This window comes from Jatropha curcas, chromosome 9, assembly GCF_041381405.1.
Source record: "Jatropha curcas cultivar XTBG-Jc1 chromosome 9, XTBG_Jcur_1.0, whole genome shotgun sequence".
NCBI classification, from domain to species: domain Eukaryota; kingdom Viridiplantae; phylum Streptophyta; class Magnoliopsida; order Malpighiales; family Euphorbiaceae; genus Jatropha; species Jatropha curcas.
This window is the reverse complement of record NC_143159.1, coordinates 27073918-27312285: the sequence shown is the minus strand read 5'-3', so window position 1 is coordinate 27312285 and position 238368 is coordinate 27073918. Positions and strand designations below refer to the sequence as shown.

General features: G+C 33.6%; 33 protein-coding genes and 1 pseudogene across 62 annotated transcripts in view; 15 read left to right on the top strand and 19 right to left on the bottom strand.

The window, feature by feature from the left end:
• The first annotated feature begins 12953 nt into the window (after positions 1-12953).
• Positions 12954-16497, top strand: LOC105640075 (S-adenosyl-L-methionine-dependent methyltransferases superfamily protein). Its single transcript, XM_012224299.3, has 5 exons — positions 12954-13423; positions 13632-13774; positions 14090-14274; positions 15785-15898; positions 16075-16497. Exons 1-5 carry the CDS (start codon positions 13181-13183, stop codon positions 16200-16202), a joined length of 813 nt encoding a protein of 270 aa, XP_012079689.1. The 5' UTR covers positions 12954-13180; the 3' UTR covers positions 16203-16497.
• Positions 16498-17290: 793 nt separating this feature from the next.
• LOC105640067 (GroES-like zinc-binding dehydrogenase family protein) lies at positions 17291-22628 on the bottom strand. Of its 2 annotated transcripts, XM_012224287.4 has the most exons (10): positions 22413-22628; positions 22202-22338; positions 20256-20293; positions 19476-19798; positions 19150-19232; positions 18969-19044; positions 18821-18882; positions 18166-18261; positions 17904-18065; positions 17291-17665 (listed from the first exon to the last, which is right to left on the bottom strand). In XM_012224287.4, the coding sequence occupies exons 1-10, from the start codon at positions 22474-22476 to the stop codon at positions 17549-17551; spliced, it is 1158 nt and encodes a 385-aa protein (XP_012079677.1). In that variant the 5' UTR covers positions 22477-22628; the 3' UTR covers positions 17291-17548. The 2 variants fall into 2 exon arrangements, with proteins under 2 accessions (XP_012079677.1, XP_020536920.1); XM_020681261.2 differs by lacking the exons at positions 20256-20293; positions 22413-22628 and having other exon boundaries at positions 22202-22341.
• Positions 22629-23331: 703 nt separating this feature from the next.
• LOC105640040 (dentin sialophosphoprotein-like protein) lies at positions 23332-46193 on the bottom strand. 5 transcript variants are annotated; one of them, XM_089726018.1, is made up of 11 exons: positions 46009-46189; positions 45363-45477; positions 39596-39703; positions 36411-36557; positions 32531-33111; positions 31618-31957; positions 30080-30176; positions 29469-30007; positions 25421-25569; positions 25185-25320; positions 24722-25098 (listed from the first exon to the last, which is right to left on the bottom strand). In XM_089726018.1, the coding sequence occupies exons 5-11, from the start codon at positions 32893-32895 to the stop codon at positions 24988-24990; spliced, it is 1737 nt and encodes a 578-aa protein (XP_089582144.1). In that variant the 5' UTR covers positions 32896-33111; positions 36411-36557; positions 39596-39703; positions 45363-45477; positions 46009-46189; the 3' UTR covers positions 24722-24987. The 5 variants fall into 5 exon arrangements, 4 of the variants coding, with proteins under 4 accessions (XP_089582144.1, XP_089582143.1, XP_089582142.1 ...); XR_016322579.1 differs by lacking the exon at positions 36411-36557 and adding an exon at positions 23332-23763 and having other exon boundaries at positions 24850-25098; positions 29469-30176; positions 46009-46191; XM_089726017.1 differs by lacking the exon at positions 36411-36557.
• A 1343-nt stretch (positions 46194-47536) lies between these two features.
• LOC105640031 (proteasome subunit alpha type-6) lies at positions 47537-51241 on the bottom strand. Its single transcript, XM_012224238.4, has 9 exons — positions 51047-51241; positions 50877-50971; positions 50712-50793; positions 50361-50457; positions 49896-49954; positions 49568-49650; positions 48865-48960; positions 48264-48323; positions 47537-47903 (listed from the first exon to the last, which is right to left on the bottom strand). Exons 1-9 carry the CDS (start codon positions 51120-51122, stop codon positions 47811-47813), a joined length of 741 nt encoding a protein of 246 aa, XP_012079628.1. The 5' UTR covers positions 51123-51241; the 3' UTR covers positions 47537-47810.
• A 307-nt stretch (positions 51242-51548) lies between these two features.
• On the top strand, positions 51549-56101 carry LOC105640023 (uncharacterized). Its single transcript, XM_012224230.4, has 4 exons — positions 51549-51794; positions 51862-52591; positions 53114-53280; positions 54010-56101. Exons 1-4 carry the CDS (start codon positions 51622-51624, stop codon positions 54215-54217), a joined length of 1278 nt encoding a protein of 425 aa, XP_012079620.1. The 5' UTR covers positions 51549-51621; the 3' UTR covers positions 54218-56101.
• Positions 55169-55972, bottom strand: LOC105640015 (Late embryogenesis abundant (LEA) hydroxyproline-rich glycoprotein family). The gene has a single exon (XM_012224219.4). The coding sequence runs from the start codon at positions 55970-55972 to the stop codon at positions 55169-55171; it is 804 nt and encodes a 267-aa protein (XP_012079609.1).
• Positions 56102-57282: 1181 nt separating the features above from the next.
• Positions 57283-61005, top strand: LOC105639997 (Cwf18 pre-mRNA splicing factor). Of its 3 annotated transcripts, none has more exons than XM_012224215.4 (5): positions 57283-57329; positions 57523-57670; positions 59572-59704; positions 59874-59988; positions 60710-61005. In XM_012224215.4, exons 2-5 carry the CDS (start codon positions 57531-57533, stop codon positions 60769-60771), a joined length of 450 nt encoding a protein of 149 aa, XP_012079605.1. In that variant the 5' UTR covers positions 57283-57329; positions 57523-57530; the 3' UTR covers positions 60772-61005. The 3 variants fall into 3 exon arrangements, with proteins under 3 accessions (XP_012079605.1, XP_012079602.1, XP_012079595.1); XM_012224212.4 differs by having other exon boundaries at positions 57294-57427; XM_012224205.4 differs by lacking the exon at positions 57283-57329 and having other exon boundaries at positions 57434-57670.
• Positions 61006-61520: 515 nt separating this feature from the next.
• On the bottom strand, positions 61521-72061 carry LOC105639982 (Endosomal targeting BRO1-like domain-containing protein). Of its 2 annotated transcripts, XM_012224191.4 has the most exons (12): positions 71737-72059; positions 71087-71150; positions 70399-70664; positions 70177-70310; positions 69909-70044; positions 66546-66642; positions 66393-66459; positions 64379-64477; positions 63424-63513; positions 62642-62796; positions 62095-62196; positions 61521-61964 (listed from the first exon to the last, which is right to left on the bottom strand). In XM_012224191.4, exons 3-12 carry the CDS (start codon positions 70649-70651, stop codon positions 61847-61849), a joined length of 1251 nt encoding a protein of 416 aa, XP_012079581.1. In that variant the 5' UTR covers positions 70652-70664; positions 71087-71150; positions 71737-72059; the 3' UTR covers positions 61521-61846. The 2 variants fall into 2 exon arrangements, with proteins under 2 accessions (XP_012079581.1, XP_089582115.1); XM_089725989.1 differs by lacking the exons at positions 61521-61964; positions 62095-62196 and having other exon boundaries at positions 62638-62796; positions 71737-72061.
• A 4561-nt stretch (positions 72062-76622) lies between these two features.
• LCB1 (long-chain base1) lies at positions 76623-84280 on the bottom strand. 2 transcript variants are annotated; one of them, XM_012224175.4, is made up of 13 exons: positions 84125-84280; positions 82935-83148; positions 82732-82826; positions 82240-82331; positions 81830-81923; positions 81666-81738; positions 81445-81577; positions 80554-80728; positions 78399-78539; positions 78223-78318; positions 77915-78056; positions 77183-77310; positions 76623-77076 (listed from the first exon to the last, which is right to left on the bottom strand). In XM_012224175.4, the coding sequence occupies exons 2-13, from the start codon at positions 83038-83040 to the stop codon at positions 76912-76914; spliced, it is 1440 nt and encodes a 479-aa protein (XP_012079565.1). In that variant the 5' UTR covers positions 83041-83148; positions 84125-84280; the 3' UTR covers positions 76623-76911. The 2 variants fall into 2 exon arrangements, with proteins under 2 accessions (XP_012079565.1, XP_012079572.1); XM_012224182.4 differs by having other exon boundaries at positions 83994-84266.
• Positions 84281-84802: 522 nt separating this feature from the next.
• LOC105639948 (CDT1-like protein a, chloroplastic) lies at positions 84803-90650 on the top strand. Its single transcript, XM_012224158.4, has 9 exons — positions 84803-84955; positions 85219-85482; positions 85573-85692; positions 86842-87067; positions 88150-88929; positions 89477-89675; positions 89770-89860; positions 90163-90228; positions 90350-90650. The coding sequence occupies exons 2-8, from the start codon at positions 85271-85273 to the stop codon at positions 90224-90226; spliced, it is 1692 nt and encodes a 563-aa protein (XP_012079548.1). The 5' UTR covers positions 84803-84955; positions 85219-85270; the 3' UTR covers positions 90227-90228; positions 90350-90650.
• A 172-nt stretch (positions 90651-90822) lies between these two features.
• On the bottom strand, positions 90823-92834 carry LOC105639928 (GEM-like protein 4). Of its 2 annotated transcripts, none has more exons than XM_012224134.4 (4): positions 92180-92834; positions 91974-92060; positions 91161-91435; positions 90823-91068 (listed from the first exon to the last, which is right to left on the bottom strand). In XM_012224134.4, exons 1-4 carry the CDS (start codon positions 92190-92192, stop codon positions 90874-90876), a joined length of 570 nt encoding a protein of 189 aa, XP_012079524.1. In that variant the 5' UTR covers positions 92193-92834; the 3' UTR covers positions 90823-90873. The 2 variants fall into 2 exon arrangements, with proteins under 2 accessions (XP_012079524.1, XP_012079532.1); XM_012224142.4 differs by having other exon boundaries at positions 91974-92054; positions 92180-92820.
• Positions 92835-95070: 2236 nt separating this feature from the next.
• LOC105639920 (uncharacterized) lies at positions 95071-95651 on the bottom strand. The gene has a single exon (XM_012224122.4). It carries the CDS (start codon positions 95605-95607, stop codon positions 95263-95265), a length of 345 nt encoding a protein of 114 aa, XP_012079512.1. The 5' UTR covers positions 95608-95651; the 3' UTR covers positions 95071-95262.
• A 212-nt stretch (positions 95652-95863) lies between these two features.
• On the top strand, positions 95864-99576 carry LOC149493934 (uncharacterized; annotated as a pseudogene).
• Positions 99577-99866: 290 nt separating this feature from the next.
• Positions 99867-108604, bottom strand: LOC105639911 (pyrimidine d). Of its 2 annotated transcripts, XM_012224109.4 has the most exons (11): positions 108257-108602; positions 108092-108174; positions 107640-107963; positions 106221-106476; positions 105054-105134; positions 104838-104945; positions 104728-104757; positions 102318-102455; positions 100836-100873; positions 100655-100754; positions 99867-100251 (listed from the first exon to the last, which is right to left on the bottom strand). In XM_012224109.4, the coding sequence occupies exons 1-11, from the start codon at positions 108389-108391 to the stop codon at positions 100177-100179; spliced, it is 1368 nt and encodes a 455-aa protein (XP_012079499.1). In that variant the 5' UTR covers positions 108392-108602; the 3' UTR covers positions 99867-100176. The 2 variants fall into 2 exon arrangements, with proteins under 2 accessions (XP_012079499.1, XP_089581825.1); XM_089725699.1 differs by lacking the exon at positions 104728-104757 and having other exon boundaries at positions 108257-108604.
• Positions 108605-111523: 2919 nt separating this feature from the next.
• On the top strand, positions 111524-116970 carry LOC105639903 (putative metal-nicotianamine transporter YSL7). The gene is made up of 6 exons (XM_012224097.4): positions 111524-112155; positions 114589-114743; positions 114874-114971; positions 115073-115207; positions 115318-115507; positions 115607-116970. Exons 1-6 carry the CDS (start codon positions 111744-111746, stop codon positions 116711-116713), a joined length of 2097 nt encoding a protein of 698 aa, XP_012079487.1. The 5' UTR covers positions 111524-111743; the 3' UTR covers positions 116714-116970.
• Positions 116971-117712: 742 nt separating this feature from the next.
• Positions 117713-122935, bottom strand: LOC105639894 (guanosine nucleotide diphosphate dissociation inhibitor 1). The gene is made up of 13 exons (XM_012224085.4): positions 122712-122935; positions 121322-121384; positions 121154-121237; positions 120949-121056; positions 120678-120850; positions 120153-120264; positions 119951-120031; positions 119808-119870; positions 119563-119664; positions 119277-119401; positions 118673-118883; positions 118497-118571; positions 117713-117980 (listed from the first exon to the last, which is right to left on the bottom strand). The coding sequence occupies exons 1-13, from the start codon at positions 122796-122798 to the stop codon at positions 117930-117932; spliced, it is 1335 nt and encodes a 444-aa protein (XP_012079475.1). The 5' UTR covers positions 122799-122935; the 3' UTR covers positions 117713-117929.
• Positions 122936-124480: 1545 nt separating this feature from the next.
• On the top strand, positions 124481-129402 carry FHY1 (Haloacid dehalogenase-like hydrolase (HAD) superfamily protein). 3 transcript variants are annotated; one of them, XM_020681883.3, is made up of 8 exons: positions 124482-124862; positions 125251-125326; positions 126918-126969; positions 127850-127964; positions 128043-128113; positions 128388-128453; positions 128961-129048; positions 129176-129402. In XM_020681883.3, the coding sequence occupies exons 1-8, from the start codon at positions 124531-124533 to the stop codon at positions 129309-129311; spliced, it is 936 nt and encodes a 311-aa protein (XP_020537542.1). In that variant the 5' UTR covers positions 124482-124530; the 3' UTR covers positions 129312-129402. The 3 variants fall into 3 exon arrangements, with proteins under 3 accessions (XP_037494563.1, XP_020537542.1, XP_012079463.2); XM_012224073.4 differs by lacking the exon at positions 128388-128453 and having other exon boundaries at positions 124483-124862; XM_037638635.2 differs by lacking the exon at positions 128388-128453 and having other exon boundaries at positions 124481-124862; positions 127850-128113.
• Positions 129403-129883: 481 nt separating this feature from the next.
• Positions 129884-133554, bottom strand: UCH2 (Peptidase C12, ubiquitin carboxyl-terminal hydrolase 1). Its single transcript, XM_012224060.4, has 6 exons — positions 133348-133554; positions 133132-133179; positions 132539-132585; positions 131235-131281; positions 131029-131131; positions 129884-130920 (listed from the first exon to the last, which is right to left on the bottom strand). Exons 2-6 carry the CDS (start codon positions 133160-133162, stop codon positions 130135-130137), a joined length of 1014 nt encoding a protein of 337 aa, XP_012079450.1. The 5' UTR covers positions 133163-133179; positions 133348-133554; the 3' UTR covers positions 129884-130134.
• A 1076-nt stretch (positions 133555-134630) lies between these two features.
• RHL1 (root hair initiation protein root hairless 1 (RHL1)) lies at positions 134631-142740 on the top strand. Of its 5 annotated transcripts, none has more exons than XM_012224025.4 (11): positions 134631-135044; positions 135134-135232; positions 135378-135464; positions 137527-137741; positions 138044-138116; positions 138370-138618; positions 139991-140044; positions 140232-140280; positions 141790-141824; positions 142415-142456; positions 142543-142740. In XM_012224025.4, the coding sequence occupies exons 1-11, from the start codon at positions 134730-134732 to the stop codon at positions 142579-142581; spliced, it is 1257 nt and encodes a 418-aa protein (XP_012079415.1). In that variant the 5' UTR covers positions 134631-134729; the 3' UTR covers positions 142582-142740. The 5 variants fall into 5 exon arrangements, 4 of the variants coding, with proteins under 4 accessions (XP_012079415.1, XP_012079439.1, XP_012079407.1 ...); XR_005177973.2 differs by having other exon boundaries at positions 134632-135044; positions 135122-135232; positions 142373-142456; XM_012224017.4 differs by having other exon boundaries at positions 134632-135044; positions 135122-135232.
• Positions 142741-143268: 528 nt separating this feature from the next.
• On the top strand, positions 143269-150685 carry PARC6 (plastid division protein). Of its 5 annotated transcripts, none has more exons than XR_005177965.2 (13): positions 143269-143701; positions 143909-144022; positions 144147-144284; positions 144586-144690; positions 144781-144903; positions 145221-145589; positions 145715-145810; positions 145968-146087; positions 146538-146603; positions 146683-147471; positions 148130-148226; positions 149967-150138; positions 150336-150685. XR_005177965.2 is itself a non-coding variant. In XM_020681364.3 (12 exons), the coding sequence occupies exons 1-12, from the start codon at positions 143393-143395 to the stop codon at positions 150056-150058; spliced, it is 2418 nt and encodes an 805-aa protein (XP_020537023.1). In that variant the 5' UTR covers positions 143270-143392; the 3' UTR covers positions 150059-150315. The 5 variants fall into 5 exon arrangements, 3 of the variants coding, with proteins under 3 accessions (XP_020537023.1, XP_020537029.1, XP_012079392.1); XR_005177964.2 differs by having other exon boundaries at positions 143271-143701; positions 148036-148226; XM_020681364.3 differs by lacking the exon at positions 150336-150685 and having other exon boundaries at positions 143270-143701; positions 149967-150315.
• A 458-nt stretch (positions 150686-151143) lies between these two features.
• Positions 151144-156584, top strand: LOC105639825 (succinate--CoA ligase [ADP-forming] subunit alpha-2, mitochondrial). The gene is made up of 7 exons (XM_012223989.4): positions 151144-151429; positions 152026-152235; positions 152692-152862; positions 154298-154421; positions 155032-155093; positions 155422-155503; positions 156213-156584. Exons 1-7 carry the CDS (start codon positions 151193-151195, stop codon positions 156350-156352), a joined length of 1026 nt encoding a protein of 341 aa, XP_012079379.1. The 5' UTR covers positions 151144-151192; the 3' UTR covers positions 156353-156584.
• Positions 156585-157299: 715 nt separating this feature from the next.
• Positions 157300-163189, bottom strand: LOC105639815 (succinate--CoA ligase [ADP-forming] subunit alpha-2, mitochondrial). The gene is made up of 7 exons (XM_012223977.4): positions 162894-163189; positions 161679-161888; positions 161035-161205; positions 160484-160607; positions 159727-159788; positions 159229-159310; positions 157300-157819 (listed from the first exon to the last, which is right to left on the bottom strand). Exons 1-7 carry the CDS (start codon positions 163122-163124, stop codon positions 157680-157682), a joined length of 1020 nt encoding a protein of 339 aa, XP_012079367.1. The 5' UTR covers positions 163125-163189; the 3' UTR covers positions 157300-157679.
• A 624-nt stretch (positions 163190-163813) lies between these two features.
• Positions 163814-169660, bottom strand: STT3B (staurosporin and temperature sensitive 3-like b). Its single transcript, XM_012223966.4, has 6 exons — positions 168525-169660; positions 167719-168255; positions 166478-166932; positions 166019-166141; positions 164481-164540; positions 163814-164292 (listed from the first exon to the last, which is right to left on the bottom strand). The coding sequence occupies exons 1-6, from the start codon at positions 169449-169451 to the stop codon at positions 164163-164165; spliced, it is 2232 nt and encodes a 743-aa protein (XP_012079356.1). The 5' UTR covers positions 169452-169660; the 3' UTR covers positions 163814-164162.
• An 837-nt stretch (positions 169661-170497) lies between these two features.
• LOC105639797 (protein TIC 20-I, chloroplastic) lies at positions 170498-172328 on the bottom strand. The gene is made up of 3 exons (XM_012223954.4): positions 172165-172328; positions 171553-171758; positions 170498-171303 (listed from the first exon to the last, which is right to left on the bottom strand). Exons 2-3 carry the CDS (start codon positions 171746-171748, stop codon positions 170666-170668), a joined length of 834 nt encoding a protein of 277 aa, XP_012079344.1. The 5' UTR covers positions 171749-171758; positions 172165-172328; the 3' UTR covers positions 170498-170665.
• A 478-nt stretch (positions 172329-172806) lies between these two features.
• LOC105639787 (uncharacterized) lies at positions 172807-179383 on the bottom strand. The gene is made up of 3 exons (XM_012223942.4): positions 178765-179383; positions 178352-178482; positions 172807-174035 (listed from the first exon to the last, which is right to left on the bottom strand). Exons 1-3 carry the CDS (start codon positions 178885-178887, stop codon positions 173228-173230), a joined length of 1062 nt encoding a protein of 353 aa, XP_012079332.1. The 5' UTR covers positions 178888-179383; the 3' UTR covers positions 172807-173227.
• Positions 179384-181245: 1862 nt separating this feature from the next.
• Positions 181246-186684, bottom strand: LOC105639776 (pentatricopeptide repeat-containing protein At4g33170). 4 transcript variants are annotated; one of them, XR_002285071.3, is made up of 3 exons: positions 184535-186684; positions 181989-182030; positions 181246-181772 (listed from the first exon to the last, which is right to left on the bottom strand). XR_002285071.3 is itself a non-coding variant. In XM_037638599.2 (2 exons), the coding sequence occupies exon 1, from the start codon at positions 186345-186347 to the stop codon at positions 184575-184577; it is 1773 nt and encodes a 590-aa protein (XP_037494527.1). In that variant the 5' UTR covers positions 186348-186684; the 3' UTR covers positions 181246-183444; positions 184535-184574. The 4 variants fall into 4 exon arrangements, 2 of the variants coding, with proteins under 2 accessions (XP_037494527.1, XP_012079321.1); XR_016322427.1 differs by having other exon boundaries at positions 181989-186684; XM_037638599.2 differs by having other exon boundaries at positions 181246-183444.
• A 1157-nt stretch (positions 186685-187841) lies between these two features.
• Positions 187842-189140, bottom strand: LOC105640794 (F-box protein At5g49610). Its single transcript, XM_012225189.4, has one exon. The coding sequence runs from the start codon at positions 189136-189138 to the stop codon at positions 187951-187953; it is 1188 nt and encodes a 395-aa protein (XP_012080579.2). The 5' UTR covers positions 189139-189140; the 3' UTR covers positions 187842-187950.
• A 1745-nt stretch (positions 189141-190885) lies between these two features.
• LOC105639761 (ankyrin repeat protein) lies at positions 190886-197025 on the top strand. 2 transcript variants are annotated; one of them, XM_089725838.1, is made up of 7 exons: positions 190886-191042; positions 191223-191286; positions 191406-191476; positions 195569-195617; positions 195765-195872; positions 196401-196482; positions 196564-197025. In XM_089725838.1, exons 2-7 carry the CDS (start codon positions 191238-191240, stop codon positions 196823-196825), a joined length of 621 nt encoding a protein of 206 aa, XP_089581964.1. In that variant the 5' UTR covers positions 190886-191042; positions 191223-191237; the 3' UTR covers positions 196826-197025. The 2 variants fall into 2 exon arrangements, with proteins under 2 accessions (XP_089581964.1, XP_089581965.1); XM_089725839.1 differs by lacking the exon at positions 190886-191042 and having other exon boundaries at positions 191222-191286; positions 195542-195617.
• A 1526-nt stretch (positions 197026-198551) lies between these two features.
• LOC105639751 (Cytochrome P450 superfamily protein) lies at positions 198552-202486 on the top strand. Of its 3 annotated transcripts, XM_012223900.4 has the most exons (8): positions 198552-199111; positions 199652-199801; positions 200701-200934; positions 201063-201149; positions 201395-201473; positions 201550-201671; positions 201760-201887; positions 202177-202486. In XM_012223900.4, the coding sequence occupies exons 1-8, from the start codon at positions 198596-198598 to the stop codon at positions 202331-202333; spliced, it is 1473 nt and encodes a 490-aa protein (XP_012079290.1). In that variant the 5' UTR covers positions 198552-198595; the 3' UTR covers positions 202334-202486. The 3 variants fall into 3 exon arrangements, with proteins under 3 accessions (XP_012079290.1, XP_020537210.1, XP_089581962.1); XM_020681551.3 differs by lacking the exon at positions 200701-200934; XM_089725836.1 differs by lacking the exon at positions 202177-202486 and having other exon boundaries at positions 201760-201891.
• Positions 202487-203897: 1411 nt separating this feature from the next.
• LOC105639742 (Rhodanese/Cell cycle control phosphatase superfamily protein) lies at positions 203898-211212 on the top strand. Its single transcript, XM_012223888.4, has 8 exons — positions 203898-204270; positions 204449-204502; positions 205480-205629; positions 206151-206307; positions 207069-207160; positions 208835-208938; positions 209531-209803; positions 210852-211212. Exons 1-8 carry the CDS (start codon positions 203959-203961, stop codon positions 211003-211005), a joined length of 1296 nt encoding a protein of 431 aa, XP_012079278.1. The 5' UTR covers positions 203898-203958; the 3' UTR covers positions 211006-211212.
• A 185-nt stretch (positions 211213-211397) lies between these two features.
• On the bottom strand, positions 211398-214479 carry NAC057 (NAC domain containing protein 57). 2 transcript variants are annotated; one of them, XM_020680779.3, is made up of 3 exons: positions 214251-214479; positions 213882-214162; positions 211398-212002 (listed from the first exon to the last, which is right to left on the bottom strand). In XM_020680779.3, the coding sequence occupies exons 1-3, from the start codon at positions 214405-214407 to the stop codon at positions 211724-211726; spliced, it is 717 nt and encodes a 238-aa protein (XP_020536438.1). In that variant the 5' UTR covers positions 214408-214479; the 3' UTR covers positions 211398-211723. The 2 variants fall into 2 exon arrangements, with proteins under 2 accessions (XP_020536438.1, XP_012079266.1); XM_012223876.4 differs by having other exon boundaries at positions 213885-214162.
• A 1419-nt stretch (positions 214480-215898) lies between these two features.
• Positions 215899-219926, top strand: LOC105639724 (DHHA1 domain protein). Its single transcript, XM_012223866.4, has 6 exons — positions 215899-216207; positions 216288-216606; positions 217030-217164; positions 217455-217537; positions 219264-219369; positions 219488-219926. The coding sequence occupies exons 1-6, from the start codon at positions 215957-215959 to the stop codon at positions 219575-219577; spliced, it is 984 nt and encodes a 327-aa protein (XP_012079256.1). The 5' UTR covers positions 215899-215956; the 3' UTR covers positions 219578-219926.
• A 1236-nt stretch (positions 219927-221162) lies between these two features.
• Positions 221163-229051, bottom strand: AGO1 (Stabilizer of iron transporter SufD / Polynucleotidyl transferase). The gene is made up of 22 exons (XM_012223854.4): positions 228892-229051; positions 227518-228224; positions 227224-227432; positions 226984-227133; positions 226769-226902; positions 226472-226581; positions 226127-226233; positions 225884-226022; positions 225697-225813; positions 224789-224896; positions 224607-224678; positions 224236-224358; positions 223987-224146; positions 223608-223867; positions 223357-223499; positions 222647-222709; positions 222500-222563; positions 222207-222342; positions 222051-222124; positions 221891-221985; positions 221638-221669; positions 221163-221546 (listed from the first exon to the last, which is right to left on the bottom strand). Exons 2-22 carry the CDS (start codon positions 228214-228216, stop codon positions 221323-221325), a joined length of 3219 nt encoding a protein of 1072 aa, XP_012079244.1. The 5' UTR covers positions 228217-228224; positions 228892-229051; the 3' UTR covers positions 221163-221322.
• Positions 229052-234569: 5518 nt separating this feature from the next.
• LOC105639699 (organelle RRM domain-containing protein 6, chloroplastic) overlaps positions 234570-238368 on the top strand; it is a 4498-nt gene continuing 699 nt past the window's right edge. For both annotated transcript variants that reach the window (XM_012223842.4, XM_012223836.4), the window contains exons 1-3: positions 234570-234884; positions 235694-235762; positions 235884-235990. In XM_012223842.4, the coding sequence (XP_012079232.1) occupies positions 234635-234884; positions 235694-235762; positions 235884-235990 (426 nt within the window). In that variant the 5' untranslated portion in view covers positions 234570-234634. The remainder of the gene's footprint in view (positions 234885-235693; positions 235763-235883; positions 235991-238368) is intronic.

The window sequence follows — 238368 nt, the reverse complement described above, 5'->3', positions numbered from 1 at the left end:
TAATGATAAGTTCTGGCCATTCCATGCCGAAGATTATGGCTACAAATGTAAAAGGGATACTTTTGAGGTTATGTCCTCGGAAGTTCTAGTATGAAATGATACGAACTTGATACTATTGCATATGAAGGTCAATGGATTACATATTGGAGTTCCAATATGGAATGTAAAGCTTTTGAGAGAGATATTAGGTCGTAGCTAACCAAAATCATTCTGAGCAAATATATTTCATCTATGTGTTGCTTTGCACGTCATTTTGATACCACAATATTTCATCCATTGACCTGTAGAAAGCATCAAGCTCGGATCATTTCATGCTGGAGCTTCCGGGCAAAAATTCAAAGGTATACCCCTTTGGTCTAAAAAGTCATGTATAAAGGCCTGTTCGGAATCGATATCTTCTGCACGTCTGATGGACAGCTCATATATGGTCTTCTAGGTGATAGATTAGAGTCTCGAGGTCAGCTCGACATGCTTATCTCTTATGCTCGATGTGTCATTAAGCATAGCATACGCAATATAAATTCATGCACAAAATTCGTGCCACTCCAAGCATTTGACAGTTTTTGCCCAATATCTGTTTATTTGTTGCTTGACACACCATTTTAGGACCACAATATTTCATCTATTGACCTGTATAAAACATTGAAATCAAGCTCGGGTCATTCCATGTCGGAGTTTTAGAAATCCAAAGGTATACCCCTTTGGTCTAAGAAGCCCCGTATGAAGGCTTATTCCGGAGCCAATATCTTCTGTATGTCTAATGGGCAACTCGTATAGGGTCTTCGAGGCGATAGTTTTGGTCTCCTGATAAGCCCGACATGCCTATCTCTCTTGCTTGACGCATCATTTAGAATTGTATATGCAATATAAATTCATCCGCAAAATTCATGCTACTCCAGAAGCATTTAATAGTTTTGGCCCAATATCTCTTAGTTTGTTGCTTGACACGCCATTTTGAGACCACAATATTTCATCTATCAACCTATAGGAAGCATTAAATTAAGATCGAGCCATTTCATGCGGGAGCTTCTGGGCCCAAAGGTATACCCCTTTGGTCTAAGAAGCCCTATATGAAGGTCTGTCTCAGAGCCGATATCTTCTATATGTCTAACGTACAGCTTGTGTAGGGTCTTCTTGGTGTTAATCGTGGGTCTCATTCTCATCCCAACATGCATATGTTGCCTGCTCGATGCGCCATTCAGAATTGCATATGCAATATAAATTGATGTGTAAAATTTGTGCCACTCTAGAAGTATTTGGTAGTTTTCGCCCAATATCTTTCTGTCTATTGCTTGGCATGCCATTTTGAGACCATAATATATTTTCCATTGACCATTAGGAAGCATTGAAATAAACCTCAGACCATTCCATGTAGAAGCTTCCAGGTCCAAAAATCCAAAGGTATACCCCTTTGGTCTATGAAGCCCTGTATGAAGGCCTATTCCGAAGCCGATATCTTATGTACGTCTCACGGGCAGCTTGTATAGGGTCTTTCAAGCAATATTTTTAGGTCTCGTGGTCAACCTGACATGCATATCCTGCCTGCTCGATGCGTTATTAAGAGTTACATATGCAATATAAATTCATGTGCAAAATTCGTGCTACTTTAGAAGCATTCCACAGTTTTTGCCCAATCTATTACTTGGCACGCCATTCTGAACAATAATATTTCATCTATTAACCTATAGCAAACATTAAAATAAAGCTCGGGCCATGCCATGCTGGATCTTTTTGGCCCAAAATTCCAAAGGTATACCCCTTTGGTCTAAGAAGCCCTTTTTGAAGGCCTATTCCGGAGCTGATATCTTATGTACGTCTGATAAGCACTCATATAGGGTTTTATAAGCGATAGTTTTGGGTCTCACGGTTAGCTCAACGTGCCTATCTCGCCTGCTCGATGCGTCATTAATAATAGCAAATGCAATATAAATTCATATGCAAAATTCGTGCCGCTCCAGAAGCATTCGACAATTTTGACCCAATATCTCTATGTTTGTTGCTTCGCATGCCATTTTGAGACCATAATATTTCATTTATTGACCTAAAGGAAGCATTGAAATCAAGCTTGGGCCATTCCATATTGGAGCTTCTAGGCCTAAAAATCCAAAGTTATATCCTTTTGCTCTAAGAAGCCCTGTATGAAGACGTGTTCTGGAGCCGATATCTTCTGTACGTCTCAGGAGCAGCTCGTATAGGGTCATCTATGTGATAGTTTTGGGTCTATTGGTCAGTTTGACAAGCCTATCTCACCTGCTCGTTGCGTCGTTAAGAATATCATATGCAATATAAACTCATGCGCAAATCCGTCCCACTCCAAAAGCACTCGATAGTTTTTGCCAAATATCTCTCTATCTGTTGCTCTGCACGCCATTTTGAGACCATAATATTTCATCTATTTACCTATAGGAAGCATTAAAACCAAGCTCGGGCCATTCCATGCTAGAGTTTCCAGGCCTAAAAATCGAAAGGTACACCCCTTCTATTTAAGAAGTCCTGTATGAAGGCCTATTTTGGAGCCGATATCTTTGATACGTCTGATGGATAGCTTGTATAGGGTCTTCTTAGCAATAGCTTGAGGTATCATTGTCAGCCCGACATGCATATCTCGCTTGCTCGATGCGTCATTAAGAATTGAATAAGCAATATAATTTCATTCGCAAAATATGTGCCACTCTATAAGCATTCAACAGTTTTTACCCAATATCTCTTTGTTTGTTGCTTCGCATGCCATTTTGAGTCCATAATATTTCATCTATTAGCTTTTAGGAAGCATTAAAATCAAGCTCGGGCCATTCCAAGCCAGAACTTTTTGGCCTAAAAATCCAAAGGTATACTCCTTTGGTCAAAGAAGCTATATAAGAATGTTGTTCTGGAGCCGATATCTTTTGTACGTCTGACGGGTAGCTCTTATAGGATCTTCTAGAATGATAGTTTTGGGTCTCCTGATAAGCCTGACGTGCCTATCTCGTCTGTCGATGCATCATTAAGAATAATATACGCAACATAAATTCATGCACAAAATTCGTGCTACTTCGGAAGCATTCAACAGTTTTAGCCCAATATCTCTATGTCTGTTGCTTCACATGCCATTTTGAAACCACATTATTTCTTCTATTGACGTATAGGAAGCATTAAAATTAAGCTCGGGCCATTCCCTGTCGGAGCTTTCGGGTCCAAAAATCCAAAGATATACCCCTTTGGTCTAAGAAGCCCTGTATGAAGGCCAATTCTAGAGCCGATATCTTCATTAGGCCTAATGGGTGGCCCATATATAGTCTTTTAGGTGATATTTTTGGGTCTTATGGTCAGCCCAAGATGCCTATCTTGCCTGCTCGATGCGTCATTAAGAATAGCATACACAATATAAATTCATGTCCAAAATCCGTGTCGCTACGGAAGCACTCGACATCTTTTGCTTAATATTTCTCTATTTGTTGCTTCACATACCATTTTGAGACCATAATATTTTATCTACTAGCTTATAAGAAGCATTAAAATCAAGCTCGGGTCATTTCATGTTGAAGCTTCCGAGCCTAAAAATCCAAAGGTATACCCTTTTGGTCGAAAAAGCCCTAAATTTAAGGCCTTTTCTAAAGTTAATATGTTTTGTATGTTTGACGAGCAGCTCATATAGGGTCTTCTAGGCGATAGTTTTGGATCTCTTGGTCAGACCAACATACCTGTCTCGATTGCTCAATGCGTCATTAAGAATTACATAAGCAATATAAATTTATGTACAAAATCTGTGCCACTCTTAAAGCATTCGAGAGTTTTTGCCCAATATCTCTCTGTCTGTTGCTTCACATGCCATTTTGAAACCATAATATTTCAACTATTGACCTATAGGAAGCATTTAAATTAAGCTCTGGTCGTTCCATGCCAGAGCTTTTGGGCCTCAATATCCAAAAGGGTACCCTTTTGGTCGAAGTAGCCCTACATAAAGGCCTGTTCCGAAGCTGAATCATCTGTATGTTTGACAAATAGCTCTTATAGGATCTCTATGTGATATTTTTAGGTCTTATGGTCAGCCTGACGTGCCTATCTCGCTTGCTTGATCCGTCATTAAAAATTGTATACGCAATATAAATTCATGCACAAAATCGGTGTCACTCTATATCCATTCAGCAATTTTGCTCAATATCTCTTTGTTTGTTGCTTGGCACGCCATTTTGAGACCATAATATTTTGTCTAAGATATGTAGGAAGCATTAAAATCATTTTTGGGTCATATCGTGTCAGAGCTTCTGGGCCTAAAAATCCAAAGGTATACATTTGGTCTAAGAAGTCCTATTTACAGGCCTGTTCTAGAGCCGATATCTTTTGTGCGCCTAACGGTTAGATCTGATAGGATTTTCTAAGTGATAGTTCGGGGCCTTATGGTCAGCCCGACATGCCTATCTCGCATGTTGGATGCATCATTACGAATTGCATAAGCAATATAAATTCATGCGCAAAATCGGTGACATTCAAGAAGCATTTGGCAGTTTTGGCGCAATATCTCTATATCTATTACTTTGCACACCATTTTCAAACCATAATATTTCGTCTAAGACCTGTAGGAAGCATTGAAATCACTTTTGGGTCATTTTGTACAGGAGCTTCCGGCCCAAAAAATCCAAATATTATCCCTTTGGTCTAAGAAGCCCTGTATGAGTGTCTATTCCAAAGCCTATATTGTCTGTACACCTAACGAATAGCTCTTATAGGGTCTTCTAAGAATATTCTAGGGTCTCATGGTAATCCCAGCATGCTTATCTTGCCTGGTTGATGCCTCATTAAGAATTTAATACACAATATAAATTCATACGCCAAATCGGTGCCACTCCGAAAGCTTTCGGCAGTTTTAGTCTAATATCTCTCTGTTTATTGCTTGGCCTGTCATTTTGAGACCATAATATTTTGTCTAAGACCTATAAGAAGCATTGAAATTATTTTCAAACCATTCCGTGCTAGAGCTTCTGGGCCAAAAAATCTAAAGGATACCCCTTTAGTCTAAGAAGCCATGAATGAAGGCATGTTCCGGAGCCGCTATCGTCTGTACGCCTAATGGGCAGCTCATATGAGGTCTTCTAGGTGATAGTTTGGGGTCTCATGATAAGCTCGACATGCCTATCTCACCTGCTCGATGTGTCATTAAGAATTGCGTATGCTATATAAATTCATGTGCAAAATCGGTGCCATTGTAACACCCCTTCCCGGTCCACCCGTAAACCCGAATGAACCGGACCGAGACGCTACAAACTGGTTGACTGTATGGCCTGACATGCTGAAATCATAATGTATATTGAATATAATATCATGCTGATGCTGTTTATATTAATAATGTAATTTATATTTACAAAGCATGATACTAGTTTACAAAATGAAATGGGCCCAACTGTGTGCCCTGTACATGCCATGAAAAGGATAGACAAAAGTTCACATCCAAATGAGTAGCTACCCTGAAGACTGAGTCTTCTACAGATGAACTGCAGCAGTTGTAAGCCGACTCTCTACGGACCAATCTCAAAACCTGCGAGTTAAACAGGTAACTCGCTGAGCAAATAAAGCTCAGTGGATATCTCAACATATAAAGAAACAATTAAGCATATACATGTATAGAAAGAACCATGTAAACACATATGGCACATATAAGCACACACATCATGATACTTTCATGATACCTTGGTTATCTTTTGTATTATTTATAATACTGTATAATTCATGAAATGTTATAACAAGATATCTGTATGGCTCCATAAGGTTATAGTGAAACCGAAGTGATAAGAAAAACTGTATGAAACTGGATGAATACTGTATGCTTGGCTGCTATGGCCCATAAATAATCATATCCACTCAACGGCCTGTAGCCGGAGTATCAAACTGTATGAGGTGCAGATCTGCTATCCTATGTCGCGACATAGCCTTATCTACATGGTTTCTACCTAACCTCAATGGAGCATAATGTTGGTATGTCAATAATATAACACAACATCATAGTCATAGTTCATAACTTCATAAATCATAATGTATATTTGATTTCACATCATTTGCATGCTTGAATGTTGTTTTGATACATGATTTAATGTTGTATTTTGATGTTAAAATGATTGGAGGCATATAAGTGAAGCAAAGGAATACAATTGCATTGAAAAAGAAATCCAAAAGTGCATGAAAACATAAGTCGCGAGCGCGTACTTCAAAGTCGCGAGCGCGTAGAATGCAAAATGAGAGACAGTGAGTTATCGGGCACAAGTCGCGAGCGCGTACTTGAAAGTCGCGAGCGCGTAGAGTGCAACATGAGAAACAGTGAGTTCCCAGGCCAACTGCGCGAGCGCGCGATGAAGGTCGCGAGCGCTTGCAGGCCAAGGGCTAAGTACGCGAGCGCGCACTTGCATATGGCGAGCGCGAGAAATGCCAAATGAGAGTCAGAGAGGTTGCGAGCACAAGTCGCGAGCGCGAGATGTGTCAAATAAGAGTCAGAGAGTTTCAGGTGAAAGTCGCGAGCGCGTAATTCAAATTCGCGAGCGCGAGAAGGCAACGCGAACTCATCATGCAATTCGCGCGCGCGCTTCCAGCCTGCACTGTCTGTACTCGTTTGGTCATATTTCTCAATATACAACTCCGATTTGGATGATTCAAAAACCCATGTAAAGCTAACACATAGAGGAACAAATAACTCTTCTATGACACTTCCTAATTCCATCATTAAATGGGGTCAAAATCAAAATGAAGTTACTGGTAAAATTTCAGCAAGCCCTGTTTCAACAAAAACCCAATATTCACTTCATTTATTCAATACCTCCCCTGTTCTCCCCTGTTTCTCACCATTACCAGTCCTCCCACTCAACATGAAGCAATATATTATCTCACTAGCAACACACCACACAATTCTCATGCAAAGAAAATGGAAAATAACAAGAGATATCAAACCTTTACTCCAAAAAGCTTGAGTTCTTCTTTAGCTTCTTTTTTCTACACTCTTAGAACTCCCTTCACCTATAAATAAGAATCCTTATGAATTCTAAAATAATAACACCAAATGATTCAATCATGAACTTAAAGAAGGTTTACTTACTTGGATAGAAGAGAAGTTGAAGTTAAGGCTTAACTACCATTAAAATTGAAAGGAAGGTGGAAGAGGAAAGGAAGAAAATGAAGAAGATGAAGATCAAGATGAAAAATGGGAAAGTGAAGTGATATGCACGGTAGGCTCTAGAATATCCATGACTTTGTGTGTAAAAGTTCTACATGGTACCTCAATTAGCAAAAGGCTATCACTTAATACCCAAACTCAATCTTTTAATGCAAATAAATCCTCACCCATATGCTTTGATCTTTTTCTCTCACTCAAGTAAGTCCACTTATAAACCCATTCTACCCCAACCGGGTTTGGTTCAACTCGACTCGACTCGACTCGACTCGGCTCTATGCTAAGACTCGACTCGGTAGGATGTCACAGCCATTCCGGAAGCATTCGATAGTTTTGGCCCAATATTTTTTCGTCCGTTACTTGGCATGCCATTTGGAGACCATAATATTTTGTCTAAGACCTATAGAAAGCTTTGAAATCATTTTCAGGTCATTCCATACCGGAGCTTCCATGCCCAAAAATCCAAAGGCATACCCCTTGGGTTTAAGAAGCCCAGTATGAAGGCCTGTTCCAGAGCCGATATCATCTGTACGCCTGATGTTTAGCTCGTGTAGGGTCTTCTAGGAATAGTCTGAGGTCTCGTGGTTAGTCTGGCATGCCTATCTCACCTGCTCAATGCGTCATTAAGAATTGCATATGCCATATAAATTCATGTGCGTAATCGGTGCCACTCTTGAAGCATTCGGCAGGTTTGGCCTAATATCTCCCTGTCTATTGCTCGGCACACATTTTGAGACCATAATATTTCATCTAAGACCTTAGGAAGCATTGAACTCATTTTCAGACCATTCCGTGCCGGAGCTTCTGGGCCTAAAAATCCAAAGGTATACCCCTTTGGTCTAAGAAGGCCTATGTGAAGGCCTGTTCTGGAGACGACATCTTCTGTACATCTCACGAGCAGCTTGGGTCTCATGGTCAGCCCGACATGCCTATCTTGCCTACTCGATATGTCGTTAAGAATGGCATACGCGAGGTAAATTCATGCGTAAAATTCGTATCACTCTTGAAGCACTCGATAATTTTTGCCTAATATCTTTCTGTCTATTGCTTTACATGCTATTTTGAAACCATAATATTTCATCTATTAACCTATAGAAAGCATTGAAATCAAGCTTGAGCCATTCTATGTCAGAGCTTACAGGCCCAAAAATCCAAAGATATATTTTTTTGGTCTAAAAAGCTCTGTATGAACGCTTGTTTGGGAGACAATATCTTCTGTACCTTCTGACGGGCAGCTCATATAGGGTCTTCTTAATAACAGTTTTTGGTCTCATGGTTAGCTCGACATGCCTATCTCACCGGCTCGAAGCGTCATTAAGAATAGCTTATGCAATATAACTTCATGCACAAGATCTATGCCTCTCAGAAAACATTCGATAGTTTTGGCACAAAATCTCTCTGTTTGTTGCTTGGGACGTCATTTTGAGACCATAACATTTCATCTATTGACTTGTAGAAAGCATTGAAATCAAGCTTGGGCCATTCCATGATGGAGCTTTCGGGTCCAAAAATCCAAAGGTATATACCCTTTTGGTTTAAGAAGCCTTGTATGAAAGCCCATTCAGGAGTTGATATCATCTATACGTCAGATGGGCAGCTCTTATAATATCTTTTAGGTGATAGTTTTGGGTGTCATGGTCAACCCGACATGCCTATCTCACATGCTTGGTGCGTCTTTAAGAATAGCATACGCAACATAATTCATGCAGAAATTCTGTGCCACTCCGAAAGCATTCAATAGTTTTGCCCAGTATCTCTTTGTCTATTGCTTTGTACGCCATTTTGAGACAGTAATATTTCACCTATTGACCTGTAGGAAGCATTAAAATCGAGCTCGGGCCATTCCATGTTGGGCTTCTAGGCCTAAAAATCCATAGGTGTACCACTTTAGTCTAAGAAGTTCTGTATGAAAGCCTATTTCGGAGATGATATCTTCTGTACTTCTGATTCGTAGCTCTTATAGGGTCTCCTAGGTGATAGTTTTTGGTCTCATGGTTAGCCTGAGATGTCTGTCTCCCCTGCTCGATGCGTCAATAAGAATAGCATATACAATATAAATTTATGCGCAAAATTCATGCCTCTCCGAAAGCATTCGCAAGTTTTTGCCCAATATCTTTCTATTTGTTGCTTCTCATGCCTTTTTGAGGCCACAATATTTCAATTGTTGACTAGTAGGAAGCATTGAAATCAAGCTCCAATCGTTCCATGCCGGAGCTTCCGGGCACAAAAATACAAAGGTATACCCCTTTGGTAAAAAAAGTCTTGTATGAAGGCATGTTCCAAAGTTGATATCATCTATACATCTAACAGACAGCTCCTATGGAATCTTCTAAAAAATAGTTTTGGATCTCATGTCAGCCCGACATACCTATCACGCCTGCTCGATTCGTCATTAAGAATAGCATACGCAATATAAATTCATGCCACCATTTTTAGGCAATAATATTTCATCTATTAGCCTATAGGAAGAATTAAAATTAAGCTCGAGTCATTCCGTATCAAAGTTTTCGAGCCTAAAAATCTAAAAGTACCCTTTTCATCGAAGAAGCCAGGTATGAAGGCCTATTTCAGAGCTGATATCTTCAGTACGTCTAACTGATAGCTCAAATAGGGTCTTCTAGGTGATATTTTTGGGTCTATTGGCCAGCCTAACATGCCTGTCTCACCTGCTCGATGCGTCGTTAAGAATTGCATAAGCAATATAAATTCATGCGCAAAATTCGTGCTACTCTGGAAGTATTTGAGAGTTTTTTCTTAATCTCTCTGTCTTGCTTCTAATGCTACTTGAGACCATAATATTTCAACTATTGACCTGTAGGAAGCATTGAAATAAAGCTCTGACCATTCCAAGCTAGAGCTTCCGAGCGAAAAATCCAAAGGTATATACCTTTGGTCAAAGAAGCCATGTATGAAGGCCAATTTCGGAGATGATATCTTCATTATGTCTACTGGGCAGCTCATATAGGGTCTTTTAAGGAATAATTTTTGGGTCTCGTGGTCAACCCAATATGCCTCTCTTGGCTGCTCGATGCGTCATTAAGAATAGCATGCGCAATATAAATTCATGCACAAAATCCTTGCCACTTAGGAAGCATTAGACAGTTTTTGCCCAATATCTCTTAGTTTGTTGGTTCGCATGCAATTTTGAGACCATAATATTTAATCATTAGCCTATAGAAAGCACTGAAACAAAGCTTGGGCCATTCCATGCTGGAGCTTTTGAGCTAAAATTCCAAAGGTATATATCCCTTTGGTCTAAGAAGCCCTATATAAAGGCCTATTCTAGAGCCGATATCTTTTGTACTTCTGATGGCAGCTCTTGTAAGGTCTTCTAGACAATAGTTTTCAGTCTCGTGGTCAGCCCAACATGCCTATCTCGCATGCTTGATGTGTCATTAAGAATAGCATACACAATATAAATTCAAGCACAAAATATGCTACTTCGAAAGCATTCGACAGTTTTTGTCTAATATCTCTCTGTCTGCTTCACATGCCATTTTGAGACTAAAATATTTAATCTATAGACCTCTAAGAAGCATTGAAATTAAGCTCAAGCCATTTCATGTTGGAGCTTTTGGAGCCTTTGGTCTAAAAAGCCTGTATGAAGGCCTAGTCTAGAACCGATATCTTCTGTACGTCTGACGAGCAACTTATATAAGCTCTTCTAGGGGATAGATTCGCGTCTCATGGTCAGCCCAACATGCCTATCTCGCATGCTTGAAGCATCATTAAGAATCATATATGCAATATAAATTCATCGCAAAATCATCCCACTCCGTTAGCATTTGACAGTTTTTGCCTAATATATTAGTGTTTATTGGTTCACATGCCATTTTAGGACCATAATATTTCATCTATTGGCCTATATGAAGCATGAAATCATTTTCGAGCATTCCATGTTGGAACTTCTGAGCCAAAAATCTAAAGGTATAACCCTTTGGTCTAAGAAGCCCTGTGTGAAGGCTTGTTCCTGAGCTGATATCTTCTATATGTTTGATGAGCAACTCCTATAGGGTCTCCTAGGCGATAGCCATGCCTATCTTACCTGCTCGATGTATCATTAAGAATAACATACACCAGATAAATTCATGCTCAAAATCCGTGTAACTTTGGAAGCATTCAACAGTTTTTGCCCAATGTCTCTCTATCTGTTGCCCACGCCATTTTGGGACCATAATATTTAATCTATTGACCTGTATAAAGCATTGAAATCAAGCTCAGTCCATTCCATCTTAGAGCTTTCGGGCTCAAAAACCAAAGATATCTTTTGGTTTGTGAAGGCTTTTTCCGGAGCTGATATCTTTTGTACATTTGATGAGCAGCTTGTATAGGGTGTTCTAGGCAATAGATTGGGGCTCGTGGTCAAGCTGACATGCCTATCTCGCTTGCTCGATGCGTCTTTAAGAATAGCATACGCAATATGAATTCATGCGCAAAATTTGTGCCACTCCAGAAGCATTCGACAATTTTGGCTCAATATCTCTCTGTCTCTTGCTTGGCATGTCATTTTGTAACCATAATATTTTACCTATTGACCTATAAGAAGCATTGAAATCAAGCTTAGACCATTCCATGCCGTAGCATTCAGACTAAAGAAAATCCAAAAGTATACCATTTTGGTCTAAGAAGCTCTATATGAAGACCTTTTCCGGAGCGTATATCTTCTGTACGTCTGACGGGTAGCTCGTATAGGGTCCTATAGGCAATAGTTTAGGGTGGGTTTGATAGTTAGTCCGATATGTCTATCTCGCCTGCTTAATGTGTCATTAAGAATTGCTTACGCAATATAAATTCATGCACAAAATCCATAACACTTCGGAAGCATTCGACAGTTTTAGCCAATATCTCTCTATATGTTGGTTCGCACGCTATTTTGATGCCATAATATTTTATCTAGACCCGTAGCAAGCATTGAAATCAAGCTCGGACTAGGTATGGCCACCGGTTCTGTTCGAACCGGAACCGAACCGTACTGTAGACGAATCGGAACTGGATCGAAACTGGCGGTTCAAAGACCGGTTAAGGTTCATGTGAATGTTAAAATATGAACCCGAACCGGCAGTTTCGGTCCGGTTCAAACCAAAAATTTCTATTTTTATTTTCAAAATGATAATCACTTAGCCTATTTTATACATCTCTAAAAGTCTCAATAATATTATACTACATGATATACTTTACTTAAGAAAATTTTTTTTTTAAATACACTTTCCTTTAAAAGTTAAAAATCTAAAAAGTAAAATGGTAAAAAAAAAAGAGAAATATTTAGTCTAAACTTATATTATTTTCAACTTTTTTTTTTTACCCTTTTAAATTTTTTGCTAAGTTTAAAATTACATTCTTTTGAAGCATTTTTCAAAATTTTCTTATACTTTATTTAATTAATAACATTTAAACAAAATAAAGTGATAATTTATTTGTAAAATTAATTAATTTTATTCCTATATGAGTATAGACATTCTAAAATATACTTAAAATAAAATTTATTAATTTTTTTAAACTCATATTAATATGTATGAAGGAAAGATGTAACATTAAAATCGATTTTTTAATATATATATATATATATATATATATAGACGTCGGAAGCCATGAACGGAACCGTCGATCTATCGAAATCGCGCCGGAATCGGTCGGAACCAGAACTGGACCGAAATCGACATTCAAAAACCGATTCAAGTTCAATATTTTAAAAAATTTAAACTGTTGATTCCGTGAACCGAAACCGACGGTTCAATGAACCGCCGTGTCTGGCTCGGACCATTTCATGCCGGAACTTCCGTGCGAAAAATCCCAAAATAAACCCCTTTGGTCTAAAAAGCTGCGTAGCTGCGTATGAATATATGTTCCAGAGTCAATATCTTCCAGGCGGTAGTATCTGGGTTGCTCGATGTGTAATTAAGAACAGCATACGTGATATAGATTCATCCTAATATATGCAACTCTTAAATGTTAAAACATAAAAATAGAAAATTCGAAAAAAGTTGAATTATCCTTAACTAATCAACCAATTAGGACCAAGGCTGAATTCGAGACAAGTGAAGGAAGAGCATGGCTGAACCGGAATTAGAGGAAAGGGAAGATATTGAGATGATCAAAATGGGATCTTATGGAGGGGAAGTGAGGCTGTTGAGTGACGGCGAAGACTCTGCAGCGGAGGAGATAATGTTACTTTGGGGAATCCAACAGCCCACTCTTTCCAAACCCAACTCTTTCGTCTCTCAATCCTCTCTTCAACTTAGCCTCGACGCCTGTGGCCATTTCCTCTCCATTCTTCAGTCACCTTCTTCCTTGGTAATGTCTCTTTCATCGACTTATGACCTAAAATAACTAATTGGTTTGGAAGATAATCTTAATGGGTACAAGATTTTATGCAAATTGCACAAACTTTTGTTTAATCACCTGAAATTGCTTTTTACGTGTTAAAACATTTGAAACTGTCATCAATATTTTCTACATCGTTGTTGCACTTATTGCTTAATTATTGCTCTTACAATTGCAGGGGATGCCTGGAGTAACTGGTTCGGTAATGTGGGATAGTGGAGTAATATTGGGGAAGTTCTTGGAGCATGCTGTGGATTCCAAGATGCTCGTTCTTCAGGGAAAGAAGGTTGTCGAGTTAGGTTCTGGCTGCGGATTGGTAGGGTAAAGATTAACTCATCTTAATTTCTCACTTTAGTTTTCAAGTATGTGGTATGATTTCTATTAGTATTTCTTGGAATAGTTGTTGCATAGATGAAAAATGAAAATATATGTTGTCGAAACTCATTTGGAAAGCTCTATCTTTAAGGCCATTTGTCCTGATTTCATGTAAACAAACCCATTAAAATTCTTTGGTTAATTTATGTACCAATGCCTAACTTAAATGTCGTTATAATCCTAGTTTATTAGTTAGTTGAGGGGTATTGCAAGGTTCCCTTTTCCCACTTGAATTTGTTCCTTCATATTTTTGGTTTCCAGCTGCATTGCAGCGCTCTTGGGTGCTCAAGTTACGCTCACTGATCTTCCCGATAGATTGAGGCTACTGAAGAAGAATATTGAAGCCAATCTAGGACATGGAGATGTGCGGGGCTCTGCAGTAGTGAAAGAGCTTATTTGGGGAAATGAGCCTGACCAAGATTTGATGGAACCCTTACCAGATTACAGTAAGCATGTTTTTCTATCTGTATATAACAAGCAACACATACTTTAAAATGCAAGGCGCTTCTCTCAAATCACTAAATGTCACCAAAAGAATGCTGAATACCCACCCCTATAGATTAAAAAAAATATATATCTTATTTTTACTGCTCGGGTGGGCTGTATATGTGGTGGGTTCTCATATGGCATTTAGCCTCCCCATTTGCTAGCAAAGGCAATTGGATGTTTTAATGTTTTCATATGGCATTTAGCCTCTCCATTTGCTAGCATAGGCAATTGGAGACTTCATTAAATGTCCCATTAGTGAAAAGATTAACTAAGATATTGATATTGAGATTATAAAATGAAAGAAATAAAAGGTAAACAATACTTTCACTACAAAGTGTTTATAGGGGGCTTCAACCTTACTTCGTCATTTTACAAGTCGTCCTGTAGTTATGGACGTAGAAGCATTGGTAGATAGTCAATTTAGAGTCACTAGAAGGCGGTGCTTTACAAAATTTGGTGTCTGAAAGCATTTTAAGTAGCTCCATTAGAAGGTAGAATGCATAACATTATGTTTGGTGGCTTTTAGGTCCCAAGTGAAGCCTTCCAAATCGATGAGTGATGGTTTTTTTTTTTTTTTTCCTACTTTAACATAGGCACATGTCCCAAACTTATTGGATACAATTGAAAAAAACTAAAAAATTTGTGAATCAAAATATAAAATTAAAAGTATAAGATAAAATTGGAAATGTGTACAAAGTTTGGTGTCTTAGACCATTATCTCTTTCCTTAATGTGAATGATTCAATTTCATAGTGAAAGAAGATTAACTAAAACTGCAAGTAATTAATGCTTTAACACCTAAAGAAAGTATAATCTTCCAGTAATAATTGCCATGCTAATTCATTAGACATAGAACTTGAGAAATGGAAATGATTATAATGTGTAAAAGAACACGATCAGCAACTTAATTAAATTCAATTAAGCTTTAGTTCTTATTAACAGGTATTACTAAACTTGTGTGCTTGACGAGTAACTGGTGAATTGCTTGCATGATCATAATCATAGTGATTACAGAATAATGAGAAATTGATAATCAAGTTTGGCGAACAAATTAAGATAGTCATAATAGTCTTGAATAATAACATATACAATATCATTTAACAATGATATCAATGCTCATGGGAAGACTAGAACAAGTTTACATGATTACAAGGCATCCTTCATTTCTTGCCGCATTGTCTTGGGTTACATGAGCATCTCTTTTTCTATTGATTACTTGAGTATTAATTTTGAGACAGATTGTGTAGAAGCTTGATGCAAGAACCATTTTTCTGATTAATGAGGGCAAGATGGATCTGACTGTTTGTTTGGAAAACAAGTGGAGGGGGAAGATTGGAGAGAGATTTTACCTTTTCTCTTCTTGTTTAAGAGTGGATGCATAAATTCTTCTTGTACTCGTTAATCTAACTCCAACATTGCAGCATCCTCAAACTAGTCCAGTTAATGTCTAATATTTTTGCTGTTCCAGTTGTAGGGTCAGATGTGATCTATAGTGAAGGAGCTGTGATGGACTTGTTGGAGACATTAGTGCAACTATGTGGAATCCAAACAACAATATTTCTGGCTGGAGAACTTCGGAATGGTGAGGATCTCTTTTTCCTGTCTCCCTCATACTAAATTCAGTTTGTTATGCTTAGCTAGCTTTAAAACTTGTGCTGCAATGAAGGGTTTTCTGGTTGGCCTAGAAAAATTTGGAATTCTAGGCATCCCTTGTCCTTGTACTAATTTAAATATTCTAAATTCCTCTTCTTGGGGTAGATACTGTACTTGAATACTTCTTAGAGGCTGCAATGAAGGATTTTGTCATTGGCCGTGTGGAGCAGTCGCAGTGGCATCCAGATTATTGCAGCTGTCGAGTAGCATTGTATGTTTTGGTAAAGAAGTGAGTCAGGCAAATGAATCCATACATGGAAGCTTCTGGTCATGATATCTGCAAATATTATGTGGTGAGTTTTTGGCAAAATTGGTAGCAACAGAATAGTCAGTTTGTTTGCCTGAGTAGTGGCTACCACATATGCTTTTAGAGCTGGGAAATTTTGTGTGTTATATTTGGCATTTGAGATTTGATCTCATGCCGGCATAGTACTTTCTAGCATTTGGAGTATATGCAACGTATGAACATTTGTATTGTTTGGTTCATTTTAGAATTAGAATGGAAATGGTTTTAAATTGAAAGAATCATATTCCGTTTTATCTCCTTAATAATTAAATAGAGATCGTCAGTTGGATTAAGAATTACGTTTGCAAATTTTCAAAAAAAAGTGTTTATTTTGGTTTCTTGTGACCTTTAATTAGAGATGTAATTCCATTCCAAATTGTAGAGCAAACCACATATGACCTTTAATTAGATGTAGTTCCAAGAATGCATGTTCTTGCCTTTGGTTCATTTCCTTTGAACGTTTGCTTCAACAATTACTCTTTTTCAAAGAAGATTCCTCGGACAAAGTCTCTTAGATTCTCTTCAAACCTGTATCTTGAGATGATTAGACATGATGTTTTAGAAAGTTCAGGAAATTTGTGAGTTTTGAGGTCGCTGCAATGGTGGAGTTAGATTAAAGGATTTGAGAACTGCTTCAAACCAGGAAAGTGAATCAAATTGTACAGTTAGAATTTCTTGCTTGACCAAAAGAAGCATATACATGGAAAAATGGGGGTGAAAGATAACAAGAAATAGGAAGAATGGACAATGTTATAACCAATGTTACAGCTAGATTTGCTGTAACTGTTTGGTGAGAAAGAAAGTGCAAGAAAGAAAAATAGATAGGAACAAAGAGAGGGAGCCATCAGTTATCATTCGTCAACTAATGTAGATTACGAGGCTGACTATATGAATATGAGTAGTCAGAAGTGTGCCTATTCTAATTATAATTTTCCACATAGCAGCTGTGCCTTTGAAACGAAGATAAATTCACATCTCAAACTGAAAAATCAACCAAAAAAAACAGACCAAATGTCAAATATAAGTACTTATCCATTTTAGCAAATGAAAAATTTATTTAACATCAGTAACAATCAATTCCCACACAGTATTTTGCTTATACAATAAAGCCTGAGCAAACGCTTTCAAAGGGTTATTTATTTCCTCGATCACGAGACTAGAAAAGTTCAGGGATGTGCTCTCCATGAGAAATTAGAGGTAAATTAGCCACCATTAACAAAAATTGAAGCATTTTGAAGTTCAAATAAAGAACCTGATAACATTCACCCTCATGTCTCATTGAAGAACAAAGAACTATTTTGGCATGTGAATGACACAGCGTAAACACTTCCCTTCCTTCATAAGATTGAATGCCTTGTTGATATCTTCAAATTGCAGATTGTGTGTGATGAGCTCATCAATTTGAATTTCCTATATATGTTTAGATTTGAGAAATACTTGGTATATGTTAGTATGATGGAGACAGCCCAAATGCTTTTCTTTAAACTATAAAGTATGAGGTAAATAAAATTTAAAGTAACTCAATTTCGAAATTCAAAGGCTAAACAACAATATGATATAATAAGTTGGTCAATTGATATGATGCACTGTAGAAAACAACAGAAGCAGTCACACTAAGAAACGATCACAAGAATATGTGATGCCTTACCTTTTTCAGATACATGTCTACTAATGAAGGAAGATGTGATTTAGGTTTCCATCCTCCAAACAGAGATCCTTTTAATGTTCTTCCACTGAGAAGCAGTCCATAGTGAGCAGATATTTCAGGTTTCACTTTAGGTACACCAAGAGTAACTGTTAATCCCCACCCCTAACAGGCACAAGAAAAAACAAAAAAATTCAAATCAACCAAAACAACTACCAGCTTTTTACAAATAAAAAACCTTCAGTATTTAATGAAAAGCAATTACATCACAGCAAGATTGTAATGCTGTAGTAACCATTCCAGTATCACCAATACATTCAAAAGAGTAATCTGCCCCTCCATTGGTAATAGACTTGACAACCTGAAAATTCAACACCACCAAAACAAATGAAAATTCAGATAATAGGATGATGCGGAACATATACCTCCCATAGGCATAGCCTGGATGAGTCTTAATCTTGAGCAAAGTCACATTTGCGGATTATTATTCCTTGAAGCATCTAATAGTAAAAAATGTAAGCAAGCAAATTATGTAACTTTTCAGGCTTGTTGATCAATTTCCTATTATATTCTCTATAAAAGGTTCTGGCCTCCATAAGCATATTTGGTTTTAATTTAACTAAAATATCTCTTAGGGTGAGAACTTGGGATTCTACATAACTTGAAGGTTGCTTCTGATGTTCCCATTTTCCCTTTGCTTGTGCCAAAGACATCATGTTGGTAAATAGTTTCCCCAAAATATTGATATCTATCATCACCTCAACCAGTCCCCTGGCTGCATTAATATTTGCTTTTCCTTCCAAACATTTCCAATTTTCTAATTGTGCTATCTTTCAACTGCCCCTTACATCAATCTAAATGTATATTATAATGCAATAGATGTACAATTTCCCGATTGCTAGTATTTAGTGAAATGATACCTGTTGAATAGGCTCATTACTGTCATTTGGGTTGATAAATTGTGTTACTCCAAAAGCCTTTGCTGCACCAATAAGCGCTATGTCAACAGGATCCAGAGGCACTATACTGCCTTTTAACATAAATTTGAAGTGCAAATGTAAATCATACCTTTCTCACGCTTCTCAGGGTTAGTATCAATACCAATTATTTGAGATGCCCCTCTAAGTTTAGCACCTTGAGCAACCTAATCTCAAAATACTTAACAAATCAAAATTATGATAATGTAGTTAACTGCAAATGATTTTCAGAAACAGGTCCTGGCAAAGTTGACACTAAATCCTATACTTACAGAAAGGCCTACAGTTCCAAGACCAAAAATGACAACAGTTGAACCTTCAGATATATTAGCAACATTCCAAGCTGCACCCAAACCTAAAATAGAACCTCAGTTGTCGTTAATCTGAAAAAACATTACATGCTTAATTCTACATAATAGAACTGATGCACACTTTATTATCTCAACTTTTTAATATGAAGAAATATCATCATAAAAATACACGTTTTTGTAGTAATAGATAATTTCTCTCTGTGCTAACACAATCAATTCCTAACAATGTGTGTATGTGTATTAAATCCAGATTGACTTCATTATTATAAGATTTTAACTCTGAATACCTGCAGCTACTCCACAACTCAGAAGGCATATTCTCTCCAAAGGTGCAGCTGGGCTAACTTTTACAGCACACCCAGTGTGCACCACTGTATATTCACTGAAACTTGAAACAGCACAATAATGATAAATGGGCTTCCCTTTACTTGAGAAGCGGGTCCTCTGATCACTATGCATTACACCTTTCCTTTCCAGACCTAGTACTTGGCACATGTTGCTTTTACCAGATATGCACTGTCTGCAAGTCCTGCATTCTCCTGTGAATACTGTGAGCACATGGTCGCCCTCTTCAAACTCAGTTACTCCCTCTCCAACACACTCAACAATCCTGCAAATTTCAATAATAAAAACTTCACTCAAATAATTGTCCTCACTACAGACGCAGTTATCTTTCTTTACATATTACTAACATCTATATCAGTCCTAACCAGAGCTATAAGTTTGGTGCCTCTCTTTTTGACATAAAATAAAGTTACCATGTAAGCTCTCAAACATGGTAGATGTTTCTAAACTAAGATAGTTATGCTCTTCGAGATATAAATACTTCACTTTTGGATTGGCTCTACAATATTGACCCACATTTATAATTCTAGCTCCAGCCTTGGTCACATCAAGCTCTAATAGGTGGAAACTCCTTGAAATTCTACACATACATCGAGTTTCAAATGGACTTTAAATAAATCTGTTAACATGGAGCAATTCTAGTTCCCATATGACTTTTTACTTGTGCACAGGCATGTAGAGCATCATTGACTAGATTAGAAAAGGGAAAGGTTAGAGGAGACCCTGATGCTTCATGACCAAATATCCGAGGAAAAATAGCCTGCATATAGAAGTATGTTATATTTATTAATCTGTTGGTACAACTAAAAAGAAATAAGTATGATGTGAGTGTATGCACAATTTATTTCTTAACATTAATTAACAGGAATAGTTGGGAAGGATGGCAGTTTCCTTGTTTCACAGATTTTTAAAGTGCAAGATAAAAACTGTGTGATGCATTTTCCTCCAAATCAATGTCTTTTATGCCCTAACTTTCTACCATAGCTTGTAATGCAAAAAAAGAAAGCCTTCCAATCAGGATTGGGTGATATGGGACAGCAAATTTGGATTCACGATTGCATTACACTAAAATGAACCATATCTTTTGGATTAAATATATGTCATGTTAGAAATTTGGGAGATTGAGCATACGCCTTTTAGGTTTGGCCATCACCGACACTAATGTAAAAGGTTGTATATACAAATTACAAGTGGCATATTTAAAAATATTTCGTTGCAAGTTGGATCAGAGGTTTAGGTTTGTATTCCATTAACCCTTTTCTTCATGTAGCATCCAAACCGAATGACTCTATGAAATTACGTCGATACTTCCACATATTAGGGGTAACGTAGGAGGCATTTCTATTTTTCCCCTGGGGAAGCTTTAGAATTACCACTGCTTAGCTTTCAATTCGCCTCTAACATCAAATGAAATGTAACTAAGGCTTGTATTCCATTAACCCTTTTAATGAATCAACTTCAACATAGGGTTTTTTCAATTCCAATGCAACTAAGGCTTTTGGAGTAGAGTGATTGCTCTATGCCTCTATCGATTCTCTATTTGGTGGACATACACATCCATTACATGTTAGCTAAAAATGAACGATACACACACATATTAGATAGAGGAAGAAAAACAAAAACAAGAATTTTACATGGTTCGGCGAGTGTGCATATGTACACACAGTCACATTCTTTTCTTTAATACATTACGAAGATAAGTATTAAAAACCTCATTTATATGGATCTTGGGGATAAACTTAATATAAATAGGAACTACATAATCACCCCTATAATAAAAAAAAGCCCAAGACCTTGAGGGGCATTCTACCCCATGCTACGGAGCTCCTCTCATGCCAGTCTCCCTTGGAGAATAGTAAGTTCTTCTCCAACAAATATGAGCCATAAATCAACATTACAAAATAAAAGAAAAAACATTTTTAAATCACTCTAAATTGTACATGCTGCCAACTGCCAAGTGGGAGATGGTTGAAAACTGATTTTTGGTTAATCTAATTTTTATGGGCTTATATTGTTGATGAACATTCCTTAAGGTATGTGCTGCATTATGTATAAAACCAATCAAAAGAGCTATTACCCTTGTTTTCCTGGCCCATTAACAAATTGGAGTAAGGAGAAAAACGAGTCCACGTGAAGAGGGATGGTAGCAAATTCTTTGGTTTTTTAACAATTTTAGCTGACAGAGAAAGGAAAGTTGCCAGATGAAGTATTCAAGTATGCATGACGTGTGTCTCCCTATGAATCCATTTGTTCATTCTGTATGCTAATAGAATTGGATAGCCGTATTAGGCCTCTTTTTTTTTTTAACATGTATATGTGAGTGGACCTCCAATTAATTTCCACTGGTGTTGTGTTTGCAAAAAGTTGCTTATGCGGGAGAAAACTTGAATAAGCTAATTTTAATAATCTAATCAGTTTTCCCAATTTTCCTTCCTATCATCTATCCCCTAGTCTTAGGCTGGGCAGGTTCATTATCATTATCCAATTTGCAACTTATTAAAAAACAAGAAACAGACGCAACTAATCAAAATTAATAATCAAAAGACAATCAAAAACCAACAAAATAAAATCCGTCTTCAACTAAATTTGCAAAAAAATAGACAAAGAAATTATTAGAAAACAAGCAATTTTCTATAAGAAAAAGAAAAAGAAAAAGAAGAAGAAGAACCTGAGATTCCCAAGCAGAGAGATCGCTACGGCAGAGAGAAGTGGAGAAAACTTTGATCCTAATCTCTTGCGGCTGAGGTGGACTCACTTGTACTTCCTCCATCAGCAACGCCTGTCCAGGGCCCCAAGCCACCGCAGCTTTTGAAAGGAAGATTTTCCAGTTAACGTAATGTGATTAAAGCATGAAAAAAAAAAAAATCTAAAAAAACTACCTTTGCAGGCGATAACATTATGGACTGAAGAGGACGACGACGACGACGACGACGACGAAGACATTTGGAGTAGTAGGTTCTGTGGATAGGCAGAGAATTGGAGATGCTAATGCAAACAAGTATCATAGTAGTAGTAGAACTGTAGAAGTAGTAGGTAGATGGTTTGGTGTAATAAGAATGTACGTTGTCGGTTCGGTAAGACAGAAACCAACTCCATCTGGGGCCAGGCCAACAACCTCCTCATCGGTCAACTTTCGCTTTTCATTTATTTAAAAAAAAAAAAAAAAAGCCTAATGAACTTTCACATTTTTATGTTTTTTCATTTGACACCCTCTATTTCTGTGGGTTTTCAACTTATGTGCCAGTATCTTTCCCTTCTTAGCTTAAAGGCCCGCTTACGAACAAAAATACATAATCATAACAATTATCAACTTCCGATTGAAACGGAACTATAAAACCCGGAACCCGATTTTTTTTTTTTTTTTAAATCACGTTTTGAAAGAAAATCTTAGCCGCTTTTTCTCTCATTTTTTCTTTACTTCTCCGTTAAAATTCTTTTATTTTTCTCCATCAAAACCCTCCCTTTCGGCAGATATTAATTTAGTTTATATTTTTATTTACTTTCCACTGTTTTTTTTTTATAGTTCATCTTAAGTCTAGAGACTTGTAAAGAATATTTGTTTAGTTTTTATTTAGATATGCATGCAATTTAGAATTTATAGCAGTACTACTTGATTCTCCGTTGCATTTAATGGTTTAAATTTTATGTATTCGTCGGAAGCAATTAATTTATACACCATCAAACTATAAAAAGTTCAAAAAATTCATCTAACTAGCCCACTTTAAAGGTAACTTTTTCATGTTTGCCTTCCTAAGTAGAACCAAAACCAAAAACCAAATAATACATTACTACTTATGATTCAAAAAAAAAAAAAAAAATAATGATAATAATAAATTACTTTTGATTCAGTTCAATTCCTACAGTCCCTTTTCTTTTTCGGTTTCAATTTCATTCAATATGACGATTCAGTACGGATAAAACTATATATGATTTTCCTAATGTAAAGAGTTCCACTTATTCCATTAGAGTGAAGGAACTCCAATGAATTTATAAATATCTACAGCTTTTACCAAACCAGGTAGCTTCTGCTACATTTATACCATCCTTCCCCTTCTTTTTGTCATTCCTCCAGGTCTCAAGCCCAACACTTCTAACATCAGATCATTCAAGCATGTCAGGAATCAATGGGACAAAGCAAGTTGCTCCCAACATATGCTGAGACCATCCATTTATTCATTCGACCTCTGTTTTGTAGTATTATATTAGCAACATCTCAAAAAAGGATACTTCCTGTCAAGTTAATATTGCAAAAACAATATTATTATATAAATACAGGAACTAATTAAGAAACTATTAATTAATTACGATTAATACTAACAATAATAAACTAAACAAGAAAAAAAATGACAATTTTCCAAAAGTAGGTAAGCTACACGATACTCTTGAAGAGAACCACACTCACCCAGTTGGAAAATACTTCACAAGTCTTTAGATCAATGAACACATGCATCTTCAACACACACACACACACACACACACACATATATAAAGCAGAGGATAAAGAAGAAATGAAAAAAACTCCACCTGCATAAAGAGCTTCAATGACTTGTGCAATTAAGCAAAATGGAAAAGAGATCGTCAGTGGGCAACTTCAACAGTCTTCATATAACGCAAAAAGTAATTCTTACAACGAAAAAATATAAATCATTCAGCAAATGAAAAGGTTTGTTTTGATGAGCCGTGATGAAACGCAATGCAATCAAATGCATTTTTAGTATAATGTTTACACTAGAAATGCATTTGGTTGTTATATTACATTATGTTTCGTTTGATTACCATATTACACTACGTTCCACTATGCCTCATCAAACAAAGCCTAACATTTTAGAATAATATGGCATAAAACTCCAGCCTGTAACTCAGCACTCTTGGCATCCTAGTAGAACACAAAACATCAAGTAATATGCATTGAATGGCTTTAATCCTTAGGCCTCATCTAGTTGCAGAATGATCAGAATACTTATTCCCTATCTAAATTTGAACTAAATTTGAGAACATCTTTTGACACAAACTAGTTTATTCTACTCCCTCCCTATTCCACGCTATTCACTGAACCAAGCAAGGCTGTGTTAGTATAATTGTCGAGGGTGGGATGGCATGGGGTTGGGTCCAATCCTAGATTTGGATCCTACTTATGGAAAATGGTATATGGATCCACAAATCAAAATATTTGATAAAGCATATATAATTATGGAAAGTTACAGTAAAATTGACATGATGAGAAAAATAAACAAAAATCTATAGTATGAGTGTATCAGGTAAGTGGGTGATCATGGTAACCTTTACAAGGATTAAACATCAACATTGACTACATACCACATCTGAAAATGATGACATCCAAACATAGAACTGGCCTGGCATCTACACTGGAAGCCTTGTAAAACGTTATCATACATGATGTGCACTAATCCAAAAATAGACATATTCTACAATTGAGTAAGCTGATGTCAATAATTATTTTTTATTGCCACTCAATAACAAACTTTTATCCACACCATTGGCTGTTTCTTCGGGGCAAACCTGTTCCTTGGCCATCACAGGTGGACTTGTTACAGACCCGTGAACCTGTCAATTCATTTCTACCAAGCTTATGATTTGAAAGAGAAACATATTGGGAAATATTGAATTAAAGAAAAAAGTGACATGTTTACCGCAGTGTGAGACTTAAGCGAAAAAGCATCGTTAACAGGCAACACAGAAGAGTCTGAAGGTCTGTGGAACAGCAAGTGAGCTATAGATCGATCTATGGGATTTGTATCAGTTTCCATATCGAGGAAGCCAGTGCCCCTGAATAAGCCAACCATTAAAATCAGAGACACAGAGAGAAGAGAGAATTAAGAAGAAAATGGCTGAAAAAAATAAAGAATGGAGTGAGCAGGGACCATACCTATTTGTTTCTTCAGCCATCAATGGACCACCCGAGTCTCTATCATCTCTCTTACCACCACTTCCATTCACACAATTATGCCTCTGTTCAGCACTCCTAGCCAAGCGATACAGACTGTCTCTTATGCACAGCTTTGTCCTAATATCCAACTGAATTCAAGAATGTTCAGCCCACTAAAACGCAATCAATGCTAAACATACGAAAGGAAAAAAGAAAAGTAACTAGCATCATGTTTCATTTTAGTTTACTTTAGAAGTCTAACTCCTTAAAGAATTAGGACTAAGGTTGGAATTCCTCTACCTTCAAGTTTTAGGATTAGATATAAGCCTTATTAAAACGCATGCTTGTAATGCCTTATTATTAGATATAAGCCTTTCATCCATTTATTTTTTATCTTTTTTTTTTTTTTTAATTTTTGAGTTGTGTGATTCAGTTCTAATGTTAGAAGGTGTGATGCTTTCTCGACAGGAGTGAGTCAAAACATCCTACTTGTGTGATATTGGTAATATATTTTTTGTTTACTTAATTTTTCCTCTATTACTCTGAAGAAACCTGCCAAGTTAATTCTTAATACCTATTTCTTGATTTCTGCAAACCCTAGCCCTAATCTCCTAAAAGTTCATCCTAAGCTATCCTATGTCACTTTTTTCAGTATGTTTTCTATCTAAATATTATATTATAATATCATATGTAAAATTCAACTGATTGATCCTTTTCTTCTTTGAAAACAGAATGACAGCTATTGGTAAGTTCAGACTGATCTTGATAATTATCATACCAATTAGCCACAAATGCATATCCAAGATTTATGTTATATAGTTCTAATGTTGTTGATAGAAAAATATTGTAGTTGTATTTCTTGTGTCTCATCAATCGATTACATAGGTCTATATATAAGGAATTCCTATGCTACCTAGCTATTTAGGAATACAAATCATAAACTAATTAGGAATCTAACTCCTAATAGAACTCTATTTACAACTAATCCTTAACAGTCCCCCTCAAGTTGGAGCATAGATGTTAATCATGCTCAACTTGTTACAAACTACTACTTTCAGCAAAGCACAATACCATACTCAGCAACTGTACCCACTTCATTATAGCAATATAGAATCCCAAACCAAATAGTAGCAGTAGAATTAAGACAACACACTTAGGTTGTCGAAACAAATCTCACTGAACCAGAAAACAACTCACAGGGCTGTTTCAAGCTTCCATAATCAATGCCTCAAAGAGGAAGCCCAGTCCGCATATATTCAGAAACGCAGCAAAGGAAAATTTGGCAAACGGAGCACACCACTGAAGGCCAAGAACACCATGCAACTCAATGGGGTTGCACTGCTCTCTACAAAGGAGAAGGTTCAAAAGCAGAATACCTGTAACTCTTGAATAAGCCCAAGAATGACAATGCAACTCACTGGGTTGCATGTCTCTCTTTAAGTCAATACCGGAGAGAGGAACCGGAGTGAAAAAGACCACTGGACATGCGCCAGCGGCGTGAACCAGAGCAGGAAGAAAGAGGTGGCGAGTGGTGGCCATTCGCTTGGAATCCGGCGACCGGATTCTAGGGAGTCGCTAATCGGCGGCTGGAGAAAATCCTGGGGTGGGCGGTCAGGCAAAATACTAACCCTAGAAAGGCTTCCTAGGGTGGCAGTGGCTTCTCGTAAGGGAAGTTTCGGGAAATTTCCTTTTTTTTTTTTTTTTTTTTTTTTTTTTTTGTGAATGGAAGGCTCTGATACCATGTTGAGAGAATATATTGTAATTGTATTTCTTGTGTCTCATCAATCGATTACATAGGTCTATATATAAGGAATTCCTATGCTACCTAGCTATTTAGGAATACAAATCATAAACTAATTAGGAATCTAACTCCTAATAGAACTCTATTTACAACTAATCCTTAACAAATGTCATATGTATATCCAAGATTTATATTAGTAATTCATATAGGACAAATCACAAATTTAGTTTGTTCTTCGGAATTGCAAACAAATTTCCAAAGTGAGTAAACTATTGGGTTTAAGCTTAATTAACACATGCCTAGTTGGCAAAAATGTCTATATATATTTACTGTTCACAAAAGGCATCCATTTTTAACTTATTATTTTTTGTTCCCTCTCTTCCCTTATCCCACTCCTTGCCTAATGTGCTTCTTCACCAACATGTTCCAGGCACGACAAGAAAATATTGTGTCCATTTTCAACTGAAATGAATCAAGGTAATATTTCTGCTGGGGTATCAAGAAGCATCGGTTTTCTATCAAAGAAGAGCAAGACAGCAACTTGTTGGCTTTGAAGGTCATGTTGAAAGAGTGAACACAAGTTCTGATCCAACTCCCTAACCTTCACCTTAGAAATAGTATCCATTCAGGTAAACCCAAAACTATTGTAAACACCCTCATTTCAGCATTGTCTGAGACTAACATATAAAAAGCTCAGTCGTCACTACCATGAACCACTATTTCATATACCAGTCACTAAAAACCTCTATTTCATGGTCAAAAATCATCTGTCTCTAACACCATCCACAACAGAAAACATGTATGTTTCTTGCTGAAAACATAGGAAAAAAAATGACAACAAGCCCAGTGGACCCAACCATCATCTCCTACCTCTCATAGTAGGTCACAAATACAATCACACGCACACTCAAACACGTAACCACCATCCACAAGGGAGAGAAACCATAAAGGCATGTCTTCCTTGACAAAACAATGCAACCAATGGCAGAGCCACGATTGAAGATAAAGGGGGGCGAAAAATTTTTTTCAAAAGTTAAGAGAGGCTAAATTAAAAAAGTACACCATTTTAAGGGATAAAATTGAAAGGTTTTAAAAATTCAGAGGCGAATTTTTGAAAAAGTCCCCCCCTCCCAAGCAACCACTGGCCTCACCATTCTCTAGCATTATGCATGGCTAAGGTGGGAAAGAAGGGCAATGAAGGAGAAAACAACTAGTAATCATGTATGGCTTCATCATCTTTTTACAAGGGGAAGGGAAAAGGGAGATAGCCTTTCACTTCCATTCCCCTATTATTAAGGTGTAAATTCAAGCATGAAAACTTTTCAACTCATAATAGGAAAAAAGAAAAACATTTTATTTTGTAAACCTTCAAAAATCATAAAAACATCAAATTAATACATATCAAGAATAAATAACAAGGTTATGATAATAACTTATATTTACAATTACTTTCCCTCTCATTTTCTTCCTCCATCCAAACACAATAAATGTATTTCTCCTTCTTATGTAATCTTTTATTTCCTAATCAAATAAGAGAAGCGATATTCTACTCCCTTTTCTTTTCCTCCCCACCCTCATCTAATAGTAGCTATGCAAAGTTTAAAATGCCAAAAGAGTCGTGACTGTTGATTCAAGTACATCCAATGTAGAATCAAGTGTTTCACCTAATTCTCACTATTGTTGAGGCAATAACTTTCCCTCTATTCAAAGCAAGAATGAGCTGTATCTCACCCAATTTCTCTAAAATATTTTCTGCATATAATTATGATAGGATAGTAACTTTGATATTGAGGTTCTGAGGAAACCTGTAGCATTAGTTAATATGCAAATTCACTTTCAAGAATCAGATCTTAGAATTTTATTTTATAGGGGTGGAAAATCTTTGTTTTCAATTTCTCATCATTTGCAACCTCAGAAAAAATAAACTTCTTGTGCTAGGGGGGAGATAGAGGGAGAGAGAAAGAGAATCTTTTACACGTGTCTGTAAGAAAAATATTCTTTTTGCAAGTAAGACTTGTGAATTGAGCAGGAACACAATATTTTAGTCACTTGACCAGCATTGCAACCAATCGTGAAGTAAAGGCAAAAATGATAAATAAAACAAATGGTCAAGATTAAAATGCATGTCAAATTCGGGAATTTGTTCTTCATTTTTCCATTAATTTATACATGTTACTCAAGGCCATTCCGAACATATAGAATTACAGAAAGAGTACAGCCAAATTTCATAGTTTTTAAGTAAGAGGCTACTCCAAGAATATAATGAGGTATTTTATTATGCTGTCAAAGTTTTATAAATTATCATACCTGTTCCATGACATGTTGAAGCTGGCGAAAACTAGTTGCTTCCAGCGAGATTTCATCTAACACTGAGCTCATGCAGGAGCTTTCCTGCGCAGTTGAACAATCTAGCTCTGCTGGAATCCCTATGCTAACTCCCTCAACATCACTGTGACCTTCAACCTCGTATTCAGACTGAGGTGTTTGATTCTGAAATGAATCATAAAATACCATCGGACTTGCAACATTTGCACATTTGAAATTCCTGGCATACTGAGACTGCAAATCCTGGCGATGAAATAGTTTTTCCCTGTCATTTGTTATAACAGGAGCCTCTAACAAGGGGCCCTGAGAGCTTTCCATGGATTGCACTTGATTTGATGCAAATGAAGACTCCTTTGGAGAAGGAGCCAGTAGACCGTTGCTTTCAGACTTGGTTCTGGATTGACTAGGACAGACTGAAGTTTGATCTGAAGAATGACCACATTCCATGTGCATATACGGAGTATTTGTCTGTGCGTAATTCAAGGAATCTGATCCAGTATCTTGTTTAAGTTGCTGAACACCTGGAGGAGAAAAAACTTGATGTGACAAGACCCAAAGTAAATACTTGGTATCTGCAAATTGCTTGAAATTACCGTTATGGTGAAAAGAACCACCATTCTCCAGGTTCCTTTCTTTTCTCTTTCCTTCTGAGTTGTTCCGATGCCTTGCCTGAACTTTGTTGGAACTGATCTGTCATGCAACACCAGAATCAAAAGCAAATTTGCTGTTATTTCAGAGAATGCTGAAGATTTCAAGATGCAACACTGACAGTTTAAGCATGGGAAATTTCTAGCAAATCACCCTCAAAATCATATGGCACGAACCTATTGAAAATTAAACCAATGATCAAAATGAAAGTGATCACAATCTTTTGTCAAACAGGATTAATATTACAGTTATTTAGAGTATAAATGCAATGTCTTTTACTGGCGCATTTTCTCAGCAATATCTTAATTTTTCAGGTAAACTTTAGCGGCAATCACTAGCCATGCGATTGATGCACGTCAAGCTAGGTGGATTCCAATTTGTTTCTTGCAAATCACCAAAACATTGGTTGAGTAACAATAAGATCCAGGGAAAAAACTAATGTGGCATCCATGCCGAATTATTTTGATATATTTTACAGTTTTAGAGAGCCAAGCTCATACTTTATTCTTCTCTCCCTCTCTTCCCACAGTCTCTTTTATCTACCCTCCAAGGCAGGATAATACATGTACAGTATGCAAATAATTCTAATTCCACAAACTGCATAAATCAATTCATTAACTCATCCTGTTCATAAATCCTTATCACTGGACGATACAATGAGCCAATCAATCCAATCAAGGAAATAGAAATAGAAAACTGGAGTTAAAGATATTAAAGTTGATTGAAGTTATCTGATTAGCTTTATACTAAGATTGTGGAATCTGAGAACAGGGAGGACGGTGAATGGGAGAAGGATAGGGACGCGGAAGTAGTAGGAGAAGAGCATAAGCAGAAGAAGGAAGAGGAGGATGACAAGAAGAGAGATGGTTAGAACAAGGAGGGAGAGTATAAAGAGGAATAAAGAGAAGGGAATAGAGCAAACATAGAAAAATCACAGTTGTTTGTTTATGTGTTTTATCTGTAGGTAAGGAGACAGAAATGGATGAAAGTGGAAAAGACAAGGAGGGACAAACAGGGACGAAGCCGGGATTTAAATATAAGGGGGCCAAACAATATGACACAAGTCAGGAGGGGCAAAGCAGTTGGAGCACTTTAAGAATCATTGAGAAACCAAGGTTCGAACCTTGCAGATGTAAAGCTTTTTTTTTCCCTCCAAAGAGAAGGTGCATTCATCCCTGGGGACAAATAAGTACTTGGTAGCCTCACTAAGACTACAAAATATGTTCAAATTCAGATTCCCGGCATGGTTTTGGCAAGAATCAGGACTAAGTGATCCTATCCATATGTTAATCCATGTTAATTATTCATAAGAAACAAGTAATTTAGTGACTTTAATAGACATTAGAGATGAGTTAAAAATTAAAGTGCCTGTATAATGTTATACAAGGCACTGGGAAGCTGCTAATGGAAAACCAATTATTCTTGTTTAATAAATGTAAAATTGAAATATGAGGAATCATTCAAAACATGAAGACTTACGAACCTGTTCCTTATGCATCAAGCTGTCCTTACTCAAAGATGTTGTATCTGATCCATTTGAAAATTGCAAGTGACCAAAACCAGAATCATCAGTAACACCAGCAGCAGTGGAACTTATTTTTTCACCCATCGATACACTCTTCTTGGCTGAAGGACCTGCATTGTTTACCCTAGAAGCTTCATGATGTTCTGATTTGGAATTCAATGCACTTGCCTCAGAACTCAAAAACTTTGAACCCAATTTCAATGCATCTTCAGACCCTTCAATAGAATGCGATGACGAAAACCAGCACAAGTCATCCTCATTACTGAGACTCCCCAATCCAAATGTTGAATCACAGCTTCTGCAAGAATAAGGGAATACAAATACAATCCATACTCACATGTATGCATGCAAGTGTCCATGCCAAAAACACAGATAAATCACGCAGAAGTGCACATATTCTCAAGGGGACACCCTTAATTGCTTCGAGCTTAGAAATTTTTATCCAAAGCTGGAATCCCACTAAATGAAGGGCATTCACCCTCTACTGTATATGCCCATGTGCTCCAATGTTGACCAACATTGTAATTTCCATTATGGATTTCCATAGTGGAATCCCACTACATGAAGGGCACTCACCTCCTATTAGTCAAACAATCTGATTGAATTGGATTCCCGTTCATGATATGCTTAAGTGGATTATTAAATCTAACAATTGGTTTTGATAGAAACACATGATAGAAAATTTATGTGCTAGAGTAAGAATGCATATAACTTGATAGTTCAGTGCTCCCCTGCCCCCAGCTCCCAAAATATGTAAAAGGTCATTTATGTGACATCATATTACAGCAAGCCCTACAGTGTTAAAACTTCAGAAGAAAAAAAAAAAGAATAAAAGCATATAGTGAAATAAAAAGGAAAGTTCATTGACTACCTGAACATACTGTCAACATCATCAAAATTTCCTATGTCATCAGGCCAGCCATAATATAGCAGATCATTATTTTCTTTGCCTTCACGATCATTATCAAAAAAGTCGAGATCGTTGTTAGTTTGAGATATGTGACTGAGTGGAAAACTATATGTGTCAGTATCATCTGCAGTATTCTTTTCACCCATGATAGGATCATCAGTGCCAAACTCACCACCAACAGTATCAGTATTCCCACTTTTCAAACAATGATTAGATGCTCTTGTTTCTTCAGATGCTATACTTGCAACTTCTTTGACTAAGCCACTATCGCAACCAGCAGAGAGTACACCATTGGGCGTTTGAGACCATGAACCCTTGTCTAGCATCCTATACTTATTGGTCAGAGTAGGTAATCTGGCTTCCTCCTTTTTCTGTGTGTATTTAGTAGCATCACCAGTATTACTTGCAACAGTAATTAGTTCATGTCGTCGTTTCTTATGGTTATCACCATGAACTCTAAATTCATCTTCACATTCCTTAGCAGGATGAGGTACTATATGGTCATCACTCTCACTGAATTCATCCCACACATTATCTTCAAGCTGTGGCATTAGTAACAAGAAATTAAACTGATGCAGTCATCAATATCTTTCTAAAAAAAAATATTCAAGATACACAGAGTAAAGATGTAGCAAGAATTTGGCAGAACAAAATTGCAAAAATTAAGAGGACATCTATCAATTTAATCAGTTTAAGATATGAACAGAAATATAATTCATTCAGGAGAGACGAGTCAGCAAAATGTAACAGATTCAGCAGGTGCTGAAAAGCATTCCTGAAAAGAGGCCGACATAACATATAACAAACTTAAGAGTTCAAATGAACAAATGGGGCACATGGGAGGCAAATAAATTTCATCAGCAGCTATAAGGGCAAGACTTATAGAAAGTTACCATAGCCTTTCAAAAGAAAAATGACCTAGAAATTATCTTCAATATCACCAAACTGTAAAATCAGTATCCACACCAAATAAGGCCTAGCTAAGGACCTCATTTTCTCTTAAATATTATTACGCAAGAATCTTAAAACAGTACTTCCAAGCTAGTTACTGATATTGTAAAATATGGTGACAGTGAATCCAAAATATAATGGAACAGTATTTAGACATAGCAAGTCAATGGAATTTATCTAATTTGGATAGAACTTTGTATTTCTGAAATGCAGAAATTGACTCTGCCAAACTTACAAAATATGGAAAGAGCAAAGACATAGCAAGAGCACTACCAAAAAAAATTCAATCAATCAAGAAAACTACTAAAGGTTCCAAAAACCGCATTTCACAGTTGAATGCAATAGAGAATTATAATATCACATGATGAAACAATTAAAATTATTCACCGCATCTAATTTTCCTCACTAGCTTAACACACAAGAGGAGTTTTCAAATCTCTGAAAGCTGACATTAAGCAACCTCATTGTTTGTTACTACTTTCTGTCTATACACCTTAAAAACATACAATTAAGTAGATCTGATTACTGCAAAAAAAGATCTCGAAAATGGACCAATAAAAATATTTGTGTTCTTATAGTCACCAAATCCATCCAAGCAGTGATGGCTCTCAAATTCTAGGCTTCTGAAAGCATATAATACAAAAGCTTAACCTATGCTTTTGACAAACATGTAAATATAAAAGATTAACCTAGATGCCTAATAATATTGCTAGTGTTTTGACAGCCCAGTATTAAGAAAACTCAATACAACTAAGCCGCAATCCCAATCTAGTGGATTTTGGTTATATGGATTAACTTGGATTAGGACTACATTTGCAGAAAAGTTCAATAATCCAGGATCCTTCACTTGAAACCATATGGTCCTGGGTCTATTTCTCGTCTTTTCATTCTCGAAACTTAGATATACTCGACTAGATCTAAATATAAGATAAATAATAGTTAAACATTATATACTTGACCTGATATATGCAAATTTACTTAAAGGATATTAAACATTATAACGATAACCACAACTGTCAAGAAAATGAGATAATCAGAATAAAAAAGGCCCTCTTTAGCTGCTCCTGAAATTAAAACGGCTTGATAACAGTGAAAAGAGGACATATTTGGAGCATCTCAATTGAACCTGATTAATTTGGAGCATCACTAGGGTCCCAGACACGATCAAGGCAATTGAAGATCTATAACAGCCATGGGTTTCATGACTTTTCTGTAAGTAATAACAAGGTAAATGCATGTATTTCCAAGAATTAGACTAAAACTTAAATAAACTATGATATAAAACCATGCAGAATTTGGGCCTAAGATTTGGACAATTTAGGCATCAGAACTGAGAGGATAACTATGCGAAGGCAAGCTTTTCTGATCCTTAGACATAACAGCCAATATTGCTGGGAGCATCAAACCTTCTATTGAAATAGCTTTATCTCATTCTAAATGAAGATTCATATATCATCTCTTCCTCACCGCCTCACCCTCTCCCTCTTCCAAACAGCTATTGGAGTAGACTATAATAAGGTGCCACATTTCTAGCTAGCTGATGCAGCTATTGCAGTGAGACTATTTGCTCCATCAAGTGTCAGGTTGACTAGCAGATAGCAATTCCATTATGTAGGACCCTTGTATAGATGTGGCTCTTCCTTTGTGTGACTGTTCAGTCACGGTCACAGTCAAACAAATTTTAACAAGGTTTTTTCTTGAAAAGAGAAACAGTTTTCTTTCTTGATCATGTTCTTTCCCTCTCCTCTCCTTGTTATTCTGATTGGTTGCATTATTATGACTTGACACCGCAACTTTTCCATTTACTTCGTACTATTTGCATATCCTGGCCACTATCTGAAAATTGATCTTTTACCCCTCCTAATAGCTGACACCATTGATTCCTCAAGCATCTACATCATACCAACCCAATGGCTTTAATTTCCTTGTCGTCCAAGTCATTCTAGTAACCTTGTTTCCAAACTCATGCAATACTTTGCCTTTCAAGCCATCAACAACATATTCACTTCTATCTACATAACATTTCAAATACCACAAGGCCAAAACTTTCAAGCCCAGAGCTATTAGAAGTGCCAAAGGGTTCTTGAACTGAGGCACTAGATGCAGGTTGCAGATCAAGACACAGAATAGAATTCCTGACTTGCTGCAGTTTATAGAATTACACAAGAAAGAGAACAAATTCGTTCTTTTATCTTCATAACAGCCACTTTTACTTCATTGATGTCATATGGAAGCAATTGAGGAACAACTAGAGGCCTCAACAGAAGAAAAAAGAGAAGGGTATAACGAAAGAAATAAAGACCTTTTTTTCTATATTTTGAGGACTGGGCATTTGAGAGGGGGACATATTATATATATGCTCATGTATGCACAAAGAAACAAAGTGAGAAAGGGAGAGAAAGAGTACTAAGCCTTAGAGGAATTATGTGATATAATATCGGAGATTAAGATGACATGCCATACTTTCTGCCAGTATTCATACTGATTTAGGATTAATTACATTATAATAAATCAAGCTTACCACTATGCATATCAAACAAGATTGTTTATGTTTTCTTAATAAATTCAAGAACCCAAAAAAAAAAAAAAACATAATACACAGCATTTCAGTTATAAGAGAGTAAGAGGCTATATAGAATCTGCAAGGATCTATCCAAATCTATAAAATTATATCTAAACATATGTGTTAAAAAAGTGTGACAATCTACAAGAAACCAAGGTAAGTTATTATTGAGAAAGAAGCGTATACGATTTGTATGAAAACCAAAAGATGGATATGACCCAAGTATAATAATTTTTAAAAGGACAGAGAATGTGAAACTTGGGTAAACAATAAGCATCACAATTATTAAAGAAAGATGAAATAGAAAGGAGACCGAAATGACTTTACTGCATTTGCAATTAGGAAGGAGAAAAAAATTCAGTATTTTCCAAAACTGTTAGAAGAATGAGTAGCACACGAACTCTCTATCCACAACCAAGCTAGTAGAGGTCATCCCAAATATGCCCTCCACCAGTTTTCATCTGTCTTGAGATCCTGAAACAATCGGAATGGTGAATGTCATTGAATCTCAAGTATTGAACATAGGATTGGATAGTGCTCATATGAGTACTGCCATCATCTTGAATGATAACATAGAGAAGGTTTTAAAAATCTATGAAAAGGAATATGGTTGGCGAATTAATAGCCAGGCTCAATTATGCAAGAAGTTGAAGTTGGAAGTTAATGATGCAAATCAAGAGTTCTGTGTTACTTTTCACTATAGAAGTATATGAAAAAAATTTTGCAATCCACACATGATACGAAAATAAAGCAAAATAATTAATTGGCATGTATGTATTTGCAATAAGAATTATGATATGAGGCAATCTTAACTATATATTTTCCATAATAATTACTTAGAATTCCTTATTCGAACAAATAAAATAAACTTTCTGGAGAAAAGAATAAAAAGTTTAGCAATAGAGTTTTTCGGGTCTTAATTAAAATTTTAAAGCATACAAATATATCTCCCTGTAATACTCTCAAATTCCAAGAGATATGAATGCAATTTAGCAAAGTACCCTTCAAGCGTCCTTGTGAATATTTTGAACTTCAAATGACTTCAAAGAATGATATTTAAAATGCAATTTCAACGTCATGGGACACAATACCTTTTTATATTAAAGCTTTTCACTTAGGTTGCAATAAATTCCACAACAGATGACATTGAAGTTTCCGTTGTATAAGATAAATTTAAATAGCATCAACTTAGGAGAATAAATCTGTGGTACTTTGTTTATCTGGAAAAAAAATGCTAGAGTGTAGTCCTGTAGAAGGCCCAAATAGTTTAACATGGAAAACAATAAAACCACAAGAGTGAATATTGTCTTAATCAATATGTGTCATTCAAGATCATGCAAGTATGTCATGCAAATGACTCATTCGATGCCTTGTGCAGGTGAGCAAGGATGCCAATTAGAATCCTTCATTCTCCTAGTCTCGCAAAACACTCATACTTAATTTCAGAAAATCATCATTGCTCGATCAGCAATCATCAAGTATCAAGGGTCTTATTTGCATTTCCCTCTCTGGAAGTGGTTGAATACAAGGAATTGGAACTTACATTGGCTCCTTCCTATAACCATTCTTTAAGATCACAATTTGTAGTGCCAACTGAAATTTCACATGCTGACAACAAATGTTAATATTACCACCATATACACTAGAAGTGATCGACATGACTCACTTTAATTGTTCTACTACCAAGCTGTGATGTTAGACGATGGAAGCAACCTTTGTGGACGTTTCCGATGGAAAACTGTTAACTAATACATGAACATAAATGCACGTATGACACGTGTTATGAAATTGTTATTCTAGCAGCATAAACTCAACTCTTCTAATATCAGTTCGCCAACAGATATGTGACTTTTAACTTGTAATTGCAAAGGAACCATAAAGGCTTCAGTGGAGGTGTGAGGTCATTTTAAGACTTTTGGCAAGCAAAATCTAGTTAGATCTTTAAATTTGTAAGGGACTTGAGGAGAAAGAGAGTTAGTTTTTCTATTTTATTTTTATTTTTTTTTTGGGAAGTGGAATATATTTTAAAATTACATGACTGCCAAACATACATGTAATTAAATGGCTAGATATGATATGAAGCATGTAATCATAACAAACTTTACAACAATTGTCATTATTCCTAGTATGTTTTACAAGATAAAGCATCTTGCTAAGGAAAAATCAACGAATGAAATTCACCAAGTTTAAGTGAATTTGCCCTGACCAGGGGTTAAAAAGCACTTTTCCCTTGGCTTCTTGCACCTTGCATCTCAGACATACTTTCAAGGCATGGTAAAAGACCAGTAAGAGAATAAACTAGGTGAGATTGCATAGGTACTTAGATGGCCTGAAGAAAAAACCTTGTCCCATATCGGTTAGTAATCCTTAATTGAGAAATATCAAATATCAAATAGGACAGGGTGATATAAACAATCTCATTTTTCTTAAAGAAACTATAAAGCTTCAAAATTATAATACAACTCCACCTTTCCCTAAACAGTCCACCTCATTAAGGAGAATTTACTATAAGGATTAAGTGAAAATAACTTCAAATTTCAATTTCTTGACTGCATCTCCTCATAACAGTATTCATTAAAGCGTAGCTAAAGTAAAATTGTTTTCTAGGATATTTTCTTCTTTAGATGTAACCAGAAATGGTTGAATAAAGTTAAAATATAGAAATCTGGCATGCTCATAACAACTAGCCTAAACTACTAATCCTTATATTGATGCTGGCAGGTAACACCACAAAAATCATAATTTTGATCAGCAACGCATAATTGAATCGATACATTAGTTTCCGCAAATAGTACAGTTCCAAAAAGGAAGATAATACATCACAGCAATGGATATATAGCAAAATTCCATTACAGGCATTTTGGATTCACACTGACAAGAAGATAAACTGATTGCAACAAATATAGTTCCTTAACAGCCAACCACGTGAACAGCTCTAAGGCCTGCTAAATGATTCACCTAGAATTCAACAACAAAAAAATGTCTCGAAAATGAAATTAAGAAGAAAAGAAAGAGAAAAAAAGGACCAGAAATTATGATTCTCTTTACAGCTTTATTTAAAGTGTCATACAAAGCACATCAAGTAAGCATAATTTGTGATTCTCTTTACAGCTCTATTTAAACTGTCAGACAAGGTACATAAGTAAGAATAAGAATAAGAATTAGTTTTTCTATTTATTTCTAGCGTTGCTTTCCATGTTCTCACAAAAAAATGGCATTTTGTTACTTCCATGTTCCGTATTTTTGAATTTCATGATAAGATAAAGAATGCTGCTTAGCTGAATTACTATATTGTAATCCTTTAAGCCCACTCCTACAAGATACAATGACGGGCAAAAAGGGCAAAGGATAAATTCAGAAAGACTAGTGAAACAGTCCATTCAGTTCAGTCAAACTAGACAACAGTTGACAAAGATAGAATCTCAAGTTGAGATAAGCAGTAATTGATGCATCATTTCACAACAGGCAAGCAGAAATAATGCGAAGAAAACAAGTCTTAAAATTAAGCATACCTCATACATGCACAAGTCTGACATTCCTCACAATCTTCTATCCACCACTGAAGATACAAACAATTTTCTGAATCATGGCTATCTTGGAAACCTCCCCAACTATGCTTTCTGAGTTGGGAAATAAGCATAAATATTAACAGTCAGTATGTATTCATCAGGGCTGGAAAACTTAATAACAAAAAGTCCATAAAAGAAAAGAGAAATGAAGAAACAACTGAATTTAGTACTTGAATTGATGAAACAAAAGAAGTAATGTGAGTACAGAAGAAGAAAGCTAACTAGCTTACACATTCTATATCATAACATATACAACAAAAGCAGTAATGTGAGAGAAAATCAAGAACGCTACCTAACTTGCACATTCTATGTTATAACATATATAACGTGATCTTTCAATTGATTTCCATCTTGGGGGACAGCAGAATGTAAGCAAAAACTTAACTTAATCAAAAGCATTAGTTGGAATTCTCCATAGTGGATAATATTTGCAAATGATATTGTCTAAATCAATGAAACTAGCATGCGAGTAAACCAAAACATAGAATTATGGAGAAGCACTCGAGAGAAGGGTTTTAGGTTAAGCAGAAGTACGACATAACACATGCCTTGCGAATTTGGCCCTAATAAGAAGAACGTCGGAGAGATGAGATCAGATGGTATCATGGTGCCTATGCGCACTCAATTCAAATGTCTACTCTTTGTACTTCAAAAGGGTGGCATGATAAATGAAAATGCAACCATAGAATTAAAGTACGATGGATGAGATGGAAGAGCGCGATAAATTTGCTATGTGATAGGAAAATATCTAACAAAATAAAAGGAAAGTTCCATAAAACGGCAATTAGACCAACAATACTATGCAAAAGTGAATGTTGGACCCTGAATGTCCAATTGTTCAAGAGATGAATGTCACAGATGAGGGTGTTAAAATAGATGTATGATCATGGAGAATGGACAAGATTAAAAACGACTACATCTGACAAAAGGTGCAACCAGCACAAGTTGGAGATAAAATAAGAGAATGACATCTGAGAGGAATTGGTCACGTCCTATGAAAGCCCCCATATGCTCTAGATCGTGAATGTGATGTATTGATGGTTAAAAGTGCTACATAGGAAAGAGGTAGACCTAAAACCATTTCGATTGAGCAACCTATGCTATGAAGAGTTGTAGCCTACATAACCTACCTCCCAGAGAAAAGAAGGCTCTTCAAGACCTGTAGTTCTAGCCCCTTTTGATAAAGCAGTTCCTGTACTTTGAATGAATGAATTAAAGCTCCAAAAATCCTACACTCTGGTTTCTTATTGTGTTCAAAATCTTTCGGTCGAGTAGTTATCTGCTTCTGCTACTTCACTAAATGTTAAGTTTGAATCCCTGACTTCTGGCCTTTCTCAAAAACGATTGATTGGGCTAGTGGAGTTGGAGAATCCGTTGACTTTACCAGGAACGGTCTTATACCACATTGACAACATTTGAAACAAAGAGAAAAATAAAGGCACCCTCGGGAAGAGATCTCCACCTGTCAAAAGTCTGGAAGAATTCAATTCATAATGTAAATTAATTTTCATTGAGTGAATAACCCGTCTCCCGCGTCCTCGCTTCCTTTGAAAAAGTCTCTAGGCGTGGAATCATAGACTAACAGGTTCACTAGCAAGGAATAAACTCTTTGACTTTGCAAGAATAAGCCATTTTCAGTACACAGGGATTTGGCACATTAAGAAAATTGTTTCAAAAGATCCACTTTTTCTTAACATTAGTAAGAGTGCGACTATGAACAGAGTAGAAGGAAATAAAGGATTCATATAGTCAATCTCAACTACATTAGTATTAAAGCTTAGTAGGACTGTGCATGCTTCCTAAGGAAACCGAACCGAATGGAGGAACCAAACAAAACTAAAAAAACATTGTTTATAAGAACCAGAATGAAACAAGAGTTAAAAAAAATTTACGAGTTGGTTTCATCCCGGTTCTTGCTAAGAACCAAGCTGGAACTAAATTGTAACCGTACTTAACCCGAACTAAACCGAAACCGAACCAAAGAACCAATTCATAAAGATGTATCTATTTATTTTTATATATATTATTTAATTTAGAACTTTAGAACAATCATTAAATTTTATTAGTTAAATTAAAAAGTGCATTCTGTTTACTATAGTAAAATGGTTTAAGACTCTGAATATAATTGATTGGAGTACTCTTCCTTAATTAAACAATGAATGTGATATTTAGACACAAAACTTGAATTTAGAAAAAATATTAATTTAGACATGCACTTTTCCTATGTAAGCTATTTTTTATATTATATTATATAGTTATATACACACTCACACACAACCTAACAATATTATAATTATACCCAATATTATATCTAATATTACTATAACAAATAATTCTAAAAACATTGTATTTATTGTCTTTCCAGTAACTAGTAACTTTATTAACAATAGTATAGTTATTAGAAATTATAATTAATACCTAACCCTTAAGAATCAAAACTACGTAACTTTGACATATGACGAGCTTAAGTTAAAGAACATCAAAATACCATCATTTTGATGTAGAGTTTTACTTTTAATGTAGAGTCTTAAAATAAAGCACAAAAACATACTTAATTATATTAGTAGTGTTTGAAGTTCTTTATTTTTAATATTTCACTATCTAAAATAAAAAGAAATCATTAATCATGATTTAATTTTGTATTGTAATTTTATGCTATTATTTTGTGTGATTAATTACTATGGATGAGTTTCTTTAATTATCATGTATTGTAATTTTATTTTAAATATAGAATTTTATTTTAATTTAAAGGAATATGGTATTAATGTGAAGAATAGTATATTAATTTCCAATGAGGGAATTGGAAATGAAACTGAAACAAGAACTAAGGAACTAGAAAAATAAAAGAACCAAAGAATCAAACCCCTGCATTCTGATTCAGTTTCTTAAGTCATTTGGTTCCGGTTTCAGTTCCCAAATTTAGAAAGAACTCAACTACGGTTCCAGTTCTAGTCCCGATTCTTCTTAGAAACTGAACCAAAATTGGAAATGCAGCCCTAAGGCTAAGCTGTCATTGTTGTTGTTGTAATCAGAACATTAGCCAATTGAAATTATAGAGGAAATACTGACAAAAAATAGGAACGTGCAAGCAAAACAACTACGTCCGATTTTTTTCCTTTACCTTAAATGTTCAGAAAACAGGAATAAAGTTTAAGAATAAAAAATAAATATCAAGTACACAAATACCATGTTAAACTCTAAAAGTCGTTTTTGTACATAGGAGGCAGGAGATTTCACAAACTATATCACTTAATTAAATAACTAAAACCTTCCTAAAGATAAATGAAAGATAAATTTACGTTCCTACTTTTACAAAGTGAACTAATTTATCGTGTACTTTAAAATTTCACTAAAACCTTGATCATTTCATTACTAGGCTTACGTACAATTAGTTGTGAGTCAAATAAAAAACGCAAGTCAAAAACAAAAAGAAAAATCGCCACCCCTACCCGATCGGAGCACAAGGGAGTGGTTCAGTACAAATGAATTTCATAAAATTTTATAGAATTCAACTGAATTTCCAATTCTCAGTGTTTGGTGTGTTAAAAAAAATGTTCACTTTCAATTCTATGGAATTGCACATAATTAAACTGATTACCATCAAAATTGAAGAATTTCTTCTCTCTCTCTCTCTCTCTCTCTCTCTCCCCTTGTATCTCTCTCTCTTAATTTTTTTCTCTCTCTTCCACTTTTCTCGCTTCTCCTTCTCTTCATCTCACTTTCTCTCTCTTCCTTCACTCCTCTTTATACATCCCTTCCTTCTCTCCTCTCTATCTCTCTCATTCTCATTCTCTTACTTTTTTCTTACTCTACTTTTTTAAGGATATCTTAGACCATTATTGTATATTGAATCGTATTCTACAAAACTAAGTGAAATTTAATTAAATTCCATAATTTAAACTTATAATAACAAATATTGAAATTCATCAGCAAAAGGGGCTGCAATTTCACAGATTCCCTAACAAACAAAATAATTATAATTAGAAAAGAAAAAGGCAAAACAAATAGGTTCAAAGCATTTCTCCTTAATGAAAGAACTTGTGGTGGTTTCATGCAATAATTACTAGGTCTTGTATCCTTGTTTCTCTACTTACTCCTCTTTCCATGCTTTCTCAACCAGATCCATCTCCATCCAATCTCTCTCTCTCTCTAAATTCCACCCTTCTTTAACATCCCAGTAAATCATCCCTCTTCTTGTTTCTAAATTGATCATCTAATCTTTCTTAAATATTGATAAAGTGAGTTATCTCAGCCTTATTTGTTTGAGAAATTGATCATCTGGTCTTTCTTTGTTTGTATGAGAATTTGCTATGTTTAGAATTGCAGAGAAGGAGATCATATTACGGAGGTGAATAGAATGATAAAATGGAAGAAAGTGCTTTAGTAGTTAGGGAGAATCAGGTATAATAAATATTAACACACGTTTCTTAATTGCTTTCTCCTAGATGTTTTTCCCCTAAGAGAGGGGCCTGGTCTAAGCTTGTACCATTTTGCCCAACTTTAATTTATCTTTCCAATTCATGGTTTTTTCTAGAAAAATAATTCATGACTTGATGGGGACCTCATCGATCCCCTAGCAGCTGGAAGAACTTAAGCAAACAAATATTAGTTTCTGGCCAAGCTAGTGAGGCTCACTAACAACGATGGTGACTAATGCAGCACCATTGCTATGGTAATTGTAAGTCAATGTGAGGACGGAAGACATGAAGAATTTCTTGGAATGTTTTGAGGCTTAAGAACAATAATTCTTGAATCAAATCCAATACAGTTTTGCAATGAGAAATGAACTGTGGGAAAGAACTAGAAAACTCAAGCAAGAGACGTAACAGAGAGAGAGAGAGAGAGAGAGAGAGAGCGCTACGACCCATCCAATAAACATATCTAGATAAATGCGTGTCCAATTCCATCGAACAACTGAATTTTTTTTTTTTTTTAAATGAAAGTGTTGAATTATGGGCTCATATTTGCTTTAGAAGAATCTGTCATTCATTAAAGGATCCCATCAAGTGGAAGGCTCTGTGAATGCCCCACAGGTACTGTATGGTATTGATGGGTTCTACAAATATTGGTGTAATATTCACCTTTTGACCAGACTAAAGAGTAGATGAGAGTCCAAGGATACAAGCACATTGGCTGTGTCACATGGAAAGTCTTGTGTTCATTTTCTTTCTCTCTCTTTTCTAATTTGAGTGTGTGTGCATGTGCCCACATTCATTGTGTTTTTCTTATTGATATCAGACCTTGAAATATTGTATTTAATACCAAAAATTGTACTTGTATTTAGACATTAACTACAACATATGCTATCAAATCAGCACTTTTTCATGTTGAATGTTTTGTACATCACCAACAGAACAAATATGAAAATGGATAGTAGCTATCAATTGCGAAAGAGATTTCAAATTTAAATATATGCTTTCTTATTTTAAACAATAAAATAGAACTACTGCTGTAGAAGAAGTTACTGAATAAGTATTAGTCCAAAAGGGTACATACAATTCCATTTAACCACAATTCCCCTCTTCCCCCAGGAGAAATTATACTAACGCGCTTGCATTTCTTTAAGATAAGCACTATATCTTTTTATGAGGTTCGAGCCTCCCAAGTCGAATTAGTCCCATTTCAAATACAAATTGTACAAGTATGCACAATAGAGAGCAATTGATGAAAAAAGATATTATAGAAGTGCCATGAGATAATTGATACATACCTAATTGGGGTATTGTACTCCACCTCTGTTATCCTTAGAAATCCACTTTTATACTTGAAAACGTATGTAACACTTAAAGTCCAATTGCTCTCAACAAAACATTCAACAACAAATTCTGAAAAACATGAAACATTCAGCTTTGTTAGAATCAACCTTCTATATATAATTAGCCAAGTATATTTCAAACACAGTATTTCATAATAGCAAAGATAAAAAAACTAACAAACAAATTCAAAAATATACTTGAAAATTCTTGCTCGGCCTCGGGCCAATTAGTCAAAAAAATCATCTATCTGATTGATGAGTCATATAAAAATTCATGTTCGCACATAAACAAAACAATTATGATAATTCATGGTGAGCAAAACCAAAACCAAAACCAAAATCAAAATCAAAATCAAAATAAATTCAACAAATTTCCTTCATCTGTATCTAAAATTTAATCCCTCCATATCATTAAACCAAATTCAAACAATAAAAACCAAGTAACCAGAATTAAAATTGTAAAGTTAGAGAGCGGAATCGATTTCCAGGAGAAAAAAATTAAAAAAATAACAAAAATTCCAACAATTTATTCAGTTAAAAACCTGCAAAATTGTATAAAACAAGAACAATTAGGGTTTAAATAATAATTTAGAGAAATTACCGGCGTTTATCAGTATAGCTTTACCTTCGAAGCAGAGTCAGCAAACATGAAATTGAAGAGAAAGAAAAGAGATTTCAGATCTAATCGAACGATTAAGAGAGTTTAGCAATGGACACGAAGCGATTGCTTTGTTTGCAGGATTTTTTTTTTTTTTTTTTTCTTTTACAAAAGCTATTACTGTCCACATAAGCATTGCTCTCAATCTAGATTCGTGGACGAGAGAGGAAGATGAGATCCGATCACTTTCCGCAATGTAATTGGTCCACGTATCCTGTAGGTTCTAGAAATTGAACACGTGTCCAGGGACCACTTGTTAGGGAATATTTTGAGACCTGCACGTGGCCAAACTTCGATTTTGGTGGTTTTGGTTTAATGAGTTTTTTTTTTAATTTATTAAACAATAATATTGCGTGCTGTTGCCGTTGGTTACTTGTATTAGTTGGCCGGCGGTCTTTCTTTTTTCTTTTTTTTTTTTCCTTTTATTAATATTTTAATTATGGGTGGGTGAAATTTGTAGGTGGACGTGGCACTCAACTGTTACGTGAACCTTCTGTTTTTATTTTATTTGGATCGAATAAATTATTTTACATTAATAACTCCGTAAGAAGTGACAATTGGTCGGTTCAATTTCGAAACCAAATCAAATTGATAAAATTATATTGAACCAAAAACTAAATTATATTTATCAAATTTATTTAATTCATATCAGTTCAAATTCAACTTTTTAGTTTTTGAATTTTCTACATAGAATAGAAGATCCAAAACTAAAATTACCTAAAATTATAAAAGGAGTCAAAGAATTTGAATAACCGGATTGAGAATCAAACCAGATCAAATTGCTTCAATTTTTTGGTTAAAACCGTTGATTTGATTGCTCACCCCTTAATCACCTATTGTATGCACTACTCTTTAATTTTTATTGTTTTTAAGAAATTTAAATTTGTTATTTCAAGAAAAAAAAAGTGAAAATTCGAGAGTAAATGATTAATTTGAGTTTTTTTTTAAATAAATTGGGAAAAAAAAAGTATCGATCACATTAATTTTTAAATCATTTAATAATCACCTAATGTGCACTGAGTTTTTTTTTTTTTTTTTCATTTCAAATAATTTTATTATTCTAAAAGGAGGTTATTTTATAAAGGGAAAAAAAAAAATATATATATATATATAGAAGTATTTATATGTTCTTTTTGTGAAAAAGAAAAGAATGAATTTGTTCATTAGAAGAAATCATAATAACACTTGGTAGCGAAACTTCTGATGGCAAGGCAGGGCCGGACGCACATAGGCCCAGAGGGGGGCCCTGGCCCCACCCGATAAAAAACCATTTCAATTTTAGTGTTAAAAAATTATTTTAATTTGAACCCTTGTTAATCAAAATTATGGTTTGGTCCCCTAATTCTTTGGGCCGATCCATCCCTGCTCCTGAGATCCAGGGTTATCTATGCTTAGCAAGTTTTAACAGTACACCAACTCTTTGGAAAACTGCCACGGACACTGCACTGACCAGACATGAACATGGTAACTGTTAGCAATAAAGGTTTTTCCCTAATTGAAACAATTCAGATCAGTTCACTGTAATTTCTGAACAAAGAACACTGAAAATAAAAGTGCAAATGCAGGAATTCTATTATCACAGCCTGTTACGGTAATTTAACAAATCTAAAACAGCATAGGAGGATATAATCCAAAATAATAACAGTAGTCTCTCCCTCTCCTATCCTCCTGTTGCATATCCTAATGACTTCAATTGCCAGGAGAATTGGCTCTGCTCTGAAAGTAGCGTTGTTCACTCCAGAAGATCAGTCGCGCTCGCTAATGGCAGTCAGATGTTCATCGATCTCCTCAGTTGGCAACACTCTGAAAACTCGACTGTCTGCTCTCACGACACCCACCTGAGATACACCAAATATTTATAACTTATCGCTCAACCACAGCCAAGCCCAGCAGTCTGTCTCTGCTCTCATAAATAAACAGATCAAAAAGTAGCAAGCTGAAAAATAATCCAAATACATCCTACAGGAATCAAGACAGTGACTAAAAACTGAATGACATGTTTGTGGAAACTAATAACTAGTAATACTAGAGTTCAATGAGAAGCTATGGATGGAGAAAAAGAGGAGTCGGGGAGTGGGGGTCTTAGAATTCATCAGTTAACTTTGCTGGAGAACACAGCTACTAGCATTTATTTCATTTTCAGTCATTTTGATCACATCATCACTAACTACTGAAGACGAAAAGGTTAACATTAATACCTCAATCTCAGTAGCCTTGAAGTCCTCTTGCAGAATAGATTGCAGAGCAGAAATGGCAGTCTGCATGACAGTAACAACTGTACTATTAGGACCTCTAAATATAGAATATCAGCTTTGAAACAGGTAGAAAACTTATCAAATCATCAAAATGAGATTTTCCCTAATCAATCTAATAAAACCAGAAACTAATAATCCTTTTCCGATAGAACATAAGCTATTTCTATGCACGAATAATCAAGCTGCCTAGGAAATTAGATAATTCATGATGTTAATCTGACAATATCCCTAAAATTTTGTACTGAGTTGAACTCAGACTTACTGAACTACGCTAGTTAATCTCCACTGCAACCTCAGAACAGAGAAAATGCAAGAACTTGAAAAGTTAATGTCAAATATTTATGCAAGTTAAACCCTCTGTCTCCAATTCAATGTTTGATGGGCAAAAAGTAAACATATAAAGAATGAGAGAGAGAAAACCTCACATGCAAGCTAATTTCCCCCTTTCTTCTTTTCTAAAATTTGCCATAAAAATTTAAATGAATATGCCTTTTAGCAACTTCCATTTCAAGAAACCAAAAAAAAAAGAAAAAGACACAAGTACCTGCACAGTTTCCTCATAGGAGAAAGCAGGGTCATTTTTCATTTTCTTTTCCAAGAAATTGATAGCCTCTTGTTCTTTCAATCCAGCACTTGTGGCCTGCAACATATATTAAATTCAAAACCATGATCCTTGAGCACAAAATGCCTTGAAGTTTTCACACAAATCAAAGTCAAAATAAACTATCAAGGAGGAATCAATTAATTCAGTCTTACAAAAGAAGCATACTGAAGTGTGATATATAATGTTTTAAATGCTTAATACAAAAAAATATAGCATAATGCTTTGAGATGAAAATTAGTGCGCGTTAGAGATTTTTCCTCAAGACCTTAGCTTATTTTTTCAAAATGGCAGTTAGCCTTTTACAAACATGTTTCCTTTTATTACATCAGAATTCCCAACAGCATGATTTAAAATATCCAAGAATGTAGAAGCTCCTACAGCAAGATTGCTATCAATTTATACTCATCATTACCAGATGTTTCAGATTGTTTTTGGGCGGGCTCCAAAAGCACCAATGACAATAAAATCAGTGGTTAAAATCAACTGATCTACTTCAAACCCGCCAAAAATTGCTAGCTTTATAATGATGATCACAAATGTCATACTTGCATATGCATACCTTGCCATTCAGACACAATATACATAGCATAAACATCATTAATTAATTAATGCACTTTGGTGAAAGGATCAGTGTTCCACCTACCTTGTGACCAAAGAAGTGGCCAGCTGGATCACACTTGTAGAGTTGAGGCCCATTCTCTTCATCAATACCTAAGACCATAGCAACTTCAAAGAAAATACATGAAAGATGTTAGAATAAGTAGAAGCAAAACAATTAGTAACAATTAATGGTTATTCATGGTCAAGCATGCATATATTCATGCATCTGAGCATAACTACATATGATTAAACTTGTGTTGTACATGCATGAATTCAAACATGTTATGAACAACAAGGGATAGAAGCCACATAAGCATTAATGCACATAGGTGAGAGAAAAGGGATAGAAGAATTAAAGACTAGCTACATACCTACTCCAAGGGGTCTCATGTAAGCATGCTGAGTGTAAACCTGCGATTTGTCTGCAATCCTATAGATGAACCAAGCATATAGTTTGAGTTCAATATGATAATTAGTTACCATAAACTAAAGGGAAAAAAATCTATCCAAATGATCACAGACGAATAGCTGAGATTGAAAACAATTATAAGAATGCCAGAGAAATATGCATTAGAGAAACTATTTTAAGTCCCATCAAGGAGCCACTGTCTTATGCCACAAACTGAGGATATATCCACAATGAATGAGAATGTTTTAAAAATAGCCAAGGCTCAGTTTTCTCAATTGGGCAGCAAGCATTCAAATACAAGCTTAACTTAAGAGTGGAAACGAATACAATTTAGAAAAAATCGCCACATATTGAATAGTTGCAGCAAGGAACATGGTTAGATAGTACAAGTTCCACTATTGCATATATTGACAGAGAAATCCAATACCATTTGGCCAATACATCTACAGGCATTTCATATCCATATCTGAAACGAAACTCAGCTGCCTCATTCCGTGCTTGCTGGACCAAAGTTCTTGCATCAGCTGAAGAATGACATTAAAAAATCAACTTTCATGCGTGTAATCCATAAAAATCAATCAAAACAAGAGTCTAAACTAATGACTGCTCCAATAATTTGCAAAACCAAATTGGGAAGCAAAGAAAAGTTCACATCTTGAAGAAAAACCATATGCTACATGGCAGTTCAATCCACAGACAATAAAGAATTACCCAACTAAGGTTGATCCCTTATTGCATCAAAACACAACAAAAAAATTCAAGAGTGACATAAGCTGACCTGTCATCCCAGTAGCCAACAATCCAAGGTACTTGGTAATAGGAAAAAGGTTAGTGACACTAGTCTGATCCAAAAGCTTGTCCTGCTCATATTCAAACCAATTAATTACCCAATGGAGCAAAACCCAGAATTCCCAGATCAAATAAAGAAACGAAACTCACTTACCGGAACCTTCTTCTGTGTGACAACACAGACAGAGTCCTTTCCACGAACTCCGATCGAAGTAATGGCAGCTGCCTTTACCGCCTTAAACGCATATTCTGCAAAAATTCAGTCAGAAAAAAGAAGGAACCAATAATTATAAGTGACGTTGTGAGAAAATTTTAATTACATACCGACTTGGAAGAGGCGACCTTCGGGGGAGAAGATTGTGATATGACGATCGTAACCACCTCCACTTCCTCTACTCATTCTTTGTTTGTTTGTTCTCTTTGCTACCTAGATTATTATTATGATGACTGCGAATAAGGAATTGCTTCAACTGCAACTCGAATTGATTTTCAGGACAAAACTGACTCCCTGAACAAGAAAACTTAAATACTACTTTGTCCAAAATACCCTCCAAATCTTTAAGTTTGCATTAGAAAATAGGGTCGTTTAATAATAATAATAAATAATATTTTTGATTTTAATCAAATATTTCATTATTTTTTAATTATATTTGATTTAAAGTAAAAGTTTTATTTTGGTAAAATTTGTTTTTTTTTTTTTAAGAGAATGGACTCTGTGTGTGCAAATTCACGGGATGAAATTGTACAAAAAGTTAATTTTCAGATAAATTTTACATTATTTTCAAGTTAGGGACTAATTCTTAATCTTTATATTAACGGGTTATCGATATTGAAAAAACGGGTCAGCGTAGTAAAATCTGGGTGACGATCAGAGACAGAGAAAGCAACAGTATACAATCATGGAGGAAATAGAAGCAGCGAGGAATAGATGCCAAAGAGTCATAGAAAACGTACAGCGATTACCTAGGCGCACCACCATCTCCGACTCATGCTGCCGCACTCTCCTTAAATTAGCCTTCTCTGAGCTCCATTTCCTCTCTCGATTTCATCCTCCTCCTTCACTACCACTCAGGTACCCGAAAAAGAAAAAACTTCAAATTCTTTGCAATAATCAATACTTATGATTATAATTTTTGCAGTGTCAACATTGGCCATTTAGAAGCTGTGGTTCACCTTCTCGAGCAGCCATTTGTCACAGCAGTTTCTCGCGTTTGCAAGCCAATTCCTATCAAAACGAATACGAAAAATGTCCATGTTGATATAGTTTGTATTGTCAATAAAAACCCGGTTTGGATAATTGTATCTGATAGGAACCCAGTTTATCTTTCTTGGAATGGATGCATAAAATCGAGAATTGAACGAATCTTGGCTACGGCTCGTTCTTCCAAGATAATGAAACCTTCGTCGATTCTTCTTTTTTTCTCTCGTGGACTTCCTGATTTTGTCTTTGAGAAGATAAAGAATGAATTTGGGGCATTTCAGGTTAGATTGGAGTTTGATTTCCACTGCGAGGAACTGGAAGGTGACTGGATAAATGTGCTTCAAAGACCATATCAGGATTCAATTTTCCTTGAAATAAAGGTTGAAGATAGGTCTATTCGAGAATCAGTTGTTGATGCTGATTCTGTTGATTCTGTTGGGCCGGTGGTGGAAGAAGGGGATGCCAAATCAAACTTGGAGGATAATTCTACCTTTTGCTGTCTTATTTCAGGAATGAAAAGTGATGGTGATGTTATAAATTTTGACACCACAGCGCTAATTGCTCTTGTTTCAGGCATTAGTAATGGTTGTACGGATAAACTTTTGGCAACTCCAGAGATTCAGTTGAGGCAGCGGTTTAAGGGTAATTTTGAGTTTGTGATTGCACAGGTAAATTTTTATACCTGAGTTTGTATTTATTTCTATTCAGAACCATAAGATATTCGGAATATTTATGCATACATTTTTTAGCATAAATTATTGTCTTCTTTTTATGTATTGTACTGGAAATTTACTACCTTTTGTCCAAAGCGTTTCAATGATGAGTCTATAAGCAAAAATAGATAGCGGGTAATTTGCATTTATAGTCACTAAATTTAGGCCTTAATTTCATTGCAATCACCAGAAATCAATTTGTTGTTTGCATTAAGGTCAATTAATTTTCAGTTCCAAGAAGGTCACAAAATGAAGCACAATGTGATCACTAAGGTGTGCACTATAATGATGCAGCTATTTGCTTATTACTTGATATTGTATAATAACTTCTGTCTGTGTTTGGGAATTTCTGAAGTTTAGTTGGCCCTTCCAATGGACCAATCCCCACCCCCCACCCCCCCCAAAAAAAAAAAGATGTTATTGCATATTAACATCCAAGTTCAGTTTTGAATGAATCATTTCTCAACCTCCTGCCAGGTCTTGTCTGAAATCAAGAACCCAATACATGCAGAATTGGCTGGTGTAATATGTGGAAAGAAGGGAATAATATGTGAAAGTGTTCTTGCAGAGTTCAAAGAACTGATCTTGTTGTGTGGAGGGCCTAAAGAGAAGCTAAGGGCTGATAAAATACTGAAACACCTCATGTAAGTTATTAGCAGGTTATTCTTTCATTAAACTACTAAATCTGATATAATACAGCTCAAGATTAAATTGATATAGACAATTACAAAAAGTTATGGATTAATTTGGTGATTAGCTATCGTTTACAATGATGAAGATCTGTTTATTTTGATATGACAAGGTAAACACGCTTAACAGTAAGGTCCTTTGGATTGTTGCAAAGGTTTCCATCTTTACCAGGACTTTGAGTGAAGAAGGGGTTGATGCTGTTGTAGTGGCTACCAACTAGAAAGCACATGACCTGCATCCCAACCGCAACACTCCTTTAATATGATTATTATGAGTGCTCTGTCTAAGAAATTATTGACGTCACTTATTCATATTGTACTTATAAACACTAGTTAGACTTATTATGCCACTGTTGTTAATGTTATGTTACTATTGAATATTGAGAAATATTAATCAGGCTACATGTTAATGTTACCACTAGTAAGCACATGGAAAAAAATCATGTGATGTTTGAGAGAAGGAGATACCAGAACTTAAAACTAGTTGAAAGGGTCTTGGCTGATTCCAACTCCCAATATTGAATATACTAATTAAGGTTCAGAGACTGTAAAACAAGTCTATTGGTTCAGACCTGGGCTGAGGGCAGGCAGCATTTTCTATTTTATATTCTGAATATCGTTTCACATTTCATTTTTAGTTCTATCAATTGATAATCTGTGTATTAATACTGAGAAATTGGACAGGTTTGTGCCTGATAGTCCTTCAGAACGCATGATGTGCCTCCCAACAACTAGAAAGCTGGCTTTGAAAAACAAGGTGGTTTTTGGGACTGGTGATAATTGGCATGCTCCAACTTTAACAGCAAACACGGCATTTTTGAGAGCAGTTTCACAGACTGGGATGTCCCTGTTAACCATTGAGCATAGACCAAGGGCTTTAACAGGTGACTAGCAGAGTAGAGCGTAATTCTGGGGGTAATTGCTGAAAAACTAATGATATCTATATCCATGACAAATTACGAAATCCCCTTTTATCTTTTCTTCAACCAGTTGCTGCACATAAATAGGCACTTTGACAAATCAAAAATTTTAATGATGTGCAATAGTTTCTTAAATTAATCAAATGGAGTGCTTTTTGACATAACTAGAACTTGTTCAAGAACTACATGTTAGTGGAAGAATGGTTTAACTTTACTAAATTGTAAATATCAGAATAAATTCACAAAACAATTTTGCTGTCATTTACTGCTAAGTAGAGGCATCGATTCATTGAAACGCTAGAAAGGAACTTTAGTATCCCATCTTCTAGGACTCTACATATTTGTTGAGGAGGAAACTATCAAATGCTTTTACTTATACTGAAATATGTGGTCTACATACTTAATTTGTTACAGAGAGGAAGCATAATGAAGAGCTATTAGTATTGTATTGTGTGTTTTCTTCCAAATCTATGTGGGTTCCTTTTGTGGGGATTTACAAATTATGTTCCCGCCTTTTTGTTTGCTTTTTAGTTTCTATTTTGTTCAAATTCCTTGCACATAGATGAATTTTAAAAGTTAATTTAATTATTAATATATGATAGTACTAATAATTTTAATGTTTTAAACACTTAATCTTCCACTCATATAACTTAAAAATAATCATTACAAAAAATTCCAGCGAAAATTATTTTTATGAATATCAATGTTTTCTTCGACTTAAATTTCTATTTGAGATCAACTTTTTTTTTCTAAAAATATTGGTAGTGTGTATGCATGTATGTACTTATGTTGTGTGCGTGAATTATTTAGCTTCGAATACTATAAATTAAAATTAATCAAATAAAATAAAATCTCCTCAATGTTACAAGAAATGAATCAAACAAGAAAAAAAACAGCAATGAAATAGAAAAAGAAAAAAAAAATCAGAGTTTCAATCTAAACTTGCAATTACTAGCTTTAATGCTAATGATATTGTTGGTAGTTAAGCTATCCACAACCAAGTTACAATCTCCCAAGATCCTCACCTTCCTCAGCTTCAGTCTCCCAAATTTCACAGCAACTGGTGCGTCCACCTTAAGGTCCAACGGAATTTGTCCTGTTTGTTGTTGTTCTTGTAATGCTTGCATTAAAGTGCTTCCATACTGTGTTTGTCCACTTAAGCTAACATCTAGCTTTGTTACGTTCCTATGACCTTGATAGAACTTTGGTATTGAACCTGCACAGAGACGTGTCTCTCCATACCATACACTCAAATGTCCTCCCTTCTCATAGTAAATACCTATTTTCTTGTTTGGATTATTGGCTGTGATCTTGACATCAAATTTCGCATAAAGACTCGCGTCAAAATTGAGCCTTAGATCACTTATTCTCAAGCTATAGACAGAATATTTGGGAATTTTGGGTTGGAAGATAAGGTAGAGAATGCCAGCAATGGCGCCGATGAGAATTAGTACAAAGAAGATAATACCTATTGTCCAGCATATGCACTTGCAGCAACAGCTTTTTCTCGTCTTCTGCGGTTCTGGGTAAATTGTTGCTGGAATATCATTATTATTACATAATGGTGGTGGTGGAAGAGGACGAAGAGGAGGAGGAGTGGTGGCTTTGTCTGACATTGTTGAACCTGGAGGCACCAACGGTGATGTTGGTGGCGGTGCTTCCACATCTGCCACCATAGGGTGAATTTTCTGGCTATCTGTCATGACTTGCAACTTGTGTTTCTGCATTGATAACTGGAAGTAAGAGAGAAAGAGGGTTGTTAACGTATTGTTGCTGTTGTATATGTATGTAATGTATATGGAGCTCAATTTCTTGTATGACTTTTATTCTTTAGAGATTTGCTTTTGTGTGTGAAAGTTGTACTTTCTACACCTAACAATGCCATAGATATGGAGGTAGTTTAGCAACATATTGGAAGCACTATTTCCAATTTCAGGACCAGTATAATGTTTATAATATATATTGGGGTAGTTCAGCTAAATAAGGCATAACTTCCAATTTCACCACGAGCTTTTCGAATAGTTGCAATTTCACTCTAAATCGACCTTCGGTACTCTAAACTTATCAATATGGAGGCACTCTAAAAGTGAATTGCAACATCCTGAACTTTTCAATTTGTTGCAATTACATCCTAAAAATAAACTAAAGTCATAATTTTGATTAAAATAATGTAAAAATATGAAATCTGTATCCAAGTATTTAAACAATAAATACTAAAATGAAACCCATGTGTTCATATAATAAATAAATAAAATCAAGATTGAATTTTTGATTTTAAAATTGAATCAATTTTAAAGTGCAAAATAATGAATTGGCTATTAATTCAAATTAGAGTGTAACTGCAATGAAATTGATAAGCTCAGGGTGTATAAGTACAAAGTCGATTTAAAGTGAAATTGCAACCATTTAAAAAGTTCAGAGTAAAATTGAAGATTAAGTTGTTATATATCTCTCTACAAAATCTTTATATATTGTTTCATCATTATTATTTGAAAAATACCGTAAAGTCTTCAATGTTTGATCATGTTGAATTATTTAATCATTCTATTATTTTTGCCCTAGATGAAAGACTAAATAGTAATTCAATAATAAATGTAATGAATAAATTGTGATATACTAAAATGAATAATAGACATAGTCAAACATTATAGTTATTTAATGGCAAATCTAGCACTTTTATATAAATGGATTAGGTAGTTGAACAAAGTCAAACCTCAAGGACTTCATAGTAATTTCTCTGAATAGTAATAATGAAATAGTAATTTAAGTTAAACCTTAGGGGCTTTATAATAATTTGTCATAAATAGTATAATAGGGATAAAAACAAAAGCTTGAAATTGCAAATTAAATTTTATTTGAATGGAGAAAGACAAATTATCTCCTATAATTATAAAATAATATGATATACTAATCCATATTTATTATAGATAATAACAATATTACTCTAAAAAATAAATGTATTTACGTGTAATTGAATTGAGGGATAAAAAAGTAATTGCGAAAAAAGAAAAACAATATACCTGTTTGAAGTTCAAAAAAATGCCAATCAAAAGAAAAAGGAAAAGAAATAAATTAACCTTTTTGGTATGAAGTTATATTTTTCCCAAAAAAATAAAGTTAAAAAAATGCGGAATCCCTTCCTCTTTTTCCTTTTGCATATTTGATTCGTTTAATCAAATAAAGTAATTCTGAATTAGCTTCTCTCAATTCTACTGCTTTCAATTTTTCCTAATCATATTAGTAATTAGGGTTTCTTTGATTCCCTACTGTTGTTCAGGCAGAACAATGGCTACTGAAGAAGAGTCAATCGAACAAGCTGCGGTTGCACGTCGAGAGAGACTCAAAGCTCTCAAAGCTGCCCAGGAACTACTGAGTACTCCTGATGATGATAAGACAAATAATGAAAATGAAACTTCCGCCGACAAGTTAGTACTACTACTTCTTCTTCTTCTTCCTTTTTAAGCTATTTAAGCTATTTTTTCGTTTGATTGGCGTGGTTTTTGTATGCTAACAACTATGATAGTATTTGTTTATCCATAATATATTCAGTGTAATGGTTAGTCTGATATGTTTGGCATATCTTCTGGTTAAATTGTTGCAATCCTTCAATCCAAGAGTCCGGAAATGTTTTTGTGTGCCGCGTTGTTTATCATTTGATTTTGCCTCGAATTAGATATCCTGGTTTCAAATTAACTATAACTTGCGAAAGGATAAAGAACAGTTTTTGTCAAAGCGTGACAGTTGATCCTTTGAGGGCCAAAAGTATTGTTTGCCATCAATTTTCACTACCATGGTCTGAATGTCTTCAATGGCTTTTGCAGTCATGGTAATTGGTGTTTTGGGACAAACATTTGCGGCCCTGGTTGTCATTATTGTTTTTTTTTTTTTTTTTCCGAAGGTGCATGTTTCAAGTCTTTGTGTGATTGTTGTTATTATGTAATAGGCTACAGCTGATACTTTTGAGTTATTTGCATCTGAAATGGGGCATGCTGATAATAACGGCCTATTATATTATATGTGCTCTTTTAGTTTGTAATTTTAATACCCCCTTTCATTCTATGCTTGGTACTTGTGGCTATAAGAGGAGTTATGCATAAGAACAAAGGCATATGGTGCTTTCTAGCCAAAAGGAGGTATTTGATCGTGGGTAAGTTTTGTTGAAGAAGAAAAAATTTGAAATGACAGAAAAAGCACTTGATACAATTCCTATAACAATGGCAAAGTGTCTTCCACATTAGAGGACCGTGGACTGTACAAAAAGCCTAATTGTTGGTTACTTCTCCTTTCTTATGTTTTTAAGGGTCCATATCAGCAGTACGATTGTGAAATTGGACAGACCAATTAGCACCAGAAAAACCTATATGTTTGGGACGCTATGCACATATATCAGCACTTTAGTTACTCATTGGCTACTTTTCTCTCCATTTCTTTTAGTAAAAGGATTTCCAGAAGGATCTTTCGTACAGTTTTGGAAGACTAGGAATTGTAGGACATCCTAGATATTTCAAAGAGAAAGAGAGAGGCAGAGACATGGGACTTATGGTTCAATTCTTAAACCCCTCTGGTACTTAAATGTGTAGTCAATAAGATAAGTTAATTGCTGTGTTACTGAAGAATTGGGGGGTACAGGAAACTAAACATTCATCTGCATGCTCAATTGCTTGACTTTTCCCCTCTTATTTTTGTGCAAGGTTTGCTAGAAATATTTTTGTAGGACGCTGAGAAGGAATGTAAATCACCGGCATATTATAAACTTTAATTGCATTCTTTGTGGAAGTAGATGGTGCATTCATGCTTGGAATTTGGATCTATTTATTTTTAGTCATGCTGATCGCTTTTGTTCATGGTAGGTTTGCTTATTGTCTTTTAAACTTTCTCCCTTTCTTCTTTTGCAAGGGTTAGTGCCAAGATCTTTAACACAATCGACCGAGACTAGAAATCATTGGGAAGAAAGTAGAAATCACTGGCATATAATCATACTTAAATTGTTTTTGTTTGTAGAAATACATATCATGTATAATGTGTTTGGATCTATTCCTATTCACACATTCTTCCATTACTTTTCTTCATGGAAATGCATGCAGGAAATGTGTATTATGCACAAAATGTTTTTACAGAGTCGTGTTTGGCATGTATGCAAAGAGAGAATAGCTGTCACAAGTTGTACCTTAGTGCACTTTTGCTTGTGGAAATCTGAAACATGCCTGATTTTTATTTTTTTTCTTTTGGAACTATTTATGTTTGTTTTGGACTTTGTATGTGTTGTTCACTTTATGCTGTCTGCACTAACATATACAACTTTATGTTTTTCCTATTCATTCTCTAGTAATCCCAGCATGAAGTTTCGAAATTATGTTCCTCAAGCCAAGGAGCTTCAGGAGGCTAAGCTTGCTCCACCAGTGCTACCAAAGTTTGAAGATCCTGTTGCAGCAGCACCTCCACCGTCAGAGACAAAAGAGGTGCTTGATTTAAATGCCATATTTTATTAGCAGTAGCTCATATCTGTACTCTCTCTCTCTCTCTCTCTCTCTCTCTCTCTCTATATATATATATATATATATATATATATTACCTTTTATTTTTTGGTGATTATATTTTTGTATTCTAAATTTGGATTTTTTTATTCAGGATCCATTTCTCAACATTGCTCCGAAGAAACCAAATTGGGACCTTCGAAGGGATGTGCAGAAGAAGCTTGATAAGCTAGAAAAACGCACACAGAAGGCAATTTATAAACTAATGGGTAAGTAATTGTGAAGTTGAATTCTAAAATTTCTGTTTCATCGGCTATAATGATCACAGTCAAATGCCCTTTCATTTATCAAAAATTTCTACTGCTACCCTTTAGACACATTCAACTATTTTTGACCCCATGGCATTTGCTTCTAAGCCTAATTCATGAGCAGGCCCCTGAACAATTGGCAAATTTACAACAAAAGCCAATGTTTCTCCCAATTTGGTTTTCAGCTATAATATTTCGTCGATCCAGTCAAATTTTGCTTACATGACAAATTAATCAGTTTGTTCTCCAACTCATTGATGATATCATCATTAACATCCGCCATGTATCAATACGTTAATGAAATTTATGCGTGTGATGTGTGTTCTTTTATTTGTCTGTCCCTCCCTTTCCTTTTCTACTATTTGTGCTGTTTCTGAATCATGACTCATTTAGGGACCAAGAACAAGTTGTTTGTGGATGTATCTTTTCATTTTTTAGACAGAATTTAGCAGCTATAGATCTTCTCAGAGATGTACCCTAAACTGGTGAAATGGGAGGAAAATTCCCATACCTCCAAGCTCAATTATTTTGATATGAAAACATAGATGACAACCTGAATTTTCTAGAGCACTATCCTGGTATTTTTTATCAAAACCTAGCATATGAAATTCATTGCCTGTTTAACAAGTTCTGTGATGCAGATTAATCTTCTGATTTGGTCACATGTTTTGTCATTTTGCAGAGGAACAAGAAAAGCAAAAACAGCTTGACGAAGATGGCGGAACAGCTATGGAAGATCAGTGATAAATTTTATCGCCTATTAAGGACAGTATTATAGTTCATTGGCTGAGCCAAATGTTACAACTTAGTGATAGAATCTTTTTTTTTTGTTTCTCAATCCAAGCAGTGTAATGTGCTGTAGCCTGTCTATTTGATCGAGGCAAAATTTCTACAGAGCTCTACCATTGTATTAAGATACCTGAAGTTTGAAATCTAAAGCTGAAGCAACTGAAAACCGAACCAGCAGGTTAAAACAAATTCAAATCCAAAGAATATTGAACTGAAATACCCTAATTTTTTAATTTTTTTTTTAAACAAATAGAAAATAAGACTTCAGAGAGACCTAGTCAATGCTGATTTATTTAATTTAATTACTATTGTTTTTAAATAGGCTTATCTTGGGGAACAATTCTTTTAGGTATATGATCATCTAAATGACTGAATGGTAAAATCAGTGGTTGTTGGATTGTATTTGACATTTTCTTAATGGCTAGTTGATTGCATTGTATCACCACAAAAGGAATATAGCCAATACTTATCAGTGTCTCTTAAGAAAATTGTCTAAATTATTGAGTGAATTGATTATATTACTTTTAACTAATTATTTAAGTGAAAATTATTCAATAACTATTAGTTATATACAAATGGTAAAAATGAAAAAAATAATATATTATTTGATAAATATAGTTTTTTTTTTAGTAAGTAAAGCGTAATTACTATAAAAAAATTAATAATTATTAAATGAAAAATATTTTTATTTTAGCATGAGCATATGTAGAGAGACATAATCTGCTTTTATTGCTATGTTGAAATTTTACACCCAAGGAAAACCATTCCTTTTCATGCTTACAACAGGAACTTGTACAAAGCTCTTATCACAGGGGAAGATACAAATCATTTAGGTAAGGAAAAGAAAAGAAAATATATTAGGGAAGGCAAAAAAAGAAAAATTGATGGGCTGAAGCGGACCTTTGGTACACACAATTGAAGAATGATGCACTTGTTTGAAGTACCATTCCATTCCAAGTTTGAGATAGCTCTTGTATACTGTTTCTTTCTAAAAATATTGCAGATGGCCTATCTTTGAATGAAACTGGCTTTACCCTCCTCTATTCACATTCTCTTCATTCCATGAGGAATCCACCACAGGAAGCTGATATTCGTCGGGTTTCAAGGACAAAGCGAAATCAGGCAAAGTTGGCGCTGTCTCCATAATTCTACATCCAATGTTACCGAAACCCGAATTAGATGATAATATCATTACTGAATTCATTAACAAAGAAAATTTGGAGAAAGAATAAACGAAAAAGAAAATACAGCAAATTCAGCTCTAAAAGCATCACTTACTTTTCATAAGAGTATAGATCGCGGTTTATTCGGACCTTGCTAGAAGCATCTTTCGGAATTTTCTCTGAGAGATATTTCACAGTTCCCCAAAGCGGAGGATTTCTGCACCAACAGAGATGGTATTTAGAAAGGAACATAAAAACTGACATGCTCTAAGAATTTGTCAGAAAACATCCAATAGTGAGTTCAGCAGAAACAGTCCCCTAATTGTCGAAAACCAAAGGGGCATAAAAGTTTGGAAACCAACATGAAACATTCAATACATTGAAATTGCAAGTTCAAATAAATGGATGGTCATAGCTTTCTCTCACTACAAAATACAAATCCGATTATGACTACTAGGTAACAGTTCACCATGTCAAGGAAGACACACAGCTAAAGCATGTAAATCAGGGTGTGGAGAAATAAAGAAAGCTTATATTGAAATTTATGAACAAATTCTCTTCTACAGAATAAAAAATGACCATTACAGCTTCATCATATGGAAAAAATAATAGCAATAAAGTTTTCACGAGGATCCTTAACAGCAGTGGCTTCAGTAGATTACCTCGACGTAGGAGAAGCTGCATTAAATGTCTCACATGCCCTCCTACTCTCCTTAAAATATTCATCTGCAGCTTGCAAAGCAGCTACAGCCATCCCATGAGATTTCTCTGTGTTGCCCTCATCGAGGATCAAGCCATGATAATAATATGCTGCAGCCTGGTTGAGTCAACAAAAAAAAAAAAAAAGTTAAAAGAAAAGAAAAATTCTTTGCTCGAATCACTTGGATGGGGAAATGCCAAGAACAAGGAATTAAAACTCGAGTTTAGATACATCATACCATTTTAAGCCTTTTGATTGAACAACTGGCACATTAATAAAAATATTGCTTCTAACTACTTGAAACACAACAGATACTTGGACACAGCTTAAAATCTAACACTGTTTTCAGGTCATGGGTACCAGTTGATTCTTCCAGAATCGATTTAGATGATATATCAAAACCGGATAGCTGCAATCTCTCAAGCATTTGCTACATATTACTTTCCCGACAACAAAATCAAAGAATTAATTTTTATATTTTTGTATAACAGCTTCAGCTATAAAATAATGTTTTCATCAAATTCTTACTCCCTAAGCTTTATGTCTAGGATCAGTCAATTTAGTCAGATATTTTATGTGACAACTAAACAAGGTAACCTTACGATCTCTTTTTAATCATGTAGCTATATTAGACTAATTTACTCACAAAGCTATAGGAAGCACCATCTCTCAGTCTTGGGACAAGATATTTCACAGACGTTACATAATTAGACTAAGATAGGCATGAAAGAAATTATAGCAAACCTTTGCTTCCACATATTTCCATTTCACAAAGAGTCTGTGCTTTTCTCCCCAACCATTTGATAATGGAAGATTCATTATATTATCTTGGGCCTGTCAAAAATATGACAAACAGAAATTCATCTTTCAGGATCACCAATTGAAATGCAATTTTATGATACATAAATTCATTAGCAACAGAAATAAAAGCCTTAACAGGTCTTCACTCAAAATAAATGCCATCGTACAAAAACAAGGAATAGTTGTTGCACAAAGCTATAAAAGTTGGCAAACCTAGCAACTAAGTGAAGCATAAATAAATAAATAAATAATAATAGATAAGGTAACAATCTTAAGGAAATATATGAAAAAAAATTTGAAGCTAAAGGGAACTCCCAATAAAGAAAGATATCCGATTTCACAAACCAAGGTGGTTTTAATTCCTAAGGTTCTGCGAAATTATTGCAGGTGAGCAAAAAGCTTAAGCAAGTCATTAGAAAGTTAAAATACACTTACTCAAAAGTGAAAATTAGCAATATTCTGCATATAAATGCCTGAAAGTAGGCAAAGCAGTATTCTCCCAAATGTGTTGCTTTTGTCCCTATGTAATTGGTAAACCAGGATTCTATGACACATACTATATAAGCGAAATCCTATTGAATAAGCAGGGGTATTAAAATAATAGTAAAATCTTGCACCCCTAGAAAAGAATCCTGCTAGATATAATTACATTTGAACGCTGAGGACTTTAGTTTCAATAATGATAAATTTCCATAAGCCTTTATTATTTAAGGAATGATTATACACGAGTGATAATCCCACAACAAGCCAAACCAAATGAAGGGAGGAAATAAACCAACAATAGAAACATGATAAATTTAATAGAAAACTGCTGTTTCTACATGTTATTAAAACTTTGAACTTTGAAGGATATGCTTGAATAGTCAGACTCAACAAAAATGATGAACAATTTTCATACCTGCTGCCAATACTTTACCATTTCACATGCAAGCCTCCGCTTCACTGCAAGTGTGGCTTTGGCACTATCAATCGCCATTCCAAGTTGGATATCGACAACCTTCATCAGACAGGAAACAGTAAAAATGTCATTAGACAGTGGGAAAGTTAGAAAATAGAACCAGATAAGATATATGAATAAAAAGAGTGCCTACAAATTGTTAATCAACAAAACAAATTCTACTTCATTTTTGAGGAAGTAGGGAGCCAGTGCCTCTATTGTAAATAACTTCATAGCAAAATAGAGGAAGTTTCTGTTCATAAAAGATCATTGCTCTCTTGAAAGAAAATCAAGAATATACAAGGATGTATGAACAGTTTGACCACTAAAACCCAGAGTTCCTGGCAGAAATAATAAGTAAAACTACATAAAAATAAAATAAAATAAAATAAAAGAAAAGAGGTGGTAACACCTGTAGCTAATCGCACAATCAAGAGAACATATATGCAATAAAATGACCCATGCACCATAGTCTTTTCGGCATGGTTTTGAATAACAATATTGGTAATTACTCAAATTCATAGTTCCGTGTATATTTGATCAAATATACATTACAATGCTCTTTATGTCTAAAACAACGTTTATTGGAAAGAAATTATGATTTTCTAGACAGTTGACAATTCCCATAGGTTCTCTTGATTTTTTTTTCTTCTCTCCCACGGCTTAGTGTATCAAGAGTACAGGAGCACCTTGCAGTAACTAATAGAGTTGTGTTGGAGAGGCGACTAATTAAAGCGAGATGCTAACAAAGATAAGGTGCAACAATGTAATATTCTTTTACTTTCTAATATAAATACAAGTGTAGGTTGAAAGATAGGCTACCTGTAGCCTTCTAATCTCTCCTCTCTCTCTCTCTTCCCCCCCCCCCCCCCCCCCCCCCCTCTTTTCTTCTTCTCTCAGAGTAACTAATAGAGCTGTGCTGGAGAGGTGACTAAGTAAAGTGAGATGCTAACATAGATACAGGGGCAACTATGTAATATTCTTTTACTTTCTAATATAAATACAAGTGGAGGCTGAATGATAGGATTCACCTGTAGCCCATCTAATATCTCTCTCTTCTAGGTTTTGACATGTTATAAAAGCTCAAGTGCCCCAACAGGCCTCATCTTAGGTCCTGTATTTTTACTGACGATGTTGGCCAACTCAACCCAAGACTAATGATGATAAGCTAATTTGTTCTATATGCAGGCAAGTATCAATCAACCTGATGCTATTGGACTAGCTAGGTTGCACTTGAGAGGAAGTGTTGGAAAAAGAATCCACATTGAAAAAATTACCAGATAACACCAGCCAATTGGTTTTGACATTGAGTTGCATTTGCCATTTAAGAAGCTCACACCGTTCCTAGCTCATAAAATTTAATATGCATGCACCTTATCCAGCGCGAGTGTTAGTAGGTGGCCAAAATACCTTCAGATTTGTGTTTCGTCTTTGAGATTTGTTCTTAAGCAGGATATCTAATCCTTCAAGTTGCTACCAAATCTTCTTCCTCTATATATTATTTCTCAGCAAAAGATGAATTGCCTTAGTGGATTCCTGTAAACCTAGCCAAATTCAAACCTCTATTCCAATTATTCATTATCCAGACCAAATTTGTTTTGTGCATAAGCTCATCAGAAAACCCTCGAAAATGTAAACCTTTCTCTCATTCCTCTTAAACATTATTCACAATTTCATTAGCAACAAATGTTGCACTAGTATACTTCTTTTCTTCTTTTTTTTTTTAAAAAAAAAAAAAGGGAAATTCAAGGAGCAAGAAATAGGAATGCTTAAAGCAAAACATAATATAAGAGAGAAGATCTTGGAAACGAACAATACACATCAGTTACAGCATTTAAACCTTCTAACCTTACAATAGGAGAGTTCGACCCTAGACAAGTATACTGCTATTGTACTCAAATTCATGTAAAACAGAGTATAACATGTATAACTTAGCAGTTCAACAATAAAATCCATCCAGAAAACAATCTAGTACCTGTCCCAATGCTTGCAGGCAAAGTGCTCTAAGTACTCCTTCTGCCAAGTCCACTGGCAAATCTCTCCTACAACAAAAAGAAAAAAGTCAGAATAAACTTGTAATGACAGTGTAACCAGCTATCTTTCGTGCAAGTTTTCCATTCACATCAACCTTAGAGCAGGAGGAAACTGTGGGAGCACATGTCGGACAGCACAATCCAGGTATCCTGCAGCCTTCAAGAAAATATCAATGGATGCCCTCCTGCTCTCTGTCACAAAACAAAATGGAACTTATGTAGCATAGGACTACTAGAACAAGCTTGTATGGAAGCACATTGTCTACAAGCTCACCAGGACCAAGTACGTATCATCACTAGTTCAAGTAGCATGAGATGTTTCTCAGTATTTATCTAAAAAAGCAACAACAATCATCCAACACTTTCAGATATAGCAGAAGTTCCTACCAAATCATTGATGCCACAAAAGTTTAAAAAAAAAAATTGAAAAAGCATAAACTATACAAAAACTTTCTCACTTTCTCTCCCATTCTTCACTCCATCGTCTTTATTGCTTATTATTTCCCTTGCACTAAACATTTATCCAATTTAGAAGCACAAAATTTGAGTACTTTCCTTGTAATAAATATATATTCCTGAAAATGGATGACCTCTCAACCGTAAAAGTGGAAGGAACGAAGCACAGGCCTCAAATACAAGAATGAAGAGACTTCCCGAAATAAGAGCAGTAGAATAGAAAAGAAATTAAAGTAGTGAATAAGAATACTAGTAATGAGAAAAGAGAAGGTAAATAGAAAGTAGTATAAAAGAAAATTAATGAAAGAAGAGTAGGAAAGAAATATTTCTGTTACTCTCCATACCACTCTCTTCACAGCAGAAAAGGGGTCATCTATGGGAACCAAGTCAACTACCACGTCAAAATAACAAACTGTATTAGTAAAAAACATTAACTTTAAAGGATTTAACTCACTACTACACCCAGCCAAACCAAGTATTCATCACAACTACCCCAGCCCAAATAACAATGACAAACCAATCAATTTGCATTTAGTTAACTCTCTGTCAACCAATTTTTGATTGGGTTCAATCATAGCCTGTGCAAAAGGTCACCCAAACAGGTGAACTGATTGATCCTCAATTACCGTGATCACCAGCTAGTCAAGTGCAAGTCTGAAACCAAATGCAACCTCCAAGAGACCCCACTCTAACCCTTTGTCCAAAAGCATTAAAAGAAATCGTTGTACCCCTAGCCATTTGGAATTTGGATAAAATTTGAATGATCCAGTTTATGGATCATAAGCAATATCAAACGCCATAGTTAGCAAATCAAGATGCCATAACCATTAATTAGCAAATCGAGATGCCTATAACCATGGGTTGAGAATCAAACTATCTCAATCATACAAATATCAGATAAAATTCATGATTATCATGCTGTGGATATTTTGAGATTTGGATTGTTTTACAGAATTTACATTGTTAATATAGCATTTTTAATTGAAAAATAATTAATTATACTTATCAGATATTAGAAAAATCTTTTTAATTATTCTTACTTCATTACAATATATGATGTTTTATCAATACTTCATTAGGTAGCAATCCCTAAAAAGTACGTAAACAACAGATATTTGTGATTCAGATTAAGCAATCTGAAGAAGCCTACTTCCACAATATCACGATCTCAGACAAGGAGATTTATGCTCCTGTTTAGTTCCACAACTTGGAGAACAATCCACACTCCGGGAAACCCAAACAATGAAAGAAAATAAAGAGACATAGCACTGCCATAAATCTCTTAGACAGAGAATTTCACTCACCATTGACAGCAACCAAAAACTATAGCAACAGAGAAGGACCTCAAATCCATTCTACCAAAGACCAAGGCCGTTTCTATCTGTGCCTTATAAAGAACCCCTATTAAAAACAATCATGCCTCAAAACCCAACCAAGAGCATCCCCTTTCATGCCCCATTCTAAGATTATCATAAAAACACTTTGTTGGCAAATAGGAATCAAATATTGCACCTAGAATCAACTTCTCCTAAATGAAAGCTCTCTACAAACTAAACATAGAGCATCTTGACACAACACCATCTATCACATAAAACTCAACCAAGATCTTATACACACTAGTGACCTACAAAAGTCTTTTCCATGGAATAACATGTTTCTTAGACAAAAAAGTGGTATTCAATCCCTTATCCACCACTATATTAACAGGAAAACTCCCAAAGCACTTCATATAAAGTCATCCTGTATAATATCCCAACTTCTGAATGAGAAGCAAAAATCTTAAAGAAAAAGGTCAATAGTAAAACCATTTATGATAGGAACCTTCACTTTATACACTTCATCTTGAACAAACAGTCTCCCATGGCAACTAGTTTCAACCTAGAAAATATGAACCCATTACCTTTAATCATCAATCTAAAGCTACCATCTCTCAACAATTCCACATATAAAAGAAAAAAACCATAATAATCTCACCTCTATCCACCTCCATCTCCAGAACGAAACTTCCCCTCCACCTACTGACTATCCACGGAAGCAAAATTGTTATAGCCTCCATCCTTCACCTAATTCAATTTATTATTTTACCTCTAACTTATCTATTATCTCACAGGTAACTAAGAAAAAATGGAACTGAGCTCACAATCACAAAAAAGGAAGTATTTCAATGCTTTAAGAAATTTAGTTATGACTTATGATCAAGATTTCACGTAACTCTGCCTAGGTAAGCGTATAACATTGATTTATTCCATATATAACCAGTCCCAAGTCTGGATAAGCCACAAAAGAACCTAAACTAACCCTGAGTTACAGCTGACACTGCAAACCAGCATATATAAACAGACATCAAACTCAATTCTTTTTCATATTTATAATTTTTTATCTTATCCCCTGCAAACTGTAATTATCCACATAATTTTCTACACTTGTTAGCCTTCATATAGACTTAAATCTGAACCCACAAAACTTCTGTTCATCTGTAACTTCCTTAAATTTATTTCCCAATGGGTCTTCCAAAGTTATCCCTCACTCTCCAACCTATCTAATTAACCAACACCCTAACAAAAATCTTATTTTTGATATGAACATCACTAAAACTTCTTAACATGCCAAAGCAAAAATAATAGCTTATCACATCTACAATACAAAAGTATAATTAGATCGACGCTTTTATCTTCCATACAGATCAATCTATTGCTACTGATTAAGTTGAGTATGCAATTATATTAATAGCAAAGATTTGATAGGCTGAAATCAGAAATATAACATATAGTTTGCAATGTTCTGACAGTTAATCTCCCGCAGCAAAACAAAAGTAACATTTGATCTTCACCTAAGAGGAAGAAACTAATTCTAGCAAGAATAAGGATGATTAATGAAAGCTTTTGAAGTTTAATATTATATGCATTAAAAAGGCATGAATTTGTGGGAAAGTTAAAAGGGGGAAAAGGCTTCACACAAATACATGGTCAACTGCAGCATGTATTTTTGCTGTAAATACCTACCTGCCGATACTTTTGGTTGATAACCATCAGCAGATATTCTTGGAAACAGTAACAGGTTGGCTTGTGACAACAATAGCATTGCCATTAAGTGCAAAACTGACAACACCTCATACCATGCATTAGACATGGCTGTTTCCTGCAAAAATACAACTTCACATTAAATACAAAATCATCTAATGCATAAGGTTAGATCATACGCCAGGACAAACAAAAAATAAAATAAAATAAAAAAGAGATAATGAAGGGTCAACCAATCTCACACTCCCACCTCTGCATCATCTTCTTGATTTATCCACACAAATTGCACCTTGTGCTGTAGATGGCTTCCATCTTTAACTAGTCCCAACAGAACGGGCAAGTAATCTTCAAGAGCCTGATGAAGATCAGCCAATGTTGAACCTCCTTCCAAGACAAATAAGTTTGAGATACAAATGACAGAAGGCACACCTAATCGACTATGATGTGCACATTAGAATTTCTCACAACCTACCATGTTGAGTAGCATTTTTTCTCTTTGTTCTTGTGACTGTTGGTGCTTCTTGGGCAGCCATAACTACAATTCGAGTTCTTAAAGCAGATATGCGTTCCACTAAATTCTTCGACAAGTGGTCACCAAGGGATGTAGAGAAATCAACAGGTTTTGGTATCCGAAAACCTGGTATGTAAACAAAAACTTCCCCTATACTCCCTGGTCTCCTCCTATTTCCACCGGAGTCCTTTGGTGTAGACACTATGCACCCCATATTCAACAATTTACTATACAAATCAATCCAAACGACAAAAAGTCAGTAAACAAAATAAAAATAATTTCTTTGGCATGTAGGATGTTGCTCACAAGGAACAGCAGTGATTTGAAAACACGGTACAGGCAATGTAGTGATCTCAATGATAATGAATTGGTAAAATAATTCAAACGATTAAGTTAAAACAATTTAGTCAGGAATCACAAGGAAAAGTGGAAAATAACCACTAAATAATCCATAAAGAGAACTAAATAAATGCCCCAACCAACAAAGTACAAGTACTAAGTCACTCACGAGCACTATTCGAAGACCTACCAGAACTCTCCAAAAACTATTGAAATTGATGGCACATGCAACACATATACACATACTTACATACATAAATATAATTAAAAATATATATAATAAACATAATATATATGTGTATTATCTGACCTTGTCCCTTATCAGAAGGTTGATGACCGATGGATCAGAACTTCTAGTAATTTCAAGGTAACTTCTGCAGATAAAAGGGGGAAAGAAATAGTCAATAGGACAGAGTAAATGGCAGAGAGAGGAAAACCAATAAAAGCAGGTGAATCACAAGTAAAGCATGACGCTTGACACTTTCCTTTTCTTCCCATTCTGAAAGATGTAAAGTGTTATAAACTAAAACAGCTAAAAGACAACAACCAGTTTAATTTCCCACCTCACATGAAATTTCAAAAGAAAAATGTGAAGTTAAGGAATTCAGGCTCGACCAGAATTAAGAGCTTTCAAGAGAAGCAACTCAAATAAAGAGCTCAAAAGTAATATCTCCAAATGGGTTTCATTTTACACCAAAAACTAAGCAGTTCCCAAAGGAAAAGTTGAAATTTTTTTCTTCCTTTTCCACTGTACTCCAAATTGATCAGAGAAAAGATCCAAGAAGAGTCTAATAGATAGATACCCAAAAAAACAAAAATTGGATAGCTAGTTGAATTTCAACATAGTTTGTGGATTAAGCATGCATAGATTATCAAGACAGCAAGAAAAACATTTCATCTGTGTTAAACCCCAACTTTCTAAGCGACCACATATAAATGAATAGAAATTTAAGACCTTACCATTAGAAAGCTGTGTAGTAGAGTAGTAGAGAGTCAAAACTGAAGTAAAAGAACAAAAAAGATGCCGATGAACTAAAATCAAAATCCAAGAAAATTAAACAAAAACCATAAAATGCGTGTAATTCAAACAAGTGAATTTGATATTGACAAAACAAAAATTCATTGGTCTGATTTTGGAGAGAGAGAATCAGAAACAGAGCTACAAGAGTGATTAGAAGGTTCGATTGAAGATGGAATAATATAAAAACTAAAAAGAGAGCATAAAAATGGAAAGAAAGCTTTTTAACAAACACTCTCTCTCTCTCTCGTATATTGAAAAAGAGACTAAAAAGCATCCTTATTATATTTACTTTAGCGCCTTACGTCATCAATTTATTGCGGAACAGAACACAACACACCACCTTCGCATAACGGTTCCACAAAAATGGTGCGTTTCACTTGGGACATGGGGGTTAGCAACTTTCACTTAAAACTGAAAAACCAAACTGATTGAGTTAGGTTCGGTTCAGTTTCGGTTCAAACCGATTCAATAGAAAATAAGTTGTTCATGTTTAGTTTGTAAAATTTGATTCTATTATTATTAGACAATTTGATTTTACTTTTATTTCATAATTTATGTGTTGTCCTAAATCCTGTGTGGATATGGAACAATGGCTAATTTTTATAAAAGGTGTTGAGTACTTTTTTTTAACTAAAAAAAAAAAGACTACTAAGTGTATTATTCATTGTCGTGTCGACGGTTAGAATTTCGGAAGGGTTGAGTACTTGTGAATAGCTTCTAAGACGAATATATAGCGATATTGCTGCGTCTAAATTTTTTAAAACTATGAAAAACACTTTTTCTTTTTGAGTTAGTCCCTGATTTTTGAAAATTATACTTTAGTCTTCCAGAGTTTTGAGCCAGAATTTGTCATTATTCAAGATGATTAAGGCCATATTTAGCAATTTTAGCTGATTTAATAGTTGTCAGCTATTTTACTAGTTAGCAGTTATGATACTTTTACTTAGGTTGTAGCTTTTAGTGTTTCGATTGATCAAAACATTAAACGCTCTTAAAAAGTTGTTCCGTAACATAGTGTTTAAACTAGTTTTTATAGGTTGAGGTAACATTTTGCGAGAAATTAACTCATGTAATATTTAACTTTTAGCGTTTCATAAAAAGCTGCTAAAATAACTAACAGATAAAAATTACTAAAACAACTAGCAACTAAACGCTACTAAGGACCTATTCGACAATTTTAGCGATTCTAGTAGATATTAGCTGTTAGCGGTTAGATATTAGCTGTTAGTGGTTAGTTATTTATATAGCAATTTAAAATAGAAGTGTTCAGTAAAAATAAGTATTTGATTAACTGTTTAATATTAAAAAAAAAAAAATGATAAGGCAGTAAATAATAAGGCAAAGAAAAGTGATGGATATAAGCGTCACAAAAAGTTTATAAAATGCTAAACGTTAATGAGGATAACACTATGTCAAATTTTAAACGTTAGGATAAATGTGACATTAACGAACACATTAATTAATTAAAATAATATTTTAATCCAATCAAAACACTAAACACTACTCTAAACGCTCATACCAAACATACCCTAAAATAACTAATTTTGCCAGATAAACTCTTCCTCTTCTTGACACATGAAACAAGAAGCTCAAATTAGCTATGCTAGTGCCACCCTACCTAGTCTTTTTTACAAGTTACTCTTTTTCTATTCTAAGTTTATTCTTCTTGTTAACCACCCTCCCTCTTTCTCTCTCCTATCATTCCATCAATGTTTTTGTTTTTCTTAAATTGTGTGCTGTAGTATTCTTCTTTCATTGATGATATACTTTTTTTTTTTTTCTTCAATTCTTTAATGTAATATTAATTGGATCAGCAGAAGCGAACCGTATTCATTATCGAAAGAATTTCACTTCTATATTACTCAGTCTAAGCATAAAATATACTTTTTATAACAAATAAAATTTTCCATTTTAGTTAAAAAAAACCACAAAATTAAATAACAGAATTAAAAAAAAATTTGTAAGTGATAATATGAAAAGAGCACAAAACTTAGTTAAGACAAGATTTGACATAGCCTTTTTTTTTTCTTTTTCTCTTTTTTTTTTTTTTTTTTTTTTTTTAACCTTAATGTGGATGTGTCTATATTTTCCTTTATACATTGACTTCTATGTCAAGAATTTGTGGCTACCAAGCTGAGAAGCCACCAGCTTCAAAGAGAGATTCAATTTATAAAATTTGGAATTAATTGAAAGCACAAATAGTAGTAGCATGTGCAATGGAATTGTCAAAGCCTTGATTTTCCATGCCTGTAAAAATGGCAAAAGTGTTTACTCCCTCCGTCCATAGATAAGCGTTACATTTACACTTTTCTTGTCTTTTAAGTAAATTATTGAATTTTTTTTAAATTTATAATAAATTATTAAATAAATTGACTATATTATCTTTATTTACGACAGAGAGAAATTTCTAACGCATTATCTGTAAAAAGCAAAACACATAATAAAACTGATAAGATGCATAGGTGTTGTTTTTATGGGACAAATGGCAAGTCTTCAATCATAAAAATCTATAAATATATATTTGAAAAAGACATAAAAAATCTATATATAGAGAGAGAGTGTGTGTCATTAGCATTTAAAAGGACTGGACTGTGAAACAACAAAGCTACAAGTAGTATAATATCTCAAACAACATCTCTCCTTTTCCCTTTCTCACATGCAACTCTTCTTTCTTTATCCTCTCCATGTGTTTTTTTTTTTTTGGTGTGTGGTGGCACCAATCAAATCAAATCAAATCAAATCAAATCAAACCAAATCAAATCAAACCATTATCCCTTAAAACCGAATTTTCTCTCATTATTTACACATTCTATACACACCAAAACATCATTTTACAACTTCCATTGTATCAATCACCAAAAGATTTAAAAAAAAGTTTCAAAATGTTCTTTTTAACCATCTATATTGACATGTAGGCACATATTCACCCGTTAAATTTAGACAAAAAATAATAAAAAAAAAAAACTAAAATTATAAAAGACTAATGACAAAGCATTCATATAAACAATCCTCACTATTTTTAAACTACAATTATAAAAAATGTCAAAATTGAGAATTTCATATTGTGAGATCGGAAGTTCAATATTGACGTATGAAGTAAATACATATTATGAGCGTTTTACCTTTTAATGGATCGATTCAGCACAAACCAAATTTAATCAAAACATGAAAAAAAAAAAAACAGAAGTCCTTTTCTTGCATTTGTACGGAGAGATATTGGAAATGGACGTAACAAAAACAAGGTCTAAAAAAGATCTTTTAGAGGAATATGAAATATGAGAATAAGAGCATTTTGTTTGTGTTGTGCCTGTATATAATCTTAAACATTAATTGCCTTCCTTTCAACACCAAACCGTCGCTCTTAACCCACCGTCCAATTTCTGTTAGCTCACACGTGGATTTATCATGCATGATGTCACCCATAGATGTTGTCACGTGCATGATGTCACCCACACGTGGTTACCAGCTGGTTTCCAACTGAATTTAGATTGGGAAAAAAATTTTGGATCAAAATAATGAAATGGGTTTAAAAGGTTAAGCTCGAGTTAATAGGTTCGACTCAAGCTTGATCTCAATTATTATAGACTCATTATTTTTATTGAGTTAATTTAAAATTTTCATTTTACAATTCGAGTTTCGCTTATATATAAATTAACTTGAATTCAAGTCTTTAAATTTATGGAATGAATTTAAAAATATTTTTTCATGTTAAGTTTAATTATTTTTTATATAAAGAGTGAGGAATTTTGAGTTCGAGTCTTCTCGTTAGTAATTGAATCAACCAAAATAATTAGGAGGAGCCAAAAAATAATTTTACTAATTATATAAAATTAAAATATACTCTATTTACCATTTTATTTGCTTGTTATACTTTTTTTGAATCTCCCAAAATATTTATAGGTTTTTAATTTATATATATAAACAATTATTTTTTTGATGAGAACTTTTATTATTATTCACTAAATGAAAACTTTTATTAATAATTTAATAAGTTAAAGATAAAAAAAAGAACAATAATGTGCATATAATATAATATAGCATACTATGTTTGTGCTTTTAATAATTGGTTTTTGGTTAACTCTAAATGGCCCACTTGTTATGCACTGGGTCCAAGAAGAGCCGGTAGAATAATGCGATAAAATATTATTTATTTATTTATTTTTCAAATCATAAAATGACAAGTGTAGACGAGACAGGTGTCAATCAAACAGGTGGGTTGATGATTAAAGAACACGAGGCAATATGACATTGCCGTTTTAGGACTGTAGTGTGTGTGACTTATTAACTTTGATTTGCTGCCACAACATTATTGGATAGGATTTTGATTTGACCAATGTAAAAGCTACATGTGTAAACAATTATTCTATTTTGCCTTTGTAGGTTAGGAGATCGCCTGCATCAAACCCAAATCGGTCAGATCACATTCATTGGACGGAGATACTAACACGTGTCGTCTCTCTCATGCTTCGGAGGATCTTTTCTTTCCCTGCTGTTGCTGGTCCATACTATGCTTTCTGTGCCTTGCCCAATACGGAAATGTTTTTTTTTTTTTTAGTTTTTTTTTTGGTACAAAAAGTTTAGGCAAAATATATAATTTCAGACTTCATAACTTCAACTTTGTCCCATTCTGAATTTTTCTCATTCTCAATTTTATTAATTCTAAATTTTATGAATGAATGACTAATTTTAAAATTTTAATTCACACGTAAAATATTGATTTATATGCGATTAACATAAATTTTAAAATAATAATTTTATATTTTTAATTATTTAATATATTTTTAATGTCAAATTCACAAATAAATTAATGTATTTAGCCAAAAAGTTAATAATAATAATGGTTTTTTTTTTTTTTTAAAAAAATTTGATCAACTGTGTTCCCTCTATCACAATGCATTATTTTCTAAAAGGAATTCTTAAAGCACTTGAAAATTACAATTTACAACCATTCATTCATAAAATTTAATCTGCTGCTGCTCATCCTCACAATTGTATGTTACTCGATTCAACACTTTCGACATACAGATCGGAAAACCATCACCGATTTGATGTCGTCCGCCATACACGTACATTTGTGCAGGTGCGAGCACTGGAATCTGACATGCAACAACCCATTATAACACCAATGCTGAAACTCTCTTCAAGGATTCACATACCTTATGCAAATCGGATTCCGTGTGGGCAGCCGAAACAAACAATTTGATTCCCACAGGCAATCTGCATTTATCAACTGTTGATCTCTTAGAAACTACTACAAATACATTGTCTTCCTCCAATGCCTGAAAAATCAAAAACCAAAAACCAGTAGGAAAGAAAATAAGAACAGGACTCGCACTGCAAACAAAATATACGAGTATAGTGAAAAACAAAGAACTAATCGCTCACTCGATCAGCAACTTCTTGAAGAAGTTTTAGGTCATCTTTTACAGAACCTTTGGGCTTCTCTAATCTGAGAAAAACAATAGGTGATTCTGGATTGCTTGCGATGGAGAGGCCCTGTATGTTTGACAACCCTGGCATTTGCAAAGTAATTTACAATTAAAGAGTAATAACAATCATAGTAGTCCGTTTTGAAATTGCTTTTTTACTTTTTGCTTTATGAATCTTCATTAACTTGGTTGCTCTTCCATTTACTAACTAAACTTAACATTGTTATGTTTCTTTAAAAGAAAACATGCTAAACACATAAAGACTTGTGGATTCATCAGTGCTTTCTGCATCAGTCTACGCCTTTCATTGTGAATTCTTTTACTTATCTAGCTAAGATATGCAACTGTTCTTTGCTCTCTATAGGTGAGGTCATATGCATATGCATATGATTTCTTTTTTTTTTGCATGTCAACTCAAGCAAACCTTGTTGCCAGCCAAATGGGTTGACAGTATTCACATTCTCTTCAATTGAAAGATTAACTGGGATACTGTGAAGTTTAGCTTGAGCTCAAGGATCTAATAAAATGTTAAATTAACCATACATCAAATATTCTCAAGGAAGAAGGAACATGTTTTAAAGCACATTAGCACACTCAAATAGAACCACTTTAGTTTTTGTGAAAATAGTACCATGTTTTCAAGAAAATATAGAAATGATACCGGATGTTAATGAAAATTAGAACCAACCTTTCCATAATACAGCAATGTTTTCTTTCAGCTTGGTTACTAAAGCAGGATTATCTTCTATGACATCAATAGCAGTAATTGCAGCACTGGCAAGATATGGAGGTAAAGACGCTGAAAACGTATATCCAGAGCTGCTCAGTCGCTGCAGCAGATTAAAAAAAGATCACGTTAAGATTTAGGAAAAGGAAAAGAAATAAGCATTCTCATTTCACCTCCACTCACTAATATAATGGTGATAAGGTCTAACTAGCAAAACTATCCAACTTTGAAAATAATGGTTCAATTGCTAGATATGCATGTTTTCATACTTGATGATCAATGATTCTAGCAGTTCCAGTGCAGAATCCTCCTTCGGTGGCTAAGGCATGCCCCATAGCCGCAGTTATAATATCTATCTTCTCAACCTGCAAGCCCTCAACCTCATAACTATATTTTAATTACAGAGTTTATATTAATAAAAGAAAGTAGCGTCACCAAAACGTACTGGAACACCGTAGTATTCAGTAAGACCTTTTCCAGATCTGCCAAGCACGCCAATTGAGTTGCTTTCCTCCAACAAAACACGGAAGTGATATTTCTCCTTCAATCTGATGATCTCATCTAAAGGAGCTATTTGTCCAGAATTCTAAAGATTCCAAGATCAAATGAACAAATCTTACAGTCAAGAAAGCTTACTTTTTATGAAAGGACATGTTTCAAGAATGAACAAAACAGCTGCATATAATGGCATTGCAGTGGCATAAACCCCACCACGAACCCACCCCCAACCCCTCTTTAAAAAAAGAAAAACAAAGAAGAGAAAAAAAAATCCCAAACACTTACCCTCAGGTGGACAATCAGGCACCATAAGGAATCATTTGCATGCAAAAACAAATTAAACAATAGAAGTGACAAGTTAGGAGTTACTTAAGTTTAGTTCTATATTACGTCAATTTGGATTGTTCTTGAGAAATTCCGTCTCAGGTCATTATACAAGTCTCATAAAACCTTATAATAACATATCAACTTTAGAATAATTTTAAGAACCTAGAGAATAATTTGTAAAAAAAAATATTAGAATAAAAAAATGACAGATAAGGGCTAAAAGTCCAAACAAAAACTAAAATGAATAAACCTATTATATGAACTTCATTATTATATGGTTTAGCAGCAACAACCAAATAAAAATTTAAAGCATTTCCAACTAAACACTTGGGCATTAAAAAGAAGAGAGTTTATTAGCTTATTTGAAACAATTTCAGCGATAAGAATAGATATGCTGGTCATTCAAAACTTTACTTTGGTTGGATCACTAGTTTGGGTTGCAATACATTTAGGAGAATTTATGCAAGCTAAACAACAACAACCTAACAAAAAGTAACACATGCACATAAACACATATATATAAATCTAGATACTAATAATAAACAAGCTAAAGTATACATCAATAAGCAATATATTAAAGAAGACAACTATAATATGAAAAGATGTCTATAAGTATTGAGAAAGAAGAGGAAGCGTAATGACAATTATTACATTTTTATGGGAAGGTTGCCAAATAAGGAGCGTTCAGGCTCATATTAAAATAGCAAAATTTTTAATTATTTACCACTTAATATCATGCTATCTGATTTTTATGCCTTCTACCCCTTTTTAGTCATGTTTTTGTTACTGTATTGCAATCAATAAAATAATGTGTAAAATGTTATTCAATATTGGATGCAAAGCTTGTTGGGAACTCTATGTCCTTTTCATCTCCACAATATACAGCTCCGCTAATCTCTAAGAAATGTTTGGCCTCTTTTTCCATCTCTTTTTGACAAATGACTAACAGAAAACAAACCTTTGTCCACCAAACCCAACCCAAACTACAAGGTAACTTATTAATCTCCTAGAGGTTTCCTTGCTTTAAGTTTTAACAAATGGCTTTCTTGTTCTCAATGGTAATCATTTAAAGTAAGACAAAACTTTGTCCCTGATTGTCAAAATGCAAAACCACAAGGCAATCTTAAAAACTTGTACAGTTTACCCTAATATTGATCATCACAATTTCCCATAGCAGGATTCACAATGTTATGTTGATATCCAGAAAGGAAAGCTTGGAGCTTGCGACTAGAAAGCTATTGGTTCAAGCGATATAAAAATATCGAATGATGGGAATATCTCTTGATTCTCCCCCACAATGACCCATTCATTACTGGTCCAAACCTTTTTACGTTGTTGTCAAATTTCCATATCCATGCTTATCAAAAATGAAACTAGCACCCTACTAGTCAACATGTTGATCAACTTTTAAACTCAATAGAACTGGAGACAAACTAGTAAGTGCAAATTGGAAATTGTCAATGTTAATACCAATGTTTTGAAGACCAGACTGAACCAGCTCCTATATGTATTCAGGAACCGGCTATCTAGTTTGGCTTTTTAATTAATGTTTTTAATTTTAAGTTTTTCACCTCTAAAACAATTACAAACATTAATTTAAATTTATATTATTATTTTAATTGGTTTTGACAGGGCATAACAGGTTGGGCTGCTGAACCAATCTATTCAATTGACGGTCCAGTTTTATAAACACTGGTAAAGACTAAAGGCAATGGCTGAAGCAATTCCATTGCGAAATATGAAAATAAGTTAAAATGCACAACTGACAAGAATACCTGGTATACTGCTTCAACAATGATGTATCGACGCAATTTCTTAGCACGCTTATTCTCTGCAGTTACTTTCTCCAACACATTTTGTAAAGATTCCATGTCATTGTGCTTAAAATACACAATGGTGCTTCTAGAAAGATAAAGGCCATTTTGGATTCCCCAATGGACTCCCTCATCGCTAGAAGGAAAAAAAAAAAAAAAAAAAACTTTTAGTAGGGATATAAATGAGACACTATTTTTATTTATTTTTGAATCAAACGAGAAGCTAATTTGGTCCATGCTAAAAGCTAAATTAGAGAAAATAAAAAGCAACAAATTTATAGGATATTTACATGATAATACACCATAAACAACTGTGGTTACTGAACTACATCCAAAAACAAATAAATGAAAATTTTTCCATCAAAGATGAGAAACCAAAATGACTAGACAAGCTAAGTCAACTTGATTAAAAAACATCCCTAATAAATTCCTTTTGGGTAAAAATCATTTAAAATATATCAAAAAACCGACATCAGTTATTTTGAGAGGAGAATTTATTGAGATAGTGGTCTGCATATGAGCAGTACGGTTTAACAAAGAAGTTTATAAAGCCAGTAGGCTGACTATGGAGACTGATTGGGCCAACCAGGTTTGTGAGAAAGTGTCCAGAATTCCAAGCTCATGGGAAGTGAGTTATTTACCACCCTTACAGAGTTACAAGTGATGTCATCACCTTAGACATTCTCCACCCAGTTGCCCCTAAAATATGAAACCCCTGCCACATTATCCACATACTCACCCTCCTATTGACTTAAAAGGAAAAAGAAAAAGAAACAATTCTTATCAACTGATTTCCATGGTAGAGCAGTACAGATAAATGATAATTAAACAGTTGCGACCAGATTTACTCACACAACTATTATGTCTCCTTTTTTGCAAAAGCATGGAATTGTACTGAAGGTGGTGGAAAGTCCATATGAATAGAGAATTGAATTAGGAGTTCCCAAAAACTTTGCTATTCTGGCCTCACAATCCAGGTGTACATCTAAGGAAAAGAAACTTGTTAAAGGTTAAATATTATATATAACCCAGATACTTGAAATGATGCGTGAAGACACTTTAAATTGTCTTACCAATTGTTCCATAGAATCCACGAGGACCACATGAACCAACACCATATTTTTCCAATGCTGAGGTGCAAGACTCCTGAGATAAAACTTTCTCATAAAAACTCCATTCAGATAAACCATTATCCTAATGGAGGAAAAAAAAATTATCTAGGAACTAATTTTCTCACAATTAATTTCTCATGCCCAATTAATCCAAGATAATTAGCTGAAGCAAAGTTCACAACTTCTTTGCCATTGATTTTTGTATGTGGCCCTGCAGCACTGCATAAAAAAATGAATGAGAAGCCTTCAAATTCAGAAGAATGATTTAACTGTTAATGTGATTTATGAGTTATCTGACTCACATAAGAACTATGGAGTAGATCATCTATCTATACTAATGTGGATAAAGAAAGGGCATATAGTGTAGCATAGACATGGAAATTGGACAACCAGAATGGCCCAACTTACTAGCTGCAAAATTATTTTTTCTCAAAAGAAACAGAAAAGGATAAGAACTACACTTGCAAGCAAAAGAACAATTTTCCAGAATACTCAAAAACTATATAAACTAAATAAATATGGGAAACATGTTCACCTTTCCAGTGCTGGTGGCTCATGTTGCATCTCTTCTGAAATAGCGGGAATAAGGGGTTCTGGAACCCATTCGTTGCATAGCTCATCTATTTCCTGCACAAGTTACAATAGACACTATTTCATGAATTTTAAATTAGCATGACATGAACAATATTAGAGTGGATGGTGCAAAAAACTGCTATCCTGCGACAGATTAAAGTAAAATTATGAAATTAAATCAGCTAATAAGAATATCATGTGCAAATATATTGTAAGAGTACACTCAAGAAGAATATATCAAGATTTATTATGCAAAAGTCAACAAAGGCAGCATTAAAAAAATGTCATAAAAGTCCTACGAATAATGTTTCCATGCATGAAGACAGATAGAGATGTTACAAAAATTATAACTTGGCAGATTATGAAATGCATATGGAAGGATGGAATTCAGTAAAACATAAAACAAATTTAAAACTATAATTAAATTAGATAAGGAATTATAAGCCACACTGACCTTCTTTGTTAATGGCCTTTTAGGGGGCTTGTAACTCTTCTGGGTTAACAGGAAAAGAATGACCACAAAAAGAAGACCCTCAACAAAAAGATGTCCTTCAACAAAACCACATAAATATCGATTAGTCGAAAATCACAGATTAACAGCTAGAGAAAGCATATGCTAGCATCAACAGTTGCAAAAGACACCAAAAAGTTAGTCACCTCCAATATGAACACCAAAAACAACAGCTCGAGCAGATGGAGCATCCAAGGCCACAGTCACCCACTCTAGAGCACTATTCATAATGTGCAAAACCGTTGAACTCATTGGTAGTGAATATCAAAACCCAACGTGCATAAAGACTTCAAGCATCAGTTATACGCAGGATTCAACACTCGTTGCAATGCAATATATGGATTGATTATCCAAAAAAACCTGCGGAAAGAACAATTAGCAAGTAATAAAATCCTGAAATACTAAATAGTAAAACGTCAACCATCTGTGCCCTCTTTTTTATTTTTAAATTAAATAGTGGTAGAGACCACCATGAAATAGCTTGAATAAAGAGTACAGATTTTATTACCTCTAACCACATAACCACTAAAATACTAAATCAAAGCCTGTTTAACGAATTCTCAGACTATAATTACAAGTTCACAGTACTCTAAACTAAACTTCTTCTACCCAGCAAAACAACTCTTTAAGATTAAAGAAAAACACGTATAATCCATCACTCTCAGTTAAAGTAATGATAGCTATTATCTTTCTAATGCTACTTTTGCTTTGACAAGAATTTTACAGACCAATCAGATCAATCAAACAGAAACAGGGCAAAAAGCAACAAGAACGAAGAATTCTTTTTCTTTTTCTACAGTTCCAATCCGTAGCTAAATAGCTAAATGGAGTGCGATGAAGAAAATGAAATCAGATAGAAAGAATTGGGAAAACTTAATGAAATCACATCTTAAAAATTATATTATTCTCAAGAAAAAAATACCAGCAAATTGATAAAGCATTAATGAACTGAATAGATCTATCTGTTCAACCATAAAAAATCCAACGCAAGGCTTAACTGCCTTCTTTAAGTCCGTATCTTCTAATACAACAAAAACATTCTGACCCATATCTCCCGACCTGGTTAAACCCAGATCCCATGTACAAATTGAAGAAATTTTCTAGCACTTACAATCCAATACAAAACCACACCAAAATTGCATTTCCAATAAAACCTAAAAGCAATCCAGAAGAGATAACAAAACATGAGTCAAAGATCCACGTACAAATGCAAGAGCAACAAAAGAGTGAATAACAAGGTAATTATTCGGAACTGAAAGCAGGAGAACTTTTGATTCGGTCGTTGGCTGTCATGCTTAACTACATATTTTTGGCTTAGGGATAGCAACAACCACACCTTTCAGGGTCGACGACTTTAGCGGAGGAGGAAGAGGAGGCGGCGCGGTGGCTGCGGAGGCAGAGGAGCTAAAAGGAGAGAGATGGAATTGAGAAGAGTCTCTGAAAGTCGCTGGCAACAAATGAAAGACCCATGGTCTGTCTACATAACTAACATTACGTAATTGAATTCCACAAAAAAATTTTGACTTTTTTGGGTTTGTTTTTTCTCAAAAAAAAAAAATTAAAATTTCATTTCTCCAAATTCTATTGTTTGATTCTAACTTAAATCCTTTCACATGTATTTAAAAATAACAAATAATAAATAATAAATTATTATTTAAAAAATTACTAATTTATAACAAATCAAAATAAGAATAATATATTCACCTTCAAAAATTTTTAATCTATGCATAAAAATTAAAAACAATACCAAACCAAATCTTAATCCTAAATTAATTGAATTTAGCTATATAAATTGCTTGTTTTATTTTACTCCATTGATAATAAGTCACACCAAAGTCTCAAAACATGCATAAAATAAAAATGGTAAAATATAAAAATTATCATTTTATTGAAATACCAAATTCTTGAATTTCAATTTTCAATCAAAATGTTAATATCAGGGGCTAAAAATACAAATTTCTAAACATAAGGGGGTAAGATGTATAATTACGTAAACCTGAGGGAGATTTTAGCAACTAACCCTTAACTTTTGAAGAAAGCTCTTTTCCCTCCGGCCTCACTCCCTTTCGATTGGGTTCACTCTGGTTTCTACTCAGCTGTGTAAAAGCTTTTTAGCCGTTGAAAGTTTTCAAATTCAAAATTCCAACAGTTACAACTTAACTTACAGGTTACCTTCTATCTCTCTCTTCTCTTTCTCTCATTGAAGCACCAATTTTGTTGCATGTATGTAAAACTGGGTTTTAGGGTTTCAGCATTTTCTGTTATATCTTGCTAATATGTCAATTCATTAATGAATTTTGCAATGAAATTAGTAGATAATGATAATCTTACACATTCTTAATCCATTCTTTTGTTTTAAGAATGTAATTGGATGATTTTTGCGTTGCCTTGTAATTGATCTAATCTAATCGATAATGTTATTCCTTGCAGGTTCAAAATTTCTGTTTGAATCAATTTTTCATATTGTCTTTCTGTCAAAAGCATGGATGGATGCAGACAAAATGTATTGGACTCTAATTCTAAAAAGGTGATTGATGCAATTGATAAAGCAACTGTTCATTTTCCTTCCCCTCAAAAACTTGGGATTGCTGGAAATCAGAATTGGGAAAGTAAATTTGCATCTCAGACTCCAGAGAAGACAAATCAATCTCTTAATGCCAAACCCAAAGAGGCAGAAGTTGAGCTTCTGGAAAGGTGCAAATATTAGCTGATGCATTTTCTTCAAATTTTAAAGTACTATTGTTGTTACTGATACCGAGGATCCTTCTGTCTTTTCTCTTTCAGGCATAAGGCCATCATAGAACTCTTTGATAGTATGACTTGTTCATTGAGATTGCTTGGTCTGCGTAAAAAGTCGCCTACTTTTCAAAACATTTGCACTCAGGTGGAAGTGTTAACTAGAAGGTATTTGGGAGTTTGCCTTGATTTATTTAATTCTATTGCCTGAAGTTTGAGATTTTTTTACATTTTGATGTTGGTATCTTTTATTGTTTTAAAAAAAATCATGTGTTGTGTTTTAAAGGTGCCATCCAAAATTGGTAGGTTTTCTACCTGTTATGTGTTATATGCTGAAACGTGTACGAACTTATGTCTTGCAAAGAATTCTACATTTCTTATGTAAATAATTATAAGGGGAAATATGATTTGATTGATATCCTTCAAAATTGGTAGGGTTTCTACCTGTTATATGTTCTATCTTGAACACATATAAGGACTTAAGTCTTGCAAAGAATTCTAGATTTCTTACATGATTAATCGAAAGGGGAAATATTATTTGGTTCATATCCTTCATTCTCTCTGCCTTGGTCCTGCTACTTCGAGACATATGTCCATATCATAATTAGTTATGTATCCATTTCAAAAAGTTATGCATAGTGTAGCCAACGAAAATGGTTGTCAGACTATTTCCACTCTGTTTCGATATGTATCCTCTCTCCCTTGCCCACCTTTTCTTTTTTTATTGCTTCCAGGACATGCTATATCATATTCATGCAATCCTCTTCCACATATTCTTAATGTTACCAAAAAATGGTGTCATATCAATCTACTGATGCATATATGTTGACTTTGCTTCCATAGGAAAATGAAATATGCACAACCAGAAAAATATATTAACTCAGCCTTGGGATGATTTGTCAGTATTAGGCAGGCAAATAAGGACAACCACCACCTAGGTCTTTTAGCTGAAAGAGCTATGTATTCTATCTCTTTCCAGAAACATATGTTGGGCTCATCCTTGAAATGGCATTCATGATTTAACATGTAAATAAGGTCAATGTCCAGTAACTGACATGGTTTTGTGCTGATAAAATGCATATCTTATCATTCCGTGCAGAAAAGTATGTTAGGCAATCCCTGAATATGACTTTCATTGTGATAGATGCTAAAAGGGTCAAAGCACATGTTTCCTCTTGATACAGTCATACAGAGATCAACTGTCTCACCCAAACACACACATAGACATTCTTATATATCTAATTGATTCCGCATCAAAAATAGATTATTTCATTTGAAGTTTATGACCAAGTGTTTTTCTGTCATTTTTTTCTTCAGGAAGTTCTCTTATGGGCATCTTGCACAGCTAAAATATTTACTTCATGAAGCCATACAAATAGATAAAATTCTTGTGCATGACAAGAAAACCCTATGTATGAAGCCAGAGATGGAAATTACACTGGTGTTTAATGAGATAGAAGGCCATCATGAGCAATCCGATTTCATTGCTCTCCACCAACTATTTGCTTCTAGGCTTACTAATTACTTTACTGTGCATCCTGAGGTATTGCTCTGCCCCTATATCAGTTAATTTCTTTATTTTGTTTTTGAAGCCTTGGATGAGACAATTTCAATACACTTACGAGAGGTTTGCACAGAGTTTATAATTGAATAGCAATAAATCAGTTGGTATGAAAGGGAATTTAAGAATGTGATTTTAGCACCAATTACAAAACTACACAGCTTTGATTCAGTGTATGGTGTACTGCATTTTTGGAGTTTAAATTTCTTTGTCCTGACTTGTTCTTTGATGAATGATATTGTATAAAGCATTTAAAGATAGAGAAATGCATTTGTGTAAGTGCAGATTCTCATGTTTGGAGATCCGCCTATCTATTTTTATTCTTGGTTGGAGGGTGAGTATATATGCTCTTCAGTAAGTTAAACTGGTTAACTGATTATGTTAATCTTAAGATTCTGTATTTCTCATGGAAGTCGTTTTCAGTGCAGGCCTAGCTCTCTGCACCTTATGCTCTATAATAAAGAGGAAAACTTGGCTTTCAGGGATAGGGCTAAGATTTTTAGAAATCAAGACCAGGCTTTAAACTTTAAAAATTAATCGATCCCATTATCTCAAGAAAAATAAATTTAAGCAAACAAAAATTAGCTACTAGCCTCAATCTAGTAGAATCTGCGACTCACTCCCTATCAAGAAAGTTTCATACTTCAGATTGCTTCACACAATTCATAAAACAAGAGTATAAATCCCTGAAATTTTATTGACTTAATACTGAATGAGAATGCTTTACAAAATAGGTATCTAGTACAGTTAAAATGTCATTCCTATGCCTTTACTTGGACTCCTATTCTACGCAAGATTCCTCTGTTTGATTCCTATGTTGACTACGATCATTGAAATTGCTCAAAGGGCCACTCTTTTATTTGACTCCTGTGTAGGCTAGGATTATTAAAATAACTCTAAAACACAAACCCTCACTGAAGCCTACAAAATATCCCGTATGGAATCCTCTTATTTTGGACATCATCTTAACTTGATTTGATTGGCCAATATATTTAGTTAGGATTGAAATTTACCATTCCTGAATAATTGAGTTTGTGGTCTTTTTTTGTTCCTGTTTTTGCAAGGCTTGTGACATTCCAGAGGCCATATTGCCAGATCCTTTTAACCAAAGCAAAAGGACTGCCTTTGGGGGCGAGGTCAGTGACATTCCAGAGGTCAAACTTCCTGAGCCCGTAAGCCAAAGTCAGACCTTTGCTACAGAGCAATTGCTTGCAAATGCTTCAACAGAAGATCTACCTACTACAGTTGAAAGTGAACCACCATCAAAATCATCCCATATGCACCCATCTTTTAGTAGACACTTCTCTGAGAAGATTATTACTGAAAAAGACAAGACCCAACTATTAACTTCTTCAGTTCCTTTATCATCTGTACCATCCAATATGAAGAATCAAGATACTGAAATTTCAAAAACAACAGAACATCCTGATCCAAGTTCCAAATCTGATAGTGAGACCAATCTGAACACCAAATATGAGCAAGGAAAAGAATCTCCTGGCACAAATTCCACATCTACCACCATACATCCTATACTTGTTCAAGCAATCAATCCTCAATTCTCTATCGATAACAATGCATGTGGAAGCCCCATGTGGAAGCTTGCATCATCTGCTGATAATTTAATGGTAGAAACACCTGCACAGTCAACTCCAAAGAGGGCAACGCCACTTAGTGATGATAACCACAAGAGTGTGGCCAGCCAAAAGCAGGCATCATCATCTTGTACGGCTGCAAAGAGGTCTTTAGATTTCTCATTATTGGAAGGTAATGAGTCAGCATGCTGTGAATTTTTACCGGACAACATCTCTCAAACTGTAGATGGTTCTTCTGCAATACTTCAAAAGGTATTTCTCCCTATTTCAACCCAGCCATACTTATGTTTATTCTGTAAGTCAGCAAATTTCATATGCTTGAACCTTTCAAATGGTCATCTGTTAGCTGATTCTTACCTGTCTACTTCTATGTTTAGCAATTTCTATTTCAAATGAAATTAATTATATATGTATTGTGGGATTGGTTGAAGTCAGAAAAATTATTTGAGATTCATACCTAGTTAAAATGATATGCAACCACAGCAGTTTAGAAAATATTTAATATTGCAATAACTAATTTGAATGGAGGAATAGGATTCATATAACTTTCTCCAACCAATTTGGAATTGAGAGTTAATGGAGTTGTCTCCTACTCAACTTTTGCTCAGTGCTGTTCAAAATGATTAAACTCTTAAGTCTCTAGTGTAGTTTGCACTCTTCTGTGCATTCTGTAACACTAGTATGCAAGACATCCTGATGCATGTGCTGGACTTGTGCCATGTATGCAATTCTGGGCTGCTATGCTCTTAGTGTTTTGTCTTCCACTTAGGTTTTTACATTTTTTTTTTTTCCTCTGAAGGTTGACGAGAGCTTTGGCTGTGACACTGAGGAACTCAAGATGAGTCCGTCAGATTTCTTGCATCAGCAGATATCTGTTTACTTGCCTAGACTGGTTTCACTGATTCACCGCATATTCCAGTCTGTCAACTACTCTACAATCACAAAGGAGGAACTTGTGCACAAGATAATCGTAAATAGTTTTGATTTTGATGAAAGAAGTATGTGTTCTTGATGGCTTTGACTATGTTGGAGAATTTTATTTGTGTTTTGTGAGGTTATTGATTGCTCAATTCATCTCGTCTTCTTTCACAGGGCAAGTTGAAGAGCAGATTGAGATTCTTGAAAAGCTGGTTCCAGACTGGATTTGCATGAAGCTTGCACCTAGTGGAGATGTTTTGTACTGGTGGGTGTACCGTAATCTATCTTTCTCTCTCTCTTTTATCTGTTATATGACTATTTGAATAGAATGCCACACAGACTTCAGAAGAAAGTACCCAGCCTGTCACTAGAAACATCCAATTATTCGAAGTAACAACCCTTCTTTACACAATGTTACTGCCATTCAATGAATGTGCTAAATATAGTTCTTGATTTCATTGTCTGTATTGTAAAACATCTTTTTTCCTTTTTTTCTTTGCATTTTACTTTCTAACTTGTAAAGTTATTTTCTTTTGATTTGTAATTTGCCCTGTTGGTCCTGTGCAGTATCAAGAAAGCGTCAGATTTGAACTCTGTTCAGTCCAGGGTTGCCATGATTAAGAGCAATTAGAGGTACTCTCCTTTTGTTCTACCTATATACTTCAAGACTGCTTCGGTTGGCCAATCATTGTTCAAATTTGGTTTTTGGTTCAGCCAGCTATTGATTTTGCAATTCACTATTATCTATTTGCAGGTCATTGGTTATAATTGCTGAGCTATCTTATTAGAGGATGATGAACTTTACATTGATGGAGCAGAATTTTAAGGTTAGGAAGGAAGACCTCCCTTTTGGAATCCAAAAAACCTGGGTGATTTCCTCTCCATCATCCATCACTAATTTGAATTACTATTTTTTTGTTTTAATCAAAGAAATGCAATTTTAGAAACTATTTGCTTGTTGTATAAAATGTATTTGCATTTACATTTTGAATTATGTAAATATTTGGCTATGTAAGCTCAAACTTTCAATAAAAAAAACTTTACGGCTTCCTTAACTTTGTAAAGACCATTTACGTACCTCAAGTTTCTTTTTTTTTTTTTTTTTTGGTAATTATGTCCCTCGCTAGGAGCCGGAAAAAACGTGCGTAGTACGCGCACTATGTCGTGGTAACAAGCCAAGAAACACTTTTGTGCCACATCACTTTGTATTACACTACACATCAGATGAAAGGAAAAAAAAAACCTATAATTTTTTTTTTTTTTTTTATTTAACAAATCTTAAGAACTCTTACAGGGAGAGTTTAGCATGGAAATTGCAATTTCTAGATTTTCTAAAGCTTTCTCATAACGTAAAAACCCCATGAACCAAAATTCAAAATCATCTTCTGTAACTATTTCTATATACTTTTGTGTTGGCTTGTGCACATTTTCTCTCTTGTTGGCTCTTTTGATCTTCTTAACTGGGATCACAACCTGTTTCATGTATACAAACACACAATCAAGACTCTTATTTTACATATTGTCTTGTAAAATTACAGTTACATCCATAAAGACGGTAAAATTACCTTGTAGGGTATTCTAATCAAATCCCCATTTGGGGAATTTAAGGTAACCATTGCTTCACTGCAAAAGGCAACCTTTTGAGTAGAAATAAAGAGCAATCCTGCAATAGGACCAGCTGTTGTTGATAAATAGCACTGTGATGCCTTTAATAACTCTTCTCCTTCTGTAACTCCAAATATATGTTTGAAAATATTTTCTCTTCCACCTTCTTGAATTATTCTTGCCCCTAATCTTAGTTTACCTTTCACTGTTTGGGACAGTTTAGGACTCAACTTTACTGCAATTTTCCACATGAAAATTCTAAATTAAACATTAATAGCTCCACGTTTTAGTAAGTATAATGATGAAACGAAATTATCTGCTCTCCATGAAAATAGTTCTTGTCAATTTGATGAATTAAGGAGAGGGTTGTGTAGCCTAAGAGTGTAAACAAATCGAGCCAAACTCGAAGCTCAGTTCGAAACTCGACGAGCCTGAAAATTTTAGGCTCAAGCTCAGCTCGAGGTTCGATTTCAATTCGAAAAATTTTAAACTCGCTGGAGACTCGATGCTTGAATAAATTTAAAATAAATATTACTTATATGTATATATAAAAGACTCGAAGAGCTTTCGAGCTGAACATCTTTAGACTCGAGCTTGATTTGAGCCGAATTTTTTGAACCGAGCTCAAATGGCTCTCAAACCAACTCGGCTCATTTACATCCCTAGTGTAGCCCATTGGGGTCCCAATGAATACAAAAATTATATATATGGTCTAAAGGGTTTGAATGTTATTTGTTTATGTTTGATTTTCTTATTAAAATTAAACTTCTTACCATGATCTCTAATCCTGCATGCAAAAGTGCTGGTTTTTCTTCCTAACTTCTTCATGTGACCCATCTTTGAATCCTCTTTGCCTGCAACTGGCAACACATTAAGGTTCTGTTTGATGCATAGGTCTTTATTTATTTTTTATATAAATAATTTGTCAAATCTTATGAAAAGGATATAAAGAGAAAGAAAGAAAGAAATAGCTGCTCACCTGGCTTCTCCATATTATGATCACCTGCAAATTGTAAGGCTATGTATTTAAATCTACTTTTCTCTGCAATAATTTTCTGTAAGAGATATTTATATATATTATCAAGAAAGAATAATAAAAGAGAAGGGGCGGAGCATAGGCTTATGATTTTTCAAAGATACATAATTTTAAAAATTTTGGTTTTAGTTAGCTATATAATTGTATGAACTGAATTTAACACATGAAAGAAGATTTTATAAAAGACAATAAGGTTATGATTTCCAAGCAGCTTCTAAGGCTTGGAATATAGCTTCTCAAGTCAATAAAGATGGCCTTAATTTTGGTCCCACATGTACAGTTGTATGTATGTATGTATGTATGTATATATGTATTGAAAAGTAGAGGCACTTTTTGATGAGGAAATAATGGGACAAAATGATTCCACTGCTGTCAAGTAGAGGCAACTTGGAAATATTTTATTTTAAAATGGACAAAATGATTTATTTTTTCTAGAATTGTATACACGTGTTATTAATTTATATGGACAGTACATGTGTATAAATTTACTCTTATTTTTTGTACTTTCAATTTATGGATGAAACTGTAATAAGTTAATTTTAAAAATACACTAATTTTGTTTTCTAATGTTTGATTCTGTTGATCTAATTTATCATTCTAACAATTTTATATACTTTTTCTCTTTAATGCCTTAAAAAACGACGAGAATAATTTTTTACTTATATCAAACAATAAATTTCTATTGAAAAATTACTATATGTCCATGTGCTTTTCCAAATAGTATGTACCTGCATCTAACGAAAAGTGAAAAAAAAAAAAATAATAATAATAATAATAAATGGAAGAACGTAATATTGTAATGGATTACGTATTATAGGACCAAGTACGTAATAGTGTAATGGAAGAACGTAATAATAAAATTAAAAAGGTTTAATTCCATATATACCTATAAATGCCAAATAAAGTTCAATCATGGATGAGTAAAAATGCATTATTAAATAAGATGTTTCAACTTGATACTCTTTTCAAAAACAGTTAAATACATAATCTTTTATATTAATGAATAAAGTAACAAATCAGTCTAAAAAATACAAAAACAAAAGGCTGGGTATGGCGAAGGGGATTAATAAAGATGTGAAAGCTTTAACTTTCATAGTTCAGTCATCAAAATAAAGTAATCTCCTATGCTACTACCAGTAGTTTCAGAAACAACAAAACCACTTCTTTTGCAACCAAAAAGAAGAAAGAAGAAGAAGAAGAAGAAGAAAACAAAGTAATCTCCAATACATAATTGACTATCTGATAACATGAGCATCCAACGTGTCTGGCTCCTCTTGGATATGAAAGTAAGCATCGGCAAGAACCACAAACCATTAACTTAAGCCATTTTTACATTATAGATTTCTCCAACTGTGTATAATATAATATGATATAAACCCTCATTACACCTCGCAATTCTCATCCCTTTCAAATCATAACACTTTATAATTTTTAAAGGAAGAGACTTGAGAGGGTTTAAGGGTTTATATTATATATGCATTTATAATGATCGAGCGAGTATTCTAGAGCCCATTAGTATTGCCATTGGCTTCAAAATCATTAGCATATTATAGTATATTGCTATCAACTATTGTTAAGTGCTAATTAATTAAGGATAATATGTAGTTGTAAGTGGAATTATAATCTGGACTGAATCTACATTTTAAATGATGATAACAAGTTTTGATGAATAAACATGCTTCTGCATAAAAGCCCTGATGTGAATCAGCAAGATCATGGCTAACTCCACAAAATGGTATTTAAACATCAACCCTCCCTATTGCTACCAATCTAATGGTGCTTATCTAAACAGTAACACTGCATGTATCCTGTAATCTGTTTGAAGAATTAGTAAAAAGTTGCACATGTAAAAGAAAAGATTGGAGAATAATAGTACAGGGATAAAGAAAAGAAAAGAAACTGAAGCATATTAAAGACAAAAGTAAAACCAAACTCAATTATCTATTTAACTCATCAGCTGCCACCTAAAAGAATAACCAGAGTGCTTTTATGTATTCATCGGACTTGACCACAAAACATCATCTTCCAAAACAATCCTAATAAGGGTTATATTCATATTCTAGTAATTACCAATGGGCAAAAACCCTTATAACAAGTAAATACTCTGACATACAAATTTATAAGAAAAAGCTAAATTTCAATATTAAGAATTAAATCAGAATGCTTGATGAATTTATTTTCCAATTACAATATCACTTTAATCGTCACGAGAAGAAAGTGATCAACTTTCTAAACTCAAGCTTATATAATTCAACAGGATCATCATATCAGAACATTATCCAATCCACAATCATTACTGGAGCACCCATAAGAAGAACGCTGTACTTTCTCCACCATGTTTACTTCAAGGACACAAGTGAGTGTATTGAAGAGAAATTATTGTGGTAATTGATGCTGAGCAGTTTAACTGATGGTGTGTTCATAATAAGGGTTAATCTACCTCATCCAGAGCAAAATCTTATCCATTTTATTCCCCCAACTTGGGATTCTTCTCTTAATGCTTTAAAACCCACTTTCCACAACCCAGGGTCCCGTCACACAACTAATTCACGGAAATTTTTAACCATAAATCCTTTAAAAACTCCTGCTAAGCACTAACATCTACCCACAGAATTTAAACTTACAGCTAGCACAGGAACTGCCTCACTGCAGAATAGCAAACATTCCGCAAAAGAGAAAGGCATGCATCACATTTTCCCCTACCATTCATTTTACTTAAATGCCTCCATGACTAAAAAAGAGGGTGGTAAAAAGATTGATTGCCCAGAAATTCTGCAACTATACTTGACATATTATTTTCCAGTTACCTCTAATTAAGTGAAATTAAATTAGCATTTTACTAGAAAGTTTCAAATCAATGCATTACTTAGGGTTATACAATGTAATTCAAAAATATTCTCTAATTTGTTAGGTAATCTTAAACAAAAGAACATAGCTAATCATAAACCCTAATTAATTTGATTACAATCAGAAGTACAAGATGTATATAACATAACCCTAAGAAAGAAGCGGACCTGAATGATCGCTCATTTACAGTAGCGATCGGCTTTCTTCTTGACGCGATCATCGAGAGCATCCTCTACCGAATTGAATTTGGACTTTTCCTCATAACAGAACTTCTTCGCCTCCACCGGAAAAAGCTGCTCGTACTGGAGCTTCTTGGCAGCGTCGATTGTGTAAATATCACCTCCACCGCCAGTTTCACTATTATTCACCTCTACCGCGGCGGCGTCGATTTCATCATCAGCAACCTTTTTAATCTTGTTCTTGTTCTTCTTCTTCTTCTTGTCAATGCCTTTGCTACTGGTGGCTACGCTTCCTCCCTTGAAGGTGAGTCTCCCTCCTTTCACTTTCTCATAGGGGTTCGACATTCTTTTGAATTTCTTCTTCTCGAAACTCGAACAGAGACTGCGTTTATATTTTCCGACTTTCCAACCACGTCTAGAAGCACTTGATTTACAGTTTTGCCCCTCTAGGCAGATTGCTCTGGACGAGGACAACGACAAGCCGTGTTGTTTTGCTGATTTCGAGAAAGAGAAATTAAAAAATTATTAATTGATTAATCGTTTTATGGTGCAAAAGTATTCTTAATTTTGCATGTTATTACAGTTGTACCCCATTTCAACCATGGAGTGCAATTATTCTCTAACTTTTATTTCAGAATACGAAAATGTAAACGAGAAAAGCCTCTCATTTAAAAACTCATTCGAATTCGTGTAATAAGCTTATTAAGTCAAATTCAATAAGCTAAAGTCAATTAAAATTTATATTAAAATAATGCCATTTTCGTTAATAAATTTCAGCTCGAACTTAACTCGTTTACGGTAATTGAGCTAACGCCGAGTCTAGCTCGATTTTATAACAATCGGAGTAGAATGTGTGAATTCTAGATCAGTTCACATTTCACGAGTTTTTCCAGATGGATTACAGCCTCTTGAAAGTACTAATATTTCTGCTTCTGATAAAAAAAAAAAATGATCATACAGAAAATGAGAATAACTCAAGGCCAAAGTCGAGTGACTTTTCAGAACAAAATTTGAGTAAGGTGCAGCCTCCGGTTTACCTTTCTCATCTTTTAGGTGGTGAAGTTTCCCAAACAGAAAAAGAAATTACTCCTATAGAATGCAGTAAAAAGAACCATAGTTCTGTTTCTGCTCGACAGAAATGGGTACCTATTAGGTTACAGGTTCTGGGGTTGACCTCATTTGGGAGTCATCATTATATCATTTTGACAGGCCAGAAGAAGAATGGATTTTAAGAGACACTGTTGAAGATAAACTCGTTTCCAATTCCAAAGGCCTCATTTCCTCATTGACTTTGAGAATGGATGAAGTTTTTGGAAATGTGCCTTGTTTTTCTTATGAAGATAAATTCATTCGGATGTCAGAAAATCCGGGTGATTACATGCTCAAGCACAATGAAAACCAGGTTACAGTTGATTGTTTAATTAGTAAATCCAAAGATCAAGACTGTTCTGTTTTTGAAGTTGAATCAAACAAAATAGCACAAGCAATGAATGATGCCTGTAGAACACAACTAGCATCTGAGGCTATTCAGATGGCCATTGGTGGTCCAATTGCTGAATTTGAACAAGTTCTTCATTGTTCTTCTCCAATCATTTGTCAATCACCCAGTTTATTATCCTGTCAAACTTGTTTGCGGGACCAGTTTGTAGATTCATTACTATGTAGACATGAGACTCCTAATATTTCATTGGGATGCCTCTGGAAGTGGTATGAAAAACATGGGAATTATGGGTTAGAAATAAAAGCGGAGGATTTTGAAAACTCAAGGAGGTTGAGTGTTGATCGTTTTATGTTTCGTGCCTATTTCGTCCCGTATTATCAACAGTTCAACTGCTCAAAAGCCATGAAAGTCAATGTCTGAAGAGTAGCAATGAGATTTCTGCTCCTGGACTTATAGAGACATATGAGATTAGTGAAAAATTAGACAACTTAATATTGGTCACCTTCCAATATTTTCTGTACTTGTTCCTCAGTCTGTCTAACACAAAAGTTTCGTCTCAGTCAGTTGATATTACATGTTACAATAAGATAGAGCTGCTATTTGAGTACTTCGAATGAGATCAACCTCAGTGACGGCAGCCATTATATGAGAAGTAAGCATTATTTCTACTTCTTGATTGAAGTTGAACTTATTGTTACATGGATTGTTGTTTGATAGCGATGTTCCAACCCTTTTTTGTATCTTAATTAGCTCTTCTTCCCTGTTGTGAATACTGTTTCTAGTTTCTTTTGCTCATGCACTCAATATTTCAGGATCTTGTAGTCTCAACAATGATAGATCAATTGTACTATGTAGTTCTTTCTACGTGGAGGACAACATAGTAATACCATTTCTTTACTATCTTAATCGTTATTACTGGCATTCTGTTCTTTATAATATAATGTAAATTGGTATGTTGACAATGGACCAATTGTATGAGCAGTCATTTGAATAATTTTGTGAATTCTTACATATATAATCATTTGTCTGCGTTGTTTGATCGACCTGCATATCTGTTTTAACTGATTTTTTAGTTGAATGAAGATGTAGGAACCATGTCATATAGTCATCACAGACAAAATGGATTTCATAAGTTAGTTCTGAATGATATTTGATTTGCAGTTTTCGGATTGATATCATTTCTGATTCCATCCATTCCAGGATACAAGAACTGGTTAGGGGTGATAAATCCATACAACACAAAATGTATGGGGACCCAAGTAGTTTGGTTGCTCTGAACCTACATGACCTGCACTCCAGATCCTGGTCAGTAAGAGAGAAAATGGCTGTAAATTTTCTATTTTCAGTTGCTGAAACATTAGAGGTTTCTGAATTTCTTGCAGTACATTCATACACTTGTATTTGTACTTAAACTTTGGAAATCCACTAGTGCAACTCTTGTATCCGATCTTCCTTTCAGGTACTCAGTAGCATGGTATCCTATTTATAGGATACCGGACGGCAACTTTCAGGCTGCATTTTTGACTTATCATTCACTTGGCCATTTTGTGCATCGAGGCACGAATTTTGGTTCTCCCAGCGAGGATGCGTCTGTAGTTTCTCCAGTTTTGGGTCTTCAGAGTTACAATGCTCAGGTAGTTATAACATCACTTTTCTTTTCCTTCAGTGAACTTCAATGTGTTAATTGTCATGTTCATGTTTTTAAGATGTTGGTAAACTCCATTTCACTTGTCTGATTGCGTAAGAATATGCTCAAATTTGGCAATACGTTGAGTTTGAACCCACTTAATTATGATTGGTTGTCGAGAAAGTAAAGGAAAGTGAAGGAAGTTATAGAAAAAAGAGAATAGAAAGATCAAGAAGAATAAAGAAATGAGAAAGGGAGACTATCTGAGGATTTGTTATTAAAGAAGCTATAGCAGAATGCTTAGCTCGGAATATGATGCACAGAAACTTCTAGCCATAAGCGTTTCTGCGTTTCAAAAATGTTTCCCGTGTCTATTTCGCTGTATAAAAGCCGTTTTCCCTTGTAAAATCATATTTTAAATGTCGTTTCCCAGTTTCGTTTCCATATTTCTATGTTTCCATTTCCATGCAACATAGGCTCGGCATAAACTCACATTGGTTGCCAACATATGCACACCTAATGGTTTCTGTAACTACTACTATCGTAAGTATCAGAATGTCACTGCAATTACACCCAAATGAAATGCACAATCAAAATTACTGAAATTGAAATGAATTGAGAAGTAATATCTTCTGTCAACGGTCCTTCATCTTCATGCATTTTCGACAATGGCTCGTGCATTTTTAAATATTAGCCACGTTGTTTACTATGTACCGTCCGTTTTATGAACAGGTTGAATGCTGGTTCCAACTACAACATAGTGCAGTTAGCCAGACAACAAAAAATCAAAGCAGAATCCTGAAGGAGCTATTGAGAACGCTTGAGGCAGCATCTCTGATTGCAACAGCTGTTGTAAATAAAGGAAGTGAAACATCTGTAAAATAGACATCCTGATTATAAGTTTTTCCGGTCTAAGCGAAGCTACCGACTTTGAATTTTTTTTCCGATTAACAATAGCAACTGGATGTTAACAGTTATGTAGCTTTCCAGTAAGAGCTAGCATTTATAGGTCTGAAGAGATCATTATTATAGCATCTGTATATTGTTAGTAGTGCTGAAATTGATGTAGCCTTCGATCATGTAAAGACGTGTTTGATATTCAGTTAAGTGTAATTATGAACATCTGCAATTGCTCTTGGACTTTTATTCATTCAAATCCAAGACACTAAAATGACACTTTGGCTAAGAGTTAAGGACAAACAAGCCAATTTAATAAGTTGCATTTTACGCTACCAAAACAAAGCGGAAATAAAGTGTACTGCAATAAAATGAAATGCATATTTAATAAAAACATTTTATTAAAAATACATTTCACTAAATTGCATTATATTCTATTACAGCCGATCAAACCAAAAACACAGTGAGTTTACATTATTGGTTTCTCATACTGTTCTTTTGTATATTTCGCGAGAAGCATTGTATCCCTTCCTTTTGGCGAAGAAGAAAAGATCCTTACCAGATCAGTCACTCCTTTAAAGTTCATCCACATTTGGCTATACCAAATTGACATTTCAGCAATATCAAAGCATGTATCAATTACGAACATGTTCCTTATCTTATAGAAAATGGACATGTTTTTCCAACTATTTCCTATTCAATAAATTGCTCTTATATGTGACAAGTCAAAAACATCTCCACTCTGGCCAAAACAGAGATAAAGGAGAAGCGAAAACAGAAAACAAATATCTTGAGAGGGGAAGACAAAATAAAACTGCAGTAACAAGGTATTGCTAATTGATTATTTGTTAAATAAATGAAACAAAGACAGCTCTAGAACCTTTTGTATGGTGTTGCCTATGCAAAGAAATTGTCTTCTCCCTCATTCTTAAAAGATGTGGACACAGAATTATCTGTAATCTGCACCAACTGCTTCAAGGGTTGACTTGAAACCATCTCTTTCTAAGCATTCAGCCAGTTCAGCCTGCAGCAAATACGTAAAATTAAACACAAGCAACAAAAACCAAACAAACAAGACTCACCCAAATTGAAAGGTACAGATCTTTCCCATCATATATGGCATTTAAACTCAATCCATGAACTCCATGACTGGAAGTGATTGACACGTCTGGATTTGGTTTCAAAAACTTCCAGATTTGCAATCACAAAATTTATATAGTCTTGGGCTACCCAACCTCTACAACTAGCTTTTGAGGTAGAGTTCTCTCAATATTCATATCACCCACCCAAAGAATATCTCTTTAGGGTAAAAAGCCAGTAGGGTCGATGGTGTGCAGGATTTAAAACAACAGTACAACTAGCAGTGTAACCATATCATACAGCATCAGCTGTTAATTCAAAACTTAGAAGCACGTGAGAACTAGTACCTTTATTCGAGGAATTAGAGCAGGTCCCCCATAGGCAAACCCTGTATAGAGCTGAACAAGAGTCGCTCCAGCTCGGATTTTCTTATAAGCATCCTCGCCACTAAATGGTATATGAACAAAGTTCAGAAATAGAGTCTTCACGAAATTTATGATCAGATGATGATGCAATCATAGATCTTACCTGCTTATACCACCACAGCCAATTAAAGGAATCTTTCCCTGATAAGAATAAACATGCACAATGTCAAGCAATCATTAATTCATTAGATATTAACTTTGAAAGGAAAACCACAAAGAAAGGATCCCGGCATATCATAGCCACTTCCAAAAAAGTTTATAAAACATTCCATCAACAAGAGATATCTCCAGTTTTCATAAACAACGTAAACCAAATTCCTCAAAGGCTTTGAACAGTAGGATGGAAAGGGGGCAGATGATAAAGAAACAGCTTGAATAGTATAATGGTTAGGGGCAAGGGGACAAACAGGATGAATGAAAAAAATAATAAAGGAAAAAACAGAAAAGAAACAAAAAAGTCACATTAGTGGAAACAACACAAATCCATTACTATAAAAACAACAACTAACCTTGATCCCATATTAGTTTTTCAAATCTGATTCATACTTCATTCTACTCAAAAATGTACTATAAAACTCTTCTATAGACAACAAATCATTACAAAACAGGAAATAAAGAAATAAATTTTGTAATTAAAATTTTCTAACAATTACTAATTATCAAACTAATTACTCTATTTAATATTGAACTTCTTAATTACATAAAAATTTTCTGAATAATCTACTGTCCAAATAAAAAAAAATCCTATAAGATTCAGCCTCTACTATTTTACGCACGAAATCCAAAGATTGCATGATGGACAATAGGCAAAACTGAAAAGGGATAATAGACAGTGGAAGGGTGATAGCAGCAGCAGAAAATAAAAAGAAAAGAAAGAAAATTTATTGAGAAAAGGGAAAGCTTTATTTGCTTAGTCTGTATGGAGAGGATCAGACTCCTTACAACTCTGATTAATACTTCAATAATGATGAAATAAAGAACAAGAAAACGAAATATAAATACTGACAGGAAAGCAAATCAAATCCCAAGTAATTGGGAAAGTGGGGAAGTGGATAAGTGAACTGCAGCAGAAAAACCAGGCACGTGAAGCAGTTTCTATATTTTGAGAAATTCCAGAAATTGATTAATTCCATCTTCTCCAACAGTTTTGACTTCTTCCAAATGCTCTAAACCCATGTGCAAAGCACGTGAGGAGTTAAATTTCTTTCTTGAATAAGTTTTCAGAGGCGGGTTTGTATCAAAAGGGATGTGTTTTTTTGTGCATGTATATAAGTGTATGTGGGGATACATGTTTGCCTGAACAAGAAGTTAGAGCATCTCTATAGTCAAGATCATTTATTAGAAGAGAATATGGTGATGAAGATATTTTGCAATTTTGAAACATTAAGAATTAGGCAAAAAATTATAGAAATTTGAAAGAACATGACTACACGAAAATCACCAAGTAAGTTTTCTCCCATGGCTCATCACTGACTAGCATCCGGAATTTCAACCACAAAATAATCAACACACTATCATGAAGATAGCAAAATTTGAGGCAGAAGTTTCTAACAAACAAAATGTATCACAAAAGCAGCTATCATACCCTTGTCAAAATATACATCTCTTTTAAGATGTTGGTCGATAGATTGAATAGAGGTTTGCCGCTTAAACCACCTGATTCCTTAGACACTGCGTACTTCCTTACGGGATCTGGCCTTGATATGGTTGTATTTGATATAATCTATCCACAAAGCAGACAAATCAAAATCAGAGTCCATTAGCAAACAATAAGGTTGTATTACGCATAGTCATACTCCGTAATAAGCATAGTTATTAAAGAAACAAGGCATAGTAACGCATGAAAGGATCATGAAGTGCACACATGTGCCTTGGAAGGAGAAGGTGCACAAACACAGCAAATAAAATTTTCCAGAAGAGTCAAAATTAGCATCATACATACGTGAGAAAACTAAATAATAAATACTCCCTTATTTTAGATTTGCAAACGTGTATGCAATGTAGGATCTTTGGGATTGTTTCTGCTAGAATTAGTAGAATCCATATTCCACACCAAGGGCTGAAGAAAAAGATCAGGGTAGACAGAAATTGCAGAATCCATATCTGGGATGAACTGAATGTCAGTGTCTATCTCCTACTATGCAAAAAGGTTTCTTCGAGTTTAATGGGAAAAAAAACAAGGAAAACAGAAATAAAAAAATAGACCACAAAAGGGAGAGAAAACCAAGGACAAATAAATAAAACGGGCAGCCCGATGCACGAAGCTCCCGCTTTGCACAGGGTCCGGGGAGGGGTCAGACCACTTTAGGTCTATAGTATGCAGCATTCCCTTGTATTTTCAGAAGATGCTGTTTCCACAAGTCAGACCCATGACCTCCAGGTGAAGACGCGCCCCCCCCCCCCCCCCCCCCCCAAAAAAACTAAGGACAAGTGAATGAGAAAAAACAAAAAACCTTTTCTTTTTTCTTTTTTCTTTTTTTTTTTTTTTTTTTTTTTTTTTTTTTTTTGAATTTTCTCCTTTTTTCTTTTGTTGCCTTAAGAATTGAGTGTACCCCTAAACCAAATATTTACCTCGTATCAGTAGCAAAACCAAATAACATCAAGGAAAGAAAAAGATAAAAATAGTTGTAATCAAAATACAAAAGACATGCCTTTGTTGCACCTTGTGCTGCCCAAGAAAAGGCATGTGCTTAAATTAGGATGTCGGCTCAGCTACAATAGAGAAGCTAGACCTAGCACCTGTTGAGCCTTGAGCCTAAGGTGTGTCTTTAATAACTATGTCAATAAGTTGCATGCAAAGTAAAAAAAAACAATAAAGTACATCAGCATCTTGTTCAAGTGCAGTTGAAATAATGTGGTACTTGGAGAGGCAAAAAACTCATTTTGTAATTTAATTTATTTAAGCAACTTGTAATTTAATTCATTTAAGCAACTTTGGGACTGATGGCTGAAAAATTGTAATCTCTTCCTGCCACACCTCCAACCTCAACATGCTCCTGAGCTCTTTAGGATGCAGAGACTAGTGATAAGAATGTTGGACAGCAAGTTAGTCACCTTATCAAATACTGCTTGTGAATTCTTAGCTGGTCTTTTGAAGGTGTTCCAAACAAGCTAATCACTAAATCCCATTACAATCGTTAAGTTTTAATTTGTCTTTTAAAAATACAAAACCTTGATTTTCATAATGATAAAGCCACTGGGACCAAAATCCACTCACACCAAAACCAAAAGTGTGACATGATAAGTACATTGCAGTTTCTTTCAATTTAAGTTGTACGCTCAGCAGACCACTCGAAAAAATTTTTCTTCTCTCTTCTTGCACTTTATCCTGCTGTATGTGCAGGTAAAACACTGGAAAGAAAAAAAATGGCACCCTCTCTCTCTCTCTCTCTCTACTAAGCATATACAAATATATTTAAGAAGTCCAAATTTTCACATCAAGCTAACTGTAGAGTTGAGATACAGTATCAAATTTTGACATGAGCAAATTCAAAGGCAATAACCAAATACAATGCCATCTAAATGAACACAATTAACATTTGCTTTTACAACCAGTTCATTCTTCACATGCAAGAAAATAAAAAGAGGAATGTGAAATACAATAATGAGAAAAGAGGAGGGGAGAGAAGGGGGGATAGAGATCATATGCATGATATTAGGGAATCGCATTGGAAATTTCTTCTTCTCACTTACTAGTGTCATCTGGCATATTACTTATTACCTGCTACATTCTGTTGCTAAAATAAGGGATCATACCACATGCATTGCATACCAAAGAATGTGATGTCTCCGCAAAGTTACAGAAAATTTCAACACATGTATCCACTAAATTATAGATTTACCTATCAAGCATATTAGCAAGTAGCATACAATAAAAATTGAAAATCTTAACCAGAAATGCTTAGCCCACTTTAAGCAACCAAGACTTATGAAGCATCGACATTTCAGAAATATAAACAAAAGTAGTTTTGGTTCTTGATGGGAGGAAAAAGTACCAGTCCATCCAAGCGGAGTGCAAGAGCAACCTATTATCACACAGAAGAACTATAAGATTGCTACATATGGAAATTGAGAAAAAGATATTAAAATAAGAACATTCACCCACTGCTGCTATGTCTTCAAGGTCTTCCTTGGACAAGTCAGGTGCAATCTTCACAAGCAAAGGAGGTGGACCTTCTTCACCCCATTGCATTTCATCACGGGCAGCTTGAACCTAAATAAAAGGGGGGAAAATGTAAAAAGCTCAATTCAGCATTAGACCATGAGATAAATGAGAAGAAGAAAGCAACAAGTTCATCTTTAAATCTTTATATCATCGCACCTTCTTCACAAGGTCCTTTAATTGCTTTCTTCCCTGAAGCATACGCAATCCGGGAGTATTGGGCGATGAAACATTAATAACCTAGGAGAATTGAAACATATATTTGTCAAGTTTGTGCAAATAGAATACAATTCTTTGGCATCTGAAAAAACAAAATGCTGGAAATTAAACCTCTGGTAAGGATGTTCTAAAAGAAACTCAATTGACATGAAAGAAGATGATAGCCAAGGTAGCTAAGCCCCCCATTTAACCTGAATCCAGTGGAGGATCCATAAAATCATAAAATTTTACAATCCTCGAAAATACAAATTGAAAATGGTAAATAACACAGTGGACCAATTTATTAAAATTTAAAATATAGTCTTTGTGTTCCAATTTTACCATAAATATAAAATTATACATAAGATGTAGGTGTCAACTTCTTTTTGGAAAAATAAAATAACACATTGCTACAATCATAATTAAACAATTGCAAGGTTCATATATAATGGTTAAAACCATAATAGAGGTAACAACTTACATTAAACTAAGTTTATAACCTGTGAATTTTCATTCAATTACATTGGTTTGGAACAGATGGGTTGATTGAGCTTTTTCTTGTATAACCCTACTGAACAAAAATTTCCAGGAATAACAAGATGATCATCATTTTATTTTAGATATAGATTGAACTTTGGTAACTCATATCAAATAAGAGTGAACTTTGGTAACTCATATCAACTAACAGTCTTTACTAGACAGCATATAAGAAGAAATTTACAATCAATCATTTCTTAGACAATCACACATCTCCTTCCCAAGGTAATAGACTGCAATAACAGAAATTTGCCTCATATTACATCTCTTGTAATCATTGTACACATGCAACAAATGTTTAGCGAACATGTCAAAGACTAAAAGCCATTTTAATCTCTCATCTGTTTTGAACAGATAGATGGACTATTCTGCTGCTACTTCACTTTTAACTTCTCAATTTAGACATAGCTGGGTTAAAAATTAAATTTTCTTTCATGAGAAGTCAAGCTTAAACGTAGAACTGCTAATAAACCCGCCTAGGCCCTACATAAATTGTGCTAACAGAATTCATAAATGTGGTAAAGAAACTTTGACAGAATAAAGAGAAGCAAAATGAAGGAACCCAGGAAAAATTAAAAAAGAAAAATCTACCAAGTAATCGGCATACTGGGATAATGTATGAACCCCTTGAACATAATCTGCAGCAGCATCTTCACTTGTCTTGTTCTTTCCTAGATTGACCCCAAGAATGCCAGGTCCAGCTTTGCCTCCATGTTTGACATCACCACTTGGCGAAGATGAAGTGCTTGAAGTTTCGTCCAACTTCCTCTTTCCATGTTGAGCACCCAATCGCTTTGCAACAGCAACAATGCCTTCACTGTTAAACCCACAGCGATTGATAATTGCACTGGCCAAAAAGATCAGACAAATATAGAAGTCAGTACTGGAACACTTCTGTAGACTCTGTCACGTTAAAAATCATCACTTTTAGGCGTCCAAGAACCAAAAGTTAAAATTTATACAAATTCAGGCAGCTTCCTAATTAACAAACGGACCAAAACAGGAAATCCCTTCTTACATTACCTTCTTTATATGCATTTACAACTTTATATAACAAATATAACAAAATTACCATTTTATACTTTCCCCCTTCTTGCACTTACAGCCTTACTTTTTTATATTTACAAACTTTATGCATATATAAAGAAGGCATGGTGATCACTATTCATTTATCATTACTTACAAAAATATTACATATTTGCCATTACATATCATTACAAATTTGCCATTAACTTCAACATTGATGATTAAGTCTTTATATAATAACCAAATCATACATTAACTCACAATGATTTCAATTTTTTTAAGTTTTACTTAAATAATTTAATGTAGTTACCCTCCTATTATTGGAATTTGATTTAAAAGTAACATTACTATAGTTAGAAGTATGATAGAAAGTTTATTTTATTTCCCTTGGTAATATTTGATAATTACAATCTTACATTTATATAGCCTTGGGGTGTCTCCTTCCCTACCCTCTTTTCCTTCTATTGCATTCTCACCTGACCAAAAGTAACATAGCTATTAGAATAAAAAGGCTCAACTTCTAATCCAAATCCTCTCTTCCTCTGTCTTACAACTCAAAATTGGAAAGTCTCTATTTTAGAATGCTTTTAAAAGAAAAAGACACAATTTTATTTATTGGTGATGGTGACAATAAAAATAAGAAAGTTTGAGGGAGCCTCTGAAATAAAAATCAATAACATATGCATTGTTTTTCTTCTGACTTTCACAGGTAACTTCTCGAAATTTTAAAAAGTTCAAATCTTTTTTAATATTAATTCTGATTATAATTTTCTAATGAATGCAAAAAATTTACATACTATCCTAAGCTCAAGAGACTACAGTTGATTTCAGGAAATAACCTGAAATTTTTTACTGATGAATTCTATTTGTGACAATATAGTAATTGCACATTTATATTTGATAAAAAAAACTATATACTACAAACATATTCTAGTTTGTAATTATTTAATAAAGTAGCAAAGTTAGAAGAAGTAGCATCCTCACCCTTCCTCACGCAATCTGAAAATGCGTGGCTTTGCATTACCCTCCTGTGGAACAGGTGTAACAGAGCCAACCTCAACAAACCCAAAACCCAACCCAAGCAAGCCTTCAACAGCTTCAGCATTTTTATCAAAACCAGCAGCAAGACCTACAGGATTAGAAAATTTCCTTCCCCAAACCTCCAACCCTAAAATGGATGGGTCAGGCCTCTTTTCCTTTGGAACCCAACCACGAGCTGCAGCTGATACAGCAAGTTTATGAGCAACCTCAGCATCTAAAAGAGCAAAAAATGGATTCACTACTTTTGTTGCGTCAAATAGCCAACCACTGCACCAAATATTCAAGAAAATTAAAAAATTGCAACTCAAACTAACACCGATGAACTGAAATTAACTGCAACAAAGGATTAAAACAATAGGAAAATTACAACTGAAACTAACATCAACTGAAATTACCAGAAAGTTGCTTCGTCGACTGTACTGACATAAGCTCCTCCAGCTATAAAGAGTCCTATAGTGAGTCCTGTGAATAGTCTCCCCTGCAATTGAAAGTGCAAAGCTATAAAAAAAAAAAAAAATGTATTTTCATCCTCAAGAGAAAGAGAAAGAAAAAGCCATTACTTTTCTGGAGAAGTGAGGGATTTTAGGAGGAGTTTCTGTAGCAGAAGAGCAATGTCTAACACCTCTAACAGGAGCTGAAATTACTCTTTTGTACAAAAATTCTTTCAATAATCTCCTTGAAGCCCTTGCAGCCATTATTTCTATTCAAATCCAAGAGGAAGTATAAACCTCAGTTATTTCAAAAAAGAGAAAAAGAAAAAAAGAAAAATCAAAACTCAAAAAACAGAAAGCTTAGAAACGCAGAGAAGGAATAAGAGAGAGGTGACAGTCTGCAAGACGAGGAATCAAAAGAACGAAAGAGGGGTTCAGTTGTTCGCCTATTATGAAAACTACGTCGTTCTGTTTAGAGGCGGGGACACGGGGTTATTAATACGTTGTGTCTCTCTCTCTCTATCTATATATATATATTTTTTTTTTTTTCTTTAAAAAAAGAATCTCTACTTTTAAAAATTAATTATAAGTTTTTTAACTTATAATTTTCTTAGAATTATGATCATTTTCTTCGAAATAAAAAGGTCAAAGTGTTAATGGAATCATAAATTAGGCTTCTTAGTTAATTTGACACTGAAAAAAATGTCATTTTAAATGAAATGACTCAATTATTAACAAAATTATAAATTAAAAACCTCATAATTTTTTTAAATGAATTAAAAATCACATAATTAGTTTTTAAAAATTAAAAATATTAATTTAACTATAATTTTTACTTTTTCCTTTTTTAATTCCCAATTTCTCAATCTCATTTACTAATTTTATTATCAAATTATTAGATTAATGTAAAAGAGAGTAAAATACCTTCATCAATTTTTTAAAATGACTCAATTATTTGTTATTTAAGGCTAATTACATACATTTAACATTCTACGTAGAAAGAACCGTAAATGAGACAACACCTCACGCATATATATTTTAGCGCTGGACTTAATAAAAATTTACTTTTTTTTTTTTTAGTATTGAATAAGTGAATTTGAACTTCGATATATCGTCAGATCATATTGCACTTGCTACTATATGAGGTTGGTAAGCTAATTCGTATGTTACATGCCCCATATGTATATAATTTTTAAGTATAAATATATTTTTTAAAATTATTTTTCAAAAAATAATTTTAAAATTTACACAATTTTAATAAAAAAAATTAAAGTATTACTAAATTTAAAATTTTAAAATATAAATTTTAAAAAATGTAAAAATTTATGAGCGTCAAATGAGTAAGGTAAATTAATTAAAAAGAAGATGTAAACTCTATTGAGCTTGTTTAAATTTGCAAGCTTTACACAAATTGGATGATATTCAATTTTGTTTATTAGTGAGTCAAATTTGAGTTCATCAAAACTCAATTTAACTATTTAATTTAACTCTTTTATACCCATATTTATGATATAAGTTATATCTCTCTCCCATTATTAATATTAAGATTATTATTATTATTATTATTAAACCTACATTTAGGTCATTAACTTATATTTTAAATTATACTTTTATCTCTATCGGATCATTCTATTCAAAAAATTAAAATTTTCCATCTAAAAATTAGCACATTTTATCTCAAAAACGCGTCTAATTAACGATAAAGTGAAACTTTTTGTACATAATAACCTAATAATGTGTTTAAGCAAATATTAAGAAATTTATAGTAATTTTAAAAAATCAGATAGCCAAAAGTGTTAAATAGAATATAAGTTATGGACCCAAATGTATTTTTTCTTTTTTTAATAAAATAACATCACTCACCAAAAAGGAAAAAAGAATGTCATTTTTTTATAAAAAAATGAAAAATTAATCATAGTGTACAACACTTTTTTTTTTATATATATATATAAATTTCACACTTTTTTTTTTAAAGGTTCATACATAGTCTAAACAATAATATAAAAAGGGAAAACAATGCTTTTAAAAATTAGATAAGAATAATAAATAAAAGTAAATTATATGTTCAGATGAATTTAATAATCATTAAAAAGTAGAGAAAATGAATTGAAATCTTTTCGGTAATATTAGTTCTATTAAGTGTTACATTTTAATTATTAGCTTTTAACATGTAATTGTTTACATAGGTTTAAATTAGAAGTGTTCGGTAAAAATATCTGTTTTATTTAAAATGACTAAAAACGACATTAATTGTTTAATTAATTGAATTTAAGGAAAACAAATAATGGGTGTGCTTGTTCAAAAAAAAAAAAATCTAATTAATCGTTGTGAAATGCTAAACGCTGGAGTGTTTAATATTCATAAAAAACTTCATTAATCTGTAAAAATTACTATAAAAATTATAATACAATTAATAAAGGTAAAGTTTTAACTTGATCAAAATATTAAACCTGTTGCCGAACAAGACCTAAACTAAAAATCTCATTCTCTCAATATTTTCTATAAAACGTAATAAGACTCGTCGCACCGTGAGAAATTTGCAATTTAAATAATTAAATTGGAATAAATGAATATTAAATTATTTTTAAGGAAATAAAATTAATTAATTAATTACTCTTCTTCGTCTGGATGATGATTATTTTAGTGGTGGTGCTTGACTGAAAAATGCAAATAGTCCGTCAGCTTTTTGTGGTCACTGGTCAACGATCAACCATCCATGGCCGACAAGCAATTGTGGTGAGTACTGAGTAGTAATAATAATCACTGATAAAAGTGACAAAATTGTAAACTACTGACTAATAAAGACATTTCTCAAAAATAAATAAAAATATCTATATTTAATATAATACAATTTGTAAATATATATAATAATAATAATTTTTTATAATGTTTATAAATGTCCACCTAAATAAATTATATATAATTGCAAAAATTCATATGTTGAATTAACTTGATCTAAGTAAATATAACCAATTAATATTAAATATTAAGATTACGGTAATCATTTTTTAAAAATTACAGAAGCGTTTTATAAAAAATTAATTCTTAAATTACTCAAACAGTTAAAAGTTAATTACCAAAAGATTTAATTTTACCTTATCAAAAAATGAGAACGGCTTATTCATGAATTTTTTTTAGACTAAATTATTGAAAATTTTATGTTTTTAGAAATAAAGATATTTTGATCATGCATGAGAAAAAAAAAAGTAAATTTGAAAATAATTTAAAAAAATTTATAATGTAGTTAGTTTTTGAAAGGGATATAATGTAATTAGTTGATGTACGGTGGATCTATGAATCGAATTTAAATAAATCTTATATCCAAAAAACTAACGTGGGATACCCGTTGGAAAAAAAAAGAAAAGAAAAGAAAAGTCAAACAGAAATTAAGAAGTATACGCAATAAGTCAATACTCGCAGCCAAGGTCTTTGGCTTGACCTACCGCCTCAGCATTTGGATCACTTGTTGCTAGTCAATTCTCAGAACCTTCGTAGTCCATACCATTACCATATTGTATAATCTATATTTCTATCTTTCTTCTATTTGATGATTTGATTTCACAAACCACAGATTAAGAATCAAAACCAAACCATTTTCCTCTCTCTCCATTAAAAGATGGATAAGAATGACGAAGTGGGTTTTGATTCAGAGAATTATGACAAGAAGAAGAAAAACCCACAACAAGATGAAGTAGAAGAAGGAGAAGGAGAAGACAAGAAGCATTTTTCAGTAGAGCAAATATTCAGAGAACAAGAGGTTCCATCATGGCAACAGCAACTGACTGTGAGAGCTTTTGTTGTGAGCTTCATTTTAAGTATACTATTCACCTTCATCGTCATGAAACTAAACCTCACCACTGGAATTATACCTTCACTCAATGTATCAGCTGGTCTTTTGGGTTTCTTTTTCCTCAAAATTTGGACTTCTTTTCTTGAAAAGTCTCGGTTATTGAAACATCCCTTTACTAGACAAGAGAATACTGTTATCCAGACTTGTGTTGTTGCCTCCTCTGGGATTGCCTTTAGTGGTATGGCCTTAATTCTTCTCCTTTTTGATTACTCTAAATTTTATTTATTTTTATTTTTTCTTTACAAATTTTGGAATCGATAATTTGGCATTAGAAATGCATATTTGATTATAATAAATATAGATTTGCTCTTTACTTGCTGAATTTTCAATTTTAAAAAAAGTTAAATCTAACAAATAAAGAGACATCAGAATCAGACATAAATGTACAGCTTTTTGCTTTGTCTTCTTCTTTTCTGGTGGTAGAAGGCTGCCAAAATTGTTTGGAAAAAGGAATCTTGGAAAATTAGAATCTCATCCTTTTGAGAATGTAAGATGAGATATTTTTCCTGTGCTTTTAACTAATTTAAAATAAGTGTTTATTATTTTCTTTCTTTTTTTTTTTTTAAGGCAATTATTGAGATCAACCTTGTTGGGAAAGCAACTATTCTCCAAAAGCTAGACAACTAGTATGTAATGATGACGACAATGATGATGATGAAGAATAATAATTAATTAATTAATTAATAACAAATTAAGCTAAAATTCATGTATATTTCTGATTAGTTGGGGGGGAAATTAAATTTACTTGTAATTTTTATATATACAAAATGCTTGCAGCTTGGAGATGTCCCTTATCTTTTGAACACAGGAACCATTTCTCATGGAGAAAGAGTTCATTTCCATTCTCTGTAAAAGATAATTGCTCTTCTAGCTATCTTACTCTAGGTGATGAAGGTGTTGATACTTATACTTTTGGAGTTTCATAATATAGTTGTAGTGCTCAAGTGCAAGTTTTTAGAGGAAATTCAGTAACATGTCACTAGATATCTTAATGAGCGTAATTATGCATCTGAGTTGGTTTAAGTATAAGGAGTTCTCTTAAATGTGTATCAGATAAAAAGTTATGCAAGCATAAAAAATTTCAAGAGTTGCAAATTTTAAGTGTTGAGCAGCAGGAAATTGACAAAGACGGAGAAGGAACTCCTTGTGATGGTTAAGGATTGTCAATCTTGTTGATTATTTGAGGTCTGATGAGGATGTGATGGAAGAGCATGTGATTTCTGTTTTTCTTTTTTAATTTCCTAGGTTCTCTTGTGTATATTCGTCCTCATTCAAGGTTGATGTCTTTAGAGGTGGGGAGAATGATATAGTATATCATGACCTAAGCCATCTTTAGGAGAAGCACCTGTTGCAATTCTTATGCTTTTTTTAACAATAATAGGAAACATAATAAAAATTTCTATATTTTTTTGCAGGATGATTTAACAAATTTCTATTTTATTTCTCTATGAAAAATTGTAGCACCTACTGGCAAATTATATTTTTAATTGAATGTAGTATTTTAAAAGACTAGTCTTTAGGATTCTAAATCAAATCTACTTACTGTGATAACCATATCATATATGGGTTTGAAGATGAGAATCATAATTGGAAGAAATCAAATTTAAAGTTGAGTAAAAATCATCCTCTAAAGCAGTTTTCTCCCAACCCATTCATGATGCATCCACTTTCAAGTCTATTAACTTCAAACCATAGCATCCTTTGGTCTTTGATCATTGGAGCATCTGACACATACAGTCTACTTGCTCTCATGTTTGTGCGCCTGAAGGATGAAAAATTAGCAATAAAATAAAGACAAAGTGTCTACAGCTGTTATCATTTCTGTCTGTAAAAATACAATCGTGATAACGAGCATGTGTTTCAGGCTGTCAAGTAGAAAATCATTTGATGATTATCACAATGACATTATAGTGCTCTAATTGTTTTCAGACAAAATGAGTTCGGTTGCCCAGTGTAAAATTTAAAGGATGTTACTAGTTAATTTTAGAGCAAATTGATTGCAACAAAAATATGCATAAACTATTTTTTCCTTGGCCAACACAAAAGTTTTGGTGCTTCGTACTTGATGAAGACATTTCCTTCCCATACATTCTGCTGTTATACGTATGCATTGCACTAGGAAATGCATAATCCTTCTATGAGAAGTTTGAAATGATATGAACTTATTTTCCTAGTCATCCATGGTCATTTAAGAAATATCCTTGATGAAAAAAATAATAAACAAATGAGAAATGTAAACAAGGTAAACAGCAATGCTGATTGGTTATATCCGATTTAGACCAGAGTTTCCAATTGGCTCACTTACTTGAACTACTTAAGCTTTTTGTGAATTTACTTACTGGCCTACTTTGAGAGTGATGGACTCCAGTCAAAATGGATGATGACATTTCAACTAATATTAAAAATAGTTAATCAAATCTTACTTCTACCAAACTTGTTTAGAACCCGACAATATGAAATGCCAAATCTGAAAGTGTGTTCATGGTTGATGATTGCTTGTCTTGTTGATGAATATGTGTGTTTGAATTTTATATGACAGCAGTCTGTTTCATTCTATATTTAATATTCATCTACTTAAAATTTAACATTTTGATCTCTCATGCACAAATAGGAGGGTTTGGGAGCTACCTGTTTGGAATGAGTGAAACTATTGCCAAACAATCGAATGACAAAAGTGATCACAAAAATCCAGCAGTAGCTTGGATGATTGGCTTTCTGTTTGTAGTTAGCTTTCTGGGCCTTTTCTCAGTGGTGCCTCTCAGGAAGGTAAAATACTGAATAGAAAGAGTGCTAACAGTTAAAAGTAAACTCATCATATATGATTATCTTGTTGGCCTTGGTTTCTATAGAATTTATCCTACAATCTTGTTTTCTTGTGTGACACAATTGGCTTTAGATCATGATCATAGACTTCAAATTGACATATCCAAGTGGCACTGCAACTGCACATCTCATCAACAGCTTCCACACTCCTGCAGGGGCCAAACTAGCTAAGTAAGGCATTAATTTATATATAAATATATATTTTTTTAATTGGTTATTGTTATGTGACAATTTTTACAAATTCAATTACCTTCTTTGTGCTGCCATTGTAGGAAACAAGTGAAAACATTGGGCAAATTCTTCTCTTTTAGCTTCTTGTGGGGTTTTTTCCAATGGTTCTATACGGCTGGAGATGGTTGTGGATTTTCGAACTTTCCTACATTTGGGCTCAAAGCATATGAAAACAAGTAAATACATTACTTAACCTTCAAAAAATCTAGTTAATGGAAAGCCGTTCTTGAGACAGAATATGTCTGTATATTCTGGCGTGTATACATAAAGATCGTTATATTTACAGGTTTTATTTTGATTTCTCGGCAACATATGTTGGAGTTGGAATGATATGCCCATATATAGTAAACATATCAGTGTTGTTTGGAGGAGTTCTTTCCTGGGGTCTGATGTGGCCTCTAATAAATACTAGAAAGGGTGATTGGTTTCCTGCAGACCTTAGCTCAAGCAACATACGTGGCCTTCAGGGTTACCGGGTAAGTTTCTCATAAAGGAAACAAAAGGGCCTTCTCCATAAAAATAATGCTTCCAAAAGGCCTTTCATTCCCACTGACTAGCTTATGCAATGAACTCAGGTATTTATTGCCATTGCCATGATCCTGGGCGATGGTTTATACAACTTCTTTAAGGTGCTAAGCCGAACGCTTGCTGCTTTGTTTCTCCAACTTAGAGCCCGAGGTGCAAGCAGTGGTCTCCCTATTGCTGACCGTCATTCTCCCAGGAGTACCAAGTTCGCTTATGATGAGGAACGCCGTACTCAACTCTTTCTCAAAGATCAAATTCCAACATGGTTTGCTATTGCAGGTTACATTGTGGTTGCTGCTGTTTCTACTGCAACTCTTCCTCACATCTTTCATCAACTCAAATGGTATTACATAGCAGTCATCTACATCTTTGCACCTGCCTTAGCATTTTGTAATGCTTATGGATGTGGACTCACTGATTGGTCCCTTGCATCCACCTATGGGAAGCTTGCTATTTTTACTATTGGTGCTTGGGCTGGTGCCTCGCATGGGGGAGTTCTTGCTGGACTTGCAGCTTGTGGCGTAATGATGAACATTGTCTCTACAGCTTCTGACCTCACTCAGGATTTTAAGACAGGTTATTTAACTCTGTCGTCTCCACGGTCAATGTTCGTGAGCCAAGTAATTGGAACTGCAATGGGTTGCATAATTTCCCCATGTGTCTTTTGGCTCTTCTACAAGGCCTTCGATGATCTCGGGTCTCCTGGAAGTCAATACCCTTCTCCTAATGCTGTTATTTACCGAAACATGGCTATGCTGGGGGTACAAGGCTTCTCGGCATTGCCGAAGGACTGCCTCTTGCTTTGTTATGTGTTCTTTGGTTCAGCCATTCTGATCAACTTCACCAAAGACACATTGGGTAAGAAATGGGCAAGGTATATTCCTCTTCCAATGGCAATGGCCATACCTTTCTATCTAGGACCATACTTTGCCATTGACATGTGTGTGGGAAGTTTGATTTTGTTTGTGTGGGAAAAGATCAATAAGGCGAAGGCAGACGCTTTCGGCCCTGCGGTGGCTTCCGGTTTGATTTGTGGGGATGGAATATGGACTTTGCCTAGTTCAATTCTTGCTCTGGCTGGGATTAAACCACCCATTTGCATGAAGTTTTTGTCAAGAGGAACAAATAGCAAGGTTGATGCTTTCTTGGGGCAATGAGGCTGAAAGTTAAGCTTCAAGACTTGATTGTATTATTATACATTACATATGTGCAGTTTCTCAAGATTGACTATTTTATAGCCATTTCTGAAAAGAAAGGATATGTATGGTAAATTTGTATGAAGCCTTGGAAAATGATTGTTAGTCATCTGAAGAAAGGAAAAGAACATGTAAAAGTGTATGCTTTTTTGGAGTTATACTAAGAGTGTATGATTAGCCATTGAATGGCAGAACGCAAGTATCCTTATGTTTTTCAATTTCTAGTCGAGCTACATTGCTATATTGGCCCTGCTTAGCAATAACTTTCCATATAGAACGTAGGGAAGTGAATGCTAGTTAAAACAATAATTTTATCAAACATGCCTTACATATTGTATTAATTTCATCGAACATGCCTTAAATATTAGTATGTTTTACTCCACTATACAAGTGAAAATAGTGAAAAATTAGGAAAATTAAAAAAAAAAAAAAAGGGGCACAACCAAAAATCACCATATTTCCATTTACTGGATTCTTGTTAATGTTTAATTAATCTTATTTTATTACAAGTTTAACATAGACCGGAATGTTACATGTAGCTTCTACCATATACATCGATTCAAATTTTTACATAATTGAAATAATTAAATTTAAAGACAAAAAAGAAGTGAATCAAATTCCAAATCAAATTGAAATTCTAGAAATGACCTAAAGATTTTAAAAATACATATAAAAAATAAATAATTCCATTTGCAATTTTTTTTTTTATAATGTAAACAATAATTAATAGAGGTTAGATATTTACATTCATTAACCTCCAAATGCCAATTTTTCTTAATTCTCAAATGAGGGATTAAATAATGGAATGAATATAAAGATTTTAGCTATTATAAATAACTATTAAAATCTATAATTCCTTCCTTTTAAAACTCCCAAACAAAGTAATGTTAATTAACTTTGGTTTTACAGTTCCTTCACTTCCCATTGACTTCCATTCTCATAAAATTCCAATGCAATAGATAATCTAAAACCTGTCGACAGATAAATTATAACCTCTCAACATATGCCAAAGCCAGATTTAAAGTTTGAAATCTTACATGAGAGAGATGAAGTGAATCTAACATTGTTTTATTACATGAAATAGTTGGTAGATATAGTGAAGCAATACAAGTCTAAATTCCATTTCATGGGACAAATCTCACCATACAACTTAGAACAATAGCAAATGCAGCTTTTCTCATTCTTCTGCAGCACTTGCAGCACTCAAGTCCACACTTAGATCAAGTTCCTGCATAACAAAATCAAAATTAGTTACCAATATAAAAATATTAAAATCGTTCCGCAAACTGACAGAACGAGGAAGTAAATGGATGTGATTTCGACAACTTCTACTGCCCATTCACATCCTTCACTTTCTTTCTCCATCAAGGTTGGGAGAGTTGGGAATGAAACTGTGTGATTAAATATTAAAGCAAAAGCAAAAAATAAAACTTTCTAGCAACACTACAGCAACTCGTTCCAACTTTTTTCGCCTACTCTTTGGTAAGCCATAATGCAATATAATGGTGATTACATTTTGTAAGTTTCTTTATGACGTTATTAAGAAATTCATGCAACGTAATCATCCATTACATTGCATTACAGCTTACCAAACATATTATTTTCTAAAGGAAATGATCCTCCCTGACTATTCCTCAAAGCAAATTTCACTTGATGCAATAGATTATTAAATAGAACCTCAATTTCAAGGGTAAATCACCAAAAAATAAAGACAAAAAAAGAAAATTATAGCTTTTTTTCTTACCTTTCCAGTGATCAAGCTATACATATTCAGAACATCTGTAACAGTCGACTCAAAATGTGTTGTAGCATCATAACTCTGTTGATATTGAAGGAATCCAATCAGGCAGCGATGGAAGTAAAGCAGCATGCACATAAGCAAATCAAAGCAACCATTAACAAAAATCAAAATATACTTACTGTTGATATGAAGCAATTGTCCAAAGAGGGTTCATTGACTGGTTCATATCTGTCATAAATTTCATAGAATATCTCATCAACTGGACCTAGAAGGTCAATTCCAGGCTTCAATTCAACCTCAGGATGATCAGTCTCTGCCTCGGATGAAACAAATGCAATAAATTTGCCCTTTGGAGCAACATTGTGAGTATATGAACAGCAAAAAAGGTACCTGTTCAACATTGAAGTAACAAAAGAATTAAGAGTAGCAACACAGAGATAGAATTTTAATTTGCCAAGATAAAGCCACAATAATGAAAGCTTCCCTCTAAGCCTATGCCAGTTCGAATTAGGCATCCCATTTGGTAAGAAAAATTTTCATAACCAACAGCAAAATGCACAATGCTTGACTAAGTAAATTATTTCACAGAAAGTTATGCTCTTTCCAATTCATCCTTCATTAACAATCAAGCTCAAGTCAGAGTTTTGTATTCACCCACAATTTATCCAAACAGTGAAGGGTAGCATCGAAAAGTCAAACAATTTTAATCATTAGAATTCTAATAATCTTGGGACGGAAAAAAAGAGATATTTGTGAGAGAAATGGTCGTAATCTGGTACTCACATGTCTGATCTACGACCCAACTGCTTTTGTGGCAGGATAACCTGAGCTGAGTGAGAATCATTGGTGTTTGGAATTGGGTGGCTCATAATGGCAATTGCCCTGGCAACCCTACCAACCTTCCTGACCTGTTCAAATGCACACCATTTTCAGTAAATAAGATTGTTCAAATTCTATCTTTAGAAGAGACATAAGAGTAAAGAGTCTAATTTAAATAAAAAAATTTTGCACCATTATTCAACTTTTTATTTTCAACCAGCCACAAGAGAACTGATAATGAAATGAATACCTTGTTTGGCATGTAAGAAGGATCACAAACAACTTTCTTGCACCTAGCAGTTTCACCTTCTGATGTGACACCACAAACTTTGCCTTCCTCATTGAACTCTACCTGTAAGTAGAGCAACATGCTAATATCAAATTTTGCATTCACACAGAAAACAATATGCAGATGCATAATATCCTCATATATACAACTGTGTTGTTACATGATATAAAAGTCAAAAAATGGAAAATTTCAGGAAAGTTAAGTACCTTGCATTCAGGTTTATTCAACATATATGTGCCACCATAAACAGCACTAAGCCGTGCAAATGCCTGTGTAGAAAAGAAAATCAACAGCAAATAAATATATAACAGCATAGCCTATTTGTTTTACATGTTTTTATGAAGCCAACCTGAGGAAGTTCTCCTAATCCATATAAAGGATAAATATATGGTGATCCTCCTTGAAAACGGGCAAGAGACTCCGCATATAGCTACAACACGATCAACAAGAGACTAAAAAATTTAAGAATTGCACAATGAAAATGAAAATTTTCAGTAAGAACCCAAAAATCTTGAGCAGAAATCAAGTATAAGATTCCAAGCAGTTTTCACCTTCATCCTCTTCACAGTATCCAGTGCAGGATCATTGAGGTACCGGTCATCTCTGTGAAGCGCTAATGCATGGCCAATGAAGTCCATTGTGTTGTCATCAAGACCATATTTTCTATAATAGGTGAATGTATAATAAGAACAATGACCAAGAGTACTCACCTAATTTATTACCAAATATAAATAAAAGATGAGAAAGGTAAAGATGTTATCAAAAGAAGATAACATCCACAATCACATTAAGTATAAGAATACTACGACATCCTTAATTATAAATCTGTTCCTCGTGCTATACTGATGAAATCACCGACAGCCACATTTCCTCCAATTCCGACCGAAACAAAACAACTAGTTACTCCCCATTTATCATACTTCCAAAATATTACACTAATAATTTCTCCTACAACGGCATGCCCAAAACCTCCTAGATGACTTTTAAATGATAGAACAAGAAATAGAAATGCTGTCTAGTTCAGAAGAGAACGAAAATCAAAGACATTTATGAAACATGGGGAGACGAGAGCATACGCAATCAGTTCTCTGGTTGTCACCCTAGTCAAGTCCATTCCCTCGTGTGTTTTGGGATCATTTTCATCATAATCTTGGACATATATGAAAAACTTACGAGCACGACGCTTTTCAAATATACCCATCAGTGGAGATTTGAGTGCCTCCATATCAGTTGCTGGCACTTTGTGGACCTATTAGAGAAGTAAAATACCGGAAGGTTTTAGTTAAGAATGTATCGAAATAAAAGCCACATCATAACATTTCCCAACAAGCTAGAAAATGATTATACCTTTCCTTTGTTGTAGACAAAACTGCCATCCACTGCTTTAAAGTACAAATACTTGGTGACATCTGTGTGAATGAGGACTCGTACAAGATTTCCATTTGCCATCATAAACTATCCAAGCAAAAAAACCTCCAGTATTAACAGAAATTAAACATATAAATTGACAAAAGCCAAAAGGAAAGTGGAAAAGTTAAGGGGAGAAAAACACCTTAGGGATCATATCCACATTATAATCCCTGCTTGAACCCAAATGTGCTGGAGGCTTATCATTTCCCCTGAACCTCTTCCAGAGCTGTAAATGAATAATTCCATTAAAAGCAATTACAAACACACTGGAAAATTTCCAGTACTAAACTAGATATTGAATTATTGGGACCTGGATAAGATTAAGTGATGCAGCCTCTCCTCCGTAATAGTCATTTCTATCCATGTGCAGAACCTAGCACACAGTCAATCATGCAGTTATTTTAGTAAAGCAATTAAGGAAAACAATAATTCTGTTAGAAGATAGTATTCAATTTTACAAGTCAAAAAAAAAAAAAAAAAAAAAAAAAAAAAAAAAACCAAAACCAAACAAAAGAGAATGTTGTCATAAATCACAAAAGGAAAGGTGAAAAATCTTAGTTTCAGAACTATCTTTAGTATTTCATCAGAAGAAGAAAAGCTTAATTCAGATTGTTGAATGAATTTGTTAAAAAAGAAAAAGAAAAGAAAAGAAAAGAAAAGAGTATTCCTACTCTAGTTTTATGGGTTGTGACAGAGCACATGCAAAGTGGGAAAAGGAACAGTTAGACTGCCATATCGTATCATGAAGTCATCAAATGTAGCACAGTAACATATCAGTAAATTGAGACACGGGATCCAATTCTCAAAGAAATATTGGTAGGCAACAAAACGATACCAAAGCTGTCCAGCATCACTTTAAACCAATGATTGTACTTTGGAATATGCAAATAACCATGGTTATGCATACAGGTAGACAATGCAACAAATAGCAAGTAGTGCTATCAACGAAAGAACCAAAGCCAACAATCCTCTAATTTATATTAATCACTATAGCATCTTACCTGTTATTACTCATTAAAGCCACATTATCCTTCCAAAGCTAATTCAATTTCAAAGTATAGGTAATTCATATAAACCTCACACTCAAAAGCAGCACGACATTGCTAAACAATTGTAGGTCAAGCAAAATGGAAACAGCCAATCAAAACATAGAGATGGTAACTAAAATTTATTATTAATCAGTAAAAAGGCCCAAATCACCGTAATTTACAATCGAGTATATTACAAGTAAACAGATCCAATTGCAGGTTCACTGTTCATGTAAACTACTAAAAGAGTGGCAAAAAGACTGACCCGATAATCCATTAATCAACACATCTAACATTTCCCTCATAAACTTTCAACCAACTCTATCAAACACTGAAAAGGATGAAAAATTATACCCCAAGTACAGGAATTCAACTTCAAGACACAGAAAGCTATTTATTTCAGTTCGTTAGACAAATCAATAAAGAAAAATGCATAGATCTCCTAAATACATCAAGAAAGTCAACATAGCAAAACAAACTCAAATAAAAATCACTAAAAAATCAAACATTTAGATCGATCAGATTGCAATCCATTGGATTCAAAAGTAAACCCATCTGTACTTCAAGTTAATTCTACGATACTGACTTAAAAGATTCTACCTTTAATCAACATATAACATTAATAAAAAAGCAAAAACAGTGAAATAAAATCTGTCAAGTACAAGAAGAAACCTTGAGGCCATCAACAGAAAGAAGACCACTAAGGATGCATTCTTTGAGACCAGTTCCAAGAACTATGACATCATACTCTTCATCCATGATTGTGATGCAGAGAGATTAACCTTCAAAGTTAGGGCTTTAAGAGTGAGGTCAAGATATTAGAAATATATATTACACTTAGTACAGAAGATGGATATATATATATATGGAGAGAGAGAGAAAACAGAAAGAGGTGTTTTGTTGTTTATAATAGGAGGAGAAGAGATGCTTTCTTTGTTAAATGGGCAAACCTAAAGAAAAATAAATTTGAGATTTTTATTTAATAAAAAATATAAAAAAGTATGGAGACAAAGGGGAAAAAGAAAAGGGACAGATAAATCTCAGAAGCGAGACATTCGGTGCTCTTGCTCACACAGGAAAGGAAAGAATTATGCCTTTATTTTATTTTATTTTTTTTTATTTTTACTTCCTAATAATTTAGTTCCCTATATTTTCTTATTTAGTAGATAGACCTTAAAATTTTAATTTCGATAAATTATTTGATTCAAAATTATCAATTTATAAATAAATTAAATATTTTATAATATTTGACCTTTTATTTGATTTAAAAAATGACACTATTAAATAATTTTAAAAAAATCAAATTTTAATATTGAATCATTATCTATAAAATAAGATGGATAATCATGCTCACAGCCGAAGTATTAAATAATTATTTACTCCTGATTTTTTGAAAACAATTTATACCTAACCTTTTTTTTTTTTTTTAAAAGTATACCTACCATCTTTTAATCTTTCACATGCTAACGGATAACTTTATTTTTAAATTTTAAATTATTTAATATATGTTTTTATTAGTTTTTAGTTTTAGTTGTACTAATTTTTGTGTATTATAATGAGTTTATTTATCTTTTGTTAAAAGAAAAATGAAGATTCATAAATGAAATAAAACATTATTATTTATAATATAAAGTTAATTTGTATTTGTATAGAAATCATATTGGTGAATTACTTGATATATATTTAATATAAAAATAATTTTATTTTACTTTTAATGAGTATATTAAAATTAAATATAAAGTAAAATTAGTCAAACCATCAAATATTTTAATTAAAGGAAATAATCCTATTATGTATACTTTACTACATATTCCTTTTTTTAATTGTTGAAAGAATATCTATTTTTAATTCTACTTATTTTCAGCATATTTTAATGGAAATATTACATTAGAATTCCTGTAATTTGCGAAATACAATTAGTTCGTATAATGTCCTTATAATTTACTTTTGTCAGATTATAAAGTTATTTCGTCTAATTTTTACATCTTTTCCGTCAAGTACCTTATGAAATAATAAAAATACCTTATTTTATTTTAAAAAACACAGAGACAAACTAGTTGTGTTTTTCAAACTATAGAGACTAGACTGTAATTTTTATGACATGATATTTTAGTATTTCTCGTTTGACCTTTGTGTTTTCTTGTTGACTTAATGGAAAAAATGCAAAAATTGGACAGAAAGACTTAATAGTGTAACAGAAGCAAAAATATAAAAGATAAATTAGTATATTTTAAAAAAGATAGAGACGGTCTAATTGTATTTCGCAAATCATATAGATCATACAGTAATTTTTCCTATTTTAAATTTTATCTTCTATTTTAGTGTTTTTTATTCTTTTTACTACGCATGCTTAAATAAAAATAAAATTGTACCTTTCTCCTCTTCTTCTACATGATCTGTTGCAAAATAAAAGAATAGGTTAAAATTGAAAAAAATGCTAAAAGTTTAGGATTTTTCAGTAATTGACCATTTTCTATCACCAGAGTCTGAAATGGTTGATCGTAACGTATCGTCATTTGTCAGTATACTACAAAATCCTAAAACCAAAAGATTGAAAATCAGTTTTTGTTATTCTTTTTTCTGGATTTTGGATACGTTAATGGCATTGATGCTGAGAGCAACGACGGCAATCACTTTCCCTTTGAAACTCTGTCCGTCTTGTACAAAAATCCCTCTCAATCACAAGAAATCCATGGCCTCCTTCGCCACAGAAGCGAACTTGCAGACTACCACTACAGATAGGAAGCTTCCGATACTCCTTTTTGACATAATGGACACCATTGTTCGCGATCCTTTTTATCACGACGTCGCTCCGTTCTTTGGGTACTTAATTTTCTTATTCTTCGTCTTCTTTTTGAATAATCCGTATTACCTCTTATTGTCTTATTAGTTGAATGCTAATACATATCACAATCTTAACAATTTAAGAGAAATTGGTCCGAAGAAATGAACTTTTAGTGCTTCTCATGATCTTAACAATTTAGGATTGAAAAATACTATTAATTAATGAGTTCTTGAATTCTGACATTTTAAGGTGACTTTTGAGTGTGGGCACAGAGTTCTTTATATCTTTGGACCTTGCAGTTGCAAGTGTGCTAACATTGTTGGATTTCTTGATGAATAGATAATAATAAACTTTATTTTTAATGACCCTGCAAACTGTATTGTTTTTCTTCCTTTTTAGATAATGAAATCATATTTTTATCCTTAGAATGTCTTTCGAGGAACTGCTAGAAAGCAAGCACCCAACTGCATGGACTGAGTTTGAAGAGGGGATAATTGATGAGGTACTCTTAATTTGTTTAAGATTGTCATTGTTATATGAGATCATGTTTGTTAGTGAAATGGATCTTTGTATTCGGGATTGTTTTTTGAGATATTAAATGGTGAAATCTAACCTTCTTCTGTTTCTTGAATTCTCTATGTTCTCTATGATGGGCTAAAGTCCTTTAGCTCTCTTGGGCTTTGGAATATGCTCAAAGCATAATTATATAGAAAAAGATTCTAGACTTTAGCCTGTTTTTCCTAATTGTTTTATTGTCATCAATGTGACAGATGGACTTTATTTTTAAATGTGCTTAGTAAAATTGAAATTTAAGGGCTTAAAAATCTCTGTCACTGATTTAGGAACTTTAAGGTTAACAATAATTGTAAGTTTGTAACTAAACTAATAAGTGCTGAAACAAAAAACTAAAAAAGAACGTGGATTTGTTTATATTATTTGATTAGAATCATAGCCAAATTTGACAAAAGGAATTTTTATGTTGCTAGAGTAGTGTGGCCTTGATAATGATGGTTTTGGTGACAATGATATTGGGAGTGGTGGTGAAGGTAAGGTTTATGGGAGTAGTGTGGTGAATCTTCTTGTGGCTGTGATGGTGTTCATAGCGAAGAATGATTGATTGTGGCAGAAATGGTTGTAGTCATGTTGAAAATTTAGCTATATCTTGTCTTCTTAAGTGCGGGATGTGTTTGGCTTCTAGTTGGGTATATGTTTTTGGAACTTCTAGGGCATTTCTTGGATTTCGATTCAACTACATTGGAGATTGTTACTCGATTAATCTTGTTTTTATGTTGTTTATAGTTGTTTATCAAGCCTCTTTACAAGGATCCCTTTCCTCTACAGTACATACATCCTCCATTCTTTCTCAATAAAATTTCCCCTTGTGAAGAAATATTCCTTTAATATAATAAATTGGTTTCAGTGAGAAATGCTACATAACTATTTCAATGAATCAATGCGATTAAAAATGTCAACCTTTTCCTCCGAACATCTCATCCAAACACCATAGTCCATAAGTTTGCATTTTTTTTTTTTTTTTTTGCTTGTGGATAACGAAAATAAGGTTCTACATGAAGCCTAGTTTCTGGATTCTAATATATTTGCTAAGGTACTTTTCCTAACAAAGTCAAATAATATCGGTATCCTGTTGCCTTCAGCAGATGCTTCAGTATAGTATTTCTTTGATAAGGACTGAGGTATCTTATGCAAAATGATGAAATCAATGCAGTAAAGGCCTAAAAAAAGAGTAAAGAAATACTTGCAAACGTGACTGACTCCTACAATATAGGAAGTCTAATGGAGTATGTAGAAATTGATGTAGACTACAATCAAAAGCCATGATGAAAGTAAACCTCTCACTACCATTGCACAGCTTCGTAAAACATCTTGACAAATGAGAAAGCCTGAACACAGGAGTGAAAGAAATGATCTTGCCCCTGATTCCAAGAACAAGCTATGGAAGCTAATGCCTAAAAAACTTAAGATATTACACAATCCCATGAGTCCCTTATTGGATCTACCACACCAATACTGTTATTCATTTTTTATTTATTTCATGTCAACCTTTGAGTATAATTTGTTTTTTTCTCCTTCAGATGGAGCTGTACAAAAAATTCTTCAAAGATGGAAGACCTTTTGATTTGCAAGGTTGACGACTTGGTTTTAGGAGATTTATGTTTTTGTTTTGTTAGTGTTGATTATCAATTTTTTGAGTGATCTACTGTGGTTATGGTATGAATGTGATGGAATTTTGACTAAATATTCAGAATTGGTAGATATTCGAATACTAAGCTGTTCTGTTCTTTATATCACATTTTTGCAATATTATTTTTGTTAAAGATTATATTTTCCAATACTAATTGATGAATGATGATAACTTGCTTTAGGATTTTGTTGAAAATGGTCTCACATGCTTGTAAATTCCACCCAGCCTGTGTTGTTTAGAAAGTACTTACCGTACGAGTATTAGAACAAGAAGCACTTTCATAATGAAACCGATCCTTATGTTTCTGATATTTCTTTTTAATTTTGTTCTTTTCACTTTTTCTTTTCATTTTTCATTCTCAGAATGTGATGTGCTTCACATTCGTTATGCCTTTTGACCACTTGCTTTGGTTGATGTTGCTGTAAAATGCTGGATGTTTCTATGACAAAAACTTTGACATTACTTATCATTACCCTAACACTTCCCCTCTCAAGACGCATTGAAGTCATACTTGTCTGCAAAATTTATTGTGTATTTTTGCTTTAGTTAATTCCCATGGCCATGTCATAAATTACTTTTGCAACTTCTTTATCTATTGCATCCAATCTAGTCAACAAACTTAGTTCTAATCTCTAAGTTGTTGAAATACAAATGGAGATTGTGGTGCAAGATCATATATAGGCTAAGAGGAAAATTACTTTTCTCTGTTTTTCAATTTTAACATTGCGACTTCAAATGACTGCTTGTGTATGTAGCATGTTTTATTGTCTGGTTTTTCATTTGTGCCCAAAAAGGTACTAAATCGTCACTTTGTCTTTGCAGGGCTAAAAAATTGTATGAGGAGAGGATACTCCTACATAGATGGTGTTGAACAGTTGCTTTATGATTTAAAACAAAAAAACTATGAGATGCATGCTTTTACAAATTATCCCATCTGGTACTACGAAATGGAATTTTTCTACCATTGCTTTTGTGGTGAAATGGCTCATTATCCTCATCACATTGTGATTTATAGGTACAAAATGATTGAGGAGGAGCTGAATATCTCAACATACCTATCTTGGACATTTTGTTCGTGTATATCCGGTATGATGTTTCTGTGTGTGTGTGTGTGTGTGTGTGTTTTGTGCGTGTGCAAGCATGCTTTGTTTGTGATCTTGGTTCAGTAGCTGAGGCATGGATTTCATTCTCTTCCATTCATTTGCATAGTTGATTTTTTTATTGTGGTTCTGAATTTCTTGTAAAAGAAACAATTCAAGAAGTTGTTCCTTAGGAAAAAAATCACTATTAATTGGTATTATACATACTATAGCAAAGAATCAATTGGTTGTTTTGTTCTGTCTTTTATTATTGAAAGTAGGCTGCAATATTCGCCAACATAATGCTGCTGGGGAGATGACTGTAAGTTTCCATCCGATAACAAAAAGTAAGGCTCTAGAAATCAGAATCATGTTTTCATTTTAGTGTCTTGTAACTTGTAATGAAGAGAATGGCGATCGCATATAAAATGTTACAAGGTCTTCGCTACCTTATCTTCATTCCCACATGAAAGGCGGGCATTATAACTCAGGGATTAGTAATATTCTCTATTCACTTTCTAATTTGCATATTCTTTGATAACCAGTAAATTAAAAGTACCTTCTCAGCAATAAAAATCTAGCAAACCATTATTAAATACTTACCAAATGTTAGACTAGGTAGCCTCCCTTTGACCGGTCTTCCCATTGCCTATGTTATGGGTACATGAATCCGCAAGTCTGTGAATGTCGTTTATATGCACTTTTGTACGGGGATTATCTCACTGTGCTCTCAGAATGAGGTTGCCTTTTTTCTTTTTCCGTTGTTACCATGGTGTATTTATGCTTTTGAATGGAGATTGCAAATGTTTGAAACTGAGGGGATTTTAGTGATGTTGATCTACATTTCATTTCAGGAAAAAGGAAACCTGATCTTGATTCCTATCTGGTAGTGCTAAGACATCTTAATGTTGATCCAATAAGCTGTATTTTTGTTGATGACAGGTTTCATTTTTGCCTTGCTTGCATCTACTATGTCATTTCTTTAAGTAATAGATGATTATGTCATCTATTATGCAAGATGATTCTTAAGCTTCACGGACTAACCTGCAGCTTGGAATCTCTTCTACAGGTTGAGAAACGTAGAGGGTGCAACTGAAGTTGGCATCATTGGCCTGCATTTCAAAAATGCAGAGACGCTGCGAAGAGATCTCTCTCGAGTAGGGATTGACATATCAACAGATGAACATAATAAAAGGAATGATTAACCAAAGCTTTTATACAATATAACTTTGATTCAAATTTAGCAACTCTTGTTAACTTTGATTCAAATTTGGATATGAAATAATAATTCCCTAATCTCAAGGCTTAATTTGAAGTTTAAAATGTATAATAATTTATTATTTGTAATAAATATTTACAAAATTTTTTTTTATAAAAAAGTGATAGTTATTTCATAAGATGAATGGTTCGTTATAAAAGTCAAGCAATGGCTTTGTGAATATAATTGTCGAGGAAAATTATTTGAAGGTAATAATTATCCCTAAAAAATGATATTTCAATTTTAAAAGTGGAAAAAATTATTCTCAACTAAATAATTAAAAAGCACGTGTTTTAACTGATCTTTTTAATGTAAAACGTTAATTACGGGACCTATAAACTTTATACTTTCTACAATTTATTATACCATGCTCTTTTGGCTAATAAAAGGAGAGCATCAGAGACCTTTTAGTCTTGTAGCTAAGGCAGAAGTCTAGAGGTCCCAAATCAATTCCCAATGGTGGAAAGATATCTGGAACATCTTCAGTATGTTTATAGTTTAATAAAATTATAACTGGACTGAGAAGAAATCAATACAATTCAATTTTTCTATTTTTTTTTTTTCTTATCCTATGCATCAAAACACAATTCACCACAGTTTATAGTGTGTATGTGATTGTGAGCAACCAGTAGTTCTACATGTTAACAGGACTTGCCGACTACGGCTCCATCTAATTGTACTAACAGCAAAGTTATATATATGAATAAATCATAACACACAGACCTCTAAAAATCCTAATAGTGAGAGAGGATAGAGGAACATCACCAAATCTAACCAGAAAACACTTTCCCCCCTGACTTTTGCTTGGCCTTCTCAATAAGGGGCTTCAGCTGCTTCTTTTCAGCAAGAATCTTCAGGAAGTTGAATAAAAAGGGTATGTAATTGTGCTTCCTACGAATATTTTCCGTTCTCCACTTCTTGAATTTTTCCTCCTCCCCTAAAATCTTTGAGGTTGCATTCTCAATCCCACTATTTACCTCGGATAATGATTTGTTCAATGCTTCAAAGTTGCTGCTGTCTACATGTCTGTCTGATTGGATTGCAGACAACTGCTGCAAGATACGTTCCCTTCTCCTTTGGAGCTCCTTCAGTTCGGCAGTATATATTTCTTTCCTGTTCTTGATTATTGCCAATAGATTGAATCTTATCTCACTTTTTGAGTACCTGTCCATGCGTTCCTGGATCACTGGTTGCACCATATGCAACCAGTCCAGATCATTGGGTCCACCGCTGCACTGGCCAAGGCTAATGGGACCCTCTTTCAAGCCATCAAGCTCATAAAGCACTCCATCAACAGGCAAGTAACTTATAAAATGGTATACATCATCATCTTTTCCAGCAGTCTTATGCTCCTCAGGAACAAATGGCTCAGGTCTCGCAAAACTGTTATGAGCTGCACGTATGACTTCACTGTTGTTTATGGCCAAACCTTTGAGTTCAGGGGGAAAATTCTTAGTGAATTCTTTCAGTTTTGACAATTCAGGACCAATGTCGATATCTGGACAATTCATTAGGATAGAAAGAATTGCTTGGGTTGCGCAAGCATTGTTAATAACCTATAAGACAAATTAAAAAGGGAGGAAAGAAAGAGAAGAGATAAGAGTTTATAAGACTTGATACAGATTTGTCATGCTAAACCAACATCAAATCTCAGGGAAAGATACCTGACTGGCAAAAAAGAGGTTAGAGTTTGAATCCTTCATCACAGGACGTTCATCTTTTTCCCCTGGGTGCCACTTGAAAAGGAAAATCAACCCATATACAGGCCTGGTTAAAGATGAGAAGAATATGTTAAAATGAATATAAATAATGGGTATGCCTCCAACAGGGATAAAGAAAGGGGTAGGGGTAATGGAATTTATAAACCAACCTAAGTTTGTCAACAATATCAAGATCCAAAGAATAAAGCTCCTCAACCTGTAAAGACACATGAAGAAATCATATAGGCATATATGGAGATGAAGGCAGAGGTAACCATTAGTATATCCAAAACAAGCTGTCATGTTAACACATTTAAATGTATGGCAAATCCAAAAAGCAACAAGCTGCATATTTTAAACACCACAGAAGTAAAATCTTTTTCACAGAAAAACATGTCATAATTCTACAATAAATTTGAGTCAAACAAAGAACTCAGTTGGAAATACAAGAATCCAAAGAGATACAGCTCTAAAATGAAAATGGCACATAGGCATGACCACAGTTAGGTTCCAGACCAAAACCAAACGGTGGTCAAAAGTTCCCAGTTCCAAACTGGAACTGAAACCGCGAGCCTATGATTCAGTTCCAGCTCCTCGTTTTTTGGAGCCAAAACCAGTGATTCTAGTTTGAAACCATCAACAAAAATAAAAATTGCAAAATCAAAGGACATCAAAGGAACTCCAGTTTACTTTTATACTTTTTAAATAAATCTAAAGACTTTTTGTTAAACTCCTTTAGTCTTTTTCAATACTATTAGTTGTTGTTATTTTTTGATTACTATCCATGGTACAAAACTTAAAAATTGAAAAAAGTTGTCCCATTCCAATAACAAACCAGAACTGGCAGTTCTAAAACTGTCTTAGGAACCACCTATGAGCAGTTGGGTTCTGGTTCCAACCTTCTCTGAAACCGGAACTGATGATTCCAGAATTGCAGTCATGCCTAATGATAAAAATGTAGAGATGAAGGCAGTGATAATGCTAATAATGATTACTAATCTTAATGGTTGCCAAGCAGTGATAAGAATGGCACTATAATGGTGGTTGTGGTGGCAAAGATCAGATCCTAAAGATGCAAGTGATGGTATCATAGAAAAATACTGGTGGCAACATTAAGAGATGCAAGTGATTGTATCATAGCAAAATACTGGTGGTAACATTAAGTGACCATAAATTATGCATGTGAATTTTGAGAATACAAATCTACACCTTCTAAGGCATTTGCCTACCACTTCTTTCCCTATAAAAAATTCCCAACTACCCACTTTATAAGATGCATTTCTTGCATGAGTTCATTCTTTCTCATGCCACAAGAGGCCTATGCAAATTATCAGAATTAGTTTACAGCACATTATAATATGCAACTAGATACATACATATATCTATCACTTCTATCTATTCCAAAACAAGCATGGACAAGACACCAGCATGATAAGAAATGCAATGAAAATGGCATAAAAATCCAAAAGATTACCTGCACACCTTTGACTTGCATTTGTTGTATAAGTTCTGTGAAGACACCTGAATGTAAACAGAGAATCTTAGCTAATCACTTCATGATAATCAACTCTCAATTCTCTTCCCAATCGCGAATTATAACTCTTAAGAAACAGCACCAAATATCAATGAAATGACTTCAATAAAGCTCTTATGAATAAGAACTTGTCACAATGAACTCTTTAGGAGATTGAGCAAGGAGAGAGGATTAGGCAGTGTCTAAATAAGCACCTGCAGCTCCTAGAACGTGTTTCATCCTATTCAATAAAGAATGCACACCTCTTTTTTTTTTTTTTTTTTACTAAAATTGGAATTGAGAATGTTAAGAAATTAGAAATTTGAGCTTTAGGGTTTAGTTCAAGGTACATATGCACTTAAATCCTATTAAATAAAGGGAAGATTAAAGCAAAAGTAGCTCAAAGCCCCACAATAAAGTTAAAAGACTTTACCATTCAGTAATATACATTACTTGCTCAGATAAAGACTCCATCTTTAGTTTAAAATAATGAACAAGAAACAACAATAATATCCAGAGATAGATCCAAGACATGAAAGAGCTAAACAACGTACCAGGATCAGACTCAATAGTGCACCAAGACATGATTAGAAATCCAGAAGCTGCAAGGAAAAAAAAAAAAAAGAAACACAAATATAGATAATTAATTACAGAAATAGAAACTGAAAAGTTATTTCGACAGTATTGATCAAAGCTACAGAGATAGTTCATAAGTAAGGCAATTGCAGGACTTGCAACGTAGAAAGAGTGGTAGTACAATGCAAATTTACCTTACGATTCTAAGTCCAAATTAAATGCAGAGAAAGAAAGAGAAAGCAAGAGAATGGGCGGTGATGGATTTCGCGAATATTGAAGGGGTGGTCGATGGTCTGTAAAAGAGGAAGTGAAGCGAGCGAGAAAGGCAGAAGGGAGGATTAGGGTTATCAGTCTTTCGATTTTTTTACGTTTTATGACTTTGGAGTTGAGAGGTTGTTGGGTTTTGGCTATCTTTTAACTTAAATGTCTTTTTTTTTTTTTTTTTTTTTAAATGTGCTTTAGTTAATTGGTACTTTAACAGTTTAACTTTATGTGTGTTTTTCTATTATTATTGTTATTATCATTATTATTATTATTATTATTATTATTATTATTGTTTAAATGTGATTAGTTAATTGGTACTTAATTAGTATACTTTTTTTTTTTTATTAATTTTGATATATTTTTTACTTTTTAAAAAATTTTTAGAAAATGATTAACTACCTCTATGAAAAATTAATAATAGTAATTCATTGAAAGACATTTTTGAACATGTAAAAATAGAATAAGATAAATATTACTACAGATTATGTCTTTTGATTGCATGTTGAACATGTAGGAAGAACTTTCGGACTTAATTCTAATTATACATATTTGCAGAGACGAGCGTAGAATCTTAATTGTTACTAAGCCGAACTGGATTCAATAGTTCTAAGAATAATTTGCAAAAATAATTTACGAATCAAAATGTTCCCAAAAAAAGCTATGCTGTTTGTATAAAATAATTTGCAAAAAAAGTTTTTTCCCATTTTTCTTTATTTGAGATGTTAGGAAAATAAGTAAATGAAAAATGAAAAATATTTTTCTAATTAAAAAAAACTAATAAATTGTTAACGAAAATGACTTTCACAGTAAGAAGAGAAAAACATTTTTGAGATATTAATAAATCTATTATAAAATTGTAAATATATTTTTTTAATTTATTAATTTCATTGATGGTCATTATAATAATTTATTTTTTTAAAATATTTTTTCTCATATCTAATAATAAAATATTTTAAAACACAAAATTTATATTATTTTAAATATTTTTATTTCTATGGTATTATAAATTAAAAAGTTTAAATATTTTTAACTCATGTTTTATAAGTCATCTGAAAATTATTTTCTAAGGGTAAATTATTTTCTGAAAATAAATGTAGCCTACTGTTCAAGATATTTATAGTTTGTATTAAATTTGTTTCAAAAATTATTTTATAAATAATAAATTATTATGTGACCTATTTCACTTCCAATTCCCAAAGCATCATTGGAATTCCTAAATTTGATAATTATTGGTGGGAAAAAATAAAAATAAACTCAATAGTAGTAATGGAGATTCCCGCCCCCTATCAAGGTTTTGTCACAGACAGAGAGAATGGTGAAGGCTTCAGCGGCGTCGTCGTCCAAGAAAAACTCAGAGCCAGATGTCCTAGAGCGAAAGAGATTAAAGAAACTAGCACTCTCCAACAATCTCTTATCGGAGACCCCAGCAAAGACCTATTCGCCACTCGCTCCGTCAAAAACCGTCTTAAAACACCACGGCAAAGATATTCTCAGGAAATCTCAGAGAAAGAATCGGTTTCTCTTCTCTTTTCCTGGTCTTCTTGCTCCTATTGCCTCCGGCGGCAAGATTGGGGAGCTCAAGGATTTGGGAACCAAAAACCCCATTCTTTATCTCCATTTCCCTCAGGTATATATTGTTTTGTTTTAATTATATTTGTACTTTAGGGTTAGATTTGGTTGCTAACTTTAATTTTCTTTAATAAGGGGCAAATGAAGCTGTTTGGTACTATTGTCTATCCTAAGAACAGATACTTGACAATGCAATTCTCTAGAGGTGGCAAGAACGTTATGTGTGAGGATAACTTCGATAGCATGGTTTGTTCTCTTCTTCTAATGTATTTTTCTTTGTTATTTTTTTATGATTTTAATTTCAAGCTCGTGGGATTCCTTTTGGTTGTCTAGCTGTATGTATTCTACTTTCATTTCTTTCAATTATGCATATCATTGGTTATGTTCCTAGATTGTGTTTTCTGAAGCTTGGTGGATTGGAACACAAGAAGAGAACCCAGAAGAAGCACGACTTGATTTTCCCAAGCAATTGATTGAGGTGGTTTTCTCCCCCCCCCCCCCCCCCCCCCCTTATTAGGCCAAGTTTGGTATAATGAATTCCACAAATGAATATTTTATGTTTTTATGTTTGGTTCACCTCTTTGAATCAGTTTTTATGGAGTTTGACATAATTACACTAAATTCTATGGTTTATAAATCAGTTTTATACTTCAAGTTCACCAAACATAATAGCAACAACTAAACCTTAATCCCAAACTAGTTGGATTTTATTTGCTCGAGTCCATAATAGCAAGAAATAAGAAAAACCTAAAATATATATAAATAATAAATAGATAAATGGGTAAGAATAAACGAAGAACCATAGACATACAATAAAAAAGGAGCCTTAATCCTAGATCAACGGGGATCTTCTAGATGATTTTTTTGTTTTCATTCTATTCTATTCATGGCTAGATCTCCATTAATCCCAAGAGACTGTAGATCTTTTGCTACCACTTTCCTTCATGTGGTTCTAGGTCTATCTCTTACCCGTTTAGCACCCTCTACCACCAAAGAATCACCCTAATAAATTGGGATACATATTATGTACCATATGAGCAAACCATCGTAGACGTCCTTGCCTCATTTTATCTCCGACTTCTGCTACTTTTATCTTTTGTTGAATGTGGTCATTCTTAATCTTGTTCAACCTTGTATCACCACACATCCTTTTTAATTTCTGGATCTCTGCAACATTCATCTTATGGACATGCTGTGCATTTGGTATCCAACATTCACTCCCTATAACATTGTAGGTCTCGTTGCTGTCCTATAGAACTTACCTTTCATCTTGTTTGATATCTTCCTATCACATAGTGCGCCTATGGCACTCCTCTATTTTGTCAATCTTACTTGAATTCTATCAGTTACATCCTTATAATCGAACCTCCTTTTTGGAGAATGGAGCCTAGATACTTGAATGATTGCACTTGGGTACCATCCTACCTTCAAATAAAATCCCTTGTCGCTGCTTCTTTTCTTATGTCAAACTTACATTACATGTATTTCGTCTTGCTGTTGCTTAGCCTAAAACCCTTACTCTCAACTGCTTCTCCATAATTTCAACTTTTTGTTTAATTCTTCACTTGTGTCATCAATTAGGAGAATATCATGTGCGAATAACATTCACCATGAAATCTCATCTTGTATGTTACTATTTAACTCATCCATAACGAGAGTAAATAAATGTGGGTTCAAAGCTGATCCTTGATGTAGTCCCATAGTGATGGAAAACTTATCTATATCCCCTTCAACCGTTCTCACACTTGTGGCTGCATTTTCATATGACATTAATATAATTCACATGCATTTCTTTTTTCTCCAAAACCCACCAAAAGTACTTTTCGTGGCATTATGTCATAAGCTCTTTCCAAATCAATTAACACCATATGTAGATCCTTTTTCCTATAAATTTCCATCAATATTTTAGTGGGAAAATAACATTCATAGTAGATCTCCATGGCATAAAACCAAACTGATTCTCTGACACCTTTGTAGAATTTTTGAGTCTATGCTCTATTACTCTTTTCTAAAGTTTCATTGTGTGACTCATAAGTTTAAAACTTTGGTAGCTTGTACAACTTTTGATATCCTTCTTGTTCTTATGTATTATTATCAGTGTGCTATTTCTCTACTCATTTGCCATCCGTCTATTCCATAGAATAGTATTGAATAACTTGGTTAACCAAGTAACTTCCATACCGAGACTTTTCCTAACCTCTATATGGGTACCATTTGGGCCACATGCTTTTCTGACCTTCATATGTTTCAACGCCTCCTTGACTTCAATTGTCATAATTGTATGTGTGTAGTTCAGGTTTCTATCCGTCATTGAGGCTTGAAGGTTTGTAGAATCATCCTTCTGGTTTGTGTTGAACAACTGTCAAAATAACCTCTCCATTTATCTTTGATCTCCTTATCTCCTATTAATACTTGTTGGGAATCATCTTTGATGCACTTCATTTGGTTTGTACAGAAGGGAGTAAATCTGTACACAAGGAAAAAGGATGGGAAAGCTTTAGCATTTTTTGTTAATGATTTTCATTATTGAATTGTACCAGGGACAAGGACCACAAGTTGAATGTGACTTTAAGGGAGGGGCAGGTGCAATGTCTGCAATTAAGCAAGCTGTTAACAGAAGTGCTACAAAATATGAAGAAAAGTCCCCTGAAACTGAGCCTGAAAATTATTCATCAGATGATAAAAACAATTTGAAAGCTTTGGAGGGAACTACGCCAATTCAACATTCTGAGAGAACTGCTAGGAAAACATTCAAGTACTATCTTATGTCTTTCATTTATAATATGCGGCTTAGTTTGGATGAAGATGTTAGCAGTTGTAGAAAACAACTGACATAATTTCATTTATATTGGTTTAGAATGCATATCCGGGTCCCTAAGATACAATACTATTTCTTTTCTTCCCACCATATTTTTTACAGTGTTAGCATTTTTCATTCAGCATTTCATACTTATTTGTTGTTTTCAGCTTATGCGTCTATTTTGCTTGTAATAATCATGGTTAGCTTGTTAATAGCCTTAAGGAGTTCAATTCACTTCCAACCTTTTCCTGAATCAGGTCTACTGACGTTTCTTCTGGTGATGATTCTGTTGAAAGTGTAGCGGCTGAGGAAGGAGGAGAAGAAAAGAAGGTGGGCAAAGAACTTGACTTTCTATTGAAATTTATACTGCTAGGACACCTTAGTTTCATTTAGTTTCATTTAGTTTGACTTGAACATCAATTTTATTTATGTTTTTTTTTTTCCCGGGGGGGGGGGGGGGGGGGGGGAGGACTCTATGTGTAATGTCTCTGCTGCTAGTACCATATTGAAGTTTTTTTTTGATTGAGATATCTACTTGTATGAGCTTGCTTTTCCATGAGCTGTTTAATTCCATATCTCACAGGTAAAATCTCCTCCTGGTTCCACCATAGTCCTTGACCTTGACAATGAAGGTTCAATAGGAGGGAATCATCTTTCCCCACAAATTCAAGCACATGCTATGTCGGAGACAAAGTCTAAAAGGGTCTCAGAATCTGCTGTCTTAGCAGCAACGTCTAATGAAAATTCACACTCTAATCGTGGTTCACTTGTTCAAGCTACAATATCCACATTATTCAATAAAGCACGTGGAAAAAAGAAAGTGGAAGAAAAGGTAAGGTCTAACTTTTTTGGCTAATAGTTAATAAGTAAACCATCTCTAATGCTTTGTTCACTCTCAATTCCATTGAGTCTCTTGAATTGCAATTTTTGAGGCATGATCATGGGGCAGGATTTAATCTTGAATGGTGCATAGTACTAGCACTGGCCCTTACTCAATATGGCTAATCCTAGTATACTCAAAAACTCGCTTTAGTGGGTCTGAAGCAAAGTTCAAAATATCCTCTTTCTGGAACCATACATTTTGTCATTACATGTGAGCAAAAGTTGGAGTTGGTTTTTTGCGTTTACAAAAATACCCTAATCTCTTTGGTGAAGATCAGCATGTATGTCATTTCTGGGTGCAGCTTTATCGTGCACAAAAGCATGTATGCGGCATTATGCATACATTGTGTATGGTTATCTTTATATTTGTGCAGAAACTAGCAATCATTTCCAATAATGTATTAATCACTAACAAGTATGTAGTGTAAGACAGTCGGATTTTAACATAATGTGGGAGAATGGGGTTTAGAAACTAGATTATTCCATAATTCAAGGGAGTTGCAGCCCCAGTCTGTTGGCTCATCCAATTCTATGCATAGTTCTCATTGTTGGGAAATTTAAGAGTGAAATAAAAAGCCTAAGAGCAATGCTTGATATTTTCTCTGATCTTATGTTCAAGGCCTAAAACATATAAAATCTCAAAATTCTTCGCCAAGGTTTTACTGAAGACTTGGATTTCTATGGGTTATATTTGGACATCAAACATTCTTGATTCTTTATGCTTCACTGGTCTGTTGAGTTTCTTCTGTTCCAAGAAAGAATTACCACATCTGCTAATGGAGAAAGTTGATCCATATAGCTAACCCCAACAAGTTTGAGATTAAAGCTATTTCAGTTGACTGCTTCTGCTAGTGCATGAGCTTGTATCATGTGGTGCATGTTTTGTTGGTGTGTGCATGTTTTGCATCCTTCATTCTCTCCCCTTGCATATATTTTTTTGGGATATGTCACACCTACGTGCTTGTTATATCTGGCTTTTGGTGTTCAGAGGTGAATCCCTGTCTTTTATTTTTCCTGTTAATTTCTAATTAATGATATATAGTTTGATATGATCTTATCATAGTTGCTAAATTTCACTCTCTCTCTTGATGCGTGCTAATCCTGGTAAAGCTATCAGGAAAAAAAGGTCATTGATTTTCTTTAAAAATTCTGCTGCATAAATATCCACTTTACCCCAAAGTTTTCTTCAATGTTATGTGTATTTCTCTCTGAGATTCAATATTTCTTATTATTAAATAGAACGGATAAAGTTCATTGAACTCAAGTGCATAAAAACTGACTTTGAGAAATATAGTTGTCTGATACTTGTTTTATATAATCAGAATGAGCCAAGAAATTCAAGGATATCCTCATCATCAAAAAGGAAGATTGATCAGGTGAGAACTCCCCCCCCACCAAAAAAAAAAAAAAAGATAAGAAAAAAGGAAAAGAAAAGAAAAGGCTCTCCAGTTTCTTTAACAAGTAATATTTTCTGCTCTGCTCATGGTAACAACCACTTAAAAGTGAGACAAACAGGACTTCATGCAAGTATGATTGGCTTACTGACATTGTTTTTTGTTGCAGGCTGGAGGGCCGAGAAAAAGAGGAAAATTGACTGAAGGGAAAAAAGCTGGTCTCTGTCTCTCTCTCTCCCTCTCCCCTTCATTTGTGCTGTATGGTCAAATTGTCAGTTTTGAAACTATATTATCTTACCAATTTTTTCGGGGAACTTCAGTTCTGTTTTTCCTTCATAAAAGCTAAGAAATGAAAAATGTCGTGCTTCAGATTATTAGGGAACTATCTTTGTTTGCTTCACTGGATTTTGTTTAGTTGCTGACTTGGTGAGTGATTTTACCTCCTAAAGGATCTTTTATGTGATTATTTTTGAACTCTTTCACAATATGTTTGAGAAAAAGCATTTATTTAGGCTAAGTAGGAGCTTAAGGTTGAAAATTATAGGATTAGGCCTACAATTATAGGTAGGTGGCATGGTTAGTTTGAGTGTTAAACTGAACTAAGTATGGCTTAGGTATGGAGGTAAAACTAAGTATGGTATTGATAGAAAGTTAGGCATGGCTATGATATACTTTTATACTATCTCTGTTGTAACTAAACCCATGTAAACTTTAAGAAATCAGTGAAAGCCGGCTACCTTAAGAAGTTCAGTTTACAAAACCAGTATTTGCCGTATTTTGTGTTCGTTTTGTTCTCTGCACTAACATTTCCGACATATGGTATCAGAGCTTCAAAATGACTTTTTTGGGGTTTGTGGATGAGTGAGAACAAGTGAGATTCTTCCTCATAAGACCTTAAACTCCTGAATCTGAATATGCCGCTTCAATCTATGGCTTCTAGAAACTTTTCTCCTCCACCTCCTATTTTTTCTTATTTTTGAATTTGATTCTAGAAAACATTGCTTTTGTGGATCTTTTTGAAGATATAGTCCTAAGCCAGGCAAAATGAAAGAAATGGATCTATAAAGTGGAGCCCAACTAGTTTGGAATTAAGACTTAACTGCAAGAACGATCATTTGTAAAGTGCATTACCACATTATCTGCAAGGGGATTGTAGTTAGTGAGTTAGTATAGGATAAACTTTGTCTCAAGCAAGTGGGTTGTAATTGTTGATCTGGTATTGAATCAACTAGTCAATTGTAATAGATTCAATTGTACTGTAAGCAGGTATTGTTCATAAAGCTTACCTTATTATTATGACAGCACTATTCGCATAAGCAGGTTTTTATGCATGAATAAATAATTCATTTTTTGGCTAAAATTTTTTAGAGTAATTTTTGTTGTATAGGTTTCCCTAAAATCAAAAACAATATTCTCATCTTCCTTTCTCTCTTCTGTTCTCTTGCTCTCTTGTCCAGTTGTCAACCTGTAATGAAACCAGAAGAGACCCAAAATTCTTATCAATTAATTAGAATGTACCACCTTTATTACCTGCATGCATGCTTGCTTACTTGGGAAGGCCTACTTATTAAATTTTCTGCACTTATGATGTAGAGAGGATGTTTGATTCTGAGCTTCATGAATATATACGTTTACACATGCATATAAATACACTATAGGCTCAGGTTCCAAAATATCCGTGCACCTTTGTCTAATATAGCTAAAAGTTTATTATGATGTAATTGCAGGTACAGGAATTAAGGAAAAGAAGGAAATTTACGAGGTAAAGACCATTATATTTTAAGGCATATGTTTATGGTGCTGCAATATGAATTAATGTTCGCCATATCTTTTGAATATTTTATATCTGGTCATAGCATATGAGTTTTCATGTTGTGCCATTCCATATTGTTGATAATATTGTCTTTTATGCCATTGCATCTGCATTACGATTTTTATAGGATTGTCATAGGAGCTCTAAAGGAAAAGAAAAGGAAAAAATTTATTCAAGCTTTTGTTTTATTATTTATTGGCCTTTTCCTTTGATCTTAGGCTCCATGGAATCCAGAATAAGAATGTCTGTACTAGCTGATGAGAGATGTAAGAGATTAGTCTATATTTGTTGTGTCATGGGAGTAATTAGAAGTTATTTTCTAGTATTGAATCTCTTTAAATAAATTAGAAATTGTTATTCAAAGCATTTGTTATATCTTGTGACATTTGTAAAGTGCATTTCAATTGATGAAAAGTTGAGCAAATTGCTAATTTGAATGGTATCTTCTGCATTTGACTAAAATTTCAATTTTTTTTTTTTTCTTTTTTCACTTCAAGATTCTACCAAGAAGTGGCTAACATGGTAAAGGAACCTTGTAGGTTGAAGATGATGACATTGAAGAATTCTCAAGCTCAACCCAGGTTTGACAAAAAAGAACTCTCAAGCTCAACACCATTCTATTGCGTTGCAGACACTCCTAACTTGTTTTTTTTGGTTTTATTCTCAGGAGGATACTGAAGGAAGTGATGAAGATTGGGAAGCTTGAGATTGTAACTCAACCTGAGTGGATGAAAGTACCATTTTAACCTTGTACAGCATATAAGCCTCCAATAAAAAAAAAAAAAAAAAATTTAAGGATTTTTTTAATTGCCAGATGAAATATATATATTTATGCATGCATGCATGCTTGCTTGCTTCCTTACCATTTCCTCGGCTCAAGTTCAGGCGATGAAAATTAAATGATTTGGACATCAGGAATCAAATAATTTCTTGAATTTAATTTCTTACTTCCAACTTTCTAATAATTTTCTTCAACAATTATATTCGTAAAGCTATTAGGATATAATCTAGGTATCTAAATATAATTTTACCCATAAACAAGCTTATGTACACTCTTGGTTTGTCCAGCCCAAGATATGTTTCTTGTTGCGAACAACAAAGCATCATCGTCATCACCTGATAAGGAAAAAAAATAAAAAACAAAATTTTACTAAATATTTAATCTAATCTAAAATTAATTTAAAGACATTTTAAAATTGGGACCACTTTTTTCTCTATTTTTAATAAAATAAAATAAAATAAAATATATACTACTACCTCCGTTAATAATAATCTAAAATCTAAAATTAATTTAAAACATAAATTATAAATATTCTTCTTTATTATTAATAAAATGTAAAAAATGTTAATTTTAAAAATAAATTAAGTGTTTAAGTGTATAAAGAGGAAAAAGAAGAAAAAAGAAAAGAAAAGAAATGGGTGAAAAGTGCAATGGCAGCATGAACTGAGAGTAGGAGTGTGCAAATCTGTGATGAGCTATAATAGTTGAATGTTAATTCTTTAGGAGGCAGAAGCAAATGGCATTGCCTAATCCGAATCCGATACCAACTCTTCAAGTTCTTCCTTCTTCTCCCTCTTCTTCCTGTTTCTGTCTCAATTACATAAACCATCTCCACAACAGAGATCAAAAACATGCTTTTCCTTTGGGTTTTTCCAATACAAGAATCGCCATTTCTGTTTCAAGGGTTTTTGGGAACGCTGATTTCACAATCACCCAGTCCATTTTTAACGCCGCTGATACTCGCATTGTCGATAATGTTCCTGCTCGTACTTCCACCACCACCACCACCACCGCCTTCGTTGAAATTCCCGTCAGTTGTTACCAGGTCATAACAAAAACACTATTTTTTATATATAATTTTTTGATATACGCTGTTTATTTTGCAGAAAAATGTATTACATGGCCTTGTTGATTTAGCCAATTGGAGAAAAACGTAAAAAATGTGGATGGGAATTTGCCTTTTACGTTGTCTTGTTCAACTGTTTGCAATTTGGTTTCTGGATTTTTTTTTTTTTTTTGGTTAAACCTACAGCTGCTTGGTGTTCCTGATCAATCAGAGAAAGATGAGATTGTTAAGGCAGTGATGCAATTGAAAAGTGCTGACATAGAGGAAGGTTATACTATGGATGCTGTTATATCTCGTAAGGTAGAAAATTGAGGGTGAAACTTTCCTGTTCTTTTCATGTGTTAACCGAAGTTATTTTTTTGTTTATGAGTTGAAGGTAGAATTTTGTATTTTTATATTTTCTGCCTCATATTTTGATTTGCAGGAGCTTCTAATGGACGTAAGAGACAAACTTCTTTTTGAGCCTGAATACGCTGGGAATGTGAAAGAGAAGATCCCACCTAAATCTTCTCTTCGAATTCCATGGGCTTGGTTGCCTGGTGCTCTTTGCTTACTTCAAGAGGTACAAGTCTTCACTGTCATGTTTATTTCCTGACTAGAGGTAGTTTTTGTGGAGCAAATGTTTTAACATTTTTATGAGTAGAGCAATCCCTTTAGTGGTGGCTGTCTGGTTTCTCAGAGTTGATTTGGCCTTTACTTCTGGATCATTTGTTTCTTCTTATCACTTCTGACACGGCATTATTATCCTTTTCTATTTCCTCGGATCACTATTTATTGATAGCATCGTTGTTGTTGGCCAATTTGGTAAAGTTCCCTATTGCTAAGCATTTCCCTACTTAATGAGATATATATCTCTAATCCAGTCTGGAGAAGACAAGTTAGTGCTGGATATTGGCCGGGAAGCTCTCCAATGTCCTGATTCTAAGCCATATGTTCATGATTTACTTCTATCTATGGCATTAGCAGAGGTAAGACAGACTAGCTAAGAGGGAGTTGAATCAAATTGTTGTAGCAGCCTTGTTATTCCTCCTTTTCTTATCATAGGCGCTTTCTTGAAGTGTGCAATTGCAAAGAGTGGCTTTGAGAAGAATAAAGTGTCCCGAGGATTTGAAGCTCTTGCTCGGGCTCAGTGTCTTCTTAGGAGTAAAATATCTCTTGGCAAGATGGCATTGCTATCTGAGGTATTGTTTATTCTGTTGTTTTGTATCCGATGATCTGGGGATTCTATAATGTTCTGGATTGGTTCTGCATATGTTGGCATTTTCTTATGTTGTTTGTTCCATAAATCGAGGTTGTGAACTTCTGGTTGAAATTATCCAAGTTTTCTCATTCTCTTGTTAATGAAGGGAGGAAATAAATATTTCATTCATTGTATTTTTAGTTCTAGGACATTTTATAAAGAGGAATGGAAAGCATATGGTTCATATCAGGAACTTGTTTCTTGTCATGCATTTATTCTCACCCTGTCTGCTGTAAAGTTCTTGGTTTTGGCTTTCAGATAGAAGAATCTCTGGAGGAGCTTGCACCTGCTTGCACATTGGAATTATTAGGCATGCCACACTCTCCTGACAATGCTGAACGCAGACGAGGAGCTATTGCAGCCTTGCGCGAGTTGCTAAGGCAGGGACTTGATGTGGAAACATCGTGCAGGGTTCAAGACTGGCCATGCTTTCTGAGCCAAGCTCTTCATAGGCTCATGGCTACAGAAATAGTTGATCTCATTCCTTGGGATGATCTAGCCCTTGTTCGCAAGAATAAAAAATCAATTGAATCACAGAACCAAAGGATTGTTATCGACTTCAACTGTTTCTATGTTGCACTAATTGCTCATGTTGCTGTTGGTTTTTCAAGCAAGCAAAAGGAGTTGGTATAAGTAGAAGATTGCCTCTTTTCATTAGTTGTTTTGATCTTATAATGTTTATAGGTATCGATATTCAGGTTTCATGAAACAGCTCTGTGTTTGACCTTGCTGAATTTCTTGTCATTATCTAGATCAGCAAAGCAAAACTTATAAGTGAATGTTTGATGACATCAGAAGGGATTGATCTGAAATTTGAGGAAGCTCTCTGCTCGTTTCTTCTTGGCCAGGTATATTTTATTCATCATAACTCTTCTAGTGTACCTCAGATCTGTAACTTGGTTTACAGTGGTGTGCAATTCATATCCTTTCTTATTCCCTGATCTTGCTTTCTCTAGTCTTTCTTCAGCCGTAATACTACAGCAAAATTTACATTTTGATATTCAGGGTACTGAGGCCCAGGCTGTTGAAAAGCTGCATCAGCTAGAATTGAACTCCAATCCGGCTTCACGAAGTTTACTTCCAGGGAAGGATACAAAAGATGTCTCTGATGTAAAACTATCATTGGTATGCCTTTTCTATACTAGATTCATTAGTTGTCCATGAGCTCATGCATTTGAAGCAACTTTAGGTGGAGAGCTAGATCGATCGGACTTGATGTATGGCCACACTTCTTGGAACTGGATTTGATGCTGTTAATAGGAAATGTTACTTCGGTTCTCTATGTTGACTCATTTATGTTGCATGGGAAACTAAAATGCCGAAATGTAGGAACTCAGAAACGATGTGCGGAAATGCATTCTAAATATAATTCTAACTTATATGCTTGCGTGCGTGCATGTGTGTGTGTGTGTGTTTTCTCTGTTATCTTTTGTTTCATGTTTTGCTGGATGATAATTGTGATAATGGTGCTACATCCCCCTTGGAAACTTCTATGTTTTAATCTTAATTGTTCTTGATGCATTTTTTGAATATTTGACATTTTCTCATGTCAGAATGCATACTGAACTTGACCAGGAAACATGGCTAAAGGATGCTGTGCTTGTTGTCTTTCCAGATACTAGAGATTGCTCTCCATCTATGGTGAGACTCGTGAATATGTTTATAAATAATAACCGTTGTTTTAGCAGGAAATATTGGTTACAAAAAGATGTTTCAACAGGTTAAGTTTTTTGGTGATGAAAAGAGGACTTCAGGAAGCAAGAGAAGTAATGAAAAGAGGATATCTCAACAAATCAATCCTGCTCTAGACCACAGACTGGTGTCTGATATTGCAATGAAACGAATGGATCATGTCGAGTCTTTTTCAAATATGAACTCCACCCAACATCTTGGGACTGCTGTTAAGCAGTTAGCTGCAACTGATTTGCGAAGCTCATTGTTACCAGGGAAGAATGATAGTGGAGGCAATGTTAGTGAACCATCTGTTCAATTTGAAAGAAATCTTAGTGCAGTTCACAGTATAAGTTGGGGAAGTTGGTTGGCCCAAAGCAATTTGATTGGAAAGATAACTTTTGTAGCTGTACTGGGATGCTTTGCACTTTTTAGCTTTAAGCTGTCTTGTATGAATTTAAGAAAGATAAGGATTGCATCTAAATTTGCCTCCAGCAAACCTAGAACAAGCAACAGTTCCCTTGTTTATACGACAGATCCCTCTCTTGATTGCAATGCTGGGACTGCTTATATTAGGGAGAGTAGCGTTACCAGGAGGATCAAGAAGCTCTTGGGAATGGTTAAGATGCAGTTTCAGAAAGAGTCAGATCTTAGAAAATACAAGAACACAGAGCTTGCTGCTAATTTGGCACCACGCACATTATCTAGGAAGCAGATGCCTGCTGAAGAAGCTGAAGCACTTGTTAAGCAATGGCAAGCAATTAAAGCTGAAGCTCTCGGGCCCAACCATGAAATCCATAGCCTCTCCAAAGTCCTTGATGAGTCGATGCTGGCTCAGGTAAACTAATACGGATTGCTATTAGCATCAATCAACATTGAGTTATCTATCTCAGAATTTTGAGTTGAGTAAATGGCTAAAAGAAACAACTTTGGTTGGTTTCCTGATGATGATAAGCTATCAATCCAGTAACATTTTGTTTAGATATAATAAAGTAACTAGTTCTCCTGGAGTTGTAAGTGTCTGATTCGACAGGTTATCTAATATATTGGTCGAAACATGGTTGATGCTGTTTGCTGGTATGTTGAATGCTGATGATCAAACTCACAATTTGAATTGCAGTTCGAACATTACTTAAAAATCAGATAAAAACCATGGAAGCATGGAGTTTCATCAACTTACTAGAAATTTCGAAAATGAAATAATCAATGTTGAGTTCCTGCAAATTTTGAATTATTGTTAGTGGAATTTAAGTCCTGTTGCTTTTCATTATTTACAAACATTCAGACCTTGATACTGCCCCTCCTTTGATAAGATTCTGGAGGAATGTTCCTAAAAATTTCTTCTCTGAAGTATTTAAGCTGTTATAAAACCATTAACTGTGATTGGGTGTTTGGTTCACAGTGGCAAGCTTTGGCCAATGAAGCAAAAGCCAGACCTTGTTATTGGAGATTTGTTTTGCTGCAATTGTCTGTGCTGCGAGCTGACATTTTTTCAGATGGATATGGTGTGGAACTCGCAGAAATTGAAGCTGTCCTTGAGGAAGCAGCTGAGCTTGTTGATGAATCTCAGCAAAAGAACCCAAACTATTATAGGTAAGTTTATGTTGTGCTTCTTGGTTATTTTTTTTGGTTGAATCAATTTTATTAATGTGCAAATGCACAGTTCGGTTCCGTACTGAACCAAACTGCAAAAACTGGAGACCCAACTTTCCTTTTTTCTTAAATCAAAATTCAGATTGATTTTGGGTGAAATCACATATTTTGCATAACCTTACAAAAACCTGAAACTGAAGTTATCTAAAATTTCAAACCAAAAATTGCAGTGAATATCCAAAAAACTGAACTAGATCAGTTCGTATTGGTTTTTCGGTTTTAACTGAACTTTGCTCACCTCCGAAATCAATTGCCATCTTGGCACAATAATTTGTGAAATAGTACGCTTTGAAGAAAAATCATAGAGCTGCAAAATGGGATATACTGAAACTCTTTGCTGTGGATGGTTAATGTGTAATCATGAAAATCTCGGCCATTCTGTTATTTATCGATAAGAAGTAATAGTTCATATATATATAACACAAACATCACAGCAGAAAATAATCCTACACCATGATGATGAATTGTAAAAGTTTATAGAACTAAGATAATGATTTCATAGGTGCCTCTTTTGTGTAATTACTAGTACTTTTCTGACGGAAAATTTAAGAGAGAAGCCTCACCTTCACATCCAATTTTACATCAATGTGATAAATCTTTTGATAAGCCATTCTAGTTCTTTAGGTTGTGTACATATGGATTTACTTGATGTGTATTATTGAACATAAGAGAGCTACAGAAGGAAGAAAGAAAGGAATGTTTTACATATAATTGATGTCAGATGAATTTTAATTCCTCGTGATGTCACTCACTCTTTTCCAAAGTTATGATTTTATAATAGTTTTTTTTTTTTTTTTTTTTTTTTTTTTTTTTTTAGTGTCAACCTTAAGAGCATCAGAAAGTAAACCTTACAAGGAAAATAACTCAAATTTTTAATCTCAAAATAGTTGAGTCTAGCTATGTAGATTAATTTTCATCTTACCACTCAATTTAGGGGATATATCTTCAAAGTTTTGGTCACTAAATCTTCTTTTACTACCTTCATCAGTGTGTACTGTATATCATTACACAAGAAGAGCAAAATTGAAAAGGGATTTTGATCGGCCAACACTGAATTTCTAAGAATATGCTGAAGAATGGACTCTCTTTTAATAGTTCAGAAAAACAACCATGGAGAATGGAAGATGCCATGTAAAATTACGTAAGATTATACATTTGTTTAAATCTCTTTTGAAATTCCAGGTTAAGTGAGATTCTACATTTACAAAAGCTCCTTAGGATTTGTTTGTTGTGCATTAGTTTGAAGCTGCTTATCAAACTAAGCCAATTATTTTTAGACTGTTTTCTAAAATTTTTTGACTGCTTTAGGAAAATCATGGTTTCGGAAAAGCTAAAAAAGATCTAGCGTCTTCCAGACTATGGTTTGTGAAGTTCTAAATATACTGCAAAAGCAGTTCAAACACAGAGCCATCGGACACTAAATTAAATTTGAACTTACCTTTCAGATTTGTTTTTGGCTTGAAAGTTTGAAAATTTTAGAGGATTGTAACTTGGCATTCAATCAGCTCAAATCCTCAATTACCTAATATAGTAGACAATTGAAAGTTACCTTCTCTTTCTCTCTCTCTCTCTCTCTCAATTTGCATGACTTTGGTACTGTTCTTAAATAATTTCCCATTGTCCTTGCATAATACCTTATCAGGTTTGACAATTTCTATTCTAAACTTTGACTCAATGCAGCATCTATAAAATTCATTACGTTCTTAAAAGGCAAGAAGATGGATCATGGAAGTTTTGCAATGGTGATATTAAGCCGCCGTCATGATAATTGAGCCCTGTTGTGGAAAGCATAGCCAGCAACGATTACTAATGTTATTCTAACATGTTTTTTCCATCCCCAGTTTTCACACAGGTAGACCTACAGTATTGTAAATTTATAGGGTGACAATGATTCTTTTTAATGTAGTGGTAGATCAAATGAATAGTATGATTCTGTTTGCTGCAAAAAGGGGTTGTAATGGATGCTTACCAAGAAAATTGAAGTTTAATTCAGAAAGCTTCCATGACCGGGTCGAGAATTTCCTTTCAAGTATCTGTTTGCTTGTGCAGTATCTTGATCTGATGACATTTGGAGAATACAAATGAAAAAGAATGATTACAGGAGATGGATGAAGCTTGATTATGAAACATACCTGAATTGTCTAGATGAATTTTTAAATTTGAAGTCTGAATATGTCTAATGTGGGAAGAGTAATGCTGATAATCAAGTTTAAAGATTCCAGACGCTTGGCCTCATTGGTTCAAGAAAATAAATTTGTTTGTGAAAAATAATTTCAGAAGAAAATATTCTGGAAACTGATTTTCTGTTCTGGAGATATTGAAATTTATAGCAGGATATTGGAAATTATGTACTTTCTTTCAATGGGCATGACTTAAATAAAGTTTTTGCATTTGTAAAAGCTTCATATTTATTTATTTGCAGGTAATACATGAGAGGAAATTGAACAAGGAAAACCAAAAAAGAGAGAAAAAAAAAAGAATGTGGATCATTTACAAAAAGAAAGATTGACCATTTAAATTTATTAAATGGATTTGAATAATTTTTCCTTTTTACATAATCTAGTCACATTGATTTTTTTTTTTTTTTAATATTTTACAAGAATTGAACATTAATAATTCATTTTTTATACTTAATTAATATAAAACTATATAATTCCTAAAAGTTATATATAAAAAAGTTAAAATACAAATGTTACATGTTTTAGAAAATGTTACTTATATTTTTTAGGATCAAAGTTTGAAATTATTTTACCATTCACAGGAGGGGAAAAAAAAAAAAAAAAAAAAAAGTGACCGGTCCACGAGTCAGTCTCCTTTTAGAGGGGGTAGCGTTGAATCCTAAATATAAATATAAAAGCAAATGTAGAATGTAGCAGCAGCTGTAAATTTCAAAATCAAAGCAAGCGATGACTCGTCAAGCCGTTGCCAAACTATTCGGCTCGATCGCATCACGCAAACCCTCTCCTTCCTCGTTTTCGCTATCGTCGTCGGCTACTCAGACTCGACAATATGCTGCGGCAGCGGCTGCACCTCCTCCTCCGGCAGTATTTGTTGACAAGAACACCCGAGTGATATGCCAAGGTATCACTGGCAAAAATGGTACCTTTCACACCGAGCAAGCCATCGAATACGGCACTAAGATGGTATTCCTTTTTTTTTTTTTTTTTTTTCTGCTTTATATGTATAGAAGATCGTAATTTTGATTTCAGTGTGGACTGAGAAGGCTTAAGAAATAGTAGAACATTTCTTAATCGGGAAACTCACCTTGCGAATTACCGTTTTAGCAGATTCAAGCAGAAGAGGAATGGCAAAATAGATGTTATTAGTTTAATTTCTAACCTGATTTGGTAATGGATTTTACTGGATTGAACCTTTTCATGCGAGCCACTCCAAAGGTCCAATTAGTTTTCAGGAGAAAAAAGTGTACAACAGCATGCACGTTCCTAAAATACTTCTCTGTAAACTAAAACTTTAGCATATTTAACCATATATATGTTTCAGTGCTGAGAGACAGACAACTTTAATTCTTGAAGTATCATTCTGGTAATATGAAAATTAAAATTTAATGACTGCTGAAGGTAGTGATAAATTTAAGGACCATGGATGGAATTAAGCCCTTGAAATAACCTTATTACTCCATAAGCATTAGTCTATTCATGTCAGCTTTGTACAACTCTTATTACCTAGGTAGTGTCATTCTGACATCTTCCAAATGTTTTTTCTTTTTTTTCTGACTTAGGTGGGGGGCGTAACACCAAAGAAGGGAGGAACAGAACACTTGGGCCTCCCTGTTTTTAATACAGTTGCAGAAGCAAAGGCTGAAACAAAAGCTAATGCTTCAGTCATTTATGTTCCCCCACCATTTGCAGCAGCAGCAATTATGGAGGCAATGGAAGCGGAGTTAGATCTTGTTGTGTGCATTACAGAGGGAATTCCTCAACATGATATGGTAAAATAACTTTATATTTTAAATTTCCTCCACCATATGGGATGTACATTCTGTAACTTGATTGACTTTTGGCAACCTTGACTGGTTAGCACGTATGACCTTTGTTGATACTAATAATCTCATAAATCCAGTGGTGGTGTTCAAATTTTTTGGACTTCTACTTTTCCTTTTTTTTTTTTTTTTTGACAATTTTATTTTATTTGCCTATGCAGAGATTGTATTCTTTAAATCTGATGGCTAGTATGTAATGGGAATTATGAGGCTTTATCCAGACTCATATAGTAATTGTTGGGTTTATGGTTCTTAATGCTAAGTGTTGGATGATAAAATTTATTGAATATCCAGTCCAGTTTTGGATGATAATATATTGGTCTGTTAGTAAAGTTATAACAATTTACCTTTCCGTTTTTCATTTGTTGATCTTTAAATGACTATAAAAGGTTCAACATATTTCAGGTACGTGTGAAGGCTGCTCTTAATAAACAGTCCAAAACTCGGTTGATTGGTCCAAACTGCCCTGGTATCATTAAACCTGGGGAATGTAAGATTGGCATAATGCCTGGGTACATACATAAACCTGGTCGCATTGGAATAGTTTCTCGATCTGGTACTTTGACCTATGAAGCGGTAAGTCATAATTTTCTTGTGACTGAGAGTGTGTTGATAAGAGATAGATTTCATTCATTTGCTTATGTAATTCATAGTTTCTTGTTAGGTGACATTGGATGAGAATTATTAATTAGATATGCTGCACAACCCCTGTTATGTTTTATATTATGGCCTTCCAATTACTAGATAAGAGGATCTGGGTTTTGCTGCAGAGTACTTGCAAGCCCTTTTTATAAATATCTTGTTCGTTTTAATCAATATTTGGAAAGCTAAAATATCCCTTCCAAGCTTTTGTTGGTGAACAATACCCAGACCAATGACTTACTATCAGTGAAAAGGGTTACTAAGAGATATTTGTATTTTGCTAGCTAAATTGCTTAATTTTCTTTCGGATATGGAATAAGCTATTTACTGGTTTTGGGAACAACGGATTTTAACAAGTATAGAATGTGTTAAAAGGTTTACTGGTTGACAGAAAAGCAGGCTAGGTTTACTGTGGCTGTTTTGTTGCAAAAGGGAATATCAGATTTTACAGACAAAAGGATTTGCATGTCTAGTGGGATAAAATAGTTTTTTCCACATGATTATGGACTTCTCTTTTTGGAGTATGCTTAGAAGTGCCTTGGCCAACCCAAGTAATACAAAGGTGTGACATTCTCTCAACTCTCAAGGTAGTGGGTTCTCTTATTGCATGAGGTACAAGGCGTGAAGAAACACTTGCTTGAGCAGAGGGAGGCACTAATTTTTAATGTTTAAGAATTAAGAATTTGATAGTTTATGCCAAATTATATCAAACAACTGCGAGCAATTTAGTTCTAGTATCTGAGATTAAAAGCATAGTTTTACATGACTAAACTTTGTTAAATTATAGCTGTAATTTTTAATGTGAAGAATATTAGTGGTGTGATTTATACAAAATGCAAAAGACCTATGTAGTATTTTATGTTCCCAAAGAAGGTAGTAAGACAAAAATTTGGGAGGAGAGAACAGAAATAGGTAGGGACTATGGTGGAACTGTAGAGAAAGAAGAAAGAGCAGAGCCATATAAGAAAAATAATATCAATATTTGGATTCTGAGTTCAAACCTTAATGCATGTAGACAAGTTGATATTGAGGAAAGAAAGGCTAAAAGATGTTCCCTTTCTGTTAAAAAAATACGAGAGAACTCTATTAAGGTAAGAATACTGAGTACATTGATGTTAGGTTGAAGATGTTGCTCATATGCATATTTAAGACATCTTTCTATCTTCCTGCCTCTCCCCCGCTTCCACTCCCTTTTCTTTGTCTTTCTTCAATTTTCTTTTCTCTTTCTTTCACCATTATAACTTAGCACCAAGACTTCAATTCTAAGATTGTGCTAAGGTATTACATCGTATGTATTTTGCACCCTGATGTATCTCTGTGATTTGTTATTCTAGTTGTTTATACATATCCTAATTTTATGTATCTTCAGGTTTTCCAAACAACTGCTGTTGGCCTTGGACAATCTACTTGTGTTGGTATAGGGGGTGATCCTTTCAATGGGACAAACTTCGTTGATTGCATTGAAAGGTTCTTGGTAGATCCACAGACAGAAGGTAAATATTATGGTTATGGGAAATACAAGATTCCTTAATTTAACTGCCTTTAGAGAGTTAATATTATAGAATTTCTCGAAGAGCTTATATGTGTTTTTGCACACATCGAAACAGACGCAAAACCATTGTTTGTATATGCAAACACCATTGTTGTATTAGTTTAACTTTGATTTATTCCAACTTAGTTGCCTTGGTGCTAAAGATAAATTGGATTTATATTTGGTGCTTGTCATTCTTTGTCAGCCATCTGTTTCCTCCTCTCATTTGAAACTGTTGCCCATCGTCCATGACAATTGCAGTGGTTCTGTAAAATCTTGAGGTCTGGAATGTTACACAATTTATCAGCCACATCTGTGGCTCCAGATTAAAACATTTGGATATCATTCCTCCAATATTATTAGATTAGATTCTAAGATGCAAAATCCATGAGCTTCAGTAGTATGTTCAATTTATCACCCATGACAAAAGCATTGAAACAAATTTTTTTTTTTTTGGTAGCGGTTCTTTTCTGTTATTTTTGTCCAGTGAGACATGGCATAAATAGTTGCACTTGACTATGGTGAAGAGAAGATTAAATTGTCATGCTAAAAGATTTTTGTATGCGTTTCAGGCATCATTCTTATAGGAGAGATTGGAGGGACTGCTGAAGAAGATGCCGCACAGCTAATTAAGGTAACCATAGTTGATTTATAACGACTCATGAACTGATGTTTAGAGAGGCAACCTGTTGAGGTAGATCTATTTTTGACCTAATTCAGGCAAATTGGCTATAATTTTTTCATTCAGTGTGAATTGATCAATTAACTTGTGTATATCAATTCTGTTATTATGAAATTTCATTTTACAATTCCTTATATTGTGAACTTTTAATTTGTATATACTATTTGGATGTTGTAATTTGGCCTTGAGAAGAAAACTGTCATTAATGCTATCATATATTTTGTAAAAGTTCAAATTGTAGTAGTTATGTCCAGAAAATGATTCCTTGATCTGATAACAGGAAAGTGGGACTGACAAGCCTGTTGTTGCATTTATTGCTGGACTAACTGCTCCACCTGGCCGTCGGATGGGGCATGCTGGAGGTATAAGTTTTCATCTTGTAATTACATATTTTATTTTTTATTTTCTGCACTGGCACTCAATGCATTTTCCTGAATTATCTTTTAGTGCACATTAATGCCTTTCTAGGAATTGAACCAGAATAGATCTATATGTTGTCTTGTTGGTGTGAAACTGTTTACTGTTATTTTTGTATAGTAGAAATAGAATGACCTCCATGCATACCTTTTCTCTATCTTGACGTTTGTTTAAATATATTTCCTGAATTAAAATGCTTGAAATTTGGGATACCCTGAGCCTGTTTGATTCCCTTTCAGAAATCTACTAAAAATATTAAACTGTTAAGCATTTCATCCTCTTGCAGTGTGGAGTGAAATGTATGTCACTTGGACCATTTTGCTACATGAACTCAACTCATTTCAGCTTTGACGGTTGTGTAGTTGGGGATTTGCTATATCACTTCTTCTTGTGTCATTCTTGGTTCAAGCTAATTTTCAGTCAGTTAAAATGAATTAACACCTCCTCAACCCCCTCTCTCTCCCTTGTTGGCAAATGTGAATTGTTTTGTCTTGTAAAAGGATTCAAGCATTGCCATTAGTGAATATGTAAAAATTCTTTTCGGAAACATATAACATATAATATCTTTTTGGAAGAAATGTGCTTCTATTGAAATATTTGTCATTGCTTCCACATTTGGATATATGAGAATCCTTTTGGTTTCCATTTGTGCAGCCATTGTCTCAGGTGGGAAGGGTACAGCTCAAGACAAAATCAGGACCCTAAGAGAAGCTGGAGCTACGGTGGTCGAGTCTCCTGCGAAAATTGGAGTTGCCATGCTTGATATTTTTAAGCAGAGAGGCCTGGTGAGTTAGCCTCATTGACAAATTGAAGGATTTTGCTATGAACGTGCGAACTGCTCACTTTTGGCTGAAAGTTGATATAATTGATAATTGTTGATTAAATTCCCCAGAATATGGGATTGTTCCATCTTTTTGATTTTGGCCAAACACATCACCGGTTATGTAATAATTTAGGAGATTTCCTCCCATTGCAATTTTTTTCCCCTGCGGAAACACAAAATAGATGCATGAAATTGAGCTTGAAGTCCTTCCTTGTTCATCTTATTTCTTGGGATATGCCCTCCTCATAGGCATGTAGCTGCTCTTGTAACCAGCAAGTTTTGGGTTTTATCTTAAAGCTTTTCTGCTAAATGGAAAAGAAATATGGGGACGAAGTTCACATCAAATTCATGCATACATGAGTTAAAGTTATTCCTTATGGGCATTTATCTTATTTGCTTGAGAATTGCGTAAGAAAATTTCCATTCGATATTCTTAGACCTAATGCATAAATTTGTCTTGAAATTTATGTGATTTGTCAATGTATCATGATGATATATTTTCATATTTCAATAATGACTATGCTTCTTAAATTTATATGCAACTGGGTTAGTTTTATTTCTTTTGGTTTTCAAATTTTATTCTCTCAATCGACCCAATCAAACCGAAAAATCGAAACATGAGATTTTCAGTTTTGGATGATTTTCCACTACACGGTCGGATTTCTTAATAAATACATTTGAATTTATTTTTTCCCACAAGGCAAATTAGACTTTGTTTCTGATTCATGCGTTTCCAGCACGCACTTCAACAAGCAATGTGGACATAATCCTAAAGGATCGTCCCTTTTATCGTGTTCCGAGACAACAAAATATTAAACTAGCTATTAATCCAAAGAATTTTAGTATATATGGACCATAATTTAATATATAGTAATAAAAATTAAAAAGCATGAAAAAAACTGAAGGTGAACCACCGAGTTAAAATGAGTTAAGCATGTTATTATCAGTTGTTTAAGGTTACAAGACAGAATTGTTATCAAACTAAAATTCAACTGAAAAAGCTATCAGACCACAATACGAAAAACAATTCATGTTTTTCCTTCTCTTCATAAAAGCAAACCATGGACCTCGCCAAGATGGTTTGTTCAGTCTTATCTATCAGACAAAAACATCCGCTGACTGGTGAAAAATCTCCTAAATTATTTCATAACCGACTGGACATTTTTGGCTAAAAAAGGGGGAACAATCCCAAAACTATATAGAATTTAATCAACTATATCAACTTTTCTGGCAAAGTTGATCAATTTCATAGTTATAGCAAAAACCTTTAAATTGTCAATGATGCTAAATTGCGCAGTCTAACTTGCCAGACCTCTCTGCTTAAAAACATCGAGCATGGCAAGTCCAATTTTCGCTGGAGACTCGACCACCGTGACTCCAGCTTCCCTTAGGGTCTTGATTTTATCTTGAGCCGTACCTTTCCCGCCTGAAACTATGGCTGCACAAGTGGAAACCAAAACGATTATTATTATATGTCAAACATGGAAGCAAATGGCAAATATTCAATGGGAGCATATCACTTCTGAACATATAACAAGTTTTGCTAACAGTAACAGAAAAGAAAATCTTCAGTACTTGCAATATCTTTTGAGGAGAGATTAGAATGTCAGTAATTTCACAATTTTTTTTCGTTTTGTTCTTCACTGAGCCATCTTTCTTTCTTTTTTCCTTTTTTGTTTTTTTCTTTTTCTTTTTTGGCAATGCCTATAGCAAACATTCAGCATAATCATCCCAAGCTGTGAAGAGAAATTAGTGTGATTAAGCCTTATGGAATAATAGATCAGCTGAATCCTTCACAACTTGTATGGGATGCATTCGAAGTTTGAAAATCAACTAAGCCAAGGCTAAATAACATTATTCTAAAACTAGTGAAATAAATCATGAGCTTTTTACCCTTAAGAATTAGAGAAGGCAGGATTTTCAGTGTATTTTCTAGTTGACTAAAATTTAGGTGTTCAATTGCAGAATAAAGGTGCTCTATGATGTTAGTCCTAACATGTCTTTGTGCCCCAAAAATCAATGCAAAAGCAGCAGCAAAGAATGTAAAAGAAGTATTATGACTAGGATTCAAAGTCAAGCCATCAACAAAAAAGCAGCAGAAAGCAAGGAAATCTTCCTCATTATCAGAATGGAAAACAAACCTCTTACTATGAAACAGACAATGAAAAACGTGCTGTGAAAACAGTTGTCTGCATACTAGAAAACTGAAATTTTGGTTTTCAGTTGTCTATATGGAGGAAAGGTCAAACTCGAAGACAAAAATCCAGTTCCAGTTTTCTTGGAGAAGTTTTCTGAAAGAACTTACACTCAAAAGTTTAAATTTCCCATCTTACTACAACTACATAGAGTAAGCTTCATAATCTTGCACACCAGGAAAGTGGGAGTTAAAGTAGAGTAAGCTTCATGAGACGAGACTTCTGTTGCGATAGCAGTATGGTTCTGTGATGTTTCTGAAAGAAATTTGATGTTGTGCTTTCTCTTGCAAGCTTGTTATTCCAGCAAGGAGGATACTGGGGTTAGGTATCATAGTAGTTTAGCTGGAGTGCTCAAGTAAACTAAGCATGTTAGTTATGGGATAAAGCCAAGTCTGGTTAACGCATGGCTGTCATTGGGTTTTTGTTCTTTATATTTAGTAATGTTATGTATATACTTCTGTTGCGATAGCAGTATGGTCCAATTCTAGGACATGTATATATATATATATATATATATATATATATATATATATATATATTTTGTGTGTTGTGTTAGAGTTACCTCTACCTTACCATTTCTCTATAATTATAATGCGTAGAAGTGCACAAAATCAAGCATAAGATACATAAATCGCATATCGTGAAATTATACCTCCAGCATGCCCCATGCGACGGCCAGGTGGGGCAGTTAGTCCAGCAATAAATGCAACGACGGGCTTGTCAGTCCCACTTTCCTGTTGTTTGATCAGGGAATCATTTTGAGCAAATAGCTGCTAGAATTCAAACTTGTATATAATGCATGGTAGCCATAATGGCATAGTTTTCTGAAGGCCAAATTACATTACCTAGATATTACAAAAAAATTGACAGTTCATGATACTGGGAATTGTAAATCAAATTTTCACATAACAGAAACGTTATACACGAAGTGGGCTCAAAAGATCAACCTTATTGAGTTTTCTTGAGTTTTCACTATCATTTATATGTATTACCACAAGTTATTTGATTGATTCACACTGAATGAAAGAATTAAAATATATTTACCTGAATTAGGTAAAAAATAGATTTAACCCAACAGGTTCTCTCCTAACCTATTCAATCTTTAAGAACTATGCTTCGTCTTGAATCAAGACAAATTAACAACCATTACCTTAATTAGTTTAGCAGCATCTTCTTCAGCAGTTCCCCCTATCTCTCCTATAAGAATGATGCCTGAAATGCATACGACCACCTTTTTAGCATGATAAGCATATCATCTCTTTCCAATATTCAACAGCAATTAATTATGCCCACATCTTAGTAGATAAAACAAACAGAAAGGAACAGTGAAAAACAACCATTGCCAATAAATAAATAAATATATTTGTTTCACTATTATGGTAATGAAACTGCCAAAACAAAGAATGTGCTGAAAAAAAAATACCAGCCAGGGATTGAGGGAACCAGTCATCAAGGACAAGCAACACAATCAAGGTAGTCAAAAGCCAAAGGCACATCCGGAGCCATAGGTTTCTCCATTTAGCACAACAAAGAAATTTAAAAAAGTAATAATAATAAAGCAGTTGCCTGATTGAAGCAAAGAAAATTTTCTAAAAATTTATTAAACAAAATAATATGTTAAAAAAAAATAGCGGAATAACTAATACAAAGAAAATGCAATCATCAAAAATGAGAGAGAAGGGACGAAAGCAAGGTTGAAAAAGAATGAAAAGCACCATGCATAAGTCTATTTTATGTTTAGCACCTAAGCAACTAGTGCAATATTATTTTTGCATATAATAGCATGTGCTTTTGTGCCTATTTCTGCATCTGCATGCGCATGTACAAGTTCTTAGCAAAATTCTGTAACATTCCTCCCCTGCAAATAAGCAAAATTAAGGAATCAAATATTTCCCATAATAATTTACCTTCTGTCTGTGGATCTGCCAAGAATCTCTCAATGCAATCAACAAAGTTTGTCCCATTGAAAGGATCACCCCCTATGCCAACACAAGTAGATTGTCCAAGGCCAACAGCAGTTGTTTGGAAAACCTGAAAATAAACAAAAATGAGCATATATGAACTAAATAAATAAAACACAACAACTCATGAGATGATACACCTTGGGAAGAAATTAAAAGGCTTAGGGTTGAAGTCTTGGTGCTATGTTAGTAAATGTTAAAGAAAGAAAGAAGAGCATTAAAAGACAACAAAGAGGGAGGAAGAGGGAGAGAGATGTGGAAATATGCAATATAAGCACCATCTTCAGCTATCCTCTACATCAAATTACAAAAATGACCTTCTCCCTTAAGTTATAAACAGATGAATAAAATACAACCCGGGGGGGGGGGGGGGGGGGGGGGAGCATGTATAATAATTCTCATCCCATGAGGCTCTGACACCTCACCTCTAAACAACAAATCACATAAACAAGTGAAATATATATCACACTTTTAATCACAAAGAAAATTAGACTTACCGCTTCATAGGTCAAAGTACCAGATCTGGAAACGATTCCAATGCGACCAGGTTTATGGATGTACCCAGGCATTATGCCAATCTTACATTCTCCTGGCTTAATAATACCAGGGCAGTTTGGACCAATCAACCGAGTTTTGGATTGTTTATTAAGCGCAGCCTTCACACGTACCTGAAATATGTTGAACCTTTTAAAGTCATCACAAAGATGGCAACAGAAAAAAAGAAAGTTAATTGTATAATTTTGCTAACATATCAACTGTACATATTGAGCTAAACACTCTATCCGGATATTCAATAAATTCTATCATCCAAGATTAAGTATTCAAAAATCATAAACCCAACAATTATTATGAGTTATGGACAAAGCCTCATAAATCCCAATACATAAGCCATCAGTTTTAAAGAACACAATCTACATGGGCAAGTAAAATAAAATCTATAAAAAAAAAAAATTCCTCGAAGAAAAATTATCAAAGTTCAAACCAACAAATTTGAACAGAACCTACCAACTGTTTAAATCAAAAATCATTCGATGTAAGAGATCAGTAGTATTATGGAATATAACACAGACTGAATTATGCCAGTCAGTCAAGTTAAAGAATACCTTCTGATGATGGAAATTTAAATTTAAAGTTACTTTACCATATCATGTTGAGGGATTCCCTCCGTAATACACACAACCAGATCTAACTCTGCTTCCGTTGCCTCCATAATTGCTGCTGCAGCAAATGGTGGCGGAACATAGATGACTGAAGCATTAGCCTTCGTTTCAGCCTTTGCTTCTGCAACTGTGTTGAAAACAGGAAGGCCCAAGTGTTCTGTCCCTCCCTTCTTTGGTGTTACACCTCCCACCTACGTCAACAAAATGGCACTTTGAAGATGTCAGAATGCACAATTGAGTCAAAAGATTTGTACAAAACTTATGTGGAAAAGTTTTGAGAAAATTAAAATAAAATAATTCCATTATTTAAGTGCCGGTTAAGCTTTATTTTCAGTTTGCTAAAAAATAACTCTTGAAATCCTGACATTTTATGTGCAGCAACATTTTACATCTCCCATTGAGAACAATCAAATTTTCAAAGCAGTTGGAAGTCTCCTAAGTACCAAAGTCTAAGTCTAACAATATGACTTAAAAAAAGCAATTTAATTTATTATTCTCCAATTAAGTGAATTAATATCTTTTAAGACTCATTTTCCTTGGGATATGCTCATTAATTCTCAGAAAGGAACAAAATTTAACAAAATGATGGAATGTAGAAAAAGAAGTCTTTGTTTTTGTAATGGAAATGAACTTAAAAAAAACACTTTCTGTAAAAAGTTGTCTTATTTTTTATCATTTGATTATAGCATTTAAAATCAATGGAAATCTTTTTCAGCAAAGAAGCAATGAGACCATTTGGAGCTAACAGAAACAAATTTTTCCACTTGGTTTTAATCCATTTGAATAGAATAGAGAATTTTATACATATGTATATATATATATATATATATATATATAAAGTTGTAATGCTTGACCCCTAATTAGCGACCAAAACCAACTGGTGGCAACAAACAGCAATTGGTAATAGCTGGTAGACTGCGCAAATAAGGTTCTTCGAGGGCATAATTCCATTCATCGTCCTGGAATTTATCACTAAGCTCAACAGAATCATTATATTTTAAAATTTACACTAGCGCTAAAATCACTCAAAAAATGCACCGATTCTACATTTTGTTAGAATTGCAAATATTATATCCAAGTAAAAATTATTCTAATACATTAATAAAAATAAAGAAAAAATAAATCGAAATTGAGTCAATAAATGAATTAAACACGATAGCTCTCAGCAACCATAATTTTTTCCAAAGAATATATACCATTTTGGTGCCGTATTCGATTGCTTGCTCGGTGTGGAAAGTGCCATTTTTGCCAGTGATACCTTGGCATATCAGCCGAGTGTTTTTGTCAACAAATACTGCTGGCGGAGGAGGCGCAGACGCCGCATATTGCCGAGCATGATTTGCCGATGATGATAGGGAAAACGAGGAAGAAGAGGTCTTGCGCGATGCGATCGAACCGAGTAGTTTGGCAACGGCTTGACGAGCCATCAGTTGCTTTGATTTTGATATTACAACTACTAGTACTGCCTCAATTCTACATTTGCTGTGTTATATTTACGGGAGAATTATTACTATTTCCTATAAATCAAATAAATACACTTAATACTTTGTTCCATTATCTTGTTAATATATATATATATTTACCGTTCGATGTTATATACAATGAATCTGCAACGCAAAAAATACAAATTGAAATTAATTGTTACAATATCAAGGATTGAATCTGCATACCCCGAAGGTAAAAAAATCATTTACACTTATTAAAATCAATTAATTAATCACTATTTTTTTATTATTTTATTTTAAAAAAATGGCAACTTTAATTTCATCTATTTAGTTAGATCATGATTTATTTCCGCTCTATTTAGTTTCTTTTAAGCTTTTGCTCTCTTTATTGTAAAAAAAAAAAAAAAAAATCATAGCTAGTGAAGTATGCTAATCGCCACTTATTATACACACACACACTACACTAAAATGAATAGCCACTTGAAAAATTGCTGTCATTTTCATTCTCTCCGGTTAGCTCTCGAGGGAAAAATCTGCAATGCTGACGGTAACAATATTCATTGAATAAGAAGGCATGCTAAATGCCATAGCCTGCTGGTCCAAGCTTACGTTGAGAGACCAAGAAAACAAAACCTTATCACCTATGTATCTATAAACAGCACACATATAGGTATAGTCTAGAGATAAGTGCATATATAATCCGAGCATAAACCTTTACCACAGTTCAATTTTCCCTTTTCTCAGTCCTCAAAAAAGTAAAAAGATCTATGAATTCCACCAAGCTCGTTCGTTACACAGAATACTAGGCAGTCAAGGATCTAATGTGTCTACCAACCACTACTGAGGTGAAGGGGCGGTTACAAAAACTCCAAAAATGGGGTCCAGAAAACTCAAGCGCCTGGAGGTTACAAGCTCATTCTCTAAGCAAATACTGCTTCTTCTAATGCCAACTCTATATTGCAAGATTCAAGTTCCCGTGGATCAATTACGAGATTCCTTTGTGTCCTCCAGACAGAGATCTTACCACCTATTATTTGGGGGTTTAACCTTGTAAATGCGGACAATCCAATTAGATGTTGTGAATGCCTCTTCCAAGTATTCAAGCTTAATGTCCTTGTTTCCAATTTCCACACCCCTTGCTCGATCATAGCTAACACAAGAAGAAATCACAAGAATTACAGAAATGCATACTGAAAACTTTCACAAAGTAAATTACAGTGGCAGTTTAGTTATTAAACATTACCTTCTCTAATATGCAAATGCATATACGTACAAGCATCTGCATGCAAGCATATAAAATACAACTTCAGAAACAAAGAGTAAGATTGCTGAACTTACCCTGAAGGCCTGCCATATTCTGTTACCAGCTCTCCAAATCGATAGTAGGATAGCTTGTACCTAAGTAACAAAATTAGCAAATAAGATATATATATAGTAGAAAGTTTAACCACAAGCGGCTCATGACATAGATGTATAGTTTTAATGCACTTCAACTCTGAAACTACAAGTTTGGCTTCAAAGCAAAATTATTAGTTGTTGATGGTAAGAAAAAAATCTACCATAGTGATTGAAACTCTAGTTTAAAGAAATCATCACCATTATGTCATCAAATAAAATGGATATATTGCACGAATAAATCCCAAGCAAATACTCCAAACATCTAGGACAGACACAAAAGACATAGTCTCAACCCAATCATGTTAGCTGACTTTTGTTTTCATGCATAGAATTACTTGAGATTCATCTTAAAAATGAGTAAATAAATTACATTATAATAACATTTTCCTAATATTACAATCCCCTCCAACACTTTTGTTCAATTACATAATTAAGTTAAAATTGGGAATAGTTTCTGATTTGACATATTGTTAGACATTATGATAGCTAACAAAAGATAATGGGATAAAGTGAAGATAATGGAAACAAAAGACAATTGAGAAAACCATGGTACTACAACATCCATAAAAGAGTAAAGTTGCTCTACACAATCTGTTCAATTGACACAAACGTGAGACTACAATATCCACTGAAGAGCAAAGTTGCAATACAATACTAAAAGAAAATAAAAATAAAAAAAAAAAAATTTGCAAATGCGATACAGAAGGTTAAACATTCAAATCTCTAGCTAATCTTCTCCCAATTGAACAGATTGTCTTTTGTCTGAACTTATTTATTTAATGTAATAAACAAACATAAGATAACTTTTATCAAGCTCAATTATGGTGCAGTAATTCACTTACACCCTTATACCAAGAACACCCCATAGTAGATTAATAAAATTCAAAATAATATAACCAAGAAAAATCCCATTAAACACTAGGGTCACAAAAACAAAAAAATCAATCTAGTTGCCAAAACCCCACCCCGCCTCTCTCTTTTCTTCCTGTTTTCTCCTTCTTCCACCCTTTTTTTTTTGCCTGTCCTAAACAAAAGAATTTACGATTCGACCATTATATATCATTCCATTTGTATTATTAGCCAGATTGGCGATTACTTGGATAAAATGCAGCAACCTTTAGACATGAATAGAAGATCATTTTACAGCCATTATATGACTAAGATATGTGAATGAGGGAGCAATATTAATGAAGAAAAATAAGCATAGAAAGGGCAACTATTTTCCAAAGGTGTCTCCCCACATTTCCTATAATGACAACTATCAGAATTACTCCTCTCAAATGAGTTATAATGACTATACAATAAAAGCACTATCAAAAACCAAAGAATCACTCTTCATATAAGATTTGTTTTCAACCACCTATACATGGAAGCAATAAAGACCCATTTTTAAGTTTATTTATATCAAGGAAACGAGGAAAAATATTCAGACCTTTAATGATATATGAAATGAAGAATGACTCAGCACAGATACTTACATGAGACAATTCAACATTTTAGGAGCTGCACCTTTGTCAACACGATATTCACCATTGACAAGATAATCAGGTTCCTTGATAACAGGGAATACTCCGCCTCCAATTCTTACCATCCACAAAAACCTAGTGCAAATGAATAGAATTAAGACAGAATGAAAGCATGTTGTCCATGAAATAAAAATTTAGCAACATCTTTCCAACAGATGCTCATAAGACACTGCTGAAATTCGCTACAGACTGTAACAGATAACTTCAGTGACCAGTCAAACAGAGAAATCTGGATTTGTCAAATTTCACAGAAAATTGAATTCACTTGATTATTTAAGCTAGATATCAACATAATGATTTTGTTTTTATGTTTTAATGAACAATTTCAAATTAAAAAGAGCAAAGGAATATAAAGATGGTAAACAACTCGAAAGATACACACTTTTCAAAATATGACTATTAGAGCCTTACTTATTGATGTCGTCAGAAGAATAACCTGTGACACCACCAAAGACAACTAATACATAATCCACATCAAGTGATCTCATTATCTCATATGCCTCGTCCTCATAAGATGACATTGCACGTCCAACAGTGGCAATGTGTGTATTGTTCCAGGTATTATTGTCAACAATAACAGTTCTGTTTCCCATGGCAGTAATTTGATACCCATAATCCCACCATGACATCACCTTAGCATCTGGAGGTGTGTTTTGCCGTAACCAATAATATGCTTCACGGTAATCATCAAAGATGACCCTGTTGCCATGGGCACCTCTTGCCGCCAAGACAATTGAGGGAGACGAGTATGCCTCTGAAGTCACCCAGGTGCAGTGAGTTGCATACTTACTGAGCAAGTAAAATGCACCAAGAAGCAATGCGATAGCACCATTTTTTTGGAAAGGCTGAGATTGATCAAGCAAAGCCTGCATGCAATATCACATGAGTGAGCCCACATTTTACAAAATCTACCAGCATAAAGTGAAACCAACCTTTGTCTAATGCTAAAAATTTAATAAGAAAGAATACTTTGTTCCAACTGGAACAATTATTAATCTATATTTTTTGCAAACCTCACAATTGCTCAGTACTAACAGTGCCGTGGCCTATATTGAGTACTAATTATGCTGAATGAAGGCCACAGCAATTGTTATGTTCAAATTGTTCTAGTTACCTTTTTCATGAGGTGGTTGGTAGGCATACATGTGTTTTCGCAGGTAAACCACACTTTATCATTAAGATCTTTTCTAGATGGATAAGTATAACCTTTTCCACATGACAAGTTGAGCATAGTCCTAATCTTATCACTCAAAAAAGTTCACTTTATGGCTGGAAAACTGAATCTGAAGTTATGTTAACAATCAATAAAACTTGGCATGTGAGCTATTAAAGAATATGAATAGTTATCCTGAATCAATGTTTGAAGAAGCTTCAATTAATAAATCAATCTGCATGTAGAAACCGCTAGTGACCCAATCTGGGGAAATGAATAGATAGTAGTCATTGAAAGCACTTTCTCATGATTTGCTAAAATAGTTACAAATTGTTTCATTATCAATCCTATAACAAGAAGGCAAGTACACAAGCATTAAGAAAAGCATTAAGTCTTAACATTATGCAATAACAATATGCTTATACAAGGTGATTTCACAGCAATACATTAGAAAGCAGGAAGTGAAAGAAGAATCTAAACCAAGTCAAATAAATCTCACCTTAGAAGAAGCTTTTGCACTGCTACCGCCTTTAGTGGAACTAGTTTGGGCAACTTTGTTCTTTGCCCTCAGCAATAATGTCAAATTCTTTATGGTAGCAGAAACAGCAATAGCACTAATAAGGCACACAGCAGGTGTGGCCACAAGAATCAACCGAACCATTACACCCGCAAAATACATGCTAGTGAGACCATACATAACTATAAATATTGTAGCATCTGATAGTCGCTTGAAGCAGAAATAAAGACCAGCAGGGAAAAAGAAAAGCAGAATATGAAAATCAAACATGAAAGATGACCAAGCAGTTGGCTGATGCTCAGAGACAGATGCAATAATGGGGATGTGATCCTTAGCATATGTAGGGTCCAGGAGAGAGTAAAACCGGCCTGTCCATGGAGAAATGTAGCCAGATGCTGTGCCAACTCCAAGAGCAATAGCACCAACACCAACTGTGAAGGTCACTGTGATTCTCAAAAAGGCTTGAAATTGCTTAGCATCATTTAGCAAGTGCTTAACCCAATCTAAGAAATAAAATACCTGTACAACAGTATAAACATGCAAGTTCAGTGTGCGTATAGCTTTCTCTGACAGCAAACTGAAGGAAATGAGAATCTATAACAAATTGCATTCTTGAAAGTGACCAACATAGTTAAAACAACACAAGAATGCATCAATAAATGGTCGAAGAATTAATCAAGCATCAATTGCTAAGCAATTCTTTGAAAAATAAAATAACAAGAGTATAACTGAATTATGCTGCTGTAAGCTCTAATTATGCAATTTGGAAGAAGATTAAGTATAATAACCTGCATCAAGAAGAAGACCCCCATTGCAGCCATATGCTCTCCAGACTGCACATGTTGGAAACCCACAAACCGAATCTGCATAGCAAGCAACATTCCCAACACATACGTGCAATTATATGCAACATACAATCTGAGAGAGTACCTCCCAGTAATTAACAGCACCATTACATAAAGAGGGATCAAATTAATGATAAACACATAACCTCCCCAGGCAGAAACCATATAGAAATACCCAAAAGCAGAAGCCAATGCCCAAGCAAGAGACCCTGTGTTAACAGCCTTAACAAACAAGTAAAATGTTAACAAGAGAGCAAAAATGGCAACCCCTTCATTATCATACGAGCCAGCCACAGATCGAGAAATGTATCCAGGACAAATGGCAATCAGAGCAGCAGCAACAAGACCAGCACCAGAGTCCCAAATCTCTTTACCAAAGAAATAGGCGACAAGGGTAGTGTTAGAGGCAAAGAAAGGAGCAGTCAAGACACAGACCTCGCGTATATGAACGGCAAAGCGCAGGATTCGAAGAGTCCAGTATATGACAGCAGCAGTGACCATAAGACCAGGGTATAGAGTGCCACCAATAATACGACCCAAAGGGTACCAACTTTCAGAATCGAACCAATTCCAGAATTCATAAAATCCTTTTTGGGTAAGGAAAAGAGTGGTTCGATAATTGAAGTAAGGATCGAATTCATGAATCATAGACTCATAACGAAGAACACTAAACAAACGGGTAATGAAAGCTAAAACGTAAACGAGACAGAGAATTGAGACTCGGATCAAGAGCTCCTGTTGCTTAGTTTTGAGCTTGAGAGACTTAAGAGAGAATGTATTAAACAGATCTGACTTGAAATTATTCAGAGATTGTGCGGATCCAGATTTTGCAGTGCCGTTGACGGTGGCCGCTTCTATTTTGCCCCCCATTTTATGAGCAGTAGAAATGAAAGATAGGATTTTTATCTGATTTTCTGCTTCGAGAAATTAGATTATTATTGGGGCTACAGAGGAAGATCAATTTTCGCCATGGGAGGAGAGAAAAAACAAATCGGGGTTGAATCGGGGTTTATACGAATATGAATATACGAGTGAGTAAGTGAGAGCGACAGACAGAAATGGTTATGGATTTTGTATTCCGATACGGCCTTCAAAAAGAGCCCAAAACGTCCTATCCTATGTTTGCTATATACGGCCTTTTTTAAGTCTTACCTATATATCGAATCAAACAAAAAAAAAATATCAATTATATATTTTTCTTTTTTTAATTTATTAAAAAAAACTCGAACTCGGAACTTCTCTTGAATATATATTTTTCTTTCAACGAACTAATAATTTTAATTATCGTTATCTTTATAGACATTTAAATATTTTTATGTAATTATATCTTTATTTTAACTTTTTTTTTCTAACATAAGGACTTGAGATGACTATTTGAAGAAAGCAATTCAATTCAATTTAATTATTAAAAATCAGTTCAATTCGATTAAAAATAGCTCGTTAATTTGATTTTCATTTAAAATGAGAAATTGAAAATTTAAGTTAAAATTCGTTTGGTATATTCAGAAATGTTATAATCCAGAAATTTCAACATTTACATTATCCAATAAATAATAAAGTAAATATAGTTTATTTTATTTTATTTTCCTAAATATTAAAATTAGATGAACTCGTATTATTCTTTTTTTTAACAAATCAATATATTTATCGATAGAGATGCAAGTTAAATAAGAATAGAATAGGAAATTACAAAGATTATTTTCTTCTAACAAGAGAAATAAGACTACCATTTAAGGCGAGTAAAAAAAATTGAATTTATTTTTATCAGAACAAAGGAATATAATTTTACCAAAAACAGAAAAAAAATGTGTTTTTTATTTTACTTTCATGGCAAGGAAAATGAAGCCAATGCTCAAATGCTAAGGCCTAAAAGCATTAGAGAAAACAGGGAGGCCATAGCAAGGGGCTGATTTGAATTTTGCAGCAACCAAATACTCGATACAAGAAACAACTCAATACAAGAAACAATACTTGTACATGATTGTCTTCAACATACAGCTGTTCTCTGCTCAAGAAAAAAACCTCTAATACAAAACATAAAATGGAAACGCAATTAATATTGTTTGTTTTTGTATTTGTATTCCTTAATCATAAGGAATTTGGATATATGCTGCATCACAGGCAAAAGGGACATCTGCATACATACCGGCAAGAGCACACCTTATGCACTCCAAAACCGTGAAAAGGTAAGCAAATGCTATAGCTGTCCAAAAATGCATACCTACTTTACCCCAGTAGACAGCAAGTGGCATCCAGCGACTCACGGTTCCTATCACTTGAAGAGCAATCTCCAGCAACATTCCCATCACAACATGAAATCGGAAAAAGTGTGGCCATTCCTTCCTCCTTACGATTCCTAGATATGCAACAAAGAAATATGCCATCAGGAACCAACTCGGCAAACTCCCAATGGCTCCAAGGAATGGGTATGTCAAGAATTCAAAGTCTTCAAGGAATGGGTGCAGATGATATGCCGTCTCAGCATACATCCATGTCTCGTGAAGAGGCATCAAATAAGGGAGACATGCTAAAGTCCTCCACCACCATCTTGGCTTCTTGGTCATTGGAGGGTAGCGAAAACTGGACGGGACATCTTTTGATGCTCGAGGGCACAAATAACGTCTGCAACGCCTAGGCAATGAGGGAATTGTGCGCCAAATTCCACCTTGATCACCACCTAAGAGTGTAGTTGATGCAGCAGAAAGGTGAAAGGATGGCAAACCTGCCATTGAAAAAAATTCTAGATGAGAACAATAAGTCATCATTAGTTTGATGCTCTACAACCTAACAAGACCATCAAAGTAACAGTTATAATGGAGAACTTGTTAAAATTGGTTACAGCATTATGATATGACAACTTGATCAAATTGGTGCCTTGAAATCCTCCTGCTTCCCAAGAAAAAACAGGGGGAAAATGAAGGATAACAATAAGGAGAGAAATGAGAATTTTGACAAGAAAATTTACATATACCTCTAGATTGTCTGAATTTAGACTCAAAAGTTGGAACTGGAAGCCATGAACTCCGGATGTTTAAGAATGAAGCCTTGGCAGTGGAATGAGGAAGACAAACAGAAACTGGGCTACTAGACCTGGTATTACATGTGCTTACATTAGTACAAGAGCATCCAGCAGCAACAGAAGGTTTTGTGCTTCCATTTAGAATCATTTCCAAGCACCTGTTTGAAGATAAAATGGGAATATATGCATTTAGGCACTCAGTATATCACTAATCAGCAAAAAATAAAATAATCCAAATCCATTCCATTTAATATCATTTTCTGCAAAAAAAGCAAAATAACTTCTTTTCCACCATCAACCCTCTTGAGTTAACCAGCTTCTTTAAGGATAATTTCACACAAACTTATCCAGTAATTGCAACCAAAATTCTTTTCTGAAACAGAAAGTCACAAAAATTTACAGCATGAAAGAGGACTAGTAACAAATTAGGGATTCGACAACAGATTAGCAAAAAAAAAAAAAAAAAAATTGAACCAATTTCAATATTTTCATACTTCTTGTTTGCTTCAACGACAATGCCAAAGAAAAAGGTAAATAATGTATAAAAAAATTGACAAATTATACCTTGGATTGAAACTTGAAATGCTGGCGAGGGGTGAGTTAGGGTTTGCAGCTCCGATTTATCAGTCTCATAGTTTATCGTATCTCGCGTTTTTATTGGGCCATCAAGACAGTAAGGCAGCGTTCCAGTTTTGTGAATCTGCGATGATGTACCGTTTATGTCGACTGGTCGTTTCGTTTATAATCGGTCATTCGATAGCAGCTCGCGTATAAAACGCACCGTTGGAAAAATTTTGATGAACTTGGCCCCTGTCTCCGTGCTTGCAGCCAGTAGACGACCAGTCGTTTATAACTGGCATGAAAAGATCAACTGTATATCAACTAAATTAAATTGAATCGGCCAATCAATTCATCCAAAAACAACATTTAAAACGGTTAGTTATTATTAAAAATAAACCTATTTTTTCTTTAACAAAGAAGAATGCATCAATCAGGTATAATCTAAATTGATCTTCTCGTATTTTATAAGTCCGAAATCTCGAAATCAAGCCCTCGTAGTCACAAAAGTTATTACAAATTTAGTCAATATGTTTTTAGAAGAAAATATTATGAAAAGGTGAAATAGTAATTTTTTAAAGTAATTATTTCTATCTGGCCCAAACCAGAGCTTCAAGACACTCAATTTCTCACCTTCTCAATACAATATAATATAAAATAATCTTCATTAAATTTCATATAAGCATAATATTAAACAATTAGGATAGGTGCACTTCCAGTGATTTAAAAAAAAAAAAGAAAAAGAAAAAGAAAAAGAGAAGAAGACAAATGGCTCTTGTAGTTGTATTGTATACATTATATAACAGAGATTATGTCAAAAATGAAAAATGGAAAGCTGTGAAAATGACAATTTTAACGTTCTTCCTTGCAGCTTTTCTTTTTCTTCCTCTTTCAAACATATAACCTGATACTGTGTTTTCTTCCCTGTTAGGTTTCCTTGGCTTTCCTCCTCTTTCAAATGCACTTTTGCAGCAATATGACATGACAATGGTTGGCATAGATATTCCATTCCCATTTACATCAAAGTAGACAATAAAAAAATTTCCACGAAATTGTGCAAAAGTTCAAGCTAATCAAGGGCCGCTTTGCTTCTGCGTCCAGATATGGGCTTTGGTAACCCATCAAATATAGGTATAGTAATTGCTGCAGTTGAAAGAGCCTGCAGGTCAGTTTTCAAACTCCATTTTGAAGATGGCCAAACAGAAGGGAGATTACTGTTGTCTTGGTCATGAAGACTTGGTGTGCTCGATGATTTTCTAACTCCAGTCATTCCATCAGCCATTATAGAATCCCCCAAACCTATTGGAATAGAATTTAACCATACTGATTCTGTTTCACTGGACAGTGCCGCTCTGCTTGCTGATTTTGGTCTCATGGCTAAACCCTTTCCCGTTACAGGTGAGAAATCACTGCTTCCACCACTGTTTTCTTCCTTCAGCAACTTTTCTGGTGTGCCAGCTCTAGGATCTGCTTCAGATTTCTGGCGTCTTCGAACAGATTTCTCATTGGATTTCTCACCTTCTGCATCTCCAGCTTCTGCAAGAGGTATATAGTCTACCATAAGACTACCATCCTCGGGCAATAAACTGTTAGAAGTATTTCGGGATTTGAGATTGTGGTATGGTGATCCAGAGATTGGTGAAGTTTTATGTAACAACCCCTCCTTCAGGTGATCTGAGCTTCCTGTTCTATAGACAGCCATCTCTGTGCCTTCAGTTGCACCCTTGTGATTTAAAGATTTGAGACCATAATAATCCCGTAAAGTACTCATAGCAGGAGAAACCTTCTGCTGGGTTGGTTTGAATCTCAAGGACTCAAATGATTCCAACACATTAGAGTAGCGTGGCTGCTGTGGACTTCTATCAAGGCTGTTTCCCCTGTGAAAGAGAAAGTATTATAGTCAATACAAATCTGGTGTACTTATATATTTCAAAATTATTCATACATTTAAACATTCTGTATTATGTGATCAGCAAAAGTAGAGAATACGAACAAACACCTTGAATTGAGAACAGTTAAATTGAGTTTTTGATTTTTTTTCCAAACTGTTAGGTTTTATTTGCAGGTGTTATTGTATGCTAAACAGGCAAATAGCTAACCATAGAATAACAGAAATGTTTAAGGCGAGGCAGTGGTTACATGGTTGGAGAGTTTTTCATTGGATGCTTCAAGGAGATGATAAAATTACTATCTTTTTTCAATAGACTAAAGCAAATTCTTTTATTTCTTTTGACAGAAAAAAGAATTTTATATTGAAAGTAAGCTAGATGTTACAACGAGGATAAGATACTCTTCTCTCACAAGTGCAGAACAGAATCAACACAGCAAAACTATGAGATAGAGCTGTCCAATCCTGCTGAAAGCATGTAGACACTCTCTAAAAGCCCTTTTAAGCATGGGCTTCCAAAGAAACTACGAAAACCACCTTTTACCCCTAAACAGATTAAAGGATAAAACATGATCTTTGAAAACATATGCATTTCTCCCTATCCAAATAATTCCTAAAACAGCCTCAACGTGCTGCCATTCTCTTTATTTTAGTAACTGCTAGTTCCATAATGGCTCCAATGGAGGTGTGGTTCAGCAGGCAGCAACCCACAAAGTGAGACACCTTTCTAAGGGACCATGAGGCCCCTTTCACTTGAGAACTAAACCAACAGGCACTTGCCTTCGGAAGTCAAATTCTTGTTAAAAAATCACGATAAAACAAATTATTTTACATCAAATCAAGTAATTAATGCTCAAACTTACTAAATATCATCACTGAATTGAGCAATCCATTAGAAAAACAAATAGGCTCCATATCATCACATATCCATCATGATTGGTAAAAGATCATCTACCTAAAGTCGAAAACTCAAAAGCAAAATTATACAAAATCCACTTTAGTTTCTGCCATGGAAAATCCTAAGAAGCTCTAGTCTTCATCAACATAAAAAATACTTGCATCACTATATTTTTGACCCTCCATCTGAATTAGCCTCTTTGTCTTCTACATTCACTGCCCTGGAATTTAAAGTCTTTGTGCTTCCCCTTACTAAATAGGCCATTTTCCCCATTAAAATATTAAATTCTTGCACTTCCTTTCCTTCAACAATATCAGCTCTGAATCTAAAGCCGATCAAAATCAAGCAATGAATCACAATATTCACTCTTTTATATTTTAATTTTTTTTTTCCTTCCCTTTTAGTTTTCCTCTTTTCCCCTCTGCATTCATGATGCTAGATGCCCTTTTGCCCTAATTAAAGCTAAGGAAGAAGTGTAAACTACTACCATTGTAATAGGTCTCTTCACTCTTAGAAAGGTGCCGGTCCTTGGCCTTGCTCTGTCAACTATCAATGGCTCAACTGTTTGTCAATCTAACCAAAATTGCCTTAGTGTATCTAGTCAAATCTTAAAAAACTCCCGTTAACAATAATCATGGCAAATCTTTTCTTATAGCATTTGTACTTGTAACCAAATTAAAGTAAGAACACTGTAGCTGTAGAAACCCACCAACAGTAGCTAAATATCGAGGTTTCGCAGGCGACGCTGAGTTTGGAGGACATGATCGGAAGTGACTTCCTGCTTCTCATTGAGAGCAATACTGGAAAAGATGACACCAGTTCCACTGCACTGGAAATTTAATTTTTTCCCCAGCTTGCCCGATTGAAGAAATTTAAATAACTTTTCATGGACATCCAATTCTTCACTTCACCAGAAGAATCCCTCTTGATTGTTCAAGCAAATTTTCTTTTCCTTTTATTTTTCCTTATTACCTTTATTTTGAAATTTACATTTCTTATTCTGCATGTTATTAGTATTCTTAGCTTGTAATTGCAGAACGGTTTCAAACTTTTAGAACCATTCAATTTCATTTGTTTCCAATCTGTTAGCATTTTATATCTAGGTTGATATATTTATCTTGCAATTTCTACAAAATTGCTTGCGTGCCCGTCCTCTATCTATCTCTCTATTTATCTATCTAGGTTGAGCAGAAGAGGTTCCCGTTGAGAAGTCCAATAACCAAAATAACTGAATTAATATTTATTCATTTATCTATATTATTCTGTTCAATTCAATCACTGATTAGAGATCTTCAACAATTATGGTCAATCATGCAAATTGATTCAGTCAACCAAATGCACTATTCTAGTGAGTTCAACAAGGGACAGGAAAATAAAAGACACAATGACTGTGTAAGTGGTGCAAGTGCCTCAATCAATCCACACACTTACCTAGGAAATTCCTGAATGAAGCAGTCATATCTCAACGATAAAGAAGCGGTTAGGCTGTGCCTGAGTTTCCTTTGACAACATGGCTCCCAAGTTTGCTTTAATAGGCATGGATTTGGGTCTCATTCTTTTAATAAGGCCTCTATGGTACATGATTTGTTCTTTAGTACTTAAAACATTCAAGTTTCTTATTTAATGTACATGCTGGAAAAGTTTTATGTTTGAAGTTTCTTATACTCATGCTATGCTAGTAGTTTTACATATCCAAGCACATCAATAATTAGTTTTACAGGTCAAGATTTTGCAAAGGAATACGTATGGACTTATTACATGAGCTTGTTTAGGTTTAGCAATGTTGTCCTCAAACTTCAAGATTTTAGTAACCAAATAGTCGAACTTCTCTTTAATGGCAGCCCTTTATCATTACCGCCATCAACTTACACTAAAGTAGCAATTGAGATTCTGTCAGATGGCAATTCAGAGTCTGCTAAAGAACAGATGGAATAACCAACAAAAAAGTTACAAATTTTAGATTTGAGGTCCACACTGAGAAAATTTTATAATTTCAAGGGCTAAATAAAAACATGTTCCGTTCAGAAAGTAATCCAAGAACACCAATTTTCCAAGGGGTTTGTGAAGCAATCCTGAGTTGTGGATGTCATAACTAAGGAAACTTATGATTGTAAATGTTTTCCTTCCTTTCTTTTCTTCTATTTACATGTGCAGTACTCCTTCTCAGTGTCAAATCCAAAACTTGCAAAGCTCTATATGTGAGACCCTAAAATTTGCCCAATCATTAATTGTGTTAATGCTCATCCTAGGCTGTCTAATACTAGAGTTAACGATCCTGCAATTTCTTTGCTACAATCTTCTTCAAAAATTGTCATATTTTGGTTGTGTAGCTTAGAGTCCTTTACATTTGACTTCACAAGAAATTTCCACAAATTCAGAATTTATTTAGCTCCTTCAAACCATAGAAATCTTCTATTGAAATCATAATCAAACTACTATCAAGTAGCACTAAATTCCTGAAATATTTTCCGAAAACCTTGTTTAGTGCAGTTCAAAACCGAATTTCTATCTTTACCTATTTGATTTCAAATCCTATCCACAACAATACCTAAACTCTAAAGCACATTCTCCTATTAGCAGTCATTTTGCAGTCATTATCCAACTCTCTCTTTATTCCATGTACTCTGGATCTTAATTTAAAACTTTCATCTTTTATCAGGCCTCTATTCATAGGTCTAAGATTCATTTAAAATGACCAGCTTAATATCATATTTGAAGTCCAATCATTGTTGTAAAATAATCTCTTTCAGTTTTAGTTAATTAGATAACTATTCCAGACCAAAAAAAAAAAAAAAAAAGAAAAAAAAACCAAAGAAATAAGGAACTACTTTCGACGAATTTCGGAAAAATAAAAAACCATTGGTTAGGTGTTCAAGATCACATGCGTGGGTTTTTCTATCTTTTGCATAATTTTGCAAGTTGCAACCATCAAATCTGAGTTCCTGCAACTCATGCAGCATTATGGCACAAGAAACTGGAAGTTTGCCACTAATTTTTGCATCCTTCACAGAGCAAGTTGCTTATAAAAATGACTGAACCAAGCTAGCCGATAGACTGGAAAAGACATATAAGAAGCCCAAAAACCAAAAAAAAGAGAAATCCTCTTCCAAGTTGTCATTAGCCCTAGAAAGATGAAAATGAATAACAATTGAGCAAAGGCATAGCATTCACTCGATAACAAGATTTCCTAAGGCATAACAGAAGGGACAAAAAATTCCAAAAATATGGAACATTGAGTTTTGGAAAGAAGCGGAAGTTCATCTTATTACTAAGGATATTAGGTCAACTTAGTCTCAAAATGTAAATTAGTCCAGACCAACTCATAAAGATGGATAATAAAATATAGAAGCACGGTATGGAAATAATAAATACATCGCAGAGACGATAGAAAGTGAAAAAACTAGTACCCTGGAGAAGCAGAATCACTGGACAGAATGGAAGATGGAGGATGTCTTCCTGGCAATGGTATGAGTAACTTCTTCAAAGCAAACATTTGAAGATCAGTAGCCAATCCATTTAACCTTTTGATGTCAGCAACCTAATAGTAGAAAATTCGAAACATATGCATCAGTAACAATTAACCTTCAAAATGGACCCATCTCATGAAAATGAAGCACGGGCAACTGGGCATAATGTCATATATACTACAAAAACAGCAAAAATAACGAAAACAAGGTGGATATCTAGCCATTTTTGATCTCCTGAAACTTAGAGTTATCTCAAATTATAACGAATTTAAACCAAAATCAAGAAATTGAAAGTAACCCAAATGATTTTTTTTTCCAAAAAAGTACATAAATTGGATTAAAAGGAGAAATACCTCGACTCCATACTTGATGGCTACACCAGCGAGAGTATCCAACTTGGAGACCTGATGCTCTATGTAATTCTTGCTATTAGCATTTCCTCCTCCAGATACACCATTAGCATTTGAAGGAGACATTTTTGCCTCTTTTTATTAACCCTTCAGATCAAATTCAATTCCTTTGTTTTCGATCTTCTTTAAAAGAGAGAGAGAAAAAGAAAGAACCCAATTGGGAGGAGATGAAAGGAGATCAGCCGGTAAAATGATTCAACTGGAGATGATGGACTGAGATAATACAAATAAATAAACTATATATCTTACTTTTAAAACAAAAACAAATGGTAAAAAACAGAAAAGAAATTTGGAATAGACAAAGGGCAGAGGGGTTTAGTAAATGGAATCAAACTTTCTTCTCCATCATCCAATCATGAGATTCTTTCCGCAGACAAAGTCTCTGCTTTCCATTTGATCTTAAAAAATCTGTTTTTTTATAGAATAAATAATAATAATAATAATCTTTTTTCTTAATTTATATACGAATAAAAAATATAGAAATAAAAAAAATCCCAAAAAAATGTCAAATCCCAGAAGGGGAGACAGAAAGAGGTATGGCCTGTGTGGCTTTCAGTCTTTCGCTTTGCTTGTGTGCAAATGCTAATATATATTTATAAAAAATATAAAAATAAATATATATCATATTTTTTTAAAAAATCTTAAATTTGTTCTGATTATTATTACTTTATTTATTATCATTATTTATCAGAAGAGGCCTAACCTGACTAAAGTAGACGTTTAAAAAAAATAAATAAAAAAAATAAAGTGGTCGAAACTGGGAATAATATAAAATATTGCCGACGCGGTTCTTTCGAGTGCAGAGAGACTGCCGACACACCGACGCATCCTAGCGCTTCATTTGTGGACCCCCACACTTATCTTTCTATTTTCAACGGCTCTCCTTTTTCTCGTATGGTTTTCATGTGTCAAATGAATTTCTGTATTTTCCTAATAAAAAAAAATAAAATGTTTATATTTTATTAATTAGGAAACTTCTTTATTTATTTACACCTAATCTGAAAAGAAACCGGAAAGAAAATTATTTATTGCCTAATTGTTTGAATGGAAAAAAAAATAACAAAATAGAAGCCAAACTGAATTGTTTATAGAATTTAATAACTTGAACCAAATTATTATTTTTTAATTTTAACCTAATTTATGAGTTAAATCATTTTAATTTTAGGGTATAACCAAACTCCAATCATATCAAAAAATATATGTTTTTATTAAAAAATTGAAATTCTTAAAAATTGAAACCAATTCGATTTGGTAAGTTTTATTTTTTATTCGCTGGCTCAAACTTTAAACTTGTTTGATATGTTTTTGTTCTTATTAATTATTATCTATTATTATCGAACCAAGCGAGTTCAAACTTGACTATTTTTAAATGAGCCGAACTCAAATTTATGCATATCCTTATCGAGCCAAGCTCGACTCGAGTCAGCTTGTTTATAGCCCTGTATGTTAAGCCAAAAAAAATAAAATTAAGATGAAAAGTTGTGACACCTAAATTGACAACTTTCTCCTCTGGTTTCTTTGTTGACCTTGTTTTTATTATAAAAGGTCAAATTGAGTTTTTATTTGTAACTTTCATTCCAATTTTTTTTGGGATCAAATTTCTCTTTTCTAAGCAAAGGACGGCTAAATGATACTTCATATATAAGTCATTTATTAAAAAAACAATTAATCTTAAATTATAACAAAATTAAAGATAATTTGACTAAATTACCCTTTATTTCAAAATAAAAGGTACTAACTTGTAAGAATAGTTATTGTATATAATATAAATAAAGATAAAATTAGAAGAAAAAAAAAACTCATTTATTACTATTGTCTTATATTTTGAGATAAAATAATTATCTTAAACGACGTATATTTTAAGACAGGAATTACACAAATAAAAAATCATCATCAACAATAATAACGCATTTTACAATTACAGCTAATTTTATTAATCGACACCTTATATTTTTATCATTCATAATAATTACAACCTTCATACATCACATATCAGCATTAATTGAAAAATTAAATAACAACTCAAATAAAAAATACTTATTGTAAAATGAAATTAAACTTGCCAATCAAAAAGATAGGGTCTTTGCTAATGGATTTTCTCATAGCCCTAAATATGATGCATCTACATTATTAGTTTTAGCTGACCAATATGATGTAATGAGAAATAACATACAAAATAACATTGTAAAACTAATTAAAGTTCAAAACTTTTTTGTAGAGGAAAACAGGGAAGTTAGGTTTTCACTCTTCCATTTATTTTTCTGCTCCTAGACATTCCCCTCCCCAAGCAAGTAGTCAAAAGGATATCATTTTGCTAGTATAATGTCACTATCCTAATGATGCATGACATCAAGATTTTAAATCCTAAAACTCATCCCTTTCAACTTGAACATAGTTGAAAAATTAAAATTAAGCCAAATCAAATTGAAATAAACTAAATTACTAAAAGTGGAAACTCTTAAAATCATTTTTCTAGTTAAGATAAACATAGAATAGAATGATTAAATTGAATTCTTGCTACTCTCTCAACAAGGCAATATTCTCAAAAAGAGAAAAAAAAAGAAGAAGGGCAATATTAGAATTAAAAATTGTATTTCCTGTTTCTGGTACCTGGCTTGTCGGCTCACCTGAACAGGAGTGGCTGGTAAATGGACCTTCTGTCATCTTTATTAGCCATATCTTGGTAGACACTTTTCATGAGTTTAACAATAATTAGAAAGCGAGGGAAACAAGTACAAGGTCACATACCACAATTCACAAAAGTCATTTCAGTCAAAACATTTATCTCCCAAGATTATTAACCATGCCAAATGAGTAGACCCAGCCAAGAACCAATTTCAAACCAGAATCGGATTGGCCAGGAACTGGTCCAAAAAGAAATCAGGGGCCCCTCAGTTTTGAATCAAAATGGAGAAGCCAGGTCTCAGTTTGGTATATTGGGTGAGACGGGTCTACCAACAAGAATAGCAAAGGCGATTCAGGCTAATTCCAAACTAAAATTTTAAAAAAAGGAAAAGAAATAATTTCCAATCTGAAAATTCAAAAAAAAAAAAAAATCAAAACAATATTAACTTAAAACTAAAATTAATTTATTTTCTTTTGTTTAATTTTGTTTATTTTAAAAATTAATTGAAAAAATAATTGGCCCCCGGATTAACGGTGGGTACCTCGACAAATGAGGCAATCTTTCAAGCATGTCAATCTGTCTCCTGAAACATAAAATGAACATAATCACTGTAAAGAAACAGCAGGAATATGAATTAGGAACCTACATGAAGTTATGAACTATTGCAGAGTCAGAAAAAATTACTTACCAAAGAGAAGAAAAAGAAAAGAAGACCTTCACGTTAAACTTACATTTACAATGCTATATTCAAAGCAGTTCATCAAAGTTAAGAAAAAATAGCAAATTTTCCATTAATATCCACTATATTAAGAGTTATATTGCCATTCATCTACAATTCTGATGCACCTGAAACATGATTTTCAGTAGCAACCAACAACTATGTCCCAAATAAAGAACTGGATCCATGGATTTACCTAATGATCAGTAATTTTTTTTTAAAAGATTGTAGTATCTGGCCACTTCCCAAGATAATTTGGGAAGTGCAAGTCAAGTCTATTTGACTCAACTCTCTACACCATCTTGTTGAATTCCTTTCCTTTATCTCAAGATCCAGTTCATAACATTTCACCAACTGTCAGGCCATTTTCCAGATAATTTCAGCAATTCAGGTAAACTTCACTCAGCAATAACAATCAAGTCCTTCTATGCATATACTCCCAGTCTATAATTTTCCAATGATAAATCAATATACTGCAGCCATAAATAAAAAGGCATACCTAGTAGACGAGGCTGGTTCCACAAGAATAATGTGCTCTGCATAGATTACTAAAACTAAAAATGCTGTGCTAACAGCAATAAAGAGACGTACAAATCCCAAAATTTGCTGCAATAATGATGACAACATTATCCAAGGTTCATGTGATGAGATTGTTTGATTCTCTACCTATGTTTGGTTGCATTTTAGAATACTAATTTTAACATTCCAATCTACAATCCGGATTTTGCATCTATTTCTGGTACAATTGGCCCTTCCTTCAAAAGAATCTCAAACAAAAATATTCAATCATTGTGCATATCCAAGCTCATTAACTCTGTATTCCTCTAATGTAACTACTGGGGACAAAAAAAAAGCATAATCAGAAATAAATATAGATTACTTACTGAGATTGCTATGTACCCACCAGCCACAATTTTATCTAGTTAAGTAAGAGGGCTATTGGAAAAAAATAATTACCAACATAGGGTGGGTTGAACAATAGTTACTAATCTAGGGTGTGGTTTTTTTTTTCTGACTGGGAGAGTCAAACAACTGCAGTGAACCCTGTCAAAGTGCCACATCACCCATCTGCCACTTAAGAGTAGCAGACTGTCAGCAGCTTTTCATTATGTCCACGGCTTTAAGTAGGGAACAACAAGACAATATTGATGCATCTTGTTGCCTGCTACTTTAAGTAACTAGTGAATGCGTGAATTTTCTTCCTAAGCCCCATTTCTCTGCTCTTATTTTTTACTCTCTTTCTTCTACACTTCTTCTCTGCCTCTTCCCTAAAATCGTGCTGCATAAAAAAATTTTACTTAAAAGGAGTTGACAACACAAGCTGATGGCAACAAGTTGTCCATCATTTGAACTGATGGCAGCTGCCATGTCATCTCTACCTGCCATTTTAAGTGGCAAACTGGGGTTTTTTTTTAAAGAAAATCTTAGGTAAACTATGTCTACCACGTCATCTATGGACCAAGCCAATAAATAGTACCATCTAAAATTATATCAGACTTTCATGCCATAAAAAATGGTAAAAGATAATTAATAAGCTATAACTGTTAGTGTGTCGCAAAAATCAAATAGCAAAATTTTAAAAATTATTCTCATATGGCACTATTATTACATTAGTCCATGGGTGACATGGTAGACATAATCTACTAAAGAATTTCTTGGTTTTTACCCTTTTTTAACCGCTACAGTAAAAAAGTCAAGTCAAATGATAGAATGAGGTAGTTTACTAGCTTGGCCAAAGGGAAAGGGAATTTCATTTCAGACTGGAAACTATTATAGGAGAAGTTTGAATCTGTACCGTTTATTGTTTTTTAGTCCAGTCAACACATTTCACCCTAAATCGATAATTACTTCTCAATCCACCCTATGTTGGTAAATATTTTTCATCAATACGTTAACTAGATAAACGGCCCTAGTTAAGACATAATAAACTGATAACACCAATATTATCCGAGATTCACGCGATGAGATTGTTGATTCTCTACCTTTGGTTGATTGCATTTTAGAATTCTAATATTAACATTCCAAATCATAATCCAGATTTTGCATCAATTTCTGGTAATTCTGGTCCTTTCTACGAAAGAATCTCGAACAATATTCCAATAAATTATGTATATCCAAGCTCATTAACTCTATTTGCCTCTATCATAACTACTGGGAAAAAAATAGAGTGATGAGCATAAAACAGAAATAAATATACAATGCTCGCCCAAAATCATCAGGTATCAACCAGCCATGGTTTTATCTAGTCAAGACATGACCAACTGATAATTTCAGTTCAAAAAGGAAAAATTGAGTTTTTTTTTTTTCAATTTATTTTTAAGATAAAAAGTTACTGTATCTAAATGATGTGAAGAACAAATAGAAAATACCTGCTTAGTCTCCATTCATTCATGCTGTTCTCCGACAAGCTCATGTAACTGAGCAAACTTTTTCTACTTCAATCCAACTGGATCCTGGCACTTTCTTTACATCCCTATTCTCCATGATTTTACGCAACATCCCCACACTGTCCCAATTCTTTATACCAGCAAACATGTTAGATAATAAAACATAATTTGCAGGGTCAATTTCATCCAAATGGATTGCACATTCTGCTGCTCGCTTTCCAGTTTCCATATCCCCATGCAGCCGACAAGCACCTAATAAAGTCTGCCAAACAAGCACACCTGGTTGAAATGGCATTCTTGAGATCAATTCCTCCGCTTCCTTAATATGCCCTGCACGACCAAGTAGATTCACCATACATGCATAGTGATCTTCTCCTGGAGTGATTCCGTGGTCATTAGACATGGAAAAGAAATATTTCCACCCTTCATCAATAAATCCCCCTTGGCTACATGCATAAAGCACACAAATGAATGTGACATAATTTGGCTCTACACCTTCCATTCTCATCTCATCAAAAATTTCCAAAGCTTCTCTAGCTTGGCCATTTTGTGCACATCCCATAATCATGGTTGTCCATGAAACAACTGTTCGATTAGGCATTGACTGGAAAACAGCCCATGCCTCATCTGTGCATCCCGATTTTGCGTACACATCGACTAATGCATTATCAACACAGGTATCAACCTGAGAATCAAGTTTGATTCTCAGGCCATGGAATTTCTTTCCATCCTCCAACGAAGGCAAATTAGCACAAGCATTAAGTGCAGTGGCAAGAGTGAACTTATTTGGCTTCACACCAATGTACAGCATTTCTTCAATAATCTCAAGCGCTTTGCCTGGTTCCCCACATTGTAAGAATACAGCAGCCATCTGGGTCCAAGAACGCACATCTTTACAAGTCATGTCATGAAAAGCATTCAAACCATCAACTGTCCTCCTATTTTTTATGTACATATCACACAAAGAATTTCCAACACAAATATCAGCCCCATGACCAGTCTTTATAAGCTGTGCATGGACTTGCAAACCCATATTGAGATTAGTAAGAGCAGAAGAAGCAGTAAAAGCAGCAGCAAAAGTGTATTGATCAGGTTTGTGACCTTCAAAATTCATTCTACACCAAAAATTTGGTAATTCTAAATAAGAATACTGCAACAACCCAGAAATCATTACGTTCCATGTGACCATATCCTTATGTGAACACCCATCAAAAACTTCTTTAGCCTCTAAAAACTTTTCATGCCGTATCAAAGCAGTTAAAAATGCATTAACCACAAAAACATTTGATTCAAATGCTAGCCGAATAATATTCACATAAATTGGGTATAAATGAATAGAATTCTTAGATAAGGAGCAAGCATGGAGAACGCTAACTAGTGTAAACTCGTTAGGCAACACTGAAGAATCAAAATGCATGCGCGAAAAGAAAGAGAGAGCTTGATCGGAATAGCCATGTTGGACAAAGCCAGAAATGACAGAGGACCAAGACACAACATTTCTTGCAGGCATTCCATCGAACAATTTGAGAGCATAGTTCAAATGTCCAGATTTGATATAGAAATTGAGAATATGGTTATGGAGATAAAGAGAACGGAAAAGGGTTTTGATAAAAACGGCGTGAATAGCTCTTCCATGGCTTATATTGGAGGTTTCTAAGCATCTACGCAACAGGTTAACGTAAAATTGTTGCTGTAACTGTGAGGTAGGAATGGTGCTTATGGTGTTTGATTGCAAGGTTGAAAACGCTAGTGAAGGTCGCCTTGCGCTCCCAATTACATGACCTGGCCACCGCATCTAGCATTTCACAGTTGTAGTTAACTTCTTTCAGTTAGGATGTAATTTAAGTCGAGTTTTTCCAATTCATCTCGTATATCAATCTTGAACAAATTCGAGTAAGTTCAATCTAAAAATGGGCAAGAGCTTAGTTTAATCTAAAGTACAAACTCAACAGTAGAAATCGATCTTCGTGAGAACTGGGCACTAAAAGGAAGCATCGGAGCTGAAAATGATAGATGAGGGTGACCTCAAAGGCAACCCATGGCAGAAAGCTCGAACTCTTCAAGAGCTAGGCAGGAGAGAGGGAGCATTAAAACGACACCGTCGGATAGAAGCCTCCACCAGCAATTAATCCAACATATATCTATTAATAATTGTGCATATAATAGTAGTAAACAATACTTCCTCCCTCCATAAATATAAGTCATTAAAAGTTTTAAATAGTAGTGATTAATAATATATAACAAAAAAATATAACAAAAAAGTCATTAATTTAGTTAACTTATTTTTATTTTTTATTATTAATAATTAATGTGTCTAATATATATATAAAAGGATAAAATTGAAAAAATTCATTAATTATTTCTTAATATTCTCAAAATAAATTACTCCCTCTATCCCAATATTTGAGATTATTCTAAAACAACTTTAAAACTATTCTAAAGCAAACTTACGTTTATGGACAGAATAAAAAAAAAATTAAGCTTAATTTAATCAGATTTGATAATAGTAGATATCATTCAGTCTGTCCGATTAGCTCAATAAAAATACTCCCTACGTTTCATTTTATTTGCATGGTTTGGCAAAATATGTATATTAAGAATTTAGTTAATAAAAATTATTTTGCTATTTTTTACTCTTAACTCATTAAGATATTAATAAAAACTTTCATTTAACAAATAATCATAAAAATTATTATAAAAAAATAATTATTTAAATATATAAATTTAGAAACCTCCTAAATATTTTAAGACATAAAAAAAAAAAAAAAAGTAACAAGCAAATAAAATGGAACAGGAGTATGGATAGGTTTTGTTTTAACACATGATGATAATGGGTTTTAAGCTTCCATACCATATTAAAATTAAACCATTAAGAGTAATTAAAAATATTAAAATTTATAATTACAAATAATCTCTAAATTTTATTTTAAGATACAATAGAAATTTTTGTAAGGGAAAAAAAAAATACATTTACAACAATACACAAAATTTAAGATATTACTACTTATTAGGCTTTTAGCTTCATTTTATAAGCTTAATTTTTGTTAATTATTATGTATGCCATCTAATAAATTATCTATGAAGTTCTTAAATATTAGATTTGGCAAATAAAAAGAAATTAGCTACCCTGCAACCACATAAAAGTGGATATCAAGATTTGATTGTTCAAAAACTATCTGATCAACAAAGTTCCCACCTCAACCATATTCTAGGTGGTAAATACAGGTACAATAACAAAATCAAAAGATTTTAACTTTCTGCAATCACTAAGTATAATCTGTGCATTTGGGCAAAAAATTAGTAGAACAAAATTTCTTGTACTTAGTAAAGGAACCTGAAGGAGTCAACAATCAGCCACCAACAGAAAAAAAACAAAACAGATCAAGTTTAGATGCAGTTTAGGCACCTGAAGGAGTCAACTCTGTCTTACTTAGTAAAGGAACCAAGCTCATAGAGTAAGGAAGCACAATAGGAGAAGACATAATGGAATTAGTACCAAACTTTGAAATATCACTTACTTTCTCCATTTTGCTCCTCTCAATGTGATATAAGTAGACAGTGTTTGATACCCTCAACAGCAAAATCCCATCTTTGAAGGCAATAGGATCCATCCATGGACTAAAATCATTGGTCAACCTTTGTTTGACTCTCTCCTGTAAGTTGCAGAGGAATTGAGGATTTTCTTGTTCCATTACTGCCAATGTTTTTGAGTGCTTCAATGACCAGTTGAACTCAAAATAGTGTTCAAGAAACCAGACATGGATTCCTTCTTCAGAAATTATTATATAGTATAGTTTGCCTTCAGATTCTCCAATGCAAGCCTCAGGAACACTATTGAATTCTGTAGAAGGAAGTGGTGTTGAAATTAACCAAGCTAACTCATTCTCTACCATAAAAGTGAGGATTTGATCACCATCAGTTAGCCAATGTAATATCCCTCCAATGAAAACACCTTTGTTCTTGTAAAAATTGTTGTTGCAACAACAAATCTCATTTGACAGTTTCCAACTTTTTGTTTCTGAAGAATATATATCAAACGAGAAGTAGAATCCTTCTTCTTCCGCCTGTTTTTGTGAAACTCTAACCAATTTGAAGTTTGCAGAATTGTCAACAAGATCCTTAGAAGGATCAAATGCAAGAGCAATGCTGTTTTCTTTATCAGGATTGATCCAGTCCAGCTTAATCCATTCTCTGTTCAAGGGATTGCAAACAAAGAGAGATGGGTTTTCAAAAGGGAAGCAACTTCTACAGCAAATTAGCCCATTGCAAGACGTCAGGAGAACAACTTCTTGAGAAAGGAAATCAAAACACCCATTTTGAAGTTCAATCCCTTCTTTTAATTTCACAGGTATGTAGTTTATAGTTTTTATGTCAATTTCACACCACTGGAATCTCTGTTGGAAGAAGAAGCCTGATAACGGTTCTTCTTTCTGGGATTGAACCTTAATGAATAATGGATTGGTTATAAGTTGTTTCCACCCTTTAGAAACAGTCTTTAACTCAATCAATCTTTTTGTTGGCAATCTTGAAAGCACATCAAAGGTTATATCAGTGGTCAAACTCTCAAAGTTCTTCATTTTCTTCATTTTCTTCATTTACTGATCCACAACACAAAAGAATCAGATAATGAACTCAAATTTTCAGAATAAATAAACAAAAATGGTGATTGATATGTTTATAATTTCCAGGAAGAAAACCATTTCATTTTCTTCCTAATTCTGACCAAACAAACTAATTTAAAGGCTTCTATCTCATTAGTGTGTATGAGTTGGAACAATCACGCTTGGTGAATGTTTTCATTTCTTTTATCAAGTAGTAATTGAAAACCAATATAAACAGCACATGTAAATCTCAAAACCCTGTTTGGTAAGCAAGAAACGAAAGGAAACATCACTCTGTTTCTTGTTTTATATATATGATTCATAAATTCTATTAATACAATAATAAAGCACCAAACCCATTTCATTTTCTTTAATTTACGTATAAGTTGTAACTGGAGTTGTTCCCACGTCTCATCCAATATATATATATATATATATATATATATATATATATATAAAGAAGAAAACGAAGTACTAAAAGAAACAGAGAAATAAAATATCCTAGAAAGGAAAGAAAACAAGGAAGGAAGTTGAAATATTCAAGATGTGAGTTTCATTTCTATTGATTTTCCTGCATTTTACTCAGATTCTTGCCAACCAAACAGGAATATATTGTGCAGTGATTCTGAAAAATAAAACAGAGTATCATCTAAAAGAAAGAAAGGAAGAAAGAAAGTGTTTTCTTACGCTTTCTTTCTTGGCAAACACGTAGTCTACTACTCCTTAGTCCTTATCTATATCAAACAATCAGTTTCTTTTCCTCAATTTCTGTTCTCAAAGCTCAAAATGTCCATAGAAGAAGAAAAAACAAAATGCGTTTTCCTTCTGCAATTTTTAGTAGTAGGCTATTTGAAGCAAAAGCTTTACAATTTTTAACAGGTGGCTAAAGATTTTACTTGGGTATATCCTCTTGTACAGCATTATCGTACTGTTTTCTTGATTTGTAGAAGTCAAGATTTTAAAGTAATCTAATCTAACGGTTGGGATATGAAAATAATAGTAGGACATAAGTGGGTTCCACTAGAATGATAATGCACGCTCATGGAGGCGGGTGTGCAGGTGGCTTAACAGTAGCCAGTGGCACACAATTTGGTTGTTTTGGAAGGGAAGAAGAAGACGGTCCAGCTTTTTAGCAGAAGAAAGAAAGCTTGCAATTGCAACAGATTTTGTTTTTATTTTTATTTTTATTTTTTTAAAAGATAAAACTGTTCATATTCTTTGTAAGGTCTTTTTTTATTGGAAATTCATCCACTGTCTTTTACTTTTACTTTTTACTTTTACCACTAGTTAACTCGTGCAATCAGTAATTTATTTGATTTAACTTGTGTAAATATAAAAAATCATAAGCTCATTTTTATGCATTTTTCTCATAATAAATTTTAAAACTATATTATTTTTATATTCTAAGTACTTTTAATTAATTTTTAATATTACAACTAAATAATAGAAAAGTGTAATATTTATTCTAAAAAAATGTATTTTATTTGAAAAATAAATTTTAAGAAAATGTAAATTATTTTTGAAACTAGCTTTAAATTTAACCTTTGAAAATCAATTTCCAAGCTTTTTTTTTTTTTTTTTGAAAAAGAGAGATTAACAACAACTAACTTGATTTCCAAGCAATAATTAAAAATATTTAAATCAAATAAAATTCACTTAATAACTATTACTAATAATTTTATTTAGAAAAAAAAAAAATACTATTACTAATACTCAGTTGGGAAGGCGAAGAAATAATAAAAATAATTATTTACACTCCTTTGTTAAACCAAAAAACCAATCCTTGTTTACACTCCTCCGCGGTCTGTCGATCTTTCGCTAGTAACCACCGGACGAGCTATCACCGCCGGTTATCAGCACCTGTTACCGCTCTCCGCTCTCCGCCACCGGTACTCCTTTCTCTACTATCTATCTCTTGAATTATTTTTTTCGCAATCGAGAAAAAAGAAGTATTGAGGTTATATTTTGATTAAAAGAAATTGAGATATAACGATACTTTTATAGCACTTTCTGCTTGTTTGAGTGTTGGTGAATTGATAAGTTTGGGTTCGATATAAAATCTTTTTTAGGTTGAATATATAGCAATGGCAGGAAGAGAAGTCCGGGAATACACGAATCTTACAGATCCGAAAGGTGATTTTGGGTTTTTTTTTTTCCTTTTCGTCTTCTTTTTGTTACTAGATAGATAGATGTACGAGTGTTGATGCTTTGTCTTTGATGAAAGCAATAAATTTTGGTAAATGAACTTGCAGATAGGAAATGGGGAAAGGGGAAAGATAAAATTGACGATGAAGACATCACTTTCCAGCGCATGGTTGCTAAGGTTAGAGCGTCGCCTCTCCTAATCCTAATCCTCTCTTTCCATATGTCATGGAAAATTTTTTGCTTGCAAGTATTCTGATGTCATTTTTAGCTATTATATGCTGTGTGTGACGAGAGGCCTGCTTCATTCACCATAGCTAAACTTAAATGTTGTTTAAACTTGAGCAACTCCTTTCTGGCACGAAAATACATGCATGCTTATTGTGCTCTTAGACCTGAACGAATACCACTTGAGTATTCTAATATCTATATATTGTTGCTGAGAGTTTTGTGATGTTACATTATATTTGGAAATTTTCTTGAGTTCATTTGTGATTCCAAACCTTATGTTTTGAAAGCCCATAAACTGTTCATTTTAATCATTTGGAATTCAACATGATTAAACCATCCTATAGAAAGAATGTCAAAATTTCTAAATTAAATTTCACGAAACTCAAGCAGCTAAATTGTGCACTAAAATAACCATGATATCTCTCGTTCTTCTCCTCTGCCTTCCTAGGACAGCATTTTGAGTAACTTCCACTTTCATACAACAATATGTTTGATTGTGCTTTAGCTTATTTACCAGCTACATGGATAAGCAATGTGGGATAGTGCCAACTAGAGAGTTTGAATTTTTTACAAGGAAGATTAGGTTTGAGAGTTTGAATTAGTGCCAACTAGAGAGAAAAATGGAGATATTGGTGGCAGTTAAGAGTACCTTGCATGATACACAATGTATTATAGCAACAGGGGAAGAAGGAGATGAAGAGAAAAAAAAAGAGGAAAGAGAAAACTAGGCTCAGTAGCCTTCTGAAGCAAATGAAATTCCATTATCTAAAAACTCAGGAAACAACTAGTTAGGTAGGTACTTATAAAGACTTAATGATAAACCCTAACGCTGTTAGTATTAGGTACTAGAGATAACATATCCTAAATTTGGAAAATACTAATTGATACTAAATACGAAGTAAACAGCTTTCTGAAAATGAAAATAAAATTTCATAAATTGAACTAAAACCATAGACTTTTTCAATAGTAAACTTTAGGAAAAAGTTTGATTTTCCCTCTAGCTTAATTGTGGCATAGGTGGATGTTTATCCTCTTGTGCCATCTGATTTATGTCAAAGATGTTGCTGCCATTGTGAGAAAGTTGCGTGGTTAGAGGATCTAGAAGCCATTATTGTACCTAGCTCGAGTAGAAGCTATCATGATATGTTGATGGTGTTTTAGGAAATAAAGACATTAATTTCAGTTTTGACTTGCAACATTAGTTATGGGCAATGCAATTGAATATTATGAATATTCTGTCCAATTTTCGTAGACTATTTCAAACTATTTTGAAAAGGAAACTTCATTTGCAAATGAATTGCATACGCTATGGAATGGGTTCCAAGTACAGAGGGTGTTTTCACAGGTATCTAGCACCGCTCTTTTACCTCTAATCTTATATAGCTTTCTCTTGGAGAGAACCTGAACCATCATCAGTTATCATCTTTCTAGTTTAGATTTTATAGTAGTCATTAAGAAAATTTGGTTTGTGGTTAAAACGTGATAACAGTAGATTTGCTAAACTCTTTAGTCAACTACAAATGAGATCAAGCTAGCTAACCCTCTTATCGCTTTATCTGCTTATGAGGATGTATTCACATGTTTGTTAATACTGTTTCTTGGAACCATGGCTGTCAGTCATGCTTTAAAGTGTTGAAGCATATGATTCTACGAGTCACAAAAAGGAAGTTGTTCCAAATTGCATCAAGGATCACTAGTTGGCTGGAATTGGGTAGAATTGGTAGAAACTTAGCTGTAACCAATTCAATTTAGAACTGCACTGTGTGTTATTTTTTAGCCCAAAAGATATTTCTAACCTGTTGTTTCCTCATCCATCGCCCCAAATTTTAATAGAAGATGTGAAAGCAAAAAATAAATAAATAAATAAATAAGACAGCAAATTCTAATTTTCTGTCTGTTATCAGTCTGATTTTTCTCTCTCTATTAGCTATTCTTTTTTTCTTTTTAATTTCTCTTCTGCTTCCTCTCAGTAGCGTGTTGTCTTGTGTGTCAATATATATCGGTTTGATAATTCATGAAATTTTGAAAGGATTCCAGTAATTAAATTAAATAAAACAAAAAGATGTCTTCCAGAATCAGAATTAAATATTAAATTAAAAAAAGATTAAATATTGAGGATCTTAGTAATTAAATAATGCAATGATGAAGCCATTCCGAGTGTAAAGTTTAGATGATGCTAATTGCAATGTTACTTTGGCATAAATTGCATTGATTTCTTTTTTATTATTTTAGTGATTATTGCGCGACATTTTTATTATTGCAATGTTTTGGGAGTTTTTATTTGAAAAAGTTTAAATTTTTGTTGTTTTTCCCTATGATTTATGAGATGACTAGTTGACTAGGGAAAAACAACTTATTCTCCACCAATCATATCTTTATGGTTGATAAAACTTACTCTTAGGTCCCCCATAAAGAGACTCCTTTTCCTCACATTCATCATCACATGCCATGTTTAGTTTGGTCCATTGTGGCTGCCTTCTCTTCCTTCTAAGCTTCTTTCTATCTTTTCTCTTTACATTGGTATCACTTGTACACAACCACCTCTCCCTTCATCAAGAACCATCATCATCAAGGTTCATGGTCAAAGAACCAAAGTTTAAAGTATGGTTGGGTAGAGCAAGAAAAGAAGTTTGTGGATACTAGGTGGTTGTGAATGGTAACTTTGGTTATCTAGCTCTAGCAGGCAACCTTGGTTACTGTAAGCAGGCAACCTTTTAAAAAGAAGGGAAGGAAGGATGGTAAAATGAGATAAAAAAAAAAAGAAGGGAATCTTTCAAACCGTACACGCCTTTCAAACTCTAAATGAACTTGTATTTTATTCACTTGTCAAAGCATGAAATTTTCTAGGTTAAATGAGATCATTGTGGAGATTACTTTTATGTTCTTTGACATTGATTCATACTTATGGAACAACTCTTAGTATTCACCATATAAGAAGCAAATAAGTTCCTAAATAAGAAATATATTCCTAGTGAAATCAAAAACTGCTGAATGATGATAAACTATATATTTCTTAAACAAGAATAATCAATAAATATATATATTTTCCTATATGGAAAAGAGAAATTAGAAGGTCATAAATAGTAGGCTTTTTATTGCTGACATTTTTGCTCCTAGAAGCATTCTATGACTTTCTGTACCTAGAAACCTTTTTTTTTTTTTTTTTTTTTTTTTTTTTTTTTTTTTTTTTGATGTTGATTAGCTTTATAGTTTAGGGCACAAAGGGTGTGAATTTAAAGTCCATGAGCATAAGAATAATTTCTCAATTTCTATTGTAAGGGTGTAATTTAAGTTATGAAAATGCAATAACTATCCTTCAAACAGTGTTTTTAAGCGCAGAAACATCTACATATTCACCTTGATAGATCCAAACCCATCTAGTACCTTATCTACTCAAGTACCTTTCTACTCAAATATCGTTATTAGTATTTAGACCAGTATAATGAACAAGTGAAGAATGGTTGTTGAAAATTTGAACCAAAGCACTAGCTTTAAGAAGAGATCACGACTTATGTTGTTGATTGACAAGAGACTTGAATAATTTTTAAATTGAGAATGTATATTGGCTGCCGGTGACACTACAAAGGTCAAGGCTGCCTGACAGAGAAAGCTAGGATTAATCATCCTCAATTTCTTTCTCTTCAACTAAGTTAAATTCTCTTTCTCTGTGGAATGTTGCTCTACTCTTCATTCTGGCGAAATCTGTTGATGCAACAAACAACAATAGATACCTGGTACCCAATTTTGGAGATGGAAATTATATACCATTTTGACCTGGACTGCTAAGTATAAAAATGCAGGACGGACAGCCCTTATTATGATACTGTTAGGACTTGGTGAATTAGATAATTACTATTGTGAATGTCACTGCTGTGATTGTGCATTACAGTGTATGGATTTCATCTTTGGCATTGTAGTAACAATGTTGTATGATTCAAATCTGCCTTTCCTTGTGTCTGCTCACTGATATTTTTAAATGAAATATTGGGAGTTTTCTGATAACATGCCCTGGCAGGGATCTTGGCTTGGTTGATGCTAACAGATGCAAGAGGTTGCTGGAGAACGTGGAGGCTACCTTCATGGGCGAGGCGGTACAATCTTCAATCTCTCTCTCTCTCTCTCTCTCCCTCTCTCTCTCCCTCTCTCTCTCTCTCTTGCCAGTTGTGTGTGCATGAATACATGCACTTTTTTCTCATTACTTGTTTTTATCTATAGTTTCTTGAGTTTTGTTTATGCAGCCTTGGATAGTGATGACTTACTTTATCTCAAAGAGCAAATGGAAGCTGAGGAGGATGCAGAACGCCTTCTTCGACGCACAGAGAAACGGGCGTTTGCTGCATTTAAAATATCCTTTTTTGTTGATTTAGGAAATAAGTGATCATGATAAATACATGCTGATGTAAGATCTTGGGGAATACCGGCATATTCACTTTGTTTTCTCATCCTTTTTCCCTCTTTTTCAAATCTGATACATAATTTAGCCTTTTGGTCATTGATAAGTATATGCCATTGTGCTCTATTAATTTTCCCATTATGATAGGCATCAGGCTGTGACAGCAGTCAATTGTGGAGCCCAAACAAGCCCCCCAAAATGGCGCAAAGGGGACGGGGGAAGGCTATGAGGAACTTTTGAAGCTGTTGCCCCCCTCTCCTGCAGGTGAATATCACCATGCAAAGTGGTTGCCCCCTCTCCTGCAGGTGAATATCACCATGCAAAGTGGAGCAGTATTTTCAAAAGTCATTACCTGAATTAATCGTTTATAACCTCAACTAATATAGTAACAGATTCATTTGGAAAGATAAGTACATCGACTTAGTATACATTGCTAGTGACTGGTAGTCTCTTTGTATTGTGTCCTTGACCAATGAGTACAAAGCTGCAAGTTTAGCAGATTCTTCACCAGCATCAGTTCCCTTGCCACTTCGTGTTGAGCCCAAGCCAAAAAGTGGAATTAGGTATTTCACATGCACAACTCTTTTGAAAATGCTCTGGTGCATTTAGCTTCCATCTAAATGTAAACTTATTTTTGGCTTTAGGCAGCAGGATCTCCTGAAGAAGGTGGTGGAAGTTAAGCCTAAACGGCCAAGAGTGTCAAACCATTCCCTCCCGACTTCAAGTGATCATTCCTCAGCAAATTCTAATTCCAAGGTTGATCAGGAAAAGAAAGAATGCTCCTTAGCAGAACCTGGCAAAACAAGCGTGATTAATGAGGAGAAGACAGATGACAGCAAGAGTGAATCAGAAAATCCTATTAGAAGTTTGCTGGGTGCATATGCTAGTTCTGATGATGAAGATTGAGGAATCGAAAATACTGAGCCAATGGGTATATTACTCTGTTTTTAAATTGATAGCTGTTATATGCTTAGTAAAATATATATATATTTTTCCATTTTTTACCAGGACATTTAGGTGAATTTTCTGTTTGACAAATCACTTGTAGAAAGTAATATTACACTACGAAAAAATTTTAAATAGGCAATAATTGCTTTAGTTTCTTATGGAGAGAGATTATTGAAGGACATTTTAGTCAATTATTAGTCTATTAATTTAGTGTGCCTTAACAAATAAAGTTGCTTCCTGAATAATATTAATGACAGTACTGATATGGTATCAAAATATATCTTTAGATGTAGAATATCATAAAATCATTTATGTCATGTTTGGTTGGCTAGAAAATAACTGGGTATTGTTGACATAAACAGTCATCCACAGATTAAATTATTCTGAGGCAGAAAATCAGGGCCTTGATTCTTGGAGTGTGTATCAAATTAGAGCTCCATACCTTTTTTGACTCAAAAAATAATTGTTGACTTTAATGTGCATATTACAAAATATTTCCTCTCTCTCAAAATATAATTCATTTTAACGGGATCATTTTAAGTGTTTTAATGAATAATAAATTATATTTTTTCATTATTACCCTTATTTATATTAGATGTGATAATTATTTTCATAATTTAGTATGGATTTTGAGATGAAGGGAAATTTAATTATTTACTCTTGGTTTTATTATAATTTAGAAGAATTAATTATTTTCTTAATTTTCATATAAAACCCTTAAACGACTTATATTTTGAAACAGATGAGTAATGCATTGTTAATATTTCTAGATTTTGTAGATTAATTATATTATTGTTTCAGATTTTCGCTTAATTTAATTAGATAACAAAATTTCTTCTTAATAGCAACAAACTTTTGGTTAATTTAGTTGTAACAAATGTATTTATTGCACACAAACGAAGCAGACTAATTCTTTTTTTTTTTTTTTTTTTTTTTTGAAAAGGGAGACTAATTCTACTTTAATCCGCAATAATGAATTAATACGGGAAATATTTAATATTTAGAAATATGTAAATAACAATATTATTATATAGTAATTAAAAAGTTTTATGTAAAATAATTGTTGAACTTTAAAAATCTTTTTTCTAAACAAAAGTATATGACCTCAATCATTTTGAGCACAAAGTTAATATTTTACGAACACCGAGGACAACTCTAATCATTGTATGATCTCGAGCTCTCAACTTGCTGGTGTAGGTTAAAATTGACCAATCTTAATTGTTGCAAAAAAAAAAAAAAAAAAAAAAAAATGTTATAGATTTATCAACTAGACGTGACTCTAATAACTGTTGAAGTCAACTTTTTTTTTTTTTTTTGTTTGCAAACTAAGCATGTTATCCTTTTCCAGTTGTCAATATCCTTTTTTTTTTTAGAGGAAATTACTATTATATCCCTGTATATTGGTCAAAATACACTATTTTTTATACAATACATTATCACGTTTTGGTCCGTCAAACAGTCCTTCCATCAAATACTTTTTTCCTTTAAATGAGTTAGAGGATCTAATTTTCATGCATGGAATAAATATTTATCGAGAATTCTTTATTCTTTAATGAGCGGATTTAATCTTAATCCGGTGGCTAATAATAAAAAAAAATGATGCAAGAAAATTGAATTTTGATACTATCATGTGTTAAATAAAAAAATGGTCTACTATATATAAGACCATAGACCATATTTTTCCTCTTATCTCAAAGGAAATTCCTAAAAGAAAAGGAGCGGGACAATATGTGGGAATTTTTACTCCCATCACTGTTATGCATTATCCTTGTTTTTAAATTTTTTGGGAGTAATAATAAAAAGAAGAGCAAATTGCCACCAGGAAGAAGAAGTTGGCCATTAATTGGTGACAGTTTCAACTGGTATAAAGCAGTGTCTGGTTCTTACCCACCAGAATTTGCTCATCAACAGGTGAAGAGATTTGGTAAGATTTTCTCTTGCAGTTTGTTTGGCAAATGGGTTGTCGTTTCAGCTGACCCAACTTTCAACCGATTCATAATGCAAAATGAAGGAAAACTGTTTGGATCGAAATATCCGAAATCGTTTCGAGATTTAGTTGGAAAAAATGGAGTCATTACGGTTCAAGGAGAACAGCAGAGGAAACTCCATGGGATTGCTTCTAATTTGATGCGTTTAGATAAGCTTAAGTTTCATTTCTTGAAGGATATTCAATTGGTTATGCTTCAAACACTCAGTAAATTTCATAACAATCAAGTCATTTGCCTTCAAGATGTTTGTAGAAAGGCAAGTTCTGTTTTTTCTTTGGCTTTTATCTTCTTAATTTTATATTTAAGAGCTAGGGGCTCTCGAGGAGTTGCAAGCATTCGGTTGAGGGTGTAAATGAGCAGAGCGGGTTCAGAGCTGTTCAAGTTCGGCTCGAAAAAGTTCTACTCAAATTGAGTCGAGCAGAATCTAACGATATTTAGCTCAAAATTTCATCGAACTTTATGAGTTTATATATTATATATATTATAATATTTATTTTAAATTTATTCGAATTCGAGCCGAGCTCGAGCATAAAATTTTTAGACTCGTAGAGTCTCTAGCCGAGCTAAATTCTATGTAACTGAATTTCGAGCTTGGTGAGTTTGAGCTCGGTCAGATCGATTATACCCCTACTCTCGGCAACTTTTCTGTGCTTCTGCAGGAGACTGATTATATGGCTCGAACCCATTACTAATAGGTCACAAATGGAACACTTTATTACACCAATATTTATAATATTATAAATATTAATTTATTTCTATATTTATTTTTTAAATTTTATTTACAATCAATTTGCAGGTGGCAATTAATTTAATGGTTAATCAACTGTTGGGGGTATCAAGTGAATCAGAAATTAATGAGATGGCTCAACTATTCTCTGATTTTGTTGATGGCTGTTTATCTATTCCTATCAATTTCCCTGGTTTCACTTATTACACTGCCATGAAGGTATGCCTACTTTCTTTCTCCATTTACCATTTTTATTGATTATTACTAATTTTTTTATTAAATATTGTAGAGCTCATTGGATAAAATTCAAAATGATGAAGCACAAAAATGGAAATTTCTCTTTTTCTAAGTTCTAACTTCAATGGTTTAATTTCATGATAGTGGTGAAGTAACTCCTTTAGCTACTAAGTTGGAACTTATGAATTCAATATATACAAATTGATAAACCAATGTCCATAACTCACTTATCTCGATCCGGTTTATGACACAAGTTGTAGATAACATCAGTGAAAAATAATTTCACGTTGAAATAAGTGTGTTTTTAATTATTTATTAGAAAAAAAAGGATAAAGTGGAAACAATTTTTAAAAATTATTATTTTCATTGGTTTGGTCCAGGGATGAAGTCATAGACCGAGTCTAGTCAAGTCTAATCTTAAAATAAAAATATAAAATCAAATAATTAATTAAAGAAGCTTTTGAATTCATTTTCTTAGGTTTGACTGGTTTATTGAACGGACAGTTTCAAGTTCTGAATCGGTTCTAAGGTTTTGGTTCTTTTATCATGGTTTAGCTGCACCTTCTATCTTTTTTTTTTTTCTACTTTCAATTTGGGATTGAATCAATCCAAAACCATCATGATTTTGGATTGAGTCCCAAAACTTGTGGAGAGAAATTCAAACCTGAATTAAACTCTCCGACTAGAATACTGAAATTTCCAAGCTGATTTTAACTAAATAATTGTTGAATATTTAAAATTCCATCAATATTTATAAATTTGCGTTCTCTCTGCCCTCTCCTCCCTCTTTACTATTTGCAGGAAAAGAAAATCAAGATTAAAGAACTTACCTTCTTTTTTTTTTTTCAAATTTATAAAATCATACTTTTCTAATTTGACAGGCCAGAGAAAGAATTATACGCAAGATAAATAAGATAATAGAGAATCATAGAAAAAATGAAAGTGAAGGTAATGGTGTTCTTGGAAGGCTATTAAATGAGGAAAGTTTAGAAGATGATGCAATAGCAGACTTCATTATAAATCTTCTTTTTGCTGGAAATGAAACAACCACCAAAACAATGCTTCTTGCTGTTTATTTCCTCACCCATTGTCCTAAAGCATTGCAACAAATACTGGTAAATTGGTACTCTTTTAAAACTTCTTTTTAATACTCTTTATACAAATGATAAATTTTCTTTCTTTCATTTCTCATCTATCACAATACAATGAAGATTTTATTTTTCCTTATGGGCTACCTGAACAGGATGAACAGGATAATCTAGGGACTAACTGTGTTGGTGATGAATTGCTTACTTGGCAAGACTACAAAGCAATGCCTTTCACTCAGTGTGTAAGTCCTTCTGTTTCTTTAATTTATTGTAACTAATAAAAAGAAAATCTTTTCCTTTCTTTTTTCTTTTTTTGAGTATCAGAGTCGAACCTAGTTCTTTATTCAAGTCGGATATGCATTTGTTATATAGCAGTGTTGAGTATTGACTCAATCAAACTGATTCGAATCAAGTCAAACAAATCATAAATTGTGATTTTATAAAAGTGGGACTTTGATGAAACAAATCATAATTATTTTTCCTCTAGGTTATTGATGAAACACTTAGGATCGGGGGAATTGCCATATGGTTAATGAGGGAGGCAAAAGAAGATGTGCTATACCAAGGTATTTCTTTATATTTCATTTTACCCTATAAAAACAAGAACAAAATAGTAAATTATTTCATTCTTATGCTTTTCAGATTATATCATTCCGAAAGGATGTCTTGTCATTCCATTTCTCTCGGCTGTTCATTTGGATGAAAGTTTATATAAAGAAGCTCTGAGATTTGATCCATGGAGATGGATGGATCCTGAATATCAGGTAGAAATTTAAACATCAAATTTACGTACGTATCTCAGTATTTCTTTTTCCATCACATTATATTCAAAGAATCATTGTCCTAATGAAGGAAAAGAGAAATTGGAGAAATAGCCCACTCTATTCTCCCTTTGGAGGAGGTGCTCGATTTTGTCCAGGAGCAGAGTTAGCTCGTCTCCAGATTTCCCTCTTTCTCCATTACTTTGTAACAACATACAGGTGATTGGCTTCTTTCTCCACACTCATATATATAGAGCTTTAAGATTTCTCTTGATAAACTGTAATTGAATGAAATGTTATGTAATCATTATGGTTCGAGCTGCAATATAGTCATTATAGTCTTTCAAGCTCGGATTGAGATTGAGTTAGAGTATACCTTTATCAAGTCGAGCTCGAACTCAACAGAGTTCATCTCGACTCGATCCATTTACAGCCCTAACCGTAATCCTGAAACTAAAATGTCAGTTAATTCACCTGATAAATTGACATAATTTTTGTATTTGGTTAGGTGGACACAAGTCAAGGGAGATCAATTGTCATTCTTTCCCTCTGCTCGCTTGGTGAATGGTTTTCAAATTCGTTTGATGAGGAGACATGCAGAATCAAAATTAAAGTGTGACAATGCTTCAAATAAAAGCAGGACTGAGAGTGTAACAGATTTTTAATGCATAATGGACATATATAACTTTCTTCCATCATATGTTAATTATTTATAGAAGTAGATATGGAGTTACCGATGTATACTATTTCTATTTTCAGTCTTGTTCGGCAATGGCCTTTAAGGTAGCATTTAATCAAAATATTATTTTTATTGTTTATAGTATTTGGTGACGTAGTGTTTGTAAAAATGTTCGAGGAAACCCTATTAAACAGCTGATAGCTATTAGGTTGTGTTCAGCAGTCAACAATTTTTTAAGTAGTTTTTAATATTTTGACTTATTAAAAAGACTATGTTCGGCAACAACTGTTGAGTAACTTTTGGCATTGAACTAACTTTTAGAGGTTAAGGCAGTATTTTATAAAAAGTTATTTCATCTGACGTTTATTTTTTAGCGTTCAATACTAAAACAGCTAAAAGTTATCAAAATAGTTAATTTTGTCGAACAAACTTAGAACAACTAATAACTACTTAAATAACAAATAACTAAAAAACCCTAGTTTTAGCTCTCTCTTTTCTCTCTAGTTTTTTAAACCCTAGTTTTAGTTTGGGGCTACCTCATACTTTTTAATATCTTTTTCGTTTCAGCTTCTTTTGCTTTAATAAATTTAGATCTAACATATTTGTCTTTTTTGTTTTGTTACTGTTGATTATCTCCGTATTTAGAGTTGTTTTGTCCTTTTTTTATGAGGGTTTAGTACTAAACAAAATTATGATATTTGATTTTATTTGGTTGGAGACTTTATATCTTGATTTGTAAGTATGAATTTTTAATCAATGGAGTCTTGGTAGTGCGGTTTGTTTCTTCACTGATGCTATTGATGCATAGCGGCGGAAACTCATCTGTGTTCGTCATATGTTGCAAATTATTGAAAAAACAATCCAGTTATAAAAGATCCAGATGAGTTATTATTTTAACGTCCAAATCAATTAAAGGACATGAAGATTTATATATTTTAGTTTTATTCAAAAGAATATAAATTCCTGATCTATAAACTTATTTGTAATTCCTAATATTATTATTAATTAATTATATATATATATTTTTAAAAAATAACTAATTTTACGGAATAGATCCTCCTACTACAATTTTAACGGTGACAATCCGAGCTCTAAGTTTTTTTTTTTTTTTTTTTTGGGCCAAAAGAGTGTTCTAAGTGTTTAACACAAATGGGACCGAAAAATATATCATAGTAATTGCATAAGTCTTTTCACTGAGTAAGAATCCTTAATTTTATATTTAGATGACTTTATATGATGGGTTTTGTTAATTATTAGGTAAAAAAATGTCAATATTTATTTTTTAATCAATACAATATCAAATTCTTATCATTTTAATACTAATTGAAATATTAAATGTATTTTTTTCCCATTCAATATTATTAGACTTTTTTATTTTTTAAAAACAGGAAAATCAATTTTTTATTTGAAATTGGGTTTAATTGATATAAATTAAAAATCCAGGTATGAAATTGGTACAAAAACAATCGTTTAGACCCAATTGAATTCATTAAAAACTACAAGGATCAAATTGGTCTTTAACCTGATTAACAGCTTGAGAGTGTGATCCGCCCAAAAGAATTCCCGCGGCTTATCTCGTAGTTCAGTGTTTAGATACGATACGGAGGGAAGATGAGAACTTGCTGTGCTCTTCTCTCCATTCCTCTCTTCCCTGCAATTACCAGAAGTAAGATTCTTCTGTTTAACAACAATTCCATTTTCCAATCCAAAATCTATTGCCTAAATTCACTTGGCCTCTCAAAACGACAGTTACTGTCACATCTCAATGAAAATGGAGCTACCATCAGTGGCAGACATTCTTCTATTTCTTCAAATTGCAGTGTGCCAGAGCCTTCAGATGATTTTGTAGTTGTCAATTTTTATCGCTTTGTGTTCATCGAAGACCCACACCAGGAAGTTGCCAACCACCTATCTTTCGTAAAGGTTTCGCACTTTTTTTTTTTTTTTTTTTGAATTACAATGTTAATGTTTAGGTTTCGATCTTATGGTTATCTTACATTGAAATGTAAGTAATTAATATTGCAAAAGCCTAACAATTTCTATTTTTTTTTTTTTTTTGGCTAAATTAAGCTTGTACGCTTTCTGCTTATTCTGTTCTCAGGATCTTGACATACATGGCCGAATATATATGAATGAACAAGGAATTAACGCTCAGGTATAGTTTCTCAGGTCTTTCCCCTTCTCGTATGCTTTGAATCCTTAGCATCTTCTTTTTCGAATTCAATGAGCTCTCTTGGTGGTTTCTTTAATTTGTTGGGTTTTCTGGAGCCGTTGTGGTTGCTAAATATATAGTGGTTTGACTTGTGAATATGTACTCATATATAATTGTGGCTGCGATTAAATAGTATAAGTTCTGTAGGGAAGAGTCTGGGCCAGCAATATGCACATGTAAATTGTAGCACGGGATGTACTATTGTATAAGCCTAAAGGAAGTGGATTTAGTAAGTTATCAGCTGAAACAAATGAAAATTATGTCCTCCCTTAATTTTTCTCAGGATTTCTGTGACTAACGTACATACATTCAATCTTGCTTCAGGAATTACTACTACTTTCAATTTTATCTATCGACACTGAGCAAAGGCTAAATCCATGTTAAAGTTTATATTTGCTCATTGGAGTTATTGAATTTAAGCTTTCAGAGGGAGAGCAATTACCCTATTATTACCGAATTCCATTTTAGAAGAATGGGTGGGCTTTTTTGCTATTGAAAGGGTGGAATGTACAGTTCTCTAGCGAATCTTTTAGTATTCAGTCCCTTAACCATCAATATACCTGGGGCTAGTGAATCTTTTAGTATTCAGTCGTGTTGTTGTTGAGTGATAATAGAAGTTTTATGTGGTGAGTAAGAAGCCAAGTGTTTTGCAACTAATAGGTTAAGAAAAACTTGTCTGGTAAAGAATCTAGAATCTAGACTCTAGAGTCATGTCAGGAGTTATTTTTTTGAAATGAAATTCTTAGTAGCAGCCATGACACTATATATTTCTAAAACTTGTTTCCAGTAAAAGAGAAATGTAGAGTTAGTAAAGTGGCTTCTCACTTTTCACAGATGAGTTTGACAAAATTACTAGTTATAAAAGATGCAAATTCTCTATCTATTAGTATTTCCTTCTGATGTTCTGTATTGTTGTGCAGTTCAGTGGACCACCAAAAGATGCTCTTGCATATGTTGACTGGATAAGAGAAGATTTCAGATTTTCTGATATACTGGTTCAAGTATCTCCAGCAGTCAATGGACATGCCTTCCCAAAATTGAAGCTGCGTTATAAGCCTTCATTAGTACAGGCAAGAAATATGTTTTGCTTCTATATCCCATCTTTGCCTAAAGTTCATATTCTCTGCAAGTTGTTTCCCTCCATTGATAAGTTTTTATCCACTGCTGCTATACATTTGCTGTTCTCCTTTGTTATTGTTGTATTTAAGTTTTTATTTGAGCGAATACACGTTTATACATATTGATGTGTCTTCTATCTCTCTCTTTTTTTTTTTTTTCAGAATAAACCATAAAGGCCCTTAAAGTTTAACAAACAATGCTATTTTTATCTTTGACCTATTGCCTGCTTAATTTTTATTTTCAAGTTTGACATATATGGACGATCAGACGCTTTTGCCCCTTTATTGGTAAAGATTTTACCAATTGCTGCTGACAAGTTTTTCATTGGATTATTTTCTATATTTTTAATTTTAGTTTTACTTAGGAAATAGTTAACTAAAAATTATTTTTTGCATGTTTTTGTGTGAGTTTTTGAATTTTATATGTGGGCATGTATCTACACACTCATTTGGTTGTTATTAATTCTAATCAGTTGGAAGGAGGTGTTTCACATCTCCCTTTGTTGGACCATTCAATGCGAGCAACGCCTCTAACACCATTTGAATGGAGAAAAAAAGTGGAAGCAGCAAAAGAAATTAATAGGAATTCAACACTTGGTTCAAATTATGTTCTATTGGATGTCAGAAATGGTATGCCTCTATCTTAAAGTTGTTGTTACTTGGATTCTCATGGATGAATGCTGTCATTTATTCTTCTTTTTGTTTAACTTTTTAATTTAAATAGGTATTCTTGTATATATATTAGACTTTATCAAGTAAAAGTACAGTTGTTAAGAAAAAATTAATTGAATAAGAGATTCAACTGGTTGATATTAAGGTCTGAAATTTTTATAGAATATCCCAAATATTTAGAATTTTAGCTTACCTCATGATGTAGTTTATATTTCTTCCACTAAGCAAGCCCAGGTCCAAATTGTGACCTTAACCCATTATGGAGAACAGCTTCTTCACAATTCTTCTTCTTATTCTTTTAGTAGTAGGAAACTTTATAAGTAATTTTACATTTTAGTAGGGTTGTTTAGGGATTTTATATTTGGGTAGGATTACTTAGAAATTTTATATTTTAGTTTCTCAATATAAGTTTGTGGCCTTTATGGGCATGTCTGGTTTATTTGTTGAAATAAAGTTTAATTGGTGTGAGAACTTAGGTTCTACATCATTCCAACTTGCCATCTTGCATTGCACTCATGGCGATTTGTGGCTTATACTCCTGTCATAATTGGAACCCCTTCTTCTTTTATTATCAGATAAAAATATAGCAGTACATGCTATTGTTTCATCTAAAATCAATGCTTACAATTTATATTTTTTTCATTTTTCTCGAATGCTGTAGCATTCAATGGCAATATGGGTATTGATTGGAGTACAGCTGTTGTTTTGCCTTGTTCCAGGCTATGAGTGGGATATTGGTCATTTCGTTGGAGCCCAGCGACCTGATACAGATTGCTTCAGGAGCACTTCATTTGGACTATCCCATAGAGAGGTATGACCAGTTTATTTATGTGTGATCAAATTGTGACGTTAGACAATTGGATGTTAGATGACCAGTTGATTTCCGTCCTGTAACTATATTTCGACATAGTGCATATTCAAGCATTTATTTAGAAGTCAAATATTTAAATTTGATATGGGATGGTCAAAACCTAGTTCTGTTAAGATTTAGTTGTCCTTTATAATGTTAGACTTTTAATAGAAGGGTCAAGACCCCTATTGTCTTAGGATTATGTTGAAGATCTTATTTTAGCAGGATTCAGTTAGAGGCAGACTTTTGAGAAATAAAAAGCAGTTCTGGTGGTCTATTTTCCTGCTAGTGTAACCTGAAATTCAGCCTAGTTGGTTGATGTTTTGATCTATTTGTTGTCTTTTTTCAATAATCTCTCATCTGTTCTACGGCCTGTTTAGAGTTAGGATTAGTTACATCAGTTTGTTTTTGTGGAAAAATTACTTGTTCTTAATTTTAGTTGGTTATTTATTATTTTTCTGCACGACTTTTCCTGAAAATTTTGGGATGTGAAACTATTGTATCCACCCCTGTTCTACTCTAGGTGCTGTGACAATCTTTACCAAGTCTGAACACTTCCATGTGGTGCCACAGAAATATAATGCTCTGATGTGTTTTATCTTAATCTAAGGCAGGTCTTTTAATTTTTATTTATTTTCTCTCCCAGTTTTTCTTTAAATGAAATATTAGGGCGCAGTTATTAAATGCGTGCCTTGGACTCGAGCACTGACAGTGGCGCGACCTCAATAAGGCATGCACTTCCTCAAATTTTTTATTCTTCAATTATCCTTTTCTTTTTCTTCCGATATCATTTCATCTCTTACCACTTCCAATATTTTAACAGAATTTTTAGGACGTCACTGGTTTTCTGTCTATGCTGTTCCTCAAGAATATGACTTCCATAAATATACAAATATTTAGTAAATAGTATTGAGAAATATTAATATTTATAAACATAATACTTCTGGAATAAGATGAATTTTCGTATTTGTAGATTTCCAACGTTCCTGTTGACTTTCCAGCTTCCTATGGTATTGTGGACTTAACTTTTCCATATCTAATCAAATCTATCACCACATGACCTGAATTCCTATTTGAAGATTTGCTATGATCTAGTTGCCATGAGTTGACTTCCTCTTTCTAGATTTGATTGAACTCTATCACCACCTCTTTTTTTCCTTTATTTTCTCATCTATTTTTTTATCTTTTCGTTTCCTAGAAGCTCTCTGATGTCTCTTTTCTTAAACATGAAATCGTGATTTAAGAATATTTGACACCCTTAGTTTTATTCTATTGGAACTTAAAAATACTGGTATTAGAGTTCTAAATGTTTTATGTTTTCTCTCATATAGGGATTAGTTGCTTATTTTTTCTTTTTGCATTGCCTCATTTAGGTGCGAGCTTGTTTGTTAAACCTAGGTTCTTGGGACCACTTTCATCTTAATGCCCCTTGTCCCTTATGTTTTAATAACTATGTTTTGGTAATCGAGGACATAGCAACGACCATAATTGTCAAATTGAGAATGGAAATCCTGATTTTTATGAATCAATAAGATCACATATTAAGATCGTACAAATTCTGAAAGTCCTCCCCCACTGCGACCCCCCACCCCCTCTTCTGATGATGGTTATGATCATTCCCCTTTTTTTGTTCAGGCCATTGCTTCAGATCCTTTAGCAAAAGCTGATAAAAACACCACACATGTATTTATGTATTGCACAGGAGGCATTCGATGTGATGTATATTCTAACATCCTAAGGTATCTTGTTCTTTCCTCCTAATTACTCTTTTCTGTTTCTTTAATTCTTACATTTGATTTGTATCTATGGTTGAATTTTGGCAATTACCAAATACAATTTATGTTTAACTAGGAGCTTCTTCTTGTTTTTTTTTTTTTTTTTCATTATGTTCTAATGGTTGATTAGTTATCCAAGTTTCAAGACAAGGCTAATCAATCAAATCAAAGATTTAGAATACATTAGCAAGGGGAACAGAAGCACACTGCAGGTCATTCACATCAATTAAGCAAAATAGTTGATAGTAGATTGTGAACTTTCATTGACATTTTTTCTGAACTGCTAGGAAGTTAAAGCATACTTCAATAAATAATCAGATTCTTTTTGTTGCATGCAAGGGATAAATCCATAGTTATGTAGAATGTCCCTTGAGGGGCCTGTAGCATGGGTATGGAGGCAGGTTACAGCACTTAATGTAGTGTATAATATTTTGGGGATAAGACTTAGGCTTCATTTGGGATTGAATTTGGAGCTGCTTCTCAAGACAGTGTTTTATTTTTTTTTTTTTTTTTTTTTTTTTTTTTTTTTTTTTTTGCTTTTAATTTTGTATGGCAGAGAACGGGGTTTTCAGAATTTGTATACCTTAAAAGGAGGGATTTCTCATTATCTCCATACAGAAGGCCCTATGGAGTGGGTCGGGAATTTGTTTGTGTTTGATGACCGTCTCTCTCTTCCACCTTCTGCTTATAACCCAGATGCTACAACAAGAAGCAAAACTGACCGAATATCCAAGAACTATTCATTTGCTAACTGTTATATTTGTGGATCACATGTCCATGAGCTGAAGCATCGTAACTGTGCTAATCTTGATTGCAACTTGCTTTTTCTGTAAGTTCCTCTCTTGAGAATTTCTTTTTGATTTTGCTCTCATTTTGTTCATAAAAAAGCTAAAGAGACACATTTATTTTTTGATTAGCATGGAACTTAGAAAGAGGTAGATACAAATCATTTTTGCATTCTGTTTTGGTAACTTTTATTGCCTTTGTTTTTTCCTTTTTCCAGTTAATTGCGTTATTGGACACCTTAATGTGACATGCAGTAGGTCCGACGTAAGCCCAAATGTATTATTTGGGTGCTAAAAATTGATACTATTACCCCCAAGTTTAGGCTGTAAGACAAAATTGAAAAGTGCAGGTGAAAATTTAAATGTTGGATTTTTTTTCTTATATTAGAAATATACTTAATAGATGATGTTATTTTAATAGTCAATTCGATTGAAATTGAAGACTTTGGCTGTAATTGCAGCTGATACACATTGGCCATAATAATGCATTTCCAGAGTTTGTATATTTCTATTAATACAAACTTAAATAGCTAGAGAGAACTTAATTTAGAATGTTATTTTTTCAAGTGAAAACTTAGTGTAAAGAAGCTTTTGATGGTTCTTCTAAGTGAAAACTTAGAAAGAACGTCTTTTACGTGCTTGACAAAACGTTCATAGCATAGCCGAAAGAGGGTTGTTGAGCAGCCGCTTCTTGATTTCGGTGTAATAAGTATCTTGATTTGTTATTTGCTGATAGCCTTCAAATTGATTCTTCATGCAACTGGCTTCATACACTTTCACAATTGCAAATTATTTTTCAATGCCCAATTTTAAGTTATAATTTCTGAACATCAATCTTTGTAAGGTCAAAAGCTACTAGATCTTTGTTCACTACTTAACTCCTTGTCTTATCTCATCCCTGGTCTAAGAATGTTGACAAGTTTTGATTAGACCTAAAGTAGTAATGCACTAGCATATTTAAATTTTGGTATGTTTTAATTATATGAGCCTAAATCAATCTTCTTCACATGGCTCTTCAGGCTTTAGCTTTTACTTGCTGCAACCTGATAGAAGTTGTCGTATTGATTGGAATATGTGCATCTATCTTTTCAGGTGTTGTACGGACTGTGTGAAGGATTTAAGAGGATGTTGCTGTCTGAAATGCTCAACTGCTCCTCGGCGACGGCCTGTGCTGCCAGGAAATCAAAGATACCAGAAATGGTACAAATACCAAGAACTGGATGTGCAAGGCAAGTTGACAGTTTAATTTGAAGATTAAGAATTTGCTTGGATAACCTTTAGTTATTTTGTAATCTGAAGGGGAAAATTGTAATCAAACTAATCTGATGATTGTTTAGCTAGAAATTTAGCTCTGTATAAAAATGAAAGAAATCAATGAATAGCTCTGTATAAAAATATTGTTATTGTTTATCATTTTTCTCTCTGATAAAAAATATCATCATTTGAATCAAAATACTATTTATGGTGGATCCATACACCGAGTGTAGGTAAATCTTTTCATGATGCCATCTTTATTTTTAAAAAGATGTCTTCAACATGAGAATTATAAAGGTCTATGAGAGACTAAAGGTCCACGAGAGAGACTTAGATAAATAGAAATTCAAGAATTTGAGAATGTGTTTTTCCTGACAAAATCAATAGCAAGAATACTTAACAAGAATTCCCATTTATTTCCAAAAGTATAACATTTCAAAACACCTCAATAGAGCAGAGGTCAAATACCAAAAAAAAAAAAAATCCATAAAGCCATTGGATAATTAAATTGGCTCTAGGGACTCCACCAACCAACCAATAATAACCAAACCCAATTTATCTAAATAGCTATTACTAAGTAACATTTCATTGTGGATTTCTTTTTCTTTTTCTTTTTTTTTTTTTTCCTTTTTTTCCAAATCTTATTGTAAGGGAAATACAATCCAAATTAAAATATGTTATTCACCTCCAATATATATAAATAATAAGCTTTAATCTGTGAAAGTGACATGAGAAAGCTCTTCAGAATGTAAAGCAGAAGAACACCATGGATCATCTGTGATGAACTGCATCCATGAATCATCTTTATCTTCTTCATCAGCAATATTAATTGGAACTTCTGGAGACATTGTTTCACAATCATTATTATTATTTATAATAACTTGTGAAGAACTTTCCATTAATGACACTTGACCACTACATTGCCCTTGTTCTTCCATTTCTGAGCATATCCCATTCTTCTTAAACACACGACACAATGCATAAGAGTCCTGCAAGTTTCATATATAAAAGTGACAAAAGCTTATTTATCAAAGACAAACTAAATCTTTTGTGCATCTTCTCTTTCTTTATTTGTTGGCTTTGTACCTGTCAATTATTGTGGCTGACTTTGCATGTAATAGAGTACTTTAATTTGAGTTTATTTTCATCAATTTAGTAAAAATAATCCAAAAAAAAAAAAAAAAAAAGAACATTTAAAATGTAATGTGATGTGATCAAATGCATTTGTAGTGTAAGGCTGTGTTCAATAAGTAGTTTTTTTGCGTTTTGACTATTATGCACTATTTTTAATAGTATTTAGCAACATAGCATTTGAATTAGTTTTTAGAAACTAGGTAGTTTTTTATAAAAGGTTAACTCATGCGTTTAGCTTTTAGTATTTCATGAAAAACTACTCAAACAATTAAATGCTACTAAAACAGATATACCAAAACAGTTAATTTTACCAAACAGATACTTAATATGTATTCTTCTCATCTATTTATTTGATAGCATGTGAATTAAAAACAAAAAATTTTACAATAATGGAAACGCATAATTATATAATTTCTATATTTATTTATTTATTTTGAAAAAAAATCTAATTAGTTAAATATACATATATACTTCAATTAACACTAATTAAAAAGAAGAGAAGAGAAGCAAAATTCCTCCATTTTCTCATTATAACCTCAATTTTCTTGATAGAAAATATATATATTATTTATATGTGAAAAATGTAGATTAATTAAGAGAAAGTTTATGATTTTAATATAAAAATGGTTGAATATTAGTAAGAGATTATTTAATAGTTAGAAGGTCATCTTCTTCTTTTTGGTATGATGTGGATCGGTGGATTTTGGTGTTAGGGAATAAAGTAAAAAGAAGCCGACATCCTTCTTCCACCATGAAAGTGAACTGATTGCTTTTGGATTTGATTACTGTTAATCAGTTTTAAATTACTAAATTAGGGTTCGAATCTACACTTCTACATCACTGAATGTACGTTTTTAAATCATAAGATGCAACCAAAAAAAACAAGAAAGAACCATGGAATTGAGTCAGACTGAGGGATACTACTTTTGTCTCACTCACTTGAAATAAATTAAATTTAAAAAAATAAATAAATAAAAAAAAAAAACACATAGCCAGCTGAAGCAACGAATATATATATGTCAGAGATTATAATATTTGTTAAAAAAAAAAAAAATTAAAGTGATAGCTTCCCATGCAAGTCATGCACTTGTCACGTTCTTAATTTTCATTGACATTTTACTGCCTCTTTGTCTTTCTTTTTCTAATTTAATTAATGTTTCTGTCTTAATCATAAATTAATCAGACCAACCTTTAATTATGTATCAGACATAATCACTTTCTTAATTTTTTTTTCTTTAATTGTTACATAATTTTTATTTATTTATTTTTCTTTATTTCTTCTAATTTAATATCAGTTTCCTAAACTAAATTTTCAATTAAAAAGACTAGCTCTTCAAAATTTAATTTTCTCCCATAAGTTTTATTTATTTTTTTTAATATATATATATATATATATATATATATATATATATATATATATATAAACTTAAGAACAGCTATAATTAAATAAGATTTTTATGATACTTTAAAAAAAAATTTATGAAAAAAGTTTGAAATTAGCTCATTCTATTTCCATTACACATACAATAAGATATTTTAGTTTTTAAATTTAATATAGCTGAGATTGTTTTTAAAAAAAAGAATTATAGCTCAGATTTGAATTTATAATTATATGGTGATGATTATGATAATTAACTATATGGGTAAATAATATTTTATATAACATGAATTTGTTATATTTATATATAAATGCGATGATTATGATAATTAAATATTTATGTAAAATGCACAAACAACCTGAATAGCAGACGTATCATCAGATTCTTTGTCGTCGAGGCGATACTCATGCATGACCCAATCAGTCCTTATCCCTTGAGGAGCTCTTCCTCTGTAATACACTAATGTCTTCTTCATTCCAATGGCTCTGTTCTGAGAATTAACTCTTCTGTCTTTTCCTGTTGATTTCCAATACCCAGCTTTTGTTGCTCTATTTGTTCTGAACCCATTTGGATATTTTCTGTCCCTTGGTCCAAAGAAGTACCATTCTGGGTCTCTGCTTGGAAGAAATGATTTTTCTGCAGCAGAATGAGAGTTTTCGAGCTCGAAATCTCAGTCACAGCCAAACTAAAAACATAAAAAAAGAAGAAGAAGAATGATGATCACCTGCTAACTCCCATGGTTCACATTTGTAGAGATCAACCTCTGGAATGATATCAAGTTCAATTTCTTGGCCATTAATTTTCCTTTTAAGATAATAGTTAACAAGCTCTTCATCTGTAGGATGAAATCTAAATCCAGGAGGCAATCCAACGGGTGCCATTATAATTTCTTCTTCTTTCCTTTCTCTCCTTTCTTTCTTTCCCAAAGCTTTTCTTTCTTGCTTTTTTTTTTTTTCCCCTTATTACAACTCATATACACTCAGTATATATACATTCACTCAGATATAATAAAATAAAATATTTCAAAGCCTATTGTCTTTGGTAAGTTTTCACTTTCGCTTTTACAGATTCTTGAACAATCGTTTCTTTCAAGCATATATTTTATTAATTAGTATTAATATTATCTGTTTATATATTTACATATCATAATATTTTCTTGTCATCATCAAAATTAATTATTTGTCTCAATTATTTATTAAATTCCATTTTGTTTAGCTATTATTTTGAAAGCTATAAAAGATAAATTATTTTGAAAAATGTAATTTGTTAATAATAATATCAATTAGTTAATAGAGTTCGGTATTTTTTAATGAAATAAAGGAATTCATATCCTTTTGAGTAATGAAACTAAAACTAAAAACTATAATATTAATTCCGCTTGGACTTGATATTGACAAAAGATATAAATTTTTACGATAGTGTTAATTGATTTGGACATCAAAATAACAACTCTTCTAGATTTTCTGGATTGCAATTCCAATAATTTGACAACATATGACGAATACAAATGAGTTTCCGCGTCAACGAAGGAACAAGCCGCACTATCAGGTTCCATCGATCAAAGATCTGCGCCTGCAAATCAAAATCTAAGTCTCCAACTAAATAAAATCAAATAACATAATTTTATTTACTAATAAATTCTCACAAAGAAGGACAAAAAAGTTAAAAAAATGGAAATAACCAATAATAACACAAAAATGATAGATTTGTTATGGGAAAAGCATATATGAGTTTATTAAAGCAAAAAAAGATTAAAAGAAAAAAAAATTGAAGCGAAAGAGATAATAAAAAATAGGAGGTAGGCACTACCGCTGTTTAATAGCAACAGCTCCAAACTAAAATTAGAGTTAGAAAACATAGAGAAAGAGAGAGTGAAACTAATATTCATAATATAATTGTTAAATGGTAAATTCGTAAATAACATTTTTTTTTTTTTTTGAAGAGAATTACATTTAAATTAAGAAAGTAATTTACTTACCAAAAAGTTTATTTACATAACAGAATGCATTTAAAAAATACTTTTTGAGAAGAAAAAAATTCTTCAGAAGTATACTTAATTAAACCATCTTAATCAAATTAGGCCTAAGAAAACTTTAATTATTTCAAGAATTAATGCAAAAATAATTTAGTTAATTATAATATATTTTCTTAATTTTATGTAATTACCTTAAATGATACTACTTGAAATGAAATAAGAAAGAGCAATTTGTTTCAGATCCAGTTACAAACCGGGCCGGACTGCCAGTTTTGGTCCAGTTCCTTTATAGCAGCTTAGGATCGGTTGGGCCTTCGATTGCAGAAAAGTTTGAAACCGTAGAGCGCACGATTCGGACCAGACCTGGCTAGTCGTTTATTTAAGTATGTACTGGTTCAGAATTGAACCGTCGGAAATTAACATAGAAGGAAGGAAAGCAGTTGCAGAGATCGTTAATGGCGGCAATAAGCTTGGCGAAAAAATCCGCAGTATTATATCATTATCCATGTCCAGACGGTGCATTCGCTGCATTGGCAGCTCATCTTTACTTCTCTAACACTCGTCTTCCAGTACTTTTCTTTCCTAACACTGTCTACAACCCCATAACCCTGGACCATCTTCCACTCCATCAAATCTCTGATCTTTATCTTCTTGATTTCATTGGACCTTCTGGTTTTGTCCATCAAGTCTCCTCTAAAGTTAACAGGTTTCTCTTTTTTTTTTTTCTGTTATTTTCCTCAAATTCACTTTATTATACTTTCTTAATAACTAGTTGTTTATCTGCAGAGTTATTGTATTAGATCACCATAAAACAGCAGTGGAATTGCTTGGAATAAGTGACCAGAAGAAGAATGTTAATGCAGTGATTGATATGGAAAGAAGTGGCGCTACCATTGCTTTTGATTATTTCAAGGAAAAGCTACTACAGACTCCTAATCAGAATCATATTGTCACTGAGTTTAATCGTTTTCGGCCTCTTTTTGATTACATAGAAGATGCAGATCTTTGGAGATGGAGACTTCAAAATAGTAAAGCTTTTAGCAGTGGGTTGAAAGATTTGAATCTTGAATTTAATGTTCTATTAAACCCCTCCTTGTTTCATCAGGTAATTTTTCCAATGCAAATTCATTTTATTTATATTAGCTAGCTTTACTAGCCTGTAATTAGAATTTGTACCCTTAAGTTTAGAGTTGTTTTGCAAATTCAATTGGTTTTCATAGAATTTGGTTTAAAGATAATTAATTCACAGAGCTAAAGATGTGAACTTTTAAATGGATTTTCATTTGTACCAAATATGGAATTGTGGATTTGTAAATTAATTTCATAAATTTGCATGTTTTTTAAAAAATCTTCTAGTTGAGGATAAACACAGACACACACAATTAGTTGTGTTATATGTAATTAGTGTTTAGTTTTGTTGGAAAAAGGTTCTCTTTTATTATTTTTTTATTATTTTTTTATTTCTCAGTGAACCCAAGTACAGTTTGGAATGCTCAGTCTAATTCAAACTTTCAAATAACCTTTGCAGTTGCTATCTTTGGAACTGGAGTCTGTCATTACTCAAGGATTGATAAGCTTATCAGTCAAGCAGAAATTAATTGATTACACCCTTGATAGGTCATATGAAATTGCACTTGGGGGTGGAGCTTTTGGAAACTGCCTGGTATTATTACTTTTTTTGTTTATTATTATTATTACTATTATTATTTTGCAAATACTTTCTAGAGTTTTCTAGATACTCCATTTATCATTTGAAGGACATATATCATGAATCGACGTTCCAAGATTTGTCCAAAATTTGTTTTAACCCTTTTTGTTGTCAAAAATTTTTTTGTAAAGTTGTGTTGGTGACAATATCTATGGCCTTGTAATGCCGTTTTTAAGTTTCTTAGAAACGGATATTTATGAAGAGAAAATGAAAAGATATTCCTGACTTTGTTATCCTAATTTTAGGCTGTCAATGCAGATGCAGTATCAGAGTTGAGGAGTGAATTGGGACACCAGTTGGCTGCCAAAAGCCATGATCTAAAGTTGAGGTAAGCTATATTTACTGCTGAAATTTTTTCACCAGATGCTCTTTCTGGATGTATTTCATTTTGTGATTTAATTTTTCCCTCCTTTCAACTAGTTTGCATCCAAGAGAGTTACCATGCTGTGCATTCTATAAGTAGTTAAATGGCCAAATGCATATAAAAAAGACATAACACGCAATTTTACACCAAACACTACATGTTTTTGCAACTGTGTTCTATGTCGCTCCAATTTGAAAACTTTGTTGCAATTGTACCTTACATGTCAAAATCAAATAGGGTGTAATTGCCAAAGCAGGCAATGTTTGAGGTAAATTGTCCATTAGGCCCATGAAATTCCCTCTAAACTTTTTGGGAAGTTTCTGTTGAAACCCCCTATATGAGCCCCTCACTGTTATTCTTTTCCTCTTATGCCTAATTCCTATCATATCAATAAGGTTGTTTTTGATATCTGAATTTGATGTTGCATCATTTAGAAGCTTGAGTTGGTCGGAGAAAATTCTCGTGTAGCTTTGAAATCAATATGGCATGTATTTTCTCTCATAGCTAACACCATTGGAAGTTTCGTCTTGTGCTGTTTGTTGAACTTCAAACTGTGCCATCAATTTAAAGGAAATATATTTCAAATCCAGTCTTTCTTGCATGGATAAAGATAAACAAGAACAATTAGAAAACCAGTGGCTTTGTATTCAACTATTTTTGGTTTTGTGCCCAAACTAGTGGTTTCTTGCATAGATAATCACTTTGTGGTTTCCCACAAAGCTAACATGTTCCCAATGTCAAATGAGACGTACTCTGTACTGTATGTGATTTGACCATTTGTTGAGATCCATGATGCAGGCAGTCGGTGCTTAAGCACTGTAAAATCTGCTCCTTCCGTCTTCTCAAAACCCAATTTTAACTCCAACCAATATCTCATTGCCTCCTAATCCTTAAATTCCATAAAAATTTTTACTATAAAACAATTCCTTGGTTCCGCCCATAACTACACTACTAAAGTCCTCTGCGATTCCAAAGATCTTTTTGATCAATCGCAGCCACCTATTTTTCCATTATTTATTTATTTTATTGAGGAAGCTTTATAGTCTATTTTTTATGCTTGGATCTTGGTGGTTGATTTGATACTGAGGAAAACAAAGATGGTGATCATTTTTTATGGTTGATGCTTTGATGCTTTTTACGGAAGCAGATGATGCTCATGGTTGTGGATGGAGATGCATATGTTGTGGTTTATGTGATGAATGTTGATGGTGGTATTGCGACAATGAGAGATTGGAAAGTTACCTCTGTTATTGAATGTTTTTAGAAACAATGATTATTGAAGAGAAATTTTAAAAGGGGTAACAACTTCAAAGATGTAGGATAGTTTAGAGAATTCAGAATTGCCTCTTTATGGTAGCTTGAATTCATTATCAGAACTAATTGAAGTGTTGAAATTAAGAATTTCCTTCTTAAATGGTATAGGGGTGCTTTAGGACACGAGCTATAACTATAAGCTTCATATAAAAAGTTTCCATGATTAGACGAGTAAAAATCCTTTCTGCTGTTCGTAACACTTTCTTCAACCCTTTTGGTGAACAAAAATTCAATTGTCTGCCTACACATGGAATTTTACTTGCCTCATCTTGTCTTGAACTTTGTTGAGATTTATTATTGCTTTTAATTTTGTCATTGAGATGTCGTTTCCCATATTCTTCCATCAAATACCTTTTTCTGTTCTTGATCATCACAGGGCTATCGGAGCTGTTGTATACAGAATTCCAGAGCTTCAAAATGACCAATTATTGAAAATTAGCTTAAGAAGTTTGGGTAATGAAGACACCACCAACATTTCAAAGGTGATCAAGTAGTTTCTACGTTAAATTTTCAGTTTCACCCTGCTGCATTCATTAACCAGCTAAGATTTTACTTGCAGTGGTTTAAATTGCTATTTCTTGTTATCTCACTTCGTTGCAGGAATTCGGTGGTGGTGGTCATCAAAATGCCAGTTCTTTCATGCTTAGTTCTGCAGAATTTGAGAGCTGGAAAGTTGGGAAAAGTGCTTGATGATTGTAAAAAAATTGACACCCAAGTTATAAAAGTTTCTGCAGAGGGGAATTGCCATATGTGCCGGCAAGTTCAATAAATCCAAGAAAACCAACAAAAAGTAATAAATGGAAACAGAAAATAAAAGGGTTTTCAATGATTATTAGAGGTAGAAGATGATTGTTAGTTACTGACAGTTATTAGCTAATAGATGCCAACCATTTGGTGCAAGTTTTTTAGCTGCTGCGGTTGGCTAAGATGTTAAATAACGGTCAAGGGTGTAATTTTATCTTCAAGTATATTATGTTGTATCTTATATTGTTTTTTTCTTTTAACGTATTATAAAAATCAAATAATTATCTATTGAATATTTAATTGTGTAATAAATAGTGTTTATACTTACAAATGTTAATAATTAATTTTTCATGCATTTTAAATACTCTTAACCATACAAAAATTGACATTTGTTATTATTATTATTATTATTATTATATAAAGTCAAATCAAAATATGTTCGCTTCAAAGTGGCAGGCAAACAGAAATAAGCCCAATGGGCCTTAAATCCAAATGGACGATTTTAGTAAAGACCGAGCATAACTTTTCGAATTAAATGATAGAATTTTACAAAATTGATTTGAAAATTTTCATCAAGTTGAACATTCACCAATTTCTAAGGATTAAGTAGGGTTGAAACCATTTAACTGCACCAAATAACCACTTTTGTGCAATTTAATATTTTTTTAAATGGTCTAAAAAAATTTAACAAACTAATTAAAACCCAAATAAACCGTTTATTTAAAAAATTATTTAAAAGTTGTAACGATATATAATTTCTTATCTAGGAATGTATAATATTTTTCTGCAAAATGTCATGGCAAGTTGATTTTTAATAGACTATAATATCTCTAAGTTATAATTGTAATAATATTTTTATGTTTCGTATAAAACAAAAAGACCAAAGTAGGAAATCATAAATTAAAAATATTATAAAAAGACTAAGATGTCAATAAAATTAATAACTTACTACTTCATAATTAGTTTTTGAAAACCAAAAAAACCAAAAACAAAGCTCTCAAGTTTATTGTTTATTTTTACAATGCAAACCCAAATAGCACTCCATTCTCAACTTTTACTATGAATTATATTCGCACTTTAACTTATTAAATTATATCTATTAAACACTAAAATTTTCAACTTTATTTTATTAAAACTAAAGTAATTAAACAATCATTAAAAAATTAAAATTTTATGAAAATCATTATTTTAAAAAATTATACTACGATATTTTGTAGATACCAAAAATTCCCACAAAATTCAAAAGTATTCCGTTTAAAGTCACAAAATTGAGGAGTAAATTTATACATTCACTCCCAAAACAAACTATATCAAAAACACTTTATTTCAATTTGATTTAATAGATTAAATAATTTTGAATATTTATAGCTCGATTTAAAGAATTTTCAAAACCGCAACCAACCAGAATACTTTAGAAAAGGACTCGCCACATTCAGGCCACCTTGTATTTCCATCGAGCATTTTGGCCACTTAAGAGAAAATGTGGCAGACAGGATTAATACACTACCACCATTACAGCAAAAGTCACGAATAACAAAAGAAATGGTAAATTTGGAACAAACATCCATATTCCAATATTCATGTCAACACACAGCAACAAAGCAAACTGCAGTATATTCATACCAGAAAACAGTTTTTTAACTACGTCCTAAATGACAATCCAAATGTTAATTTTCTGGGTCAGATTGAAACTAGCAATAAAACATGACCCTCTTGACATTCTCCTTCAAGGCAGGTAAGGGTCGCACAGCCGCACTGGCACTAGGTCCTCGTGTGCTCCTTGCACCTGCACCTCCACCCATGCCACCTCGTCCACCTACAGGACCACTTGTCATCGATCCACTATCTGATGTCTCTGGCTCCATGTAGAACCGAGCTCGAAATGCTGCAAGATGAGCATAGTACGCAGGAGGAACTGCAAAACCACAACACCCATAAATGAAAAATCTAACATCATCATCAAACTAGAAGGCAAGAGAGAGAGAGAGAGAGAGAGAGAGACTAACCAATGGAAACAGAACGTGTACATCTTGCATATCTGGAAAATTGTAAATTTTAATTAGAAAAACTCAAAATTAGTGCCATGATAATCACTTGTACAAATGAAGTTAGAAGGTGAACAAAACATGCTACCAATAGTGTCCTTCACCATGGGACCGAAGGATCTAAGCAACAATTCTATCAATTACAGTACCAGACTATCAGTAATTCAGTAATGCTACTAACATCAGAAGCAACGTAACCATAACCAAAACTTACGTGTAGCAAAGATTGTTCGTAAGTAACTGCAACCCATCAGCAGTAAATTTGTTCTCATCCCATAAGACATGGTAGTGAGCTGGACGGCTTGTACCCTATAGTCATGTTTGGCCATGTTAAAAAGCATCTAAGTATTGAAACAATCAATTATGGTTGTTACCTGAATTCCAGCATGGCTACACAGATAAAAGTCAAACTCTGTTGGATGACAGATTTTCGAATCCACAACAGTACCTGACAGATCACAGTTTAACATCATGTCACTGATACAGCAATATACAATTGTGAAATCAAAGACAATCGCATGATGAGTTACCAGGAAGTATATTCCCACTCCTGTCAACAGCATTACGGTCATGATGGTTATTGGCAAACAACCTGGTGTGGTGACGCTTCTGAACCACAACAAACGTCACAGGAGGCTGATAATTTGGTTCTAAAGAAGCACAAGCCTGAAATTGACACAGGAATAGATGACAATTTCGTTGTAGGAAACATGTGCCAACAGAATTTGTAGAAAACAGACGAACGTAATCATGAGGGTCCAAAACGCATAATAAATAGGGTTCACCATCGAGATAATATTTAAGAAAACAAAATTAGTGTTACCTTCCGGATAGCATCAAGTTCATACAACAAAACTTGATAGAACTGTCCTTCACTGACACCATCCCTGGAATAAGTGAATAAATCATCAGATATTGCAGCAAATAAATAAAAACAAAAGTAACAATATAACAGTCAATGGAGCAATGCCTGTAAAATATAATACGCTGAGGTTTCTGCCCAGTTGCTCTTCGGAAAGATATAAGGAGTTCCCTGTATTGTGGAAAGACAAATTTATGATACTATTTCAAATTAAATAAAATTCAAACATAGACCATAGTTGACAAAGGCTTAACCACAAAAGGTAACTTGACCCAAGGTGCAGGAGGCTGCATCTTGAGAGACGAGAGGTGCACATTCAGTAAAACGTGTATAAGATACTACGCCTACAATGTTTGAATTTAAAAGTAGCAATAATTGAGTATAAAAATAAAAATTCATAGTTAAACATGAAAACTAAAAGGCTAACGCCTAAAACTAGCTCAGCATGAGTCAGAATCACAACTACACCAGAGTCCATGGAAACCAAAATGCACAAGCAGACATCAGGGCACTTTATGTACAGACTGCGAAGGTTAAAAACCAACTCACCAAGAGGCATAGAATAAAATAACTCAACAGTGGGCAAGCAAAACCAACTGACAAATTTAGAAGAAAATAAACATTAAAAAAAACCACCAGCAACTCAAGGTACACGAGAAGGTGCCCCTTAAAGGTGAGTGCACAGCCACATAGGAACACAACATAATGATCAACCCAGTTGAAACTAGTAAAGGTTCTTGACCCTGGACATAAGTTAGCCTAGAGCCTAGACATGCCCTTGACAACTATGAAATAGAGACAGCGAAGGTCAATCATACTTGATCATGCCACCAGTGACTTTCCCTCTTACAGGATCTTGCCACTCTTTGAACAAATCTTGGATAAGCTCTTGTCGATGGGCTTGAGCACAGACCAAACCAGCATACTTTGTAACCTCTGGCCAATCTTGAGATGCCACAACCTGCATTAAATTTTAGAATCTTCTGTTAACAAAAAAGAGAAGTAGGCAAAGCCCAATGAACACAAGATTAATTTAATTTGGAAGATGAGAGAAAATTAGATAGCATACAGCTGCAATAGATGGGCTCGAGTCCTCGCCAGGATGAGGATGGGTAACATCAGCACCAAAAATAATAGTAGGCCGGTCACTGACTAAAGGAATACGCCTTGATAATGCATCAACAAGTACAGTGTTTCTTCCCCCAACCTTCACATTTATCTTCAGCGCTACATTGGCTAGATATTGTTTGCTCATTCTAAAGACATGCTTTGTTAAACAGCACTGGGAAACAAGTCCAAGATCTGTCTCACAAATCCGCTTCAAATCACCTGGCATACAGGGTGATCACAAAAATAATTGTGAAGAATAGCAAAATGCCTAGTATTTACAAGAGATCACATAAATAAAATGATAAAAGCAACACCATCAACATTACTAGACTTCATACCATAAAGAGAACCATTGTTGTCAGGGAGAATTACAATAAGCAGGTCAAGCTCCTTGCCCTGGAGTCTTGTCATGGCATCATGGTATCGAGTCTTCAACACCTTTTCTACTTGCTCAGGACGTGCACTTACAGGAGAAAGTACAGGCTCAGAATTAAATGCCTGCATAAAAGAAGCAATCCAAAGTTTTGAACAACAAATTATATTCAACAGATATTGGAGAACCTAAACAAATACTGCAGAGTACATACCATGCCAGAAATATGACACATTTGTGCAAGTTCATAGCAAAATCCACGAGCCACACTATCTTGAACATTCCGAGAAAAATTTATGCATATCCAGTTGTTCACAGTTCCCCCATTGACCATTTTCTGCAACAAAATGACAATGAATTAAAATATAGAGCACTCAGAGTTTGCAAGTTGACAAAAAAAAGGATAGCACAATCTAAACACATAATAGAAGAAACCAACAATGAGAGAAAGAAGAGAAAAAAAAAAACCACAAATGGGAAGCATAATTAGATAAATTCCACAAAATCATGCAAAAGATTTTGAGTGCAGTAACTAGGATAATGTGATATGAAATACAATTACTATAATTTTACGTAAGTGAATACCTTATTCATCATGTTCCATTGTCCAACTTGAGGCAGGCAATCCTTCTCTCTACCCGTATCATGATATTTAAGCTGCAGAAACAGTGAGCAAATCCAATACACTTGATTAAATAATGGAAACAAACAATAGAAAATCTATGCAGCTTGAAAAATATGGTAACAAGAGGAAAAGGTAAATTTACCCATGGAGCAGGCAAAATGCGAGCTTCAACAGAAGCAAGCTTTTCACTGATTTTAATTCCAAACTCCTTTGCATAAGGATCATCGCGGTAAGCATTATGATGAACAGTCTATACAAGAAACAACGGGAATGTTAGAAGTCCACTAGTATGTAAAAAGCATACTCCCCAACATAATCGCGGATCATTTTCTAGTACAACCTTCAAAAACGACTTCTATTAGCAGCTGAGGCAAGCACACAGGGTACAATTTCTGCTATTGTTTATCCGACATTACATCACACCTACAGCTATGTGCATATGTAGATATAGGACTTTCCGCAGATATATTGCAAGGAAAATAATAGATCATAGCATTTAATCATTAAAACCTTAAATTAGAAAAAACCCACTAAGGTTTTAAGGCACATGCATGAATTTAAAAGCAATAGCTAACCAAAACTAATTTATATTAATATATGCAATGCACATATCCACATATCAACGCGTACAGGAAACCCTCTTACAAGCATTCAGTGACAGCCTCAAATGGTTAGAATACTAAAAATGGAAATTATTGTCAATGAAAACAAACTGTATCAATTTTGTACAAAATACATAAAAGTTAGAAATCATAAAAATTCTCGTAGAATCAAGAATGAAGTTTTCATTCTGTACATGCCAGACCAGGAATATTTTTTGCAGGAGATAAAATGAGCTCCATTTAATATCAGAAAGAATTAAATTACATATATCATAACAAGCAATAATCAGCCGATTGAGCAGACAAATTTAATACGGAGTTGAATCAACTCAAAAGAAGCAGACAATGACTTCAGATCCCCCAAAAAAAATGAAAAACCAAAGCCTCATGGTAATCATTAAAAAGGATAATATAACATTGTGAAAAAATATAAGCCATAGCATCACACCTGAATAATGTCACGTTCCCTTTCATGAGGACGCTGACAAGTCACCTTCAGAAGAGCAGTGATCTGCCTCTCATTCAGTCTCTTTGAGTACCTCTGACCCTCCACAATCTTGCAGACCTGGTTTGAAATTGTAGGTTGCAATCAATGTATCCAAACAATAGCAAAAAATGAAGACACAAACACATACCTCCATCGGCAAATAATTTGGTCTCTGCTGGTTACCCACTTGTAGACACGGCCATTGAGTATGTTGAATTTCAAAGCCATAGGTCTCGCGGAAGTACTCAACTACAGACTTCAAAGTTCCTCTTTCATCAACAGGAAAACTGATACACAAGCATTAAATAAGGGAAACAAACTGCATATGATCACACACTAAGACCAATGGAAAAATTAAAAAAAGATAAACATATGACAATCTGATACTCACGTCAATTCCCGTGTAGCCTGTGATGTTAAACCAGATATGCGGTATTTTCTGCGCATATTTCCTCGGTGTGTAACTTCAACCTTGACGCCGCGAAGAGCCTTTTTTATCTATTGAAACACAAATAGCGATGCTCATTGTCAAATAATCATACGAGTAATCTAACGCAAAACTCAATACAAGAAAGCGTTAGGAGAAAATTTCAATCAAACAACTAAATGTCTTATACAGTATCATATAAAAGTGTACGTGATGCTTCAAAAGGTGGAAGAATTGATCTGAGAGATTTAATGTAAGCCATAGCAGAAAACTAAAAACAAGACCAAAGAACAACAAACAATTTCTCACCTTCACACGGTCAGCATCAGATAATGGCCTAGCAGAAACATCCCGGTTCAATAATTGTGTAACAAATTCAATGACAGGCAGAGGCTCAATGAAAGCAGTGGACGACATATCTGACCCAAGAGATCACATAGAAATAAAACATTAAGTTGATAAAAACAGTAAACAATAATCAAAACAAAATACAGTAGGACAAATCATGAATATGTTCAGTGAACTTATAGTGGAACTTAACCAAACATAAATAAATTGAATAATAAACGACAAACACTGATGGAAGCAATGCCAAAAATCATGTACCAATATTCAGCGACAGTCCCATCTGTGTAGGGCGAATACTTTGGTAGAAACCACGCCAACTCTCCAAACCTTCGCCAAGGGGTTGCCTTCTTCCTAGATCAGGGGAATAAAATGATCGACCCACAGGGCAATACCTGCAGTTGATGGGAGCTTCAGTCTTCAGAAAAAGGAATGCATAATCAAATGCCAAAAGGAAGAAGTTACACAATTCATACCGAGTAGTAGGCAATTCACGCAATACAATATCAAGAACTTGAAGAGCCTCCTGTGGAGCATCTGCTTGCCTTCCCTGCAAAAAGAGGCCTAAATGGTGTAGGTCAGCACGTGCAGCTAATTTGATGACAACTCTAAAATCCCTCTCTCTCCTGCAACAAAAAGAGAAGGTACTTAGTAATAAGTAGGAAAAATGGGATACAGAAACTAAAAGAATATCCAGAAAGCAAAAATCATAGAACCTTTGCCCCCCTGATCCATCATCTTCATCAATGAGAGTGATTTTAAATTCCTTTGAAATAAATGGAAGTGCACCAGCAGTATAAAGACTCTTCCGGCCGTCATAGGCAGGCAGACGTTTTCCAAGATGAGATTCTCTATACAATTTAACAAGTTGTTCCATTACAGCTCGATTGACTCCCCGTGATGCGACTTCAGGTGTAATGGTAACCTATTGAGCTCAGTCATGTCATCTAACCATAGACATTAAAAATTCACACAAATTAACCAATCAAAACACAGAAGAGAGAACTCACATCATACTGGTGCAAATCCTTGTCTGGTAAATCAGCAAAGAAGTGGTTAGCCTTTACTATACACTTTGTGCCAGTGCTACCCTTGCCAGGACGAAGGGGGAACCTCATTGATTTACTTGAGGGTGGAGGCGCAGCCTGAATTGCCTGGCTTGAAGAACCTTCTTGCTGGATAGAAAGCTCCTGCAACTGCTCTGTTAGTGTTACTGGTGATGGCTCTGGTGGGCGAAACGAAGAGCTCGCCTCAGATGGCGTAGACTGAGGGGACACCCCAGCTTGGTAAGGAGCCAGGGTTGCTTGGTGCAGCTCGGGGACTGGTGGTCTAAATGGGCCACCAGAAGGACCTCCTCCACGGCCACTACCACCATGACCACCACCGCCACCATAGCTTCCTCGGCTTCCTTGCTGAGGTGGCGGCCCTCCTCTTCCCCTCCCTTGATATTCAGGGGCTCCACCATACTGCTGTTGTGGCATCCCACTCCGGCCGCGGCCACCGCCATAACCACCTCCACGACCTCCTTGTTGAGACTGTGGGGCCCAACCCCTTCCACTTTGATAAGGGCCTCCACTTGCTCCTTGCTGAGGTGGTCCACCCCTCTCAGATGGGCGCTGGGAACCCCGGTTGCCACCTGCACTAGCTTCTTGAGAGGCAGAGCTCTCACCCCCACTAGCAGGAAGCTCAGTTCTTCTCTTTCTCGGCATTATGATGGCTGAAAAAGATGCAAACAAAAATTCAATACTAAGAAGGAAAAAGAGGTAGAGTGCGTATTTTTTCTTAAAAAATAAAAAATAAAATTTCGCCAAAACTAAAACCAACAGTATTTGGATTGGTTAAAACACATATTTCTCAACAAATATTTTTACAAGCAACATCATTCAATATTCAGTACAAAGAACGATTAATACTCCTAGAATATCAAAAGAAGAAACATCTATTAATAACCAATGTAAACAAATACAAAAGTAGTAACAAGCTTAATAATGACAGAGAACCAGCCGTAAACGTAAACAAAAATTTCAATTATCAACAACTGAAAAGCTGAAAAGCATAAAAGCGAAGGCCCCAAAAACAACAAAATAAATGCAGGACAGAAACCCTAAAAAAATAAACGAAAGCATTACAAAGCGACGCTTCCAAATCGCTTGGAAGAGCAAACGATCCCAATGAAAACAACATACACAGTCAGTAATAGCAAACACTTCATAAAAATCAAATAGATCTGTGGAAAGGAAGTTCTACGACTACTAAATAGAGTATCAAGTAGAAAGTAGATGGCAGATCCATACTCCACAGCCAACAATAAGTAAAAGTCATGCGATTGATGCACAAACACTACTAAAACACTCGAAAGCAGACAAAAAACCGCTTTTACTTACCTGAAAACAGCTATCGGTACCGGAAAACTGGTTATCGTACGACGAAAAGCTCTGTATCACGCCACTCCACCAGAGCGAAAAGGGGAAGCCTAAGCCCTACCCAAACTCTTCCTCGTGTAAAAAATATATTGAAAATTTGCAGAATGACATCCGCACTCTGCTTATAAAAGAGTAGTTGGTGTTTGAAAATGACAAGTCCGTCCTCGCTAGTGCACCCACTGCTATAGACGTGGATGCTGACATGGCATGTTTTCAGACTTTTGGCTTGGCCTATTGGAAAATTCTACTTGTTTTCATTAATAATATATACTATTTATTATTATTATTATTATTATTTTGTATATATTTCAAAAATAATAATAATAAATCATTATTTTGATTTTCCTTTTTTTATGGGTGAATCACCAAAAACAATTTTATATTTTGGGCAAATTTAACACATACTTTTAATTTTGTCAATTAACACCTCATATTTATTTTTCATTGTCAATTATGGGAGTCCATTAATTTATTGGTTATTTGATCATTGGCTAGCCTACAACACGCTAGCTCACATCTACCTGGCTATTTTTTAATCATTTATCCTTAATTTTTAAAATTTTTAAATTAGAAAATTATACTGTTCAGACAATTTCCTCTGCATCCCACTAAAAACTTAAAAGAATTTGATATATTTTTACAACTAAAGGACTTTTGATAGATCCTCTACAAGCAGCTCACACTATTACAACTAAAAGACTTTTGATAGATCCTCCACGAGCAGCTCACACTATCAGCAACTCCAAGATCTGTCAAGTGGGTTTCTTCACTTTCAGAGTTGACTTGACTACATCCAATTAAATTCTCGATAAAAGTCAGAATTAACAATAAAAATAAATACAAAGTATTGTTGATTGACAAGATTAAAAATATGCACTTATGTATATATAAATACTTATTTATCTTAATTCTGTGAATAAATTATAAAATTCAACTAGTCTATAAGTAAAACATGATGTTAAGGTCAATTGGATTAGACGTTGAGCGAATAAGGGAACTCATTTACTTGCTAGAGTTTCAACTTGTTTTGACCCATTTCATGTTTGAGATGCACTTCTTGAACCTTTGTTACAACTTTATGATTCAAGGTAATACAAGTAGTATTTTCCGTTTTAAAAAAATTGGATAATAAATAAGAAAAATATAAAAATATATAATTTTACCTTTCATCGTTTAATCAAAATACACAAGTAAATTATTCAAGTTAAAAGCAACAAACATATAAATCAAATTAATTTTTTAAAATTACTTATCTAAATCAATTAAAAAATGCAAAATTGCACGACTCGCGCATCAACTCGTGTATAACTGGTTCATAGAAATATGACCCTAAATTATATGGCTTTTGCAATTATAATTTACTTTTAATTTTGTGATTTATGATATTTTTTTGTAATTTACTTTTTGGACACAAAATTATCTTGTATTTAATGATATTTTGTGGTCAAATACTTTATATTAAATATTTTATAATATGCCTTCACATTATTACTCTTTAGTCCCTCATATTTATAACTAGATTATTACTATTTAATCTCTTGTTTAACAATAAAATTGAAATATCATAGATTTTACAATATTTTTTAAAATATTAGGGATAAAGTGGCAACTTTGATCAAACTTTAGGACTTCGAAGTAATTTTCTTCTTGATTATTTTAATTAACTGATTTTTTATTTATTATTTAATTAATTAGTTAGGCGTTAGGAAAAGGAAAGATTAATTAATTAATTGAGATATGGAATAGAGAAACAAGGAGACAAATTAGGAATGTTATTAAATTACAACCAACATTGCTTAGCACGTTAGAGAAGTGCAGAGCAAGTTGTTTGGAATTAAAGAAGTTATAAATACAATTTACATATTCGTGATTTAAATTTTAATATAATATTTTTATAAATTTTTATTTCCATATAATATTATAAAGTATCTATATTAATAAATAATAATAAATCATCAATCGATTTTAATTTTTTCCGTAAGAAATTAATATTAAAAAATAATAATAACTTGATTATTAGTCATGCAAAGATAAAACAGTAATAAGAAATAGGCCGCAATAAACCTTTTGTCATAATGATAAATCAAATGTTTTGATATTTATTTGTTTTAAAATTGCAATATATAGTTGTCTTTATTAATTTTAATGATAATAAATTGAATTGAATATTAATGGATTATAAGTAGAGAGCTCTTTGAGGTTTGGTAAGATCTAACTTTTTTTTTTTTGTAATTTCGATAATTTTTATACAATTTTTTAATATTAATATATTTTTTTAAATATATTTTTATTATTTCATCAAATATGAAAAAGTTTGATAAAACCATAATAGAAAGCGGTTTACATGAAATTATCATTAAGAATAATATATATATATGGTTGAATTTCTATATCTCTTTTATTTTAATTATTTTATTATTTTTAATGTCATTTAAGAAAATTTATTAATTCAAAAATAAATTAAATCAATGATTTTTTTAATATATATTTTATTTTCTTTCAATTTTATTATAGATATTAATTTTTATATAGTTAGTCTAATATTATGAATTTAAAATGGATGTTCTTTAATTTAAACAATTTTCAATAAATTTGACAAATATGAAATTAAAAATAATTACAAAATTTTTCTTAATTAAATTATATATTTTAAAATATTATAGATAAATATATAAAAATATTTATTGTTCATAGCACAAACATGCTGCGAGTGTAAAATATAAAAAAATAAAAATCAAATAATATTTTTTAAAGAAAATATTATTATTACTAATGTCAAATATGTATTCAGTACGCAATAATCAAAATAAAATAAATATAACATTCTATTTTAGATAACTTAAGCTACACTATCTATTAAAAAGTCCTAAAAACATAAAGAAAGCATATTAATTTGTGATAGCTCCTTACGTGCAAGCATTTACCATTATTATCTTCTCCCTGAAAATATAATTATATTAATAATTAAGATTATTAATAAAAATATAATTCCTTAAAGCACAAGTCAATGAGCTATTTAAGTAGTATTCCTAATTGAGTAGAATAAGTTAATTTTGAAAGTTAAATTTATATCTAAATTAATAACAATTAAAAATAATATTTACATTCATATCAATAATGAATAAATGATATGTATTTTTTAAAAATATATTTTTAAGTAGTATAAGTTGAATATAAAAGAAAGAAATTAGTTACTGATTACAAAAAAATTTTTCTTAGGTATAGAAAGTAGTATAGTAGGATTATTACAAAAAAATTTAAAGTGTAATTTCCTATATATAACATTAATTATTCAAATAACACTACCATACCATGTTTATTATACCATATTTTTAATTTCCCATAATTTTGTAATTTATAGAATTGAATTCTTATGTTTTTACTATATTTATTATACCATATTTAATATATTATATAATTTTTTATTTTATCAAGTTGAATTATTATATGTCAATTAGGTGGTGGTCTGATTGGTCTTTTCACTTACATGAGGAATTAAAAGTCTTGAGTCCTCTCGACCAAGCTAACACCTGTTGTGTAACTCGTAGTGTTATTTCGAGCATAAAAGTCTCAAATAAATTAAAAAAATTAAATTATTATATCCTTATGAATATTTTATGGATATCTGATTTAGTATATAATATAATTTCTTAATTTATAAAATAGAATTTAGATTTAAATAGAAAAATAATATAATTAATCAAATTAAATTATTTTTATTTTCTCAACTAATAAAATTAAAAATCTGTATTTTTAGCGGTTTTTACAATCAAATATAGATTTTAGATAAATTATGGATTATATATATAGATAGATATATCTACCTATAAACATTTTCTATTTTTCTTTGTTTAAGATTTGTTAGAATTTTATTTTATTTTCTACAATTTGATTAGATGTTGAAAATGTTTTTAAAGTTTATTTATAATTACTTTAATAAACATGTATAGATAATTATAATTTTGAAATTTTTTTTGTCTTATTTAACTATAAGATAATTATAATTTTATTTTAAAATTTTTCTTTTCTTTTCTTTTCATTAATAGCTGACATATCTCTTTTTTTTAAATCTATTGTAACTTTATTTTGTTTTTTTATTTTCTTATCTATATATTTAGATAATTACTGAATACAAATATATAAATTTATTTGAAGAAAACTATAAAATAAACTATAAAATTAATATAAAAAGCTAAAAAAGAAAAGAAAATGATGGAGCCACAATAAATTTATTTTAAAGATAATTTATATTTAGATAATTATTTTTTTTAAGGCAAAGGTTATTGCAATAGAATTTCTTGGTGTTTTTATTTATTACATATTTGTTAATTTTTGTTTTTTTTTCCCATAAATATTGTGATACAAGTATTATTTTTTCAATGCTATGATTTCTAAGTCCACTAATAATTAGAATCATGAATCCATTAAAGAGGACTTTATTACAGGAAGAGAGATCAAACATGGGACCATTCTTAGGTCCAATTAGTTTTAATTAGATTATGAGCAATTATTCTCTGTTTTTTGGTCCAGCTACATATTGTATTTATTTTCAAATCTTATGTGACAACTGTATTTCTGTCTTTAAAATGTCCTTTTCTTTTTTTTTTTTTTAAGAAAAAAAATGTCCTTTTCCAACTATTTGTAGTTTACAATAGAAATTGTTCCAATATATTTTTAGAGAAACTTTATTATAATTTTTTTTATTTGTTAGGAAACTCAATACGCCGTAATACATAGATTATACAATATAGATAGTTCTCCCAAATTTACTAAATTATTGAAAACTCTTTTGATCGAGAAGACAAAAACTTAAACCTCTCATTCTTCATAATAGTGAGAAGATCAGGAGGTTCTAATAGGCAAAAATTATTATTACTTCTGTCCCATAATATTTGTCACACTTGAGAAAATAATTTGTTTCAAAATATTTATCATATTTGTGATTTCAAGGAGTAATAAATATTTTTTTTCCATATGTACCTTTTGTATATGATCAATAATTATTACTTCGATTTAATGGTTTTCTTAAAAAATTATAATTCAATTAAGATTAATATAGTCAATTTACTGTAATTTAGATAAATTTAATGATTTTCTCAAGAGACGTTAAATTTAAAATGTGAAAAATATTATGGAACACGTATAGTATAATTTTAGTCGTCATAAATGTATAATTAAAAAAAAAAAACTTATATAAACTTATGTAACCAATTAGATAATATAATATTTATACAAGAGTATTAGATAGATGGCAAAGTCAAACAATGTTTAGCTTAATGTGATGGTGAAAAATAGAAGAGATGCATTGAAGTGTGGGCCAAATACATAAATGAACTTTTAATATTCACTTTTAATTTATTTTGATTTATTAAACACTTGGATTTATGAAATTTTACTTATTAAATATTTTAATTTATAGAATTATTTTATTGAGCATATCAATTTATAAAATTATATTAATTAAATATTTAATTTATATTATTTTTCAAAATTATGCTTTCCGTTAAATTAATATTTTGCATATGAAATTAAAAAAAACCTTAAAAGCATTGCTATTAGTAAAAAATATTTTATCTGCGCATGTTGATTGGAATTTACTCGTGGTTCATCTGTCTTAATCTCCTATATATGGAAGATTTTTTAATAATTTTATCCATGGAATTGCGGCAACAACTGAATGTAAAGAGTTCTAAACAGAGAGAAAATGGCAGCTAGCGCGATATTGAAGATAACTCCTCCTCCAAATTCAACTTCATCCTTTGAGGTTAGAGTCATTGCGTTATCGACTTTTCCAATTTCATTATGCGCTAGTAGCTGTAGGAGGAGACAATTGCCATTGCGTTGCTTACATATTGGAAGACCACCGCAAGGATTAGGCTACCACCGAGTGTTGGTGTCGTCATCTTCTTCTTCTTCCACTCCTCAAACCCCCAAGACAAGGCTCTTCGTAAGCGGTTAGTTTTACGTCCTTATGTACTGTTTGGTTTTATCTTATTTCTGATTCAATCATTTGATTATTTTCCAAGTAGTGTGGGCTTTTTCTGTTAACTTAGGTCTTCAATTCTCTATGAATGAAACTAGGTAGCACTTTTATAGCTCCATCAATTTATGAAGTAGAAAATATTCGTTATATTGTAAGTAATTCTGTTTTTGTTCTGTCAAATCCTGGAATTCTTCTACTATGGCTGTGTTAATTTGGTATTTGGGGCTAGGGACGCTGCAACTTTATTGCTATTAGTTTATTGTATGATAAGATTTTGCTAGATACAACAAAGTGTTTCTGCGCTTTTGTAATTTAAATTATATAATTATGATGTTGAAGAAGTTATATTCTATACAACATGTTGAATAATAAATGTAGCAAAAATTATGACTAAGAATAACAAGGAAGCAGACAATAAAGCTTGTATGGCAATATGAAAGGCGTAAGTAGCAGATGGAGAGCAAACATTCACAATCTGCTACTGCAAGCTTTTTAACATCCTGTAAGAAATGCATAATAAATAACGGGTTGGGTGAAATTAGCTTTAACTAGAAAACTGTTTTAAAGGTCGATGAAAATGTCTTAAATTGCTTTATGGAAAGTTAAAATTTGAACAAAATGATACCTAAGAGTCTTTAATCTTTTGTTTTTTTTATTTTTTTCTGTTCTTTTTTATCCGTGTTGAGAGCTGCTTAATGAACTCAAATATGTATTCTTGGTAAAGAAACACTGATGCAATCCTTTCTGGTTTTATGTCTCATTTCTGTGCATTTAATGCAGGACTGTCTTTTCGTACCACTGAAGAGAGTTTGCGAAATGCTTTCCAAAATTTTGGCCAACTTGTGGAAAGTGAGATCAATCGATTTACAGCCTGTAGTTCATTGTGTTGTTTAATTATGTTATGATGTTTAGTGTCTCCGAACTGTCTATTATACATTGGGTTTCTAAAGTATTGGTTCTTACCTAACAGTGAATCTCGTGATGGATAAAGTAGCAAACAGACCTAGAGGATTTGCTTTCCTTCGTTATGCAACTGAGGAGGATTCTCAAAAAGCTATAGAGGGAATGCATGGCAAGGTATGTCCTCAGTAATAGGAAATGATGTTCATGCAACCTGGATTTGTTTATATTTTTTGTTCTTGGTTAGTTGGTTTGCATATTCAATACTCACTCTTTTTCTCAATACCATGCAATAGTAATTCCAAGGCTTATACTTGCTTCTGCATAAGGATTATGGCATGACTTGGTGTAATGAGTATAACCAGAATGAATTAGAGAAAAATTTAACAAAGCATAAGAGTGTGAATTTTTTGACTTAAAAAGACAACATATTGTTCATTTGGAGAGTCTTCTTTTCCATCGTAAAAGGCTCATTACAGTGGGAGGCAGTTCACCTTAATTTCACGAACCATCCCAATCACACGTTTTAATCATTGGTGCATCCCTAGGGAGAAAACATGAGTTAACAAAAAGAGTAGTCCATTGTATCTCCTTATTGATACATTATGGAATATGGAAAATGATAGATAGGACTAGGAGCTTGCATTTTACCAAATAAATTACTGCTTGTGTACTCCCTCATACCCATGTTCTCACTTGCTCTCCTATGCACTGATCCTAAAATTGTTTGCTTACACTCTCCTTGGACATATCTAATATCGTTCTACCATTTCTTTATCTTGTTGGTTTTTATTCCTCTTAACCTAAAAATCTATTTTAGCAGGTTGGGAAGTGTTATGGCCTAAATGTGATATGTTGTCAGGATATTCTATGAGTACTCTATTGCATAGTATTGGTTGAGATTTCTCTTGAAGTAGTTCTTTATTGGAATATAACAATTTTGTTGTATAACTAGTCATGATACCCATGCATTATGTGAATTTATTAGGGACAAACTGTTTCCACAACCAAGATTTCTATATCCACAGCTTGAGTAATGTTGAGTCATTGACTAGACCAAAATACCTCCTTTTTTTCTACCACAATATTCTTTGCTCTTTTTCTGTATTCCACCAATCAATTTGTCTCTATTAGAGCTTCTGTTGGGACTTGAAGAATATGTTCTACTTCACAGTTTTGCATCTCCTTGTTAGAGAAATTCTAAAAAGCTAAACACATTTGAAAAAGTCTTTTTTTTCTTTTAAATGTTCTATGGGGATAGTGAACAAAACACTAGTAAATTGAGGTATAGCTCTAAATTATGGTGTAAAAAGTTTGAGAGAGACGGAAATCAAGAATATTTTCATCAATTGGATGTTGGCATCTATAATTACCAAATGAGAGAGAGATGATGATGTTATAAAAAAGAGAGAGTAAAGAAATGATGAAAATAATTAATTATAGGGAATAGTATTCAAATAATGAATAATTAATGAGGTGGATTAGGATTAGTATACTTTTTTATACTTTTATCTGTTTAACATTTTTAGTTTTTTCATTTTATTTATTAATTAATCATTAAAATTTAGAAAAGTCATAATTTCACAATCTAAAATCAACTTGGCTCAAATAAATTTTTAATTGTCTTTAATTGTGAGTCAAAATATTGTCAATTATTACATGTCTACTTGGTATTTAGAAAAAATATGTAATAAATATTCTGTGGAAAAATATATAAATGAAAGCATGTAATGCAGAACATGGATTAAATATAAACTGTAGAGTAATGGTTCATCCAAGACAAAAATAATTAATGAATAGTTTCTTTAAAATAAAATTAAAATTATAAAAAAAATTTTGTCCATGCCTAGGCTGTGCCTGCACCATTCCCTAGCATATAAAGATATCAGAAGTACCCAGTATGTATAAGAGAAAAGGATGAAAATAATAAATTAGTTTAACTAAGAAAATACTGTGCTAACTGCTAATAGGAGAAATGAAACGTGGTTGCAAGTTAAACTTTGAATTATGGGAATGTGAAGTTTTTTAGTAGTCTCTTCAATTAACGAATTCCCAATATCTTAGATCTTAAAAGAAGGTTTTATTTTTTTTTAAAAAAAAAAAGAAACAAAAGAAGAAGCTTGTATTTGAATAAAAAAAACCAGTAGTACTACTACAACATATGTACTGACTCCAAAACCACGTACATGGTTTATATAAACCCACCTCTTCATCTTGTTAGTAGGTTGCTGGATTTATTTGGAGGTGTTTTGCTTTTATTCTGAACTGCAATGAAATTTCAAGTCATGTTTCTTTGACTTCATGAAAAGGCAGTTTTGAGTTTGGATGTGTCCAATTGCAATTGACATCAGGAATTCAGTATGGTTACAAATTTGGTGTAGTTTAGAGGAGAGAAAGAGATGTAGAGAGAGTGTATTGACATTTCATTCAAGGGTAAGATAGGAACAAAGAATTAACTTAATTAATTTACGAAATCCTAATAGAAAGACTTGTTTGTTATTGGAGTACCCAACTATTTATCAATCAAATAAAAGAAAAAGTTGGAAATGATGTTG

Bases quoted from the DNA above. Each gene is read 5' to 3' on its own strand.
- LOC105639982 (XM_012224191.4), bottom strand. From the start codon at position 70,651: ATGGGGTGCATAGTGTCTACACCAAAGGACTCCGGTGGAAATAGGAGG. The intron at 70,045-70,176 runs GTGGGAGTGTGA...GTATTTTTGCAG, and splicing joins ATCAAGAAGATGATGCAGAG to GAAACAGCCATGTCTAATGC. The intron at 62,197-62,641 runs GTAATCTACTGA...CTGTTGGTGCAG, and splicing joins GCAGCTTCTCCTACGTCGAG to AAATCCTCCGCTTTGGGGAA.
- LOC105639903 (XM_012224097.4), top strand. From the start codon at position 111,744: ATGGATAAGAATGACGAAGTGGGTTTTGATTCAGAGAATTATGACAAG. The intron at 112,156-114,588 runs GTATGGCCTTAA...ATGCACAAATAG, and splicing joins CTCTGGGATTGCCTTTAGTG to GAGGGTTTGGGAGCTACCTG. The intron at 114,972-115,072 runs GTAAGGCATTAA...CTGCCATTGTAG, and splicing joins GCAGGGGCCAAACTAGCTAA to GAAACAAGTGAAAACATTGG.
- NAC057 (XM_020680779.3), bottom strand. From the start codon at position 214,407: ATGGCACCCGTTGGATTGCCTCCTGGATTTAGATTTCATCCTACAGAT. The intron at 214,163-214,250 runs GTGATCATCATT...ATTCTGCTGCAG, and splicing joins TGAACCATGGGAGTTAGCAG to AAAAATCATTTCTTCCAAGC. The intron at 212,003-213,881 runs GTTTGTGCATTT...TGAAACTTGCAG, and splicing joins ATACGTCTGCTATTCAGGTT to GACTCTTATGCATTGTGTCG.
- LOC105640067 (XM_012224287.4), bottom strand. From the start codon at position 22,476: ATGTCTTCGTCGTCGTCGTCGTCGTCGTCGTCCTCTTCAGTCCATAAT. The intron at 20,294-22,201 runs GTTCTTCTTCTT...TTCTATATGCAG, and splicing joins TCTCTGCTTGGGAATCTCAG to GCTATTTTTCCTCGGATATT. The intron at 18,262-18,820 runs GTATCATTTCAC...TTGAATTTTCAG, and splicing joins GTAATGAGCCTATTCAACAG to GTTGTCAAGTCTATTACCAA.
- LOC105639815 (XM_012223977.4), bottom strand. From the start codon at position 163,124: ATGGCTCGTCAAGCCGTTGCCAAACTACTCGGTTCGATCGCATCGCGC. The intron at 160,608-161,034 runs GTAAGTCTAATT...GTTTATTTTCAG, and splicing joins GTACTTTGACCTATGAAGCG to GTTTTCCAAACAACTGCTGT. The intron at 159,311-159,726 runs GTAATGGTTGTT...ATCAAACAACAG, and splicing joins ATGCTGCTAAACTAATTAAG to GAAAGTGGGACTGACAAGCC.
- LCB1 (XM_012224175.4), bottom strand. From the start codon at position 83,040: ATGAGTTCAACGGTTTTGCACATTATGAATAGTGCTCTAGAGTGGGTG. The intron at 82,332-82,731 runs GTCAGTGTGGCT...TAACTTGTGCAG, and splicing joins AAAGGCCATTAACAAAGAAG to GAAATAGATGAGCTATGCAA. The intron at 81,924-82,239 runs GTGAACATGTTT...TTTTTTATGCAG, and splicing joins GAGCCACCAGCACTGGAAAG to TGCTGCAGGGCCACATACAA.
- STT3B (XM_012223966.4), bottom strand. From the start codon at position 169,451: ATGGGGGGCAAAATAGAAGCGGCCACCGTCAACGGCACTGCAAAATCT. The intron at 166,142-166,477 runs GTAAGGCTCTAA...CATTTGCACTAG, and splicing joins TCTTCTGACGACATCAATAA to GTTTTTGTGGATGGTAAGAA. The intron at 164,293-164,480 runs GTAAGTTCAGCA...TTCTTGTGTTAG, and splicing joins GAATATGGCAGGCCTTCAGG to CTATGATCGAGCAAGGGGTG.
- LOC105639928 (XM_012224134.4), bottom strand. The intron at 91,436-91,973 runs GTAAGAAGTTTA...GGAAAATTGCAG, and splicing joins ATGCAGGATTAGAGATCATG to TAAAGTTGAGTCCTAAACTG. The intron at 91,069-91,160 runs GTAATTTTACCG...TACATGAAACAG, and splicing joins TGATTAGAATACCCTACAAG to GTTGTGATCCCAGTTAAGAA.
- LOC105640794 (XM_012225189.4), bottom strand. From the start codon at position 189,138: ATGAAGAAAATGAAGAACTTTGAGAGTTTGACCACTGATATAACCTTT.
- LOC105639920 (XM_012224122.4), bottom strand. From the start codon at position 95,607: ATGTCGAACCCCTATGAGAAAGTGAAAGGAGGGAGACTCACCTTCAAG.
- LOC105639894 (XM_012224085.4), bottom strand. From the start codon at position 122,798: ATGGATGAAGAGTATGATGTCATAGTTCTTGGAACTGGTCTCAAAGAA. The intron at 120,851-120,948 runs GTATAATCATTT...CTTCTCTAATAG, and splicing joins TTGTCTACAACAAAGGAAAG to GTCCACAAAGTGCCAGCAAC. The intron at 120,265-120,677 runs GTATGCTCTCGT...CACCTATTATAG, and splicing joins ACAACCAGAGAACTGATTGC to AAAATATGGTCTTGATGACA.
- LOC105639797 (XM_012223954.4), bottom strand. From the start codon at position 171,748: ATGATTCTAAATGGAAGCACAAAACCTTCTGTTGCTGCTGGATGCTCT. The intron at 171,304-171,552 runs GTATATGTAAAT...TTTCAATGGCAG, and splicing joins TAAATTCAGACAATCTAGAG to GTTTGCCATCCTTTCACCTT.
- LOC105639948 (XM_012224158.4), top strand. From the start codon at position 85,271: ATGGATGGATGCAGACAAAATGTATTGGACTCTAATTCTAAAAAGGTG. The intron at 89,676-89,769 runs GTATGTGTTCTT...CTTCTTTCACAG, and splicing joins TTTTGATTTTGATGAAAGAA to GGCAAGTTGAAGAGCAGATT. The intron at 89,861-90,162 runs GTGGGTGTACCG...GGTCCTGTGCAG, and splicing joins AGTGGAGATGTTTTGTACTG to TATCAAGAAAGCGTCAGATT.
- LOC105639751 (XM_012223900.4), top strand. From the start codon at position 198,596: ATGTGGGAATTTTTACTCCCATCACTGTTATGCATTATCCTTGTTTTT. The intron at 199,112-199,651 runs GCAAGTTCTGTT...ATCAATTTGCAG, and splicing joins TTCAAGATGTTTGTAGAAAG to GTGGCAATTAATTTAATGGT. The intron at 201,474-201,549 runs GTATTTCTTTAT...TATGCTTTTCAG, and splicing joins AGAAGATGTGCTATACCAAG to ATTATATCATTCCGAAAGGA.
- LOC105639724 (XM_012223866.4), top strand. From the start codon at position 215,957: ATGGCGGCAATAAGCTTGGCGAAAAAATCCGCAGTATTATATCATTAT. The intron at 217,538-219,263 runs GTAAGCTATATT...TGATCATCACAG, and splicing joins AGCCATGATCTAAAGTTGAG to GGCTATCGGAGCTGTTGTAT. The intron at 219,370-219,487 runs GTGATCAAGTAG...ACTTCGTTGCAG, and splicing joins ACACCACCAACATTTCAAAG to GAATTCGGTGGTGGTGGTCA.
- LOC105640023 (XM_012224230.4), top strand. From the start codon at position 51,622: ATGGAGGAAATAGAAGCAGCGAGGAATAGATGCCAAAGAGTCATAGAA. The intron at 52,592-53,113 runs GTAAATTTTTAT...ACCTCCTGCCAG, and splicing joins TTGAGTTTGTGATTGCACAG to GTCTTGTCTGAAATCAAGAA. The intron at 53,281-54,009 runs GTAAGTTATTAG...GAAATTGGACAG, and splicing joins AAAATACTGAAACACCTCAT to GTTTGTGCCTGATAGTCCTT.
- LOC105639911 (XM_012224109.4), bottom strand. From the start codon at position 108,391: ATGGCTGCAAGGGCTTCAAGGAGATTATTGAAAGAATTTTTGTACAAA. The intron at 105,135-106,220 runs GTAGATTTTTCT...CAATTCTCCTAG, and splicing joins CCCAGTATGCCGATTACTTG to GTTATTAATGTTTCATCGCC. The intron at 100,252-100,654 runs GTACTAGTTCTC...TATTTGCTGCAG, and splicing joins CTCTAATTCCTCGAATAAAG to GCTGAACTGGCTGAATGCTT.
- AGO1 (XM_012223854.4), bottom strand. From the start codon at position 228,216: ATGCCGAGAAAGAGAAGAACTGAGCTTCCTGCTAGTGGGGGTGAGAGC. The intron at 226,234-226,471 runs GTGAGAAATTGT...GTGTTTCAATAG, and splicing joins CTGATGCTGACCGTGTGAAG to ATAAAAAAGGCTCTTCGCGG. The intron at 224,679-224,788 runs GTAAATTTACCT...CTGTTTCTGCAG, and splicing joins GCATTTTGCCTGCTCCATGG to CTTAAATATCATGATACGGG.
- LOC105639761 (XM_089725838.1), top strand. From the start codon at position 191,238: ATGGCAGGAAGAGAAGTCCGGGAATACACGAATCTTACAGATCCGAAA. The intron at 191,287-191,405 runs GTGATTTTGGGT...ATGAACTTGCAG, and splicing joins GAATCTTACAGATCCGAAAG to ATAGGAAATGGGGAAAGGGG. The intron at 195,618-195,764 runs GTACAATCTTCA...TTGTTTATGCAG, and splicing joins CTACCTTCATGGGCGAGGCG to CCTTGGATAGTGATGACTTA.
- LOC105640040 (XM_089726016.1), bottom strand. From the start codon at position 39,619: ATGTCAGACTTGTGCATGTATGAG. The intron at 31,958-32,530 runs GTAGTCAATGAA...TTATTCTTGCAG, and splicing joins GATGTTGACAGTATGTTCAG to AAGCTGTGATTCAACATTTG. The intron at 25,321-25,420 runs GTATGGTCCCTG...TGGCTTATTCAG, and splicing joins ATGGCTGAAGAAACAAATAG to GGGCACTGGCTTCCTCGATA.
- UCH2 (XM_012224060.4), bottom strand. From the start codon at position 133,162: ATGTCTTGGTGCACTATTGAGTCTGATCCTG. The intron at 131,132-131,234 runs GTTGGTTTATAA...ATCTTTAACCAG, and splicing joins GATATTGTTGACAAACTTAG to GCCTGTATATGGGTTGATTT. The intron at 130,921-131,028 runs GTATCTTTCCCT...TTTGTCTTATAG, and splicing joins ACCTCTTTTTTGCCAGTCAG to GTTATTAACAATGCTTGCGC.
- FHY1 (XM_037638635.2), top strand. From the start codon at position 124,531: ATGGTTGATCGTAACGTATCGTCATTTGTCAGTATACTACAAAATCCT. The intron at 126,970-127,849 runs GTTGACGACTTG...TTGTCTTTGCAG, and splicing joins AAGACCTTTTGATTTGCAAG to GGCTAAAAAATTGTATGAGG. The intron at 129,049-129,175 runs GTTTCATTTTTG...TCTCTTCTACAG, and splicing joins TGTATTTTTGTTGATGACAG to GTTGAGAAACGTAGAGGGTG.
- LOC105639825 (XM_012223989.4), top strand. From the start codon at position 151,193: ATGACTCGTCAAGCCGTTGCCAAACTATTCGGCTCGATCGCATCACGC. The intron at 154,422-155,031 runs GTAAATATTATG...TATGCGTTTCAG, and splicing joins GGTAGATCCACAGACAGAAG to GCATCATTCTTATAGGAGAG. The intron at 155,504-156,212 runs GTATAAGTTTTC...CCATTTGTGCAG, and splicing joins TCGGATGGGGCATGCTGGAG to CCATTGTCTCAGGTGGGAAG.
- LOC105639787 (XM_012223942.4), bottom strand. From the start codon at position 178,887: ATGTCTCCTTCAAATGCTAATGGTGTATCTGGAGGAGGAAATGCTAAT. The intron at 178,483-178,764 runs GTATTTCTCCTT...TTCTACTATTAG, and splicing joins CCATCAAGTATGGAGTCGAG to GTTGCTGACATCAAAAGGTT. The intron at 174,036-178,351 runs GTACTAGTTTTT...TCTCTTTCACAG, and splicing joins AGTGATTCTGCTTCTCCAGG to GGGAAACAGCCTTGATAGAA.
- LOC105640015 (XM_012224219.4), bottom strand. From the start codon at position 55,972: ATGCAGAAACACAAGTTGCAAGTCATGACAGATAGCCAGAAAATTCAC.
- LOC105639742 (XM_012223888.4), top strand. From the start codon at position 203,959: ATGAGAACTTGCTGTGCTCTTCTCTCCATTCCTCTCTTCCCTGCAATT. The intron at 204,503-205,479 runs GTATAGTTTCTC...ATTGTTGTGCAG, and splicing joins AACAAGGAATTAACGCTCAG to TTCAGTGGACCACCAAAAGA. The intron at 208,939-209,530 runs GTATCTTGTTCT...TTTGTATGGCAG, and splicing joins GTATATTCTAACATCCTAAG to AGAACGGGGTTTTCAGAATT.
- LOC105640031 (XM_012224238.4), bottom strand. From the start codon at position 51,122: ATGAGTAGAGGAAGTGGAGGTGGTTACGATCGTCATATCACAATCTTC. The intron at 48,324-48,864 runs GTACTTGTGTCT...ACTGTCATGCAG, and splicing joins CCTATGAGGAAACTGTGCAG to ACTGCCATTTCTGCTCTGCA. The intron at 47,904-48,263 runs GTATTAATGTTA...GGTGTATCTCAG, and splicing joins TCAAGGCTACTGAGATTGAG to GTGGGTGTCGTGAGAGCAGA.
- LOC105640075 (XM_012224299.3), top strand. From the start codon at position 13,181: ATGGCTGAACCGGAATTAGAGGAAAGGGAAGATATTGAGATGATCAAA. The intron at 13,424-13,631 runs GTAATGTCTCTT...TTACAATTGCAG, and splicing joins TTCAGTCACCTTCTTCCTTG to GGGATGCCTGGAGTAACTGG. The intron at 13,775-14,089 runs GTAAAGATTAAC...TTTGGTTTCCAG, and splicing joins TCTGGCTGCGGATTGGTAGG to CTGCATTGCAGCGCTCTTGG.
- PARC6 (XM_012224002.4), top strand. From the start codon at position 143,393: ATGGCATTGCCTAATCCGAATCCGATACCAACTCTTCAAGTTCTTCCT. The intron at 144,285-144,585 runs GTACAAGTCTTC...TCTCTAATCCAG, and splicing joins CTCTTTGCTTACTTCAAGAG to TCTGGAGAAGACAAGTTAGT. The intron at 146,604-146,682 runs GTGAGACTCGTG...ATGTTTCAACAG, and splicing joins GAGATTGCTCTCCATCTATG to GTTAAGTTTTTTGGTGATGA.
- LOC105639776 (XM_037638599.2), bottom strand. From the start codon at position 186,347: ATGCGGTGGCCAGGTCATGTAATTGGGAGCGCAAGGCGACCTTCACTA.
- RHL1 (XM_012224017.4), top strand. From the start codon at position 134,730: ATGGTGAAGGCTTCAGCGGCGTCGTCGTCCAAGAAAAACTCAGAGCCA. The intron at 140,045-140,231 runs GTGAGAACTCCC...TTTTTGTTGCAG, and splicing joins CAAAAAGGAAGATTGATCAG to GCTGGAGGGCCGAGAAAAAG. The intron at 142,457-142,542 runs GTTTGACAAAAA...TTTTATTCTCAG, and splicing joins AATTCTCAAGCTCAACCCAG to GAGGATACTGAAGGAAGTGA.
- LOC105639997 (XM_012224215.4), top strand. From the start codon at position 57,531: ATGGCTACTGAAGAAGAGTCAATCGAACAAGCTGCGGTTGCACGTCGA. The intron at 59,705-59,873 runs GTGCTTGATTTA...TTTTTTATTCAG, and splicing joins CACCGTCAGAGACAAAAGAG to GATCCATTTCTCAACATTGC. The intron at 59,989-60,709 runs GTAAGTAATTGT...GTCATTTTGCAG, and splicing joins GGCAATTTATAAACTAATGG to AGGAACAAGAAAAGCAAAAA.